A 263,778-nucleotide genomic window follows, 5' to 3' on the forward strand; every position below is an offset into this window, starting at 1 on the left:
CAACATTGCAAGCTTCTTTCATATGTGCTCCAGAACAACTCATTACATTCTGTTGGTACTGCATCCTTAGGTGGCGCTATAACAAATTAAAAACTTATTTTTAAGTATTTTTTCAAGTTCTAGCGCCCCCTGTATGTGCATTTTGATCATAATTGATACACTTCTTCAGAGTAATACCATGCACATGTGTACCCATTTTGGTTTGATTTGGGTGAAGTTTGAATGAGTTATAGCTAAAAGAGTGCATCGGGCTCCGCCCACTCGTGTTTGTTGACCTATTGCAGCAACAACGTGTCCAAATCTAAATGTTTTTTTAATAATTATGTACCTACAGGCAATACACTTTGAAATGAGACCAATTGTGTGTTGATAGGACCAAAACTCATGGACTAGTACGATAAATTCCATAATCACATACCTGAAAATTGAAGAAAATCTATACATTTTTTTAAAAGAGTTGCAATTGCAATATTGTTAGACACTTGGTAGAGTGTATTATGAAACTATTAGCATGTCGATAGGTTAAATTTTCAATGAGATATTCCATATTTCATGTTTAAAAAATAAATTGCGCCCCCTTGTGGCTATCAATACGAAAAATTTTTTGCAAATACAAATTGTGTCTATGAACATACCATGCAAATGCCATGATGATTGGGCATTGTTAAGCCTGTCAAAAAAATGATGAAAAAAAATTGAATTTTGATTGGCTGTTGACATCGTTAAACGTGCCCGTATTGAGATGTCCTTAATTTCCCATATGTAGGCTTGCTCACTGAACCAGCATGCCAAATGTCAACTTAATTGGCCTTGTAGATCCTGAGATATTAGCCAAAAGACATTGTTAGCTATAACAGCGCCCCCTATAATATTTCATGCAACAGCAAATGCGTGCTACCTCAGAATCATGTCTAGAAGCAACGTGTGAAAGGTCATCAGATTTGAGTTAAGCATAAAGGAGTTACAGGTGTTTGAGTAAAATTTGCAATTCACGGTACACATTCATTTGCATATGTCGGCCATCTTGTTTCGAAATGTCAGGATGTTTGTAATAATTATTGACCAGCTCACTCCTGTGAACGTTTTGACACCAAGGTCATGGGGATCAGACAAAAATCCAGGGACTAGTTCACGAAAATAGATTTTGCAAATTATGCTAATTAGCAAAAAATCTAAGTAGGCGGAGCTTAGTGGTTCTATGTACCTTTTTGATTCATCAGGACCCAAGGATCATGTAGAAAAAAAAATTTCGTCTCTACGCCACACGGCGTGGAAAATCCTTTAATGAAAGCGTTTTCTGTCGCTGTAGCGCCCCCTTGAGGCCAATCAGGCTGATATTTTGCGCCTGAGTAGCGGGAGGGTTTACTATCTTTTAACCAAGTATGAAGTCTGTAGGCCTTACGGTTTGGGCTGTGCGATCCGTTTTAAGGCAGAATTTTTGTTCGGAATAATAATAATAATAATAATAATAATAATAAAAATCAGAACAAAAACAAAAGGCTTCTTTGCACTTCGTGCTCAGAAGCCTAAATATAGCCGCAAGCGACAATTAACGGGGTTCTCGCAGAATAGGCCTGTTTGGAAAAAATAGGCCTACATCGCTGATATGGTACCCTTAAAATCATGTCCTTAAGTAGAATCTGAAATTTGAACCCATTTGAATAAAATATGGAGGAGTTACAGACGTTCAAGTAAAACATACGATAAGCCGAAGAGGTTCATTTGCACATGGCAGCCTTCTTGAATCGAAATGTCAACATTCATTCTATAATTATACATGGTCAGACTCTTGTGAACGTTTTGGCACAAAGCTCAAGAGAATTGGACAAAAATTCACAGACTTGTGGAAAAAAGTAAGTTTAGCTAATTATGCATATTTGCTCAAAATCTAAGTGGGCGGAGGTAAATGGTCCAAATGGCAGATTAGTTTGAATTAAGCCAAGGAATCAGGGAAAAAAAAGATTTCGTCTCTAGGCCTTACGGTGTAGGAGATATAGACCTAAACGCGTATCCCTTTTCTATATCGCCACCATGTGGCCAAAGAGTGTCATTTTCCTTGGCTGAGTCATGTCATACCTGCTGTACCTTGCTGGCAAGTGAAGTGTTTCTGGACCTTATGGTCTTTGCTCAACATTGCATTTTGCCTCAGATCCACTGTAGTTCAACATCACAATGTATAGTCTTATATGAGAAAGCTGTTATTTCTCACCAGCAGATGGCAGTCTGTTTGGATCAGAAATATTTCACAAACAGAAATATTTGAGCGTGTACTCCTATGTGGATAATTACCTTACATGGGCATATGTGGTATCAGCTGAATCCTAAGGATCTGAACTTTAATAATTATCAAAAAAAACTTGCACTTCTATTACTATGTAGCTTACAGGCCCCTCCCAAAAAGAGAGATCCAGCATGTATTCCACAAGTCAAATGTATGCTATATATGTACACATATATACACCTATAACTCAAAAACGCTTTCACCAAAAATTTCAAAATTTCACAAGCTTGATAAGCCTGAGGAGCAGATGTCATAATTAAATTGTGGTGCCACTGCAATCCTAGATGGCGCTATAACACAAAAAATACTTTTTAATAAGTTATTGTCCAATTGTAGCGCCCCCTTTGGGTAGATTTAGGCCATAATAGACATGCTCCTTCAAGGTATGGTCTTACATAATCCTATAAAGTTTGGTCTGGATTGGGCTTCTTTTCTTGGAGTTATAGATGAAAGAACCTATAAAGCAGCTCACACTTCAGTTTATTGACATGTTGTAACAACACAATGTTAAAAAGTCATACTTTTTTTAAAGATTGTTGACCTACAGACTCTACAGATTGCAACAAAACCAATTGTTTGGGAATAGCTTCAGATTCCACGGACTAGTTCGAAAACCTCAATTTTCAAACAACTGGCCATTGAGAAAAAACAATACATTTCTCGACAATACTTGCTATTACAAAGTTGTTAGGCAATATACAGAGTACAGAGTCCAGCAAACTGCATGTCAATATGCTTAATTTGCGCTGAGATATTACATATTTTCTTGTTATAGCGCCCCCTAGTGGCTATCGTTACGAAACGTCTTCTGCTCTTAGGAAGTGCGTCCATGGACATGCCAGTCAAGTATCATAATGATTGACCTTTGTCAAGCTTGTCAGGGAGCTGCTGAGTTCTGATTGGCCGATGACGTTACAATTTGGCGAGTATCAACTTGTCCTTTATTTTCCACTTAGAGCCTTGCCTAAAGCAGCTGTATTCCAAGCGGCGGACCGATCGGACCTGCGGATGTTGAGATATGAATTTCTAGTGTTTAGAGCGCCCCCTATGTGAATTTTCGCACCACCGACGACATGCTACCTCAAAATCATGTCCCTAAGCAGAATCTGAAATTGCAACCCATTTGAGTAAAGTATGAAGAAGTAACAGCTGTTCATGTAAAAAGGGTGATAAGCCGATAAGGTTCATTTGCATATGGCAGCTACATTGAATTGAAATGTCAACGTTTTTTTGATGATTATTAAGCTTCAGACTCCTGCGAACGTTTTGACACCAAGCTCAAGAAAATTGGACAAAAATCCACAGACTAGTACGCAAAAGTAGGTTTTGCAAATTATGCAAAATAGCAAAAAATCTAAGTGGGCGGAGCTTAGTGGTTGTATCGACCTTTTTGATTCGGCAGGACTCAAGGAATCAGGGGGAAAAAAAATTTCGTCTCTACGCCTCACGTGGTAGAAGCCCCGTAAGAAAAGGTGTTGTCCTTCGCTGTAGCGCCCCCATGAGGCCAATCAGTCTGATTTTTTGCGCCTGAGTAGCGGGAGGGTTTACTACCTACTGGCCAAGCCTCAAGTCTGTACGCCTTACGGTTTGGGCTGTGCGATCACTTTTAGTGCAGAAAAAGAACCGGAAGAATAATAATAATAAAAATCCTAACAATTATAATAGGGTTTCAAGCACTTCGTGCTCGAACCCCTAAATATAGCCGCAAGCGGCAATTAACGGGGTTCTCGCTTAACAGGCCTGTTTGGAAGCAATAGGCCTACATCGCTGCCATGCTACCTTTAAAAGCATTTCTATAAGTAGAATCTTAAATTTGAACCCATTTGAGCAAAGTATGGAGTTAGAGATGTTCAAGTAAAACCTATGATAAGCTGAAGAGGTTCATTTGCCATCATGAATCAAAATGTCAATTAATTCTATAATTACCTAGGGTCAGACTCATGTGAACGTTTTGGCACCAAGCTCAAGGGACTTGGTGAAAAATTCATAGACTTATTGACAAAAGTATGTTTTGCAAATTATGCAAATTAGCTCAAAATCTAAGTGGGCTGAGCTTTATGATCCAACAGCAAATTAGTTTGTCTTAAGCCAAGGAATAAGGGACAAAAAGATTTCATCTCTAGGCCTTACGGTGTAGGAGATATAGACCTCAATGCTTTTCCCTTTGCTATAGCGCCACCATCTGGCCAAAGAATGTCATTTTCCTTGGCTGAGTCATTTTACACCTGCTGGACCTTGCTGCCAAGGGAGGTGTTTCTGGGCCTTATGGTCTTTGCTCCACATTGCATTTTGCATAATGTCTCAGAGCCACTGTAGTTCAACAGCACAATGTATAGCCTTAGACTGCCATCTGCTGGTGAGAAATGACTACTTTCCCATATTTTTAGATCAGCCATGAAAGCACATACAGAAAGATTTAAGCATGTACTCCTATGTGGATATTTACCTAACATGGGCATGTACGGTATCAGCTGAATCCTAAGGATCTGAACTTTAACAAAAAATTGTTGCACTTTTATTACTATGTAGCTTACAGGCCACTCCCAATAACACAGATCTAGCATGTATTCCTCAAGTCAAATATAAGCTATATGTGTACACTAATATACACCTATAACTCAAAAATGCTTTCCCCAAAAATTTTAAAACGTCACATACTTGATCAGACTGAGGACCAGATGTCATAATTAAGTTGGGGTGCCACTGCGTTCCTAGATGGCGCTATAACATAAAAAAGCCCATTTAATCAGTTTTTGTCCAATTGTAGCGCCCCCTTTTGGTAAATTTTGATCATATTGTACATACGTCTTCAGGACAAGACCATACATACTTCTGTCACGTTTGGTCTTGATTGGACTTAATTTGTTTGAGTTATAGCTAAAAGAATGTTTAAAGCTCCCCACACTTCAATTAATTGTTTTATTACAACAAAAGTTTGTCCAAATGTTGAACTTTTTTTGATAATTATTTACCTACAGACTCTGCAGATTCCAACAAGGTCAACTGTTTGGGAATATCGCAAAATTCCACGGACTAGTTCGAAAAGCTTCAATTTTGAACATTTGGAAACTGAGAAAAAGCAAAGCATTTTTTGACAACACTTGCAATTACAAAGTTGTTAGGCCCTCTGCAGAGTATAAAAAGAAGCAAACTGCGTGTCAATATGCTTAATTTTCACAGAGATATATAATATTTTCTTTATATAGCGCCCCCTAGTGGCTATCGTTATGACAATTTTTCTGCTCTTAGGGAGGCCTCCCAGGGACATACCAGTCAAATCCCATGATGATTGGACCTTGTTAAGGTTGTCAAACAGCTGATGACAGCTGATTGGTCGATGACAATCACAAATTTACTCGAATAGAGTTGTCCTTAATTTTCCCTCTACAGCCTTGCCCATAGAAGCAGCATGCCAAGCGGCGGTCCGATCCGCCTTACGGATGCTGAGATATAAACTTGAAGCATTTACAGCGCCCCCTATATGAATATTGGCTTCTCCTTTGACAAGCTACCTCAGAATCATGTCTGAAAGTAGAATATGAAATGTAAACATATTTGAGTAAGCCATGAGTTTGTTATAGATTTTTAAGTAAAACATAAAATAAGCCGAAGAGGTTCATTTGCATATGGCGGCCATCTTGAATCGAAATTTCAACGTTTTTTTGATAATTCTTAAACTACAGGCTCCTGCGAACATTTTGACACCAAGCTCAAGAAAATTGGACAAAAATCCACGGAGGAGTACACAAAAGTAGGTTTTGCAAATTATGCAAAATAGCAAAAAATCTAAGTAGGCGGAGCTTAGTGGTTGTATGTACCTTTTTGATTCGGCAGGACCAAAGGAATCAGGGAAAAAAAAAGATTTCGTCTCTACGCCACACGGGGTGGAAAATCTTTTAATGAAAGCGTTTTCCTTCGCTGTAGCGCCCCCTTGAGGCCAATTGGGCTGATATTTTGCGCCTGAGTAGCGAGACCGACTACTACCTATTGACCAAGTCTCAAGTGTCTAGGCCTTACGGTTTGGGCTGTGCGATTCGTTTTATGACAGAAAAAGAAAAAGAATAATAATAATAAATATAGCCGCAAGCGGCAATTAACGGGGTTCTCGCTTAACAGGCCTGTTTGGAAGCAATAGGCCTACATCGCTGACATGCTACCTTTAAAAGCATTTCTATAAGTAGAATCTGAAATTTGAACCCATTTGAGCAAAGTATGAAGGAGTTTGAGATGTTCAAGTAAAACCTGTGATAAGCTGAAGAGGTTCATTTGCATATGGCGGCCATCTTGAATCAGAATGTCAACATTCGTTCTATAATTACCTAGGGTCAGACTCGTGAACGTTTTGGCACCAAGCTCAAGGGAATTGGTCAAAAATTCAAAGACTTATTGACAAAAGTATATTTAGCAAATTATGCAAATTAGCTCAAAATCTAAGTGGGCTGAGCTAAATGATCCAATAGCAAATTAGTTTGTCTAAAGTCAAGGAATAAGGGAAAAAAAAGATTTCATCTATAGGCCTTACGGTGTAGGAGATATAGACCGCAATGCTTTTCCCTTTGCTATAGCGCCACCATCTGGCCAAAGAGTGTCATTTTCCTTGGCTGAGTCATTTCACACCTGCTGGATGTTGCTGCCAAGGGAGGTGTTTCTGGGCCTTATGGTCTTTGCTCCACATTGCATTTTGCATAATGTCTCAGAGCCACTGTAGTTCAACAGCACAATGTATAGTTTTAGACTGCCATCTGCTGGTGAGAAATAACTACTTTCACATATATTTAGCTCTGCCATGAATGCACATATTTGCCCTGTGAAGGTCTGGCGTCCCCTCCAGGGTGTATTCCCGCCTTGCGCCCGATGATTCCAGGTAGGCTCTGGACCCCCCGCGACCCTAAGTTGGATAAGCGGTTACAGATAATGGATGGATGGATGGATGAATGCACATATAGAAACATTTGAGCGTGTACTCCTATGTGGATATTTACCTAACATGGACATATGTGGTATTAGCTGAATCCTAAGGATCCGAACTTTAATACTGATCAAAAAATTGTTGCCTTGCGCCCAATGATTCCAGGTAGGCTCTGGACCCACCGCGACCCTGAACTGGATAAGCGGTTACAGATAATGAATGAATGAAAAAATTGTTGCACTTTTATTACTATGTAGCTTACAGGCCCCTCACAATAAGAGAGATCTAGCATGTATTCCACAAGTCAAATATTTGCAATATGTGTACACTAATATACACGTATAACTCAAAAACACTTTCCCCAAAAATTTTAAAACTTCACATGCTTGATCAGACTGAGGAGCAGATGTCATAATTAAGTTGGCGTGCCACTGCATTCCTAGATGGCGCTATAACATAAAAAAGCCAATTAAATCAGTTTTTGTCCAATTGTAGCGCCCCCTTTTGGTAAATTTTGATCATATTGTACATACTTCTTCAGGGTAGGACCATACATACGTCTGTCATGGTTGGTCTTGATTAGACTTAATTTGTTTGAGTTATAGCTAAAAGAATGTTTAAAGCTCCACACGCTTCAATTAATTGTTTTATTACAACAAAAGTTTGTCCAAATGTTGAACTTTTTTTGATAATTATTTACCTACAGACTCTGCAGATTCCAACAAGGTCAACTGTTTGGGAATATCGCAAAATTCCACGGACTAGTTCGAAAAGGTTCAATTTTGAACATTTGGAAGCTGAGAAAAAGCAAAGCATTTTTTGACAACACTTGCAATTACAAAGTTGTTAGGCCCTCTGCAGAGTATATAAAGAAGCAAACTGTGTGTCAATATGCTTAATTTTCACAGAGATATATAATATTTTCTTGACATAGCGCCCCCTAGTGGCTATCGTTATGACAATTTTTCTGCTCTTAGGGAGGCCTACCAGGGACATACCAGTCAAATCCCATGATGATTGGACCTTGTTAAGGTTGTCAAACAGCTGATGACAGCTGATTGGTCGATGACAATCACAATTTTGCTCGAATCGAGTTGTCCTTAATTTTCCCTCTACAGCCTTGCCCATAGAAGCAGCATGCCAAGCGGCGGTCCGATCCGCCTTACGGATGCTGAGATATAAACTTGAAGCATTTACAGCGCCCCCTATATGAATATTGGCTTCTCCTTTGACAAGCTACCTCAGAATCATGTCTGAAAGTAGAATATGAAATGTAAACACATTTGAGTAAACCATGAGTTTGTTATAGATTTTTAAGTAAAACATAAAATAAGCCGAAGAGGTTCATTTGCATATGGCGGCCATCTTGAATCGAAATTTCAACGTTTTTTTGATAATTATTAAACTACAGGCTCCTGCGAACATTTTGACACCAAGCTCAAGAAAATTGGACAAAAATCCACGGAGGAGTACACAAAAGTAGGTTTTGCAAATTATGCAAAATAGCAAAAAATCTAAGTAGGCGGAGCTTAGTGGTTGTATGTACCTTTTTGATTCGGCAGGACCCAAGGAATCAGGGAAAAAAAAGATTTCGTCTCTACGCCACACGGGGTGGAAAATCTTTTAATGAAAGCGTTTTCCTTCGCTGTAGCGCCCCCTTGAGGCCAATTGGGCTGATATTTTGCGCCTGAGTAGCGAGACCGACTACTACCTATTGACCAAGTCTCAAGTCTCTAGGCCTTACGGTTTGGGCTGTGCGATTCGTTTTATGGCAGAAAAAGAAAAAGAATAATAATAATAATAATAACAAATTAAAATCAGAACAAACACAATAGGGTTTCAAGCACTTCGTGCTCGAACCCCTAATAACAAATTAAAATCAGAACAAACACAATAGGGTTTCAAGCACTTCGTGCTCGAACCCCTAATTAAAATCAGAACAAACACAATAGGGTTTCAAGCACTTCGTGCTCGAACCCCTAATAATAATAATAACAAATTAAAATCAGAACAAACACAATAGGGTTTCAAGCACTTCGTGCTCGAACCCCTAATAATAACAAATTAAAATCAGAACAAACACAATAGGGTTTCAAGCACTTCGTGCTCGAACCCCTAATATACACCTATAACTCAAAAATGCTTTCCCCAAAAATTTTAAAACGTCACATACTTGATCAGACTGAGGACCAGATGTCATAATTAAGTTGGGGTGCCACTGCGTTCCTAGATGGCGCTATAACATAAAAAAGCCCATTTAATCAGTTTTTGTCCAATTGTAGCGCCCCCTTTTGGTAAATTTTGATCATATTGTACATACGTCTTCAGGACAAGACCATACATACTTCTGTCACGTTTGGTCTTGATTGGACTTAATTTGTTTGAGTTATAGCTAAAAGAATGTTTAAAGCTCCCCACACTTCAATTAATTGTTTTATTACAACAAAAGTTTGTCCAAATGTTGAACTTTTTTTAATAATTATTTACCTACAGACTCTGCAGATTCCAACAAGGTCAACTGTTTGTGAATATCGCAAAATTCCACGGACTAGTTTGAAAAGCTTCAATTTTGAACATTTGGAAACTGAGAAAAAGCAAAGCATTTTTTGACAACACTTGCAAATACAAAGTTGTTAGGCCCTCTGCAGAGTATAAAAAGAAGCAAACTGCGTGTCAATATGCTTAATTTTCACAGAGATATATAATATTTTCTTGATATAGCGCCCCCTAGTGGCTATCGTTATGACAATTTTTCTGCTCTTAGGGAGGCCTCCCAGGGACATACCAGTCAAATCCCATGATGATTGGACCTTGTTAAGGTTGTCAAACAGCTGATGACAGCTGATTGGTCGATGACAATCACAATTTTGCTCGAATCGAGTTGTCCTTAATTTTCCCTCTACAGCCTTGCCCATAGAAGCAGCATGCCAAGCGGCGGTCCGATCCGCCTTACGGATGCTGAGATATAAACTTGAAGCATTTACAGCGCCCCCTATATGAATATTGGCTTCTCCTTTGACAAGCTACCTCAGAATCATGTCTGAAAGTAGAATATGAAATGTAAACACATTTGAGTAAACCATGAGTTTGTTATAGATTTTTAAGTAAAACATAAAATAAGCCGAAGAGGTTCATTTGCATATGGCGGCCATCTTGAATCGAAATTTCAACGTTTTTTTGATAATTATTAAACTACAGGCTCCTGCGAACATTTTGACACCAAGCTCAAGAAAATTGGACAAAAATCCACGGAGGAGTACACAAAAGTAGGTTTTGCAAATTATGCAAAATAGCAAAAAATCTAAGTAGGCGGAGCTTAGTGGTTGTATGTACCTTTTTGATTCGGCAGGACCCAAGGAATCAGGGAAAAAAAAGATTTCGTCTCTACGCCACACGGGGTGGAAAATCTTTTAATGAAAGCGTTTTCCTTCGCTGTAGCGCCCCCTTGAGGCCAATTGGGCTGATATTTTGCGCCTGAGTAGCGAGACCGACTACTACCTATTGACCAAGTCTCAAGTGTCTAGGCCTTACGGTTTGGGCTGTGCGATTCGTTTTATGGCAGAAAAAGAAAAAGAATAATAATAAATATAGCCGCAAGCGGCAATTAACGGGGTTCTCGCTTAACAGGCCTGTTTGGAAGCAATAGGCCTACATCGCTGCCATGCTACCTTTAAAAGCATTTCTATAAGTGGAATCTTAAATTTGAACCCATTTGAGCAAAGTATGGAGTTAGAGATGTTCAAGTAAAACCTGTGATAAGCTGAAGAGGTTCATTTGCCATCATGAATCAAAATGTCAATTAATTCTATAATTACCTAGGGTCAGACTCATGTGAACGTTTTGGCACCAAGCTCAAGGGACTTGGTGAAAAATTCATAGACTTATTGACAAAAGTATGTTTTGCAAATTATGCAAATTAGCTCAAAATCTAAGTGGGCTGAGCTTTATGATCCAACAGCAAATTAGTTTGTCTTAAGCCAAGGAATAAGGGACAAAAAGATTTCATCTCTAGGCCTTACGGTGTAGGAGATATAGACCTCAATGCTTTTCCCTTTGCTATAGCGCCACCATCTGGCCAAAGAATGTCATTTTCCTTGGCTGAGTCATTTTACACCTGCTGGACCTTGCTGCCAAGGGAGGTGTTTCTGGGCCTTATGGTCTTTGCTCCACATTGCATTTTGCATAATGTCTCAGAGCCACTGTAGTTCAACAGCACAATGTATAGTCTTAGACTGCCATCTGCTGGTGAGAAATGACTACTTTCCCATATTTTTAGATCAGCCATGAAAGCACATACAGAAAGATTTAAGCATGTACTCCTATGTGGATATTTACCTAACATGGGCATGTACGGTATCAGCTGAATCCTAAGGATCTGAACTTTAACAAAAAATTGTTGCACTTTTATTACTATGTAGCTTACAGGCCACTCCCAATAACACAGATCTAGCATGTATTCCTCAAGTCAAATATAAGCTATATGTGTACACTAATATACACCTATAACTCAAAAATGCTTTCCCCAAAAATTTTAAAACGTCACATACTTGATCAGACTGAGGACCAGATGTCATAATTAAGTTGGGGTGCCACTGCGTTCCTAGATGGCGCTATAACATAAAAAAGCCCATTTAATCAGTTTTTGTCCAATTGTAGCGCCCCCTTTTGGTAAATTTTGATCATATTGTACATACGTCTTCAGGACAAGACCATACATACTTCTGTCACGTTTGGTCTTGATTGGACTTAATTTGTTTGAGTTATAGCTAAAAGAATGTTTAAAGCTCCCCACACTTCAATTAATTGTTTTATTACAACAAAAGTTTGTCCAAATGTTGAACTTTTTTTGATAATTATTTACCTACAGACTCTGCAGATTCCAACAAGGTCAACTGTTTGTGAATATCGCAAAATTCCACGGACTAGTTCGAAAAGCTTCAATTTTGAACATTTGGAAACTGAGAAAAAGCAAAGCATTTTTTGACAACACTTGCAATTACAAAGTTGTTAGGCCCTCTGCAGAGTATAAAAAGAAGCAAACTGCGTGTCAATATGCTTAATTTTCACAGAGATATATAATATTTTCTTGATATAGCGCCCCCTAGTGGCTATCGTTATGACAATTTTTCTGCTCTTAGGGAGGCCTCCCAGGGACATACCAGTCAAATCCCATGATGATTGGACCTTGTTAAGGTTGTCAAACAGCTGATGACAGCTGATTGGTCGATGACAATCACAATTTTGCTCGAATCGAGTTGTCCTTAATTTTCCCTCTACAGCCTTGCCCATAGAAGCAGCATGCCAAGCGGCGGTCCGATCCGCCTTACGGATGCTGAGATATAAACTTGAAGCATTTACAGCGCCCCCTATATGAATATTGGCTTCTCCTTTGACAAGCTACCTCAGAATCATGTCTGAAAGTAGAATATGAAATGTAAACACATTTGAGTAAACCATGAGTTTGTTATAGATTTTTAAGTAAAACATAAAATAAGCCGAAGAGGTTCATTTGCATATGGCGGCCATCTTGAATCGAAATTTCAACGTTTTTTTGATAATTATTAAACTACAGGCTCCTGCGAACATTTTGACACCAAGCTCAAGAAAATTGGACAAAAATCCACGGAGGAGTACACAAAAGTAGGTTTTGCAAATTATGCAAAATAGCAAAAAATCTAAGTAGGCGGAGCTTAGTGGTTGTATGTACCTTTTTGATTCGGCAGGACCCAAGGAATCAGGGAAAAAAAAGATTTCGTCTCTACGCCACACGGGGTGGAAAATCTTTTAATGAAAGCGTTTTCCTTCGCTGTAGCGCCCCCTTGAGGCCAATTGGGCTGATATTTTGCGCCTGAGTAGCGAGACCAACTACTACCTATTGACCAAGTCTCAAGTGTCTAGGCCTTACGGTTTGGGCTGTGCGATTCGTTTTATGGCAGAAAAAGAAAAAGAATAATAATAAATATAGCCGCAAGCGGCAATTAACGGGGTTCTCGCTTAACAGGACTGTTTGGAAGCAATAGGCCTACATCGCTGCCATGCTACCTTTAAAAGCATTTCTATAAGTGGAATCTTAAATTTGAACCCATTTGAGCAAAGTATGGAGTTAGAGATGTTCAAGTAAAACCTGTGATAAGCTGAAGAGGTTCATTTGCCATCATGAATCAAAATGTCAATTAATTCTATAATTACCTAGGGTCAGACTCATGTGAACGTTTTGGCACCAAGCTCAAGGGACTTGGTGAAAAATTCATAGACTTATTGACAAAAGTATGTTTTGCAAATTATGCAAATTAGCTCAAAATCTAAGTGGGCTGAGCTTTATGATCCAACAGCAAATTAGTTTGTCTTAAGCCAAGGAATAAGGGACAAAAAGATTTCATCTCTAGGCCTTACGGTGTAGGAGATATAGACCTCAATGCTTTTCCCTTTGCTATAGCGCCACCATCTGGCCAAAGAATGTCATTTTCCTTGGCTGAGTCATTTTACACCTGCTGGACCTTGCTGCCAAGGGAGGTGTTTCTGGGCCTTATGGTCTTTGCTCCACATTGCATTTTGCATAATGTCTCAGAGCCACTGTAGTTCAACAGCACAATGTATAGTCTTAGACTGCCATCTGCTGGTGAGAAATGACTACTTTCCCATATTTTTAGATCAGCCATGAAAGCACATACAGAAAGATTTAAGCATGTACTCCTATGTGGATATTTACCTAACATGGGCATGTACGGTATCAGCTGAATCCTAAGGATCTGAACTTTAACAAAAAATTGTTGCACTTTTATTACTATGTAGCTTACAGGCCACTCCCAATAACACAGATCTAGCATGTATTCCTCAAGTCAAATATAAGCTATATGTGTACACTAATATACACCTATAACTCAAAAATGCTTTCCCCAAAAATTTTAAAACGTCACATACTTGATCAGACTGAGGACCAGATGTCATAATTAAGTTGGGGTGCCACTGCGTTCCTAGATGGCGCTATAACATAAAAAAGCCCATTTAATCAGTTTTTGTCCAATTGTAGCGCCCCCTTTTGGTAAATTTTGATCATATTGTACATACGTCTTCAGGACAAGACCATACATACTTCTGTCACGTTTGGTCTTGATTGGACTTAATTTGTTTGAGTTATAGCTAAAAGAATGTTTAAAGCTCCCCACACTTCAATTAATTGTTTTATTACAACAAAAGTTTGTCCAAATGTTGAACTTTTTTTGATAATTATTTACCTACAGACTCTGCAGATTCCAACAAGGTCAACTGTTTGTGAATATCGCAAAATTCCACGGACTAGTTCGAAAAGCTTCAATTTTGAACATTTGGAAACTGAGAAAAAGCAAAGCATTTTTTGACAACACTTGCAATTACAAAGTTGTTAGGCCCTCTGCAGAGTATAAAAAGAAGCAAACTGCGTGTCAATATGCTTAATTTTCACAGAGATATATAATATTTTCTTGATATAGCGCCCCCTAGTGGCTATCGTTATGACAATTTTTCTGCTCTTAGGGAGGCCTCCCAGGGACATACCAGTCAAATCCCATGATGATTGGACCTTGTTAAGGTTGTCAAACAGCTGATGACAGCTGATTGGTCGATGACAATCACAATTTTGCTCGAATCGAGTTGTCCTTAATTTTCCCTCTACAGCCTTGCCCATAGAAGCAGCATGCCAAGCGGCGGTCCGATCCGCCTTACGGATGCTGAGATATAAACTTGAAGCATTTACAGCGCCCCCTATATGAATATTGGCTTCTCCTTTGACAAGCTACCTCAGAATCATGTCTGAAAGTAGAATATGAAATGTAAACACATTTGAGTAAACCATGAGTTTGTTATAGATTTTTAAGTAAAACATAAAATAAGCCGAAGAGGTTCATTTGCATATGGCGGCCATCTTGAATCGAAATTTCAACGTTTTTTTGATAATTATTAAACTACAGGCTCCTGCGAACATTTTGACACCAAGCTCAAGAAAATTGGACAAAAATCCACGGAGGAGTACACAAAAGTAGGTTTTGCAAATTATGCAAAATAGCAAAAAATCTAAGTAGGCGGAGCTTAGTGGTTGTATGTACCTTTTTGATTCGGCAGGACCCAAGGAATCAGGGAAAAAAAAGATTTCGTCTCTACGCCACACGGGGTGGAAAATCTTTTAATGAAAGCGTTTTCCTTCGCTGTAGCGCCCCCTTGAGGCCAATTGGGCTGATATTTTGCGCCTGAGTAGCGAGACCGACTACTACCTATTGACCAAGTCTCAAGTGTCTAGGCCTTACGGTTTGGGCTGTGCGATTCGTTTTATGGCAGAAAAAGAAAAAGAATAATAATAAATATAGCCGCAAGCGGCAATTAACGGGGTTCTCGCTTAACAGGACTGTTTGGAAGCAATAGGCCTACATCGCTGCCATGCTACCTTTAAAAGCATTTCTATAAGTGGAATCTTAAATTTGAACCCATTTGAGCAAAGTATGGAGTTAGAGATGTTCAAGTAAAACCTGTGATAAGCTGAAGAGGTTCATTTGCCATCATGAATCAAAATGTCAATTAATTCTATAATTACCTAGGGTCAGACTCATGTGAACGTTTTGGCACCAAGCTCAAGGGACTTGGTGAAAAATTCATAGACTTATTGACAAAAGTATGTTTTGCAAATTATGCAAATTAGCTCAAAATCTAAGTGGGCTGAGCTTTATGATCCAACAGCAAATTAGTTTGTCTTAAGCCAAGGAATAAGGGACAAAAAGATTTCATCTCTAGGCCTTACGGTGTAGGAGATATAGACCTCAATGCTTTTCCCTTTGCTATAGCGCCACCATCTGGCCAAAGAATGTCATTTTCCTTGGCTGAGTCATTTTACACCTGCTGGACCTTGCTGCCAAGGGAGGTGTTTCTGGGCCTTATGGTCTTTGCTCCACATTGCATTTTGCATAATGTCTCAGAGCCACTGTAGTTCAACAGCACAATGTATAGTCTTAGACTGCCATCTGCTGGTGAGAAATGACTACTTTCCCATATTTTTAGATCAGCCATGAAAGCACATACAGAAAGATTTAAGCATGTACTCCTATGTGGATATTTACCTAACATGGGCATGTACGGTATCAGCTGAATCCTAAGGATCTGAACTTTAACAAAAAATTGTTGCACTTTTATTACTATGTAGCTTACAGGCCACTCCCAATAACACAGATCTAGCATGTATTCCTCAAGTCAAATATAAGCTATATGTGTACACTAATATACACCTATAACTCAAAAATGCTTTCCCCAAAAATTTTAAAACGTCACATACTTGATCAGACTGAGGACCAGATGTCATAATTAAGTTGGGGTGCCACTGCGTTCCTAGATGGCGCTATAACATAAAAAAGCCCATTTAATCAGTTTTTGTCCAATTGTAGCGCCCCCTTTTGGTAAATTTTGATCATATTGTACATACGTCTTCAGGACAAGACCATACATACTTCTGTCACGTTTGGTCTTGATTGGACTTAATTTGTTTGAGTTATAGCTAAAAGAATGTTTAAAGCTCCCCACACTTCAATTAATTGTTTTATTACAACAAAAGTTTGTCCAAATGTTGAACTTTTTTTGATAATTATTTACCTACAGACTCTGCAGATTCCAACAAGGTCAACTGTTTGTGAATATCGCAAAATTCCACGGACTAGTTCGAAAAGCTTCAATTTTGAACATTTGGAAACTGAGAAAAAGCAAAGCATTTTTTGACAACACTTGCAATTACAAAGTTGTTAGGCCCTCTGCAGAGTATAAAAAGAAGCAAACTGCGTGTCAATATGCTTAATTTTCACAGAGATATATAATATTTTCTTGATATAGCGCCCCCTAGTGGCTATCGTTATGACAATTTTTCTGCTCTTAGGGAGGCCTCCCAGGGACATACCAGTCAAATCCCATGATGATTGGACCTTGTTAAGGTTGTCAAACAGCTGATGACAGCTGATTGGTCGATGACAATCACAATTTTGCTCGAATCGAGTTGTCCTTAATTTTCCCTCTACAGCCTTGCCCATAGAAGCAGCATGCCAAGCGGCGGTCCGATCCGCCTTACGGATGCTGAGATATAAACTTGAAGCATTTACAGCGCCCCCTATATGAATATTGGCTTCTCCTTTGACAAGCTACCTCAGAATCATGTCTGAAAGTAGAATATGAAATGTAAACACATTTGAGTAAACCATGAGTTTGTTATAGATTTTTAAGTAAAACATAAAATAAGCCGAAGAGGTTCATTTGCATATGGCGGCCATCTTGAATCGAAATTTCAACGTTTTTTTGATAATTATTAAACTACAGGCTCCTGCGAACATTTTGACACCAAGCTCAAGAAAATTGGACAAAAATCCACGGAGGAGTACACAAAAGTAGGTTTTGCAAATTATGCAAAATAGCAAAAAATCTAAGTAGGCGGAGCTTAGTGGTTGTATGTACCTTTTTGATTCGGCAGGACCCAAGGAATCAGGGAAAAAAAAGATTTCGTCTCTACGCCACACGGGGTGGAAAATCTTTTAATGAAAGCGTTTTCCTTCGCTGTAGCGCCCCCTTGAGGCCAATTGGGCTGATATTTTGCGCCTGAGTAGCGAGACCGACTACTACCTATTGACCAAGTCTCAAGTGTCTAGGCCTTACGGTTTGGGCTGTGCGATTCGTTTTATGGCAGAAAAAGAAAAAGAATAATAATAAATATAGCCGCAAGCGGCAATTAACGGGGTTCTCGCTTAACAGGCCTGTTTGGAAGCAATAGGCCTACATCGCTGCCATGCTACCTTTAAAAGCATTTCTATAAGTGGAATCTTAAATTTGAACCCATTTGAGCAAAGTATGGAGTTAGAGATGTTCAAGTAAAACCTGTGATAAGCTGAAGAGGTTCATTTGCCATCATGAATCAAAATGTCAATTAATTCTATAATTACCTAGGGTCAGACTCATGTGAACGTTTTGGCACCAAGCTCAAGGGACTTGGTGAAAAATTCATAGACTTATTGACAAAAGTATGTTTTGCAAATTATGCAAATTAGCTCAAAATCTAAGTGGGCTGAGCTTTATGATCCAACAGCAAATTAGTTTGTCTTAAGCCAAGGAATAAGGGACAAAAAGATTTCATCTCTAGGCCTTACGGTGTAGGAGATATAGACCTCAATGCTTTTCCCTTTGCTATAGCGCCACCATCTGGCCAAAGAATGTCATTTTCCTTGGCTGAGTCATTTTACACCTGCTGGACCTTGCTGCCAAGGGAGGTGTTTCTGGGCCTTATGGTCTTTGCTCCACATTGCATTTTGCATAATGTCTCAGAGCCACTGTAGTTCAACAGCACAATGTATAGTCTTAGACTGCCATCTGCTGGTGAGAAATGACTACTTTCCCATATTTTTAGATCAGCCATGAAAGCACATACAGAAAGATTTAAGCATGTACTCCTATGTGGATATTTACCTAACATGGGCATGTACGGTATCAGCTGAATCCTAAGGATCTGAACTTTAACAAAAAATTGTTGCACTTTTATTACTATGTAGCTTACAGGCCACTCCCAATAACACAGATCTAGCATGTATTCCTCAAGTCAAATATAAGCTATATGTGTACACTAATATACACCTATAACTCAAAAATGCTTTCCCCAAAAATTTTAAAACGTCACATACTTGATCAGACTGAGGACCAGATGTCATAATTAAGTTGGGGTGCCACTGCGTTCCTAGATGGCGCTATAACATAAAAAAGCCCATTTAATCAGTTTTTGTCCAATTGTAGCGCCCCCTTTTGGTAAATTTTGATCATATTGTACATACGTCTTCAGGACAAGACCATACATACTTCTGTCACGTTTGGTCTTGATTGGACTTAATTTGTTTGAGTTATAGCTAAAAGAATGTTTAAAGCTCCCCACACTTCAATTAATTGTTTTATTACAACAAAAGTTTGTCCAAATGTTGAACTTTTTTTGATAATTATTTACCTACAGACTCTGCAGATTCCAACAAGGTCAACTGTTTGTGAATATCGCAAAATTCCACGGACTAGTTTGAAAAGCTTCAATTTTGAACATTTGGAAACTGAGAAAAAGCAAAGCATTTTTTGACAACACTTGCAAATACAAAGTTGTTAGGCCCTCTGCAGAGTATAAAAAGAAGCAAACTGCGTGTCAATATGCTTAATTTTCACAGAGATATATAATATTTTCTTGATATAGCGCCCCCTAGTGGCTATCGTTATGACAATTTTTCTGCTCTTAGGGAGGCCTCCCAGGGACATACCAGTCAAATCCCATGATGATTGGACCTTGTTAAGGTTGTCAAACAGCTGATGACAGCTGATTGGTCGATGACAATCACAATTTTGCTCGAATCGAGTTGTCCTTAATTTTCCCTCTACAGCCTTGCCCATAGAAGCAGCATGCCAAGCGGCGGTCCGATCCGCCTTACGGATGCTGAGATATAAACTTGAAGCATTTACAGCGCCCCCTATATGAATATTGGCTTCTCCTTTGACAAGCTACCTCAGAATCATGTCTGAAAGTAGAATATGAAATGTAAACACATTTGAGTAAACCATGAGTTTGTTATAGATTTTTAAGTAAAACATAAAATAAGCCGAAGAGGTTCATTTGCATATGGCGGCCATCTTGAATCGAAATTTCAACGTTTTTTTGATAATTATTAAACTACAGGCTCCTGCGAACATTTTGACACCAAGCTCAAGAAAATTGGACAAAAATCCACGGAGGAGTACACAAAAGTAGGTTTTGCAAATTATGCAAAATAGCAAAAAATCTAAGTAGGCGGAGCTTAGTGGTTGTATGTACCTTTTTGATTCGGCAGGACCCAAGGAATCAGGGAAAAAAAAGATTTCGTCTCTACGCCACACGGGGTGGAAAATCTTTTAATGAAAGCGTTTTCCTTTGCTGTAGCGCCCCCTTGAGGCCAATTGGGCTGATATTTTGCGCCTGAGTAGCGAGACCGACTACTACCTATTGACCAAGTCTCAAGTGTCTAGGCCTTACGGTTTGGGCTGTGCGATTCGTTTTATGGCAGAAAAAGAAAAAGAATAATAATAAATATAGCCGCAAGCGGCAATTAACGGGGTTCTCGCTTAACAGGCCTGTTTGGAAGCAATAGGCCTACATCGCTGCCATGCTACCTTTAAAAGCATTTCTATAAGTGGAATCTTAAATTTGAACCCATTTGAGCAAAGTATGGAGTTAGAGATGTTCAAGTAAAACCTGTGATAAGCTGAAGAGGTTCATTTGCCATCATGAATCAAAATGTCAATTAATTCTATAATTACCTAGGGTCAGACTCATGTGAACGTTTTGGCACCAAGCTCAAGGGACTTGGTGAAAAATTCATAGACTTATTGACAAAAGTATGTTTTGCAAATTATGCAAATTAGCTCAAAATCTAAGTGGGCTGAGCTTTATGATCCAACAGCAAATTAGTTTGTCTTAAGCCAAGGAATAAGGGACAAAAAGATTTCATCTCTAGGCCTTACGGTGTAGGAGATATAGACCTCAATGCTTTTCCCTTTGCTATAGCGCCACCATCTGGCCAAAGAATGTCATTTTCCTTGGCTGAGTCATTTTACACCTGCTGGACCTTGCTGCCAAGGGAGGTGTTTCTGGGCCTTATGGTCTTTGCTCCACATTGCATTTTGCATAATGTCTCAGAGCCACTGTAGTTCAACAGCACAATGTATAGTCTTAGACTGCCATCTGCTGGTGAGAAATGACTACTTTCCCATATTTTTAGATCAGCCATGAAAGCACATACAGAAAGATTTAAGCATGTACTCCTATGTGGATATTTACCTAACATGGGCATGTACGGTATCAGCTGAATCCTAAGGATCTGAACTTTAACAAAAAATTGTTGCACTTTTATTACTATGTAGCTTACAGGCCACTCCCAATAACACAGATCTAGCATGTATTCCTCAAGTCAAATATAAGCTATATGTGTACACTAATATACACCTATAACTCAAAAATGCTTTCCCCAAAAATTTTAAAACGTCACATACTTGATCAGACTGAGGACCAGATGTCATAATTAAGTTGGGGTGCCACTGCGTTCCTAGATGGCGCTATAACATAAAAAAGCCCATTTAATCAGTTTTTGTCCAATTGTAGCGCCCCCTTTTGGTAAATTTTGATCATATTGTACATACGTCTTCAGGACAAGACCATACATACTTCTGTCACGTTTGGTCTTGATTGGACTTAATTTGTTTGAGTTATAGCTAAAAGAATGTTTAAAGCTCCCCACACTTCAATTAATTGTTTTATTACAACAAAAGTTTGTCCAAATGTTGAACTTTTTTTGATAATTATTTACCTACAGACTCTGCAGATTCCAACAAGGTCAACTGTTTGTGAATATCGCAAAATTCCACGGACTAGTTTGAAAAGCTTCAATTTTGAACATTTGGAAACTGAGAAAAAGCAAAGCATTTTTTGACAACACTTGCAAATACAAAGTTGTTAGGCCCTCTGCAGAGTATAAAAAGAAGCAAACTGCGTGTCAATATGCTTAATTTTCACAGAGATATATAATATTTTCTTGATATAGCGCCCCCTAGTGGCTATCGTTATGACAATTTTTCTGCTCTTAGGGAGGCCTCCCAGGGACATACAGTCAAATCCCATGATGATTGGACCTTGTTAAGGTTGTCAAACAGCTGATGACAGCTGATTGGTCGATGACAATCACAATTTTGCTCGAATCGAGTTGTCCTTAATTTTCCCTCTACAGCCTTGCCCATAGAAGCAGCATGCCAAGCGGCGGTCCGATCCGCCTTACGGATGCTGAGATATAAACTTGAAGCATTTACAGCGCCCCCTATATGAATATTGGCTTCTCCTTTGACAAGCTACCTCAGAATCATGTCTGAAAGTAGAATATGAAATGTAAACACATTTGAGTAAACCATGAGTTTGTTATAGATTTTTAAGTAAAACATAAAATAAGCCGAAGAGGTTCATTTGCATATGGCGGCCATCTTGAATCGAAATTTCAACGTTTTTTTGATAATTATTAAACTACAGGCTCCTGCGAACATTTTGACACCAAGCTCAAGAAAATTGGACAAAAATCCACGGAGGAGTACACAAAAGTAGGTTTTGCAAATTATGCAAAATAGCAAAAAATCTAAGTAGGCGGAGCTTAGTGGTTGTATGTACCTTTTTGATTCGGCATGACCCAAGGAATCAGGGAAAAAAAAGATTTCGTCTCTACGCCACACGGGGTGGAAAATCTTTTAATGAAAGCGTTTTCCTTCGCTGTAGCGCCCCCTTGAGGCCAATTGGGCTGATATTTTGCGCCTGAGTAGCGAGACCGACTACTACCTATTGACCAAGTCTCAAGTATCTAGGCCTTACGGTTTGGGCTGTGCGATTCGTTTTATGGCAGAAAAAGAAAAAGAATAATAATAAATATAGCCGCAAGCGGCAATTAACGGGGTTCTCGCTTAACAGGCCTGTTTGGAAGCAATAGGCCTACATCGCTGCCATGCTACCTTTAAAAGCATTTCTATAAGTGGAATCTTAAATTTGAACCCATTTGAGCAAAGTATGGAGTTAGAGATGTTCAAGTAAAACCTGTGATAAGCTGAAGAGGTTCATTTGCCATCATGAATCAAAATGTCAATTAATTCTATAATTACCTAGGGTCAGACTCATGTGAACGTTTTGGCACCAAGCTCAAGGGACTTGGTGAAAAATTCATAGACTTATTGACAAAAGTATGTTTTGCAAATTATGCAAATTAGCTCAAAATCTAAGTGGGCTGAGCTTTATGATCCAACAGCAAATTAGTTTGTCTTAAGCCAAGGAATAAGGGACAAAAAGATTTCATCTCTAGGCCTTACGGTGTAGGAGATATAGACCTCAATGCTTTTCCCTTTGCTATAGCGCCACCATCTGGCCAAAGAATGTCATTTTCCTTGGCTGAGTCATTTTACACCTGCTGGACCTTGCTGCCAAGGGAGGTGTTTCTGGGCCTTATGGTCTTTGCTCCACATTGCATTTTGCATAATGTCTCAGAGCCACTGTAGTTCAACAGCACAATGTATAGTCTTAGACTGCCATCTGCTGGTGAGAAATGACTACTTTCCCATATTTTTAGATCAGCCATGAAAGCACATACAGAAAGATTTAAGCATGTACTCCTATGTGGATATTTACCTAACATGGGCATGTACGGTATCAGCTGAATCCTAAGGATCTGAACTTTAACAAAAAATTGTTGCACTTTTATTACTATGTAGCTTACAGGCCACTCCCAATAACACAGATCTAGCATGTATTCCTCAAGTCAAATATAAGCTATATGTGTACACTAATATACACCTATAACTCAAAAATGCTTTCCCCAAAAATTTTAAAACGTCACATACTTGATCAGACTGAGGACCAGATGTCATAATTAAGTTGGGGTGCCACTGCGTTCCTAGATGGCGCTATAACATAAAAAAGCCCATTTAATCAGTTTTTGTCCAATTGTAGCGCCCCCTTTTGGTAAATTTTGATCATATTGTACATACGTCTTCAGGACAAGACCATACATACTTCTGTCACGTTTGGTCTTGATTGGACTTAATTTGTTTGAGTTATAGCTAAAAGAATGTTTAAAGCTCCCCACACTTCAATTAATTGTTTTATTACAACAAAAGTTTGTCCAAATGTTGAACTTTTTTTGATAATTATTTACCTACAGACTCTGCAGATTCCAACAAGGTCAACTGTTTGTGAATATCGCAAAATTCCACGGACTAGTTCGAAAAGCTTCAATTTTGAACATTTGGAAACTGAGAAAAAGCAAAGCATTTTTTGACAACACTTGCAATTACAAAGTTGTTAGGCCCTCTGCAGAGTATAAAAAGAAGCAAACTGCGTGTCAATATGCTTAATTTTCACAGAGATATATAATATTTTCTTGATATAGCGCTCCCTAGTGGCTATCGTTATGACAATTTTTCTGCTCTTAGGGAGGCCTACCAGGGACATACCAGTCAAATCCCATGATGATTGGACCTTGTTAAGGTTGTCAAACAGCTGATGACAGCTGATTGGTCGATGACAATCACAATTTTGCTCGAATCGAGTTGTCCTTAATTTTCCCTCTACAGCCTTGCCCATAGAAGCAGCATGCCAAGCGGCGGTCCGATCCGCCTTACGGATGCTGAGATATAAACTTGAAGCATTTACAGCGCCCCCTATATGAATATTGGCTTCTCCTTTGACAAGCTACCTCAGAATCATGTCTGAAAGTAGAATATGAAATGTAAACACATTTGAGTAAACCATGAGTTTGTTATAGATTTTTAAGTAAAACATAAAATAAGCCGAAGAGGTTCATTTGCATATGGCGGCCATCTTGAATCGAAATTTCAACGTTTTTTTGATAATTATTAAACTACAGGCTCCTGCGAACATTTTGACACCAAGCTCAAGAAAATTGGACAAAAATCCACGGAGGAGTACACAAAAGTAGGTTTTGCAAATTATGCAAAATAGCAAAAAATCTAAGTAGGCGGAGCTTAGTGGTTGTATGTACCTTTTTGATTCGGCAGGACCCAAGGAATCAGGGAAAAAAAAGATTTCGTCTCTACGCCACACGGGGTGGAAAATCTTTTAATGAAAGCGTTTTCCTTCGCTGTAGCGCCCCCTTGAGGCCAATTGGGCTGATATTTTGCGCCTGAGTAGCGAGACCGACTACTACCTATTGACCAAGTCTCAAGTGTCTAGGCCTTACGGTTTGGGCTGTGCGATTCGTTTTATGGCAGAAAAAGAAAAAGAATAATAATAATAATAATAACAAATTAAAATCAGAACAAACACAATAGGGTTTCAAGCACTTCGTGCTCGAACCCCTAATTATTAAATATAGCCGCAAGCGGCGATTTACGGCTTCCTCGCTTTGTAGGCAATAAATTTGCTTACGTTTGCCACTTTGAGATCATACACAACATTGCATACTCTCTGCTGACTTAAGACAGCCAAAATTTCTGATTTTGATCTGTCTGTGAGGCTCAAGCACTATTGCTAAGCATTATGAGATGGGTGGTGGATTATTCACAGTGCAACACTGCCATCTGGTGGTGGTGTGTTGTACTGGACCTTGTGGATCAAACCAAGCAGTGCTGTTGGAGCTTTACCCACATACATTTGAACATGAACTACAATCTGAATTATGACCTGATATGCACATATTTGGTATCAGCAGAATCACAAGAACCTGAACCTTAAGGACTATTAACAAAAATGTGGAATTCCATTACTGCATGGCATCCAGATGCTACTAAAAGAGTTCTGTGACTTGCCTTAAAAATATCATACATGAACAGCTGTAACTCAAAAATGCTTTTGTCAAATGTTATGAAACGTCACAAGCTTCTTTCATAGGTGCTCCAAAACAAATCATTACATTTTGTTAATAATAAGATAAGACAAGATAATCCCTGGATGATGGGCTCTCAGCCCTCTTAACTGCACAGTGTGTATCAGTCTGTCACTGCCTGAGAGACAGTGGGTAGCACCGACATCAGTATAACCCATGCATCACTACTTACAACATATGCCCAATAAGTATGTATGTATATGCTATACAGGTACACATATACAGCTTGTGTGTATATATATTCATATGTTATATAAATTTGTAAATGTTGGAAAAATATATAATTTAATTATTATTTTTATTATTTACTACTGTTGTCTCTTAGTAAAGCTATTTGAATCTGAGAGAGAGAGAGAGAGAGAGAGAGAGAGAGAGAGAGAGAGATAAGAGGCAGAGAGCATGTCAGAAAGAGAAGGGGGGAAGGGGGACTCTTCAATAATGCCTTTGAATACATTGCTGAGAATAACTCACATATGTTTGACCGCGAACTAGTCTGTGCTTAATGACTTAATATGGACATATGTGGTATCAGCAGAATCACAAGAACCTGAACTTTAATAATTATCAAAAAAAAGTTGAAATTTCATTACTGCGTGGCATCCAGGCTCTGCTTAGCACTGGTGTGTAACTTGCATTCTAAACATGACACATAAACAGCTGTAAGTCAAAAATGCTTTTGCCAAATGTTATGAAAAAACACAAGCTTCTTTCATATGTGCTTCAGAACAGATCAATACATTTTGTTGGTACTGCATCCATAGGTGGCACTATAACAAATTAAAAAACATATTTTTAAGTAGTTTTTCCAATTCTAGCGCCCCCTGTATGTGCATTTTGATCATAATTGATACACTTCTTCAGAGGAATACCATGCACATGTGTACCAATTTTGGTTTGATTTGGGTGAAGTTTGAATGAGTTATAGCTAAAAAAGTGGATCGGGCTCTGCCCACTCGTGTTTGTTGACGTATTGCAGCAACAGCGTGTCCAAATCTAAAAATGTTTTTGATAATTTTTTACCTACAGGCAATACACTTTGCAATGAGACCAATTGTGTGATGATAGGATCAAAACTCACGGACTAGTACGATAAATTCCATAATCACATACCTGACAATTGAAGAAAATCTATAATTTTTTTCTAAATAGTTGCAATTGCAATATTGTTAGACACTAGGTAGAGTATATTATGAAATTATTAACATGTCGATAGGTTAAATTTTCACTGAGATATTTCATATTTCATGTTTAAAAAATAAATTGCGCCCCCTTGTGGCTATCAACACGAAATTTTTTCTGCAAATACAAAGTGTGCCTATGAACATACCATGCAAATGCCATGTTGATTGGGCATTGTTAAGCCTGTCAAAAAAATGATGAAAAAAAATTGAAATTTGATTGGCTGTTGACATAGTTAAACGTGCCCGTATTGAGTCGTCCTTAATTTCCCATATGTAGGCTTGCTGACAGAACCAGCATGCCAAATGTCAACTTAATTGACCTTGTAGATCCTGAGATATTAGCCAAAAGACATTGTTAGCTATAACAGCGCCCCCTATAATATTTCATGCAACAGCAAATGCATGCTACCTCAGAATCATGTCTAGAAGCAACGTGTGAAAGGTCATCAGATTTGAGTTAAGCATGAAGGAGTTAGAGATGTTTGAGTAAAATTTGCAATTCACGGTACACATTCATTTGCATATGTCGGCCATCTTGTTTCGAAATGTCTGGATGTTTTTGATAATTATTGACCAGCTCACTCCTGTGAACGTTTTGACACCAAGGTCATGGGGATCAGACAAAAATCCAGGGACTAGTTCACAAAAATAAATTTTGCAAATTATGCTAATTAGCAAAAAATCTAAGTAGGCGGAGCTTAGTGGTTGTATCGACCTTTTTGATTCATCGGGACCCAAGGATCATGTAGAAACAAAAATTTCGTCTCTACGCCACACGGCGTGGAAAATCCTTTAATGAAAGCGTTTTCTTTCGCTGCAGCGCCCCCTTGAGGCCAATCAAGCTGATATTTTGCGCCTGAGTAGCGGGGGGGTTTACTAATTTTTGACCAAATATGAAGTCTGTAGGCCTTACGGTTTGGGCTGTGCGATCCGTTTTAAGGCAGAATTTTATTAGGAAGAATAATAATAATAATAAATATAGCCGCAAGCGGCAATTAACGGGGTTCTCGCTTAACAGGCCTGTTTGGAAGCAATAGGCCTACATCGCTGACATGCTACCTTTAAAAGCATTTCTATAAGTAGAATCTGAAATTTGAACCCATTTGAGCAAAGTATGAAGGAGTTAGAGATGTTCAAGTAAAACCTGTGATAAGCTGAAGAGGTTCATTTGCATATGGCGGCCATCTTGAATCAGAATGTCAACATTCGTTCTATAATTACCTAGGGTCAGACTCGTGAACGTTTTGGCACCAAGCTCAAGGGAATTGGTCAAAAATTCAAAGACTTATTGACAAAAGTATATTTTGCAAATTATGCAAATTAGCTCAAAATCTAAGTGGGCTGAGCTAAATGATCCAATAGCAAATTAGTTTGTCTAAAGTCAAGGAATAAGGGAAAAAAAAGATTTCATCTATAGGCCTTACGGTGTAGGAGATATAGACCGCAATGCTTTTCCCTTTGCTATAGCGCCACCATCTGGCCAAAGAGTGTCAATTCCTTGGCTGAGTCATTTCACACCTGCTGGATGTTGCTGCCAAGGGAGGTGTTTCTGGGCCTTATGGTCTTTGCTCCACATTGCATTTTGCATAATGTCTCAGAGCCACTGTAGTTCAACAGCACAATGTATAGTTTTAGACTGCCATCTGCTGGTGAGAAATAACTACTTTCACATATATTTAGCTCTGCCATGAATGCACATATTTGCCCTGTGAAGGTCTGGCGTCCCCTCCAGGGTGTATTCCCGCCTTGCGCCCGATGATTCCAGGTAGGCTCTGGACCCCCCGCGACCCTAAGTTGGATAAGCGGTTACAGATAATGGATGGATGGATGGATGAATGCACATATAGAAACATTTGAGCGTGTACTCCTATGTGGATATTTACCTAACATGGACATATGTGGTATTAGCTGAATCCTAAGGATCCGAACTTTAATACTGATCAAAAAATTGTTGCCTTGCGCCCAATGATTCCAGGTAGGCTCTGGACCCACCGCGACCCTGAACTGGATAAGCGGTTACAGATAATGAATGAATGAAAAAATTGTTGCACTTTTATTACTATGTAGCTTACAGGCCCCTCACAATAAGAGAGATCTAGCATGTATTCCACAAGTCAAATATTTGCAATATGTGTACACTAATATACACCTATAACTCAAAAACACTTTCCCCAAAAATTTTAAAACTTCACATGCTTGATCAGACTGAGGAGCAGATGTCATAATTAAGTTGGCGTGCCACTGCATTCCTAGATGGCGCTATAACATAAAAAAGCCAATTAAATCAGTTTTTGTCCAATTGTAGCGCCCCCTTTTGGTAAATTTTGATCATATTGTACATACTTCTTCAGGGTAGGACCATACATACGTCTGTCATGGTTGGTCTTGATTAGACTTAATTTGTTTGAGTTATAGCTAAAAGAATGTTTAAAGCTCCACACGCTTCAATTAATTGTTTTATTACAACAAAAGTTTGTCCAAATGTTGAACTTTTTTTGATAATTATTTACCTACAGACTCTGCAGATTCCAACAAGGTCAACTGTTTGGGAATATCGCAAAATTCCACGGACTAGTTTGAAAAGGTTCAATTTTGAACATTTGGAAACTGAGAAAAAGCAAAGCATTTTTTGACAACACTTGCAATTACAAAGTTGTTAGGCCCTCTGCAGAGTATAAAAAGAAGCAAACTGTGTGTCAATATGCTTAATTTTCACAGAGATATATAATATTTTCTTGACATAGCGCCCCCTAGTGGCTATCGTTATGACAATTTTTCTGCTCTTAGGGAGGCCTACCAGGGACATACCAGTCAAATCCCATGATGATTGGACCTTGTTAAGGTTGTCAAACAGCTGGTGACAACTGATTGGTCGATGACAATCACAATTTTGCTCGAATCCAGTTGTCCTTAATTTTCCCTCTACAGCCTTGCCCATAGAAGCAGCATGCCAAGCGGCGGTCCGATCCGCCTTACGGATGCTGAGATATAAACTTGAAGCATTTACAGCGCCCCTTATATGAATATTGGCTTCTCCTTTGACAAGCTACCTCAGAATCATGTCTGAAAGTAGAATATGAAATGTAAACACATTTGAGTAAACCATGAGTTTGTTATAGATTTTTAAGTAAAACATAAAATAAGCCGAAGAGGTTCATTTGCATATGGCGGCCATCTTGAATCGAAATTTCAACGTTTTTTTGATAATTATTAAACTACAGGCTCCTGCGAACATTTTGACACCAAGCTCAAGAAAATTGGACAAAAATCCACGGAGGAGTACACAAAAGTAGGTTTTGCAAATTATGCAAAATAGCAAAAAATCTAAGTAGGCGGAGCTTAGTGGTTGTATGTACCTTTTTGATTCGGCAGGACCCAAGGAATCAGGGAAAAAAAAGATTTCGTCTCTACGCCACACGGGGTGGAAAATCTTTTAATGAAAGCGTTTTCCTTCGCTGTAGCGCCCCCTTGAGGCCAATTGGGCTGATATTTTGCGCCTGAGTAGCGAGACCGACTACTACCTATTGACCAAGTCTCAAGTCTCTAGGCTGTGCGATTCGTTTTATGGCAGAAAAAGAAAAAGAATAATAATAATAACAAATTAAAATCAGAACAAACACAATAGGGTTTCAAGCACTTCGTGCTCGAACCCCTAATAATAATAACAAATTAAAATCAGAACAAACACAATAGGGTTTCAAGCACTTCGTGCTCGAACCCCTAAATATAGCCGCAAGCGGCGATTTACGGCTTCCTCGCTGTCCATGCAATGCATTTGCTTACTTTTGCCACTTTGAGATCATACACAACATTGCATACTCACTGCTGACTTAGGAGATCCAAAATTTCTGATTTTGATCTGTCTGTGAGCCTCAAGCACCATTGCTAAGCATTATGAGATGGGTGGTGGATTATTCACAGTGCAACACTGCCATCTGGTGGTGATGTTTTGTACTGGACCTTATAGATCAAACCAAGCAGTGCTGTTGGAGCTTTACCCACATACATTTGAACATGAACTACAATCTGAATTATGACCTGATATGCACATATCAGCAGAATCACAAGAACCTGAACCTTAATGATTATTAAAATAATGTGGAATTCCATTACTGCATGGCATCCAGATGCTACTAAAAGAGGTCTGTGACTTGCCTTAAAAATATCACACATGAACAGCTGTAACTAAAAAATGCTTTTGTCAATTGTTATGAAACGTCACAAGCTTCTTTCATATGTGCTCAAAAACAAATCATTACATTTTGTTAATAATAAGATAAGATAAGATAATCCTTGGATGATGGGCTCCCAGCCCTCTTCACTGCACAGTGTGTATCAGTCTGTCACTGCCTGAGAGACAGTGGGTAGCACCGACCTCAGTATAACCCATGCATCACTACTTACAACATATACACAATAAGTATGTATGTATATGCTATACAGGTACACATATACAGCTTGTGTATATATATATATATTCATATGTTACATCAATTTGTAAATGTTGGAAAAATATATATTTTAATTATTATTTTTATTATTAACTACTGTTGTCTCTTAGTAAAGCTATTAGAATCTGTGAGAGCGAATGAGAGAGAGAGAGAGAGAGATAAGAGGCAGAGAGCATGTCAGAAGGAATAGGAGGGAAGGGGGGAAGGGGGACTCTTCAATAATGCCTTTGAATACATTGCTGAGAATAACTCACATATGTTTGACCGCGAACTAGTCTGTGCTTAATGACTTAATATGGACATATGTGGTATCAGCAGAATCACAAGAACCTGAACTTTAATAATTATCAAAAAAATGTTGAAATTTCATTACTGCGTGGCATCCAGGCTCTGCTTAGCACTGGTGTGTAACTTGCATTCTAAACATGACACATAAAGAGCTGTAAGTCAAAAATGCTTTTGCCAAATGTTATGAAAAAACACAAGCTTCTTTCATATGTGCTTCAGAACAGATCAATACATTTTGTTGGTACTGCATCCATAGGTGGCGCTATAACAAATTAAAAAACATATTTTTAAGTAGTTTTTCCAATTCTAGCGCCCCCTGTATGTGCATTTTGATCATAATTGATACACTTCTTCAGAGTCATACCATGCACATGTGTACCAATTTTGGTTTGATTTGAGTGAAGTTTGAATGAGTTATAGCTAAAAGAGTGCATTGGGCTCCGCCCACTTGTGTTCGTTGACGTATTGCAGCAACAGCGTGTCCAAATCTAAACATTTTTTTGATAATTATTTACCTACAGGCAATACACTTTGCAATGAGACCAATTGTGTGTTGATAGGATCAAAACTCACGGACTAGTACGATAAATTCCATAATCACATACCTGACAACTGAAGAAAATCTATAATTTTTTTTTAAATACTTGCAATTGCAATATTGTTAGACACTACGTACAGTATATTATGAAACTATTAACATGTCGATAGGGTAAATTTTCACTGAGATATTCCATATTTCATGTTTAAAAAATAAATTGCGCCCCCTTGTGGCTATCAACACGAAAATTTTTCTGCAAATACTAAGTGTGTCCATGAACATACTATGCCAATGTCATGATGATTGGGCATTGTTAAGCCTGTCAAAAGAATGATGAAATAAAACTGAAATTTGATTGGCTGTTGACATCATTAAACGTGCCCGTATTGAGTCGTCCTTAATTTCCCATATGTAGGCATGCTCACTGAACCAGCATGCCAAATGTCAACTTAATTGGCCTTGTAGATGCTGAGATATTAGCCAAAAGACATTGCTAGCTATAACAGCGCCCCCTATAATATTTCAGGCAACAGCAAATGCATGCTACCTCAGAATCATGTCTAGAAGCAACGTGTGAAAGGTCATCAGATTTGAGTTAAGCATGAAGGAGTTACAGATTTTTAAGTAAAATTTGCAATTCACGGTACACATTCATTTGCATATGTCGGCCATCTTGTTTCGAAATGTCAGGATGTTTTTGATAATTATTGACCAGCTCACTGCTGTGAACGTTTTGACACCAAGGTCATGGGGATCAGAAAAAAATCCAGGGACTAGTTCGCAAAAATAGATTTTGCGAATTATGCTAATTAGCAAAAAATCTAAGTAGGCGGAGCTTAGTGGTTGTATGTACCTTTTTGATTCATCAGGACCCAAGGATCATGTAGAAAAAAAAATTTCATCTCTACGCCACACGGCGTGGAAAATCCTTTAATGAAAGCGTTTTTCTTTGCTGTAGCGCCCCCTTGAGGCCAAATACGCTGTTATTTTCCACGATCGTAGAGTGTGACCTTATTTATCTGGTGACCCAGTACCAAGTCTGTAGGCCTTACGGTTTGGGCTGTGCGATCCGTTTCAGGCGAAATTTGGGGGAAGAATAATAATAATAATAATAAAAATCAGAACAAAAACAATAGGCTTCCTTTGCACGTTGTGCTCGGAAGCCTAAATATAGCCGCAAGCGACAATTAACAGGGTTCTCGCAGAATAGGCCTGTTTGGAAACAATAGGCCTACATCGCTGATATGGTACCCTTAAAATCATGTCCTTAAGTAGAATCTGAAATTTGAACCCATTTGAATAAAGTATGGAGGAGTTACAGACGTTCAAGTAAAACTTGTGATAAGCCGAAGAGGTTCATCTGCATATGGAGGCCATCTTGAATGAAAATGTCAACATTGTTTCTATAATTACCTAGTGTCAGACTCATGTGAACGTTTTGGCACCATGCTCAAGAGAATTGGACAAAAATGCACAGACTTATTGACAAAAGTATGCTTTGCATTTCGTGCTTGAACCCCTAAATATAGCTGCATGGCATGGTCCTAACACGAATGGGCCTAATTGGGACCTTTGGCCAGTCTGAGAGGTCAATGAGGCCTTAGGACACATGAACCATTTAGGCCAAACAAGGTAAAAATGAATCTATGATTTTGTTATATCTTCAACTAGCAGCTAACATTTGGAAATGTCTCATGTACTTACGAAGTGCCCCATAGACACCCTGTAAATATTTCTTTATGATTGGGCCTTGTTGGGCCTTTCAAAGAGCTGCTGAAACCTCAGTGGCCAATGGCAGCCATTGTGTATAGTAAATATCAACAACAACATGGAATCGGATTAAGTACATCACTCACTAACTGCATGTCACGTGTCCATGAGGTGTCCATTAAAGCAAGGATCTGCACAATGAGGCCTTAGTGTTGGTGTAAGGAGCATCAGTACAGAGAGACCCTAAGCAGTTTTGGACAGTGAGGTTTCACAAGTGCTAATGAACCATTTGTTTTAGTTTAGCAAAGGACATGATATGACTGGTGAGCACCGTTTTTAATTATGATAAATATTTTTGTTCATATGTTATGACTTTTGACCTGTACAGAGAAATAAGTTCTTGAATGTAGATGAACAAAGCAATATATGGTCTTAGAGTGCCACCTGCTGGTGAAACAATTTACTACTGTCCCATAGAGGAGCTGAGCTGTTACAAATGCACATAGAGATTTTTTAATCAGGTACTGCTCTTTGAATATTTCATTCACATGGACATATATGGTATCAGAGGAATCCTAAGGACCTGAACTTTAATTATTGATAATAAAATGTGGAACTTTCATCAGTATGTGGCTTACAGGCCCCTCCCAATTACAGAAATCCAGCATGAACACAGAAACTGCACATAACATGTAATTGTGTAATTGTAGCTCTCCCTTTTGATGGATTTCTGTCATATTGTACAGGCTCCTTCAGGGTAAGACTCTACATATGTATGTAAATTGTGGTCTTAATTGGGCTTCATTTGTTTGAGATACAGCTGAAAGAATGTAAAAACTCAGCACACTTGGACTAATTGATTTATTGTTTCAACAGTGTGTCCAAATGTTGTACTTTTTTGGATAATTATTTACCTACAGACTCTGCAGATTCCAACAAAGTCAATTGTTTTGGAATAGAGCCAAATTCCACGGACTAGTTCGAAAAAGTTCAATTTTGAACAACTGGTTATTGAGAAAAAAGGATGCATTTTTTCACAACACTTGCAATTACAAAGTTGTTAGGCCATCTGCAGAGTATACAAAGCTGCAAACTGCGTGTCGATACACTTAATTTTTGCTTAGATATATCACATTTTCTTGATATAGCGCCACCTAGTGGCTATCGTTACGTAATTTTTTATGCACTTAGGAAGTGACCCCAGGAACATACCAGTCAAGTCTCATGATGATTGGACCTTGTTAAGGTAGTCAAACAGCTGCTGAAAACTAATTGGCCGATGACGATCACAATTTTGCCCGAATCGCGTTGTCCTTAATTTTCCACTTATAGCTTTGCCCATAGAAGCAGCATGCCAAAGGATGGTTCAAACTGCCTTGCGGATGCTGAGATATACACTTGTAGCATTTACAGCGCCCCCTATATGAATATTGGCTCCTCCTTTGACTTGGTACCTCAGAATCATGAGAGTAAGTTCAATATGCAAATTGAACACATTTGAGTAAAGTATACAATTGTTATGAATTTTTAAGTAAAACAGACGAAGAGCCGAAGAGGTTCATTTGCATATGGCGGCCATCTTGAATCCGAATTCTAACATTTTTTGGATAATTATTAACCTCCAGACTCTTACAAACAATTTGGCACCATGCTCAACAGAATTGGACAAAAATCCACAGACTAGTTCGCAAAAGTAGGTTTTGCAAATTATGCAAAATAGCAAAAAATCTAAGTGGGCGGAGCTTAGTGGTTGTATTGACCTTTTTGATTCGGCAGGACTCAAGGAATCAGGGGGAAAAAAAATTTCGTCTCTACGCCTCACGTGGTAGGAGCCCCGTAAGAAAATGCGTTGTCCTTCGCTGTAGCGCCCCCATGAGGCCAATCAGTCTGATTTTTTGCGCCTGAGTAGCGGGAGGGTTTACTACCTACTGACCAAGCCTCAAGTCTGTAGGCCTTACGGTTTGGGCTGTGCGATCGTTTGTAGTGCAGAAAAAGAACCGGAAGAATAATAATAAAAATAAAAATCCTAACAATTATAATAAGGTTTCAAGCACTTTGTGCTCGAACCCCTAATAATAATAAAAATCTGAACAAAAACAATAGGCTTCCTTTGCACTTTGTGCTCGGAAGCCTAATAAGAAAAATCCTAACAATTACAATATGGTCCTACACTACGTGTTAGGACCATAATAACAAATTAAAATCAGAACAAACACAATAGGGTTTCAAGCACTTCGTGCTCGAACCCCTAATAATAATAATAATTAAAATCAGAACAAACACAATAGGGTTTCAAGCACTTCGTGCTCGAACCCCTAATAACAAATTAAAATCAGAACAAACACAATAGGGTTTCAAGCACTTCGTGCTCGAACCCCTAATAACAAATTAAAATCAGAACAAACACAATAGGGTTTCAAGCACTTCGTGCTCGAACCCCTAATAACAAATTAAAATCAGAACAAACACAATAGGGTTTCAAGTACTTCGTGCTCGAACCCCTAACAAAAAAAGCGGAAAAAACGGAACAAAAACAATAGGGCTCCAGCACTTGCAGTGCTTGGACCCCTAAAAAGCGGAAAAAACGGAACAAAAACAATAGGGCTCCAGCACTTGCAGTGCTTGGACCCCTAATAATAACAAATTAAAATCAGAACAAACACAATAGGGTTTCAAGCACTTCGTGCTCGAACCCCTAAATATAGCCGCAAGCGACAATTCCCGGGGTCCAAGCTGGTATTCGCTGGTAGAAGAACAATGTGCTAGCATATGAGCTGTCCTGAGATAGTAGGGGCTTTTGGGGAAGTTTGTGTAGTGTTTGTAAGGTGTTTTATTCATATGAGGTGTCCTGAGATAGTAGGGGCTTTTGGGGAAGTTTGTGTAGTGTTTATAAGGTGTTCCATGCTGTTCTGGCATCTCTTTGGAGGTGTAGCATGAGCTGGAGGTGTAGCATGAGCTGGAGGAGTAGCGGATGACAGAGACAGCATAGAGCACAGAAGTCACTCTGGAGTTGCACTCTGGTTTCTCACCCTAATGTTCAGGACCCCCAAACAGCAGATATGATGTGGAGTAGCTTGTACTCGAGTCTGTCATCAGTGGACACAGGACACTCTCTGCTGGCTGTGTTTGGCTGTGGACTATTCTCTGTCCAGCAGTGATGCTGAGGGATTTACAACTCCAACACCTGAGTCATACCTGCTGAATAGGTGTCCAGACCATTGAAGAGCAGGTTGAAAGCGAGCAGTCTTTGCAGAGCAAGAAAGTAGCATATAACATTTCCTGATACAGGAGCCACACTTTAAGATAGATTTTGTAGTGCTTTAAAATGTGATCCTTGGTGCTCTGACTTCTAAGAAGAAAGGGTAGTAGATGAGTGAGTGAATTTCTGGTCTGCAGACAGGTGAACGTGGGGCTTGGGTTACAGAGACAGCCCAGAGCACAGAACTGAATCTGGAATTTCACCCTGGATTCTGACCCAATGTTCAGGACCCCACAAAGCATATATAATTTGGGTAGTGGATAATTCGCAGCACTGCAGTGATACTGACATTGTGGTGATATGGCAGTGTGTGTAGTGCTCTTATGAGTGGATAAGACACAGCAGTGCTGCTAGAGATTTTAACATTTGTGTCAACTCACTGTCCACACTGAGATACATATATTTTATTGGTCAAACTTATAGACATAAATTCAGACAGTATCTCATACATTCTCAGCACTGTAGTGACACTGACATTGTGGTACTATCTCAGTTGGTATTGTGCTCTTATGAGTGGATCAGAAAGAGCAGTGCTGCTGGATAATTTTAAAACCTGTGTTCACTCACTGTCTACACTGTTACACACACATACTCTGTTGGTCCACATTATAGATAAAAAAGGCAGAGACAGTAGGTCATACATTTTCAGCATATCTGCTCTGTATGTGTCCTGACCATTGAAGAACATGTGAAAGGGAGCAATGAAAGTATGCAGAGCAAGAGGTGCACCCCTCTCTGTAATGTTAGATCTACAAAGTGCTACTTTGGACAGTGGAGCTGAAAACATGGATACTGAAACTAAAATAAGGAGGTGGTCATTATGTTACTGTTGATTTGTTTAAAACTGCTTTCAATTGTCTGTGTCCTCTGGCCCTCTCTGACTGGCAGGGGGGAGGGGAGGGGGAGAGGTGACAGTCTGTGTGTGAGAAGGAGAAGGAGGGGCTGAGGGGGGATTCAGCAAAAAAGAGAAGGCTCCAGGCAGGTGAGTGGGAACAGACATGTATTTGAGCATGAACTAGTGCTTGGATCAAAAGCCAATATGGACATATGTGTTATCATGAGATTCATAAGAACCTGAACTTTAATAATTATCAACAAAATGTGGAACTTTCATTACTGTGTGATTGCAGCCTCTGCTTAAAAAGAGCAGTACAGCTTGTATTCAAAACTTCACATAACTAACAGCTGAAACTGAAAAATGCTTTTGCCAAATGATATGAAAACGCACAAGCTCCTTTCCCATGGTCATCAGAATATAACTGTCTCATCTTGCTGGTACTGCATCTCTAGGTGGCAGTGTAATCAATTATGAACCTATGCAACCAGTTGTTGTCTAATTGTAGCGCCCCCTTTCTGTGCAATGCGGGCATATTTAGCAGACTGCTTCAGAGTAATGACGTACATATGTGCACCAAGTTGTGTTTGATTTGGGTGAAGTTTGTTGTAGTTATAGCTCAAAGAGTGCATGGAGCCCCGCCCATGCACATTTGTTAAATTACTGCCACAACAGCATGTCAAAAGTTCAAACTTTTGTGAATAATTATTGACCTACAGTCTATACAGATTGCAAAAATACCAGTTGTTTATTGATAAGACAAATTTCCAGGGAGGAGTACGAAAAGCTCCATTTTCACATACCTGACTATTGTGGATAAACTATGCATTTTTTGACAATAGTTGGAATTGCAAAGTTGTAAGACACTATGCAGAGTATGCAATAAAGCAAACTGCTTGTCAATATGTTTATATTTCGCTGAGATATTCCATATTTTCATGTAGAAAATTTGAAATGCGCCCCCTAGTGGCTATCGTAATGAAAATTGTTATGTGCTTAGGAAGTGCTGCCATGGACATACCATGCAAGTGTCATGATGATAGGACCTTGTTAAGGTCATGAAACAGCTGCTGAAATTTGATTGGTCGATGGCGGCCATGTTTTTTCGAATATGACATCATCGTCATAGAATCTAAGTCAGCTCATCACCCACTACACGCATACCAATCGGCATGTTAATCGGACAATCCTGTGAAGCGTAACAATTTTTTTGCTTTTACAGCGCCCCCTAGGCTTGCAGTTGCACAGCCAAGTACTTATGGCTTCCATCCCTTATAGGGATCAAGCATGTGAAGTATCGTAACATTCGGAGAAAGCGTTTGTGAGTTATAGCTGTATTTGTGTGATTTTTGGAACTCGAGCTCCACCCCTGTATTTGGGCGGAGTCTGGAAGCCGACCAGTGATGAAATTCCAACTTTTTTTGAATAATTATTAAAGTTCAGGTTCTTAGGATTCTGCTGATACCACATATGTCCATACTGGGTACATTTCCAGAGACTAGTTCGCGCTCAAAAATTTGTGCAATTTTGCATATTATGCAAATTAGCTCAAAATCTAAGTAGGCGGAGCTTATGGGTTCTTGAGGCTTTTTTGTAGGGTCTGACCTGAGGAATCAGGGGAAAAAAGAATTTCGTCTCTACGCTACACGGGGCAGGAGATATAGGGAGCGACGCGTTCCGCGTCGCTATAGCGCCACCATCAGGCTGATCGGGCTGATTCTTTGCGCCTGAGTAGCGGGAGGGTTTACTACCAGTTGACCAAATGACAAGTCTGTAGGACCTACGGTTTGGGCTGCCCATCGCGTTTCATCGGACTTCGTGCTCGAACCCCTAATAATAAAAATCCTAACAATTATAATAGTGTTTCAAGCACTTCGTGCTCGAACCCCTAAATATAGCCGCAAGCGACAATTCCCGGGGTCCAAGCTGGTATTCGCTGGTAGAAGAACAATGTGCTAGCATATGAGCTGTCCTGAGATAGTAGGGGCTTTTGGGGAAGTTTGTGTAGTGTTTGTAAGGTGTTTTATTCATATGAGCTGTCCTGAGATAGTAGGGGCTTTTGGGGAAGTTTGTGTAGTGTTCGTAAGATGTTTTATTCATATGAGCTGTCCTGAGATAGTAGGGGCTTTTGGGGAAGTTTGTGTAGTGTTTGTAAGATGTTTTATTCATATGAGCTGTCCTGAGATAGTAGGGGCTTTTGGGGAAGTTTGTGTAGTGTTTGTAAGATGTTTTATTCATATGAGCTGTCCTGAGATCGTAGGGGCTTTTGGGGAAGTTTGTGTAGTGTTTGTAAGGTGTTTTATTCATATGAGCTGTCCTGAGATAGTAGGGGCTTTTGGGGAAGTTTGTGTAGTGTTTGTAAGGTGTTCCATGCTGTTCTGGCATCTCTTTGGAAGTGTAGCGTGAGATGGATTAGTAGCGGATGACAGACACAGTATAGAGCACAGAAGTCACTCTGGAGTTGCACTCTGGTTTCTCACCCTAATGTTCAGGAGCCCCAAACAGCAGATATGATGTGGAGTGGCTTGTACTCGAGTCTGTTATCAGTGGACAGAAGACACTCTCTGCTGGCAGTGTTTGGTTGTGGACTATTCTCTGTCCAGCAGTGATGCTGAGGGATTTAAAATGCCAACACCTGAGTCACACCTGCTGTATGGAGGTATGGGTGTCCAGACCATTGAAGAGCAGGGTGAAAGCGAGCAGTCTTTGCAGAGCAGGAGCGTAGCATATGACAGTTCCTGATACAGGAGCCACACTTTAATATAGATTTTGTAGTGCTTTAAAATGTGATCCTTGGTGCTCTGGATTGTAAGAAGAAGGGGTAGTAGATGAGTGGGTAAATTTCTGTTCTGCAGGCAGGTGAACATGGGGCTTGGGTTACAGAGACAGCACAGAGCACAGAACTGACTCTGGAATTTCACCCTGGATTCTGACCCAATGTTCAGGACATCCACAAAGTATATTTAATATGGGTGGTGGATAATTCTCAGCACTGCAGTGACACTGACATTGTGGTGATAGGTCAGTGTGTGTAGTGCTCTTATGAGTGGATAAGACACAGCAGTGCTGCTAGACATTTTAACACCTGTGTCAACTCACTGTCCACACTGAGATACATATATGCTATTGGTCAAACTTATAGACATAAATTCAGACACAGTTGCTCATACATTCTCAGCATTGTAGTGACACTGACATTGTGATGCTATGTCAGTGTTTATTGTGCTCTCATGAGTGGATCAGACAGAACAGTGCTGCTGGATAATTTTAAAACCTGTTTCCACTCACTGCCTACACAGTTACACACACATACTCTGTTGGTCCACATTATAGATAAAAAAGGCAGAGACAGTAGGTCATACATTTGCAGCATATCTGCTGTGTGTGTGTCCTGACCATTGAAGAACATGTGAAAGGGAGCAATGAAAGTATGCAGAGCAAGAGGTGCACCCCTTTCTGTAAAGTGCTCCTTCGGACAGTGGAGCTGAAAACTTGGACACTGAAACAAAAATAAGGAACCAATCATGATGTTATTGTTGATTTGTTTAGATATGTTTTCAATTGTCTCTGTCCTCTGGCCCTCTCTGACTGGCAGGGGGGAGGGGACGGGGAGAGGTGACAGTCTGTGTGTGAGAAGGAGAGGGAGGGGCTGAGGGGGGAATCTGCATAGCTAGTCTGCAGGGGTGGGTATAAATGAGATATAACGGACATATATTTGATCAAGAACTAGTCCTTGGATCAAAACCCAATATAGACATATGTGGTATCATGAGAATCATAAGAACCTGAACTTTAGTAATTATCAAAAAAATGTGGAACTTTCATTACTGTGTGATTGCAGCCTCTGCTTAAATAGAGATGTGCAGCTTGCCGTTGAAACATCACATAAAAAACAGCTGTAACTCAAAAATGATTTAGGCATATGTTATGAAAATGCACAAGGTCCTTTTCCATGATGTTCAGAATATATCTATCTCATCTTGCTGGTACTGCATCTCTAGGTGGCGGTGTAATCAATTAATAACCTGTGCAACCAGTTGCTGTCTAATTGTAGCGCCCCCTTTCTGTGCAATGTGGTCACATTTGGCACACTACTTCAGAGTAATGACATACATATGTGTACCAAGTTGTGTTTGATTTGGGTGAAGTTTGTTGTAGTTATAGCTCAAAGAGTGCATCGAGGCCCGCCCATGCATATTTGTTAAATAACTGCCACAACAGCGTGTCAAAAGTTCTAGATTTTTTTGATAATTATTTACCTACAGGCTATACAGACTTCAAAAATACCAGTTGTTTATTGAGACAATTAAGACAAATTTCCAGGGAGGAGTGCGAAAAGCTCCATTTTCACATACCTGACTATTGTGGATAAACTATGCATTTTTTGACAATAGTTGTAATTACAAAGTTGTAAGGCAATTTGCAGAGTATGAAATAAAGCAAACTGCTTGTTAATATGTTTATATTTCGCTGAGATATTCCATATTTGCATGTTGATAAATTTAATTGCGCCCCCTAGTGGCTATCGTTATGAAACATTTTATGTGCTCAGGAAGTGGGGCCATGGACATACCATGCAAGTGTCATGATGATAGGACCTTGTTAAGGTCATGAAACAGCTGCTGAAATTTGATTGGCCGATGGCGGACATGTTTTTTTGAATATGACATCATCGTCATATAATCTGTGTCAGCTCATCACACACCACATGCATACCAAGCGGCATGTCAATGGGACAATCCTGTGAAGCGTAACAAATTCTTTGCTGTTATAGCGCCCCCTAGGCTTGCAGTTGCACAACCAAGTACTCATGTCTTCCGGCCCTTATAGGGATCAAGCATGTGAAGTATCGTAGCATTTGGAGAAAGCGTTTGCGAGTTATAGCTGTATTTGTCTGATTTTTGGAACACGAGCTGTACCCCTGTATTTGGGCGGAGTCTGGAAGCCAAGCAGTGATGAAATTCCAACTTTTTTTGGATAATTATTAAAGTTCAGGTTCTTAGGATTCTGCTGATACCACATATGTCCATATTGGGTACATTTCCAGAGACTAGTTCGCGCTCAAAAATTTGTGCGATTTTGCATATTATGCAAATTAGCTCAAAATCTAAGTAGGCGGAGCTTATGGGTTCTTGAGGCTTTTTTGTAGGGTCTGACCAGAGGAATCTGGGAAAAAAAGAATTTCGTTTCTACGCCACACGGGGTAGGAGATAAAGGGAGCGACGCGTTCCGCGTCGCTATAGCGCCACCATCAGGCTGATCGGGCTGATTTTTTGCGCCTGAGTAGCGGGAGGGTTTACTACCAGTTGACCAAACGACAAGTCTGTAGGACCTACGGTTTGGGCTGCCCATCGCGTTTCATCGGAGAAAAAGAAGAAAAAAAAAAACAAAAAAAGCGGAAAAAACAGAACAAAAACAATAGGGCTCCAGCACTTGCAGTGCTTGGACCCCTAATAATAAAAATCAGAACAAAAACAATAGGCTTCCTTTGCACGTTGTGCTCGGAAGCCTAATAATAATAATAAAAATCAGAACAAAAACAATAGGCTTCCTTTGCACTTTGTGCTCGGAAGCCTAAAAATCAGAACAAAAACAATAGGCTTCCTTTGCATGTTGTGCTCGGAAGCCTAAAAAAGAAGAAAAATCGGAACAAAAACAATAGGGCTCCAGCACTTGCAGTGCTTGGACCCCTAATTAAAATCAGAACAAACACAATAGGGTTTCAAGCACTTCGTGCTCGAACCCCTAATAAGAAAAACCGGTACAAAAACAATAGGGTTCTACGCACTGAGTGCTTGAACCCTAATAAGAAAAAACCCGACAATCGCTATAGGGTCCCCACACTACGTGCTAGGACCCTAATAATAAAAACAAGAGCTTCTGATCCATTGTTCTACATCTCACTATAGCAACTTGGGGGGTTAAGCAGTGGCCATTTTGATCTAAAGCAACATGCACTGAAAACTGTTTGAGAACTGTGCTGGATCATTGTGATATTGTGGCATTGGCTAAAGTATTAAGAAGGGGTCTGGATTTATTAGGGCCATGCCAGGCAGCCCCCAGCATGCCTTGAGGTTTGGGACTTGTTTGAGTGTACTCATGGTGTTTTTTCCACTGCAAGGGGATCTGCTCAGCATGTCTTTACTTACTTTTAGCTGGTTGATTTTCCAATAGCACAGCTCCCCTACTAAATGGATGAGAACTGTTTCTAATGAGAACTACAAGCTTTGAAACACCACCGGCAGAAATGTTAAGCTCTGTTGTGTATTCATGTATGGATTTTGTTCTTTTGGACAGAACACGGCTCGGCACCCCAGTTCTCATACATCAGTTTTCCTTTGTTTGGCTTTTGCTGAAGATTTTTATCAGCCACTGACCCCAAGACCATTGGAACCTCTTCAAAACACCACAACATATTGTTATGAGCTGCTGTTGTGAGTCAGATAAAAAACATATCTGAAAGCTGCAGTAAATTTATAAATTTTAACAAATTGACAGGTCACTCTGGCCAATCAGCACTCCTCAAGGTTTACATGTACATATGACAAATAAATGTCACATTTATATCCACTCTTCTCAATTCTGTGCTGTAGTTTGAATGTTAGATCCTCTTTTGTAAGTCGCTTTGGATAAAAGCGTCTGCCAAATGCATAAATGTTAATGTAATGTAAATGTAAATCAATTTGTATCCATTTTGAGCAGTGACTAAAAAAAACCCAAACACAAATAAAAAAAAAAAGTTACCTGCCTTGTAGAGAAATAACAAAAGATACAGAAATGCTACGCTATGGAAAGCTACACTGATGTTCAGGGTGGTTTACCCTCTGGCTTTATCTACTCTCTTTTATTAGAAGATATTTCTAGCTCTGTCTATTATTTGTTTAGCAGTGCATGTGCTCGTATCTTTCTTTTCCATTCTTTTTCAGTTTTGAAGCATGCATGTTTATCTGTGTGTGTGTGTGAGCATACCCATTGTAGACACATATTGTTAATCTCCATAGATTTGTCAAGAATTTCATGGGTTTGCATTAACAAACACACAACAAACAAGCATTCAGCTCACTTTCGCAATATATATGTTAATGAAGGTAGATGAAATCAAATAAAGCTTAAAAGAGCAAGACTTGTTATGGTAGGAGTAAAAGTGCTTTAAAAACCGGGGTTCGGTACCAACGCGAAAGCGCATAAATACCAGGACTTTGAGACGCTGCGGAGCCAGAAATTAGTTTTTCTGGAAGTAACTTATTATTTTTCACACTAATCAATTCTATCCTCGTGTTCTGTCCTGGGATTTGATGTTTATTTTCTGCGCAAAAATAATTCAGTATAAGCAGCTCCGTCAAAAAACGTTTCTAACCAATTATATCACAGAATATGAAAGTAATCAACTACTATATAGCCTAGCTTAAAAGAAACAGCCGAATGATGTTTCCAAACGTCGCTTCTTCCTCTTGCTCATGCCTCTGACAGAAAATAAACCCCGCCTGAAACGAGAGTTCCTGAGAGGCTGACAGGGGCGGAGTGAAAATAAAGTCTGTAAACTCACTTCTGGGTGTCGTAGGTCTCTAAACTGCGTGTTTTTGAAAGAACCACATTAAGAAAATGTCGGGAATTGCTTTAACTTTAGCGAAGAAGCGAGCGAAGGCCGCGGGGTTCGGTACCAACGCGAAAGCCCTTAAATACCTGAACCAGGACTTCGAGGCGCTGCGGAGCCAGTGTCTGAGCACCGGGCAGCTCTTCTGTGATCCTATGTTCCCAGCAGCCCCAGAATCTCTGGGCTTCAAGGAACTAGGACCAAACTCTTACAAAACCAGAGGAGTGCAATGGAAAAGACCCAAAGTAAGTGCTGATATAGTGGATCGATTATTATGAACTTAGCAGCAGTGATTACCTCAGATTTGGTTGCTTTATCACTTATGGACATCCGTATGTACACTACTGTATTATAAAATACAAAAAACTAGTGGATTTTGCAGCATTAATGACTTCTGGATAAAAGTATGTGTTATTATTTAAAAACCCAAGAAAGTCATGCTGGGTGTCATTTTTAAGCAGTAGCTAACATCAGGAATGTGACGTGGAGATGAGTCATATTCAAGGGTTGTGAGGCGTTTTGTTTGCAAATACATACCTTTATAATAGGCATTAAGGCTCTTTTAAATCAACACAGACACAAGAGAGGTCTGTGTTGAAGTTCTATATCAATACAATAGATACAGAACTACAGAAATACAATCAAAACTTAAATTGTAAATCATGACGAGCTGAAGAAGTTGTCCTAACATCAGCTTCCAGAGAATGAACAATAACCACCATTTAAAAGGACTGTAGTGTTTTCACTTTTTTATTTAACATTTTCTTTTTTACAAAAATGTTTTTAATATGTTTTTGATTATATAAATGACACTATAATATGAGGAAGGTGTGTCTATGCTGAAGCTCAGCTGCTTATTCTTATGTGCAGGAGCTGTGTTTGAGACCCCAGTTCATCGCTGGGGGTGCCACGAGAACTGACATTTGCCAAGGGGCCCTTGGTAAGTGAAGACTAATCCAGATACATAAGTCAAAATCATTAATGTTTTTCTTACTGCTGACGGTGTTTTGCTGCATCTTTGAGTCAGGAAGTTGCACTCCTCACCTTTCCAAGCCCAACCACACCCAAACAGACACACACACACACATCCCTTTCATATAAACAAATACAGTGGCTGACCTTTCCCTCTATAAGCCGCTGCCAGAAACTGCTTCAGCCAGTAAAACAACCCATTCTGTGAATCTTACTCACAGAGGGAATTATTTGACTGCAATTAAAAAGCCTGCCTTTTCATTCTTACAACATTTTATGTGCACCTAACAGGTTTCCTTCCAACAAATAGGCTTGATATGGCACGTACAAAAGGATGCACATTTCAGTCAGATTTTATTTCATGGCATTACTTATTATTAATTATATTCATACACAAGATAAGATAAATATCCTATGCCAATCCATTAGAGTTTCACATAGGACCCACCACACTCTCCTTCTACTTGCAGCCATAAAATTCTGTTGAATTAGCAACTACGGTTACTCATTGAGCCCAGCCCTTGAGTAACCAAACCAGTCCCCCCCCAACGCACACACACAAAATAATTACTGTCTAACATGGAACAATACAGAGAAACTGATCTAGCTGGACTTCTGTACTTTTTGGTGTAAAATACTAGAACCTCTGTCAAAGGCAACATTCACACAGCAGGTAAAATTGTCCCAAATGTGATTCATGATCAAATCTGATTTTCTTGTTCTGCTGTTCACACTGTCGGTGTAAAGTGACCTATATCTGACAGCAATCTGAATAGACTCTGCTCTAAAATTGTCCCACATGTGCATAAACATCTTTATGTTTAAATGGAATGGATCCAGACTGGTGTTTTACTGCAGTGCTGTATCCCAAAACCACTCTTTTATTTATTACAAATGAGGAAATAAATTAAAGATTTATTTATTAATTTATCATTAATTAATACATTTTCAAATCTTTCTCATACATTTGATGGCCTGAAAAGTCTCATTCTTAGAACTTAAACTGTAGAAATACATACAGGTATTATGCAATACAAATGAAGTGTAATCAGGTTAATGTATGCAAAAACCAACATGTGCCATGCATTATTATTTAAAATAAATTTTTTTGCACACGTTTTACACCAGTTTTAATGCAGCAAATCAAAGAATGAATGAAAAAAGTCTAATATTAATTTTGTTCCGTTTTCCAATTACTGCTAAGACTATCACAATAATTACGTAATTATCTGCTTGAGATTATTTAAGCTTATTGCACGTGTTTCTAGAAGCTTTTACAATGCATATATTAACATGACAATCAAATGTTATTAGTTGCATTTTCATGAGATACATTTAGGCAAAAATATGTAAAAATACGAAAGCAGAAAAAGCATTTGTTGAGACATGTCCCAGGTCTGTGGAAAAATCAAACAAACAAATGCTTTAACCTTTGACTTGTTTTAAAAACCTTTTAGAATTCAGTAGTAAGTTATGATAGTTAGCTGGACCTTGAACCATCATAGTTGCATACATGGAACAAAATAAACTTTAAGGTTAATAGCGTTTATGGGTACATTTTTTAAAATTAAGAGTACTACAAAGGGTTCTTTGAGTAATGCCACAGGGTATGTCCATAACAAGACACTTGGGCTTAAACATATTAGACATTTAAATTTTAATGAATACATTAAGTGAAACTTTTTAGTAGACACGACAATTAACCAAATTCACATACAGTGGTGTGAAAAAGTGTTTGTCCGCTTCATGATTTCTTATTTTTTGCATGTTTGTCACTCTTAAATGTTTCAGCTCATCATGTCTTTACCTCCCTCTTGCACTCTCTCTCTCTCTCTCTCTCTCTCTCTCTCTCTCTCTCTCAGGGGACTGTTGGCTCCTTGCAGCAATTGCCTCTCTCACTCTGAATGAGGATGTGCTAGCTAGGGTGGTCCCAAGTGGTCAGGATTTCGGGTCCAGTTATGCCGGTATCTTTCACTTTCAGGTACAAGAGGTGCTGGAGGTGCTTCATTACCTCCACTTTTCTATTGGCAGTGATATGTGTGGATAGCATTGTATGTAGGAATTTCAGTTGTTCTGCATCAGAGTTGCAACTGGGCTTTTAACATCTGCATATACATTGCCAGTTAAAAATATATTCCGTTAAAATCAGGTTAAATGAGAAAGTGTCTAACAGCATTCAGCTATTATTGTTCCAGGTAGCAGATATATTTGAGGCTTATTGGGCTTTTCAAGTATGGCTGCATGATATTGGGAAAAATGTTTTGTTCAATATTAAGAAATGCAGGAATTTGCACAAGAAGGCAATGATCCACATGTCATATTATTAATGCATGTGTTTTACTCTTCATAAGGGGCTCATCTATGAATAAAGTTAAGAGTAAACTTTAGAATTTGTCTGCAACCTCAGACGCCTGTCTCTCTCTCTCTCTCTCTCTCTCTCTCTCTCTCTCTCTCTCTCTCTCTCTATGCTTTTCTGTTTCTCAGTATGATTAAAAAAAATTATTATATGCAGCACCAGCCTCATCCACACTGTGCTCCATGTGACATAGCATGTCCTGTCATGTGACTGTCACTAAGACGATACTAAAAAGAAATATTGTGCAGTCCCATTTTAAAAGGTTTTCTATTATTTGGAAGAAATCACCTTCTATGCACAGGTATATACAAACAGTTTTAGTTGCATTTTTATAATCCTTGTATTCATGAACTTCATATTGACATTTGTATCCTGAATTTGTACTTACCTCTAATGGACTGGATGGTATTTTTGCTGTCTCTGTATGGTCAGTTGGAGATTTGGACACATTGGACAATTTTTTAAAATTATTTTTATGTGAATTACTCTGATGTACAAATCTAAATTGCGTTTGTGTCCACGCTCTCTTTAGTTCTGGCAGTATGGTGAATGGGTGGATGTTGTAATCGATGACAGGCTACCAGTGAAGGATGGCAAGCTGCTGTTTGTCCACTCAGAAGAGGGCAGTGAGTTCTGGACTGCACTGATGGAAAAGGCCTACGCAAAGTGAGTGTGTGTGTGTGTGTGTGTTTCTGCGTGTGTAAAACACGGTTGCTAACCTCATTATGTCACAACATCAGCATTCATAGGCCATTCTGCTTGAAGCTTTGTTATGTGTTCTCACTCTGCCAGAGTGGATCACTTGCTGGGCTGGTTGGCTATGTGCCGATGGCAAACTATGTTCTGATGTACAAATTAAAAACACAGTTTAGCTAATTTGGGGAGTTTTTATTTGAATGTCTCACATACAGAGGTTACAATTTTATTTTTATGGACCACTATTGCCTAGCAAAAAATTGTTCAACTGTTATAATATCTAGCAGAATATAATCACCAAATATGCTACATATACAAGAAATTCGCCCTCATGAATGCACACATATGTAATGCACTGAAAAAGACCAGCACATTAACCTGTTATTGTTTCCAGTTATTCTGATTAATAAACAGAATAATAGATTAAGGAGCAGATGTAAGGGTTTAGGATTAGGAATGTATTAATAGTCAGGTTTTGCTTTTGGGAAAAGTTCAACTACAGGGTTATAAAGACCCCCAGTGTTGGGCTGCAGATCATTGCAACTGCTTTCAGCTGCTTTTGTGATCTAGAGCATATTTAGTTAGTAACTGACTTCACTAATACTATTGTGACTGTTCCAATTATTTAGTGTAAAGCCAGTTGTTACTGCAGAAAAGGAGGGCAAAGTAGTGTAAAAATTTTTACATAATAACTGTATATATTTACTCGCCTAAATAAAGTGTTGTTAGCACTGCAGTGCCCTGCTGATTTTGACTTTCGTCTCAGGGTTAACGGGTGCTATGAGGCCCTGTCTGGAGGTTCCACCTCAGAGGGCTTTGAAGACTTCACTGGAGGCATAGCTGAGAGCTACGAGCTGAGAAAAGCTCCTTCCAACATGTTCCAGATCATCCAAAAGGCCCTGGAGGCTGGAGCTTTGTTGGGCTGCTCTATCGATGTGAGACATTTCTCTGAATTCACTGCAAACTGCTTGGTTTTTACAAATCTGCTCTGAATTAACTATTCATGCTGTGTCTGTTTGTGTGACTCTAGATAACGAGTGCTGCCGATTCAGAGGCTATCACTCGTCAGAAGTTGGTGAAGGGTCATGCCTACTCTCTCACTGCAGCCACTGAGGTACAGGTCCTCAAAACACTCGAAAGGCAACAGTAACTATTAGAGATTGAAGGACACTAAGCAGAAACTGGTTTTGCAGCTTTTGGTGTGAAAGTAAATAGTAGTTATTATAATAAATATATAAAAAGACAGTGGCACGGTGGCGTTTGTAGTTTGTTGTGGGTTTGTTGTGTTATTGTGTTGACAGGGTTCCTATTTCATTTCCATGGTCTAAAAATCAATGAAATGCCAATTGTATTTAGTGCATCCACTGTGAGAACAGATGTTTAACTGTGTGTACATAGCTTGTATTATGAGGCTGAAATCATACCAAGCATTGCCTAGAGGGATATTAAGACCCCCAGCACTGGATGGAGGAGCAGTGGAATTGTGTCCTCTGGACTAATACTGTGCTGTTTTAATTTATACAAACTGATGTGTGGATGATAGAGAGTATATGGATATCTTTGTATTAGTCTAAGGGCTTGTGTTCTGTTTGATTTAGGTACAGTACTGTGGCAGGCTAGAAAAGCTGGTGAGAATGAGGAATCCTTGGGGTCAGGTGGAGTGGACAGGTGCATGGAGTGATGGGTAATATTCCTTTCTAATCTCCAATATAAACTCTAATATATAAATTTAATTAAGAAAATAAAGTTTGAGCTAATAATAAGAGTGTAAAAATATGATGAACTTACAATTCAGAATATATTTTTGCATTGTCCAACCTCTGTTTTTCTATAGTTATTCTAACACATAAAAAAATAAGATACAGAATACTGAAATAGATTCTCTTGGATTAGTGTTACAAATAAATGATGCTGTAAAATAAAAAAAATGCGCACTTTAGCAGAAAACCCGATGGCCTTAACATTCTAAACATTGTTCAATTTCACAGATATTTATTACAGATGTTTTTACTTATCCATACTAATTTGTGTTTTTTATTTATTAGACAGGTGTTGACAATAGTTTTGATGAAGAGGCAGAATAAAGTTTTCTACATGTGTGTTGCGAACTATAAATGTGAATGCTTTTCTTTCCATCTCTGCAGGTCATCTGAGTGGAACTCTGTGGACCCTTCAGAGCGGCCAAATGCCAATGCAGAAGATGGAGAATTTTGGTAATAGTACTGAGAAAGACTAGATCCTTGATTCTGTATTTTCATTTATGATATTTAATAGGTTTTGTTTTCAGTTTCTTACAAAAGTTACAGTTCTACATCAGTCCATGGCTGATGAAGTATACAACATTTTCTTAAATGTATATTGGTTCCTGGTTTTTCATTCTATGTTTGTAATAATATTTCTGTGGGCGGGTGTGTGCATCTGTGTTTGTGTTTAGGATGTCATTTTCAGAGTTTATGCAGCAGTACTCCCGTGTAGAAATCTGCACTCTTACTCCAGATGCCATCACCAGTGAGGCTGTGAGACCCTGGAGTGTGTGTAACCACACCGGCACATGGAGGAGGGGTTCCACTGCTGGGGGCTGCCGTAACAATCCCAGTAAGAGATTGTGTTTTTAATGCCAATAGTTGTAATTTAGCCTCAGGGCTGTTTTTTCTCTCCGGGTATTGGTAGAAAATGTAGGAGACTGCTGATATTGTAGATAATGCTTAACTGGATATTGTATAGAAAATCAAAAATTAATCTGATACTTTCCTGCAACAAACCTGTCTTGAAGTAGTACCCACTTATTTCAAAATATGGTATTGCCTGTGTATTCCTTCCTTTTAGGTATTATTGTGTTTGAATAGTTTGAGCTTGGTCATAGTAAGTTTTAAAGCTTAATAGGTTTCAAAAACAATCATAGGCGTGGTATTTATATTATTACTTGGAGATACTCAAAGTTTCAATATAGATATATGATCAAAAGTGGTTTGGTAGAATTTAGGGAATGTCAAGGTGCAAATACAGGACATTGTGTTCAGACAAAGAACATACCTTCCAAAGTATTGCACAACATTCACACACAAAATTCACTCAGATGTCATTGAAGTGACTGCTGGTCTTTGCACGATTATACCCAGAACGTAATTTTACAGTTGATTGCCAAAAATTCTGAAGTACAATGCTTTTATTTGTTGTGAGCTAATTAACTTTGGTTTATCTGGAATAGCTAGTCTTCTTAAAAACATTTAAAGTCACTTTGATGGCCACAGGAAATTTTACTAATGTTAAATTCTAAGGTATACTAATGTATGTAGTACCACAGTCTTATGAATTCATTGTTAAATAAATCTGTAATGTGATAGCTTACCCAGGGATGGATTAAAACCAAGGAACCCTGAGTGAGCTACTAGTGGAGTAGTTTGTTAATGGACTCAGGTGCAGAAAAAACAGAAAACGATATTCAACTAAAAAACAAAAAGGAACTTCCCAAATTAAAGAAGAAAACGACAACTAAATAGGCGGGGGCCAAACCAAAAGATTTGAGAAAAGAAGAAACACAAATTTAGAAATCTTTTTTTTTTTTTTTTTTTAATAAAAGAGATAAACAAAGAACAAAAGACTCAAGAAGATTTCACAGGAAGGAGACCAAGGAGAACACTCTAGGGACTTTACGAAAATTACCAGCTAGGCTTGTGTCACACTCTTAAAAACAGAAACCCAAGACTGAGCACTGAGGTGTGTGTTGGCTTTCCTTAAGTATGAGAGAAACAGGTGCTGCTGATTTCTCTTAACTAAGGTGTGTTGGCTCCATGTCTCCCTCTGCTGGCTGGGGTTGGCCTAGTGGGCAACTGGGCCCCCAGTCTGAACCCTTATAATCTCCTTATATAGCTCTGCAAATTCTTTCAACATAGTCTTGTAAAGTTTAAATGAAATATTGTATTCATCAAGAATCATAATTGTTTCCTCTTGTTGTTATTTTTATTAACAGTATAAAAAGCAGAATATTCAGATAAACAGATCTAGTCTTAGATATAATTTTAAAGGGCCCATGTCCTATATATATATATATATTTAAGTTGTCCTGTAATTATAAAGCTATAATTTTGTGCTGGGCATTGGAATTTTATATTTAAAAATTGATTAAGTTAATCTATCATTAACCGAACCCAGTCTGGTTATTCAAATACCTATAAATATGTATATTTATATATTTTAAACAATTTAGTCTATTTTAATATGAACATTTTTAAGTTTGTCTGTGCATTTAAAAGTAAAAAAAAAAAAAACAATCCAAGCAAATCACTTCTTCGCTTCAGGGTGAAGAAAAGAAATGCAATGAAATTGAAATAGTCTGTTCTTGCAGCTTATATTCCATATATGGGCTAAAGAGGAAACATATTTAGTTCATCAGGCAAATTTATTTAAACCTGGTCAGGTATATTCTTATTCCACACTAAGAACTTCATTCAAATGTTAAGCTCTTCATTTTCATGTTTTTCTGAATCCCACCCAAAGCCTCAGGGTCTATAGGCTTGAATGCTAATCCTAAACAGACACACCTACCTCAGCTTGGCCATGTATTCTGAAACCCCTGAATTTTAGGCACAGATGTGTTCCTTTAGTGTCCCCAGTAAAGCCAGCAGTAGGTCCGCCCCACAGCTACTCATAAGCTACTCACTTGATTTCTCTTAGGGCTATAGACCATTTTACAGGCTATGAAAACTGGAGAGTGTTTTTTGGACTATCCTTTAAAAACATTAATAATCTCCATGCATATTATAATTTTGTTCATTTTAAATTCATTTAAGTAATTATTAAATGAATAATGTTTGACAAGTAATTACAAATATGTCCCATTTACTGTGGATGGCCCAACGTTCCAGAGTATGACTTAGTTCAGTGTTATGCTTTTCTTAAAACTTAAGCCAACATTGTGATATCCAATGTATTCTATGACAAATATTGCAGCTCTTGTAATCTACTAATTGCACTCAAATTGTGATTTGGATTTTGGACTGCAGTTTAATTTTCTGCACTTTTGCAGACACTTTCTGGATGAACCCTCAGTTTGTGATTAAGCTTGATGAAGAGGACAATGATCCAAATGCCAACCAAACAGGTTGCAGCATGGTCGTGGGCCTGATACAGAAGAACAGGCGGCAGCTGAGGAAGGTTGGGGAGGACATGAACACCATCGGTTATGCCATCTACGAGGTCAGAAAACTGTTTGGTTTTTTTTTTTTACTCCCGGCCCTTGACTAAACATGGGGCTATGTTTTTTTTTTTTTTTTTTTGTCTAGCATTGTTATGATCCATGAAATTTAAAGGAGTAGTTTCTATTGAAACTAATGCTACCAACCTTCTTCTTACCACTATTTTCTTTTCTTTAGGTATTTCTGAAATAATGTTTAATTGTGATGCAGAGATCAAATAATGGACACTTCTGTATATCAAACAAAGTCCTAAATCATTACAGAATTTTGAATAGTTATAAAAGAACATGATTTCACAACCACTTGAAAGTAATGTATCAGAAATATACAGTACATCCAAATGTTTCTAGGGATCCCTTATACCAGGTATCTCCAAATGTTGGACCTCAGTCCAGACAGGGATCAAGTAATAGTTATATCCAGATACATGACTGCTTTTTATTATATTGAAAACAAATAATAATTTAAGAAACATTGTTTCTGGACAGTTGTGGCAATAGCCAACAGCCACAGACACAGCAAATCCAGTTAATGCCGCAAAAGCTTCTCTCAATGGAGCCAATGAAAACGGATTGCTTACCCAGCATGACCAGTTCACTAGAAAGAGCAAGGGGCATGTGAGAGTGAGTAATGGCTTGCTACAAAATAAAGAATTTGAAGCAGAAAACAAATTTTGAAATTGCTGCCACTTTTCACCAGTGTGTCTTAAGTGAAACAAAAACATGGCATTAATCAAAAGGACCAATGTGAAGTGCCACTATGAGGCGACACCCTTTGCTGGGAGGATATTTTACAAAATGGATCTCACTGAAACTTAATTAATAGCCCTGCCATATAGCAGGTAAAGTCGGCTACTTTGTGGTGCACCCAGTTTGTACATGGACATTCAGTGCACAGTTTGAATTATCTTTATAAAAAAGAATGAATAGAATGGGAATGCACTAGAGCAGTTAGGCACTGTGTCCAATGTCAAGTTTGGGCCAGAGGCAAGAAGCCCTCCATTCAGTATCTTTGGAATTAGTACCAGAACCAGTACCAGAACCATCGAACATCAGTGTCCTTACTAATGCTCCTGGAGTTGAAAACTTATAAATTCTCCCAGCAATGTTCCAAGTCTAAAGCTCTCCTAGAATATAAAAGGTGCTACTGATGCAAAGGGGGAAAATCTCCTTTTAATTTTTTTATTTCAGAAGTACTGTTATTTGAGCAGAAGTATACATACCTTAAGCCATATAATGTGTGTGTCTGGTGTGTGTTTAAATGTTTGGTTTAAGGTGGCTTTACAATTGGACAATGATTATTGGAATTAAACTTCACACACTAAACAGATTATGGCTTACTGTCCGAATTAGGGCTAAGATGTAAGTCATGTACATTTATCATTTCCACTATAATTTTCCTTCAAACTGCTTTTCATTATTGTTTAATGGTAGAAAAATCGAACTGCCAGAGTAAAAATAGGAGAAGAATAGAAAGGAGGGATCAGAAGGGAAGGAGGAAGAGAAACCTAATGTGGAAAATAACATGAGGAAAGATGCATGTTTAAAGATGAGATTGGGGGACTGGCAGTTTGTGAATACAATATGAGAATGTTTTAGGGAAAACTGAAAAATATAATAATGAATCAAAAATGTTTTGCTCTGGGAAGATTTCAGTGCTCTGTTGCCAAAAACAACTTTTTACAACTCTTAGGTATAAACCTTAAGGGAAGATTTTTCACTTGAGGTGTTTTATGAAATTAGGCACAGGGTTTGTTCTTACATTACTGTGTACACAACCACACAATTGCAATTCTAGACCATCTAAAATAAGAGACAGGAAATAGGACATTTCTTCAACCTCTTTTAGTCCCAGCATAATTCCTTATTATTTTTTATTTTTCATGTCTTTACTGTTATTCTTCAAATATGAAAATGGAAAATGTGGATGCCATCACCACACCATTAAATAGAAAACAACGGGAATGCCCAAAAACTAGTGATTACCCGTGCATTCTTCAGTGAACAAACAAACATGGTGGCTTGATCCAATATCAGAGTTATTTATCACCAAAAAATTAGTCATCTGCCAAAATAGTTTTCATCCCATGAAGGAACGGCAAAAAATAAAAAAATCTTAATTCATGTCTCTGTATTTGAAGCTGACCCTTTTTTTTTGTATCCTCACAGGTGCCTCCTCAGGTAAGAGTGAATCCTGTATCCAATCAAATGACATTTTCTGTTAAAACATATTAAGTCTTCCTTTTTCCAGCCCTCTGACTAGCACTTTCATTTTATCAGTTCCAAGGCCAGAGGAATGTGCACCTTGATAAGAACTACTTCCTGACACATGCTCAGAAGGCTCGATCAGAAACTTTCATCAACTTGCGGGAGGTCTGTAGCAGGTTCAGTTTGCCACCGGGCAAATACCTAATCGTCCCCTCCACCTTCGAGCCCAACAAGGATGGGGACTTCTGTATTCGTGTGTTCTCTGAGAAGACGACTGATACACAGTAAATATTCACTTTTTTCTAATACAGACACCAGTACTGGTACAGGTTAAATGATATTTTGTCAAAAATGATAGCTTAAATGCTAATGCTATCAAATGGTTTAAAATGTGCAAGAGCAAACCTTTTTAAGGTTCCAAATGTGACAGTGGGTGTTTTTCAATGAGGTGGAAAAAATCCACACATTCGCCTTCTCTGGTGCGTGTGCGAATCTCTTTTTGAATCCTGTTTTTGAAATGCCAGAAAAACCTCTGTGACAATGGCTATATGGCTGCTATATTACTGTGGTCCAACTAAATTAGGCTTGCCTAGTTTCTCTTTACCCTTCTTTTTATAGCATTTTATTGTGACAATGTTCATATTATTTAGCATAATGCTGGAACTTGTAAATAAATACTGTATATTTACACAATGCAATTTTTTCTCAACAGACGATGTGATGATCCAGTGGATGCTAAATTAGATGATGTGAGTTTTTTTTTATTTTTTTAATTAGTCACCTAAAAAGACTCACAATGAAAGAGTCAATATAAATAATATTTTACATTAAAATAAATTATTTTCTGTTAGTTTTATGTAAATAAACAAGTTCTAAACTTTTGTTTATGAAGGAAACTGTGTCAGAGAATGACCTAGATGCTACCTTCAGAGGTCTATTTAAAAAACTTGCTGGAAATGTAAGTACAGAGCTTCAATTTGGTTTGAATTGCAATATTCCCTATGTATCATTTATTTAGTTAATCCCATTATGTAAAATTGTGATGGTCATTCTCTTCTCTGGATTTTGTTTACAAGATGGTGCCGAGGATGGCAGCCACTGTGACGAGCTCCTCCGTGTTATGTTTGTTTTTGTTAATTAATGTTGTCTATTGTACCTCAAACTTGGTCAGCTGGAACAGAGAACAGTTACTAACCGCCAGGGACAACATTTCTCCTGATTTTATGCCGGAATTTATTCAAGAACCTTCAGAGTTTGTGGAAATCTTTACAAAGGCCGCGCTGACGCTGCTCGGCCTCGCAAGGAGATGCTGGAGGCGCAGACGAAGGGGCAGACGCGCGGGCGCGCTCGTGCGTCTTAGGCAGCGCGGGCCTCGCACACCTCTACCATCATTATTCCTCTCCAACCTCCGATCTCTCAGCAACAAAACTGAAGAACTACTCCTGCTCCACCGGACCAACAAGGACTTCTCCTCTGCTTCTGCCCTCTGCTTCACGGAGACCTGGCTGAACGAGCTGATCCTGGACAGTGCGCTGGACGTACCGGGCTTCCAGCTACTGAGAGCGGACAGAGATGTGGAACGTAGCGGGAAGAGTAGGGGAGGAGGAATCTGCTTCTACATCAACGAGCGCTGGTGTAGAGACACTACAGTATTGTTAACATCATGCTCTCCTCATCTGGAGTCTCTCTTCATTAACTGTCGGCCGTTTTACTCTCCCAGAGAATTCAGGTCCTTCATTCTGGCCGGCGTGTATATTAGGCCGAGCGCGTGCACCAGCGACGCGCAGAGACAATTGGCCGAACAGATAATGGAACTAGAGAGAGATCATCCAGACTCGCTGCTGATCATTCTGGGGGACTTTAACAGCGCTAACCTCACGAAGGAGATGCCCAAATACAGGCAACATATCGCGTGCGCTACACGTGAAGGCAACACACTAGACAAATGCTACACAAGCATCAAGAATGCCTATCGCGCTGTTGCGCGCGCTGCTCTCGGGCTCTCCGATCACAGCCTCGTTCACCTCATTCCCACGTACCGGCAGAAACTCAAAACCAACAAGCCGGCCATTACAACAGTGAAGAGGTGGACCAGTGGAGACATAGAGAAGCTGCAGGGCTGCTTCGAATCCACAAACTGGGCTGTGTTTGAGGAGGCGACAGACGGACTAGACGAATACACAGACGCTGTGACGTCATATACAAGCTTCTGTGAAGACAGCTGTATTTCAACTAGAACACGTGTTAAATACAGTAACAGCAAACCCTGGTTTTCTATAGAACTGAAACAGCTTAGGCGAGAGAAGGAGGCCGCATTCAGGAGTGGAGACAGAGCTGTCTACAAAAAAGCCAAGTACAGATTGGAGAAAGGGGTTAAAGCAGTGAAAAGAAAGTTCTCAGGGCAGCTGGATAACCACATCACAGCTAACGACCCATCGTCAGCCTGGAACAGTCTTCAGCTTCTCACTGGCTACAAGGTGAGAAATACCCCCCTCCACCTGAACGACCGACAGCTCACCAACGACCTGAATGAGTTCTTCTGCAGATTTCAAACAATAGACAATCAGCAGACTCTCTCACCCCATCATCAACCCCCTTCTCCCCCACACTGGCTCTCACACCTCCACCCCCAGCTTGTCTCACCATCAGCCTGCAGGACGTCCACAGACTCTTCAGCAGACAGAAGGTGAAGAAAGCCCCGGGACCTGATTCAGTCTCTCCATCCATCCTAAAACACTGCTGTGACCAACTAGCACCAGTCTTCACCAGCATCTTCAACAGATCACTGGAGCTCCGTTGTGTTCCAGCCTGCTTCAAGACCTCCACCATCATTCCAGTCCCCAAGAAATCCACCATCACTGGATTTAATGATTACAGACCTGTCGCCCTGACATCTGTGGTCATGAAGGTCTTTGAACGCCTGGTCTTAGCCCACCTAAAGACCATTACAGATCCCCTGCTGGACCCCCTGCAGTTTGCATACAGAGCAAACAGATCTGTTGATGATGTGGTCAACCTAACTCTCCACTTCATCCTTCAACATCTGGACAGCCCTGGAACCTACGCTCGGGTTCTGTTTGTTGACTTTAGCTCGGCTTTCAACACCGTTGTGCCGCAGCTACTTCAAAGCAAACTTTCCCAGCTGTCAGTGCCGGACTCCATGTGTCAGTGGATTGCAAACTTCCTCACAGACAGAAGACAGTATGTGCGGCTTGGGAAACACACCTCAGACCTTCGAACACTCAGCACTGGAGTTCCACAAGGGTGTGTTCTTTCACCCCTTCTCTTCAGCCTTTACACCAACGACTGTGTCTCCAAGGAACCAGCTGTAAAGCTCCTGAAGTTTGCAGATGATTCCACTCTGGTGGGCCTCATAGCCAATGGTGATGGGTCTGCTTACAGAAAGGAGGTTGGTCAGCTGGTGTCCTGGTGCAGTGACAACCACTTGCTGCTGAACACAGACAAGACTGTAGAGATGGTGGTGGATTTCCGACGCAACCCACCCCCTGTATTCCCACTCTACATCAATGGCACCGCAGTTTCCACTGTAGAGTCACTCAAGTTCCTGGGCACCACCATATCCAGGGACCTTAAGTGGGAGAGGAACACCGTCCCCATCACCAAGAAAGCTCAGCAGAGAATGTTCTTCTTGAGACAGCTCAAGAAACTTGACCTGCCACAGACCCTGATGATCCAGTTCTACACAGCGATCATCGAGTCCATCATCACCTCATCCATAACCATCTGGTTTGGTTCCTCTACCTCACAAGAAAGAGCCAGGCTCCAGCGCATCATCAGATCAGCAGAGAAGATCATTGGATGTAACCTGCCAACGCTTCAGGAGATCCACACCAGCAGGGTGAGGAAACGCGCTAGCAAAATTACGCTTGACCCCTCACATCCTGGACATCACCTCTTCCAAACTCTCCCTTCTGGTAGAAGACTAAGGACCATCAAAACCAGCACAACACGACATGCTAACAGCTTCTTTCCCAGAGCTGTAGCTCTCCTCAACCACAGTGAACACCTCTGAGTCTCCAAACCACTGAACTAAACCGACTGGACTTAACTGCACTGAACAGGACACTTTACTCACTTTTGCACAGCTGTACAGAAGTTCTATTTCTGTGACTTCTACAACAATATATAATATAACCTACCTTAGGAATATTTGGAAACATTTATATTCATACTCATATCTGTACAGTATAGATTTTATATTGTCTAATTTATGTCTTAACGCTCTTTTTTTTGTATTCTTTAGTCTATTTATTGTTTATTGTACCTCTTTTAGAGTTATGTTTGTTAACAGTCTGTGTACGTGTTACATGTCATACATGTGTTGCTGTCACCAAGACAAATTCCTAGTATGTTTAACATACCTGGCGAAATAAAGAGATTCTGATTCGGATTGTTAACAGTGTAATCTTTTGTGTTATCTGAAATTAATTTATGTCTTAATTAGTTTATATTAATTAATTTAATGAAATTATTTACCTCTCCCTTCCAGGATATGCTAATCTCTGCTTCAGAACTCAAAACAATTTTAAACAAAATTATTGCAAAACGTACGTATGCTCTTTTTGTTCTTGTTATATAAAATCAGAGCTTTGAAGTGTCCAGGCCTATTTCCTGATTGCTGGCTTTTTTTAATCTTTATTTCTTTAGGAACTGACATTAAAACAGATGGCTTCTCATTGGACACCTGTCGGACCATGGTCAACCTCATGGATGTATCCTTCTTGCTTTTCTTGAACATTTTCCACTTATTTACAATTGCTGTAAACCTGGATGAATACAGATTGTTATATCGTTGCTAGGGTAAGGGTTAGGGCTATTTTTTTGTTTACTAAATCATATGAACACATTAGCTGCCATTCACAATTTGTGAAAATGTAATGATGAATGGCCTTGGAATTACGTTTTAAAAGTTTGCTTCGAATAGACTATTATACATTGACTTTCACTATAAGCTAAGAAATTTTTTTCTCCTGCTATAAAGTTACTATTTTGGAGATACATATTTTTTTGTTGGACAGTGACAGTATAGTTCAGTGTTAGATTTAAAATAAACCTTAACTTGACTGTCAACTCAGTCGACTCAAAATATATTTATTTGAGAAAAAATTGTGTAACTTAATTTAAAATAAAAGCACATAATTCATTGCATAATTTTTGTCAGAATTATAATTTTTGCCTCAAATGTTCTTTATCCTAGTTCCTGCATACCTCTACAACAAGGTATTTTAGTATTGAGAAGTATTCATCTCTCTGTACTTTACCAGTGTGTAGACTGGCTCTACACTCTAAGTTACAGTTATCTTACTACTGTACTTTAATATAATAATACTTTTCCATTTTAAATGGCAATTTGAAAAAATATTAAAGTATATATATATATAATAAAAAAGAGAGAAAGAAAACACATGTTCCAGCTTGCTGTGCTTTGTAATTGTGTAATTGAATGGTACATACAATGAAGTGTAAATTTTTCATTTAAAGTGATAATATTTGTTTTTTACTATTATCTTTAATATTTCTATGACAACTATCTACTATCTAAATTTATTGAAATACCTGTTCCTGTCTCAAGTCTAGGTCATCCAAAAACTAGCAGTAGTTAGAGCACTTAAATAACCTGCTGGGAGCACAATTAACACACAAAGTTTAGTAGTATTCTAGAATGAGTCCCTTAATTGACACTCAGGACAGTGGTGATGGAAAGTTGGGCCTGGGAGAGTTTGCTACGCTGTGGAAGAAAATACAGAAATACTTGGTAAGTGACAAGAAGTTTCATTTAGACATCATCTTATCTAAACTAATGTAACAAGCACAAACATCATATCAGCTCTCCATATGAATATGGAGTATTTAGTGACCATTTTGTAAATCAGTACATTCATTGAATTTAGGAATACGTTAAGCTCTTGGTATCATTTTGGCAGAATATTGTCTAAAATGAGCATAAGATTTTACCACATTTAAATCTGAATTATTTGTTATTTATAATGTTTTTGTGATGTTGGGTTACTGTTCTAATATTTTATTCAGTGCCTTTTAATTCTCATTAGTTTTATATGCAAGTATTATTTACAAAAAATTATTTCAAACATTCAGACTGAAAACCCTCTTGGTGACATACTGAGTTTAAGAACTGCTGCTCTTTAGTGCACTTTAAGATTACAAAGAATTATTGGTTGTAATTATTTCTTATTTATTTTCTGTTACAGGACATCTACAAACGCAACGACATGGATAATTCTGGGACTATCAGCAGTCCAGAGCTTCGTCTAGCCCTGAAGGAAGTAGGTGAGTCAAGTCATGGAGGTAACACAGTGTACATGCAGCTTTCAATTGCATATTTGAAAGTGTGCCAGGGTTAGCTCTTCTCTGGGGGGGGGCTACTATGTTATGGTGGGCGGTGTACCACACCCCAGACGCCCAAGGCTAACACTGTGCACGACCACGATATCAATACATCGACTACGCCACCCCTATATTATGGGAAAGGGGACCCCTTGCTAGGCCACTCAACCGAATGAGTGTGAGGGCCAGACAATAACACACGTGTATCACTCAGGATGCCAAGTATCAATACAAATTTTATTTCAGTTAATTAAAACAGGTACTAAAACACTGTAGATACTCTTAAAAGGCTGTATGGGGTTTAAGCTGATACATATAGACAACAAGTAACATATCACAGACCAATAAGATGTGGCCAAGGAAGTGCCCAACCCACAGAGCCCTTTGAATTGCACACTAGGCATGCAGTCAATAACACCACCACCCATAAACCCATATGCTATCACCATGGTACCCCAATTTTAAGTGACATACCCGAGTAAAAGACACTGCTGTTGTCAATATGATTGATAGACCAACGTTCTGTTGACACAAAATGTCTCAGTAGGCGGCAGTCAAGCAACACGAACGCCTCCGACCTGCATGATACATAGACACTAATAAAACAGATGAACAACGGTAGGGAGCACAATAAACCTAAGTGGCATACAAGCGGCATTAGCCCAGCACCCGTTAGCCGCTGCTAATGTCACTGCGCACCGAAGTAGTCACATTCACCCACAGCTTAAGAAACTCTCACCGGATAGGCCCCATTTCCCAACAGCTGCATTCAGCGTGAGCAATAATAACCAGCGACCTACCGTTGATTCAGCTACCTGCGCTTCTCTAGTTCTCAAGCGGTTGGCTCCAGGCACCAGCACACGTACACAGACCAAGTTCTCCTAGTAGCGGCTGCAACGCACCAGACAACTCCCGCCGTCCCGTCGTTTAGACAATGTGGAAGTGAACTAACTTTTATCTTCCCCTAGGGATCACATGCTCCCTACCTGGGTTCCACCCACTCTATAATGGGTGTGTCCCTATAAGACCACTACTTGTCTTTAAAAGCTGCAAGAGTCCATGTTTTTCTATACAGAACTATTAGGCATTTAGCCATGCCACATTCACCCCCTCTTTCAAGGTTCACCGTCCCGGTGAAAATAAACCCAATAGCGTAATGGTTATTGCCAAGATCGAAAAGAAATAGGAGCAAAATTCGATGTAGCTGAGTTCAGAACAGCAGCACGGGGGAGGTGGAGCGGATTTGAATGTTGTCCGGCCGTACTGCGAGAAGAGCGTCTAACCACTGGCGTAGGTTGCTCGACTTGCTTTTCTGGGCTACCACCCGCAGCAGCAACCAGAGATAAACTCTCACTGTCTGTAGACTCATGATCACTTAAGACCTGACCCAAACTCTGCCCCAGAGGAGTCTCGACATCGGCTGTACCTTGACCCATGCCAGCCCTAGGTCTCACACAAACCACTACTCCAACAGGACCACTCTCCTCCTCAAGCTCTTCATTGACACTCTCCTGAGGTGACAAAGCCACAGGTATCTGAGCCCCTTCTCCATCTGAGACTGGCTTCATCTCTGATCTATGAATGGTTTTACAGCACCCCTCTCTTCCTACTTGTCTGATCTTATACAGTGTTCCCACTGTGTCCAAGCATTCCAAAACCTCAAAGGTAGTTGAACTCCACACATCCTGAATCTTAGATCTACCTGGAAAGTGATTTCTGCAGCGAACCAAAGTACCTGTAGGCAGTATTGGTAGTACCGTATTATGTTCTCGCCTACGGTAGGCTGCCGCTGACTCTAAATGCTCCCTCGTAGTAGCATAAACTTCAGACAGATGTTTTCTATGTTGACCCACCCATTCGGAAGGATCTAGATTCTCTACCCCATCTTCCACCATGCTTCCCAACAACCGATAAATTGGTAACTAAGGTTTTTGTCCAAACAACAGCTCATAAGGGGAATAATGTGTGGACTGATGTATTGTAGTGTTATAAGCAAACAAAAGATGAGGTAAAAACTGAGGCCATTTGCGTTTCTTTTCAGGTGGCAGTGTACGAAGAAGATCATGCAATGTTCGATTAAAACGCTCACACTGTCCATTGCCTTCAGGATGATAGGGTGTAGTCCGGCTCTTCTCAATACCATAAATCCTACAAAGACATTTCAAAAGTTCCCCCTCAAAGTTACGCCCCTGATCAGAATGGATTCTTTTTGGTACGCCATACACAAAAAACCACTTCTCTGTAAGGACTTGTGCCACAGTACTGGCTTTCTGGTTGGGCACTGCGTAGGCCTGGGTAAATTTTGAGAACACATCAGTGAGAACTAACACATTTTCCTGTCCATTACTTGCCTTCTCTAGCACAGTAAAATCTATAGCAAGAATTTCCAGTGGCCTAGTGGCTAACAAACTACCCATGAAGGTCCGTACTTTGGGTTGCGTCACTTTAGCGACTGTACACCGTGCACACTCTGTACACCATTTTTTTATGTCCCGCCACATGTTTGGCCAGTAACACCATTGTCTCACGAGATCCGTAGTGTGCTCCACCCCCTGGTGGCCATGATGGTCATGAAGAGCCATCAACACTTCAGTCCGCAATGCCTTAGGTAAAATCAGCTGAAACACCGTATGCCTGGTTGGAGGCAACTGTACTGCTCTATAGAAAACTCCCTCCTTTTCCACAATTCTTGGCCACTGCCTAACCAGTTCCCTAACCCCTTCTTTCTCACCCTTCAACTCTTTTACCGTAGGTATCTGCCCTCTCCTCCAATAGCCCACAAACACTGCCACAGTAGGGTCAGCAGCTTGCAAGACCTGCAGGTCTGCCAGACTACGTGATGGGATAGCATCCACTGCCGAGGATAAGGCCACCTGGGGCCCTAATGTTGTCCTATTTATAGCCAAAGAAACGTCAGAGGGAACCGTAATCCCCCCTACACCTACTGAAGGCTGATCATCAGTGGTAGGCAACCGAGAAAGGGCGTCAGCATTACCATTAACAGTACCAGGCCGATACTTGATCTCATAATTAAACAGTGCCAACTGAGATGCCCAACGCTGTTCCACCGCACCCAACTTCGCGGATTGCAGATAGCTTAAGGGATTATTGTCAGTGTACACAGTGAACTCAGCACCTAGCAAATACTCCCTGAACTTCTCTGTCAAGGCCCATTTAAGGGCTAACAGTTCAAGTTTCATTGCACTGTAATTTGACATATTTCGCTCACTAGGACGCAATCCTCGACTGGCAAACGCAATAGGACATCGCTGTCCCCCCTGATCTTGGGACAGCACTGCTCCCAACCCTGCATGGCTAGCATCAATCTCCACCACAAAAGGGCTTGTAAAATCAGCATATCCTAATACAGGTGCACTCACCAGACAATCTTTTAGGGTCTGAAAACTTAACTCACATGCCTCATCCCAGTGTGACGTTACTGTGCCAAGCAACCTTGGCTTGGGCTGTCTCTTGGAGCCCTGAAGAGCTCCCACCAGTCTATGAAGGGGTGCAGCCAACTTGGCAAAGCCCTCCACAAAACGCCTATAGTAGGAGGCAAACCCTAAAAAGGATCTCAACTCTTTAACAGACGTGGGACGTTTCCAATCAGCAATCACTCGAATTTTCTCTGGGTCTGTTTCAACTCCTGACGCTGATATCACATGTCCCAGGTAATTAACCCTAGTTGAAAAAAAATTACATTTTTTCAATTTGAGCTTCAAATTGTGTTGTTTAAGACGGCCCAGCACCATATCTAGTCACTGAAGATGTTGTCGGAAATCTTGTGAAAAGATAACAATGTCATCTAGATACAACAAGAGTGTGTGAAAGCTCTGGTCTCCAAATATTCGCTCCATCAGGCGTTGGAAAGTACTAGGTGCATTACATAGACCGAATGGCATCCGATTAAACTCAAACAATCCAAAAGGTGTACAAAAAGCAGTCTTTTCCCTATCCTCCTCCACTACAGGTACCTGATTATACCCACTCGCCAAGTCTAAAGTGCTGAACCACTTAACCCCACTCAGAGCATCTAAGGACTCTTTTATTCTGGGCAAAGGAAAGGCATCTTTGCGAGTCTTGGCATTGAGCTGGCGGTAGTCGACACACAGGCGAATTGACCCATCCTTTTTCTGCACCACTACTATTGGAGAAGCATAAGGGCTAGAACTAGGACGCACCACCTGGTTTTCTACAAGTTCCTGAATGTGAGCTTTCACCAAGTCATATTGTGAAGGAGGTAGACGCCGATATCTCTGCCTCACTGGAACTGAATCCAGTAAAGGGATTGTATGCTGAACTAATGTAGTGCAACCCAGATCTCCCTCATATTCAGTAAAAACACTCTGATACTTTCTCAGCAATACTTGAGCCTCCTGCTGTTCTTGAGCAGATAAGGATGGCCAGGCAAGTTGAGAGAAGTCAATACCAGAATCATATTCTGCTTGCATAGACTGGACGGTAGCTACATGACACCGGTCATCCCTATGGACTTGCATTACCCCTGGAGTAGACAAAAGCTGAACAACATGCAGTTCCCCCAGTACCGTCTTGGGCTGAAGCCACTGATCTTGATCACCCACATTTACAACAGGCACCTGCAAAACCCCTTTTCCCACTGACACAAATGCAGAAGTGATAAGATCATCACATGACAACTGGCCATCTGCAAAAGACACGGGCTCCAACAATCCAGCTGAGACCACAGAACCGTAGACATCATGGTATGAGGCTGAAATAAACGTCATGGCACCTGCCGGCACCCGAACCGCAGGACCCCGTTGGACCCGAACCAAACCAACCCTACCATCTTGCTCAATACGCTTTAACTTTTGACATTCAACAAAAGCCTGCTGCCAGACTTTACCTTTCCTGCTGGACATCTGGAACCTTAAAAAGAGCCTGTCCATGTTGTAAAAACAATTCCTTATAGCATTGCCCAATAATGTTCATGCCTACCAGACCTGGAATTTCCCTTTTGGAAAGTTTTTGGTAGGCTTCCGGAACACTCTTGGTAACTAAAATACCCATTTTCGGTAGAACTTTGCCCAAAAGATGAACATCAACTTCCACATATCCCACATAAGGTATCTCTAAGCCATTTGCAGCCTTTAACTGAAGCCATGAGCAGGACTGTAAGGATGATTGAAGTCGCTGGGATAAATGTTCTTCAAAAAATTCTTGAGTTATAGTACTCACCATGGAACCGGTGTCCAACAAGCAGGTTATTGTCACACCCCCAACAATAATCTCTACTGTGGGGCAGTTCCCAATCAACTGTGCAACATTAGATGGATTCGAGCCCACAACCCCCCCTCCTGACACTTAGGCTAGTGTGTCGGGGGGCATTAGTTTTCCTGCTGCGTACCAGAACGGCTTGAAGCCACTCCGACATCAGGACCCCCCTCTAAAGGTGTTCTACAAAGGCGAACAATATGCCCCGGCAGATTACATCGCAAACAGATCACTCTGCCCTCTGCCTGAAACCTACCCCTAGAACCACGAGTAAGTGGCCCACCCCTAGACTGGGTGCCAAGAGGAGTCATCTCCAAACGCTTCATTACTACTTCCAATTCAATTCAAACAACAATTCAAACTACTTCCATTAAAGACAGTAGAGCATGAGAATAAGCTCTTAGAGACTCCCCTTCACGCTGTCGCCGCTGAAAGAACTGATTCTGTAAACTAATACAAGACTGAGCACAACCATAAACGCTGGTAAGAATGCTAAAAATTCTCTCTGGATCATCCCTTTCACCTATTAGACGGAATTTAACCTCTGTACGAGCTTCACCATCCAATAGGTCAAATACAGTCAAGGCATGTTCAGAGCAAGAACCAGGACGTAACGCCAAAAACCTGCGCACCTCTTCAATCCAATCTTCAACGGCAAGAGAGTTACTAGACACCTCTCCTGAAAACCTAGGACATTTCCTTTCTCTCGGCACATATATCAATCTCTCAATTACGCCACTAGCAGTGACTGGATCCTCCGGAGCATCCCCTTGAATGGGAGGCTGTGCAGATGAACTTCCTCCTACTGGAGTAGCAACTGCAGCTGCCACTGTCCTCTGTGTCATCTCCTCTCTAAGCCTAGTATTTTCTACACGAAGCTGCTGCACCAAATCAGTAAGAGCCCTCAACTGCTCTGCCACATCATCAGCCATTTCAATAATTAAGGAAGAGAAAACAAAAGAAAAAAAAATGTATAATGTAAAACACTATCCACAAATCAAAAGGGCAATAATTATACTGGTTCCAATCCTGTCCAGTAGAATCACTGTTTCCTCCGGAATATTGCAATGGTCCAGATGATGATTTCAGCAGCAGTATCCCACTGCTGACCACTGTCTTCTCTCCACCCCTATACCATACACACTGAGCCACTGTAATAAAACTATCACTTACATCCAATTAGATACACGGTGAAATTGACATACGGCACAACTAATTGTTATCCTGCCGACTACGCCAAATGTGCCAGGGTTAGCTCTTCTCTGGGGGGGGGGGGCTACTATGTTATGGTGGGCGGTGTACCACACCCCAGACGCCCAAGGCTAACACTGTGCACGACCACGATATCAATACATCGACTACGCCACCCCTATATTATGGGAAAGGGGACCCCTTGCTAGGCCACTCAACCGAATGAGTGTGAGGGCCAGACAATAACACACGTGTATCACTCAGGATGCCAAGTATCAATACAAATTTTATTTCAGTTAATTAAAACAGGTACTAAAACACTGTAGATACTCTTAAAAGGCTGTATGGGGTTTAAGCTGATACATATAGACAACAAGTAACATATCACAGACCAATAAGATGTGGCCAAGGAAGTGCCCAACCCACAGAGCCCTTTGAATTGCACACTAGGCATGCAGTCAATAACACCACCACACAAAACCAATACCACGGTCACCAAAAGCAAGATGACAGCACCACAATAAACCACCTCCAAAAAGAGCACAACCAGAGCACCTGGGGTGACCCACCCCTTGACCACAAAACAAAGAAAGAAAACTAAAAACAACAAGAAGCACCTTCCTGGGTGCAACTACATAAAAACGGCCTATGATATGCTATCATAAAACGTTACAGCTAGCAGCATTAAGGCCTAAACCCCAAGACAGTATTAATAAAACCTTTTAATGTGTAAAATAGTAACAAGTGGCTCAGCTAAAACAATGTCGACATATGTAAAAAACAAAATACACAGGGGAGAGAAAAACAGTGGCCCGCAGCACTTCTGGCTGCAGCCCCACTCTATAAAAGAAATAACAAAACATCATACAGTATATTAAAATACACAATCACAAACATATCCAACAGTATCAGTACGTCACCATATCAATAAACCCACACGTTCATGCATATAAACCCATGTGCTATCACCATGGTACCCCAATTTTAAGTGACATACCCGAGTAAAAGACACTGCTGTTGTCAATATGATTGATAGACCAACGTTCTGTTGACACAAAATGTCTCAGTAGGCGGCAGTCAAGCAACACGAACGCCTCCGACCTGCATGATACATAGACACTAATAAAACAGATGAACAACGGTAGGGAGCACAATAAACCTAAGTGGCATACAAGCGGCATTAGCCCAGCACCCGTTAGCCGCTGCTAATGTCACTGCGCACCGAAGTAGTCACATTCACCCACAGCTTAAGAAACTCTCACCGGATAGGCCCCATTTCCCAACAGCTGCATTCAGCGTGAGCAATAATAACCAGCGACCTACCGTTGATTCAGCTACCTGCGCTTCTCTAGTTCTCAAGCGATTGGCTCCAGGCACCAGCACACGTACACAGACCAAGTTCTCCTAGTAGCGGCTGCAACGCACCAGACAACTCCCGCCGTCCCGTCGTTTAGACAATGTGGAATGTTTTTCTATACAGAACTATTAGGCATTTAGCCATGCCACAAAAGTTTCATATTTATTAAAACAAATGGTTTACTTGTACAAAATATTGTTTTTTCCCTACATTTCTAGTGGTGTATTGCTATATAAGACTGAAAAATAGAAAATCTATCACTTATTTCTTTCAATTTTTTTTTATTTTGAAGATTATTTGTTGGAGTCACAGCATAAACAAATGACAAAAGTTATTAGCTGGTCACTCATCAGGACTGAAATTGTTACCCTTTAATAAGTTGATGATTAAGGGACCATTTTAAAGTTGTTGGACCTGGACTGTGTAAGTAACAATTAAAACACAATGCTGACAGGATGTAATTTGACTGGAACAATTTGCCTTTTTTTTCTATGCTTAGTTGATGATGTTAGAACACAGCACATGTCCATCAACACTGTATAAAACAACATGCCGAAATAAAACTGAAATAAAAACTGAAATAAAACAACATGCACTCAGAGGTTTCTTGGTTCTACCATGTGTTCTGTCACTATATAATTAATATAAAAGCTTTCTATGTTGGAGGTCTTTTTCAGTAACTTTTGGGACTTGTGTTGGGAGGAGGGATGCCAACTCGGTGAACAAAAGACTTGTGTATACTTTTATACAATCAATAAAAATTATTTTGTATTTTCTTCTTAATTATAATCAAATGTTGTTATTTTGATTACCCTACATGACCTCTGTTTACAAACACGCCATTCTTCATTTTCTGGAGTTGACTCTCTGCTTCTGAGAGAGCTGAGCAGAAAAGCAAAGCTCTCGATTTACCGTTCAATCTACGTCCCAACCCTCACCTATGGTCACGAGCTTTGGCTAGTGACCAAAAGTACGATATCGCAGGTACAAGTGGCTGAAATGAGTTTTCTCCGCAGGGTGTCTGGACTCTCCCTTAGAGACAGGGTTAGAGCTCAGACATCAGGAGTGACTCGGGGTGGAGCCACTGCTCCTCCACGTCGAGAGGAGCCAGTTGAGGTGGTTCGGGCATCTGGGTTTCTTTGCTCAGACTGCTTCCCCCGCGACCCGTACTCGGATAAGCGGTGGATAATGGATGGATGGATGGATGGACTCTCTGCTTCTGCTGTTGTAGTTGATTGTTGGAGTTGGAATCAAGTTGTTGGACTTGATTTTAACCAAGATTGCACCAACAGTATAGATAACTCAAGCATAACTGTTCACTAGGAGAAGTGCACACTCGCTGTAGTCTCAGGAAAGTCAAGAAAATACTTTGGGATCCATCACACCCAGGACGTGTACTGTTTGAACACCTGCCTTGCAGACATTTCAGATCCATAAACACTAGAACTAACAGATTTAGGAACAGTTTCTATCATTCAGCCATCACTATGCTGAATGCTGCTGGTTAGGTTAACCTAGCTGCAATACAATACAGTTTCATATTTACAATACAGCTTTAAGTCAACACTGATTATTTTCTTTATCTATTTTATATCCTAGTTCTAAATTGATTAATTATGTTTTATATTGCACTGGAAAATTGCATCTCAAATTTTTTGAACAATGTTCCAGTTGTTACAGTGACAATAAAGATACTTCTTCTGAAACCGTCCCACATGAAGTTTACTTATGCCGTCAAAATAGGTTCTAAATTTCTGAAAACCAAAAAAAAAAACAGAATTCATAACTAATGAATTACATTTTGTAATTGAGAAAACTCTCGTTTGAATGTTTCATTAAATACCACAGATGTACCATAGGTTTAAGTTTATTTATCTGTCCCTGAAGGATTCAGCCTGAATGATACCATCTTCCAGCTGCTGGTGGCTCGCTACGCAGATCCAGACCTCACTGTCCAGTTTGATGATTTTGTAGCCTGCTTCATGCGTCTAGAGATGATGTTCCGTGAGTAGAACCCTCATTCAGTGTCTCTCAGCAGAATAAAAAAATATGAAGTAATAAAAAAATCACTGAGCAGCAGTAGATTTGAGTTGCATTTCAGTTTGTCTTTGTCTGGAAAATTTCACTTTACCTGAAATACCTTTTTATTTCTCCCTCTCAACTTCTCAATCCAGGAATGTTTAAAAAGGTTGATGCACACAACACTGGCTTCATTGAGCTGGACATGAATCATGTGAGTTACAGAATTTTATTCACTGATTTTTTACAGTTTTGAAATTCAGTCTTCCTCGTACGAAAAACTGTCTCTCACTTTTTCTTTTTCGTACTTTTTCAGTGGCTGTACTTATCTATGGTCTAAATGATGTCCTCCAGAACACAGTGGACAAGTTAAGACATGATTATCACAAATTCTCAATTGCTTAAACATGTTTTTTGCATTTATATTTTTATATCAGTGAACTCACTGCCATTTGAGAGTTGAAAATTGATACCTCAGTATTTGGCTGTAGTTTAATGCAAGAGATTTGTGTGAAAGCAAAAGTGAAACTACAGTGAAACTACATTTATACTGTAACAAGTTTGAAATAGAAACTGTATGAAAGTTTGTATTCGATTTGCTGATTTTAACTGTTGATTTTTTAAATATATTATTCTGATGAATTAAAAAAAACAAGGGAGATTTTAGTTGGAACATGTGCAATGGTGAGAAGGACTAATAATAAATCTTAATAAATGTCTATTATTTGGAGATTGCCTCAAAGGCATAATATGATGGGAGTCCTTTTGTAGGTGCTACGGATTGAGGGTCTAAGATTTTGTTTATGAGGAACTCTATTAACATTTCTGATATTGACCACTTGTACCTCCTCTGTCTCTGTTTTCTTCTGAATTAAGTTTGCATGTATATTTGTTTGTTTGTTTTTTATTGGTGTGCGAGGTGGGGTAACTGAGTAAATTGTTGCTTTTCAGAGGGATGTGACAGATAGCCTTTATTTCCTTTAACCACTATGCCCTGTTATGCTATATTCACATACTTTGGTATAAGTACCATTAAACTTTAATTTTCAACTGATATTTGACTGATTTTTTTCTCATGAGATTTGAACATAGGATAAGTTAAGTGGTCCTTTGCCCCATTTTAAAGGGGTGAACAGCTTCTTGAAGCCCTGCATCCCAAAGACTTAAGAATGAGACTTCAATGACACTAGGGTTTTGTAAACACATCAGACCTGTTTCCAGGACACAAACAGCCTGGAAAACTAGGAAATGTTGAAGTAACAAAATATGAATTTTATAAAAATGTTTTATGATTCATGATCCACTGCAGCCACTCGTCTTAACATTTTTTTGGGTAAGCATGGTGCTATTGGCCAGAGTCTAGTGGATGAAAAATGAATTGCTAAGGCATTATTAATTTTATCTGTTGAGAGTTTTAAAATTAAAACCTCATAAATGTCCCACATGTTGAGACCCCTCTCTAGTTAAAGTTACTGTTTGAGCAAATTTTTTAAACACTTTTATTTATAGAAATGTATTGTAGATAAATTACATGGACATGACGAACTTTGTGGGCTGCTCTGAGTGGATATCTGAGTGGAGCTCCCAGTCATTTTAAGACCAACCACCTTGGTCGGGAGTGGAGTGGTCAGACATATTTTACCCTCGCCTCCTTGGTTTGCTCTGAGTGGGCATCCTGTCCCTTTGATCCTTCAGTCCATGCTGCTCTGGGTGGGTATATATGGCTGACAATCATTCTTTAGTCCCGCCCTCCAAAAGGTGGGGCAGCCCAATGCTGCAGTCTGCAGATTTGTTTTGATGACTTCATTCTCATCCTCCTAAACAATGTTTAATTAATCAATTAAATTAAATATAATTAATTAGTTAGTTAATTAAACAATTAAACAATACAAATGATTAAAAAGGGAACACTCACTTTTTTGATTAGGGAGCAAACTACACAGTTTGTGGTTAGGGGAGGTTTATGGAAGTTATGGTTTATCTATGAACGAAACAAATGTATCTGTTATTTCCTGTTGACACAGCGTTTCAGGCAGAATACATTAGCAGTTATTTCTGTTTATTTATAAAATGCCACTATGTGCTACTGAGCTTCTGTTCACATTAGAATTTAAGGTTCCTACATTAGTGAGCCTTTCCCTTTTCCACAATCACTGCCAGATGTTTTAAATGAGCAACGTTTCATGTAAACACAATTTCATCCTGTATTTTGAAAATGTTTGTGTGTATTGTGTTACAGAACTTCTGTAGTGAACATGTCGGAGAAAGGAGAAAAAAAACCCATGAGAGACAGGATGGAGCAGAGAGATGGCAAAAATATGTGGATGGCCAAAGTTTCCACAGGCCAGTTTGTGCACATGCAGTTGTCCTGAGAGTGAAAACATGAAACTGTGCAGAGTTCAACACAGTGGCTCAAAAAACCTTTCCTCCACTATACATTTTCACTGAAATTAGTCGTTTGCTACTACATTAATGTGTAAAATGTCAGACTGTGCACATTAAATTTTGTATATAAAATGTTTTGGGGGAAAAAAATTGCAGCTTAAAAATGACACAGGAATTGTGCCAGAATTAGGGATTGCTTCTGCACGCACAATACTGAAGCCATGGATGTTCAATAACCCTAACACTGTGCCTGGATATAAGTACAATATTATCTTTTGTTGTAACTTCTAAAATTATATGTATAAGTTAATCAATTACTGTTTACCACAGAAATTCTTAACCTTTTCCATAAAACCACCTTATCAGTGGTTACAAATATTTAGCTATTAAAAAAATATATATATATATCTATATATATATATCTATATATATATATATATAAATTCACTTAAAAATAAATAATAATTAAAAAACTGTCCTCTAAAACATCTGCCCTGTCAAATTAATGGGTACAAGTACACTCACCATGACATTCTAGAATGTTGACTGAGCCAATGGGTTTCCAAGAAAGGACCAATAAGCATCCAGCAAATGTATTATAAGACCTGAATGAGTAACTGAAAGGTTTCTTCAGAGGAACCAATGTTAGCTGCTTTCTGGGAATACAATGTAGAAAAAAAATAACTAGCTATTCAAAGAAACTACTATTATCTCTGAATGAGATTAATAAAGACAAACATTAATTTATATATGGGAACTCCTAACTCCCCCTGCTTGTTTGATGGGTGAAAATCAAACCTCAACAAACTTTTCTTTTCCACTTTGAAATTGAACTGCTTATTGCTACAAATTAACTATCAATGTGTTTGTGTTTATTCATAATTAACATTCTTACTGACAGCACGTGATTCATCTACCCTTAAATGTAATTTTGTTGTAAGTGAAAAAAGGGGGGGCGGCACGGTGTCGCAGCAGGTAGTGTCGCAGTCACACAGCTCCAGGGGCCTGGAGGTTATGGGTTCGTTTCCCACTCCGGGTGACTGTCTGTGAGGAGTTGGCGTGTTCTCCCTGTTTCCGCGTGGGTTTCCTCCGGGTGCTCCGGTTTCCTCCCACAGTCTAAAAGCACACGTTGGTAGGTGGATTGGCGACTCAAAAGTGTCCGTAGGTGTGAATGTGTGAGTGAATGTGTGTGTGTGTCTGTGTTGCCCTGTGAAGGACTGGCGCCCCCTCCAGGGCGCCCCTGAATTGGATAAGCAGTTACAGATAATGAATGAATGAATGAAAAAAGGGGTCATTAACTGACCTCACTGGATGCTTGGGAGACAACAGCGCGAATTCAAAACAGTCCATTAGCTTCCTGGGTAACACGGAACCAGAGAAATAAATTAAATTAAACAAACAACAAACACAGTGTAGATTAGCTAACAATCTAAATACTTGTGTGCGAGAGCCAAATTTATGTAGCATTACGAGGCCGGCGATTTTTTTTGTTGGAACTTTCCGTTCCACCTTAAATGGAGCAGTAACTATTTGCTATTTAAGGTGGAACGGTGTTTTCCAATATTCACTTCAAATGTGGTTTCGTCGCAGCGCAATACATTCTATGCCATGTGCTATTGCATAGAAAAAGCTCTACTGTGACTCAGCTATCCGTTTTGCAAATGTGTGTCTTCTTGAATTAATTACATTGCGTTCATGCCTTTGAAATAAACGCAGACTGACAGTCCGCAGGGAAAAAATCTCCAGGTGCCAACTTTTAGCAACTGACGCCAAATAGCCATGCTGCATAACTTGCCAGTTGTTTTTTTCGTGTTTAACCTATTAACCTGGCCCACCGTTGTTAATCAAAATAAATTAGTTTTGAGATATATTACTTCAGTAAAACAAACAACTAACTCAGATTTTTCATAAGTAAGTCAACTACCCGCACACTGATTTTCAGCCGTCTACACTACCACACTGCTACGTATTGATTCGCACATGGAGCACGACGCCTGTTAAACTCGGAACTGCGGTCACGCCATCCGACATTCAATTTTCTTGGTCTCGCTATCAGACGCTAAAGAGCAATCAGCTCTCTGAGGCCAAAAGTCACTTACACATTTATAAATGGTACATTATGATGCTGACAGGCATTAAATAGTTTACATTGTTCTACGATGTGAAGGATAGACTGCTTATGTTGTCACTTTTGCCGCACACAGCACTACACTAAAGGAAGGCGTTCTCTGTGAGAAGGGTATCTCTGCAGTCCGGAGGCAGCTCTAAGTGGGCCGTACAACTCCAAGTGAGCGCAGAAGAACATTTTAAGCATGAGTCAAGCACGTCGCTAGCTTCGAGATATGTAGTTGGCATAAAGGCTCTGGAGATGACCTAGAGCAGGGGTGTTAAACTCATTTTGGTCTGGGGGCCGTATACAAATTAATCAGATCTCAAGGGGGCCAGACCAGTAAACTCATTCCAAAATTACATGGAACTAACAATAAGTCCACTTTTTTTCTTTATATTAGTGCAAAGAAGAAGAAGTAAATTATAAAAATCTTTATATAAAATTAATTGTCCTTTTACTAAATATATTATGAACAACTTTTTACTTTTTAAGAAAAGTATGTGCAATTTCAACACTTTTACTCAGTTAAACATTTATTTAAGTGCATTATGCATAAAAACTGATCAGTGACATTTTCCACATCTGGGAAGCAATTATGAACACATGTACTGACTCCACACACTTGAAATGTGTTTTAAACAGACATTTGATAAAGTAAATGTGTCTCCTTCCTTGTTAATGCATAAAATGTATACATGTAAAAAAGACCCTCACATATATAGCATATATGGCATGCATAAGAAATAATATTTTACTCAACAAAACTTATCTATAGTAAATCTGTTACTGACTAGCACTGACTTTCACAACAATTACAACAGCAAATATTCACAGCTGTTTATTTTTATAGTGCAATGTTGAAAGCAGCATTACATAGGATTTAGACTTGCTCAGTATTTGCCCCTAAACTTGGCATCTTTTAGCATCATTATCAGGCATGCCACCCCCCCCCCCCCTTTTTTCATGTCCTGAGAAGCAGCCAGTTTCCGAATCTCATTTAAGTGCTTATGTGTAAGCTTTGAGCGCAGCTTTGTTTTATTAATGTTCATTACTGAGAAAACCTGCTCACAAAGGTAGGTAGTCCCAAACATGGACAACATTTTTGCAGCCAGTGCTGTCAATTTAAGATATCCTGGTAGGAGATACTTGTAAAATGTGTCCAAGCCCACAGAAGCAGAATTTCTCTTTTTTGACAAAGACATTTCACTTAAGAGGGTGCCAGGGTCAACAGAAAAAGCCAACTACATATCTCTGTAGGCCGGAGGCCAGCAAGTGGGCGGTAACCAGCAAGTGTGAGGGGCGTGCGCAGCAAGTGGGCAGAAACCGGTGATCTATGTTTTATGGGAAGGCGAATGTAGGAAAAGCAGCCTTTGTAATTCGAAAAAAGGGCATAGTTCCTCTCCAACACAACTAGATACCCTTTACTTGTTATATAGTTTAAAATATTAGGTTTCAGTTAAAACGAAATACATAGTACTTCTGATATTTTAATTATATATTTTTCGTAATCTGATTATGGGGGGGAACTGCAAAGTTATGAAATCAATTAGGTCTCTCATGTCTACAATCATTATTTTAATTTGATTACAGAATTCTAGGACTGTATTATTTGTTTTGTACTCAGCACAGTATTGGATCATAATCAGTTTAAATGTGTAAACCCTTAAGTAACACTGTAGAAAATGGCCCACTATTCAAATAAATATTTAAAGCAGTTCCTTTCCATTAATGGACATGGGAGAAATGGTGCTAATAATTTGCAATAATCATAATATTCAGCAAACCTACCATGAGCACTCAGTCATAGTGGGTGTATATGACAATATAGTCAGTGCATGTAGCTACAAGTTAGGTGAACTTAATAAGATGGAAATTCACTGTAATGTATTTATGGTATAATGAATACCAATATAGTGTGTCTGTCTTGCCCTGTGAAGGACTGGCGCCCCTTCCAGGGTGTATTCCCGCCTTGCGCCCAATGATTCCAGGTAGGCTCTGGACCCTGAATTGGATAAGCGGTTACAGATAATGAATGAATGAATGAATGAATGAATGAATGGCTTACACTGTCAGAAAGTCTCCCTTTCTTCTTACCTGGGTTGTGCATGTGAATTTGGAGAAGGACTATCATTCATTCATTGTCTGAAACTGCTTATCCAATTCAGGGTCACGATGGGTCCAGTCCAGAGCCTAACTGGAATCACTGGGTGCAAGGCAGGAATACACCAGTCCCTCACAGGGCGACACACACACACACACACATATTTACTCACACTGAGTCGCCAATCCACCTACCAACTCTTCACAGACACTCACATGGAGTGTGGCTCAAACGCACAACCTCTGGGTCCCTGGAGCCGTGTGACTGCAACACTACCTGCCTCACCACCGTGCCGCCTGAAGGGCTATCAATTTACTTTAATATAGTTCATTTATTCAGTTTCATTTATTTCAGAAATACACCATATGTACAAATATTTGAGGACAAATTTGTCATTAATATATTCTAGATTAAGTTGCACACATTACTAACACAGATGTGGAAACGTGCACACACTGCCTCTCTAATCCCTGTAGAGAAATACTGACAGTAGAAATAGATTCTCTGGAGTAGAGAAACATGAACCTATTGTCAGGCGAGGAATATACATCACCCCAGCACTGATCTGTGCTGATGAACCCATATTTACTGGCATGTCTCTTGTTACGAAGTGAGTAGTAGCCTATATGTAAGCAAACTATATCATTCTCAGTACATGTGGTCTCAGTTAAATGGTTATTCTCTTTTTATTGCAAGAATTTTACATATTAAGCCAACCACAAAAAAGTCTGTAAATCACATAATGCTGAAAATGTACTCCATATAATGTACTCAATGTTTACAAGGTACAATATTAACACTGAAAACAAAACAGTTATTACATGGTCACCAGGCACAGAGCTGTACTACAAAATACACAATAATCTAACACAATATCCCAAAGAACTCACTGACATTCTCTCAAACTTCCAAACAATGCTCAAACAGAGCGATTTGAGCTGCATTAGTTATAGAAATTTGTTAGAAGAAAGAAAATAACTAGGATACCTATTTTGTGCAGGGGCATTTTTTTATTTTTATTTTATTTGATTGAGGAATTTGACACAAAAAAGGGCAAGAACAATGCTTGTCTTTAAACAATTGTACCATACAAAGCCTTACAATCAACATAAAGAAAAACCTCAGTTTTTTTTTATATTAACACCCTTAACAAGAAATAAATCGAAGGGGACCTTGAAGACTTCAATACAAACAATATTTGGCGTCTTGCTACTAGAGATGTGAATGACAGTATATCTAATTTAACATTAGTGAGTGTTTTTATAGGGAAACCAAATATTGCAATAAAGGGACACATTTCTATCTTACTCCCCAAAACTTTGATATCGTTTCAAAGTAATTAACCCAAAATCTTTGTAGAGCTGAACAATAAAAATACATGTGACTAAGGTCACAAGGTGAAAATCCACATTTATTACAAACATCACTGACAAGTGTTCGGGTAGAATCTAGAAAGTTGAGATTTTGATTGATGTGCAATATCTTAAATATCAGCTGTAGCCTAGCACAGAGTACACATCATAGCACTCTATTGATTACCCTATCCCACCACTTATGTGTGAAGGTTGTAGCCAATACACGTTCCCAATTTAGTCTGGATTTATCCAAGATTTGTGTGTCTAATTTTTTTAATCCATCGGATAGACAAAATATAATTAGGAAAAAGGAGGAAATACATTGTCTAAGTTGAAAATATCTAAACAAATGGGAGGGAGGTAGATTAATGTCTGAGGACAATTGGGAAAATTAACAAAAAATTTGATCTTTATAAAGATCACGAAAGCACTTTATGCCCTTATCGTGCCAGGTGCAAAACACAAAGTCATTTAATGCCGGAGGAAATAAGTGATTCTGTAATATGGGCAATGACAGGGATGGTGACAGATAATGAAAACACTTTCTAAAGTGTACCCAAATGCGGAGAGTAGAAAGTACCAAATAATTATTTGTGTAGTTCGAGAGTATGAGTGGTAAGGTTGAGGCTAACAATGCTAATACAGAGGAAGAAGGAAAGGATTGTACTTCCAATTTTGACCACCGCAAGTAAGGAGAATGAAGCCAGCACAATATTTTTTGGATATGTGCGGCCCAATAATAGTAACGAAAATTAGGCAGAGCGAGGCCTCCCTCAAATTTAAACCATTGTAACAGTGATTTACTAATCCTAGTTATTGTCCTTATTGTCCCATATGAAATTGGTGATAAGCTGGTCCAGTGATTTAAAGAAACTCTTGGGTAAATATAGTGGGAGGGTTTGAAACAGAAAAAGGAATATCCAATTAAAAGGAATATCCATAAGGGAAGAGATCTCCATTTCTGTAGGTCCATTTTAACTTTATCCATCAGAGGGGAGTAGTTGGTATTGAATAGAGAGGGTAAAGTGTGAGACATATGAACCCCTAAATACTTGAACCCGTCCGGTGCAAGATTAAATGGAATTTGGGATTTGTCCAGTAGTAAAGCTAATGAATTCAGAGGATAACATTCACTCTTCTGCAGGTTAATTTTATAGCCTGAGAAAGTGCTAAAGTACTTTAAGAATGTGAGAATGTATGGAAGGGATCTAACTGGCTCTGACACGTACAGGAGCAAATCATCTGCATGCAGTAACAGTTTTATTTCCATACCACATCAAGAAATTCCCTGGAAATCTGGAAGAGTGCTTAAGGAGACAGACAGGGGTTCGATGGCCAAAGCGAATAATAATGGGGACAAAGGGCAACCCTGTCTATTCCCTTGAGACAGTGGAAAATATTCTGAGCTGATACCATTGGTGTATATACTCGCTCTTGGGCAGGTATAAAGTAATTTTATCCAGGAGATAAATTTGTCACAAAATCCAAATTGACACAAAACTGCAAACAGATACTTACTTCCACTCCACTCAATTGAACACCTTTTCAGCATCCAATGAGATAATAACTTCTGGAACAGAAAGGGAATGGTTCAAATGGATTACATTTAAAAGGGTTTGAACATTAAAGAAAAGATGCAGACTTTTAACAAAACCATTTTGGTCCTGTGATTTTGTCCGGAAGGACATTTTCTAAATGAAAAGCTAAGACTTTGGCCAAGATTTTGAGATCTAAGTTTAAGAGAGATAAACGTCTGTATGAAGAACATGTAGTGGGGTCTTTATCTTTTTTTCAAAAGGACAGAAATAGATGCCTCCTGCAGTGTTGGAGGAAGGGAGCCTGGTAACAAAGATTCCTCAGAATTCTATTGGAAAACCATCAGGACCAGGTGTTGGCATGGAGCCTATGGAGCGAAATATCTCCTCCAAGGTCAAGGGGGAGTCAAGATCATCTGCAATAAGGGAATTTACGGAGGGAAGCCCCAAATTATCAAAAAAGGAGGACATCTCTGTACCATCAGTCGGAGAAAATTTTTCTCAAAATTTACCCATAATGCCTACACCATTCTACTGTCATTAAACAGAGGGACATCTTGGTTATTAAATGTATGATTTTGGTAGAATTTCACTGTATACTTTTCTCATAAAATCATACTAAATATATGCCAATATGGATTTCTCAGAAATTACCCATAATGCCTAAACTATTCTACTGTAATTAAACAAAGGGGCCTCTTGGCTATTAACTCTATGATTTTGGTAGAATTTCACTGTGTACTTTTCTCATAAAGTCATATTATTTACTTAATGATATGGATTTCTAAAAAATTACCCATAATGCCTACACCATTCTACTGTCATTAAACAGAGGGACATCTTGGTTATTAAATGTATGATTTTGGTAGAATTTCACTGTATACTTTTCTCATAAAATCATACTAAATATATGCCAATATGGATTTCTCAGAAATTACCCATAATGCCTAAACTATTCTACTGTAATTAAACAAAGGGGCCTCTTGGCTATTAACTCTATGATTTTGGTAGAATTTCACTGTGTACTTTTCTCATAAAGTCATATTATTTACTTAATGATATGGATTTCTAAAAAATTACCCATAATGCCTAAACCATTCCACTGTCATTAAACAGAGGGGCCTCTTGGCTATTAACTGTATGATTTTGGTAGAATTTCACTGTATACTTTTCTCATAAAATCATACTAAATACATGCCAATATGGATTTCTCAGAAATTACCCATAATGCCTAAACCATTCCACAGCCATTAAACAGAGTAGCCTCTTGGCTATCAGCAGTATGATTTTGGTAGAATTTCACTCTTTACTTTTCTCATAAAGTCATATTACATACTTACTGATATGGATTTCTCAAAAATTACCCATAATGCCTAAACTATTCTACTGTAATTAAACAGAGGGGAATCTTGTCTATCAACTGTATGATTTTGTTAAGATTTCACTGTTTACTTTTCTCAAAAAGTCATACTGAATATTTACCGATATGGATTTCTCAAAAATGACCCATAATGCCTAAACCATTCTACTCTTATTAAACAGAGGGACCTCTTGGCTATCAACTGTATGATTTTGACAGAATTTCACTGTATATGCTTCGCATAGATAAAAAAGATATTTTCTGAAGCCCATGGGAAAGGACCTAGTGCATTTTCATGACTTATGGCAAAAGCATTTGAGGTACAGTTGTTTTTCTGTGATGCTTGAAAGGCAGACACAGCTGTTTTTAAACAGAATCTGGAAATACACAGTAAATCAAGTTCTTCATAATTTTGATAATTATTAACATTCAAGTTGTTAAGATGTTGGAGTTGGGTGGGGGGGGGGGGTGGGGGGGGGTTAGAGGTGGTTTGGTATAGGTTGGAAACTAACCCTAGCTTTCTATGTTTTTGAACATAACCTACATGACAACCAATCAAATGAGAGAATCCATCTGCTACAGAGCAACCCAGAGCACAGCATGCCATGCTTATGTAATTGCATGGAAGAGACCACTGATGCAACAGCAGAATATATAGTGCCTAGTGTGAAAGTATTTGGCCCCCTTGAACTTTTCAAATTTTGCCACGTTTCAGGATTCAAACATAAATATATTAAATTTAAATGTTTTTGTAAAGAATCAACAACAAGTGGGACTAAATAAAATAAAATAAAATATCAAATAAAAAACTGAAAAGTGGGGCATGCAATATTATTAATGCAAGGGGGCCGAATAATATTGCTCGCCCCACTTTTCAGTTTTTTATTTGTTAAAAAAGTTTGACACATCCAATAAATTTCATTCCACTTCACGATTGTGTCCCACTTGTTGATTGTGTCCCACTTGTTGACTTGTTGCTGATAACTCAGCATGAACCCCACAAGGGATCCTGTAGCAAAAATATTTACACGTGTTGAGTTTCCAATTAATGCAAAAATAAATGCAACCAGAGGTAGCGATACTGAGTACCCTGGTCGGTTATGAAAGGAGAGTGCCTAGCTTATACATATTAAGACATGCATGGGGCATTTTATGCAAAGCAGGATATCACAGTTAACCAGACAGCCTAGGTTTCTAAAAGTTTCAAACTATACACACTGTCTGAACTGTACATGGTGCCCTTCAGTCTAGTATCTGTGCCTTAAGAATTCTGGGGTGAGGGGCATGGCGTAACCACAAACATCGCTTTACCCTGAGACCCTGCTCATCAACACAAGCTTTTAGAAACAGCTCCATATCACCCGTTTTCAAAAACAAATAAAAAGGGTTCTTTAGCCTCTGGGTCATCTCCAGAGCCTTTATGCCAAATACATATCGCAAAGCCAGCGACGTGCTTGAGTCGTGCTTAAAATGTTCTTCCGCGCTCACTTGGAGCTGTACGGCCCACTTGGAGCATTTTCGTGTTCTGTCCTGAGATTTATTCCTTTTTTCTGCGAAAAAAATTATTCCGTAGAAGGAGCTCAGTCATAAAACCTTGATAACCAAGGTTATATCACAGAGTATGAAAGTAGTCAACTACTTATGAACTTATGCTACAATGAAACAGCGACTAGAAAACCCTACATACGTTCAGCTGAATGATGTTTTCAAACGTCGCTTCTTCCTCTTGCTCATGCCTCTGACAGAAAATAAACCCCGCCTGAAACGAGAGTTCCTGAGAGGCTGACAGGGGCGGAGTGAAAATAAAGTCTGTAAACTCACTTCTGGGTGTCGTAGGTCTCTACACTGCGTGTTTTTGAAAGAACCACATTAAGAAAATGTCGGGAATTGCTTTAACTTTAGCGAAGAAGCGAGCGAAGGCCGCGGGGTTCGGTACCAACGCGAAAGCCCTTAAATACCTGAACCAGGACTTCGAGGCGCTGCGGAGCCAGTGTCTGAGCACCGGGCAGCTCTTCTGTGATCCTATGTTCCCAGCAGCCCCAGAATCTCTGGGCTTCAAGGAACTAGGACCAAACTCTTACAAAACCAGAGGAGTGCAATGGAAAAGACCCAAAGTAAGTGCTGATATCGATTGTGATCGATTATTATGAACTTAGCAGCAGTGATTACCTCAGATTTGGTTGCTTTATCACTTATGGACATCCGTATGTACACTACTGTATTATAAAATACAAAAAACTAGTGGATTTTGCAGCATTAATGACTTCTGGATAAAAGTATGTGTCATTACTTTAAAAACCCAAGAAAGTCATGCTGGGTGTCATTTTTAAGCAGTAGCTAACATCAGGAATGTGACGTGGAGATGAGTCATATTCAAGGGTTGTGAGGCGTTTTGTTTGCAAATACATATCTTTATAATAGGCATTAAGGCTCTTTTAAATCAACACAGACACAAGAGAGGTCTGTGTTGAAGTTCTATATCAATACAATAGATACAGAACTACAGAAATACAATCAAAACTTAAATTGTAAATCATGACGAGCTGAAGAAGTTGTCCTAACAACTAAAGGACTGTAGTGTTTTCCCTTTTTTATTTAACTTTTTTTTTTAATATATATATATATATATATATATATATATATATATATATATATATATATATATATATATATATATATAACACTATAATATGAGGAAGGTGTGTCTGCTGAAGCTTATTCTTATGTGCAGGAGCTGTGTTCGAGGCCCCAGTTCATCGTTGGGGGTGCCACGAGAACTGACATTTGCCAAGGAGCCCTTGGTAAGTGAGGACTAATCCAGATACAGAGGTCAAAATCATCAATGTTTTTCTTACTGCTGACAGTGTTTTGGTGCTCTATCTTTGAGTCAAGAAGTGGCACTCCTCACCTTACCAAGCCTAACCCCACCCAAACAGACACATACACACACACACACACACACACACATACACACACACACACGCCTTTCATAAAACACAAATACAGTGGTTGTCCCAGCAGTGGTTATAAAGTGCTGCCAGAAACTTCTTCAGCCAGTAAAACTCATTATGTGAGTCTTGCTCACAGAGTGAATTATTTGACTCCAATTAAAAAGCCTGCCTGTTCATTCTTAGAACATTTTATGTGCACCTAACATGTTTCCTTCCAACAAATAAGCTTGATATGGCACGTACATAAGGATGGGCATTTCAGTCAGATCTGATTTCATGGCATTACTTATTATTAATTATAATCATACACAAGATAAGATGTAAAATATCCTATGCCAATGCATTAGAGCTTCACATAAGGCCCACAACACTCTCTTCCTACCTGCAGCCATAAAATTCTGTTGAATAGTACACCTCAACACTGAGGTTGCTATGGACGTTTATGATTTGATCAGCAACCAGCTACCCTTAACAACTATACCCCCATATAAAATAATTACTGTCTAACAGTCTAACATGGAGCAATACTGAGAAACTGATCTAGCTGGATTTCTGTACTTTTTGGTGTAAAATACATTAATTATTACATTTTCAAATCTTTCACAGAAATTTGATGGCCTGAAAAGGCTCATTCTTAGTAGTTACCTGTATGTATTCCTACAGTTTATTATACAATACAAATGAAGTGTAATCAGGTTAATGTATGCAAGTACCAACATGTGCCGTGCATTATAATTAAAAAATAAAATTCCGAGGTGTATGTTAGGGGTTTAACAGTTATTTTGCACAATTTACATTTAATATCAGCATTTACAAAATGCTGATATTAATTTTGTTCTGTCTTCCAATTACTGCTAAGACTATCACAATAATTATGTAATTATCTGCTTGTGATTATTAATTGCTTATTTAAGTTACTGCACATGTTTCTAGAAGCTTTTACATGCGTATATTAACATAACAATCAAATGTTATTAGTTGCATTTTCATGAGATACGTTTAGACAAAAAAAGGTCTGTAGAAAAATCAAACAAACAAATGCTTTAACCTTTGACTTGTTTTAAAACCTTTTAGAATTCAATAGTAAGTTATGATAATTACCTGGGCCTTGAACCATCATAGTTGCATACATGGAACAAAATAAACTTTAAGGTTAATAGCGTTTATGGGTACATTTTTAAAATTAAGAGTGCTACAAAGTGTTCTTTGAGCAATGCCATAAAAGGACCACTTTTGGTTGCATAGAGAAATATGCTTGTTTATGAAATGTGTAAATGTGAAGAACACTTTTAAAGGGTTAAAAAACCTTGATCTCCATCATAAAGTTCTTTTCTAATTTAAACATTATCAGCTAAAATGGTTCTTTATGGAACTAGAAGTGGTTCTTCTGTGGCATCCCTCAAAGAACCTTTAGTAGCACCATTATTAATGTTTACTTTAAATTGTATGATAATTATAAAAAAATATTGACTATATAATCAAGGGCATAAAAACGGGAACTGAAAAATCTTTTGCCCTTCAGGTAATATGATTTTGCGTTTTTCATGTAAAATCTGTTTTTTACAGAAAGTAGCATATTAGACAACATTAAAAGCATATGTTTATTCTGCACATTTGAGATTTCCTGTATTTCCGAGTGCTAAACTCAGCACTGAAACTAACAAAACTATCATATTTAATTTTCTAACATATAAAGTATTTAAATATATTTCCATGCAGAAAATCAATAGAACGTGCAGTTTGACCAGGGTAGGTTATTCAAGTTTTTAAATATGACTGTACACACCCACATTGACAGTGAACAAACATGTTGGCCTCCATCATAGATAGCTTAGGTAGAGAACAGTAAAGGAAAACCTGAATGTTGTGCTTTTATGTGATCAGTGCAAATAGCAACTCAAGAATAAAAGAGATTACTTGAGTGGCTGGGTGTGCCCAGTATCTTTAGTCATGGGGAAAGAATTAGGAGTGATTGCTAGATGTTTAGTTCATTCTTTGAAAGCTGAAAAGTGGACACAAAGTGGCATTTTAAGTAAAGGTATCATTGATGTTGCAATTGTAAAATGTCAAATGCATAAAAAAAGAACAGAACCATCTGAAAATATGGAGAATTTGTTAATAAAAGTTAATAAATTTGCTTTGTTGACCTTGGCCATAATTTTACCTGTTAAATCAACCTAGATTTGCTGTGATAGTGTAGTGTTATATAGAATTCTGCAAATCTGTTCTAAAACATCACATGGCAACAAATTTATTACATAACAATAATATTTCCATCTAATAATTTAACAAGTTAATATATTTTGAGATTTTGTTGGACTGACTGACCTTGTTGAAAAACAAATTCAGTAGGTGGGACTGCAGCTGGTCGGTGCTCTGGTTTGTTTTACAGTTTGCATACCAAGTGAGGCTCCTGAGCAGAGATTCTGCAGTTCAGAATCAGGCAGAACAAATATTAATTGTAGTGGAGAAGCTCACAGAGATGGTATAGTAAATATTGGTCATACCTGGGAATATTTTGGACCACCTGCTTTGTTGGGACATTGTCTATTGTGGCCTACTGGTGGAAACTATTATATAACATCACACTGAAATATTGTATTTTTTTCTTACAGAGGATTTAAATATGTTCTGTATTTTCAGTCAAAAAAGCCTTGTGTCATTTATTAGGCAGGGTAACATGAAATGTGGCATGGAACCTAATAGAAACACTGGGCAGTTAACAAATATCTAAATTACTTTCAAGTATTTTAATAAGAAGGTATATTTTGGACTCACATGCTTGACTGCCTCATTATTACTTAAATATCAGCGACAGTTATTTAAAAAATGGGTTTTAGCTATTGACAATCAACCAAAGCTAGGCTTTTCAGGTCTTGATCTAACCAGCAAGACTAGTTATATCTTCACTGGTGATTTCATGCTACTATACTTAAATGGATGGTTCTGGATCAGATTAAATGCATTCACAAGCCTTTCTCTGTGAGGGTACACAAGAACAGTGCAGAAATGTGGTTGCTTTCATTATTTTCTAACCTGCCGTTCTCACAAAACCCCCTAAAGCACAGATGAAATCTGATCCGTGTGTTAGACTCAAGGAGGAGGAGACTGTCTGCTGACACAGAACACACACTCTCTCATACTAGCACACACAGTCATTGCTTTTATGGCTCTAAGTAAGAGGAACTATAGCTCTGTGCTTGCGTGACTTCATGACCACAGGGTCCTGGACTCTGGTTGGCTGAGCAGAAGTATTTGCATGTGTTGTTCTGTGCTTTCAGAATAGTATAGAGAATCTTCTTTAACCAGAGCAGCACAACATATAGTTTGTAATCATTACTGTTATTGCAAAACTGACACAGAAAGTATGATAGTTTTTAATTGAAGAATTAATATATTCAGAATTTAATACATCAAAACCTATAATTGTTTAACAATGTTGCAGATAAATAATTAAGAAATGGCATTGAATTGGGGTTAAAAATATTTGACATATTTAAATTTTAACAAATACATTAAGTGAAACTTTTTAGTAGACATGACAATTAACAAAATTCACATAGTAGTGTGAAAGTGTTTGCCTGCTTCGTGATTTCTTTTTTTGCACGTTTGTTTCAAATCATCCAACAAATGTAAATATTAATCAAAGACAACACAAGTAAACACAAAATGCAGTTTTTAAATGAAGCTTTTTATTATTAAGGGAGAAAACAAAATATAAACCTACCGCAATTCAGAAAATGAACATCATACCTCCAGTAAAATATGGTGGTGGTGTGTGATGATCTGGGGCTGTTTTGCTGCTTCAGGATCTGGAAGATTTGCTGTGATAAATGGAACCATGAATTCTGCTGTCTACCAAAAAAGTTCATGACTTCAATCTGAAACGAACTTTGGTTCTGCAGCAGGACAATGATCCAAAACACACCAGCAAATCAACCTCTGAATGGCTGAAGAAAAACAAAATGAAGACTTTGGAATGGCCTAGTCAAAGTCTTGACCTGAATCCTATTTAAATGCTGTGACTTTAAAGGCACCCTCCGGTGTGGCTGAATTACAATTCTGCAAAGATGAGTGGGCCAAAAGTCCTCCACTGTGCTGTGAAAGACTCATTCCAAGTTACCGCAAATGCTTGATTGCAGTTGTTGCTGCTAAGGGTGGTTCATCCAGTTATTAGGTTTAGGGGGCAAACACTTTTTCACAAAGGACATGTAGGTTTGGATTTTTTTCTCCCTTAATAATAAAAACCTTCATATAAAAACTGCATTTTGTGTTTACTTGTTGTGTTTGACTAATATTTAAATTTGTTTATTATCTTAAACACTTGAGTGACAAACTCTTAAAATAAGAAATCATGAAGGGGGCAAACACTTTTTTACACCACTGTACATTTCTTATTCAATAAAACCTGAGATTTTAATGTGTCCGCATAGCCTCTCCATATAGCTCCCAAGAGACTGCAGTCCCATATTTAAGAATGTCTTTTTAAATGTATGTCTAGATGAATATTTGATTTGAGGGAAATATCAGCTCATGTGATATTATTAATTCATAGTCGTATAGTATGTTTGTTATGTCTTTTAATATATGGCATTTCATAATTGCAATAGGCAGCAATGAACTGACAGTTCTAGTAATTTATTCAAATTGTGCAAGCCCTGTGTGGGACCACTTTGTCATGTTTCTTACATGAAAAGCAGAACATCTCTTCGCATACATTTCATAGGTCAACTAATGCTGAGTAATCTATGAGAAAATCATCATGGTTTTAAAAATCATACTTTTAAAATCATTTGTTTAAAAATCAATCATTACTCTCGTTTAAAACACAAGGGTGACCATCCTTTTTCTGTGGATCTCTTTACCGTATGGTGTCTTAAGGCCTATCTCTTCTCGCTTGCTTATGACTGTGATTAAATATCAGTCACTCTCATTAGCCTCAGTTTCACTTTCAACGTACACTTTTTTTTTTACTGTTTTATTTGTTATTTGTCTTTTTTTTATTTTTAATTTCTATGTTGTACAACACTTTTGGTCAGCTTCGGCTATTTTAAATGTGCTTATAAATAAATTGCACTGTTGCTGTGGCATTTGTATAAACTGTTTAAATACTTTTTATAATGTTTACTTTGGTGCAAGCTAAGTACAAATGCAGAAAGATAGTTCTCAGGATTCCTGCCAAGTCTGTGATCTTCTTGGGTTGAAATTGAGTTCCTGGAGCCAAAGAAACTCGGCTCCGATATTATCAAAACTAAAAATCAGCAGAACCATGATACATTTTCCTCAGTTCAGCTGCTCTAGTTTGACACCAAAAAAACACTAGTAATTTTAAAAAATTGTACTTTTTTGTTATTTGGAGTATTCTACGCTCCACACATTTCATGGCATGTTAGTATCCTCTGTCCTGTATATTTTTGAGATTGCTCTGCTCCTTAAACTAATTGTAATTAACATATAATTGAAGTGGGGTTGATGGAGTGAGGAGACAACTACAACATGCAGGGCACAAGGACAAGAATTGAGAACAAATGTAAATGCAAATTTTCTTTTTTTATTAGTTTTATTTGGTGTTTGAGGTTTTTGGACATTACCATTACCATTACCATCTATTAAAAGAGGTACAATGAAACATTTTATTGATTGTTTTATTTAAAACATGTTGTTTTCCATTCCACAATTTAAATGTCTTATCATAAATATTGGATTTTTTAACAGAGGGATCCCACTTTTTAACAAATTTGACCAGAAATAGCAGTCACTTAGTGTGTGGTGTGATATTGTTAGCTGTGTACTTCAAGCATCAAGATAGTGATGGTGATTTTCAGTGTTTACATCATTATACATTATTTATTAATGACTGACACTCTCTCTCTCTCTCTCTCTCTCTCTCTCTCTCTCTCTCTCTCTTTCAGGGGACTGTTGGCTCCTTGCGGCAATTGCCTCTCTCACTCTGAATGAGGATGTCCTAGCTAGGGTGGTCCCAAGTAATCAGGATTTCGGGTCCAGTTATGCCGGTATCTTTCACTTTCAGGTACAAGAGGTGCTGGAGGTGCTTCATTACCTCCACTTTTCTATTGGCAGTGATATGTGTGGATAGTGTTGTATGTAGGAATTTCAGTTGCTCTGCATCAGAGTTGCAACTGGGCTTTTAACATCTGCATATACATTTCCCATTAAAAATATATTCTGTTAAAATCAGGTTAAATGAGAAAGTGTCTAACAGCATTCAGCTATTATTGTTCCAGGTAGCAGATATATTTGAGGCTTATTGGGCTTTTCAAGTATGGCTGCATGATATTGGGAAAAATGTTTTGTTCAATATTAAGAAATGTAGGAATTTGCACAAGAAGTCAATGATCCACATGTCATATTATTAATGCATGTGTTTTACTCTTCATAAGGGGCTCATCTATGAATAAAGTTAAGAGTAAACTTTAGAATTTGTCTGCAACCTCAGACGTCTGTCTCTCTCTCTCTCTCTCTCTCTCTCTCTCTCTCTCTCTCTCTCTCTCTCTCTATGCTTTTCTGTTTCTCAGTATGATTAAAAAAAATGATTATATGCAGCACCAGCCTCATCCACACTGTGCTCCATGTGACATAGCATGTCCTGTCATGTGACTGTCACTATGACGATACAAAAAGATATATTGTGCAGTCCCATTTTAAAGGTTTTCCATTATTTGGAATGGTAAAAATAAAGAAATCACCTATGTGCAGGTATATACAAACAGTTTTAGTTGCATTTTTATAATCCTTGTATTCATGAACTTCATTTTGACATTTGTATCCTGAATATGGACACGTTAGACAATTTCTTTTTCATTTTTATGTCAAATACTCTGAAGTACAAATCTAAATTGCATTTGTGCCCACACTCTTTTTAGTTCTGGCAGTATGGTGAATGGGTGGATGTTGTAATCGATGACAGGCTACCAGTGAAGGACGGCAAGCTGCTGTTTGTCCACTCAGAAGAGGGCAGTGAGTTCTGGAGTGCACTGATGGAAAAGGCCTACGCAAAGTGAGTGTGTGTCTGTGTGTGTGTGTGTTTCTGCGTGTGTAAAACACTGTTGCTTACATTTTAGCCTCAGGAGCACTACTAACCGCAGACCTCATTATGTCAGAAAACCAGCATTTATAGGGCATTCCGTTTGAAGCTTTGTCATGTGTTCTCACTCTGGCAGAGTGGATCACTTGCTGGGCTGGTTGGCTATGTGCTGATGGCAAACTATGTTCTGATGTACAAATTAAAAACACAGTTCAACTAACTTGGGGAGTTTATATTTGAATGTTTCACATACAGGGGTTACAATTTTATTTTTATGGACTACTACTGCCTAGCAACAAATTGTTCAACTGTTATAATATCTAGCAGAATACAATCACCAAATATGCTACATATACAAGAAATTCACCCTCATAAATGCACACAAATGATATGCAATGCACTGAAAAAGACCAGCACATTAACCTGTTAATGTTTCCAGTTATTCTGATTAATAAATGGAATAATAGATTAAGGAGCAGATGTAAGATAGAGGGTTTAGAGTTATGGAATGTATAAGTAGTCAGGTTTTGTTTTTGGGAAAAGTTCAACTACAAGTTCGACTACAGGGTTATAAAGACCCACAGTGTTGGGCTGCAGATCATTGCATTGCATTGCATGCTTTCAGCTGCTTTTGTGACCTAGAACATATTTACTTAGTAACTGACCTCACTAATAGTATTGTTACTGTTCCAATTATTTAGTGAAAAGCCAGTTGTTACTGTAGAAAAAGAGCAGTGTAAAAATGTTTACATAATAACTGTATATATTTTACTCACCTCAATAAACCGTTGTTAGCACTCCATTGCCCTGCTGATTTTGACTTTCGTCTCAGGGTTAACGGGTGCTATGAGGCCCTGTCTGGAGGTTCCACCTCAGAGGGCTTTGAAGACTTCACTGGAGGCATAGCTGAGAGCTACGAGCTGAGAAAAGCTCCTTCCAACATGTTCCAGATCATCCAAAAGGCCCTGGAGGCTGGAGCTTTGTTGGGCTGCTCTATCGATGTGAGACATTTCTCTGAATTCCCTGCTAACTGCTTGGTTTTTACATATCTGCTCTGAATGAACTATTCATGCTGTGTCGGTTTGTGTGTCTCTAGATAACGAGTGCTGCCGATTCAGAGGCCATCACTCGTCAAAAGTTGGTGAAAGGTCATGCCTACTCTCTCACTGGAGCCACTGAGGTACAGGTCCTCAAAGCACTTGAAAGGCAACAGTAACTATTAGAGATTGAAGGACACTAAGCAGAAACTTGTTTTGCAGCTTGTGGTGTGAAAGTAAATAGTAGTTATTATAATAAATATATAAAAGACAATTGACACCAAAGCGAAATGATAATGATCTGCTAGGAAGGCAAATATTGTCTGTGTGCTGTTTGTAGTTTTTTGTGGGTTTGTTGTGTTATTGCATTGACAGGGTTCCTATTTCATTTCTATGGGCAATCAATGAAATGCCATTTATAATTGGTGCATCCACTGAGTGGACAGATGTTTAACTGTGTATGCATAGCTTGTATTATGAGGCTGAAAGCACTGAAATCATACCAAGCAATGGCTAGAGGGATATTAAGACCCACAGCACTGGATGGAGGAACAGTGGAATTGTGTTCTCTGGACTAATATTGCGCTGTTTTAATTTATACAAAATGATGTGTGGATGATAGAGAGTATATGGATATCTTTGTATTAGTATAAGGGCTTGTGTTCTGTTTGATTTAGGTACACTACCGTGGCAGGCTAGAAAAGCTGGTGAGAATGAGGAATCCTTGGGGTCAGGTGGAGTGGACAGGCACATGGAGTGATGGGTAATATTCATCATCCTTTCTAATCTCCAATATAAACTCTAATATATAAATTTAATTGAAGAAAATAAAGAAAATTTGAGAATTGTGGTCTAATCCTGATATCCCATATTTCTAATAAGAGTGTAAAAATATAATGAACTTACAATTCGGAATGTCTTTTTGCATTATTCAACCTCTGTTTTTCAGTAGTTATTCTAATGCATAAATATTGATAAGATACAGAATATTGAATTAGATACTCCTGGGTTAGTGTTAAAAAGAAATGATGCTGTAAATATATAATTATATAATGTATTAATAATATTTATATTATATAAAATATATATAAAATGCACACTTTAGCAGAAAGCCAGATGGCCTTAACATTCTAAACATTGTTCAATTTCACAGGCATTTTTACAGATATTTTTACTTATCCCTACTACTTATAGTTTGTTTTTTATTAGACAGGTGTTGACAATAGTTTTGATGAAGAGGCAGAGTATAGTTTTCTACTAGTGTGTTGCGAACTATAAATGTGAATGCTTTTATTTCCATCTTTGCAGGTCATCTGAGTGGAACTCTGTGGACCCTTCAGAGCGGCCGAATGCCAATGCAGAAGATGGAGAATTTTGGTAATAGTACTGAGAAAGATTAGATCCTTGATTCTGTATTTTCATTTTTATGAAAGATATTTAATAGGTTTTATTTTCAGTTTCTTACAAAAGTTACAGTTTTACATTTTCAAATTTAGCACTTTATGCCAAATATAATAATTTTCTTTTGTTGGGCTGATGAAGTATACAACATTTTCTTATGTGTATATTGGTTCCTGGTTTTTCATTCTATGTTTGTAATAATATTTCTGTGGGTGTGTGTGTGCATCTTTGTTTGTGTTTAGGATGTCATTTTCAGAGTTTATGCAGCAGTACTCCCGTGTAGAAATCTGCACTCTTACTCCAGATGCCATCACCAGTGATGCTGTGAGACCCTGGAGTGTGTGTAACTACAACGGCACATGGAGGAGGGGTTCAACTGCTGGAGGCTGCCGTAACAATCCCAGTAAGAGATTGTGTTTTTAATGCCAATATTTTTAATTTAGCCTCTGCAAATTCTAGATTTTTTTTTTACTTGGACTCTAATGTTTCCCAGGGTATTGGTAGAAATTATAGAACTCTGCTGATATTGTGGATAATGCTTAACTGGATATTGCATAGAAAATCAAAAATGAATCTGATACTTTGCTGCAACAAACCTGTCTTGAAGTTGCACACACTTATTTAAATATTTGTTATTATCTGTGTATTCTTTCATTTTAGGTATTATTGTGTTTGAATATATATATATATATATATATATATATATATATATATATATATATATATATATATATGATCAAAAGTGGTTTAACCCCATCTCTGTGGATATCATGTTAGAGTGACAAAGCCTGATAATCGACTGTTCTCTGTATTGTTTTCTTACATAATGGTGCCATCTACAACAGGTTCCCCTTGAAATATCAATGTCAGGATGAGTGGTAGTTTGGATAATGTTTTATTTTTATATTACCAACCTTTATTAAATGAATGCTACCTAAATGGTGTTAATGTACTAGAATGTAGCTTTGGTCAATTCTATGTCCCATCATTCTCAGTATTTTTACACATTAATCCTAAATTAATCTTATTTAAAGATAATAAAAGTAACCCAGGTTTATATTTTGTATTCAATGGCCAAAGTTACGGTGGCGCAGCAGGTAATGTCTCAGTCACACAGCTCCAGGGACCTGGAGGTTGTGGGTTTGATTCCCGCTTCGGGTGAATGTCTGTGAGTTGGTGTGTTCTCCCTGTCTCCCAGTCCAAAAACACAGGTTGGTAGGTGGATTGGTGACTCAAAAGTATCTGTAGGTGTGAATGTGTGTGTTTGTGTCTGTGTTGCCCTGTGAAGGACTGGCGCCCCCTCCAGGGTGTATTCCTGCCTTGCGCCTATTGATTACAGGTAGGCTCTGGACCCACCGTGACCCTGAATTGGATAAGTGGTTACAGATAATGAATGAATAAATGATTGGCCAAATTTGTGAACCATATATATTGTCACCACTGTTACTCTATAAGGCACCACCCAGTACTGCATCATTTGTTTTTTTTACAGTCAAAACTGATACTGAGAACAAGAAGTTCATTTTTAGGTGAAATTTATGAGGAGGTTAGATAATCCAATGACAGAATGTAGGGAATGTCAAGGTGCAAATACAGGACATTGTGTTCAGACAGAGAACATGGAACTACTATCAGTTGCAGAACACACAACAGACCACCAATCTGTCTCCATACCTTCCAAAGTATTGCACAACATTCACACACTGTGTAATTTCACTCAGATGTCTTAAAAGTGATTGCTGGTCTTTGTACCATTATACCCAGAACAAAATTTTACAGTTGATTGCCAAAGTTCTGAAGTACAATGATTTTATTTTTTGTGAGCTAATTAATTATGGTTCATCTGGAATAGCTGGTCTTCTTACAAACATTTCAAGGCACTGTGATAGCCACAGGAAATGTTTCAGATGTTTTTTTAGAATTTTACTAATGTTAAATACTAAGGTAGACTAATGTATACAATACCACAGTCTTATGAATTTATTGTTAAATATCTCCTTATGTAGCTCTGCAAATTCTTTCAACATAGTCTTGTAAAGGTTAAATGAAATATTGTATTAAACAGTAATGATATTTGTTTTCTCTTGTTGTTATTTTTATAAACAGTATTAAAAGCAGAATATTCAGATAAACAGATCTAGCCTTAGATATAACTTTAAAGGGCCCATGTCCTATATATATTTTGCTTGTCCTATAATTTTGTGTTGGGCATTCGAATTTTATATTTAAAAACTGACAAAGTTAATCTATCATTAACCTAACCCAGTTTGGTTATCCAAATACCTATAAATATCTATATTTATATATTTAAAACAATTTAGTCTATTTTAATATGAACATTTTTAAGTTTTTCTGTGCACTTAAAAGTAAAAAAAAAAACAAAATCACTTCTTCACTTCAGGGTGAAGAAGAAAAGAAATGCAATGAAATTGAAATTGTCTGTTCTTGCGGCTTATATTCAATATATGGGTTGAAGATGAAACATATTTAGTTCATCAGGCAAATTTATTTAAACCTGGTCAGGTATATTCTTATTCCACACTAAGAAATTCACTCAAATGTTAAGATCTTCATTTTCATGTTTTTCTGAATCCCACCCAAAGCCTCAGGGTCTATAGGCTTGAATGCTAATCCTAAACAGACACACCTACCTCAGCTTGGCCATGTATTCTGAAACCCCTGAATTTTAGGCACAGGTGTGTTCCTTTAGTGTCCCCAGTAAAGCCAGCAGTAAGTCCACCCCACAGCTAGTCATATGGCCTTGATGATTAGGGACCATTTTACAGGCTATGAAAACTGGAGTCTTTTTTTGGGCTATCCTTAAAAAACATTAATAATCACCATGCATATTATAATTTTGTTCATTTTAAATTCATTTAGGAAATTATTACATCAATAATGTTTGACAAGTAATTACAAACATGTACCATTTACTGTGGATGGCCCAATGTTCCAGAGTATGGCTTGTTCACAAGTTCAGTGTTATGTTTTTCTTAAAACTTAAGCTAACATTCATTCCTTCATTATCTGTAACCGCTTATCCAATTCAGGGTCACAGTGGGTCAAGAGCCTACCTGGAATCATTAGGCGCAATGGAGGGGGCACCACGCCTTCACAGACACAAACACACACTCACACCTACGGACAATTTTTTGAGTCGCCAATCCACCTGCAATGTGTGTTTTTGGACTGTGGGAGGAAACCGGAGCACCCGGAGGAAACCCACGCGGACACCACACCAACTCCTCACAGACAGTCACCCAGAGCGGGAATCGAAACCACAACCTCCAGGTCGCTGGAGCTGTGTGACACTACCTGCTGCGCCACCATGCCGCCCTAAGCTAACATTGTGATATCAAATGCATTCTGTGACAAATATTGCAGCTCTTGTAATCTGTTTATTGCACTCAAATTGTGATTTGGATTGTGGACTGCAGTTTAATTTTCTGCACCTTTGCAGACACTTTCTGGATGAACCCTCAGTTTGTGATTCAGCTTGATGAAGAGGACAATGATCCAAATGCCAACCAAACAGGTTGCAGCATGGTCGTGGGCCTGATACAGAAGAACAGGCGGCAGCTGAGGAAGGTTGGGGAGGACATGAACACCATCGGTTATGCCATCTACGAGGTCAGAAAACTGTTTTTTTTTTTTTACTCCCAGCCCTTGAATACACCTGGGGCTCTGTATGTGTTTTTTTTTTCCGTCTAGCATTGTTATGATCCATGAATTTTAAAGGAGTAGTTTCTATTGAAACTAATGTTACCAACCTTCCTCTTACCAATATTGTATTTCCTTAGGCAATACATTTTTTGTGTCTGTAATAATGTTTTAATTGTGATGCAGATATCAAATAATGGATACTTCTGTATATCAAACAAAGTCCTAAATCATTACAGAATTTTGAATAGTTATAAAAAAAACATGGTTTCACAACCACTTTTAAGTAATGAAATATACAGTACATCCAAATGTTTATAGGGATCCCTTATTCCAGGTATCTCCAAATGTTGGACCTCAGTCCAAACATGGACCAAGTAATAGTTATATCCAGATACATGACTGATTTGTAATAAATTGAAAGCAAATAATAATGCTTATGAAACATTGTTTCTGGACAGTTGTGGTAATAGACAACAGGTACAGACATAGCAAATCCAGTTAATACAGCAAAAGCTTCTCTCAGTGGAATGAAAACGGATTGTTTACCCAGCATGACCAGTTCACTTGAAAGAGCAAGGGGCATGTGAGAGTAAGTAATGATTTGCTACAAAATAACGAAATTTGAAACAGAAAACCAAATTTTGAAATTGCTGCCAATTTTAACCAGTGTGTCTTAAGTGTACCAAAAACATGGCATCAATTTAAAGCACCAATGTGAAGTGCCACTATGAGGCGATGCACAAATCTTGAGCTTTGGCCCTTTGCTGGGAGGATATTTTACAAAATGGATCTCACTGAATCTTAATTAATAGCCCTGGCATATAGCAGGTAAAGTCAGCTACTTTGTGGAGCACCCAGTTTGTACATGGACATTCAGTGCACAGTTTGCATTATCTTTGTACAAACCGGATTCCAAAAAAGTTGGGACACTAAATAAATTGTGAATAAAAACTGAATGCAATGATGTGGAGGTGCCAACATCTAATATTATATTCAGAATAGAACACAAATCACAGATCAAAAGTTTAAACTGAGAGAATGTATAACTTTAAGGGAAAAGTATGTGGTTTCAAAATTTCATGGCATCAACAAATCCCAAAAAAGTTGGGACAAGGCCATTTTTTACCACTGTGTGACATCCCCCCCTTCTTCTTACAACACTCAACAGACGTCTGGGGACATGGGAGACCAGTTTCTAGAAAATAGGAATGCTCTCCCATTCATGTCTAATACAGGCCTCTAACTGTTCAACGGGCCTTCTTTGTCGCACCTTCCTCTTTATGATGCGCCAAATGTTCTCTATAGGTGAAAGATCTGGACTGCAGGCTGGCCATTTCAGTACCCGGATCCTTCTCCTATGTAGCCATGATGTTGTGATTGCTGCAGAATGTGGTCTGGCATTATTTTCTTGAAAAATGCAGGGTCTTCCCTGAAAGAGACGATGTCTAGACTTTTTATTTTTATTTATCGTTACACTTATATAGCGCCTTTCTAGATACCCAAGGATGCTTTACAATCTACACTGCTCAGAATGCTCAATTCACACACACTCACACTGGCGAGAAGCGGCAGCCAAACGCGCACAGCGTACTCTCGACCAGAAACGGCCGTCCACCTGGAGGACTGCATCGGGCACAAGGATTTCACCCAGGACAGAGCGCCAATCCATATCTGGGCACACACACATTCACTCACACATACAGACATTAATTCACACTCATTAACTCACAAACCAGGACAGTTATTACAGAAGCCAATTCACCTTTTTTTTTGGACTGTGGGAGGAAACCGGAGACCCCGGAGGAAACCCACGCAGACACGAGGAGAACATGGAAACTCCACCCAGATGGGACTTGAACCCAAGATCCCAGTGCTGGGAGGCGAACGGGCTAACCCCCAAGCCACCGTGGGTGCACACCGTAGATGGGTGCATATATTGTTCTAGAACCTGAACATAGTTCTCTGCATTAATGGTGCCTTTCCAGACATGCAAGCTGCCCATGCCACAAGCACTCATGCAACCCCATACCATCAGTGATGCAGGCTTCTGAACGGAGCGTTGATAACAACTTGGGTTATCCTTGTACTCTCTGTCCTCTCTGGTCCTTGTGTTCCATAAAGAACTACAAATCGTGACTCATCTGACCACAGAACAGTCTTCCATTTTGCCACACTCCATTTTAAAAGACCCCTGGCCCAGTGCAAACGTCTGAGCTTGTGGAGCTTGCTTAGAAATGGCTTCCTCTTTGCACTGTAGAGTTTCAGCTGGCAACAGCGGATGGCATGGTGGATTGTGTTCACTGACAATGCTTTCTGGAAGTATTCCTGAGCCCATTCTGTTATTTCCTTGACACTGGCATTCCTGTTTGAGGTGCAGTGACGTTTAAGGATCCGGAGATCACGAGCATACAGTAGAGTTTTACGGCCTTGACCCTTACGCACAGCAATTGTTCCAGATTCTCTGAATCTTTTGATGATGTTATGCACGGTTGATGATAACTTAAAAGTCTGCTATTTTACGCTGTGTAACACCATTCTGGTATTGCTGCACTATCTTTCTGGGCAACAATGGTGGAATTGGTGATCCTCTTATCATCTTGGCTTCAGAGAGACACTGACACTCTGAGAAGCTCTTTTTATACCCAATCATGTTGTCAATTGACCTAATTAGTGTAAATTGGTCTTCCTCCTGTTCGTTATATGCTCAATTTCCTTTTTCTAGCCACTTATTTCTACTTGTCCCAACTTTTTGGGGATTTGTTGACACTGTGAAATTTTGAATCAACATATTTTTCCTTTAAAATGTTACATTTACTCAGATTAAACTTTTGATCTGTCATCTATGTTCTATTACGAATAAAATATTGACATTTGCCATCTCCACTTCATTGCATTCAGTTTTTATTCACAATTTGTTTAGTGTCCCAATTTTTTTGGAATCCGGTTTGTAAAAAAGCATGAATGGAATGGGAATGCACTGAAGCAGTTAGACACCGTGCCCAATGTCAAGTTTCGGCCAGAGGCAAGAAGTCCTCCATTCAGCATCTTTGGAATTAGTACCAGAATTAACCATCCAACATCATCCATCCATCCAACTTAGGGTCACGGGGGGTCCAGAGCCTACCTGGAATCATTGGGCGCAAGGCGGGAATACACCCTGGAGGGGACGCCAGTCCTTCACAGGGCAACACAGACACATTCACTCACACACTCACACCTACGGACACTTTCGAGTCGCCAATCCACCTGCAACGTGTGTTTTTGGACTGTGGGAGGAAACCGGAGCACCCGGAGGAAACCCACGCGGACACGGGGAGAACACACCAACTCCTCACAGACAGTCACCCGGAGCGGGAATCGAACCCACAACCTCCAGGCCCCTGGAGCTGTGTGACTGCGACACTACCTGCTGCGCCACCGTGCCGCCCCCCATCCAACATCAGTGTCCTCATTAATGCTCTTGAAGTTGAATGCTTATAAATTCTCCCAGCAATGTTCCAAATCTAAAGCTCTCCTAGGATACAAAAGGTGCTACTGATGCATGGGGGAAAATCTCCTTTTAATTTTTTTTATTTCAGAAGTAATGTTATTTGAGCAGAAGTATACATACCTAAAGCAATATAATGTGTGGGTCTGGTGTCTGTTTAAATGTTTGGTTTAAGGTGGCTTTACAATTGGACAATGATTATTGGAATTAAACTTCACACACTAAACAGATTATGGCTTACTGTCTGAATTTGGGCCAAGATGTAAGTCATGTACATTTATAATTTCCACTGAAATTTTTTCTTCAAACTGCTTTTCAGGATTGTTTAATGTTAGAAAAAATGAACTGCCAGATTAAAGATAGGAGAAGAAGAGAATGGAGGGGTCAGAAGGGAAGGAGGAAGTGAAACCTAATGTGGAAAATAACATGAGGAAAAATGCATGTTTAAAGATGAGATTGGGGGACTGGCAGTTTGTGAATGCAATATAAAAATGTTTTTAGGGAAAACTGAAAAATACAACAATGAATCAAAAATGTTTTGCTCTGGGAAGATTTCAGTGCTCTTTTTCCAAAAACAACTTTTTCTCTTAGGTATAAACCTTAAGGGAAGATTTTTCACTTGAGGTATTTTATGAAACTAGGCACAGGATTTGTTCTTACACTACTGTGTACACAACCACACAATTGCTATTCTAGACCATCTAAAATAAGAGATAGGAGACATAGGACATTTCTTCAACTCCTTTTAGTCCCAGCATAATTCCTTATGATTTTTTTTTTATGTCTTTACTGTTATTCTTCCAATATGAAAATGGAATGTGAATGCCATCACCACACCATTAAATAGAAAACAACGGGAATGCCCAAAACTAGTGATTACCCGTGCATTCTTCAGTGAACAAACAAATATGTTGGCTTGTTCCAATATCAGACTTATTTATCACCAAAAAAATTAGTCATCTGCCAAAATAGTTTTCATCCCATGAAGGAACGGCAAAAAATAAAATATCTTAGTTCATGTCATCATGTATTTGAAGCTGACCCTTTTTCTTTTGTATCCTCACAGGTGCCTGCTCAGGTAAGAGTGAATCCTGTATCCAATCAAATGACATTTTCTGCTAAAACATATGAAACCTTCTTTTTTCCAGCCCTCTGACTAGCGCTTTCATCTTCTCAGTTCCAAGGCCAGAGGGACGTGCACCTTGATAAAAACTACTTCCTGACACATGCTCAGAAGGCTCGATCAGAAACCTTTATCAACCTGCGGGAGGTCTGTAGCAGGTTCAATTTGCCACCAGGAGAATACCTAATCGTCCCCTCCACCTTCGAGCCTAACAAGGATGGGGACTTCTGTATTCGTGTATTTTCTGAGAAGACGACTGATACACAGTAAATATTCACTTTTTTCTAATACAGACACAAGTACTGATACAGGTTAAATGATATTTTTTTGAAAAAATTATTGCTTAAATGCCTGACACAGGATGTCACATATATAAAATTTGTCATCCAATATTTCTTTCAATGTTTTAATATGCGACTACTCTGTCTTTGCTGTAGAAACATCTTTTCCTTTTCTAGATTTACTTTTTTTCTGTTTTTGAGAATTGTGGGTAGGAACTGTTTATTCAGCCGTATTTCACAGAGAGAACTTAAGGTGGTGCCACTAAATGGCCTATTGTTAATTCAGCCATATTTCACATACCAGTTCATGAACTAAACTTGGTTCATTCGGTGGTGACCAGAGATCCTCTTTTTTTCTGGTCACATGCTCTTTTTGGGACCTAAAAAACGCGTGTTCAAGGGGTCAGAAGGTTGAGAGCTGAACTGGGACACACTTGGGCTGCTTCAGCGCTGTAGGTCCACCGTTCAGAGCGGTGCACCTTAGTGTTTTACTGGAGCCTCAAACAGAAATGTGTTCAATGTTGTTGAAGTAATATTTATCATCTCTTTTTCATCAGTCTCTTCTTTATGTTTGAAGAATGTTCCTGTGACACAGCCTTTTGTTTTCTACTATATATTTAACAAAGTTATTTTGTCTGTTTCTATAACGACACGAATACACTGCCACATCTCACCGTTACTGACTTTCTGACGAGTAAATTACATCTGCACAACTTTTTGTTTAACTTTACATGAAAAAGGGCAAAATCTCTGGATTATTAAACCAGAACACCAGAGTGAAGTGTTACTCAAAATAAACCAGACTGTGAATTAGTTACAGCACCGTTTTACCAGTCAGACCCTTATAGAAATGTAGGTCCATAGAGTTAGTTCCAGCGATGCCCTGTTTCTTCATCCAGTCTAGATTACTTGGTTGATAAAATGTTAAGGTGCTTGGTTTTAGAAATGTTCAGAAACTTAAATGTTAAAATGTTATCTTGTTGCTTTCTGGGAAAAAAGTTTCTTCAATGTCATCTCAACATGATGCTTCAGTTTTATAGCTTTGAATGAACAGAAAATAACAGGCTTTCCATGATCACACATACACTGTCAGCAACGGACAAGATAAACAATTTTTATTGTTTGTTATTATTGTAAACAAAGACATTGATATGAAAGCTTCTCTAGAACTTCCAATGACAAGGGGATGTATTTTGGGCGTTCCTGTTTTTGAAATGCCAGAAAAACCTCTGTGACAATGGCTATATGGCTTATTGTGGTCCAACTAAATTAGGCTTGCCTAGTTTCCCTTTGCTCTTCTTTTTATAGCATTTTATTGTGACAATGTTTATTCATATTATTTAGCATAATGCTGGAACTTGTAAATAAATACTGTATATTTACACAATGCAATTTGTTCTCAACAGACGATGTGATGATCCAGTGGATGCTAAATTAGATGATGTGAGTTTTTGCATTTTTTTTTAATTAGTCACCTAAAAAAGACTCACAATGAAAGAGTTAATATAAATAACATTTTACATTAAAATAAAACATTCTACAGTTAGTTTTATGTAAATAAACAAGTTATAAACTTTTGTTTATTAAGGAAACTGTGTCAGACAGTGAAGTAGATGCTCCCTTCAGGGCTCTATTTCAAAAGCTTGCTGGAAATGTAAGTACAGAGCTTCAATTTGGTTTGAATTGCTATATTCCCTATGTATCATTTATTTAGTTAATCCCATTATGTAAAATTGTGATGGTCATTCTCTTCACTGGATTTTGTTAACAGTGTAATCTTTTGTGTGTATCTGAAATTAATTTATGTCTTAATTAGTTTATATTAATTAATGTAATATTAATTAATAAATTAGGAAAATCATTAATTTAATTAAATTAATTATTTGCCTCTCCCTTCCAGGATATGCTAATCTCTGCTTCAGAACTCAAAACAATTTTAAACAAAATTATTGCAAAACGTATGTATGCTCTTTTTGTTCCTATTATCTAAAATCAGAGCTTTGAAATGTCTAGTCCTATTTCCTGATTGCTGGCTTTCTTTTTCTTTGCTGGAATATTTCTTTAGGAACTGACATTAAAACAGATGGCTTCTCACTGGACACCTGTCGGACCTTGGTCAACCTCATGGATGTATCCTTCTTGCTTTTCTTGAACATTTCCTGCTTATTTGCAATTGCTATAAACCTGGATGAATATAGACTGTTATATCGTTGCTAGGGTAAGGGTTAGGGCTATTTTCTTGTTTACTAAATCATATGAACACATTAGCTGCCATTCACATTTTGAAAATTTAATGATGAATGGGCTTGGAATTACGTTTTAAAATTTAGCGTAGAATAGAATCTTATACATTGACTTTCACTATAAGCTAAGACATTTTTTTCTTCTGCTATAAAGTTACTATTTTGGAGATAGATATTTTTTTTGGTGAGCGAAAATATAGTTCAGTGTTCGACTCTTTATTTATTTGAGAAAAAATTGTGTAACTTATTTTAAAAGAAAAGCACATAATTCTTTGCATAAGTTTGGTCAAAAATATGTATATAGTTTTTGTCTCAAATTTCTGCAAACCTCTACAACAAGGTATTTTAGTGCTGAGAAGTATTCATCTTTCCGTACTTTACCAGTGTGTAGACTGGCTCTATTTATTGACAGGTGGGACTTTCCCTATGAACTGATGCAATGTTACAAGCTTTCTCATTCCCTTTTCTACCTGTGAATGATCTCCGCCTCCTTAATTATGAGGCGTTATAGACTAATGTATTTTATGTAAACATCAGGAATATTATACTGAAATTTTACATACTCCAAACAGCATGCATAAAATATTTAAAGTTAGTTATCTTACTACCGTACTTTAATGTTTGCCAAAATTGGTTACAAAGGGTTAATAATACTGTTCCATTTCAAATGATCATTTGTAAAAATATTATAGTATATATGTATATTCATTCATTATCTGTAACCGCTTATCCAATTCAGGGTCGCGGTGGGTCCAGAGCCTACCTGGAATCATTGGGCGCAAGGGGGTGCCAGTTCTTCACAGGGCAACACAGACACACACATTCCCTCACACCTACGGACACTTTTGAGTCACCAATCCACCTGCAATGTGTGTTTTTGGACTGTGGGAGGAAATCGGAGCACCCGGAGGAAACCCACGCGGACAACACACTAACTCCTCACAGACAGTCACCCGGAGCAGGAATCAAACCCACAACCTCCAGGCCCCTGGAATTGTGTGACATTACCTGCTGCGCCACCATGCCGCCCTATATATGTATAGTGTCAATGTATTGAATTGTGAATTAGGTGAAGTGTAAATTTTTCATTTAAAGCGATAATATTTGTTTTTTATTATTCATCTTTAATATTGCCATGACAACTATCTACTATCTAAATTTATTCAACTCTCTAAATTTATTGAAATACCTGTTCCTAGTCTCAAGTCTAGATCATCAAAAAACTAGCAGTAATTATCAGACCACTTAAATAACCTGGTGGGAACAAAAACTGAAGTTGACCTTTTTATTTCTCCCATATTAAACATAAACACTGCACTTAGTAGACTCTAACTAAAGTTTAGTAGTATTCTAGAATGAGTCCCTTAACTGACACTCAGGACAGTGGTGATGGGAAGTTGGGCCTGGGAGAGTTTGCTACGCTGTGGAAGAAAATACAGAAATACTTGGTGAGTGACAGGAAGCTTCATTTAGACATCATCCTATCTAAACTAATGTAACAAGCACAAACATCATATCAGCTCTCTATATGAATATGGAGTATTTAGTGACCATTTTTATTGGAAATCAGTACATTAATTGAATTTAGGAATACATTACAATCTTGGTATCATATTGACATAATGTTTTCTAAAATGAGCATAAGATTTTACCACACTCATGTCTGAATTATTTGTTATTTATAATGTTTTTGTGATGTTGGGCTACTGTTCTAATATTTTATTCAGTGCCTTTTTGTCCATAAATTAATGCTACAGGGGGGGGGGGGCATTTATATGGATACACCTTAATAAAATGGGAATGGTTGGTGATATTAACTTCCTGTTTGTGGCACATTAGACCATGGTGGCCATTTTGAAGTCGGCCATTTTGGATCCAACTTTTTTTTTTCAATGGGAAAAGGGTCATGTTTCATGAGTTATTTACAAGTTTCTGACCACTTATAAAATGTGTTCAAAGTGCTGCCCATTGTGTTGGATCGTCAATGCAACCCTCTTCTCCCACTCTTCACACACTGATAGCAACACCGCAGGAGAAATGCTAGCACAAGCTTCCAATAATTTTGATGTGTCACATGACCCTCTTCCCATTGAAAAAACAAAAGTTGGATCCAAAATTGCCGACTTCAAAATGGCCACCATGGTCACCACCCATCTTGAAATGTTTTTCCCCTTCCATATAATAATGTGCCACAAACAGGAAGTTAATATCACCAACCATTCTCATTTTATTAAGGTGTATCCATATAAATGGCCCACCCTGTATATTTTCTTTACTCTTATTTATTTACTCTAACAGTAAATAAAATATTCTATTCTGTTGGATTAAGAATCCATTTCAGCAGATATTTTCATAAAACTTAATGGCTATTGGCATTATTGGCATCATTGATAGTGCTGATGTGTGGACGTTTTTTCTCATTCTCATCAGTTTTATCCGCAGTCATGTGAATATGTTTGTGTAGAAACAGACCCACTTTATATAGCTCCTCTGAACTGTCCATTTAAAAATATTTAATATTTTTATTTTTAAACTAGGAAAGAGTTTATGTAGACAGAGTCTCTTGTCATTTTTTACAGTCATTTAACAATCTCTAACATCTCTAGCCTGTTAAATACTGTTAAAAGCAATTGAATTAAATGTTTATATGTTTATAATGTTTTTTTTTAATATTATTTAAAAAAACTAAACATAACTGCTTAATACAATCAGACAAAAAACCATCTCGTGACCACTCCCATTTATTTGGTGACATACTGACAATTGCTGTTCTTAATGCACTTTAATATTACAAACAATTGTTGGTTGTAATTATTTCTTGTTTATTTTCTGTTGTAGGGCATCTACAAACGCAACGACATGGATAATTCCGGGACTATCAGCAGTCCAGAGTTGCGTCTAGCCCTGAAGGAAGCTGGTGAGTCAAGTTTTTTATCAAAACAAATGGTTTACATGTTTTTTACTTGATTTATATTGTTTTTTTTCCTACAGTTCTAGTGGTGTACTGCTATATAAGACTGAAAAATAGAAAATCTATCACAAATTCTCACATTTATATATTTTTCTATTTTTTTTTTTACTTTTGAAGATTATTTGTTGGAGTCACAATATAAACAAATGAGTGAAGTTATTAGCTGGTTACTCATCAGAACGTGTTACCCTGTTCAAGTTCAAGTTCAAGAACTTTATTGTCATTTCAGCAGTATACAGTGTTTACAGTACACAGTGAAACGAAATAATGTTCCTCCAGGACCAAGGTGCTACATAAAACAATACACAACATTAAAGTGCAACTAGTGCAAAGCTACTGCAAACATAAAACAGTGCACACACATTAAAGTGCAAAAGACATGGCTAAGAAAATACAAAACAATATCCATACAATACAATGCAATACAAGACAATACAAAACCATAAGTACTGTCACATCCTGGCCCAGTCCTGTCTGTTTTCCCCACCATGTGCTCATGTAGCACATGGCTCTGTTTGTTATTGTTATTGTCCTTGTCTCCGCCTATGTCCCGCCTTCTTTCCTCCTCCTTGTCAGCGTCCTCATCAGTGTTTGTAATCCTGCCCCTTCATTATTAGTCTCAGGTGTCCTTGTGTGTATTTAAGTCCCCTTGTCTCACTTCCTCTTGTTGCACATTTCACCTATGTATTCCTTCCAATCTGTCTGTTTCTGTTGCTCTTCACCGTCGTTGTTTCTGCTGTTTTCACACTGTTTTCCTCCGTAGTCGTCTGTCTCTGCTGTTCCTCGTGTTGTTTTCTCCCAAGTCTATTAGCCTCGTCTGTTCATCGTTTTTTCTGCCCGAGTCTGTATGTCTTTGTTTTGTTATAGTTTTGGTTAAATAAATTTGCTGTGTTTAGTGTGTGCGTCCGCCTCCGTCAGTCCGCTCCGTGATTCCTGACAGAATGACCGACCCACTAAAGGACGCAGCTAACACGGCCATGTCGCCGGATAAAGCCATTAAAATAGCAGAGGACTTACTAGCCATAAGGGTGGGTGATCAACCTGCTATTTTGCAATCCTACCTGGGTGTACCTGTGGAATTTGAAGGAGGTCGCAATTGTAAGGGTAAAAATTATTACTGCAGTGTAAAAATTATTTTGAATATTTGCCCTGTCCTAATCCTCCTGAATTTATCCAGGTCATGTTTGTTAAATCTCTCCTTAGAGGAGAAGCGTTACGGTGGTCAGAAAAACTAATTAAGGAAAAGGCCCAGGATCTTACCGTAGAGACATTTTTTGAACTGTTAAACGAGAGATTCTCCCATTCTGCTCCCGAGGATTACCCCCTCTGGTCCGGGGAAATTTTTTTTGGGGGGGGTGGGTTTGAGGGTAGGGGCTGTTAGCCTCAAACCGCTGGACATGGGAAATGAGGCTAACAGGGACGCATCCCCGGGGGAACTACGGTTGAAGAAGTCCCTCAAGAGTGTGCCCATCAGTCCCCCTAAACCCGCAGTACGTCCAGCACGTGCCCGGCGAGCAGCACAAGCCCCTGCCTCTGTGGACGTCTCCGCTCCTGTTCCCGAGATGGCGGCGAACCCCGCCGCTCCTCTCCCTGAAAAGGCGGCTTCCTCATCCGTTCCTCTCCCTGAGAAGGCAGCTTCCACAGCCGCTCCTGTCTCCGTGAAGGCGGCAACCGCCGCTCCTGTCCCCGAGAAGGCGGCTTCCACGGCCACTCCTGTCCCCGTAAAGGCGGCAACCGCCGCTCCTGTCCCCGTGAAGGCGGCTTCCACAGCCACTCCTGTCTCCGTGAAGACGGCAATCGCCGCTCCTGTCCCCATGAAAGCGGCAATCGCCACTCCTGTCCCCGTGAAGGCGGCTTCCACAGCCGCTCCTGTCCCCGTGAAGGCGACAATCGCTGCTCCTGTCCCCGTGAAAGCAGCAACCGCCGCTCCTGTCCCCGTGAAGGCGGCTTCCACAGCCGCTCCTGTCTCCGTGAAGGCGGCAATCGCTGCTCCTGTCCCAGTGAAAGCGGCAAACGCTGCTCCTGTCCCCATGAAGGCGGCTTCCACAGCCGCTCCTGTCCGCGTGAAGGTGGCAACCGCCGCTTTTGTTGCAGTGAAGGCGGCAACCGCCGCTCCTGTCCCCGAGAAGACGGCTTCTGCCGCTCCTGGTCCAGAGAAGGCGGCATCCGCTGCACCTGCTCCAGAGAAAGCGGCGTCCCCCGCCACTTCTGTTCCAGCGAAGGCGGCTACCCAGGCCGCTCATGTCCCTGAGAAGGCGGCTTCCTCAGCCGCTCTCTGTCCTCGTCCCTGTACCTGTGTCTGCCTTTGTCTCTGTTCCTGTCCCTGTCACTGTGTTCGTGTCTGTCCCCATAAACGTCCTGGTCCCTGTTCCCCTGCCAAGTCCTGTCCAGTCCCCATTGCTGTCCAGTATCTTATCTCAATTCCAGTCCCCGTTTCAGTCCAGTGTCTTGTTACCTGTCTCTCCTCCTGTCCAATCCAGCACCCAGCCTCAGTCCAGTCACCTGTCATGTCTCCATTCCAGTCCCCAGTCCCAGTTCCCGGTTTTGGCACCTGTACAGTCCCAGTACCTAGCCTCAGTCCCGTCACCAGTCTTGTCCCAGTTTTCTACACCTGTCTAGTCTCAGTCCCCGTCCAGTGTTCAGTCAAATGTCCAGCACCCTGTCTTGTCCTCTGTCCAGTCACATGTGCCTGCTCCTGCCCTGTCTCCGATTCTGTCCTCCGTCTTGTCACGAGTGCCATCTCCTCTTTCTAGTCCTGTCCAGTGTCCGTTTCAGTCGAGTCTCTTGTCCCCAGCTCCATTTCCTGTCTTGTGGGTTCATTCTGTTTTGTTTTTCCTGGCCCCTCCTGTGCCAGCTCCTGGGGAGTCTAGCTTTGCGCACCCCAGTAGTTGCGCATCTTGGAGGGGGCATCTGTCACATCCTGGCCCAGTCCTGTCTTTTTTCCCCACCATGTGCTCATGTAGCACATGGCTCTGTTTGTTATTGTTATTGTCCTTGTCTCCATCTATGTCCCGCCTTCTTTCCTCCTCCTTGTCAGTGTCCTCATCAGTGTTTGTAATCCTGCCCATTCATTATTAGTCTCAGGTGTTCTTGTCTGTATTTAAGACCCCTTGTCTCACTTCCTGTTGTTGGACATTTCACCTCTGTATTCCTTCCAAATCTGTCTGTTTCTGTTGCTCTTCACCGTCGTTGTTTCTACTGTTGTCACACTGTTTTCCTCCGTAGTCGTCTGTCTCTGCTGTTCCTCGTGTTCTTTGCTCCCAAGTCTATTAGCCTCGTCTGTTCATCGTTTTATTTCTGCCTGAGTCTGTATGTCTTTGTTTTGTCATAGTTTTGGTTAAATAAAGTTGCTGTGTTTAAGCATGTGCGTCTGCCTCCGTCAGTCCGAATCCTGACAAGTATGGGGGTTTGGTGGAGGGACTTGCGATCTGCCACAGTGCAGTTCCCAAACCAGACAGTGATGCAGCTTGTCATGATGCTCTCGATGACTCCTCTGTAAAAAGTGGTGAGGATAGGAGGTGGGAGATGAACCTTCTTCAGCCTTCGCAGAAAGTAGAAGCGTTGCTGGGCTTTCTTTCTGATGTTACTGGTGTTAGTAGACCAGGTGAGATCATCCGCTAGGTGAACATCAAAGAATTTGGTATTCTTGACATTCTCCACAGCAGAGTTGTCGATGTTCAGTGGCGATTGCTCACCCCTTGTTTTTCTGAAATCTACAACCATCTCTTTGGTTTTGTCCACGTTCAGAGACAGGTTGTTGACTTCACACCAGTCAGTTAGCCGCTGTGCCTCCTCTCTGTATGCTGACTCGTCGTTCTTACTGATGAAACCCACCACAGTCGTGTCATCAGCGAACTTGATGATATGATTTGAGCTGTGCATTGCTGCACAGTCATGGTTCAGCAGTGTGAACAGCAGTGGACTGAGCACACAGCCCTGGGGGGCTCCAGTGTTCAGTGTGATGGTGCTGAATGTGTTCCTACCGATCCGGACTGACTGAGGTCTCCCAGTCAGGAAGTCCAGGATCCAGTTGCAGAGAGAAGTGTTAAGGCCCAGTATATTCAGCTCAGCATTCAACATCATGATCGGTAAGCTGAGGTCTATGAACAGCATATGTGTTTTTCTTGTCCAGGTGTGGACTTTCTCGCCGTTACGTTGTTCTGTGGCTCAAACTGTGCGTAGAAATGGTTCAGCACATCTGGTAGGGAAGCATCTCCATCACAAGCAGGTGGTGTAGTCTTGTAGCTGTTGATGCTCTGGATGCCCTGCCAAGTGCTCCGAGTGTCTCTACTGCTCTGGAAGTGGCTGTGGATGATCTGACCGTGTGCACGCTTTGCCTCTCTGATAGCTCGGGAGAGTTTGGCCCTCGCTGTTCTCAGGGCCGCCTTATTGCCTGATTTGAAAGCGACATCTCTAGCCTTCAGCAGCGCACGCACCTTTGAATTCATCCACGGCTTCTGGTTGGAGCGGATAGTGCTGGTCACTGATGATGCATACTCCTCCAGGTTGATTGTGTTGTTGTAAGTTGCAGCCTCTCTGAACAGATTACTTCTGATGGCCAGATTTTCACCTCTTTCAGAACAGGTTTCGATCGCCTGACGATGGGTCTGTATGCAGGAATTAGTGATCTGAGTGTCCGAGGTGGGGGCGGGGCTCTGCCCTGTACGCATCTGGAACGTTTGTGTAAACAAGATCCAGCATGTTTGCTCCTCTCGTAGCAAAGTTCACATACTGGTGGAATTTAGGGAACACTTTCTTGAGATTTGCATTATTAAAATCTCCAGCAACAATAAACAGTCCATCTGGGTGTGTGTTTTGGAAATCGCTTATGGCTTCGTATAATTCCCACAGCGCTTGATTTGTGCTTGCATCGGGAGGAATATAAACTTCGATGATAAATTCTCGAGGTAAATAAAAAGGTCTACATCTCACAGCCACAAACTCCACTAACGATGAACAATAAGCAGAGACCAGCACAGAGTTCTTACACCATTCAGTGTTGATATAGACACACAAACTACCGCTGCGAGTCTTACCGCATAGCACTGGGTCTCTGTCGGCTCGAAACGCGGCTAGCCCATCTAGCTGAATGGCGGCGTCGGGAATACTGTCGCTGAGCCATGTCTCCGTAAAAACAAAAACACAGCAGTCTCTGTATTCTCGCTGTGCAGTTCGCTGAAGTTTGATATAGTCCAGTTTATTATCCAGCAAGCAAACATTGGAGAGAAAGAGAAGGGATTTCCTACCGGCTCGGTAGACTAGCATGGATACCCCCTCGCTTGCCGCACTTCTGTCTCCTCGCACACTGCTTGCGTTGTCTCCTTCCCCGGCCACCGGCATCAGGAAACGTCGAGGCTTCAGGGCCTGGCCTCCGTAGCAAGCGGAGGTTCCGCAGCGTCTCCTGGTGGTCATCGCTGATATTGTATATTACCTGTTTGCGATATTGAAGCAGTGTCTAGCGGCGATATATACGTACTGCATGTGTTTCTGCTTCCATATATTACAAATGAAAATGAAAAAAAAAAACAAAAGCCCGCTTGGTTCCGGAGCGGCCGCTGCAGGCGTGTTCACGCGCACGCCGCCATCTCATATTATGATGAAATAAGGGACAGTTTTAAATAAGGACTGTGCAAGTAACAGTTAAAGCACAATTCTTACAGTATGTAAATTGACTGGAACAATTTGCCCTTTTTTCTATGCTTGCTGATTTTAGCACTAGAACTACCAAACCGCTGCCATTTGGCAACTATACCTTTAAATCCCAAAGAACTGCCATTTGGCAGGTGTGAATAGTTCTTCTTGCGTCCAGTGTTATGTAAATGAGTCCATGAGTCAACCCATGAGTCACAGAGGTTGACATGGTTGAGGATCATGTCCAAAGCCTGCTGTGTACTGTAAACCTTTGCCATCTTTGCTTCTCAGTCAACAGAGTAAGTGAAATATTTGTGGTGACGTGGTTTTTATCCACAAGGAGGTGGATACACACATAATCGTTATCATCATCATTCACGCTATCACCCATCACACCCATCCCTGTTCACTGTTACCTGGTATTGGCATATTTCGATCTAATGGCTGCAACAACAATATTTTTTAAATAAATATAGAACCCAGTTACCTCCATTGTGTATATTTGTAATATTGTACTATAGTGAGAAATGTTTATTCTATTTTATTTCACTCAGCATGTAGCCAGATAGGCTATTTACTTTGGTGCAGTTTATTATATAAAGTTCATGCACTTTATTAACAAGATTTCCTATGTCTGCAGTCATCTTTCTCTTGATTCTAAAACTGACACAAAGACATTATTTGAACTGTAATTCCAAAACATCTCAAGTCTGCCTCCTTTGTACTAATTTTAGTCAAAATAGATAAAGTTCAGATTTTTTAACCATTATTTTAAGTAATATTGTCTTTTGAAAACTGCCAATAGGTAAAGATATTTTTACATACATTTATACAAAAAAACAACCCTCAGCTACTTGTAAATAAGACATTTTTACTTAAACTTTTTTAAAATCCAAAGTAAAAGAATCTTATCCTGACATTTTGTCTTGTTTTAAGTCAAAATATCTCACCCCACTGGCAAATTTTTTTTCTTGACAAGTAAATATGACTCAAAATAAAATACTATTTTTGAGCAATTTTTACTTATTAACTTATTTTTTTATTTATATTTTTCAAGGTTTTTGTAGGTTTCACATCAAATAATATTGCATTAGATCAACAAATATAAACTAAAAAGCGTAAATAATTCTTTATTGTGTGTATTCTAAATAAACAAGTATTATTTCATCATATTTTTAAAAGATTATAATAATAAAAATAATTGTTATTATTATCAGCAGCTGAGAAAACTGCCAAAGTACCAAAGTATTTTTTATTTGTTGAGATATTGTCCATATTTGCCCTGAACTAAATTCCTGAAAGTCTGGGCTTGATGTGACTGTCAGAGCTTTATCAGTCATACATCCCAGAGCTTAGAATATCAAGCAAAAAATGTCCGTCTGATGCTACAAATTTATTTTGTCACAGTAATCTGACATGTAATAAATTAGCATCAAAAAATGCTTATGTTTTCAACTAACAGACACCTCACACTAACAATCTGTGTCAAGATATCTGATGTGGGAGTATGATTTCAAGGCTGTACATTGAGAAATATATATTAAAAAAGCAGGCGCTATGTAAAATTTTTATCAAAACATGACCAATTTATAGAAAAATTGATTTATCGCTCAGCATTAAAACCTCAAGTGATTACATATTTAAGTAGCAAAGGGTCTTTAGAAAATAAAACAACATATTGAATATGTCATATAATTACTGTTTATATAATGCAACTGAAAGAGGCACTGAAAAAAAATTGTGTGTGTGTATATATATATATATATATATATATATATATATACATAGATAGATAGATAGGGTTTTTAGCATTAAGAAGGGTTCAAATCAAGGGTGTTTTCTAGTAGTGGCTTAATGTACATAACAAAAGATGGCCTAATGGTATGCAAATTACCCCAGCACTGCCATTTGGCAGTCTCTGGTAGAAAAAGGGGTCATATGAAAATCCTGGTAATTCTAGTGTTAGAGCACAGCACATGTCCATCAACACTGTACAGATTTAAATAAAACAATATACACTCAGAGCTTTCTTGGTTCTACCATGTGTTCTGTCACTATATAATTAATATAATAGCTTTCTATGTTGAAGACCTTTTTCAGTGACTTTTGGGACTTGTGTTGGGAGGAGGGACTTGTGTATACAATATACAATCAATTAAAATTATTTTTTATAATTATTTTTATAATCAAATGTTGTTATTTTGATTACCCTACATGACCTCTGTTTACAAACACGCCATTCTGCATTTTCTAGAGTCGATTCTCGCCTTCTGCTGTTGTAGTTGACAAAATTGACTTCTTGACTCCACTTGATTTTAACCAAAATTGCACCAACGGTATAGATAACTCAAGCATAATTGTTCACTAGAAGAACTGCACAGTCCCTGTAGTCTCAGGAACGTCAAGAAAATTCTTCGGGATCCATCACACCCAGGACGTGTACTGTTTGAACACCTGCCTTCTGGCAGACATTTCAGATCCATAAACACTAGAACTAACAGATTAAAGAACAGTTTCTATCATTCAGCCATCACTATGCTGAATGCTGCTAGTTAGTTTAACCTAGTTGCAATAAAATACAGTTTCATATTTACAATGCAGCTTTAAGTCAACACTGATTATTTTCTTTATCTATTTTATATCTTAGTTCTAAATTGATTAATTGTGTTTTATATTGCACTGGAAAATTGCATCTCATATTTTTTGAACAATGTTCCATTGTTACAGTGACAATAAAGATACTTCTTCTGAAACCGTCCCACATGAGGCTTACTTATGGTGTCAAAATAGGTTCTAAATTTCTGAGAACCAAAAAGGCAGAATCCATAACCAATGAATTACATTTTGTACTTGAGAAAACTCTCATTAACATTGAAAGATATAAAATAGAATATTTCTGTATGTAATCATCTATTTTGAGTTTAATATACTTGAAAAATCCATCTTTGCTTTTAGTCCGCCTTTTCTCATTTGCGCTTCTCCCAGTCTCGCTTTTGCCTCCAGAAGTTTCTCTCTTGGCTGCTGAAGTAAAGCCCCGCCCACCCAGTCCATACAGAACTCCCTAAACCTGATTGGAAAATCAGGAAAAGCCTCTATAACGAAATGTGTTACTAAAAGATATAATCGTTAAAATTAGTTGATATGGCTTACCTGTTTTTGCCGGTCGGTCATTTTCCAATCAGGGTTAGATTGATGCAATCATGCTGACGTAGTGGGGTGTTCAGAATTGGCTGGGTGGGCAGGGCTTAACTTCAGCAGCCAATGACTGTCTACATCCCGAACCCCGTCAAAAGTCAACAGCAAGAAACTTTGTCTCTGGAGCATACTGCTGCTTGGATTTTTTTTCCACATGTAACACAAACTACACCTTATTTCTCCATATGATTATCTTTAATGATTAAATATAGCACAGAAATTCACAAATTGTACAATTATCTGTAAATTTGTTAAACATAATATAAAAATAATAATCTTGTAAAAAATATGTGAAATATAGAAACTGCTGTTGAATATGCATAACTTTCGAGCTCTCAGACAGCATTGCTTGAGTATATGTCATTAATTAATTTGCCTTGGGCACTTACGAACCTGTTGCAAGTTCACAGGTGTTACTTCCTTGAACCAGTTTTGGTAGATACTACTCAATGTATACCATGAATAATGCATAAAAACTGCCATTTTGGAGATGTTCTGACCCAGCTGTATAGCCATCAAAATTTGGCAACTGTCAAAATTACTCACACAGCAACTTCAGGAACTCACTGTTCAATTGCTGTCTTATATAACCCCCAAATTGAGACGTACAATTTGAATATGGTTCTTTAAATACCAAAGATGTACCATAGGTTTAAGTTTATTAATCTTTCCCTGAAGGATTCTGCCTGAATGATACCATCTTCCAGCTGCTGGTGGCTCGCTACGCAGATCCAGACCTCACCATCCAGTTTGATGATTTTGTAGCCTGCTTCATGCGCCTAGAGATGATGTTCCGTGAGTAGAACCCTCATTCAGTGTCTCTCAGCAGATAAAAAAAAAATATATGAAGTAATAAAAAAATCACTGAGCAGCAGTAGATTTGAGTTGCATTTCAGTTTGTCTTTGTCTGGAAAATTTCACTTTACCTGATATACCTTTTTATTTTTCCCTTTCAACTTCTCAATCCAGGAATGTTTAAAAAGGTTGATGCACACAACACTGGCTTCATTGAGCTGGACATGAATCATGTGAGTTACAGAATTTTATTCACTGATTTTTTACAGTTTTGAAATTCAGTACTGACTTTCTCTTACAAAAAGTTGTCTCTCACTTTCTCTTTTTTTACATTTTCAGTGGCTGTACTTAACTATGGTCTAAATGATGTCCTCCAGAACACAGTGGATAAGTTAAAACATGATTATCATTAATTCACAATTGCTCAAACATGTTTTTTCATTCAAATTTTTATATCAGTTAACTCACTGCCATTTGAGAGTTGAAAATTGTTCCCTCAGTATTTGGCTGTGGTTTATTGCAAGAGATTTGTGTGAAAGCAAAAGTGAAACTATGGTGAAACTACATTTATACTGTAACAAGTTTGAAATAGAAACTGTATGAAAGTTTGTATTCGATTTGTTTGAATTTTAACTGTCTATTTTTTAAAAATATATTATTCTGATGAATTAAAAAACCAAGGGAGATTTTAGTTGGAACATGTGCAATGGTGAGAAGGTCTAATAATAAATCTTAATAAATGTCCATTATTTGGAGATTGCCTCAAAAGCATAATATGATGGGAGTCCTTTTGTAGGTGCTACGGATTGAGGGTCTAAGATTTTGTTTATGAGGAACTCTATTAGCATTTCTGATATTGACCACTTGTACCTCCTCTGTCTCTGTTTACTTCTGAATTAAGTTTGCATGTATTTTTGTTTGTTTGTTTTTTATTGGTGTGCGGGGTGGGGAAACTGGGTAAATTGTTGCTTTTCAGATGGATGTGACAGATAGCCTTTATTTTTAAACACTATGCCATGTTATGCTATATTCACATACTTTGGTATAAGTACCATTAAACTTTAATTTTTAACCGATATTTGACTGATTTTTTTATGTGCTTTGAACATAGGATAAGGTAAGCTGTCCTTTGCCCCATTTTAAAGGGGTGACCAGCTTCTTGAAGCCCTGCATCCAAATGATTTAAGAATGAGAGATAAATTAAAGACATATAGCCTAGCATACTGTACAGAGACCATTTGTTTTTACCTGTTTCCAGGACACAAACAACCTGGAAAACAAGCAAATGTTGAAGTAACAAAATCTGAATTTTATAAAAAGTGTTTTATACTTCATGGTCCACGGCAGCCACTCGTCTTATCATTTTTTCCCCCAATGGGTAAGCATGGTGCTATTGGCCAGAGTCTAAATGACTAGATGAAAAATCAATTGCTAAGGCATTATTAATTTTATCTGTTGAGAGTTTTAAAATTAAAACCTCATAAATGTCCCACATGTTGAAAACCCCTCTTTAGTTAAAGTTACTGTTTGAGCAGATTTTTTAAACACTTTTATACATGTATTGTATTATACAAATGTATTGTAGATAAATTCAGGCCCTGAAGGCAATTACATGGGCATGACGAACTTTGTGGGCTGCTCTGAGTGGATATATTGAGCTCTCAGTCATTTTTAGGAATGGAGCGGACAGACATATTTTACTCTCACCTCCTCGGTTTGCTCTGAGTGGGCATCCTGTCCCTTTGATCCTTCAGTCCATGCTGCTCTGAGTGGGTATATAGGGCTGACAATCATTCTTTAGTCCCGCCCCCTAGGGCGGGGCAGTCCAATGCTGCAGTCTGCAGATTTGTTTTGATGACTTCATTCTCATCCTCTCACTCGCTCCATCCAAAGTCTATGCAGAGAAACACTGAGCCTCGCCTCAGGGAAAGTGGGACGAAGGAATAAACAGTGGTAGGTTTGAACTATTTTACTTGTTTATGAAGCGTGCCACGTTGATAATTCAGCTTAGGGCCGTTATGTAAAGCGACGAGTTTACTGTAAATTCACAGCGTTAGCAAGAGGAGCTAATTCAGTCCTGGTTGCTAGACCATTTAGCTAAATGTGATAAAACAAGGTGAACATATCTTCCAAACAATAAAACCTTTCTGGTGCTTCTAGCTCTCTCTTTATTCATGTGTAACCGTATAACATGTCAAAATGGACCCTCGCATTCGTAGCTCACTGTTAAGTCATGCTATTACAGAATGTATGAATTATTTATCAGTAGGATATGGTTTCTCTTTGCTTGGTAGGTTTTGTTCAGAAGCCAAATAAAAGAGAACTTTTCACCGTTTGCCAAATACTATTTCTAAAATCAAGGGTATTCATAGGGGTTGTGCCAGCTTTGCTACAGTACAAGTTTGAACTCTTCTGGAAAGGCACTGCACTCGTTCATCAACAATTCATTGATTCATGAAAATAGTAGTCTTTAATAATATTAGGAGGAGAGGGTTGCTTGGTGTTGAACATGGTAGCCATAAGCTCATGTGTGCCTGTTCTTTTTGGTTTTATGCTTTTTGTCTATAAGTTTCATGTTAAAGCAGTTGAATCCACTAATTATAAATGTTGGTGATAAAGTGTACTGAGATATGGTTCTGTATATAAATAGACATGTATTTATTCTACACTGTAATCTACTGGAGACATTCTCCCACTCTTAGGAACGTGTCTGTGTATTATGTGTGTCATTTATTCTTTGTTGTTGGCATATGTCTATGTGTTTGTGTGTGTTGTGATCTGATCTCTGGTGAAATGTGGCCCCCAGATTCTCTAAGCAGTCTCTCTCTCTTACACACACACACACACACACACTTGCTCACATCAGCATGCAGTGACGTGCTGAATCACATTGTCAGGCCTTGATTTCCCATATCACTGGCCAGCACAGGAGACAGCTCTTTGTCTGGCCACTTTGATCTTAACTCATTTGACCACAGTCTGCAATGTCATTCATTTTTGTCATCTTCATCTCTAAGAAAATAATCTGGCAAATCCATTATGCTTTTCTAAAGCAGGGTTTCTCAATTTATTTTAACTTTAGCCTCAGTCAGATATTTAGGAAAATAGACCAGGGGCACCCCTAATGGAACGTCCTTAACCGTAGTTATCTAGCCAACACATTAATCCTGCTTTGTGGAACAGCCCCTGTTTATCAGGAAATGTTTTTGCAAGCATGAGTGTTCAATGAGAAAATGTATAATATATTATTAATCAAAGGTGTTTAGACCATGCACGGTGTGTTTAATATTTTTTGAAGGACCACACTTTTTTCACTTGTTTTTCATTTTGTTGTATGCAAATAAGGTTAAACTTTCCAAACATACTTCACATTCCTAGCCCAAGCTGCAAAAACAAACATGTTCATTGTTATTTGTGATGTCATGAAACCAAATGTTTATATATTCATTTATTCATCATACATTGTTAAGGCCCACCCCCTCATGTTGAAGTGATGATTATTTCAGCCTTGGCAATTTATTTATTTTTAAGTTAATAATATGGAACAGTTGCAGGTTGCATATATCAGTCTTAAAATAACAGTGACATTAATGTGTTTAAAGGGGTAAAATGGTTTGAAACTTAACGTTACAAGATATTCAGTCAGGTTTTGATGCACAAAAAACATAAATACATAAATTTAAGAAAACACAAAATTTACATAGAGAAACAAATGCATTGCGTTGGCCCAGTATGATGAAGGTGCAGGTTTCATTTAAATTAATTAATCTGAAACAGAAAATTAATAATAATAATAATAATAATAATAATAATAAAAAGCCCCCACTCCTTTATTTCACAAAATGGTACCAAACCTGTGAGGATTTGAATTGCTACTAACAGAACACCCATGCTTAGCTCAGCATATTTGAAATAAAATAATGACCAGCTGTGTTATGTTAGCCAACAGACGCCAGCTCTGGTTAGCATTCTGATTGTGATGAGTCGAGAAAAAGCGGCTTCTTTAGTGTGTGTGTGTGTGACAGAGAGACAGATAGATAGAGGGAACGAGCTCCGCTCCAAGTGTTTGGTGTGTTTTCCTAGGTACTGCATGGGTTTCCTCTGGGATGCTCTTGTGTCCTCCCACTGTCCAAAAACACGTTGGTAGGTGGATTGGTCTGTTCAAAATGTGTCTGTAAGTGTGAGTCACCATGTGAACGACTGCCTCCCCCTCCAGGGTGTGTTTCTGCCTTGTGCCCAGTGTTTCCGGGAAGCCTCTGGATCCACCATAAATGAACAGGTTACAGAAAATTAATTATGAATGAATTACGCAATACCCCCCACCCCACCAACCTCTCCCTTGCCTAATCAAATTTAAACTGCATCAATACCAGTAATGGCCCCAGTAACATAGAGTTGTGTATAACCTACCATAATAATGGCTACTTGCATATTTTTCTAGCATTCAAATTACTTTGAAATGGAGGTCACGTGATGAAAAAAATAAAATAAAATAAAAAAACACGTTTTGCCAGCCATGCACTTGTACAGTTTTTTTTTCTTTCTAGTTATTCAATATTTCATTAATGATTTATGCCTGATTTTGTTGGTTATTTTCTGTCATAGTGTTGTGCTATGTGCTGAACTGAGCTTTCTGTCTCTTTAAGCCAGAGGCTGTAACCAGGAATTTCAGGTATACACACACACACACACACACACACACACACACATTCTTGTAGAAGCGTTATCTGGGGACTACGAGCTGGATCCTACATTGTGGGGACGCGCATTTCTAAAGGCTTTAGGAACAAATGAAACACAGATTCATGTTTCAACTGATCCTGGAACAGCAGCTGTCACTTTAAAATAAAGAAAATACATTAATAAAGCAATGTGACATTTTCCGACATTCTGGGGACTGTTTCTGGTATTCCAAACATGTGAGGACCAGCACACACACACACTGACACTTCCCAGTATTTTGTACAATGTAAGTACTTGTGAACAATCTGGGGACAAATTTTACTAACAACTGGTTTGCAGCCACAATGCATATTTATAAGAAAAGACAAATGATGTTGTCATATGAATAACATTTATTCATTTCCATTTAAACTTTTTTTTTTTGCCATTTGCCCATGCCGTATTTTGTACAAATCATTAATAAATACCTTAAAATTTTCAAAAGCATCTACAAGGTGTACAACCACCTCAACACTTTAAGCTGCCAAGGCCCCAATAAGTATAAAAAAATTAAAAGAAAACAACCATTTTATGAAACACTCACTCCCAACGTTTAAATGGTTCTTTTAAACTGAAGAAATATGGTGACGTTTCTTCAGACTGATGAAGAATGTGCTGTATATGGCTCTTTATAGCACCAAAAGTGTTATAACATACAAAACATTCTCAGTCAATCTGAAGAAAATAACAATTTTATTGTTCATGGGTCTTTACAGAGCCACTGTAAAACTGTAAAAATAAAAAACCCTAAAGACGACATCAGCCAACTTTTCAATGAAATCAAATATTGTTTTTTTCCTATAGGAACTTTATAAATGAATTAACAAAACAAAACAAAAATGCATTTTAATGCAGTAAATGGCTTTTTATTCTGGTTTACATCTTCCTTTTAAGAGTAGTAATTCTGTTTTTGACAAAAAATTTCACAGCCAACCAATCTGTCTTTCAACAATAGGATTCACGCTATAGGTTCTGCTTTTATACAGGCCTCACAATGTTGTTTTCCTGGCACTGTGCAAGTTTTGATGAACCTGTTCAGATGTTTTTCAACAGCTTTCACCTCATTGGTCTCCCATTTCCTTTTCTTAACCACCTTGACACCTGAATAAATGCAGGACAACATCAGTCAAAACATACAATGTTTTTCCATTTCATAACAGCTTGCCATAATGTTTATCAGACTATACCTTTGGGAACTAATGTGATACTAGTTGGTTCTGATGCTGGTGTTGCTGTTTGGTTCTGATGCTGATTGGTTTCCTGGGCTTGCTTTGTAGATGTTTCTATGTCCAGTTCTGCTCCAATCTAGTTAAACACAAATTAAATGCATCAAACTAAAAGAATAAGTGGCAAAGAACATCCAATAATAGTAATAATGATAATGACAAGAAAAAAGTGTTTACTGAAGAAAAAGAAAAAAGACTGAAAGATAAAAAATAAAAATAAATATTGGTGGCTGCTGGGGCTGTCAATCACTGATCACCCTTCATCACGACCAGCTCAGTAAGAGATACCAATCAAGGACAGGGCTGAACTGTAACATGCTGCAGAGCATAACTATTTTTTTTTTAATATGTCACAAAAATAACAGGGCTTAGTTACTGCTAGCAAGCCATACAATTACATATGTCAGCTGAAAACCATCCAACGCAGCTACAAAGTCGATCGATCATTCCATTTTTATCCAAAAGTTGTGGTTTTGCTACGGGGTTCCTAAGATATTTCTAGATACTTGTTTTTACACCAGTTCAACTGTGCACAAAAAGGTAATGGTAAATCACTTCTTTATTCTACCAAGAACATGCCCAATATTAAAAACATGTTGCCATACAATAATCAAGAGGAACACTAATTCTGAAACTATTTTAAGGCTAAACACACCAATCAAAGTAATTATTTTTAATAAAATTCTTATATCCTATGCCAATACTGTTAGAGTACATTGTACATTGTGGGGACTTGACGTTTACTAAATAAAAAACACATGAAATATAATAGTTTCATACCATTTTGCAGAAAGTAGACTCTTGCAGTGATTGTTGGATGCCATGGTAATAGTCTCCAGAGGCACAATCTGGCTCCAGACCTTTACTGTCTGTTGTCATTCCACTTTTTGTCACCTGAAATGGGCACAACAGTCACTAACATGTCCGATATTAAAAGCATGTTGCCATACAATAAACAAGAGAAACACTAATAAGTGGTAGAAACTATTTTAAGGCTAAACACACCAATTGAACTATTTATTTTTTTAATAAACCTCATTCTTTTTTAACAGCTGCTTTGTGGGGACTTGAATGAAATCCTATGCCAATACTGTTAGAGTACATTGTACATTGTGGGGACTTGACGTTTACTAAATACAAAACACCTGAAATATAATAGTTTCATACCATTTTGCAGAAAGTAGAGTCTTGAAGTGTATGTTGGGTGCCATGGTGATTGTCTCCAGAGGCACAATCTGGCTCCAGACCTTTGCTGTCTGCTGTCGTTCCACTTTTTGTCACCTGAAATGGGCACAACAGTCACTAACATGTCCGATATTAAAAGCATGTTGCCATACAATTAACAAGAGAAACACTAATAAGTAGTAGAAACTATTTTAAGGTTAAACACACCAATCAAACTAATTATTTTTAATAAAATCCTTATATTCTTATATCCTATGCCAATACTGTTAGAGTACATTGTACATTGTGGGGACTTGACGTTTACTAAATAAAAAACACATGAAATATAATAGTTTCATACCATTTTGCAGAAAGTAGACTCTTGCAGTGATTGTTGGGTGCCATGGTGATAGTCTCCAGAGGCACAATCTGGCTCCAGACCTTTACTGTCTGTTGTCATTCCACTTTTTGTCACCTGAAATGGGCACAACAGTCACTAACATGTCCGATATTAAAAGCATGTTGCCATACAATAAACAAGAGAAACACTAATAAGTGGTAGAAACTATTTTAAGGCTAAACACACCAATTGAACTATTTATTTTTTTAATAAACCTCATTCTTTTTTAACAGCTGCTTTGTGGGGACTTGAATGAAATCCTATGCCAATACTGTTAGAGTACATTGTACATTGTGGGGACTTGACGTTTACTAAATACAAAACACCTGAAATATAATAGTTTCATACCATTTTGCAGAAAGTAGAGTCTTGAAGTGTATGTTGGGTGCCATGGTGATTGTCTCCAGAGGCACAATCTGGCTCCAGACCTTTGCTGTCTGCTGTCGTTCCACTTTTTGTCACCTGAAATGGGCATAACAGTCACTAACAAGCCCGATATTAAAAACATGTTGCCATACAATAAACAAGAGGAACACTAATAAGTGGTAGAAACTATTTTAAGGCTAAACACACCAATTTAACTATTTATTTTTTTAATAAACCTCATTCTTTTTTAACAGCTGCTTTGTGGGGACTTGAATGAAATCCTATGCCAATACTGTTAGAGTACATTGTACATTGTGGGGACTTGACGTTTACTAAATACAAAACACCTGAAATATAATAGTTTCATACCATTTTGCAGAAAGTAGACTCTTGAAGTGTATGTTGGGTGCCATGGTGATTGTCTCCAGAGGCACAATCTGGCTCCAGACCTTTACTGTCTGCTGTCGTTCCACTTTTTGTCACCTGAAATGGGCACAACAGTCACTAACATGTCCGATATTAAAAACATGTTGCCATACAATAAACAAGAGGAACACTAATAAGTGGTAGAAACTATTTTAAGGCTAAACACACCAATCAAACTAATTATTTTTAATAAACTTCTTATATTCTTATATCCTATGCCAATACTGTTAGAGTACATTGTACATTGTGGGGACTTGACGTTTACTAAATAAAAAACACATGAAATATAATAGTTTCATACCATTTTGCAGAAAGTAGACTCTTGCAGTGATTGTTGGGTGCCATGGTGATAGTCTCCAGAGGCACAATCTGGCTCCAGACCTTTACTGTCTGTTGTCATTCCACTTTTTGTCACCTGAAATGGGCACAACAGTCACTAACATGTCCGATATTAAAAGCATGTTGCCATACAATAAACAAGAGAAACACTAATAAGTGGTAGAAACTATTTTAAGGCTAAACACACCAATTTAACTATTTATTTTTTTAATAAACCTCATTCTTTTTTAACAGCTGCTTTGTGGGGACTTGAATGAAATCCTATGCCAATACTGTTAGAGTACATTGTACATTGTGGGGACTTGACGTTTACTAAATAAAAAACACATGAAATATAATAGTTTCATACCATTTTGCAGAAAGTAGACTCTTGAAGTGTATGTTGGGTGCCATGGTGATTGTCTCCAGAGGCACAATCTGGCTCCAGACCTTTGCTGTCTGCTGTCGTTCCACTTTTTGTCACCTGAAATGGGCACAACAGTCACTAACATGTCCGATATTAAAAACATGTTGCCATACAATAAACAAGAGGAACACTAATAAGTGGTAGAAACTATTTTAAGGCTAAACACACCAATCAAACTAATTATTTTTAATAAACTTCTTATATTCTTATATCCTATGCCAATACTGTTAGAGTACATTGTACATTGTGGGGACTTGACGTTTACTAAATAAAAAACACATGAAATATAATAGTTTCATACCATTTTGCAGAAAGTAGACTCTTGCAGTGATTGTTGGGTGCCATGGTGATAGTCTCCAGAGGCACAATCTGGCTCCAGACCTTTACTGTCTGTTGTCATTCCACTTTTTGTCACCTGAAATGGGCACAACAGTCACTAACATGTCCGATATTAAAAGCATGTTGCCATACAATAAACAAGAGAAACACTAATAAGTGGTAGAAACTATTTTAAGGCTAAACACACCAATTGAACTATTTATTTTTTTAATAAACCTCATTCTTTTTTAACAGCTGCTTTGTGGGGACTTGAATGAAATCCTATGCCAATACTGTTAGAGTACATTGTACATTGTGGGGACTTGACGTTTACTAAATACAAAACACCTGAAATATAATAGTTTCATACCATTTTGCAGAAAGTAGAGTCTTGAAGTGTATGTTGGGTGCCATGGTGATTGTCTCCAGAGGCACAATCTGGCTCCAGACCTTTGCTGTCTGCTGTCGTTCCACTTTTTGTCACCTGAAATGGGCACAACAGTCACTAACATGTCCGATATTAAAAGCATGTTGCCATACAATAAACAAGAGAAACACTAATAAGTAGTAGAAACTATTTTAAGGTTAAACACACCAATCAAACTAATTATTTTTAATAAAATCCTTATATTCTTATATCCTATGCCAATACTGTTAGAGTACATTGTACATTGTGGGGACTTGACGTTAACTAAATAAAAAACACATGAAATATAATAGTTTCATACCATTTTGCAGAAAGTAGACTCTTGCAGTGATTGTTGGGTGCCATGGTGATTGTCTCCAGAGGCACAATCTGGCTCCAGACCTTTACTGTCTGTTGTCATTCCACTTTTTGTCACCTGAAATGGGCACAACAGTCACTAACATGTCCGATATTAAAAACATGTTGCCATATAATAAACAAGAGGAATACTAATAAGTGGTAGAATCAATTTTAAGGCTAAACACACCAATCAAACTATTTATTTTTAATAACACTCTTATATTTTTAAATAGGCACTGTGTGGGACTTTGTGTAAACCATTCATTTGAAAAGACATTGTGGGGACTCAGTGGGGGAGCTGCACCATTTGCCGAATGAAATCCTTTGCCAATACTGTTACAGTACGTTGTGGGGACTTGACGTTTACTATGTAAAAAACACCTGAAATATAATAGTTTCATACCATTTTGCAGAAAGCAGACTCTTGCAGTGATTGTTGGGTGCCATGGTGATTGTCTCCAGAGGCACAATCTGGCTCCAGACCTTTACTGTCTGTTGTCATTCCACTTTTTGTCACCTGAAATGGGCACAACAGTCACTAACATGTCCGATATTAAAAACATGTTGCCATATAATAAACAAGAGGAACACCCATAAGTGGTAGAAACTATTTTAAGGCTAAACACACCAATCAAACTATTTATTTTTAATAAAACTCTTATATTTTTAAATAGGCACTGTGTGGGGACTTTGTGTAAACCATTCATTTGAAAAGACGTTGTGGGGACTCAGTGGGGGAGGTGCACCACTTGCTGAATGAAATCCTATGCCAATACTGTTACAGTACGTTGTGGGGACTTGACGTTTACTATCTAAAAAAACACCTGAAATATAGTTTCATACTATTTTGCAGAAAGTAGACTCTTGCTGTGATTGTTGGGTGCCATGGTGATTGTCTCCAGAGGCACAATCTGGCTCCAGACCTTTGACGTCCGCTGTCATTCCACTTTTTGTTACCTGAAATGGGTACAACAGTCACTAACATGTCCGATATTAAAAGCATGTTGCCATACAATAAACAAGAGAAACACTAACAAGTGGTAGAAACTATTTTAAGGCTAAACACACCAATCAAACTATTTATTTTTAATAAAACTCTTATATTTTTAAATAGGCACTGTGTGGGACTTTGTGTAAACCATTCATTTGAAAAGACATTGTGGGGACTCAGTGGGGGAGGTGCACCACTTGCCGAATGAAATCCTTTGCCAATACTGTTACAGTACATTGTGGGGACTTGACGTTTACTATGTAAAAAACACCTGAAATATAATAGTTTTATACCATTTTGCAGAAAGCAGACTCTTGCAGTGATTGTTGGGTGCCATGGTGATTGTCTCCAGAGGCACAATCTGGTTCTAGACCTTTACTGTCCGCTGTCGTTCCACTTTTTTTCACCTGAAATGGGCACAACAGTCACTAACACGCCAGAATGTTGCCGTACCATAAATAAGAGAAACACTGATTAATGGCAGAAAATACTTTTATCATCTCCACTTAACATATAGCAGCAATTTGTAGTTCTACATTTCTAGAATTTAGTCAATCTGATTCTCTGCATACTTTATCATGTTCTTCAATGGTCAGGACCACCACAGAGCAGGTATGATTTGGGCAGTGGATTTTTATCAGCACTACATTTACACTGATGTGGTTGTGGTGGTGTGTTAGGGCGTGTTGTGCTGGTTTAAGTAGATTACACACTCACACACACTGATATTGTGGTGATAGTATAAACGCAGCGCTAGTAATGATTCACCACCCTAATAATACCTGATCTGTGGCTGTACAATGGGTGTCCTGACCACTGAAGAACAGGGTAAAGGGTGGTCAACAAAGTATGCAAGGAATCAGATGGACTAAATTCTGGATCTGTAGAACTTCAAGGTGCTCCTCTATGGTATGTGGAGCTCATAAAATAGACACGTTTAGAAGCAAGTAGGTGGTTTTAATGTTAAGGCTTATCAGGGTGTGTAAAGCAAGTGTAAGACACAGCACTGTATACTGGTGTATATCCCAACTGATGTACATGAGTTCAGAAATCACACCTAGTGTTATACATTTCCTATACTGGTGGAGTACATACACATAGCATTTACAGTGTGTAAGCTGCATGAACAAAAGTCGTTTTCCTTACTTGAATCTCAGAACCAGATCTGTGCTGTGAATGTTTGGTGAAATGCTGATCAACTTCAGAGGCAGTTTCTGACTCCAGGTGACTACTGCCTGCTTCCGGTCCACTTTCTGACATCTAAAATGATAACATCAGCCACTATTAAACTTATAAGGTAGAAGGGTACCAGTTATTATCAGCTACCATTGGAAATCAAGTGGATGACTAAAGAGGTAGTTAGTTGTTTTTAATTTATCTATCGGCTTCTGGTCAGTTGCCTTGGTTTTGAGAAGGACTGTGTGTTTATATATAAGAAAGAACTACAGTGGCTTTATCTCATTTGGAAACTGAGTTTGAGGATATCGCAGAGCTGTCAAATCACACTTGTGAAAGTGTTTTTTTTTTAATAATTTGACAGTTTAGTTTGAGAATTTGAGCTGCAAGAGAAAAGTAAAATGTATGACTGATAAAATGGGTAGAAAAACATTAGGCAGAAGTCAAAGGTGTATAAAACATTTGTATAAGGATTTTATACATGTAACATTTGAGTAGCTTCCATCAGGCAAATGGTATCTAATGCCAAGAGACACCAGGAATATTTAAAAGAGGTCACCTTTACTGAAATGCAGTGGAAATTATCATTTCTTTGTAAATAGGTTTTATAATCGCTTGTATACTACACTACAGTTAATAGTTTGTTGTGAGTGTGTGTGTGTTGTTGTTGTTGCTGTAGGTGTATATACATTGTCAAAGTTTTGTCACAAGTGACCAAAGATGAATTTCCACATTCTTACTTTACTCCTCCAGGGACAATCACCATCTCCATAGTTATATGTAATCTCCACTCCAGATGTGATGTCTCTTAAAGCAAAAAGACACAACCGGGGCCTTCCTTCCAAAATGATTCTCTTCATTTTGCAGTTGGGGTTAATATGGTCTTCCAAGAATGCCATCATCTCTTGCAGCATCAATACTGAATTTGAACAAACAGAAGACAGATAATTTGTGACAAAATATATTATTTTAGCTGTAGATAGTTTTAGTTGAGATTGTTCTAGAATTCAAACCTAATCAAACCAAACATTACATTCTGAGGTGAGGTACACGACATTTTGTTAAATAGAAATACTACTGAACTAAATAATGACTACAAAGTACAGTATATGTACATGTTTTCTGTAACCCCTGCCAGGAAAAACAGCAGAAACAGGCATGGATGCACATGTTGTGTGTGCTGGTCAACAGAAATGGATGTTGATAAACTGATGACCATGCTGAGCTCTCCACTTAACCCAGTACCAGCCCAGCATTAACCGGCATAGAGCAACATAGATCAGCTTAGACCAGTATGAAATATGCACTGGTTTGTAGAAAGAAGGCCTGGATTTTTAAGAAGGTAAATGTATTTTTCCCCTAAGCATTTTTTTTCCATTTTCTGCCTGAAATTACATACAAACATCTTTAGGCTTTCTCCTCAGGCAGAGAAACTAGAGTCAATTTTATGAAAAGCCTTAAAAAATGTAAAATAAAACATTTAAAGGTATTGAAATTAATCTGCAGTGGTCAATATCTGATAAAAAAAATGAGAAAATGTAAAAAATAAAAAGGTAAACACACTCCTAAATTTCATTTTATAATCTAGATATCAGTGACTTCAAACTGAAGAGTTAATGTCCAACAGTTTGAAGTTATTCAAGCTGGAATAGACAGTGAACCGGGGCCTGGCCAAGTGTCTCCAAAGACTACAACCTCTCCATAAAGATAATGATTCATTTTACTGCAGAAAAAAATAAAAATAAATAAATAATATATATATATTCAAGTCATATATATAATCTAGACTTAATGGCAACATTTACAATGTTTTTCTTTACAAACTAGACTCCTGCAGCTCTCCAAGTGCCCTTTTACCCTGAACAAACAGGAGAAGGGTTTATTCTTGTTGTATTTTATTCTGATATTTACTCGTTTCTAACGCAGAACAGTGTCCCTTCAGAGGCCAGGCGTTTTGGAGGAGGGAGCTTCACTCTGGTTCGCTGTGACTCCCTCACACCCCTCCGTGTGTTTAAATCGCCTCAGCGGGGGAAGGGCAGCCAGTGAAAGACCTCTAATCTCTGAAAACATGTTTATTGTCTTGATTGTCTTTTGTTGTGATTGTTGTGGCCAAATAAAACCGTCGGAGTCGTCTCTCGCGGTGCGGGCCGCTGAAACACGGGCCTATGTTTGTCCCGCCTCCTTGGTCACGCGTCGTCATGACTCTGCCCCTGATTGGTCTGCAGGCTTGATTGACGTGTCGCTGGAAAGCTAAGAGCCTATGCCACACGACCATTAGAGTTCCTTAAGGGAGACCCACGGGGATAATGTTTAATTATTTAAAAATATGCTGTACCGTGTTTTTAAACTGTGTTTTTTAAACTCACACAAACACGAGGATCACAAACACACGGACTGACGGAAAGACACGAGGTAAGCGCTGGTGTGATTTGTTTTTGTGTGAATCGCTTCTGGGCTCATGACGCAGGAGTTTAATTTTTTTAAAAGAAAGAGAGAGACACCATGTTTTTAATAACATTCTTTCGGTTTTAACTCCATATCCACACTTTCACTGTCACTAATCTGTTCATAACTTTCCTGGCGAGGTGTATTTCGACCAAAATATTCGTTTTCCGAGAGAAATTAAAAATAAAACGGCATCATTAATGAAAAGCTGGGACTCTAATCTTTAACGTGACACTGTGTCTGTCTTAGACCTGTAACAGATATAAACACAGCCTCACACCTGAACAGATAAAGAAAAGCCTGTGTACTCACGTCCAGATGAAGTCAAACATGACTCCTCTCAGGGCGCTGCGGTGAACGCTCCGTCTCCTCCGGCCTTCCTCCGGGGGTCAGCTCTCCTCTGTGCTCCAGCACCAAGCTTCCTTTAGTGAAGTCCGACACCGCGAACACTCCTCCGCCTTATTTACGAACCACAGACCGCACTAAACTCACCGGCTTTCCGAAATCAAAGTTTAATCCGAGTTAAACTGCCGTTATATTCGCTCACCTTTAAATGAATCGATGTATTTAACTTCGAGCCCCGCTTTGTCGCGACCCGCGGTGACGTGAAAAACGGCGTTCACAATAACAAACGATTCACTGAATATTCACTGGCTCCATCAACTCTTAACACACCTCTCTGAAAAGTGCACTAAAGGTTCATAAACAGCTTAGCATTAGCAAAACAAACGGACTGGAGACCGTTAAATGCCTCATCAGGGCTGCGTTAACAACGGGGAACTAGATAAATGCTCAGAATACAGCGCCGCTTAGACTCAAACGCTAAATTGACAGTAGTTTACGCTCCACTTTTTTATTTAATAAAAGCGCTGAGTGATATAAGACTTAAACATTTAGTTTCAAGGCAAAACTCACAGATTCTGTGTTTGTTCGACTAACTCCTCATTAGACTGCGTTTAATGAAGCCTTTCTTAACGAGCTACCTCATTGGCCCGTTTCAACCAATCAGAAGTCAGGATTTCTGTACCACGTGATCAAGTGTGCTAACGGCCCCAACAGCAAAACCTATGTCAACAGGGGGCGTGCACACACACTGAGCACTTGTTCCCTATACACTCGCACACTTTTGTCAGGGCTATGACCATCCTGGGGACTATTGAGATTTTGAAGGGGCGGGTACAGTTCGACAAAATAGACACGCTGCAATGGTTAACTTTGTGGGGACTCGATTTTAGGTCCCCACGATGACACAGGTCCCCACTTTATTGGTGTGTATTCAGGTCAATGTCCCCATATTATAAGGTTTACAAACACACACACACACACAAACACACAAACACTTTAAGTCTGTGGGTTGGAGCTTCCTGTTAACAGCAGCAAGACTGGTTGACATGTGCTCATCTGCTTGATAGAGTTAAAAATAACAGGCTGTGTCCAGGCACTAATTAATCATGAGATTAAATTAGAGTAACAGGGAGACTCTCAAATGGAAAAAGCTTTCCTGGCTGGACCAAACCTTAACTGGTTAGTTTCCAAAACAGGGATTATACCTTGTCTTAGACTGTACAGTACTGCTGTGTCTGCTTCACTTGGACCGATTCAACACACACTAACACACCACCATCACATCGGTGTCACAGCAGAACTGAGAATGACCCATTACTCAAATCACACTCGGGTTGCTGACCATGTAGGCATACAAATATGTTCTAAAAATATTTTTGAGTAATGTATATTTGTAATTTAACATCATATGTTCTCCTGTTCTTGTCATTTTATGGTAATTGCTGCATAGTATTAAAGAACAATTGTCATTTTATTTTTAATAAATATACTACAAATAAAAAAAAAATTACACTACCTTCGCAAACACTGACATATCTTTAACTGCCACACCATCTTTAAATAGTCTAAACCAAAACACAAACATACTTTTGGATACATTATTCTCCCCAAGAACAGAACAAATCGATGCACATGGATCTCATAACAACTTTAATGATTAATAAATTCTTTTTGCTTACCTTTTTCAAACTGCTTAATTTCTAGATAATTTTTTATTGAATAAAATGACAATTGTCATTTTTAATTCTATGCAGCATTAACAGTAAAATTAGAGCAGATAAATGTTTGAATATATATTAAAATTGGCTGCAGAAATATATATAAATTTTTTTTCCAAATTCTCATTCTGTTACCAATATCATTGTGATGTTGTTCATTGATGCTTTGTTCTTCTCATTTCTCCCGGCTGTAGTCAGTGTTTTATCTATGCATGTTTCTTTGAAGGCTACTCAGCGTCTAATGACTGTCCTCTCAACAAGTGTAAACAGACAAGTGTCTCTCTCTGTGTCTCGTCCTCTCTTCATTTTTTTTTCTCCGTTTCTCTCTGTGATTTGAGCTGTGCTGCTGCTAATGGTTATGTGCTCAGCTCTAGTAACACCAGTCTACATACACACACACACACAAACCACATACCCATCCCAATACACACTCAAAACAATATGTTTTATTCTCTCTGTCTCTCTCCTCTCTGTGTTCCTATTCTTTCTGTCACTGTACAAAGCATGTAGATTAGTGTCACCATTTATATCTTTGAATTTGATACACTTAGCACACTCAAATTTTGGACAGATGCATCTTTTCCACTGTGTTGCATCACTTTTCCTTATTTATTATTATATCCCTTAATCATGTGGGAATTAAGGGTACCCTTTGTTAAAGTTTTGCAAGTGGACTTTTTGCCCATTCTGGCTTGATGCAAGACTTCAGCTGCTCAGGATTCTGTGGTTTCCATTGCCTGATTCCTTTTCCTAATGCGCCATAGGAGACATCTGGACTGCAGAATGGTCAGTTAAGCACACACTTTGTTTTGCCGACTTTGTTTTACAAACATGCTGTTTATATATGTGATGCTCTGTGAAGGACTGGCGCTCCGTCAACCCCGAACTGGACAAGCGGTTACAGACAATGAATGAATGAATTAATGAACATGTAGTGTGTAAGGTATTGTATTTGTAATAGAGCCATTGTGTAACGCAAGACAATTTCAGAGGACTCTGAAAATAAAAGTGTATTGTATTAAATAGATGGCAGCCTCAACATATTTAAAATAAAACTGTATTAGTAAATAAATAATATCTTACTACCTCTCTTGTCATGAATGTGGCCCTATTGGCAGATATAGCATTAAATACAAACTAACTAACTAACTAACCATGGAAATCTCACATATGCCACTGTCACTGATGTATTCCCCATACCATGAGAGATGTTGCATGTGAAAGCATGTCAGTGGTCAGTTAAATAAATGTTCAAGAGGTTAGAAAATTCACATATCTTTGATTTTATTTCAACTTACAAAATGTCCCAGCTTTTCTGGAAACCGAATATGTATAAATAATCAAAAGAATCTTTTTTGTGTGTGGTATCAACTGCTAATATGATATTTAAATAATGAAATGAAAGAATAAGAAACATGAAGAACACGGTCATACAACAAGTACAGTCAATTGAACAATAAAATAGATGTCTTTGCTAGAAATAGCTCTCTCCCACTCTCTCTCTCTCTCTCTCTCTCTCTCTCTCTCTCTCTCTCTGATTCTTGGCAAAACTATTTACCATTATATTTTTCCCCTCCTTTCTTTCTGTTTTTTTTGTCCCCCACCCATCTCTCTCTCTCTCTCTCTCACACACACACACACTCTCACTCACACACTCTCTCTCACACACACACACACACTAATAAGTACATATTCTAACCATGTGTCTTGTATTTTGTGCATGTGTTGATGTAGCATGGAGCTGTTTGGTGGGATGTCTGCGAGAATTAATCGTGAGCGTCTGCAAGCTGAAGGAGTAGGCTCTAATGAACGAGCAGTCAGGTTCCTGGGTCAGGAATATGAGACACTAAAGCAGGAGTGTGTGGAGAGTGGCCAGCTGTTTGAGGACCCCTGCTTCCCTGCCCAGCCTCCATCTCTGGGTTTTAAAGAGCTCGCACCACACTCCTCTAAAACCCGTGGCGTCACATGGAAGAGACCAACAGTGAGTCAGAACAACACCCCACATCACGTAAATGTAACAAAACATGACAGATCTATCTCATGAAAATGAGTAAATAATACTTGAATAATAAATTGTGCTTCAGCTAATTCCAAAGGTACTGATTGGAGCTCAAGCACTCCAAAGTATACCTCTCTTGCCCACACTTGGCACTCAGTATATTGCCACTGGGCAACCTGTTCTATAGATTTATGTTTTTTATTAGAGTGCACCACTATAATTATAGCAGTGTGTACAATCTTTCAGCCATTCAATCATTCAATCATTCACCATTGTGGCCAAAGATGTTCAATGATGAACGTACAGTGTGTATAATTCATTCATAAAAAAACATGGTATGAAAAGAGATGGTCTGGGTGAAGACACCATGCTAAATGCCAAGCATGAGCTAGAACTATATTATGATTCCCAGCACTGGGCTGTGGAGCATTGGACCTATGTTTGCTGGTGTGATGGTAGAAAAAGGGGTTAAAAGGCCTAATAAGAACCTTTATTTCCAAATAAATTTTGAAGGAACAGGTACCTGCAATATTTTGGATTTATATAGTCAACATCTGATCAACAAAGGTATAGTGAATGAAACTTGGATTAATTACATTTTACAACCAGATCCTCCAAGGATTAGCTGCCCACTGCCTTAAGCCAAGCACCTAGTTGGGGTTTAGGCTAAAATGTAAGTTCCATTTTGTATATTATTTTCTCAGTATTTTTGTAATATTATATTTTTGACCAATTGCATTTATTTAATTTGACATTATGGGTTTATTGTGTTTTGGGCATTATGGACAAAGCATCTGTTTATTTCAGTTTGATGATTTACAACTTTCACTTGGTCTTTAAGCAACTGTATGTCTCCAGCTGGGAATGTATCACATCAAAGAAAGTTAACAATGGTATTAATATAAACAAGACACAGAATTGTGCCCTGTGGCTGCAGTTTGATTTCTCATGAGTATCCAGTATCTTGCTGGTTAGCTCTAGTGTTAGCTCATTATCCCTTTGTTATCTTTAGCCTTGCTACTTTTTGTGATTTTCACACACTTTTTGTGAAATATATTGCCTCTAGTCCTCACAATTACCATAACCTAATAAAATAAACCTGATATTACACATTAATTGTGGCATAGAAGAATTTTTCACTTACCGACTGACTGATATAGCTTTTTGAAATGCATGCTCTTGCTATGTTTTTATGGCCTAGTCAAACTCTAAACTACTTGTTTTAGGTTTGTGTTAATGATACTATCCCAGCTCATGACCGTATCAGTCGTCAATTTTTAGCCTAGAAAAACCCTTTTTACAAAATTCAGAAGATGTTTCCCCATCGCACGCTACCTCTTAGTACTGTTGGCTTCTTGAAACTGGTCTACTGTGTTTACAAAGCCCTTGTGTCTGTAAATGAGTAAATAAATACATTGTCTCGGTCTGGTATGTTAAACTGGAGTATTTTAGAGAATGGAGAGAAGTCCAAACATTGAAATGAAACCTAGCACAAACTGAAATGAGGATATTGCTGCTCCATAGGTGTGTAATATTGACTTATGTTTGCTGTTCCTAGTTCAGTAATGTGTGCTGCTGTTGCCTTGTACACACTCAGCTCACACACAGAGTACTCTATTCCAACTGAGATGTATGTATGGATGTATTCTATTCCTATTGAGCTATTCGTCATATTATTACTAAATGATCAGGCTGCATTAAATCCACACATGATTTGTACATGAGAGGTTCTCAATTCAGTCTTTGAGGATTCCAAGCCACTCCCTGCATTTGTTCAGTTCCAGCTTACATGTCAGGGTTTTCCCTGGATTATGTTTGAAACCTCTGCTGAGGAAAAGGCTGAGATCACCTGAGGCCTTGACAGTTAGATGAGTGGGCAATGAACAGATAAATGAATCTTTTAAGGCCAGTGATAGCAAGTACGTTTCTCAATGAGATGTGAACAATTTTCTGTGTGGACAGTTTTCGTGTGGGTGTTTTTGACATTTCAGGCATAGTTTCTTTTAGGAAAGTCCTGGAAGACTTATAAAAATCGGCATGTTTCACACTAAATATCAGGTCTCAACAGGATTTTGGATACATTCTTGACAAAAAGTCCCACACCACAAATCTTGCATGAAACAGCATGATCTTGCACATGATTGTAAATATGAAAAATTGTGCACCTGGCTGCTCTTGTTGGTGCTATTCTATGTTATGAATAACTAAATTAATACAACCAAGCCAATCTATAAATGAAATGTCAGACAATAATGCATACTTTCTTTATATATTTTGCACCTTCTGCTGGAGATATGTTACAATAGGTAACAATATGTAAGATTGTGTGAAAATATGAACAATATATATATATATATATATATATATATATATATATATATTCATTCATTATCTGTAACCGCTTATCCAATTCAGGGTCGCGGTGGGTCAAGAGCCTACCTGGACTCATTGGGCGCAAGGCGGGAATACACCCTGGAGGGGGCGCCAGTCCTTCACAGGGCAACACAGACACATTCACTCACACACACGGACACTTTCGAGTCGCCAATCCACCTGCAACGTGTGTTTTTCGACTGTGGGAGGAAACCGGAACACCCGGCGGAAACCCACAGGGAGAACACACCAACTCCTAACAGACAGTCACCCGGAGCGGGAATCGAACCCACAACCTCCAGGTACCTGGAGCTGTGTGACTTTTTTTTTTGCTTGCTCGCTCCCCTAGTGTAATTCATTTTTCCAGCACTACTGAAATCAGTGGGGAAGGGATGGAGTTGAGGTGGGTTCCTGCCCTCCTCAACAAGTTACATAGTTCAGTTTCTGCAGTGGAGCATCACAATGATTTTATTGCTGTAATTTTAAGGCGTATATATTATATAGTGTTCCTTTAAGCAACATATTAAGCTTGATTTTTGACATATCAACTTTAACTGTTTGTATGCCCACACTGTGTTATTAACCAGGCTGCTAATGGCTGAAGCACATCCACAACTGTGTCATAGGTTATCTCGCAGTAGAACCACTCACAGTCATAAAAATCAGACGTTCAGAAATTTTGGAGGGCCACCATTCATCTTGGGAGTTTGATAGGAAGGATGTGGATTGACTCAGAAGTGCAAAATCTGGGTTAAAATTATTTCTTTTTGACTGTAAGAGTACTGAACTCCATCTTGATGTGGTTCTCATTTTCAGGAGCTGACTGACAGTCCTCAGTTTATAGTTGGTGGAGCCACACGGACAGACATCTGTCAGGGATCTCTTGGTGAGTGTTTATTGATATAAGACTGATTTTTTCTTTTTCTTTATTATGCTCTTACATTGCTGTATGTTCAGTTTCTAAAGTATGTTCTTAGTTAAATAATTTAGTACTAGAGCTCATATGTCTTATATAGCAGGTCATGTCACCAGATGAATTGTAAACAAATTAACTGATCAGTTGATTAAGGCTGTACAACTACAAAAAACTATGTAAACAGCCACATCAAATTTGCAGATTACGACTAGGACTTGGAACAAACTTGAATCCCATTACTTATTTTTAACCCTTCCCATTTTTGAGTGTTATCTTGACCCTTGGAACTGAGTTACAAATTGTAATGGTCAAAATCATTTCGTACGAAATTGGACAACCCTTCATGATCCTCAGAAGTCATCAGAACACACACAAATACAGAGGATTTATTTTTTGCACTTTAACAGTAGCCACAGTAGGTAGAATGCAATTGTGTTGCTGTTTAAGTTAGAACAGGAAATTCCCTGCAAACTACTAGTGATGTGTTGTGCTTGATATGAAGTAAAGCAGGGGTCCTCAAACTTTTTAATCAAACGGCCAGCTCATAGTTTTTCAGTCTTTCGGGGTGTTTGGAATGCAGCCAGAGAAGAAAACATCTAGAACAAAACACCTTGTCATATATATATTGAAGTTAAATTTGTTAATATGTCGAGACTAAAGTAATAATATTTCGAAACTGTAAAGTCACTGTGTAGTACGGCATGACAGCTCGTTCTTCTTGTGCATATAAATTGAGTTTTACGGTACACGTGTGTAAGTGCATAGGGAAAACTTCTTGCTGACAAGCACAGATATTGAACACAACTGGACCTACCTTTTAAAGGTGCAGTTACACTCTTTGTACCTTTAGGAACAATAATGTAACCTATATTTCTGATAGTATAGAATAAAATAGCATACTGTAACGTAACCGTGAGGTAATGAAAGAATGCACCCGAACACCAGCATCTTTTCACACAAGCAGAGGATGGAGTCTAGCAATAACACACAGATTTTAAAAATGCAAACTTAGAGACTTGATATGTGGGACAAAGCTGAGATTGGGATACAACAGGACACAGGTGATCTCATAGAGTAAAGGACTGGCTGACAGAGGTAACATCAATAATGAGTGAACAATCAGAAAAAAACTTATTTGGTATCCATCCATCCATCCATTATCTGTAACCGCTTATCCAATTTAGGGTCGCGGGGGGTCCAGAGCCTACCTGGAATCATCGGGCGCAAGGCGGGAATACACCCTGGAGGGGACGCCAGTCCTTCACAGGGCAACACAGACACACACACATTCACTCACACACGCGGACACTTTCGAGTCGCCAATCCACCTGCAACGTGTGTTTTTGGACTGTTTTTGGACACACAAACTCCACAGTCACCTGGAGCGGGAATCGAACCCACAACCTCCAGGCCCCTGGAGTTGTGTGACTGCGACACTACCTGCTGCGCCACCGTGCCGCCCTTATTTGGTATAAAGGTTTAACTCAATTAGGTAAAACAAAAAGGTCTAGTGTTATTAAATTCTGGATTTGTTCAAGTGAAACATCTTCTGCAAGTCTTCAGTTCCGTAATAGGACAACAAGTTCTAGAATGACTCCATTATAGAAATGATCAAGACCTGGAATTATTTTTACACTTAGGTCCCCGTACATTAATGACATGCTTTTATTTATAATGTTCCAGTTTTGTGTCATTCCCATTTGCACCCTCTAATCATTATTGTTTACTTCCTTAAAATCCTGTTCCTGAATCATGTATAAAATATACTCTGCAACATCTGTCCTGTGTGAAAACTAAAACCATATCAATAAAAATTAAAGCCTCACTGAAATGTTTTGCTATGCTGTGTCTTGTTTGCACAGTCCTACAGTTCACTGGAATAGTTTGCCACTACTACCTTAAAACATGTCCTCTGATGTTGTTTTTTTTTTTTTTTTTTTACGCACGACTGCAAACACAGTTGAAGCTGATATACTAATTTTTTTTATTGTAGTTCACAGTTAACCATCCATGTATAAATTCCAGGGTAGTTACACATGTGCCAAAAGTGGCTTAAGTCAATTTTTTTTAATAATATCCTGAGGTAATGAACAAAGCCAAAAGGCACCTGAATCTCATTTCTTCTAAATTTCAGAAGAAATGCTGGTTGCCCAGCTGTCAACAAACACAATAGAGTACATGTCCATTTTCATGGAAACCTGTTCTGTGTGGTGAAATTCTCATCTCTTTTGCAAGAGTAGGTGGAGTTGCAAGTCACAGCAATGAAAAAGATCGTAGGACAGACTTTTGCGTGGTTGGAAAAGGACCAAGCCAAAATTAGTTGCACAGTTGTGGGCGTTACAGCAGAGTCTCGTAGGAACACGGGTGATGGCACGTCAAGCATTGGTGTAATTATCACCCTCAGACTGGGATAAAGTGCTCGGGTTTCACTCTTGAGTCATAAATACCAGACTGATACCTGGGCGGCAAAATTAAAGCCTGGCTTTCAAGTTGATATATGACTATATGTGATTCTCTCTCTCATTGAGAGAGAGAGAGAGAGAGAGAGAGAGAGAGAGAGAGAGAGAGAGAGAGAGAGAGAGAGAGAGAGAGAGAGAGAGAGAGAGAGAGAGAGAGAGAGTTTCCTGGGGGTGGGGTGTGTGTAGAGCTTGCTGCCTGAGCTATGACTCACACAGATGGAGTGGTTCAACACAAGAGAGCTCTGGGAAATCTGGCTGCTTGCCATCATTCTCGTTTTGTGTGTGTGTTTTTATATTTATATATTTGTTATATATCTCTAAAATATATAGAGTTTATATATTTCTTATTATATATTTCAGGACTTGCAAGGATATGAATACCTTCTAATGCTTTGTACATAAACTGTTTCTTTAAAAGGAAGATATGAAAGTGTAAAAATATTTATTTTGCTTATTAAGTTTAAGGTAAAGATTAAGGTTAAGTTTAGGTGAAAGGGTTAATTAGCAACAGTAATCATTATTTCCATGGATGGTCCTCACAAATATATCAGAACAAATATGTGTGTGCGTGTGTGTTCGATGCCTGTGTTTGTAAAACTGGGTGGAGGATAAGGACCTTATTGCCATACAATATAATGGGCAGACACTAACTACTAGAACATTAACCTTTTTAGGAGCAGAGTTTTATGAATAATGTAAGAGAAATGTAGGTGTGGCTAATAGGTCTCTCTCTCTCTCTCTCTCTCTCTCTCTCTCTTTTATATATACAGCAAACATCACTTACTCACTTAGCCCTCCATTGGTTCTCTGAGGTACTGCAGTTGGTTTATTTGTAGTTTTAAGGTTGGACATGGTTAAGTACAGAGAATTCTTAACAGCATATAGGTGGATTTGCAGTAGTTTTGAATATTCATAGATCAATTTTATATCCCAAAGCTGAATCATTTTACTGAGCAGAAGTTAAGTAATTCTTAAGTGCTTATGCTGCAGCTAACCCTTACTTAAACAAATAAAACAAACAAAAATTGGATGTCTATTAGTCAATGTTTGACCTACAGTATACAATTCGAGAAAAATAAATGGCTGTGAAATTACAGACAGGCTCACAATCTGCTGTCTGTGGATCAAACGAGATTAAAAATAAAAACCTCAGCATTATCATCTACTGTCTAAGTGCCATCATAACAAGTCTGTAATGGGGCTTTTAAGTCTTGTGTGCCTGCAATATTGTGTGTGTGTGTGTGTGTGTGTTTATGACTTGATGCCTAATGTCTATCATCACTAATGTAAACTGTGCACATAAATGTAATGGATGGAGTGTACATTATATTTATTAGCTAGTTAGCTATAGCTAGTTATTGCTGTTGTATTACTTGCACTGTGCCAGATCCTATTGGGCTGATTCTAAATATAGAATCAGCTGATATAAAAACGTCTCCTCTTTACAATTACTGAATGGTAACTAAAACAATTAAAAAAAATCAGTATTGCGATATCATGATATTATAACATGTTTACCTAACAACATCATGCAATTAGCCATAATATGGTATACGTTTTTTACATGAGTCATTTAGGCACAGTGAAGTACGATGGAAAGTGTCTCTGAATGATTAAAATTACATTTGTAATAAAATAAAACTTTTTAAATAAATAAAACCATTTAATACTTTTAATATATATTACATGTATTTAATATAATATAATATAATATACAGGGGTTGGACAATGAAACTGGAACGCCTGGTTTTAGACCACAATAATTTATCAGTATGGCGTAGAGCCTCCTTTTGCTGCCAACGCAGTGTCAATTCGTCTTGGGAATGACATATACAAGTCCTGCACAGTGGTCAGAGGGATTTTAAGGCATTCTTCTTGCAGGATATTGGTCAGGTCACTCCGTGATGCTGGTGGAGGAAAACGTTTCCTGACTCGCTCCTCCAAAACACCCCAAAGTGGCTCAATAATATTTAGATCTGGTGACTGTGCAGGCCATGGGAAATGTTCAACTTCACTTTCATGTTCATCAAATCAATCTTTCACCAGTCTTGCTGTGTGTATTGGTGCATTGTCATCCTGATACACGGCACCGCCCTCAGGACACAATGTTTGAACCATTGGATGCACATGGCCCTCCAGAATGGTTCGGTAGGCCTTGGCAGTGATGCGCCCATCTAGCACAAGTATTGGGCCAAGGGAATGCCATGATATGGCAGCCCAAACCATCACTGATTCACCCCCGTGCTTCACACTGGACATGCAACAGTCTGGGTGGTACGCTTCTTTGGGGCTTCTCCACATCATAACTCTCCCTGATGTGGGGAAAACAGTAAAGGTGGACTCATCAGAGAACAATACATGTTTCACATTGTCTACAGCCAAGATTTGCGCTCCTTGCACCATTGAAACCGACGTTTGGCATTGGCATGAGTGACTAAAGGTTTGGCTATAGCAGCCCGGCCGTGTATATTGATGCTGTGGAGCTCCTGACGGACAGTTCTGGTGGAAACAGGAGAGTTGAGGTGCACATTTAATTCTGCCTTTAATTGGGCAGCCGTGGTCTTATGTTTTTTGGATACAATCCAGGTCAGCACCCGAACATCCCTTTCAGACAGCTTCGTCTTGCGTTCACAATTAATCCTGTTGGATGTGTTTCGTCCTTCTTGGTGGTATGCTGACATTACCCTGGATACCGTGGCTCTTGATACATCACAAAGACTTGCTGTCTTGGTCACAGATGCGCCAGCAAGACGTGCATCAACAATTTGTCCTCTTTTGAACTGTGGTATGTCACCCATAATTGTGTGCATTGCAATATTTTGAGCAAAACTGTGCTCTTACCCTCTGCTAATTGAACCTTCACACTCTGCTCTTACTGGTGCAATGTGCAATTAATGAAGATTGGCCACATATATGATTCCAGGTAAGCTCTGGACCCCCCGCGACCCTAAATTGGATAAGCGGTTACAGATAATGGATGGATATATATATATATATATATATATATATATATATATATATATCCATCCATTATCTGTAACCGCTTATCCAATTTATATATATATATATATATATATATATATATATATATTTAGGGCCATATCACTCACCCAATATTTTATTGTGTGTTATTTTAGGAGAGATTTGTTACAGAGGATTAAAAGAGGATGTTACACAAAATGACTTCACCTCTCATTCCCCACAGTGCACATGATCATCATTTGCTTCCCTCAGCACATACATACATCTTGGAGTACAGTGCCACTGATACTGCTCCTGTGTTATTTTTTTTATTGCTATTTTAATCACACTCACTCTGGAGGAGCAGAAAAAAGAGAGGAGGTTGCATATGCTTTGGTCAGACACCTCAAATAAAAAGACACCCTTATTCTCCAATCCTAAACAGCTATTTTCTGGTTACCTTTCCTATAAATACTGGGTGTAAACATAACATTAAATATTTCTGGTTCTTTTACAAATAAAAATCTTTAAATGCTGACTTATACCTCAAGGGAGGATCCAGTGCACCCTTAGATTTGCATTATAATAAAATACTATAGCAGGATGCATATTTGAGATATCTAGGAATGTACTTGTTCAGAACTTGCATGTTATGATGTAAAATGCTGTCTATATATAGAGTCTTTAAGATTTGGGAAATAATAAAATGTCCTTTGACTAGGGGTGTTCAAATTTCTGTATTTGTAGTTATTTCAATGCCCTCTGTAACAAATAATGTCATATTAAGTACTAATGCTCACTTCTTACACTAAAACGACTGTTTTACACATCGATTGAATGCTTTCATACATTCTCTAAGCCTCTCTCTCTTTGTCTCTTTCTTTCTCCAGGTGACTGCTGGTTGTTGGCTGCTATAGCATCTCTCACTCTAAATGATAACCTACTTCACAGAGTGGTGCCTCATGGTCAGAGCTTTACAGATGATTATGCCGGAATATTCCACTTCCAGGTAAACACTGGAATATCCGAGGATGGATGTGACATTCAGATTTTTCACTAATCTCAAGTTTTTATATAGACACACTTAACTGAATACCTGTAGCCATTATATTCAACATACACTGAAGAAAATTAATGTTGTTTTTAATCACAGTGGCATTTTATCAGTGGTCCAGACACTTATTTTGACACATGTTTGTGTTCAACAGTGGCAATTGAACTTAACAATTTACCAGCTTCATACACAGCTGTATGCAAAAGTTTGAACATCCTAAATCAAAAACACATACATTGGAAGAACAAATTAGAGTCAGCAAAGTGCAATAAAAGAGTTTTAGGGTTTCTGGACTGGGTTCTATTTCCTCAAATTTATATATTTTTTTTTGTGATAAGCAACATGATGTGTATACTTTTATGAATGTGCTGGTTCTACATGAATGTAGTGGAGAATGGTGTAGCATTTTTTTGTTAAGTTTAAGATTGCAGAATGGGTTTTTATATATACACTGCTCAAAAAATAAAGGGAACACTTAAACAACAAAATGTAACTGCAAGTCAATCACACTTCTGTGAAATCAATCTGTCTAGTTAGGAAGAAACACTGATTATGAATCAATTTCACCTGCTGTTGAAGACAACCCCTATAAAGGAGTGTTTCTGTAGATGTGACAGAATCTGGAGACACCGTGGAGAATATTCTGCTGCCTGCAACATCCTCCAGCGTGGTCGGTTTGGCAGTGGGTCAGTAATGGTGTGTGGGGGGGCATATGACCATATGCTGGTGTAGTGGGCCCTGGGTTCCTTCTGATGCATGACAATGCTAGGCCTTATGTGGCTGAAGTGTGTCAGCAGTTCCTGCATGATGAAGGCATTGGTGCTATGGATTGGCCTGCCAGTTCCCCAGACCTGAATCCAATCAAGCACATCTGGGACATCACGTCTCTTTCCATCCACCAACGCCATGTTGAACCACAGGCTATCGAGTACATCCCTCAGGATCCCTTAGGAGAACATCCGCTACCTAATCAGAAGCATGCCCAGGCATTGTAGGGAAGTCATACAGGCACGCGGAGGCCACACACACTACTGAGTTTCTTTTTAATTTGTCTTGAGGAATTTCCACTGAAGTTGTATCAGCCTGATATTTGATTTTCCACTTTTATTTTGAGTATGATTCCAATTCCATACATTCATTGGGTAATAATTTTGATTTATATTGATAATTTTTATGTTATTTTGTTCTCAATTCATTCCACTATGTAATTAATAGATTTTCAACTGGAATATTTATTAACTGAGATCTAGGATGTGTTATTTTAGTGTTCCTTTTTCATTTTTTGAGCAGTGTATATAAACATATGTGTGTGTGTGTGTGTGCGCGCGTATGTTCCCATATCCCATATATATGGGATATTGGAACAGAAGAGTTAACACCAGGATACAAGGTGTGGTCTCTGTGCCAATTGTTTTAGGCTGATGATAGGGCTCCTTTGTGGAGAAACATTCATACTGGTGGGTCTACCGCTGTCTTATCCCATAGAAGCTAAAGAATGCTGTACTGACATGCAGGGTATGCGCTTAAGGCTTCCTGCATTGAATGTGATTCTGCTAGAGTCACTTGTCTGTCCAAATGGACAATTCTAGCCAGACCCTGCCTTTCACTATAATTAAGCCCTTATGGGTGACCACTGCTGTGTCCATGGTGGATGGTCATGCCTTCTATGCTTATTCCACACATGTGACACTGGATAAAGGAATTTTACACGCCTCACAGCTTCAGAAATGGAATGTTCTATCTGTCAGACACCTACTATCATACCTCATTAGAACGGACACTGTTAAACCTCACATAATACCTAACAACTTAAACAGTTCCCAAGCTGTATCTTGAGGAAACACCGCTTCATTATCAATTTAAATACTGCTATCCCATGACATTTGCCATATCAGTGTGGTTAATTTACAGATTCTTTAAAGGAATGTTTTTATAGAGTCATAGACTCTGCTGTGCTAAAATACTTTTTTAAGGCTGTTGTGACCCATAGCACTCTATGTAAATATCCACCACAGTCAAGAACTGTAAATTTGAAATGCCTCTTTAGTGATCATATATAGACTGATGTGTCAGATGTATAAAATTAAAATTTATTTCCTGTGGAAATAACATTTCTTTGCCTTTTAATTTGGAAAAAAGTATTGTATGAGTGCTACATAGCAGCCCAATTTTGTAAATCTCAGACATTACTGAAAATAATAAATTACTTTTTCTTAATGTACAGTTCTGGCAGTTTGGGGAATGGGTGGACGTGGTCATTGATGACCGGCTGCCAGTGAAGGATGGAGAGCTGCTGTTTGTCCACTCTGCTGAAGGGAATGAGTTTTGGAGTGCTCTGATCGAGAAGGCCTATGCTAAGTGAGTTAACGAATGAGTGGGCGAGCGAGTGAGTGAGTGGTAGGAGTGGGATTTTGAAAGATACAGATAAATGATACATTGTAGAGTCAAAATTCTACTTATGCAGTGAACTTTTATTATATTTATTTTTGTTTGTTTCACAATAATGTGGAAAATATTGTAGAAAACATGAAATAACTCAGATAATAATCTGAAATAATAAATAAATAATCAGAAAAACTGTTCATCAGATAATTATTTAGACCCACCCTACTGCACTAGAAATCGTAATGGCTGTAATTATAAGGATGGACATTACTTTAATTAGCTTTTAACTATAAGGCACACCGTAATTAGGATAATTTTGGACCATTTTGATCAAATTTTTCCAACTGTACATTTTGATGTTTTTGGATTTTTTTTTTCTTTTTTTGTTGTTTTCTTATTGTGTCTGTTTTTATATTTTTATATTCTTTTTTTCTTGTATTAAGTTATTTTATTTGTTTTTTATAAATTAAAATTCAATTAAAGGTCAAATGCTTCTTCACAACTCAAATTACCAAATGATTTAAAATTAAACACTGAATTTAAGTGTCCATAGATTTGACTGGTTGTGTGTATGTGTGTGTCTGTGTATATACGAGTTTTATGTTTTTAATTATGCGTGAATCACTGGCTATTGCAAAATATATATATATACATTTTTTTTCATACATTTATATACTATGTGGGGCTGGTGCAACAGGTAGTGTGGCTGTCTTAAAGTCCTCATCTCAAGTCCCTCTGAGGAGTTTGTTGTTTTCTTTCGCATGTCTGTTCCTCTCGGTGCGCCAGTTTCTATAAACACACATCGGTAGGCTGATTGGATATATTAAATTGTTCACAGGTATGTGTGTGCGAGTGATATGTCTGCAAATCATTATAATGAATAATTGAACATTTTACCTCAGATATGATTAAAGAATTTTGCTTTTGTTTTTGCCCTCATGACAAGGCTTGTATTGTAAATATGTAAGTATTAATTAAGCTGGGATATTTTTTAAAATGTTGCTGGGAGCTTGTCAGTCTCATTTTATGAGCTGTGCACTGTTCATATTTAGTGATGTGATTGTGCTTCATAAATTGAAACGTGAGGTTATGCATATAACCACTGTTCCCTGAAGAAGAGGAACGAGGTACAACACAAGCTGTATGGGATATTATGCCTCTTCCATATATGGCTGAAGACACCTCTAATCACGCCTGCAAGGCAGATGACTCATAGTGACGAGGGTAGGTGGGCCCGCCCCTCACCTATAACCTCTGGACACTAGCGTCTCACTTCAGTTCAAGATGCTGATCTTCACCAAGCTAATAGTGAAGCAGGGCAGCCCGTGTTGTACCTCGTTCCTCTTCTTCAGGGAACAGTGGTTATATGCATAACCTCACGTTCCGTATCAGTCGATTCACTCGGTACAACACAAGCTGTATGGGATCTAAATTCACGTCCCGAGAAACAGACACCGAACCAAGAAAGCAGCCTAGAGCATGTTAGACTCTATAGAAAGGACAGCATGAGCTACCGAAGGGGCCAGCACATCCAGGCGATAAAAACGAACAAATGTATGAGGTGATGCCCCGCTAGCAGCGGCACAGATGTCTCCAACTGGGACACCCTTAAAAAGAGCCCATGATGTAGCTATTCCTATTGTGGAATGAGCCCTCACCCCCTCTGGTAAATCCATACCTTTGCTGCTGTAAGCTATAGAAATAGCTTCTAAAACCCAGTGAGAGAGATGTTGTTTAGACAAGGCCCTGCCACGAACTGAGTTAGCAAAACAGACAAAAAGCTGGTCACACCTACAGTGCAATTAATGTATGTGTGCAGTGCCCGCACGGGGCAGAGCATATGTAGTCTTTGCTGCACCTCAGATGTAAATGGAGGAGGAGAATAAGAATTTAACTCAAAAGCCAGTGAGCTTTGCCAGTGAGTAAGACATAGGCAACACCTTTGGCACATATGCTGCATTAGGACACAGAGTCACCTTAGTGTCCCCTGGTGCAAACTGGGTACAAGAAGGGTGCACTGACAGTGCGTGGAGGTCACCCACCCGTATTGCAGATGCTAAAGCTAGGAGTAGAGCAGTCTTATATGAAACAAACTTGATGTCCACAGACTCCAGCAGCTCAAAAGGAGGTGCACATAGTCCGAGGCAATTCCGACCTCGTTAAGCAAGGCAGTTAACGGGCTCTCCACCGGCAGTTGCTCTCCGAGCTCGGCCAGACACATCGCCTGATATGTTTGGAGAAGGGTGACCGAATTCATAGCCCTAGCTATGCCTGCCTGAGCGCGGTAAACCTTATCCAGCTGCGAGGAAGAAAACCGGCAGGGCTTAGAGGGAAGCACGGCTGGTCCTGCTACCCCTAGGTTGTGTGATGGGGCGAGATTAGCTGCTAGTGACGGCTCCATGTGAGGGGGGTTCAGCAGACCTGTCTCCTCCGCCCCCTCTATGTCGAGAAATGGAGCGAAACCCGGAACCGCTGTACGGGTCGACAGTGGTTTAGCCCATGAGGATTTTAGCTCAGCGATGACGTCCGGAAACAGCGGGAGACGGTGTTTCACCGCTGTCGGGACCGGGGGAAGGAAAATCCCAGAGAATCTCGTAGCTGTGTGAGGAGCGGGCCACTGGACGTCCAGTTTCTGAGCAGCACGGTGATAAAGGGAGATAAAGGACGTGTCCGCCTCGTCCTGTTTCCCCCCTGAAGCCGCTGCAACGAGAGGAGCCGGTAGGTCCTCCTGCTTGTCCTCGGAAAGACCGTGCTCATCTAACCCAAGATCAAAAGGGTCGTCATCCTCGAGTTCAGCTGCAGGCTCTGGGAGCCGGGGCTTCATTAGGAGAGCCGGTGACGGCAAACCCATTTCACACATCCCCCAAACTCTCCATGTGCTCAGCCCAACTAATACGCGCCTCACCCACTGATTCAGCCTCTTCAGCGTCCAAGTGAGAAGGCTCAACTTGTTCGGAAAACAGGGGATCCTCACGGTCCAAAGCTGCTTGTCCGAGAATTTTCACAACAAACGACACCCTGCGCTCCACGGTAGAACGTCTGAGCCGGTGACAGAACTCGCACGCCTCAAGCTGCACTAAGGCCCTCCTAGCATGAACGATTCCCAAGCAAACTGGGCACGCATCATGCAGGTCCTTCTCATGAATAGCGAACCCACACCCTTGAGGACAAGGGCGAGGGACTTTCCTGCAATGGCGAGTAGCTGCTTGCGAGCTCATTTAGATAGCCGTTAGCAAAACTAAGCGGGCTAGCACCGAGACTAGGCAAAGCGAGCTCAAGAGAAGAAGGCAGAAGACGTTCCAAAATAGCGCTCCGCAGAAAGAATACTCACCAACGTGAGGTTGTTGCCGTTCTTTCCTATTGGAACAGTAAGCTATTTGTAGTGTCTTTGCTAAGGAAAAGAGCTAGCTAGATTAGCAGAGAAGTGTAAGGTGTTCTTAGTGAGGTGAAGAGCATAAGAACTGAAGAGAGACGCTGGTGTCCAGAGGTTATAGGTGAGGGGCGGGCACACCTACCCTCGTCACTGTGCGTCATCTGCCTTGCAGGCGTGATTAGAGGTGTGTTCAGCCAGATATGGAAGAGGCATTATATCCCATACAGCGACCCTGAATTGGATAAGCGGTAACAGATAATGAATGAATGAATGAATAATATCCCATACAGCTTGTGTTGTACCGAGTGAATCGACTGATAGGGAACAGACTGTTTGTTGTAAGTTTTTTTGCTGAAACTACTTTTTGTTAGTGTTTGCATTTGACTTCTTTATATTCAGTGTCATATTTACTACAGTCAAAACACATCCAAATGATAGACATAGGATTTTTTTTGGTACAAGCTACTCAAGTTGCTTGGATGACCTCTGTGTTTACGTTCAAAATGATGAAAAGAATAAAAAGGAACATAGATTATTTGAGGGTGGCACGGCAGGGCACGCAGCTCCAGGGACTTGGAGGTTGTGGGTTCAACTCCTGTAACTGTCTCTGAGGAGTTTGGTGTGTTCTCCCCGTGTCCGTGTGGGTTTCCTCTGGGTTCTCCGGTTTCCTCCCATAGTCCAAAACCACATGTTGATGGGTGGAATGGTGACTCAAAAATGTGTGTGTGTGTGTTGCCCTGTGAAGGGCTGGCACCCCCTCCAGGGTGTGTTCCTGCCTTGCACCCAATGATTCTGGGTAGGCTCTGGACCCACTGCAACCCTGAACCGGATAAGAGGTTCCAGTTAATGTTTGAATGAATTAATGAACTACTTGAATTACTTGATAAAGGCTAGATTATGTTTACTGAATGTCGAATGAATTTAAATTAATTTCAAATTAGTTGCCTAGCCTAAGTCCAGAGTGTTTCTGCCTTGTGCTCAGTGATTCATTTCAGTGGGCAGGAACACTGGATGCCTCTAGACCATTTGAAATTTGGTTAAGCTTTTAGTGGAACATCAAGGATAATTTCAACCTAGATGTAATAAATGGATGAACTAATTTTGCAGCGTCTTGTGTGTCACCTCTCAAGATGGCAATTCTTCAAAGATGAGGAGCTATTTTTATTTAAACCTATACATCTCTATTCTTTTAAGGCTGAATGGATCCTATGAAGCTCTTTCTGGAGGCTCTACTACTGAAGGATTTGAGGATTTTACAGGTGGAGTTGCAGAAATGTACGAACTTCGTAGTGCTCCAAAGGACCTGCCACGTATCATCAATAAGGCCCTTGAGAGAGGGTCTCTGCTGGGCTGCTCCATTGATGTAAGTCCCAATAGTGATTTTAGACAACATACTATTAAAGATAATATTTTAAAAAATCCAGTGAGGACAATTTTCTCAGACTAGGGTTGAGCTAATATTGTAACTGAAATTATAGTTATTTTCTATGAATTAAAGTTGGATGGTTATGGTTGTAATTTGACAGGATGTGGGCATTACTGCTCCGGATTCATTTAAATTTACTGAATTAAGTTCACAAAGTGGGCAGCACGGTGGCTCAGCAGGTAGTGTCGCAGTTACACAGCTCCAGGGACCTGGAGGTTGTGGGTTTGATTCCTGCTCTGGGTGACTGTCTGTGAGGAGTTGGTGTGTTCCCCGTGTCCGCGTGGGTTTCCTCCGGGTGCTCCGGTTTCCTCCCACAGTCCAAAAACACATGTTGGTAGGTGGATTGGCGACTCAAAAGTGACCGTAGGTGTGAGTGTGTGAGTGAATGTGTGGGTGTGTGTGTTGCCCTGTGAAGGACTGGCGCCCCCTCCAGGGTGTATTCCCGCCTTGCGCCAAATGATTCCAGGTAGGCTCTGGACCCACCATGACCCTGAACTGGATAAGCGGTTACAGATAATGGATGGATGGATGAAGTTCACAAAGTAAACAAGCATAAATAAAAACCAGATAAGTAGCCAGATAAGAGGAACCAGAAATTGGTTCCAGGGTCCTGGGTTTGTGGGTTTATGCCCCGCTCTTAGTGAGGAGTTTGGCATGTCCTCCCTGTGTCTGCGTGGGTTTCCTCCGGGTGCTCTGATTTCCTCTCACGGTCCAAAAATACAGGTGGATCGGTGACTCAAGAGTGTCCATGTGTGTGAGTGTGGCACCCACTCCAGGATTTGTCCCCGCTTTATGCCCAGTGATTCCATGTAAGCCCCACTGTGTCCCTGAACTGGATAAGTGGTTATATACAATGAATGAATATTGTTTGCAAAAACTACTTTCAAAACATTCAGTCATTTTCTTCACTGTTCCTTCACATTATGAAAGACCTTATACTGACCTCAATGGCCTGTGTGTACGAGAGTTTATGTAAATCTAATTTAAACATTGCAAAAACTGGTTTAATTCAGCAGTGACAAAACTATTTGATCACAAATAACCGACACTTTTATAATTATTATATATTACTATTTTGTGGTAAAATCACTGATTGGTATATAATACTATATGACTTTTTCACATTTTAGCACAGTTCCTTGGATTCTGAATGAAATATGTTTCAGTAAGTTCAACAGCTAAATAGTGATATTGTTTTTCAGAATATTTGCACTTTCTAAACATAACTGACATAAATGCTTAGAATGTTTAGAAATGTTGATTTTTTACTTTTGCTTTTTTAAATACTGTTTATATTGTTTTTTCTGACATCAGAAAAGTCTTTACACTTTTGTAAAGAGCGCATTCTGACTGTGTGTCTATGTGTGTGTTTGTGTGTGTTTTACCTTCACAGATCACTAGTGCCTTTGACATGGAAGCAATCACTTTCAAAAAGCTAGTGAAAGGCCATGCCTACTCAGTCACAGGTCTCAGGGAGGTGAGTCAAAAAACTGTCAACACAATTGATTTTACATGCATTAAAAAGAAGTTTAATTGAATGAAACCTCACATTAAAATAGAACATTAAGTCCCTGCCACAGTAATATAGTACCCTCATCTTCACTCAAGCTCTGCTACAAACTTTTCTTTTTTGCAGTTTGTTCTAACATAGGCTAGTAGAATTTCTCCCTAAATACTTTGTTTCTTATTTAGGTGAATTTCCGTGGAAATACAGAAAGGCTGATTCGTATCCGGAACCCCTGGGGGCAAGTGGAGTGGACAGGAGCCTGGAGTGATAAGTAAGTGCCAAGTCAAAAAAGTTACAAAAATAGGTTTTCTGTGCTCTGATAAAGCCTAGCAGCTGTCATTTATTGTGACTGTAAAAATAAATAAATAAATAAATAAATAAATCAACAAAATCAGTTGCCTTAGGATTGAAAATGGAACTTTATTTTGGAGATTATCTTGCCAGTGTGAGATCTCTCCCAGTATCAATGACACTTCCCACTTATATAGTTTTTCAAAGTCTGTTTGTTTCCTGTATCATACATGTAATTTGTGAGGTCTGTTTTCTTCATCAAACTGTTTATTCATCATCCACGTGAGGTTATCCCATAGATCCTTTTCTTCTGCAGTTCCTATGAATGGAATGCAATCGATCCTGCTGAAAAAGAGGAGATGAATTCCAAAATGGAGGATGGAGAGTTCTGGTGAGTCCCCAATTAATAGTACTGATCTCCATTGCACCACATCTATCCCCATTACTCATTTATTCTCTCTTTCTCTCTCTCTCTCTCCCTCTCTCTCTCTCTCTCTCTCTCTCTCTCTCTCTCTCTCTCTCCCTGCCTTTCTCTCTCTCTTTCTCAGGATGTCATTTCAGGAGTTTAAGCGTCAGTTTTCTCGACTGGAGATATGTAACCTGACTGCAGATGCTCTGAGTGATGATACTCTGAATTATTGGAACACCATCAAGTTTGAGGGAGCCTGGAGGAAAGGGAGTACAGCTGGAGGCTGCAGGAATAACCCCAGTGAGAAATAACACACTCAAACACACACACTCTTATCTATAGTCATGCAATGACAGTATAATAATGATAATATACAATGACAATGTTTAAACAAACCCATTGAGTGACCTGATGATGATCCTTGTGTTATTCCATAATATCTTAAATTATTCCAATAAAAGATAAGAACATTATTTTGTATTACATGCTCACAAAGACTCTGCTGGTGAACCTCAGTCCAATCCCCAGCATCACTGAATGTGTTTGAGATTGGAGAAAATGTAATCAGATTTTGAGATATTTCTGCAGATTCTTTCACTCATTGGAGTTAAACGTTTCTTGAAAATAATGTAAGCAGTAATAAAAGCATAGAGTGGGCAGTTGCTTAATTGTTGATGCCTCTGATTAATCTCTACATTTACCCTCAGGATAAATATTGAAGATCTTGTATTTGCCTCTTTTGACTGGAAAATAAATAATAGAATGCTCAGTGCTATGGGTTGGCTCTATAAGAGAGATGGACATTTTTGAATAGCAAAATATATATACACCCTGATGGAAGAGAGTTTTGATGTTTCAGAATTATATATTATCCATATCTTTCTCTTAGATACATTCTGGATAAACCCTCAGTATAAGATCACTTTGCTGGAGGAGGATGATGATCCAGATGACAGTGAAGTGGCATGTAGTTTCTTGGTGGCTCTGATGCAGAAGGACCGCAGACGCTTCCGCAAACAAGGCCAAGATATGCACACTATCGGCTTTGCCGTCTATGAGGTCAGTTTAGTGGTCAAATACGGTGTGTGAGAGTAAATGAAAATTTGTCATACTTTTAACTAAAACATTTAAATTAAACCATTTGGCCAAAATTTCCCCTTTAAAATAAATAATATTAACATGTCCACATAACATGTCTTTAAAAATGTTGTGTAAGTAGTGCATTTTTGAGAAGTAATTGAATAATTGATCTATGTTTATCTTTCTGTTTTTCAGGTCCCAGAAGAGGTACTCATCTTTTGGGCACATATTTACAACCAATATAATCTCACAGTCCACCATATTGAATAAATATTCTTATCATTGTATATGAAAATAAGCCACCACCCAAATAATACATGGACCACAGCAGTAATGTGGACAGAATGGCCCATTTTGATGTCCAAAGGAGTGGGATTTTTTAGCAAAAAAAAATGGGGAATTATGCAAAAAAATACAATAAAATTAAAAATGAAATAAAAAAGATCATAAAAAAAGATTGAAAAGGATAAGCCATATTCTTTTTGCAACAATTAGCACCAGCTATTATAGAATGTACACATGATACTAAAAAGTATGTACCCTGTATTGTCAAGAAAGCAACAACTCTGTACCACAGACTATTAGGACTTGGGGATCCACTTTAATTAAGACATCAGAATGTGTGAGTAGCACATTTGTTTCTTCAATTTGATTTCCAATTTTATGGGGATATATTATACCCATTTTCCCATATGTTTACACAGTTCCCTAGGGTCTAAATGAAAGATCTGTGATATTCTTTCGTCAAAATATCACAAAGATCAAACAGCACTGGTTCAGAATGACAGGAACAACTCCTGTTGAAAATGAGCCTCAGTTTACTCCACATACTAGGTGCAGCAATGAGTAATACGGAGTGGAGGCACTCGTGTTAGTGAATTCCATTTTGAATCATTTTTCTTCGTTTAAGCTCCTTATTGGATTCTTAAATAAACGGTGGTCCAGTATTGTGATTGGAGAGACTCTAATGGGTGCACTGCAGTGATAAGATAGACTCAGATGAGAAGGTGGAACAGTTCTGAAGTGCTGGCTCTGTACATAAGACAGCAAACACCAGAATGACTGTTTTTTAGATTTAGGCAGATCACTGTAAGCAACATCCTTCTGAGTTAAAACTCTGAACCTTCCAGACTCTAAAGAAGCCCTATCCATTTAAACACCTTGCCTTGCCTTTGATTTAGATAAAGACATCCGCAGGCACATTTTCCTTTGAAGGAGAGGATAATGTGATTTGCACAAGCACAATCATATTTGATTTAGTTCTACTTAATGGGTGGGAAGAGATAAAGCATAATTGAGAGAAAATTATGATTTAAAAAAAGTATAAAAATAATATCACTTCATAGCTAGTTAACCTGTATGTGACCATGTAAAATAAACAGGAAATACAGCTAAAACTATAAAAAACATATACTTAACATATACATATACTTAACATATACATAAACTATAAAAAAAACAGTAAAAAAATAGTTCCTGTATTTATGACTTGCTGTATCACAACACATCCTATTTTATACATGTTGAATATCATAATTATGACTTGCTTTCCTTGTACCAGTAACTGCCTTTGTCTATTGGGTAGTTCCGTGGTTGCCAGAGTGTGCACCTGAAGAAAGATTTTTTCCTTCGTCACTCATCCTGCGCTCGTTCCGAGACTTTTATCAACCTCAGGGAGGTGAGCGCTCGACTCCGTCTTCCTCCAGGAGAGTATCTAATTGTTCCCTCCACCTTTGAACCTGGGAAAGAAGCAGATTTTGTCCTCAGAGTCTTCACCGAGAAACAGTCAGAGACTCAGTGAGTACAAAGTTTATGTTAACCACAGAATATCTAAGATTTCCAGGCCACTAGGTGACATTTATCAATCTGACAATTAATCATATGACAATCACATAAAGAAATGTCACTTGAAAGCCATTATTGCCTCTAATGACTTGTTCCCATATAAGCACTTCAACTTTTATTTTTGTATATATTACATTACCTGTTTTTAAATAGACCCCAAGTGTGTTTAATTTGGTAAATAAATGTTAAATAGCTAACAAGTAATGAAAATATTTACCCAATTATGTTTTATATTCTAAATAAAAAAATAACAAAGTTACAAATTAGAAACGTGGCAGTACTTGTATTGAACTTAAATAGCTGCTGTTTAATTGATAACATTACAAGAACCCACATAGGGAATTTCAGATTAATTAACTCTGTCCAACAATCTGAAGTGTTTTGTTTTTCATATATATTTCAGGGAGATGGATGATGATGTGTCCTTCATCCTGGATGAAGAGGTAAGGGCTTCTAAGGGCAGATAAACATCATCTATTTAATTTTATATGGTAATTATATATATAAATATTATTGGTGTCTGTGTAATTAATTAAAATCATTTGGATCTAGATTTTCTGTGGCAGCTTTTGTAGCAAATAAATCCTTAAAGGAGCAATCTGTAAGATATTTACTGTACTTGGTCATAAACTGTCCAGGGTGTGGGATCATAGCTTAAGGAAACAGTCAAAGCTAAAACACTGCCTCTCATAGCATCGCTGAAGCTATATATTCTCTGTGAGAAGTGACTAGTCCAGAGCAGAGGGATCCCGCCCTCTTGGGATCCCGCCCTCTGTCCAATCATTTTACAGTCCACGGTGTGGCCAAGCCTACAAACAGTGTCTTGCAGCCATGAAATGACTAAATGAACAGACTCAATGTTATATAAAATAAATGCCATATTGCCCTTCTAAAAATCTCCATGACCAGAGACAGAGTAAAATGGGAAGAAATATGTTTGAAAAATGGAGGCAGTTTACAAGCAGCTACTCTATAGAACAGAGCCAGAGCTGGCAAATTTCCTAAACAGGTAACAGCAAATCATTTCTGCAAAAACAAGAGCAAAGAAAAACTCACTTTTCGTCATTTAATTCTCTCTTTACAAATGACTGCAGTTGTCTTCTAAGAAAATAATGTACAATTTATGTCTGATTAGGTATTATTTTATCCACTCAGTTTTTGAACTGGACAGTGCCAGTTGTAACCTGCTATAGGTGAGAAACACTAGGCAATATTTTTACTTTACAATTACAACTAAATTAACCTAAGGGAGACTCTGTCATTGCTACTCCATGCTCAACACTGCAGAGACTGCAGTATGTAACTTCTGGTGGATAGAAAGAAACCGCCCCCTACCTCCTCCTTGATTTGAGGACAGTGCTGCAAAAGTGAAATACACTCTGTAACTGTAAGGGCCCAGAAGCAAAAATACCAAAAATATTCCTACTGTTCCTTTAACATTTGCTATGGAGCAATGTAGTTGTACAGCTACACACTGTAGTCCACCCGTTGCTCTGCATACTTTGCTAGCCCCACTTTCACCCTGTTCTTCAAAGGTCAGGACACCCACAGGGCTCTGGAAACACCAACTGTTGCCTGGTGACTTCTGCCTATAGTGCCCTTATCACATAACACCTTTAAAATACAGTATACAGACTTTAGTGAAAATATGGTAAATATATGATATGATGCCCTGTTAAGGACTGGTGCCAAATGGTGATTGCTCTCACTGATTGGCAGCTGCTTTGACCAACAAGCAGCTGTACTTATTGACTGGAGGCTGCCACAGACTGACTGGCGGTTGCCACTTACTGACTGGAAGTTGCCAATGACTGGCTGGTTCCTGCTGTCAATCACTGGCTGCTTCCTGCTGCTCTCCACTTTTATAAAAACTGTATTATAGTTTTGATATTAAATGCTTGGTGTCAGTATTACAGGTTGCTCCTTTAATATGATAAACAATTTTACTCTCTGTGCTCACAGCACATGGATAAAAGGAGCAGGGAAATCATATTGTATGTCATATATTTGTTGGCTTCCAACAAGCTCCAAAATCCTGCGTTGTTGTGTACAACCCAGATGATGAATGAATGAGTCAGTGTTTTCCACAGTTGTCAGCAGACCTGTTTTATCTGCTGATAATGCGGGAAGATGGATTCCCTTAAGACAAACCTGAAAATATAGCCTTCATAGCTTTAATACAATGCATATAATTGTAACTGAATTTTAGTGCTGTTTTTAGTGCTGTAATACCCTGTTAATTGTTTTCTGAGGTTTAGCCATACTGTCTACATTTTACTTTTTTATGTTGTTTACTTTCTGTATGAGGCAGAAAATCACATGTATGTTTACCTAAATGCATATTATGTCTTGCACTTTTTAGACTATTTTCTGTTTTATTTTTATGTCATGTATGAAACTATTTGCACAAGTCATCTTTTCAACAAGCACTGTATTTTATTTTTTTTTTTGTAATTTGTAGTTTGTTTATGGATGCTAATAACTTCAATGTAAATACTTGAAACCGAAGGTTCGGCTCTCATCAGATTATAATAATGCATGCCATCATGACATGTTGGCATGTACTTCACTGAGCCAGGTAGTCGTCAGCTTCCGCAGTGTGTGAAGTCTGCTGATTGATAGCAACTCATTTTTTACTCACTTTTCAAAGCTGGATGTGTTTGTGTGTTTGGCTGGGTGGGCCTATTTTAATATAGGGGAAACACTGAGTATATTTGGTGAGCATTGTTATGTTTTATGTTTTGCTTTAATTCACTCTTTTAGGAAGAGATTACAGAGCAAGACATTGATGCCTCTTTCAGAGCCATGTTTGCTAAGCTTTCTGGAGAGGTAAGAGTATATTAATATATAAAATTAGAGTAGTAATTATTTGAATCTTTGCAAAAATTCAGTTATTTTCTAATTCTTCTTTTCTTTTGCTCTTTAGGATATGGAGATATCAGTATATGAGTTGAGGACTATCCTGAATAGAGTTGTGTGCAAACGTAAGTTTGGAATATTGGTGATATACACTACACAGTAATGTGCATTTAGGTCAAGGCACTGAGAAGACACATATATGAACCTGAAAGGGATGAAATGATAAAATTTTCAGTAACTTGGTTTGATTAGGCAATGGTATTTTTCCTATTTGACATCATATTCTTAAAACACGTATAGCCTATTTGAGTCACATTCTACTCACCATTTTTTGTGTGTTTTGCTGCTGTCTGCGTATAGGGTCTAAACCTGATTTTCATTATCACTTGGTAAAATGATATGAGATAGACCAAGAGGAACCACTTATCCTGATAGCTATTTCTGACCTATAAATTTCAGATATTCACTTCAATACAAATTAAAATATACATTGCATGCGCTTGCCTTTTATTTATAAATTAAATCCATGCACCTACCCTTTTGAAGAAAAAAGTATGTTAATTTGTTGAAGAAGGGGACACTTGTCAGTGCTTGGGCTCTCTTTTTTACTTTTTTCATTTCAGTTTTATCGACAGCAACAAGCCTAATTATCATTTACACATGTGAAATAAGTTACACTATAAAAGGCAAAGACATGCAAATATGAGGTCTACAAAGAACATATTGATGATATTTACAAATAGATTTGACCTTTTTTCTTAAATATAATTTCACGTTCCTTTAAATGTATTTTTATTGGAATATAACAGGGGAGACACTGCTTCTCCTGACTGCACATCCCTGACACTACATGACCAAAAGTTTCCCTTTTCTTCAGTAACAACTTTTACAAGGATTTGATAACATTCAGCCATGAGAGCATTTGTGTGGTCAGGAACTGATGTTGTTTAATGAGAGCTGGCATTCTACTCATCCCAGTACTATTGTATGTATGGAATAAGGATGGATGGAACTCCATTTCCAATGCTAGTAACCATTTGAGGGCCTTTATTCCCTTCTAATCAACAATAGGCATTTTTAAGTTAAATTTAATGAGGAGTAAGTGAATGAATAAATAAGGTACTGAGGGAGTGAGTGAGTGAAAAAATAAGGATGGAAGGGTGTGAGCAAGTGCATGTGTATGTTAACATTTCTCCTGATATTTTTTTTCTTTTTTAGACAAGGACTTAAAAACAGATGGCTTCAGTTTGGAGGCATGCAGGTGTATGGTGGCTCTCATGGACGTATCCTTTTACACATAAGTGTCGTTTATGGGTAAGGGGAGCATTTGCCCCTGAAACGTTCAAGCTGACCCAAGTTCATATATTTATATTGACTGATCTCCGTGGCACAAGAAGGCAGCCGGGTGATGCTAACAGTCAACTGTAAATTGGCTACCATATTACCATATCTGTCGCAACTTTGTTTATCTTTCCATAATGATGAACCATAATCAACATGAGCTTTTTCTTTAAAGTCTGTGAACATTTGAATGAGAATGTGATTTGCAGCTATTTATTTGACTTATAAAGCTTATGTGCGTACTGGCTTCTTCATCGCTCATAAAACATCAGTATGCATAATCATAACTGCATGTGATGTTATGATGACAAGAAAAAGAAACTAGGGTTCAGTTCTTGGCATTACAATGTGTGTCAGCTATTAATCCTATTTCCAGAGAAGCATCGTAACAAGTCAGTACTTGATGCTGCATGGTGAATGATATCTTATTTTACATTTAAAATAGATTTATTTCATGGTGTATGTTTTATACCCAAGCATGCTGTATTGGCATAATACTGTGATGGCTTGCCCCTCCAGCACAATACAAAAATGTCACCAATGGCTGGCATTGTATACACACACACACACACACACACACACACACACACACACACATACATACATACATACATACATACATGCATACATACATACATACATACATATACATACATATATATATATATATATATATATATATATATATATATATATATATATATATATATATATATATATATATATATATATAATATGTGTGTGTGTGTGTGTGTGTGTGTGTCTGTCTGTGTATACAGTGCCAGCCATCCATTTTTCATATTTCATTCATTTTCAAGGTCTTTTCAAGATGCAGAATTTAGAATATTATTCTGACAATAATATTCTAAATTCTGCATCTACTTTTAAAAGGCAAATATAGGGATCTCTGCTTAGTAAACATCTTTGACTTCTGGTGAATCTCAGAAAGATGGCAGTGCTCGTCTGGGCATAATGGAGTTCCAGATTCTGTGGAATAAGATCAGGAAATGTCTGGTAAGAAAATAATCCACTTATACAGAGTAAAGGGGTCTTGGTTATAAAATATTCATATGCAAAGATTTGATCATGAGGATCATAAGTGAAAACTCATGTTTATGTAGTGAATCTGATGGTAATAAACAGTGTAAATAAAAACTGCAGAGCCACAGCAGCAGTGTGTTCTAGCATTGCAGCAAGCTGTTCACCAACCTTGAATTTTAGTATGCTAATACTGAGAATGTATCTGGAGAAAAATATTGGGATGAAATTCAAGTATATATTTATAATCAAGACCAATGGACTTCCACTGTTTTTCCTGCCCCCCTACACTAGCTAATGAAAAGTCAAAGGCATAATTAACAATTAAAAGGACCTTCCAGGAGGATATTTCACAAATCAGCATTGTGATTGTCATGTTTAGGATAATATAAGGTAATATAATGCAGTGATACTGATGTTCCTGGAAATAACCCCTTAAAGCCAGATGTATCAGATATGATACCTTATTTTTGGAGGTGGCTCTTTCATCATCTAATGAAAAGAAATACCGAAACAAACTTCCATCATTTTGGGGCAAGTGTTCTTTAAGTGAATACTGCAGAATTATGAATGAAGTGGAAGCAACCCATTACAAAATTGTTGCTATCATCATGAAACATAGGAGAGACTAACTTTTTGCCAAACTGAAGCAATTCCAGGTATGATTTGAATGATATTATCTGTAGTAAAATTAAGCTTTTTTGTAACATTTCACAGATGTAGTGTATTGAACCTGTCAAATGCTAATAAACTATAATAAATATTCAGAAAGTTCAAAATATTTTTTACAGCAGCAAAATGCATTTAGACAATTTTGAAAGTATTTTTATGAAACAAAAATTTATTTTCAGTTTTCCAAAACCCTTTGTGTGCAAAATGTGTTAGCTCAGATGTCGACATAGATTTTGTGAGACAGATTTAGAGGAAGCGGATGATGGTGATACAGATGATTATGGGAGGTCATACCTCAAGCCAAGGTCCAGACAGTAACAGAAACAACTGTAGTTCCTCTAAATATGGAAACACAGTTGTACAGATCAACAACAAAGAGCCTTTGACCAATTTACATTTCATATACTAGTGGTAATAATAAAAAACACAGAGAGAAGAGAGAGAGAGAGAGTGTACTCATAGGTCAAGGACATCTGGAGCAGTGTTTCTCATCAGCTAAATGTTATGTTTTCCTACTAAGTTCTAAAGAACAGATATATTCATTTGCTGTTGTTTAATTGACATTAATCTAAATTAAGAAAAAACTGTAAAAAGTCAGAAGAACTGTTTTAATTGATGCAGTAAACTAAAATAAAGACCATTTTTAGGGTCATGTGTCAGGCTTTAAAGGATTAAATTACACGAGTGTTGTCTATCTGCAGTACATTGCAGGTGTGATCAATCTGCAATGTTTTCTTAGTTTTTGGCACTAACTTCATAAATATTGCTTGTTTATTTAAACCCATAATAAGTATTATTTAATTGGAGAAGAATGGTTCTTTACAGCATGATCTTATCTTTACCAGATGAGGATCTTTTTTCTTAACTTTTGTAGGGAATTTTTCGCCAGTTTGATCTGGACAAGTCTGGCACCATGAGCTCATATGAGATGCGCCTGGCCTTGGAATCGGCTGGTAATGCTCCATGTCCTTCTTTTCATCATGTGTTGTAGACATTTATGATTCATCAGTACTTGTATCCATTGCTTACCATGGAACATAACCACATTCTGCACAGTTGTGTAAGTTAATATGCAATTTCCTTTATTTTCTGAACTTCTCTTTTTCCAGGTTTTAAGCTGAACAACAAGCTGAACCAGGTCCTGGTGGCACGATATGCAGATCAAGAGATGGTTGACTTTGATAACTTCATCTGTTGCCTGGTCAAACTTGAGGCCATGTTCAGTATGTTCCTGCTCATCAACTTATTAACTGTAATCCATTGTTCTCGTCAGCAGCTCATGGCAGTTTATTATTAGCCACTGGGGCACTCAAGTTACTTGACTATGTCATGTCCAGTGTTGTCACTATTATCAAGTGATTGTGAGTTAAATCTCCAGTGATTACACAGCCATCAGAGGCAGGGAGTCTAAGTGCGTTTTCACACATGGAAGTCTGACACTGCAGTTTAGCAAGCTGACTAAAGAACTATACACATATCCTGTCATCATCACATATGTGGGCTTCTTCTTCCCATACTTGACAGTGATATTAATAATGATGTGCCATTATTTGTCATTGTACAATATACATGAAATGGGTCTTCTGCATTTAACCCGTCTGTGGCAGTATACACACACACACAAGTGCACTAGGGGCTGTGAACAAGCGGGGGAGCAATTGTGGTTCAGTGCCTTGCTCAGTGCTCAGTGGACGTTCCTGCTAGTCTTGGGGATTGAACCAGCAACCTTCCGGTAATAAGCCTGGTCCTTCTACCATTATGCCACGGCTGCCCACATGTATTGTGTGTGATGGGACATGTGTCTGAGGTCTGCATGTTGTCAATTTCAGTTGGAAAAAAATATTGAACAGACTTTACTATTACTAGTTTCTAGCCTACTTATTTACTAGCTCCTAATTTACATTTTCAGTTCCACTTTAAATAGTTGAACTCATTTTGCACTGGCTGATTAATGCTGTGTCCCAACCCACACCCAACCTCCCTTTTCCTTTTGTACTACTGAGCACACTTCTAACAATGATGCAGTATTTTTTATACCCTACATAATGTGATAGTATGTGGTTTGGGTTGCCCTTTTCAGGGTGTGTTCCCGCCTTGTGCCCAGTAGGCTCTGGACTGACTGCAACCCTTAACTGGATAAGTGGTTACAGACAATGTATGAATGAATTAAAGGATATTGCATTTATTCTGCTTTTTATGGAGTGAAGGCTGTGAGCAAATTACCTGGTCACATCCATCTCTGTCTTTTATACTCCTTCAAATTCCTTGTATTGGTTAGAAAGCCAAAAAGAATTTTCACAGTGCACATTGACAGAATCTTGGGGTCAGAGAACTTGGGGAAGGCAACATTCACAGCTGCTATATTGGTTCAGACCATACTGAAAAGTCTGAAGGTCCGGACCAAACCAGCTATGTGTATAAGTGCCCTAAGAAAGCATAATTGGCCTCATACTGTGTGGGATGGCCCTCTCTCTTCCTATCAGTCCGATGCTGTCCAATACAATCATATGTTTATTAAAATAACAGACTTGGTGATTGTGTTCTTCTCTAAGTTTGTTGAGCTGTCCAGTAATGTTGTGTTTGTAGCAGTTTAGAGGAATTTGAGTTGAGCAGCATCATGTGAACACAGGGAGTTGTAGTTAATGGGTGAAATTGAAAATTACTATATCTTTGGTTTACAGTTTATTAAATATTATTTCTCCAAACAGGAACATTTCAGCAGCTGGATAGAGATGGTGGTGGCACGGTTGAGCTTAACATGTCTGAGGTGAGCAATACAGGTTTTTCACAGATTTTAGGGAAGGGTAATTAGATAAAGAAACATACAGAATTTGGTGCAGTAGTTTTTTTTTTGTTTTGTTTTTTTTCTTTTTTTTAGCAGATGTCATAATGCTGTTTTCATAAGACCTTCTGCTTATACATCCTGATCAAAATATTTTCCTGGTTGTAGTCTTTGTACATAAAATGCAGAGCATAATTTCTGCACAAAGTTTGCAGTAATCAAACAAAATTTGAGAATTTTGCTCGTATTTAGAAATGAGAAAAGCATAGTTCAGACATGTTTGCTTTTCAAAAAGTATAAATAGTTGTAAAATACATCTATAACCATGTAACTTTATTGTTAAAGTTCAATCTTTAAATAGATAGTCTTTAACAAGCCAAATAACAAATGCCTTTATAGCCAGTAAACACAAAAATAATCTATAAACCTTAGTTTAGTTCTTTAGTTCCTGACAGTTTATGATCATGGAAAACTTGTTATTTTCTGTTCATAACCAACTACAAAACTGAAACTCTTTAAATTTTAAAAGTGATGTTTTTAATATTGCTAAATGCAGGCACCACATAATATTAACCATAAGTGAAATATACTTAATTAAAAGATCATGGCATTGCTGGGGACTAGTCAGTTATGTTAAAACACTTAGGTTTCATATAAATGTGTGGCTGATAAAAATGTGCTGTATGTAATACACCACCTCGTTCCTCACTCTTTGCTGTTCTGGCATTAATAATGTTTATATGTGAACTTAAAATGATACAAATAGAATAGGAATAGATCCAGTCTATTCATCACAAGATGACTTTCAGTTTTTTGCAACTTTTGTGCTCATCACCACTGATTAGCACTAGTTAATTTACTCTTCCAAGGGAACTAAGGTGTTTGTATACATTTTGGCCTTCCCCTGAATACCAGTGTTTTGGAAAATGGTCTCCAAGGTGGAGACTTTTTTACATCAATATTCTGAGTGTTCTCATGTGGACAAGGCAAACAGAGCTTTTTGGAAACACAGATGTCACACAGTGTCTGTCTCTAGCTGAAGTTCAAATAGCTCCACACTCCCTTGTGGTGAATTACATAAGCAGATGTGGGCAGAGTAGCCAAAAATTGTACTCAAGTAATGGTGCTTTTCCATCACATGGGTCTGGCTCTACATGACTTGACATGGCAGTTTACTCATCGTGTGTTCGCATGTTGACTTAGTTTTTTGGACTGAACATGGCTCTGTGCCCCCGTTCCCACAGATCTGTTTTACTTGTTGCACGTTCGGCTTTCAGTGGAAACTTTCATCGGCCATCAGCCCAAGGAGCATATAAACCTCCTCAAAACACCTTGTGGTAAAGTTACAAGCTGCCATTGTGAGTCCGATAAAAATTGAATGAAAATGGCTGTAACTTAAGAGATTTTACAAGCGATGCGTTTGTGCTGGAGCTCTGCATTTCATGGTGATTGACATGGTGATTGACACAGTGCTCTGCATGGTTTAAATGTCACTATATAGTACCTATTCGGCACGGTTAGAACCCGGAGTGAGCTGGGATTGAAAACTTACCAGGTACCAGAATTGGCTAGTTGAAAAGCAAAAGAGCAATGCCGAATCAAGTAGAGTCTTTGTATGGTCCATGCAGTGGAAAACACCATAAGAGTATTGTTACTTTAGAATAATATGACTCGGGTAAAAAAAAAAAAAGATGTAGTCACTTGAGTAAAAGTAAAAAATACTAAGAGAAAATACAACTCAGGTACTGAGTAACTGTTGAGTAACCTCTTTGTTTAATAATCAGGATGTCAAATAATACACCTGAATGCACAAAAATATAAAACAGCAATGAACAATTTCAGAGCCTATATCTCTTAAACAACTAAAATAATAATAAATTAAATCTTTACAAAATAAAAAATTTAATTTAGCCATGGGGGCGGCACGGTGGCGCAGCAGGTAGTGTCGCAGTCGCACAGCTCCAGGGGCATGGAGGTTGTGGGTTCGTTTCCCGCTCTAGGTGACTGTCTGTGAGGAGTTGGTGTGTTCTCCCCGTGTCCTCGTGAATTTCCTCCGGGTGTTCCGGTTTCCTCCCACAGTCCAAAAACACATGTTGGTAGGTGGATTGGCGACTCAAAAGTGTCCGTAGGTGTGAGTGAATGTGTGTGTGTCTGTGTTGCCCTGTGAAGGACTGGCGCCCCCTCCATGGTGTATTGCCGCCTTGCGCCCAATGATTCCAGGTAAGCTCTGGAACCACCGCGACGCTGAATTGGATAAGCGGTTACAGATAATGAATGAATGAATTTAGCCACGATAACTTAATAACAAAACAATGGGCTCAATAGCTAGCAGTTACAAAGAACAAGTAAAAAAAGCCTGTACATGAGTTTATTTAAACCATAAACTGTGTGTGTAGTTCTGTGTATTTACATGTTCACTAACAAAACAATGGGCTCAACAGGCAGAGATTACATTGTCTCTGCCATTGTACCATTGTCAAACCAAAGCCACAGAGGGAGAGATGCACCAACAGACTATAATGCTTAGTGGTCACGTGACTCATGCAGGCTCCAAATAGGTCCAGGAAGCTCTAGGCTGCAAATTTAAATGCAGAGTGAGGATGAGAAATTGAGAAATTCTTAGTCATTAGTCTATAAAACTACAATAAATGCATTGATTTACAATATTTCTACAGCACATTGATCTGTGTATGTGGTTACATAAAAAAATTTCAACTCTTTCAGGATTTGTGATAAAACATGGCGTTACTTGCCTTGTAGGTATATTTTAGACTGATATCTGTTACAGGCATATTACTGTTGGTTGCGTTAAAAAAATGTAAATTATAAATCCTGCTTTTTAAACTTGTAGGATAGTCAGTATAAAATGTACCCTGTTTTCTGATAAGTTAGAGAGAGGTGAAGAGATGTTCATAAATCAGTTTAGTTTTCTAACACATCGTGGTGGTTTTAATAATCGTATATGGACCTAATCTTAAAGACCAATGTAAAAAATATGATATCAGATTGGACAGGAGGTGGAGCCTTCGTGTAGACATCCAAACCCGGTATAATAACATATCTCATCCAGCCAGGACATTTACATCACATTTGTTTTAAAATATTTGTACCATATTTTTGCATTACTACCACAATTAATGCATCTGAATACTAATATAAATTTATTTATTTATTTTTTTATATAATAACTGTTTCAAGTTGGTAGAATGAAGCTCCTTTACATTACTAAAGATTACAAAAAATAAAATATGTTAATTAATTTTCAAACACCTACACAATTAATGCAAAGAACACACCATTGGGAAGATTATTTGCTTTATTAAAAAGGAACATGGCAAAACCCAGGGTGTTGAGACTAGAGGTGCAGGATGAAGGTGTTTAAAAGTCTCAGACAGCATTGCATCATATTCTACATAATCACAAAAAAAAAATCTGTTTCTTACTGTTGTGTAACTTAAGCTTAAATTTTATTGCAAAATAAATCCTTATTTCACCTTCTCCACTCACAACTCTAAAATTACTCGCCCAGTTACATTTAATAAAAACTTCCCCAGACAAACATCACGCTTTCTCTCATTTCCCAATGGAATAAATCATAAAATGACATTGAGAAGGTATTTCTATGCTGTTCATTGTTATGCTTCTACTTTACTCAAGTCCTGTAGCCTAATTAACTGCTAAAGATTCCCCAAATCTACTAGCTAATTTAGTGGGAAATCCGCTAGCATGCTTTAAAACACTTGTTAATTGGATATAGGTGTGCTGATAATATAAAAAATCCCTCTCTAAACGTCTTAAACTTTAAATGAGCATCACACTCGCGTCTGTTCTGTTGAAACTCTACAGCGCTCCTGTTGACTGCCGCTAAATTCCGGGAACTGTTGAGAGGCTCCATGACCGTCATTGCTGTAAAAAAAAAAAAAATCTGGTCCATTGGAGTCTACCGAGTTGATGCAACTCTCTCTATATATTACTTTGAGTCAAAAAACACTAGTGCTACATTTGATTGGTGAGACGCAATCATGTGACAGAGCCTCTGTTAGACGGCTTGACAATACAAAAAAAGAAAATGCATTGGACGGATCAATAAATACAATAAATAAAGTAGCGAGCAATTGTAGCTCAGTGTAATGGAGTAAAAGTTCAGCTTCTTATTCAGAAATATACTCAAATAAAAAAAAGTGTGCTGAATTAAAACTACACTACAATCACTACTATTTAGTGATTTGGGATTAAGTCTGTTTCTCATGCTTCCTGGTGTTTTGATGTCTCTCTTAAAGCAGTACTATGGCCCCCTAATGCACTGGCATAATACTGCAACCTTTTTGTCTGGAGGAGGATATTTTCAAAAATGGAATGAGGAGAATATATGGATCTTTGTGAACAAGGCTGTAGAATGGGCATAGGCTTTTGCAGTCATCTCTAGTCTAGTTACCAGATATTGTCTGTCCTTGCGAAAAGTTGCAGGACTCATGTACAAAAATATTGTGTCCTTTTTAATTATTCTTTTGTTGCAGTGGCTGTACTTGACCATGTGTGGCTAAGTGTTGGAGACCAGAACTCATCCAGAGGAGCAGATCATCATTGCTAGTTCCAGAAGCACCATAAATAGCTTTATATTATTAATTTATTTTTAATTAATCCAATACAAAGATGCCTGGTTTACCTAGCACAAGCTGCCTTATCCGGTTTAAACATACGTAAAACCACCTAAGACATATTTAAACATTTTTTTTTTGCTTCATGCTTGAAAAAAAATGATCTATGCAGGATTAACTTAATCATTGAAAACCATGCAGTGAGTTTACTCTTCAGCTGAATTTGCACAGCTGCATGACATTATTAAGAGCAAATAACCTAGCACTGTGCCACTAACCTCATTGTTTAAGGGATACTCATTTCAGTAGCTGATATTATTACCTTCCCTCATATTTAGAATGGTGGAATGGACTTTGGAATCATATTTGGAATACAATAAATATATATAAAGAGAGAGAGAGAGAATGTAATGTTTTAGAAAATAAAGAGATTTCATGTAAAGTAATTAACGAATGTCCAGATTACATTACTGCCATGATATAGAACTTAACAGCTTACTTCACATTTCCCTAAGTTCTATTATTGTATTTCTGATCAAGTTAAAGGTTTGTCAAAATTTGAAAAACTTCTGGCACCTGTCACCTGGTATTCCAGCCCAGGATGCTTTGACTACATCCCACAATTCTTTTGCATTTCTCGGTTTTGCCTCAGAAACTGCATCTTTGATGTCATCCCACAAGTTTTCGGATTCAAATCGGATTAAGGTCTGGGGGTTGGGCTGGCCACTCCATAACCTCAATTTTGTTGGACTGGAACCAAGATTTTGCTCGTTTACTAGTGTGTTTAGGGTCGTTGTCTTGTTGAAACACCCATTTCAAGGGCATTTCCTTCAGCGTAAGGCAACATGATCTGTTCAAGTATTCTGATATATGCAAACCAAAAAGAACAATTTTTCTATCATCAGTCCACAATATGTTTCTCCATTTCTCTTTAGGACAGTTGATGTGTTCTTTGGCCAATTGTATCCGCTTCAGTACATGTCTTTTTTTTAACAGTGGGACTTTGCGGGGACTTCTTGCTAATAGTTTAGCTTCACACAGGCGTCTTCTAACTGTCACAGTACTCACAGGTAACCTGAGACTGTCTTTGATCATCCTGGAGCTGATCATTGCCTGAGCCTTTACCATTCTGACTATTCTTCGATCCATTCGAATGGTAGTCTTCCGTTTTCTTCCACGTCTCTCTGGTTTTCCTCTCCATTTTAAAGCATTGGAGATCATTTTGGCTGAACAGCCTATTATTGTCTGCACATCTTTATAAGTTTTACCCTCTCCAATCAACTTTATAATCAAAGCTCGCTGTTCTTCGGAACAATGTCTCGATCAACCCATTTTTCTCAGGCTTTCAAGGAGAAATTCATGTAGAGCATGTGCTGGCTTCATACTTAAATAAGGGACACCTGATTCACACCTGTTTCCTCACAGAATGATTGCCCTCACTAATTGAACTCCACGCTGCTATTATTTTGAACACACCCCTTTCAATTAATTATGCAAATACATAGACTCAAGAGCATGCATATCATGAATGCTGAGTCTGTTGGTTTTCTAAGAATCTACTGCACGAACTGTTACATTGATTGTCATGTGGTAATATAACTTGTACCAAAAACAGTGATTATCTGGTTAGTCATATTGGACTGCTATTATTTTGAACACAACTGTACTATGTATTTTCATGAATCTAAATCTGTATTTGACTGGTGTTCTGGGTGTTGACAAAATCACAATACCATTGGTATTCTCCGCAGCAATCTCCTGGTCTAGATTTTGGTTTAATCTGGAAAAGGAAACAGCCCATGCATCACATCTGGGAAATCACATTTAACCTCAGCCTTATTATCTTTTACCAGTTTGTTATCAAGTGCTGCTTAATATTAAAGAGAATGACCTAACTATAAGACGGTGTCATCTGTTTCTGTGTTTTTAAACATGATTGATTTCTGTGAAATGTTTTGCATCCTGAGTGAGCAGCAGAGTGTATCAGTTTATCTCAAACAGAGCAATGCTGGTAGTAGTTTTTATCTGTAGTATTGCTTCAGATTTCCTGCGCTACCATAAAATGGTGCTGTAATTCCATTCTGTCACCTGTAGATGGCAAAATTTGAACATGATTTTGAAACAATGCTTGCAATTTGCACTTTTGGCTCAATCCTACTAGCATTATTTCTTCATTTTCTAAACTAAAATATAATAGACTTATGAGGAAAAATGCTACTATGCAATTTTGTTTAATACTTATTTTAATATTGGCCTGGTGATATGATAGAAGCCAGAACCCAGACTGTTTGCGTTGCTATCTCTTAATTTTTTAAAACGTCTCAAAAACATGAAAGGCACAATGAAGATACAATACACCAGATTATCAAAATTCTGAAGCAGTAATTTCATTTTGGAACTATTTTAACCCTCTATGGCATTAATATTTATTTATTATTATTATTTTTTTTTTTGAAGGTTGGTGGTCCCTGAATATGTATCAGGCATACAATACCCCCGCCCCTCAGCACCACAACCCAATGTTACTTTGTTGTCTCAGAGCTAGTGTGCAACAATTGTACTAAAACTCAGTGATTTCTATAATATACTTAATATGTTATATAATATTTAAAAATGTAACATATGCATTAGAATGTTCTATTACAACAAGCTTTAACCAGAGTTTGTTAATCATCACAATAGAAGACTTTGGAACATTGGAACTCTTTACTGTAGGTATTTTGTGTGTGTTTGTGTGCCCGCGCATATGTGTGTGTTGGAATGTGTGTTTTTTGTGGGGTATTGTTTCTTTTTTTAGCTAACTGTGAATTCCTTTACTGTGTGGACCTTCAAGAAACATACAAAGGCAAATAATAACATGTACATCACAGTACCCAGAAACTGCTCCAGTTCTTTGACAGTGAGATTTAGGGGCTTGTCGACATCACATTGCATATCATATACATTTGACTGCTCTACAATGCCTTGCAAAATGTCTTCAGAAAGAAATAGTTTGAAGTGCTCCAGGGGGGACCTGATCACATCTGATATTGGAAGGTTGCCTTGCCATTCTAAGTAATGACCATGTAAACATTGTAGGTGAAATGATAGATGGGTGGGAAAATTGCATTTTATGGTTTATAGGGTAGTATCTCCAAATTCTCAAAAATCTGAATTTTAAAATAATGTATAAAAGATGAAGCTGCATTTAGTGGCTCATTCAACATTACCTAATCTTTCTGTTTCCATTTAAAGGAACACTAAATTGAGGCATTTGGGGATCCATCCTCCTCTGATCAAACTACTGATAGAAATTTAAATTTCTTCTACCTACTACATGTCAGTGAAGCATCACATTTATATTTAAGTTCTAGTTTTATATTCAGAATATCATGTATTGTTACTTTAAATGATGCTGCAATTACACTGTGTTTGGAAACTGAGAAAAGGGCATAAAAAGACTTATTCTGTACTTATTCTTGTCTTGTCTCACTCTGGTCAGATGCAGTTTGCTGAAATTTTTTTTATTTATTTATTTATTTATTTATTTATTTATTTATTTTTGCTACAGGAATATTTGTACAGTTGTTTCACATGAAACATTTGCCCTGTATCTGTCTCATGGGTAGGGCAAAACAAACTTGGGGAGGGCCTGGGGGACTAAAGTGTACGTGCAGCTGTCCCGAATGTGAACACAAGGGGCTGAGGGCAGCACAACTGCAGGAGAGTCACTTCTTTCCCTAGAGGGGGAAGAAAGAAGGATGTTGCAATAACAGATCGGAGTAATGGACAACACGATACACAACCTACACACAACAGCTAAAATAAGAATGCCTGGCTGCTAGTAACTTCAATCACAGCACATGAAAAGCTGATAAAGCAATGTTAATGTTAAGTGGCATCCATAATCACCATCATCTAGAAGCACACAGCACTGGTCATTTGAACAAGAAGACTATGCTTCACAATGTAGTTCCTGGAAAGTTAAAATGCAATTGTGTGGTTTTTCAAGAAATGCAGGCTTGCTTGTTAAACATGAGCACACAGTACTGGGTTTCTAGTAGTAATCTGCCAGATATAATCTTCAGTCCTGAGAGCTTGCCCTCAAAACAACCAATCCAGATCATGAAGAGCTTGGGTTTCTGCCCCTGTAAAATTGGTCTGGACACCACTGGCACAATTAGAACTCAATATGGTGTTTCAAAACATAGACTTTGTGCATCCTTTTCCTGTATGTTACTGTGATTCTGGGTCATGTGCAGGTAAACTGATCTGTGAAAGTTACCAGGATGTAGACCCTGGCGTGTATACACTTGCCCCGTTCTGTTTAATGCATCTTTTTTGATCTGAGAAAGATATTTAGCACACTTTGACTGCAAAATATTGCATACCTGTGCAGTAAGCACTGTTCCAGGGAAGCCTCCTGTCCAGAGAAATCTTAAACACAGTATATGTTTTGTTGCAGTAAATTTGTTTACAGACTGATAAAAGCAAAAAGAGTAGATCTTAACTTGTTACATGCCTTTTGTTAACGTTCTTAAAACAACATGCCTGTCCTCTTATGAAAGTCTGAAATGTATGCCAACATGAAAATATATCTTAAAAATGTTCCCAATTAGCAGACATATTTGGGCAAAACCTGTCTCACTTTTGGCACTATTTGTCCAGTAACAGCGCTGGCATGGGCTGTGTAAGCCAAACACGGGGTAAATGTTACAAGCCAGGCTTGACCTGTTGTTAATGCACATGTTGTATGGGCCAGAAGCTTGTTCCACAACACAGCTGATATCTGTCCCTTATAAGGTGGGCCTGTGGCTGTGCCAGGCTCACCCTGAGTCATCGCCATCATTCAAGGACAACTGTGGCCCATTTGGGCTAAACACTCTTTAGTATCTGGGTTTGCATTGGTCATTTTTTGTCACTGTCACCGCATTAACTGAAAGGACTCCATTGCGCCTCTTAACAACAGCACTTTTATTTATTTTATATATTTGGTTCTTGTCACAAGTAAAAGGCAAGCTTGTCCAGACATGTAATCAGATTTCATAATTTAATCCTTTACTATCAGATCCTTCAAAAGAATATAAACTACAGAGTTCTTCAGAATATTTTGCTGATTTACGTGGAGATGCTGGCACGCAGCAGTTCCAAGGAATCCTTGATCCTTTAACATTAATCATTTTTAAATGGGCTTGTAATGGCAGAGGGTTATAAACACCAAAGATTAATACTTGCAAATCTGTTTTATATATAAAACGTATTTGGATGAATGAATGAATGAACATAACATATAGGTCCTGTTACAATATAAGTAGTATGTTGTACATTGAAATGTCAGTTGTGATATACAGCTTGAAATATATACAGTGAAATCCAAAATTTTTCATGCTCATGCAAAATTTTTCTTAACATTTCAGTTTACTTTGATGGGCAGCACGGTGACGCAGCAGGTAGTGTCGCAGTCACACAGCTCCAGGGACCTGGAGTGGGTTCAAGTCCCACTCCGGGTGCCTGTCTGTGAGGAGTTTGGTGTTCTCTCCATGTCTGCATGGGTTTCCTCCGGGTGCTCCGGTTTCCTCCCACAGCCCAAAAACACATATTGGTAGGTGGACTGGCGACTCAAAGTGGCCATAGGTGTGAATGAATGTGTGTGTCACCCTGTGTACACATTGTGGTAGAAACAAGTTTAGAAATAGGTTTACATTTTGACAAATAAACAATAAAAAACTATTCATACACTTTCTTGGAATTCAGTTGCAAACCCTTATTTGCAAACATAGCATACAGAATGTTTTTTTATAAAAGGTATGTGCAGGTCTCTACTGGGACTTTTGGCCCAATGTCTCTTTTGTAACAATCTCCAAGTCTTTGAGAATGGAAGGCTACCTTGGCGTTACTCAGATTTAGTCCCCTAGACAGATTCTCAATGGGATTCTGGTCTAGTCACTTGCTGGTTCACTTAATTTTTTTCTTTTACTTGTAGGAAGGTACAGAAATGTCCAATGTTCATCATATACTTGTCAACACCTAGTTTTAAAGCTTTGATGTGTTTAAATGCTGTGGGTTATTATTATTCTCTGCTATTCTGTTCTGTGAAAAACTGTGAAGTTTTGTGCTAGTATGATCAGGACCCTGAGAGAGGCAGGAGCTCATCCCAGTTTCAGCCTGTGACTGAGATAAACTGAGCCAGTGAGAAACCGTGCTTGAGATAAGCAGAGCCCTAAAGAGAGACACAATTCAACACAGAACTGAGCTGATAGAATAGAGAGTCAGTTGAGAAAAGGAAAGGGAAACACTATGCGTCACTTGTTAAGTCCCATACTCATTATTTGTCCAAAAGCCTTTGATTACCAGATTGGTCTAGAAAGGCCACATTTTTCTTGACTTCTTGCACCACAGGGAAGATGGGAGTATTCAGAGTTGTAATTGGATCTGATAGTTTCTGTAGAATATCATCTCTGAAACAGATCCATAAAAATTGCAGGGCATTTTTTGTGTCTACCTTCTTAATGAGCCATGTCATTCTTCAGCAGTTGCACTTCCACAGAAGGCTTTATTCACCATTGACTGTGTAGTTGGCCAGATTGTAGACCTGAATAGAGTTTGTGTCCTCCTGTCACTTAAAACAAATGATTTTCTGAAGTATGATGTTTTGTGTGTTGGGACAAGCTTTTCACATATACTGTAAGAGTCTGTGGCATTGTCCTAGAAAGCAGCTTGTGCACAGTTCACAACAGAAGCGGCCATAGCCACAGTCACTGGGACAGAAGCGGCGGGGATCGCCTTCGCAGGAGCAGGAACTCCACGAAATGTTACAAAAATATAAATATTAACAGTAAACCTGATATCATAGTTGGTTTTGTGAATAGGAAACACAAAACTGAGCTACTCAGGCAGGCAAAGAAACTGAAGGGGACAGGTGTATACATAAATGAGCAACTCAAAAAAAAAAAAAAAAAAAAAAAAAAAAATGCAGAAATTTCAAGACAAACACGCATCCTCAAAAAACAACAAAATATTACAATCAATATGCACCAGGAACTTTAAAGTAATGATTCGTCTGAATGGACCACCAGAAGAAGCCTAAGTAATTATGATACTGAACTGAAAGACTTAAACCCAGCTCCTCAAAAACTGGTATAACAAGCTAAATGTTAGCTAATAGATCCACTTCAATGGCAGTGATGCAACTGGTAGAAGAGATATCTACTGCAGAGGTATGGTATTAGAAGAATAGCATATTCAGGGCTCAAGAGTTTACTTTGTGACAGATGTCAATATGTACAGATAAATAAAATAAAACCAAAACTACTGAAGTTTAAATGTGGGGTCCCACTAGGTTCAGTGATAGGACCTAAATTATTTGTTATATTTAAATGATATCTGTAAAGTGTTTAATTTGTTAAAGGTTATTTTATTTGCTGAGGACACAAATTTATATTACTCTGGAAAAAATTTGGAACAGCTTTTGAATGTAGTTGAAGGGGAATTGGAAGTATTAAAGATTGGTTTGATATTAACAAGTAATCACTGAATTTAAATAAAACTAAGTTTAAAATATTCTGAAATAGACAAATAAAGAATGAAGTCAAAATTACCACCAATAATGTGGAATAATTCTGAGTGTGATAATTGATCATAAATGGAAACCACATAAATCACATGTAAAAACAAAACATACAGTGTACTGTACTTTCATAGTACACTGGAAACATATAAAACCAAAACCAAACCAATTTTCATGGTACAAAAAAGATATAAGAATTGTAAATAGGATTAACCCTCAAACTATTTGTTTATTTGCATGCTTTAAAATGTAGTGATCTAATTAACTTTAATACAGCACAAATAATTACAAAGCACAATACAATTTACTTCCCAACTATTCAGTAGTTGTTTGAAATTAAAGAGAGCAAATATGAACTCAGGGGAACAGGTATGCTTACAAAAATATGAGCAAGGACAAATATAAAAAATAGATGTATATCCATCAAGGAATTGATCTGTGGAATAGTTGATAAGGAATTTAAAATGTGTAGCTCAATTTGCAGATTTAAAAAAATAAAAAATAATGGATGGGCAGCACAGTAGCGCAGCAGGCAGTGTCGCAGTCACACAGCTCCAGGGACCTGGATGTTGTGGGTTCAATTCCCGCTCTGGGTGACTGTCTGTGAGGAGTTTGGTGTGTTGTCCGTGTGGGTGCTTCGGTTTCCACGGTCCAAAAACAGACATTGGTAGGTGGATTGGCGACTCAAAAGTGTCCGTAGATGTGAGTGAATGTGTGTGTTGCCCTGTGAAGGACTGGCGCCCCCTCCAGGGTGTATTCCTGCCTTGCGCCCAATGATTGCAGGTAGGCTCTGGACCCACTGGGACCCTGAACTGGATGAGTGTTTACAGATAATAAATGAATTAATAAAAAAATGGTAAGCACTTATAAAACCTAGGGATGATCAGTATTATTTTTAAAAAATGTGCAATGTTAATTTCTTTCTGTGTAGGGCTGTCCGAAATAACATTTTTTGCGCTTTGGAGATTCGGCCAGGGTATTCAGCTAATATTTGAATACTCGGGGAGTGGGGTGGTGTAAGTCTTAAAAATAAACACTTGTTAAGCCGTGATGTTTTCAACCTTGTGAAACGTCACATCCGGGTCCAAACTGCTTCCTCAGTATTGCCAACTTGATTTTGCTGCTAGATGATTTAGCCACTTTTCAGACCTTCTGCTAAGTTGTTAAAAAAAAAAAAGGCTAGCACCAAATCTATTGACTTTCTGTACAAATCTTAGCTACTTCTTATAGTAGATTATCACCGATAGCACAATTCGTAACAAAGCTGTTATGACCATGAGTGGGAGACACGGCTCTCTCTGTGGCTCCTGTGCTCCCAGAGATGAAGCAGCCCAGTCAGTCCACATGGAAGCTCAAACACATTAGAAGGAGCTGTGAATGTACAAATTGTGCGACCAAAAGCACGTTTGCTTCTGTTTACCTTTAATTTACGCCTTTTCTGAAAGTCCTGAACAGAGATCACAGAATTGACTGAGACAGATTTGATTGATTCAGCTTTATTCAAATAGTAAACATGTCTTGTGAATGTATGATAAGGGGCCTAATAAGGGTGCGATTGGACCCAGAAATAGGAAAACGTCACGTCTAGCATCACACTTAACAAGCGTAATTGTTGTCATTAACAAAATCAGCTTCTGACCCCTGCTTCAATATCCCTCTCTCTAGGTTGTGCTTTGGCTCAAAGCACGGCTTAGCTCGCTAACCCGCTAACTAAGGCACAGAGTTTGCACACTTTAACCAGTTTGAGTGGAGGGGCTCTTATTTCAGGCACAAAGCTGACAAAATGAACTGTGGCATCGCCTTGCTTCCTTGTAAATGTGTTGTTTTAGCATGTTATGTTGTTTTATATGACTGAGATTTAGGCTTTATTAGCACATACTTTTATGAGTATACTATATAGTATATCATACTTTGATGAGCCTGAAAAGTGGAGTGTTTTTACTGCTGGAACCTGAATGTAGTGGAGCGTTGCCTTTATCAATAATCACAATTGTTGGCGACTGTCCAACAGACTTCAGAGTCGCCGAGCAGCTGAATAGCTGAAATGCCCGACACGTTCTGCTGTTCAAACACCAGTCCAAGCTTCAGTTGACATTGCTTTATTTTATATCGAATCTTCAACATCCAGACATTAAAAGAATCAATGAATCAGTCCACAGACATTCTTGATCGACAACGGTATAAAATCCAATTCAAGTAGTTCACAGGCAAAAACGTTCACATCTGCAATGGCTTACAGCATTTTTGGACGGTCAGCAAATAGTAGGCTTCCCCCATCACCCACTCACTTCCCCTCACCTAGCGAGTGAACAGGTGATATTACAGACCATTACCGCCACCAACACCACGTGACCCAGTTAGTGCACGTCATCCCTTAGGTGCACAAAAGCCAAGAAAAAACCCAAGTCTATGCCTGTCCTCAAAATTCCGGCCCCTAATTATTACATTACCACACAGTAATTATTACACATCTAACACCATAATCCAAGACATACAACACATTACATCACAGATTCTCAATGAAAATATACAATGCATTTAAAAGTCCATCCAAGTTATTTCTTTCTTTTCTTCTCCTTGTAAGTCAGTCATAGGCCAGAGGTTACCAGCACTTATGCCTAAATATCAAGTCAGTCTGCGATGTATGTCTGTAGTTTTGTCCACATCAAGTCATATTGTAGTCCCATCAAGTTGGTTCCAAGATGTTGTCATAAGTCAGAAGCCTCCTGAAGAAGGCATATCTTTGTGATTGGTCTGCATACAAGGCTGGTTGAGGTCTGACCTACAAGTCCTTTCTTGTCCGGTGCAACTGCTGTGGCCAATGATCCAGGAACCACGAGGGGCAGAGACATCCACTATGAAAACCACATCTCCAGGACTAAAGTTGCTTTTATTATGTGCCCATTTCTGGCGCTGTTGAAGTTGTGGCAAATGTTGTTTAACCCATCTTTTCCAGAAGAGGTCAGATATGTATTGGACTTGTCTCCGTCTCTTACGTGCATAAAGATCTTTTTTCTGGAACAGACCAGGTGGTAAGCATGGATTAGACTTGAGAAGGAGGAGGTGGTTTGGTGTTAAAGCTTCCATATCATTTGGATCATTGGATTCCTGTGTAATGGGCCTATTATTCAGGATTGACTCCACTTCACTCAGGACAGTTTGAAGGCCTTCCTCATCCAAATACTGTGTCTGCAAGGTGGAGTTGAGAACCTTTCTGATGGAGCAAATCAACCGCTCCCATGCTCCACCATGGTGCGATCCAGTTTGTGGGTTGAAGATCCACTTAACCCCCATTAAAGCCAATGCATCAGCAATTCTTTCCTGATTCCACTCTTCCATAGCCCGTCTCAGCTCATGCTCTGCCCCCACAAAGTTGGTACCATTGTTGGAATGCAGTTCTTGGACCTGACCTCGTCTCACAATGAAACGGCGTAAGGCGTTAATAAAAGAGTCAGTATCAAGAGATGAGGCAACCTCAATATGTACAGCTCTAATCACCAAACACGTAAAGATGGCTTCACAATACTTCTCCCACGCTTTATTTCAAATGGGCCAAAATAATCCACTCCAACAAAGCTAAAGGGAGGTTTCTCAGGGGTCACTCTACTTTCAGGCAAGTCAGCCATTTGCTGTTGGCCTAAGGATCCATGAAGCCATCTGCAGACCACACACCTTGACATGATGCTCCTTATCAAAGTGCCTGCACCAGGAATCCAATATTTCTGATGCAGCCTTGAGAGAATATGGTTCCTACCATTATGACCCACCTCTTTATGGATATGCTGTAAAATGAGATTAGCAATATGAAGATCCTTAGCAATTATGGCAGGATGTTTATAATTTTCTGACATAACAGTCCTACTAAGACACCCGCCAACTCTGAGCACATCATCCTCTAAAACAGGATTCCGTTTATAGATGTAGCTGCTTCGTTTCACGCTCTCTCCCCTTTGGAGACAGGAAATTTCTTCAGCATACCTTTTCCGCTGACAGAATTTATTATTTGCATCTCAGCATCCTTTATCTCTTCCAATGAGAGAAAGCCATTACGGAACTCCACCCTGCGATGAGCATCCTTACACTGAGTTGCATCAGATAAAGGCTAAAAACGTGCCTTGTCCTTTCCACAATGCAAAAACAATGTCTTGAACCTCAGGATCCAACCCATCACCCTGACGAGGCGTATCCAAGAAGAGGTACGACTAATCAAATCAGTCAATGGACCACCATTATCTTCTGCTTGTAAAACATTAATAGCGGCAGACATTTTGACTTCAGGGTCTTCATGTGGGAATTCCTGCAAGTTCTCTGGGATTACAGGCCATTCTTTCTCTGGCTGCATAAGAAATGCAGGATCAGCTATCCATTCAGTGTTAATTAAAAAGGGCTCTGCCCTCATACCTCTGGAAGCTAGGTCTGCGGGGTTTTGTGTTGTGTTCACATACCTCCATTGGGAGGCCCTGGAAACCTTGGTTCACTACGCGAAACCTTGATGTCTCATTATTGATATATTTCAACACTGAGGTACTGTCTGTCCAAAACACTGAATCTAAGAGAGATAGCCTTAGCTCCCTCCTCCACATTACATCCATACAAGCTGCCACCACAGCTGTTGTCAATTCCATATGAGGAATCATGACTAGTTTTAGGGGTGCCACCCTGAGCTTCCCCATTATGAAGGAACTGTGGGTGTGTGAGCAACTGTTATGCAGGAGCAGGTAAGTAACAGCACCATAACCCTTCTCACTTGTATCTGCAAAGTGGTGTAACTGAGCAGTAGCCGCCTCTCCAAAGTCAGGAGGTTTTAAACATCTTCTGATACTAAAGTTATCCAACAGATGCAGCTCTTCCACCCAGTCTTTCCATTCTTGAGCAACTGCGAGCGGTATAATGTCGTCCTTATCCCCTTCTGGCACAGATCTTGAAGAATCTTCTTGGCTGTGAAAATGACAGGAGCAAGAAATCCCAGAGGGTCATAGAAGGAGCTCACTGTGGAAAGGATTCCTCTGCGGGTCAATGGTCTGTTGGGATGGATATACAGAACTTAAACGCATCTGACTGCACACACCACCACACTCCCAATGCTCGCTCAACAGGCAAAATATCACAGTCCAAGTCTAAGTTTTTAACTTCCTTTGCCCTTTCCTTCTCAGGTATTATGGCAAGAGCGCGGCGGCTATTAATTATTCACGTTGTCAGGCAGATGCCGCCCTTGGCTCAGATGTCTCCAAGGCCCTTATAAAGAGATATGGCTTCCTCTTCTGAGGCGAGACAATCATCCACATAAAAACTGTATAGGATGGTGTCAATCACCTGCTGGCTAAACTGTGCCTTGTTCTCTTCTGCACATTTCCGTAGATCATAGTTAGCACAGCTCGGAGAAGAAATTGCCCCCAAACAAATGAACACCCATCCTATACTCTTGCATTCTCTGACTGAAATTGCCACCAGGCCACCAGAAAAATCTCAAAACTTGTCAAGCATAAAAGCAGAAATTCTGTTGGCGGTGACTGTTGATGGACATCCTGGTCTTCCACAGCATTCCCTGCCAAGTGGCCCATTTACCGTCCAACCAAGCACAGTCTTAATGGCAAAAGGTCCATCATCTACACTCTGGACGACCTCCAGAGGTTCCAACGCTCTGGGCATGTTCATGCCAATCAAAAGCTCCACTTGCGCCTCAATTTCTGGCAGATAAACACGCTTCAAATGTGGCCAGTCATCCAGATCTTGTTGTCTTGGGATGTTACACACATTAACAGGCATTCTATGTTGAGTGAAGATATCAGGCATTTCACAGTAAACATCACTCTCCAACCCAGCAACTTCCAATTCAGTCACAATGAAACTGTCCACCATTTTCTCTTGTCCCATGGTGCGCAAGAGAATCTTGGTCTTCCTCCCAGCAAGATCCAGTTTGTCCAGAAGACCCATTGTACAAAATGACGCTGAACTCCCCTGGTCCAAAACGGCATACGTTTCCACTGTTCTTTGGCCTTTCTTTGATTTTAATTTAACTGGTACAATGGCAAGCTTACAGTCTTGTTCACCAGCCCCAGTAAGGCCACTAGTCTGGACTGTAACGGGAATGTTATCTGCTTCAGTGTCAGACTGGACCTCTTTCTCCTCCTTGTGATGGATACGAAGGATACTTGGATGTCTGAAACAACAAATTTTACATAAAAGGCGTTTTCTACATTTTTTGCTGATATGCCCAGTACACAAAGAGCCAAAACAGATGCCATTCCTTTAAAGAAAGGAAATCTTTTCATTTTGAGGTTTCTTATTACGCAGAGAGCATGACTCCAGCGTATGTCCACCCTTACAGAACAGACAAATCTTCACAGAAGTGTGATGATCTTGAGCCTCTCTTTGTCCCATCACACTAATACCGGAAGTATGTCACAGCGGCTACTGTGCCGGTACACACAGCAGAACAGCTGGTTTTACCATAATTAAATATTGGATGTGTTTGTGTGTTAAAGTGTTGTGATTTTTATTGTACATGGCATGACCAATTACCATGAAAATCATCCATGGTCCAAAATATCCAATATTCAACACTTTATATACCTGTAGTCATGAAAAGTGCATTTTTTTTATAAAAATGTACTAGCTAACATTTTTCTATTTTAATTCCAATTTTTTTGTCTTCTCTTTTTTACTTATTGGAACTGCCTACACATCAGAGAAAATGTTTGGCAGGTAAATTTCAAAATATTGATTACAGCAAGGGCGGCACGGTTGCGCAGCAGGTAGTGTCGCAGTCACACAGCTCCAGGGTGACTGTCTGTGAGGAGTTGGTGTGTTCTCCCCGTGTCCGCGTGGGTTTCCTCCGGGTGCTCCGGTTTCCTCCCACAGTCCAAAAACACACGTTGCAGGTGGATTGGCGACTCGAAAGTGTCCGTAGGTGTGAGTGAATGTGTGTGTGTCTGTGTTGCCCTGTGAAGGACTGGCGTCCCCTCCAGGGTGTATTCCCGCCTTGCGCCCGATGATTCCAGGTAGGCTCTGGACCCCCCGCGACCCTAAAATTGGATAAGCGATTACAGATAATGGATGGATCATTACAGCAAAAAGCAAGCCTAGACAAAAGAAAATAAATAAAAATTTTAATTAATGCTCTGTGCCAAAACCTTTAGATGGTTATCTGTTATACGAAAATATCCTTTGATGCAGTGAAGGGCAGGAGACTTTGGAATTTGTTAAGGATATTAATATTCTGAAAGACTAAATTATCTTACTTTATTCCAGAAGGAAAATTGTGATTGCTGGAATTCTGGTTATACATATAGATATTTTTATTAGAACATGCTGTGTTGGTCCCAAATATATTTTAAAGAAAATATATTTTGTACTGAATATATTTATAATAGATTTTTTTTATATTAGAGATTTTGTTTTTGTAAATTGATGTCACATTGATCTGCCCCAGTAGATTAATGTTGATACACAGTGTCAGCCAGAGCTGTTTCAATTACATTTTAGAATACACAGTCATATGATAATATTATGACCACAATATTTCTGTCCATTCTCTCAACTTCACTGACCATACAGCAGCCCTTTGTTCTAGAGTTACAGACTGCAGTCCATATGATGCTTTGGATACTTTTTTGACCCCTTTCATGCTTCAATGGGCAGGTCCCTACCAGGTGTTGCTGCAATCAATAATATAGCACAGAGCCTGTAGTAGCAACGCCACTGACACACCCACGTCTCGTTTAGTCTGTTTTCCTTTCTCAGCACATGGCTTTGTTTTATTTATGTTCATGCCCCGCCTTTGTTCCGCCTCCTCGTCTTTTCCCTTGTTATCCGTTTCAGGTGTTTCTTGTTTGTTGTGTTATTTAAGTCCCCTTCCCTCACTTCCTGTTGTCGTTCATTGTTCCTTGTTTCGTGTGCCATGTTCAAGCCGTGTTATTCTTCGTGTTCCTTGTTTTGTTAGCGTTGGTCTTCGTATGGTTTGCCATGTTAGTTGTTCTTCGTGATGTTCGCTTTGTTCTTTGTATTCTTCTTCGTGTTGTTTGCCTCGTTTCTCATGCTCGTTTCATGCCCGCTTCATGCCGCCTAGTCTGTTAATGTTTGTCTCGTTTATCTCTTATAAATAAAGTCTGTGTTATTAGCGTTTGCGTCCGCCCTCATTCAGTCCGCACCCCTCAGCCCTAACAGCCACAGTGTTTTTGAATGTGTAATTCCTTATTTCTTAAATTGGTTTGTAAAATATGTTATATAAACAATTTAATAATGTTAAATAAATTGCTTGTAGTTCAAGAATTTTCTGATGTTTTACTGGTCAACACACATTAATAATAAAAAGTCAGTATTACCTTTTAACAGCCAAAATGTGTCACTACATAACTCCAAGCTCTGTGGTTATTTAACAAAATAGGATTACTCATTTAGCCAGATAACTTTAATATTATCCATGAGGAATATTCAGCTCTTCTACAACTGCACAAGCTTAATTTTATGTTTAAATGATATGTTTAAACAGAGAAATCCATACTGCTCTAGTTTGGTTTTCCCAACTGAGCTAAATGTATATTGTTAGTTATAATCTTGAGATAAAAAGTGAGCAGAGCAGGAAAACGTGGAAACTGTGCAGAAGGTCAGCTGCATGGTAGTGTCAATATCTGTCTATTATAAATGTCGCTGTAAAGGTCGCAATAACCAACTCCAATTTATATTGCATACAAAAATAAAATTATTTGTATAATATTGACAATTGCCCTGCAAAGGACTGGCGCCTCTCCAGGATGTGCTCCTGCCTTGCGCCCATTGATTCATAAAACTTATAACTTGACAACAAAATATCCAGCTCTGACATTTGTGCTCCATGACTTTTGCACGAGTGCTTCGAGTTCTGCCCATGCTCTCTGAGGTTTGTGCGCGAGCTCTCCGTTTTGTGCGCCTGATCCCTGAGTTTTGCTAGCAGTTTTGGCACAAACCTCTCGCATGGGTGGGTTTTCTCAGGGGTGCCTTCCCATTGGATGTTGAATTTTTAAACCCTGAGAAAACCTGCCCACGCGAGAGGTTTGTGCCAAAAATGCTCACAAAACTCGGAGTGCTCGTGCACAGAGCTCGTGCAGCTTGCATACAAAACTCAGAGAACTCACGCATAAAACAGAGAGCTCGCGCACAAAGCTCAAAGTGCACGGGCAGAACTCAAAGCACTCGCGCACAAAACGTCAGAACTGTCAGAAAAAGTCATGGATCACAAATGTCAGAACTGGATATTTTGTTTGCAAGTTATAAGTTTTGTTTGAGATTATTTTTTTGTGCGATTCATTTTGGCACAAATCTGATTCCATACAAATCTGATTCCATAGACTCCGACCCACAACGACATTGAAGTGGACAAGCGGTTACAGACAATAAATGAATAAATGAATGAACATAAGACCGGTGTGTGTGTACACCAGCACAGTAGCCGCTGTTCTGCAGTGTGTACTGGCACAGGACCCAATGTGCTGCTGGGTGTACTGGCACAGTAGCCGCTGTGCTGCAGTGTGTACCGGCACAGTAGCCGCTGTTCTGCTGGGTGTACCGGCACAGTAGCCGCTGTGACATGCTTCCGGTATTAGTGTGACAGGACAAAAGGGGACAGCATAGTAACATCTCGGATACAGCTTCTACTGCGCTATTGTTTGCCATTTATCTTTCAACATATATGGTAACCTTTTAATCACAGCAAGCATGTTGGCAGGTGTGTTCAATTCAGAGAGGCCATGAACCTCTTCCATCGCATTGCAACACCCACGAAGATGAAGAGCCTTTCCATCATCTGATCTGATTAATGGCCATGAGTGGACCTTGTTCAGATAAGCAGATGCAATTACATGTTCATTTCTAAAATGATCATACAGCAGTTTTCGCTTTTAAATATCCAGCACCATTAGACATATGTTGACAGCTCTTGATGAGTTCATTGGGCATCCCCCTGGTATACTGTGCAAGGTAATGCAGGCAATCGTCAGCATTGCCTGTTTTTGCTTCTCTGACCTGTTCAAATGAACGCATGAAGGCATGGAAGTGCAGAGGATTGCCATCAAAGACTGGAATTTCTCTTTTAGACTTTGTTGATAGATCAGCATACTAGTTAATTCGCTTTGTTTTTCCATAATGGACAAAAGGTTTCCACTGCTTGCTGGGCAAGCAGCTGGCTGCAGTGGCAAACCCGGTATTGTGCTACATGGTCTTAAAAGATTAGAAGGCCCCATTAGGAGAGGTGCAGGCTTATCCCTTTTCATGCCTTGTTGCACTGATTTTACTATAGGCTTCACATTTCTAATAGTTGTATTTTAAATTAAGTGTCTGTGGAACAAAGGTCTCTACATCAGCATTCAGGATTTCAAAAATTGTTTTCCTTCGTTTTAAAATATGATTCCATTCCAGATCTAATTCTCAGCACATCGACCTTTGCAACAGTTGCAGTGATGTCTGCTTCAAGTTGAAGTTGTTCTTTCTTTCTCTTCAATTGTTCCTCCTGTTCTTCAATTGCATGTTTTCTTTGAGCATATGTTGACGTGCGTGCAAGGCAGCCATTTCGGCTTCTGCCTTGAGATGTGCAGATATAGCTGACAATACCTTTGAGCTTAACTTACTGCCTTGATTTGATACACTATCGGATGGCAACACATCATCATAGATGTCATGCTGAAGATTAAGAAACAATTGAGGTTCCTTTTCAGCGTGGTCTTGACAACCCATGTCCCCCTCTGATGGGGTTTCCTGGGATGGCACAGTGTCAAAAAATGGCCTGCTTGAACATTTATCAACCTCAGAAAGCCATATTTTAACATCCTCAATAAAACCTTTATTGTACTTTGTGATGCTTGAAAACCATGCATTTTGCTTATCTTTCTCGTCAGATGGAATTAAAGGCAGCAGAGATTCATGCAGTGCACTGCAGTGAACAAATATCTAAATATTTGGGGCCAGCCATATTGCTCAGAAAATAGTCGTTCGCCAACTCGTGCATACATGGTGTCACTAATAGCAAGAAGTGTACACAAATAAACCAGTGAATTTGAGGTGTAAGCTGACAAAAATGAACTGTAGCTTTGCCATGCTTCGTTATAAGTAGGTTGCTGTAGTGTGTTAGGCTGTTTTAGGTTTCGTTCAAGACTTATGTTGACAAGGCTGAATACATGTGGAATGGAGGATGGACTTTATCGCCACGTTTATCCAATAAATATGAAAATCTGAATCTCAAAATTATAAACCGAATACCCAACTAACGAATATCCGGAGCCAGTCCTATTTCTGTAGTTGTTTTGTATCGTCTAAATACAGAAGTCAAAGGACTGTTAATTAGCTAAGTAAAAAGTGTAGGCACAATAAGTTTTAGCCTATACCTTTCTGTTTTTATTTGTTTTGTTTTGACTGCCATGTCTATTTGTTATCATTATCATTGTTTTCTTTTTGTGAGTGCAGTATGCTAACTCACTAATCTCGAACCCCGAAGTTCTTTTACATGTGACACGTATCAGAAAATAAAAGGTCTCGAATCCAAAACTTTTCATTTTTATCTTTACTATGAACTTAAAATCATACAAAACAAAAGATGAATTCCTGACTTCTAAATTAAGTAGTGTTACGGTCAAAAGACTGTGTTACTCCTAGGCTTGAGACTTCTGCCGTCTTCTATGCACCCTCACACATTTATACTAAACTCAGCAACCCATCAGATTGCATCACATTAAAACAATTACATTTCAAAATTCTTATACTATAAATTTACTTACTATAATGTTGCTGACCATAAATATATCTCAAAATTATGTTACAAATATTAATAAAGTATTAAATCCAAATTTGCTATACAATAAACAAAAATGGCTCTAACACTTTTTAGGCAATTCATTTTTATTCTATTCATTTTGAAAAACAAAATAAACACTAAATTCACTAATGTGCACAAAATTATAATTGTCATATTAATATTAACTTGTTTTCACCACCTGTAACTTACCTGAGTTGTGTTTCCCAAAAGCATATACTATAACTACATTAGCAAACCTAGTTTGAATGATGCAGTTGCAATGCAAGTATTGTTGGAATCACCGGGGTAACTAATAAAAAGAAAACTCTTAAATTATCACAAGTAACAATTACATTTTTCTAATAAAAATTACATTTTTTATATCAAAAATAAAATTTTTACTAGTAAAAACAATAAATACTACAATATTTACTAGTAAATATTAAATTCCTGATATCAGAAATTAAATTTCTTCTAGTGACAATTGAAATCTTGCTAGTAAGATTTAAATTCTTACTAGTAAAAATAGCTTTTAAACTAGTAACAACTGAATTTTCACATGTGCAAATTGAATTCTTAATTCAAATTGAGTCTTAGATCTGGCAACCCGTTTGGCTGTTTCTGTACCCGTTTGGAAGCTGTTTTGATCGCTCGGGTTTTCCTGTTTACTCGTTTCCATTGTTATTTCTATATTTATATCTGTTTTTATAACCTACTAACCATCCATAGATCTATCTTTTAGATTGTCTCCGCAGGAATATTCATTACAGAGGCACTAAAACTGCCACCGGACCCTGGAGTAACGTTCTTGGTGTAAGTTACTAAAATTCACTAAAAGCGGTAAGTACCTGCAATTCCATGGCTACTACTGGCTGTTTTGCCTGCTCAGAGTGTGGCATGTTTAGTTTAGCCCCCTTTTCCACCTCTAGCGATAAATATAGTGGTTGTATTTGTAGTAAGTGTCAGCTAGTTAGCTCCCTGGTGGATAAAGTGGACCAGCTAGAAGTGCGCATCCGGAGCTTATTATTGTTGAGGGATAAACAGCGAGATTCAGTGTTAGCAACTCCGGGTGCCTTAGGGAGAGTTAGCACCCCCACGACTCCGGCGTTAGAGCCCTCACAGCGGGGTGAATGGGTGACGTCTCGGCGTCATAGCCGGAAAGCTAAGGCTGATGCTAACGCTGAGGCCAAAGCTAGCCCACCGGGACACCACGCTCCTCCGATTCGCGTGTCAAACAGGTTTGCCCTGCTCAGCGAAGCACCCGCTGAGGAGCCTGTTAAGAGTGCTCTGGTTATAGGAGACTCTATTGTTCGGCACGTGAAATTAGCTACTCCTTTAGGGGCGCCGGCAGTAACAGTTAGCTGTTTATCGGGAGCCAGAGCGCCGGATATTAGTGGCAACCTTAGACTGTTAGCTAATAGGAGATATTCGAGGGTAGTCATTCATGTAGGGGCCAATGATATTCGTCTGCGGCAGTCTGAGGTAACTAAGGGTAATATTAGAGAGGTGATTAAACTGGCCCAGACGATGTCCGATGCCGTAATCTGCTCTGGCCCCATACCAATGCGGCGTGGCGACGAAGCTTACAGCAGACTTTGGGCGTTAAACTGCTGGATGTCCAAGTGGTGTTCCGAAAATCAAGTGGGCTTTATAGACAATTGGTTACGTTTTGAGGGCAAGCCTGGTCTTATAGGTAGGGATGGTATCCACCCCACGCGGGAGGGTGCTGCCTTACTTTCTTGCAGTATAGCACATAGTCTTTTAGTTAGTCAGCAGAGTAGTGTAGATAGCTGCTGACAATCCAGAGCCGGGACCAGGCCGCAGACAGACAGGCTAAACCGACCGTCTGCGAACTGTCTTGAGACGTCACCCAGGTTCAACTGTATTGAGACTGTGTCTTTCCCCCGAACTAAATGTAAAAGTAGAAAAACAAAATCAGCCTGTTTCAGCAACCTAATCAATATTAAATCATACACAACACCTAGCAGCAACACCTCAGAACTAAAATTTGGGTTACTCAACATAAGATCACTAAACTCAAAAGCACTCATCGTAAATGATATTATAAGTGATCATAAATTCAATGTTTTCTGTCTCACGGAAACGTGGGTTAAACCAAATGAATATTTAGCACTAAATGAAGCCACCCCCCTAGGCTATAATTATGCACATAGCCCAAGAATATCAGGCAAAGGAGGTGGAGTATGTGTAATTTACCAAAATACCCTAGAAATTAGTCTTAAACAATGTGTCACCTTCTCTTCTTTTGAGGTTCTCTCCACTATTATTACAAATCCGGTCACAAAAAAGGACGCATTTTTATTATGCAACATTTACAGACCACCAGGGCCTTACTTAGAATTTCTGAAAGAATTCAGCGATTTTGCTACAAACCTAGCGGTGTGCAATCATAAAGTTATAATTGTAGGAGATTTCAATATCCATTTTGAGAAGGAAAGTGACCCACTAAAAAAGGCATTTACCTCAATCTTAGACTCTATTGGTATTACTCAAAATGTAACAGGGCCTACACACTACTACAGCCACACTTTAGACTTAGTTCTGACACTAGGTCTTAACATTGACAAAATTAATATCTTACCGCAATCCTCAGCAATCTCCGATCATTACTTAATTTCATATGAGCTACGTTTTAGCCATAATATATGTAAGAACCCTCGCTATTCTACAAGGCGTATAATAAAACCATCTACCGCCCTACAATTTATAGAAAACCTACCAGAACTATCGACCCCAGTTCCAACTCCATCAGACCCAATGGACCTAGATGTACTAACTGATTACCTAGAAAATACCTGTCGATCTACTTTAGAAAAGGTAGCACCACTTAAACATAAAAGTATAAGACAGAAAAAGCTCGCACCATGGTATAACGATAAGACCCGTACTTTAAAACAAACATTACGAAAACTAGAGCGGAAATGGCGATCAACCAAGCTTGAAGTGTTCCATTCTGCCTGGAAGGACAGCCTTATAGAGTATAGAAATGCCCTCACTAAAGCTCGCTCAGCATATCTGGCCTCGCTGATCTCCCATAATAAAAATAATCCGAGAGCACTGTTTAGTGTGTTTTCTAGAATTACAAAAAATCAAGCAGGTTCTGAACAACTAATTCCAGCAACTCTCACCAGTAAAGATTTTATGGACTTTTTTAATAATAAAATTGAGAATATTAGACAACAAACTCTAGCCACAGGATCAAATCCATCCTGGCTGCCACCTGATGTGAATGAAATAAAACATAATATAACTGTAAAAGAAAGACTTGAAACCTTTTGCCCACTCCCACAATTAGAACTAGAGAAGATTATCACCTCCGCAAACTGTACAACTTGCACACTTGATGCAATTCCCACAAAGTTGCTCAAAGAAGTACTACCAGCTATTATTGATCCTCTTTTAACTATAGTAAACTCATCGCTTAGTCTGGGCCATGTACCCAAAGCTTTTAAACTAGCAGTTATTAAACCTATGATCAAGAAACCAAATCTTGATGCTAGTACACTGTCTAATTACAGGCCTATTTCAAATTTGCCATTTCTGTCTAAGATCTTAGAAAAAGCTGTGGCCCAACAACTTAGTTCATATCTACATAAGAATCATATATATGAAAAATTCCAATCTGGATTCAGGCAACATCATAGTACAGAGACAGCTCTAGTCAAGATAACAAATGATCTTCTTCTTGCCTCTGATCAAGGCCACGTATCCCTGTTGGTGCTTCTTGACCTAAGCGCAGCCTTCGATACAATAGACCACAATATTCTCATAGAAAGGTTAGAAAACATGGTTGGAATCACAGGGACAGCCCTATTATGGTTTAAATCTTACTTAACGGAACGTTATCAATTCGTAAAAGTAAACAATCTAAATTCAAATTATTCTAAAGTAAGATTTGGAATTCCACAAGGCTCTATTTTAGGACCATTATTATTTACATTATACATGTTACCGCTAGGCACAGTTATAAGAAACCATGACATTAACTTTCACTGTTACGCAGACGACACACAATTGTATATTTCAGCCAAGCCCGATGACAAACACAGATTAAAGAAAATAGAGGACTGTGTAAAAGACGTGAAAGGCTGGATGTTGCGTAACTCCTCCTCCTAAACAGCAACAAAACAGAGGTCCTGCTTTTGGGTCCAAAAGTGACAAGAAATAAATTATCAGACTTAATTTTAAATCTAGCTAACTTTCCAGTTAAACCTGGTTCAGCAGCAAAAAATCTTGGTGTCATAATTGACCCGGATTTATCATTTGATCAACACATAGGTAGTATCACTAGGACAGCTTTTTTACATCTTCGCAATATTGCTAAGATTAGAAATGCCTTATCCCTTCAGGACGCAGAAACATTAGTACATGCCTTTATTACTTCAAGGCTTGACTACTGTAACGCACTACTGTCAGGATGCACCAGCAGCAATTTAAGAAAACTTCAACTAGTTCAAAATGCTGCAGCTAGGGTCCTCACTAAAACTAGAAAATTTGAACATATCAGCCCAGTTTTATCATCACTTCATTGGCTGCCTGTTAAATTCCGCATTGACTACAAAATTTTGTTATTAACATATAAAGCTCTACATGGGCTTGCTCCTGAATATCTTCAAGATACAATTTCCTATTATGAGCCCCCACGTTCACTCAGATCACAGAATACTGGATTTTTAAATGTTCCCAGAATTCAGAAGGCCTCAGCTGGGGGAAGAGCCTTTTCTTATAAAGCCCCCCAACTCTGGAATGATCTTCCAGAAAATGTTCGGGACTCAGACACAGTCGCAATCTTCAAATGTAGGCTAAAAACTCATTTGTTTAGTTTATCATTTGGTAGCTAATGCTCCCCCATAGATAAAGGCGGCAGATCTGGGGGGTCCATGGACACAGGGAATTATAGTATACTGAGACGCTGGTGCTGTCGTCCCGCCGCTTCTCGCGATCACTCAGGTTTGTTGACGGTGGAGCGGAGGGATGCCAGTGTTTCAGGATGCTCCCGTGTCTGTGTGTCCTCCTGGTTCTCTCCTTTTAGTTAATGCTGTCATAGTCAGATCTGCCGGAGTCATTAGCCACACTCTGGAAATTTTCATATTTTCTACTTTACAAACACAAAACAGTTCAAAACTAATTCCATCCCTTTACATCTTTCTGAGTAAACGACTGCCCACCTGTCTGTCTGGACACTGATGGATGACTGTCGAGATCCTCCTCCACGCTTCAGACGAGCTGCCCACGCTCCAGCAACCACCAAGTGCCTTGAAGCTGTCCCTACACTGAAGTTCTCATGGACTACTAACTATCATCACCAGTAGATTGACCAGAGGAGGATGGGTCACCCCTTATGAGCCTTGGTTCCTCCCAAGGTTTCTTCCTCAGCTGGGGGAGTTTTTCCTTGCCACTGTCGCCCCTGGCTTGCTCACTTGAGGGTTTTACATTTGTCTTTACATTTCATGTCAAATCTTGTCTTACTGGAATTCTGTGAAGCTGCTTTGTGACAACATCAGTTGTGAAAAGCGCTATATAAATAAATTTGATTTGATTTGATTTGATTTGAATTCATTGAATCAAGAAAAAATTATTAAAAGCTAAAATTGCTTGTCATAATATCTTGCCTTTTGTTTTGAATAGTCATAATTCCAATTAAAGACATCTTAAATTCCATCCATATTAAGGATTTCTTAAATATATTTTAAGATATCTGTAACTAAATTGTAGATATCTGAAATTAAATTCTAGATATCTTGAATGAAAATAATGACTAGTCAAATCTAGGTTAGAGATATCCAAAAATATATATTGCACATATCTGTAATGTACATTCAGTCACACAAAACTAAAATGGCTTTCCATAAGATCCTCAGGATGTCCACTGTGTTTGTCTTATGGGATTTAGTCAGTAAAGTCACTTCGCACTGCAAATGTTAAAATACTAAACCATGTTTTATGCCCGTTTGGCAATACATAAAAAAAAGAATCAGAGCAGTAAAATTGGCGTTTAATTTGGAAGAAGACATTAGCTTGTTGCTACGTCACAGTAAGAAACTATGCAACACCGCAGAGTTGTGCTACTTTGTCGAAATGTGTTACTTTGCAGCTTTGCGCATGCTCAAACCCAAAAATGTTTACGTTTTCATTTGTTGTACATGTTAAATATGTTTTTCTCCTGTGCATTACACAATCTTAGTTTATTATTTGCTTGAGTGTACCAAAACGGTACAACACGAATTAAATGTAAAAATATATAAAATTATGGGGCGTTTCTCTTTCTCGGTTGCGTTCGATGTCACCCGTCCGGGCTTATGGACCAGTAAGATCATTGAGACGAATAGCGTATTACTGACGAAATTAGTCCCGGTTTCCAACCCAGGTGCCGGGCAGAGCGATGGGGAGTGGTCCCCAAGGTCCGTGGGGCCTGTCAGTGGGGTCACTGTCATAAATCAGAGTGGTTTCCACTCGGTCCGCCTCGACCGGGTACCTTTAAGGTCGAGTCCCAACCCCGGATCTCATATCACGGTGGTATTGGGACGGCCTGTGGGTCTATAGGCCACTGACCATCTGCCCACTTGTGGGGTGGGTGGAACGGGCCGCCCCGTCGATTGTGTTAACCCGGTTAAGCCCGTTTCCACCCCGATGATTCGTTCGATGTATGCCTGGGAAGGTAAAACATTCCTGGGCATGGGGGGTCGAGCGTATGAGGGGTTTCCCCCGTCCCGAAAGAGTCGTTTTACAACCGATGATTCGTTCGATATGCCTGCCCGGGGAGGGTCAACTTCCCTGGGCACCGGGGGGTCGAACGTATGAGGATTTTCCCCCTTTTTAAACCCATAAATTTGCCCGTGCCTTTTTAAACCCATAAATTTGCCCGTGCGCGAGTCGACGGGGCCGCGTAACCCCCGAGGCGTTGGCCGGCGGTTATCCGCCGGTCCGTGGGATCTCCCGACGTGGGAGCGCACCACCGGGCCCCGGCTGGAAATGGCCGGAGGCAAAGAGCGCATTAGAGGTGACACGGATCGGTCTTCCACAGACTGCGGCTGGAAGTTCGCAGGGTCGGTCTACAGATCGACCCTTCGTCTTCTTAAACGCAGACTTCCGTAGGCTCCGGGGGCGAACCGTAAACCTATGCCGACCTCCTCGCGCTTTGAGGGGGCCAGGATTCTCTTCCATTCTCTTCCCTTAACGGCCGTCCTTTACGACCGTTTGAGCTCGGTATACGCGGAGCACCAGGGGCAGGCTTCTAAGCCGAAATACCGTGCTTAGAACGATCCTCCCCGCCTTGTGCTCCCAGCCTCCATGGCTCGTGGATGCCCGTAAGAGGCGTCCGCTTGTCCAGAATTGTTCCGAGGGGGACTTGGTCGGTCGATCCAACAGTAGGTCCGTTCAACGTCCGCGTCGGTGGTGCCTTAGAGTCGGGATCCGTTTGAGGGAAGGACCCGTCCCCTAGCCTGCACCGTCCGGGCGAGAATTATACGTTTTCCAAGTTGCGGAGCCGATTGCAGACCCCCACAGCGGGGTCGCATTCAATCCTCTTCGCTGGTGTCCCTTGAGATTATTCTCACTGGCACCATGCGCCCCCTCTCTTTCCTCAGCCAGGGTTTGAGATCCAGGGGGATCGGTCTGGTTGATCCTGCCAGTATCATATGCTTGTCTCAAAAATTAAGCCACGCTAGTCTAAGTACACACGGGGTACACACTAAGTACAGTGAAACTGCGAATGGCTCATTAAATCAGTTATGGTTCCTTTGATCGCTCCACACGTTACTTGGTATAACTGTGGTAATTCCAGAACTAATACATGCAAACGAAGCGTTGGAAGGGTTCTGGGGGTTGGCGTGAAATATTCTCCCGGCCCCTGTCCCCCGGATACGTGCATTTATCAGAACCGAAAAACTCTCCCGGCTCCGGTCGGGTCGCTTTGGTGACTCTAGATAACCTTTGGCCGATCGTTAAGCCCTCCGGGGCGGCGACGTATCATTCGAGTGTCTGCCCTATCAATTTTCGACGGTAGGCTATGGGCCTACCGTGGTGACCACGGGTAACGGGGAATCTGGGTTCGATTCCGGAGAGGGAGCCTGAGAAACGGCTACCACATCCAAGGAAGGCAGCAGGCGCGCAAATTACCCATTCCCGACACGGGGAGGCAGTGACGAAAAATATCGATGCGGGTCCTATGATCCTGTTGTAGTGGATGTTGGTCATACACCCCTACACATATATATATAATTTTATAATTTGTTTTATAGCCTTGACCTTATTCAAACTCCTCCAACCTCTGATATTTGACTTAATGATATTAATTAAGATTTATAATTGGTTTAAGCAATTAAAACATTAATAATTAGTTTGAGAATGAATAATAATCATGCTAAATGAGTTCTTCAGGATTTTCAGAAATTCTAATGAATAAATTGCAAACACTGTGACTTCAAATAATGAGAGTTTTATTAATAAAAAGAAGATATTTAGTTAACATAGCACAACCTTGTAATCTCACGGTGTCCGGCAGGGGGAACTGATTTTGACCTTAAGGTGAGCTAGGCACTTCTAACTTGTGACTAAATTGTTGCTAACTAAGGTTAATAAATGGTAAATTATAAAGAGGGTTTGTTTGGACATCAGCTACTGAAAAGGTGTTAAATACGCTAGCTTACTCGTTCGCCGTTTCACCGAGCCGTCGCGTCCTGTTGTTTAATCTCCGTGTCCCGGGGTGTTCTCGTCGTTCCCACGTGGTGAGAAGCAGGCCCGCTTATGGAGGATCTCTTTACAGTCGATTTGAAGACCCTCGATTCCGAGCTGAGCTGCGTTGATCGAGATTTCCCTTCTTCGGTTTTTCACAGGCGTGGCTGGTTTTCCACCGTAGTGGAAAGGCTTTTTCAGAGTATTAGCTAGTCTCGTTGTTCAGCTTTCCAGGATTGATGTCTTCAGGAATCAGCTTATAACGTTAATATATCTGTTATCGATTACTCAAACGGTTGATACCTTACTTTGGCCATAAATAAGTTTCACCCGCCTTGATCATTCGTGAGATCACACTTCGATAGGTAATAAACATAAACAAGATTAAAGGAAAAGAAAGATATTCAAATTACTCGACGTATTAGTAAAACTTCATACTCTTAGCTAATTTCGAGACGTCTCTCGTAAGCTTTTCTGAAGTCTGAGAGGTTTTTCTTTGTTTGTTGCCGGCGTCCTCTCTTTTTCAGTTCCTTTCGTGGTCCGTTACTTCTGCAGAGTCCTCGCGACTCTTCAAACTTCGAACTCCTTGTCTGTCTTGCTGTTTGGCCTTTTCAAGGCTGGCGCGGTCACGCCCTAATGGGAGGCGTCCTCTTTCTGATTGGACGCGAGTCCAGACTCACGTGACTCTCGTGAGGGAGAGAGAGAGAGAGAGAGAGTAGGAGGAGGGGGTTTTGACTCTGTGATTCATACATAAGGAATATGAGTTTCTCGTATCAAAATTCTTATACCTGTTATCAACCTATAACAATGAGTACATTGGACTATTAATATCAGACATTTACATAAGGTCCCATCTTGAGTACATTGTTCACGTCCAATTCGTGATGATACGCTGAAAAATAAAACATTAATCCATTTTCTCTCATTCAGAGACAAAACTGATCTTTGTAATAGAAACAATCGGCATTATACATCATTTCATTAGAAGGTAGGCATTCATCTGAGGGTACAGAAAGTGACATTCATACGTTCGTTTATACACAAATAACTCAGAGAACGACTATTTTCGCTATTGTCTTGCGGCGACTCCGGGCGAGGTGTAGTTCCGCCAGTGTCCATTTGGTGTCGTTGTTAATCCGTGTTTCAGCTGTTGGTTCACGGGAGTTCACTCGAGGTCACTTTGGTTTGAACATCTGTTGATCTCCGTGAAAGATAAGGATTAGACATTTAGGTGCCATTGTCATAAAAACGGGCCGTAAAAGCTCTCTTCTTTGTTTGAGGTTCCTGTCTCTTTAAGTTAGTTATCTCGACAGTTCCTGTTAGTTAAAAGAGAGAAGGGGGGTGTTGGGGCCATGTGTTACTTAAAAGGGTTCTTTTGATGTCTTTAGATTGGTTGTGTGTGTGGGGGCTGCTATGTTGCAGACGAAAAGTCTTCTGCAGACTGGAAAAGTTTTAATTCAAAACTTTTCATTTCTTGATTGTCCGATATTCATATTTGGCTCATACTCCACTACATTCCCCCCTTTCTTTTCAGTTTTATGGTTCGTCAGGGATCATGGAGCTGAAAAGAACTTTTGCTGTGGAGGAAGGTGAGGTCAGCAAGCATATTCAAACACATTTCCAGAGCTGATGTATTCCTATTAGTGTATGGGTGTATATGGAATGTGTATGTTTGCATGTTGAAGGGATCCTAATTATTTAGGGGCAGGTCTTGTTCAAACGCAACCTCGAGAGCTGATTCTTCGACATGGCCTTCGGCTTCATATCTAAAACTTGGGGGTTCACCTCTCTGGGCTCTCTTATGTCTAACGAATTTGACCATTTTATTAGACCAAGTTTCTAACCTGCTCTGGAGGGCTCGAGTGCGTTTGAAATAGAACCAAGCTATACCAAAGGTCAAAAGATATCCTAATCCTACCAGGGTAACTAGTAAGGTGTCCGGGGTGGACCATGCATAGGTGACAGGCTGAACTGGCCATAGGGGTTGAGACGATAGTTCTCTAAGAGTGTTATCTATGGGGGTTAGGTCAATGACTTGGGTTCCCTCATATTCTAGGCGAGTTAGTGTTTTAGTATCTAGCTCGATGGTGTGTTTGGAGAAGAACTCTGAGATTTCTACGTCGCTCTCATATTGGTCAGGGTTTAGGTGATACAGGGCCAGGTCTCCTACATGTAAGATTGCGTTTACGGGGACGTCTACCCAGAAGGTTTGGCTAGGAAGGAGTACCCTTTCTGAGGTGTCATGTTGATCATAGGTTAGTAGGGCCTCTCTAAAGGGGGTGTTAACCAACCAACGATTTCCAACAATTTCAGCTTGAGTACTGGTTACCAAACGTCGGGGCGTGACGACTACCGGGCATTGAGTATTACTCATCATAGGCTTAAGGCCACAGATCCCATTTGCGCTGTCACGAATGAAAGGTTTGCTAGGGCACAAGTAGTGAATGTCTTTAGTGAGTGTGCACATAAGCAAATTGGGTACCAGATATAGGTCAGGGTTATCGTCTTGGTATGCTACAAGAGATGTTGTTTTCACACGAACGTAGGCAGAATCTTGCCAGAAACCAACGTTGACAACATCTTTCAAACGGTATATGTTTTCAGGCGCCATTATGGGAAGGTTAATAATGAATGCTAATTCTCGGTCTTGAGGATTAACATAAATTGGGATGGCGCTACCTAAGGTATAGGCTAGGTGGGCCTGGAGATCAGTAACTACTTCTCGAGTTGCTGTGGATAAAATCTCCTGTACTAAGGATAGGGGCACCAGGTAAGGAGGGATTCTCCCCATGGCTAGGCTATCTACAGAGGAGCTGATTTCTTGTAGCATATCAGACAATAACATATTCACAAGCTGGATGTGGGCAAGGTCAAGTTGTGCTACTGAAAGCATGGAGTTAACCGTCTGGAGCGTTTTGTTCAAAGCGACACTGTGAGCGTTGAGCACTACGACGGTGCCACGTAGGGTTTGCCCAATGGTTTGCAGGTGCTGCTGCTGTTTGTCTAATTGGGTTTTAATGTTCGGAATTTCCGCTTGCAATTCCCCTACTTGACGTTTAACAGTGGCTACATTGACGGCATTGACGGCGGACGTTCCGAGACTCAGTAGTGATCCCACAGTTGCAGCTGCCATTAACAATCCGCCTATGAAGCGTTTAGGTCGTTTATTAAAACCATTTAGTTCTGATTGCGTTACGGTAAACTTTTGTAACTGGCGGAGCATGTGAGTTACGTCGGCTTCAGCATGGCTGATAGCTTCCTCAGTCCATCTAACTCCATTCCGGCCAGTCTGCAGCGTGGTTATCGGTAGGTTTTTGCTACACGCTTCGGCGGGATTCAACCGTACAAATACTCTCTGGGTATGGAGGCGGCAATTAGTGATTAGCAGTCCCGGCTGGTCTTTCAGTATTATTCCTGAGTCAGGACCTGGTTCAATCACTTCAGGGAGCACAGCGGTTCCTAGGGAGCCGACGATCAGGAGAATGAGCAGCGGGGCCATCCTACCGGAAGAGATGCTCATGGTTAGATTTAGGGTATTTACGGCGAGTCGTTTAGATAAATTATAAGAAATTTTCACGATACCCCCCTTTTTGATAAAAATTTCCTAGGGTAAGCACTCTACAATAATTGACGATGAGGGACTAGGGTCTTGCACCCTGAGTGTCCTCAGTCTGGTTAGAAGCTCGTTGCCTGCTAAAGAGTGAGAGAAAAAAGGGAAAAGGGATAGGAGAACTAAGGTGTGAGTAGAAGGTTATAGTTGTTTGTTAACTAACACTCTCCCTGCCTTTGGTTCTGCCGTTTATGATCTAACACAAGCGTTAGTATCCCCTACAAGTCCCATGGGGGTTGTGTGTGGTCGGATTTGGTTGCGGTGGACCCATTTGAATTCAGTACTGCCCCGAGCTTTGTTTATTTTGATCCTGTAAACAACGGGGGACAGTTTGTCTGTTATCTTGTAGGGACCGGACCATCGGGGTAGGAATTTGCGGGCCAAATTCCCCCCTGTTTTTCGCGACCTTCCAACAGGTTGGATAAAGATGTAGTACCATACTTTGTCCCCTATTTGGAGTTCATCGTGGGATGCTTTGTGATCATAGTACGCTTTGCGACCTTCTGCACTTCTTTCCAGTTTCTGCTGGGCAAAGGCGAAAGTAGCTTTGAGGTGTTTCTGCAGGTCCTCCATATACTGATGAGTGGTGTAGGCTACGGCTATGCTAGCTTCACCTGGCTGATATAACAGATGTAGAGGCAGAGTCATTTGTCTCCCTGTCATCAACTCAAAGGGTGAGACCCCGACCGCGTCGTGTGGGGTCGCCCGTATGGCCATCAGTACGAGGGGGAGTTTGACATCCCAGTCTCGTTGGTTTGCTGCTACGTACTTTTTCAGTATGCTAACAACAGTTCGGTTGGCTCGCTCTACCTGACCTGAGCTTTGAGGATGGTAGCTAATGTGAAGGCTGGCTTTTACTCCTAAGAGTTGCCAGAGCTGCTGCATGACCTCAGCTGTGAAATGTGTCCCTCTGTCAGAGTCGACACGGCTGGGTAGGCCAAACCGTGAGAAGACATGGTTCATCAGTAAGTATGCAGTGGTTAGTGCTGTGTCATTCGGTGCGGGGAGGCATTCTACCCATTTAGTGAATGCACACGTGACTGTGAGGAAGTACTTGTTACCTCTTACTGTTCGAGTGAGTGGTCCAACCCAGTCTATCTGGAGGTTTGACCAAGGGAAGGATACTCCTTTCTTTTGCAAGGGGGCTCTATGAAGAGGATTCGAGGGTTGAAATTGGCAACATACCAGACAGCCTTTAATGTAGTCAGCCACATCTTTTACCATGTGGGGCCAATATGCCACCTGCTTGAGCGCATGGTGTGTTGCTTTGACCCCTTTGTGTCCCGCAGATGGGGAGTCATGGGCGTGCATCAGCATCACCCCCCTGTGGCACTGAGGAACCACGAACGTAGGTGAAGTGTGCGAGTCAGTGGCATGAACTAGCAAGCCTTTGACGACTTGGAGGGACGCTTTGGCGCCGTATAGGTCTTTAAGGCCTGGTATGGTGTCAAGATCTTGTGCTGCGATGGGATTAGTAGAAGGGTCAGAGACATGGCTAAGCATTTTAGAAATGGATGGGTCTCGAGCTTGGAGAGTAACTAAGTCAGCGTCCGAAAAAGCAGGGTTAATAGAGACAATGGTAGTTTTGGCATTGTCAGGCGACGCCTTTGTTATAGTTCGAGACCGTGTGACAGCTAGGACTTCGATGTCGGGTGGGTTTGGAAAAAGGGAGGGATCGAATGTCCACGATGTGCCTTCGCGGGCCCCTTGCTTGGCTAAGCTATCTGCTTGATCATTGAATTCTTTGTCATCTCCCGGGACTCGGGAGTGACCCTTCACTTTCTTCCAGTAGATCTGCAGGTCATGTGTGTCTACCAAGTGTTCGCATGCCGCGAAAAGCTCTTTGTGTTTAACTGGCTTTTTGTTTGACGTGGTGTAGTTGTTGGTTTTCCACAGTCTCAAGTGGCATGTGAAGCTTAGGCGCGCGTAGTTGGAGTCTGTGCAGATCACCAACGTTTTTATGCTTTTCTGGACTGCAGACTGGATTGTGATAAGAATTCCTGCTATTTCAGCATATTGGGAGGACTGAGCACCCAATTTGAAACTTAGGGGTTCGTGAGGCCATCCGTTTATTCCGATAATACCCACCCCTGCCATCAGGGTGTGTTCTCGGCGGAACGAACAGCCATCTACATATGCAGTGACAAGGTCTTTGCATGTGTTAGGATCAAAATAGTGGTGGTTAGCCACGGTGGGTAAGAGGGTTTCTGGAGTTTGTGGCACTTGGGAAGGAATGTTTCCTTCGCATCGCCTGCAGGAAGCAAGGCCTGTGCCTAGGGGGCTCTTGTAGTTTTGCGCGTAACGCACCTCTAAGTCAAAGCTTTGGAGAGCCATTAGCCATGACGCTACTCGAGCGTTAGTTACTACACCCTCTCGAATTCGTTGGCTGTTTAGGAAAGTGACTGGTTGATGATGAGTTTCAACAATCACCTTCTGACCACCTAGGTAGTTGGAGAAATGTTTGACTGCCCACACTGTTGCTAGTAGTGCTTTTTCGCAGTCACTGTATTTGTTTTCGGCAGCCAGCATAGTTTTACTAGCATAGGCTATGACACGTTTGTCTCTATCGTGTAATTGATACAGACCGGAGCTGAGACAGTGGTTCGAGAACCCTACTTCTAGGTAGAATTCTTTGCTACTGTCAGGATAGGCAAGGCATGGGGCCGTGCACAGTTTCGATTTTAGTGCCTGCATGGCGTGTTCCTGGGCTTCGCCCCAGGTGAACGGAGTGTCCTTTTTCAGGAGGTCATAAAGTGGACGAGCTAGGTCCGCATAGTTCTCTATGAATTGTCGTGAGTAGTTGCATACTCCTAAGAAACTGCGGAGTTCCTTAAGGTTGGTGGGTGCTGCGAGGTTTGTTACCCCTTGCACTCGACTCACTTGTGGTTCAACACCATCAGTGCTTACGAGCAGACCGACGTAATTCACTTTTGTTCTGCACCACTGACATTTGGAGAGTGATATTTTCGCACCTGCTGTTGTAAGCTGGTCAAGAACATGATCAATCTCGTCAATGTGTGCTTGTAGGGAGTGGTTACGCATGAGTATGTCGTCCACATATATGAGGGTGCCTCGCTCGCGGGCATCAGGGCATGCTTTGTTTAAGAAAATATTAAACTCCGCGGGTGAGTTGGCATATCCAAAAGGGCACCTAGTGAATGTGTACTGTCGGTTTGCGAAAGTGAAAGCGAGCTTGTGTTGGTCTTCTGCTTGCACCGGGATGGTCCAGAAGCCAGAGGCTACATCGATGGTGGAAAAGTATTTAGCGTTTCGGACCGAGGGAAGCTCTTGCTCCAATTGTGTCATCGGCCATCGAGACAAGGGAACCTGTTGATTTAGTTTCCGATAGTCGATGGTTAAGCGCCATTTACCATTTGGTTTTATGACGGGCCATAATGGTGCCGAGTACGTGCTGTTACAGGGTCGAATTATGCCCTTTTCCAGCAAGTCATCAATGATTTCTTGTACCGGTTCATAGGATGCCAACGGAATTTTGTATTGGCGGACAAACGTGGGTGGTGCTCCCGGACGAGTGGGAATACGTACTGAATGAATGTCAGTGAGACCACAGTCCGTTGAATCTTTGGAAAAAGATTTTTGATATTTAAGGAGCACTTCACAGAGTTTCTCACGTTCTTCTTTGCTTTGGAGGGCGTCGGCCTCCTTTAGAACTTGTTCGACTTGGATACGAAATTCGGAGTCAGATAGTTCTTTCGAAGTACGCGGATTTGAAGTGTTTTCTCCCGCTTCGGGAAGAAGAGATGGTTCCCGGGAGGATTCCGGGGATGAATCTATGGAAAGGACCGTGATCGTCATTTGATTGTCGTCAGCGAGATCTATCCTGCAAATGGCATCATTACTCATGTCCAGAGCTGAGAAGAGAGCAACAGCTCGTGTCGGATGAGTGTAGAACACCTTTGATTCTGCATGATCAAGAAGCAGGGATTCAGGCATTGGTCCTATGATCGGAATTCGCAACTCGAAGTCATGGAATTTCGTACTGACTAACCAACCCAGAGGAGATGAGTGAGGGATCGTCAAGGGTTGAGTGGTTTCGTTCCGTACGAATAGATAGGTGGATCTTGCTCGCGTCTCCACCAAAGGTGTGGCTTCGAGGGTGAGGCCTAGTTCGAAGAACTGAGGTGACGGTTGGAAAAGTGCATGCGCGTGGCTTAAGTGTTGGCCAGGTCGCACGACTAAGCGGATGGGTACATTTGCTGCGTTCGCAGGTACCACAAGTGAACCTTGGTTAGTGACCTGACATACCTCGGGAATAGTTTGTCCTGAGCCTAGGTTGCTGAGATCGGAGGACCAGGTTTCCGTTGAAACATCAGTCAAAGCCCACAGTACACTATTGAGGGTGTCTACGTGGACGTCGAGGCGCACCAAGAAGTCACTACCAATGTAAACGTCGTGCGGCAAGTTAGGGACGACTAAGAAATAATGGGTGATTACCCTTTTGTTCCACTGGACGGTTAAAGCGCAAATTCCATCAGTGGGTGACATTGCTTTTGATGTCAGGTTAAGAGGAAAGCGACAAGGACTACTCACCAAAGGAATATTTGGTTGAGTGAGGCGCAGAGTGTTAAAGAGGGTTTGGCTTATGGCGGACTGGTCGGTCCATAGAGCCAGAACTGCATTGTCTACACGATAGTCCTGCATTGTGAGACCATTCACGATGGGAAGGCCTGGAGCGTCTGTTGTGGACGGCTGTGTGAAAGTGCACAGGAATGTGTTCCGTTGTTCTAACATGGCACTAGGGGGCCAGGGAGAGACTGCTGTCTCTGGTGTGGCCGCCATGGGCTCAGTTTCCTCTTCCTCGAAGTGAGGGATCTGACTTGGTGGATCTCCTATTGATTCAGGCCGGATTTCGAGACGGCAACACTGAGCTTCCCGGTGGTGTGGGGTGCAGATGGGTAAAGGCTCACGCACTTGTGCCCAGATCTTTGACCTTTTGAAGTCAATCAGTGGTTCGAAGCGATTAAGGAGATCTTTGCCGATGAGGAAGGGAATTGTTTCGAGAGGAGACACATGGATTGGATGCACTAAAGTCATTGGTCCAATGGCTAAGTGTATTAGTGCCATAGATTGGATAGTGAGGCCTGCATGTGAATACGGCTGAATTTTAAGAGAACAGTTTTGGAGCTGTATCTCGCGATTTTCACGCCGCGCAATGGCTCGAACCTGGTGGAACAAGGCGGAAGACATGAGCGTGACATCTGATGCAGTGTCCAACAGGGCCTCATGTACTAGCCTTCTCTCCACAATGGTGGACAAGTAGAATTTGCGTGCAACCCCTTTTTCCGTTAGGTGTCCCATGAATTGTCGGACGGGTGTGTCGCCTTCAATGACTGAAGGGTCATTTGGCGTTAAACCTTCTTTACCGTCTAACTGAACAACTAAAACAGCACTGGAGGGTGGTTGCGAGTCACCCCCCTGTATCATCGGGTTTTCAGTGTTTGTTTGGGTCACGAGGAGATTGCACGGTGCGCTAGAAGACGGAGCTTCGCTTGTCACTTCTCCTACATAACTTTCTAACATTTCTGGGGTGTTAGAGGATGGCTTTGGGTTAGACCGCGAAGAGGTGATAGAAAGAACGTCAGGTTTTTTCTTTTTCTCTTTGCAAATCATTGCAAGCATTCGGCGGATGTCCTCTAACTCCTTAGAGCTGAGTTCCGTGCCTTTAAGCTTGTCTTTAGTGTGATTTTCTTTATTTTGATACCAGTATTTCTCTTTCTTTTCTCTATAGGAATCAGAAAGCTGGTTCGGAGCTGTTCGCTCATATCCCTTATGGGGATGTGATGGTTTTCCACGGCCCGCACCGCGGTTTTCTACAGGGTAATAGTCACGACCATACCCAGCCCTGTCCCGAGGGTTCCAGAAATCTTTGTCGTGATTTCTGTCTGGCCTGCGAGGAGGGTAGCGCTTGTATTGGTGTGAGGGCGGATGAGGTTTCGGGCCCTCACTGGTCCACGGAGTGGAGGAAGGGTCCAGGGCGGATCTTTGTGGATCGGCCTGGGTGGCACCTTCTAACTCTAAATGTGGGGAGTTGGAGTCGACGTTGAAGACTTGGGGTGTTTCGGACCGCCTGTTGGGGATTTGTTGGGATTTTAGGAAACCTCTGAGTGCTAAATCACGCAGCTGCCTGCTAGACAGGGTGCGAGGGCAAGCTGAGACTCCCAACTGATGACTGGTGTGGGGATGGAGGTTTTGGATAAATAGTGATTTGAAATTTAACTCTTCCTCCATTCCGGGGTCATTTCTAGGTCCGAAGTACGCCTGTCTGAGTCGATTATAATATTGCTGAGGGGATTCCTGGCGTTGCTGTTTTATGTTCAAAGCAGCGGCCAGTCCGGTCTGTGACAGGTGATTGGAGAATTCTTCCTCCAATGCTTGGCACAGCACATCATATCGCGCTTTTACATAGTCTGGCTGACGTTCAATGAAGTTACTGACGTCTCGGTTGGAGGTCAGTTTAATCACATATAGTCTGTCATCTATGGTGATCCCGGGGAACCTTTGGAGGTAGAAGTCAATATCTTTTAGGTAGGAAAAGATATCATTAGAACCGTCAGGTTTGGGATCAAAGCGGGTTATATTACGCGCGATTTTATCTAGGTCCTTGTATGAGGGACCATGAGAGGGTAAAGGTTGAGGGGACCAGACACTGGGTTGCAGTGCTCTGGGTCTAGCAGGGCGTTGTAAGGGACGACTGACAGGAGACACAAGGGAAGGGGAAATACCCGTTGATACCAGAGGAGGTGCTGCAGCAGCTCTAAAGGTTACGGTCCCTGAGTCTGGTTCCTGATCCTCACTATCTTCCTGCTGGCCTTGTCTTTCTGTAGCGGCACTAGGTGGCACATCGGGTGTGACCTGGGGCAGCGTGTTCCCTTCAGCTATTTCGCTTTGAAGTCGACTTAGCTCTGCCTCTACCTTTGCCTGCTGTCGCCGTGACACGTCAAGCTCACGTTCGCTGGCTCTGAGCTGTACTACAGCGAGGAGGGCTATTTGACCTAAGGCCTCAGTTAGGGGCTTGCCCTTGAGGATGTCGGTTAAGTGGTTCTCTACCCACTTAGCCACCATGTGGTCACGATGGGCCTGTGAGGTTTTCTGCACAGTTTCTGCGAGTCCAGGCATCACATCACTGGTGATGCTGGTCAGAACAGAGAATGCCTCATCCCACAAACCTTCTACATATACTTCCGAAGAAAAAGTCCCTTCTGCCATGTTAGCTGTGTTTTTAACTGCGAGGTGTAACTTACTTCTATTTAGTTAGGATTAATTCCGTTAATCCCTTTTCTAACTAAATCTGAACTAAATTCACCTGTACCGAGTGCTCTAAGAGTAACTGCTAGTATGTATGGTGTTAGAGTTCACTTGTGAATCTCTAAGGGAAGTCTGTTAGTAGGAGAGGGTGGAGTGAAAGTTGCTATGCGCGAGTGAATAAAAGAAGAGAGAAAGAGAAAAAAAATTTTTTTTTTTTTTTTCAATAATTAAAATTATTAAAAATTTTGAATTAAAGAATTGTCGAAAAATTTGGATGAAGGAATTTTAATATTAAGTGAGTTTTATTATTAGATATAATTTCCAATTAAGGAATTATGAAAGTAAAAGAATTTTCCGAATTACAGAATTATTAAGAATAGCGAGATTAAAAGACTCTCTCTTTTAACTGCGTTTGTGATCTGGTATCAAGTTAAAGTGTCAATCTCTAATTACTGCACACTGTCTGCTGTAGTTGTATCAACTTATTATGCTTCCAAGCCTTTACTTGTAATTATTCAGATGTGCAGAGTTTAGAGACAGCCACTAGAGCTGTGATACCAGGTCTTATCAGTGTGAACTGGTCGACAATTTCAATTGCGATAGCAAGTTTTCTCCACCAGAGGGTACTGAAGGTAAGTCTGAATGGCAACAGCGAGCTTCAGTATTTAAGTTGAACTTAAATTGTAATACCAGACTAGGACACCAGAGGGCGACAAGCAAGTTACAATGCAATAGCAGCAATGGACACCAGTCGGCGCTGGTGAGAGTCCCAATAGACACGGTACCAGCAGATACACTAACACAAATGGGAATTTCCACTGTAGCGGGAAGTTTCAACACTAGAGGGTGTTATCAGATTAAAATCTAAAATGGAATAAAGATTTTAAACGCTCAGATACTCTATCAAAAAAATAAAAATTAAAATTTTAAAAGGGGAACAGAGATTTTACACTAAGGTATTTTAAAAGAATTTCATCTGTAATGACAACTTTTAAACACCAGAGGGCTGCTAAACACTTATGTTGTCTCGGCGGACAACCTCCCAACCACTAGAGGGTGTACGGGAATCAAACGTCAAGGGTAGCACCACTTGACCACAAGGAGGAGCAAGGGAGGACACGCTTCAATAGACGCTAGTTATGAAGTATTTTTCCCTGCAATTACGCACTTATACCACAAGAGGGAATTTGTCTTCCTCTGTTTTGGGGGCGTTTTGAATTTCCCTCCTTAGTTTCAGCTCCGCCCCTTCAAAGGGGTTCGTTCCTTTCTGAATATGATTTCAGTTTAACTGGAACAGCTGACGAGAGCAGACTGCTCTTCATACAAGCCGTATTTTCGGCTGTTTAATAACCTCCCAATCGCCTAGCGCGCGATCTCGTTATTAACGCTGGTAGCGACCCAGTTTAAAACGAACGGGGGTATTCGGTTCGGTGGTCTCTCTTCGCCGGGATTTCGCGGCGGGAGGTCGAATCCGACGGCAAAGTCTCACAGCGGAATTTCGCGCAGTTCAGACGTGCCCAGGCCTCAATTTAATGCATGCAAAATGGCGCAGAGCCGCGCTCTTTTAAAAACAACCAAGCTTATTTTCTAACCGGTATATATCACAGAACAGTTTTTCAGCAGTAACAAACACAACACGAAATTACCCACATCAAGCTTTGAATCTCAATCGTTATTCAGCAACACAAACAGCGGAAAGTATTTCATAAACCCAAGCTAATATTCAGTGTTTTGCAGTTTGCTCATTAAAAAGCCTTTTTCCTGGCCTCGCGTGGGCGCCAATAAAATATATATATTTTATATGTAGTGGATGTTGGTCATACACCCCTACACATATATATATAATTTTATAATTTGTTTTATAGCCTTGACCTTATTCAAACTCCTCCAACCTCTGATATTTGACTTAATGATATTAATTAAGATTTATAATTGGTTTAAGCAATTAAAACATTAATAATTAGTTTGAGAATGAATAATAATCATGCTAAATGAGTTCTTCAGGATTTTCAGAAATTCTAATGAATAAATTGCAAACACTGTGACTTCAAATAATGAGAGTTTTATTAATAAAAAGAAGATATTTAGTTAACATAGCACAACCTTGTAATCTCACGGTGTCCGGCAGGGGGAACTGATTTTGACCTTAAGGTGAGCTAGGCACTTCTAACTTGTGACTAAATTGTTGCTAACTAAGGTTAATAAATGGTAAATTATAAAGAGGGTTTGTTTGGACATCAGCTACTGAAAAGGTGTTAAATACGCTAGCTTACTCGTTCGCCGTTTCACCGAGCCGTCGCGTCCTGTTGTTTAATCTCCGTGTCCCGGGGTGTTCTCGTCGTTCCCACGTGGTGAGAAGCAGGCCCGCTTATGGAGGATCTCTTTACAGTCGATTTGAAGACCCTCGATTCCGAGCTGAGCTGCGTTGATCGAGATTTCCCTTCTTCGGTTTTTCACAGGCGTGGCTGGTTTTCCACCGTAGTGGAAAGGCTTTTTCAGAGTATTAGCTAGTCTCGTTGTTCAGCTTTCCAGGATTGATGTCTTCAGGAATCAGCTTATAACGTTAATATATCTGTTATCGATTACTCAAACGGTTGATACCTTACTTTGGCCATAAATAAGTTTCACCCGCCTTGATCATTCGTGAGATCACACTTCGATAGGTAATAAACATAAACAAGATTAAAGGAAAAGAAAGATATTCAAATTACTCGACGTATTAGTAAAACTTCATACTCTTAGCTAATTTCGAGACGTCTCTCGTAAGCTTTTCTGAAGTCTGAGAGGTTTTTCTTTGTTTGTTGCCGGCGTCCTCTCTTTTTCAGTTCCTTTCGTGGTCCGTTACTTCTGCAGAGTCCTCGCGACTCTTCAAACTTCGAACTCCTTGTCTGTCTTGCTGTTTGGCCTTTTCAAGGCTGGCGCGGTCACGCCCTAATGGGAGGCGTCCTCTTTCTGATTGGACGCGAGTCCAGACTCACGTGACTCTCGTGAGGGAGAGAGAGAGAGAGAGAGAGTAGGAGGAGGGGGTTTTGACTCTGTGATTCATACATAAGGAATATGAGTTTCTCGTATCAAAATTCTTATACCTGTTATCAACCTATAACAATGAGTACATTGGACTATTAATATCAGACATTTACATAAGGTCCCATCTTGAGTACATTGTTCACGTCCAATTCGTGATGATACGCTGAAAAATAAAACATTAATCCATTTTCTCTCATTCAGAGACAAAACTGATCTTTGTAATAGAAACAATCGGCATTATACATCATTTCATTAGAAGGTAGGCATTCATCTGAGGGTACAGAAAGTGACATTCATACGTTCGTTTATACACAAATAACTCAGAGAACGACTATTTTCGCTATTGTCTTGCGGCGACTCCGGGCGAGGTGTAGTTCCGCCAGTGTCCATTTGGTGTCGTTGTTAATCCGTGTTTCAGCTGTTGGTTCACGGGAGTTCACTCGAGGTCACTTTGGTTTGAACATCTGTTGATCTCCGTGAAAGATAAGGATTAGACATTTAGGTGCCATTGTCATAAAAACGGGCCGTAAAAGCTCTCTTCTTTGTTTGAGGTTCCTGTCTCTTTAAGTTAGTTATCTCGACAGTTCCTGTTAGTTAAAAGAGAGAAGGGGGGTGTTGGGGCCATGTGTTACTTAAAAGGGTTCTTTTGATGTCTTTAGATTGGTTGTGTGTGTGGGGGCTGCTATGTTGCAGACGAAAAGTCTTCTGCAGACTGGAAAAGTTTTAATTCAAAACTTTTCATTTCTTGATTGTCCGATATTCATATTTGGCTCATACTCCACTACACTGTGGAGCGTAACCGAAATGAACTCAATCTACATCCGTGAGTGAGAACCCATTGGAGGGCAAGTCTGGTGCCAGCAGCCGTGGTAATTCCAGCTCCAATAGCGTATGCTAAGATTGCTGCAGTTAAAAAGCTCGTAGTTGGATATGGGGACGGGTCTCGGATCTCCTGGACAGTCCGGATGGGTGGGAAGCTCCCTTTGGGGGTGACCCTCCGTCTCGGGGTGGATGTTGTGAGACTCAGTCCCTACCACCGGTATCCTCTGCTCACCGGCGGCGGAGAAGCCCTTAGCTGGGTAATTTCACTGCGGTGCGCGGTGGGTTGGAGGGTCCGGAAGCATTTACTTTGAACAAAGCAGAGCGCTCAAAGCAGGCTGACACGTGCCATGTCTGACTGAGCTAGGAATAATGGAATAGGGCCCTCCGTGGGGCGTCGGGGTCTCTCTTTCGGTACCGCTGGTCGTTCCGGAGTGGGGCTCCGGGGCTTTCACGGTCCTATTTCGTGGGTTTTAAGGACTGAGGGCAATGATTAAGAGGGACGGCCGGGGGCATTCGTACCACACCGACAGAGGTGAAATTCGTTGACCGGTGTGGGACGGACGAAAGCGAAGGCATTTGCCAAGAATGTTTTCATTAATCAAGAACGAAAGTCGAGGGAGCGAAGACGATCAGGTACCGTCGTAGTTCCGACCGTAAACTATGCCGACCCACGATCCGGCGGCGTTAGGTTAGCGACCATGACCCGCCGGGCAGCGTGTGGGAAACCACAAGTCTTTGGGCTCTGGGGGGAGTATGGTTGCAAAGCTGAAACTTAAAGGAATTGACGGAAGGGAACCACAAGGAGTGGAACTTGCGGCTTAATTTGACTCAACACGGGGAAACTCACCCGGCCAGGACACGGTAAGGATTGACAGATTGATGGCTCTTTCTTGATTCTGTGGGTGGTGGTGCATGGCCGTTGGTAGTTCGTGGAGCGATTTGTCTGGTTAAATCTGATAACGGACGAGACCCTGTGCCTTAAAAAGTTACACGGCCCTCCCTGGGTCCCTGTGGGGACAGGCGGCCCGAGGGGTCAGCGGTCGGTGGCCGAACTTCTTAGAGCGATCCGAGGCGAGGCAAAGCCGTATGAGATTCGGGGCCATAACAGGTCTGTGATGCCCTTAGACGCCCGGGGCCGCACGTGAGTTACACTGGCTGGTTCAGCGTGTGCATCCATCCTATGCCGAAAGGCCTGGGCAATCCTATGAACGCCTTCCCCACTGGGGATAGGGGATTGTAACTTTTCCCCTTGAACGAGGAATTCCAAGTAGTCGCGGGTCACCAGCCCGCGTCGATTAAGTCCCTGCCCTTTGTACACACCGCCCGTCGCTACTACCGATTGGATGGCCTGGTGAGGTCCTCGGATCGTCCCTGAGGTGCCCCTTTGCCTCGTTGAGGTGGGAAGTTGATCGAACCTGGGCATCTAGAGGGAGTAAAAGTCGTAACAAGGTTTTCGTAGGGGAACCTGCGAAAGGATCATTAACGGTGACCTGGCCATGGTGGGTGCCCGCCCTCCATGCCAGTAGCCACTCGGTCTTTAAGCAAGGCCAAATCCCCCGGTGGGTACCTTAAAGGTATGGACCCCAGACACCTCGTACCTTTCGTCGTAGGCTAAAGTGAGTCTCCCTCCGGGGGGGACGGAGCGAGCTGACCTCGGAACTCGGGGTTATGGGAGGACCGCCTTTGGGTGCATAGGTTGCCGGCCACCACCCCCGTTCGGGGGTCTCGAGTGGTAACGGAGCCGGCCGCCGGTTGTTAAACCAAACCATTGATCGTTAAAGGCTTTAATTCTGCATGCGCGAGTCAAAGGGGCTAATGCAACCCCCAGGGCGTTGGCCGGTGTTCGCCGGCCTTGTTGGGATCTTCCGGACGGGAGCGCACCACGGGCGAAACTCTTTCCCTCTCGGGTTAGAGCGGAGCTTAAGAGCGCATGCAGGGATCGGGAGGTGTATATCGGCAGCTCCCTGGGCTTCGCGAATGACGGACCGTATAAATAGTCTGAGACCCGTGCGCGAGTTGAAGGGGCTGATGAGCCCCGGATGTGGAACACAGGTGGGATCTCCACCCAGCCTCACCCTCCGTGGGGACTTGGGAGCGCACCACCGGGCCCGCTCATCCCCTCCGGGGGGAGAGCGTGGCTGGAGCGCACACCGGGTACAAACTTTAGACCGGGACCCGTACGCAAGCTAAGGCAAACTTACCCCGATGGCCGTGCGCGAGTTGACGGGGCCCAGAGAAACCCCCCGAGGCGTGGACCGGCGCAAAGCCGGTCTTAGTGGAATCTTTCAGATTTCCCAATTGCTGGGGACTTGGAAGCGAACCACCGGGCCTCGCTGGAAACAGCGAGGTTAAGAGCGCACGCTAGCCATCTACACACCCGGGTGTCTTGGTCTCCTAACACGTAAAAAAGGAAAGGTTGGGCACCACCGAGGCGATCCATCTGGATGCCAAGCCGGGTTTAATGACCCCCAGCCCGGGGTCACCCGACCATAAAATTCCCTTTGTTCATGAATCCCTTCCATCTCATCCAAGGGACGTGAACCTAACCTAAACCCTTAAATTCTGTTGTTCAAAAGGCTTTAACCCAAAGTCCCTTCCGTAGGGGCGGGCAAAATGATACAACTCTTAGCGGTGGATCACTTGGCTCGTGCATCGATGAAGAACGCGGGAAACTGCGTTAAATAATGTGAAATGCGGAACACAGATCATCGATATTTCGAACGCACATTGCGGCCGCGGGGGTCCATCCCGCGGCCACGCCTGTCTGAGGGTCGCTTTACCCATCGATCGGTCTTCCTAGACCGCGGCTGGAAGTTCACAGGGCCTCCACCTCGGACGGCCCTTCGTCTTTCTAAACCCAGACTCGGTTCTTAAACCACCGTGTGGCGAGAGCTCCGGACGTAGGGAGAGCCATTAGGTCCGGGTCCCATCCCTTATCGTCTCTCCCCGCTGGGCTTCCCGCCGTTGGAGGGTGGGCACCGTAATACGGCGAGCGGCCGGGGGGTTCGCGCCCCGCGCCCCACAAAACTGCCTCGTAGCGCGACCTCAGATCAGACGAGACAGCCCGCTGAACTTAAGCATATCAGTAAGCGGAGGAAAAGAAACTAACAAGGATTCCCTTAGTAGCAGCGAGCGAAGAGGGAAGAGCCCAGCGCTGAATCCCTCTTTCCCCTGACCAAGGTGGGCCGGGAAATGTAGCATACGGAAGTCCGTTTAGTCTCGGTGCGGACGTGGGACCAAGTTTTGCAAGGAAGTGTCTTCCATAGATGGTGAAGGCCCGGTATCGCCCCGCCTCCCGCCGGGTAGATCGGGCTTCCCGGAGTCAGGTTGCTTGTGAATGCAGCTCAAAGTGGGTGGTAAACTCCATCTAAGGCTAAATACCGGCACGAGACCGATAGTGAACAAAGTACCGTGAGGGAAAGTTGAAAACAGTACTTTGAAGAGAGAGTTCAAGAGAGCGTGAAACCGTTGAGAGGTAAAGGGTCGGGGGACCGAGAAGACCGCCCCGCGGGATTCAGCTGGGCGGACGGCCCGCGCTCGTGTGGTTCCGTGACTTGGAGGCGAGTTCATCCGGGCGAGAGAGGGGGCGACCCCACTCCCTGCTCGGCCCTGAGCTTCGCCTCCCGACTTCGGGCCTCTTGGGCGTATGAAGGCTCGACCCGTCAGGTGCATTTTCCCTGCGTGGTGGTGAGTCGCGACCGGCTCCGGTTAGGCTTGGAAGGGCCCAAGGGTGAAGGTAGGTGCGTCCGGAGATGGGGCCCACACGGCCACGGACACGGGCGTTCCGCTACAGCCCCTCGCTCCGACTTTGCCGATAACGCCGGGGCCGCGGAGCAATGTCCTTTCCGCGTTCTCCCCTCCTTCGGGATGGGGATGGGGATGGGCCCCCCCCCCGATCCTTCGGTCGAAGCGGGCCGGTTGGGCTGTCCTCAGCCCCGGGCTAGGCCCGCTACGGCGATACGGGGGGTGATCCAGGCACACAGCACCCAAACGCCTAAGGTCAGTGGCTAAGTTCGTACCCCAGCTGACCCGTCTTGAAACACGGACCAAGGAGTCTAACGCGTATGCGAGTCAAAGGGCTTGAACCCCGGAGGCGCAACGAAGGTGAAGGCCGGCGCGCGTCGGCTGAGGTGGGATCTAAGACACCCCGTCCATGGTGGGTTGACAGCGCACCACCGGCCTGCTCTCCACCGAGTGGAGAGTGGAGCAAGAGCATACGCGGTGGTACCCGAAAGATAGTGATCTATGCCTGGGCAGGGCGAAGCCAGGGGAAACCCTGCGTGGAGGCCCGTAGCGGTCCTGACGTTTAATTCGGTCGTCCGACCTGGGTATAGGGGCGAAAGACTTAACGAACCATCTAGTAGCTGGTTCCCTCCGAAGTTTCCCTCAGGATAGCTGGCACCAAACTCAGTTTTATCCGGTAAAGCAATGATTATAGGCTGCGGGGCCGAAACGGCCTCGTCCTACTCTCAAACTTTAAATGAGTAAGAGGCCCGGCTCACAGGCTCGGAGCCGAATGATCGAATGATGGTGCCAAGTGGGCCACTTGGTAAGCAGAACTGGTGCTGCGGGATGAACCGAACGCGTGGGTTAGGGCGCCAGACGCGACGCTCATCAGACCCCAGGAAAGGTGTAGGTTGATATAGACAGCGGGGCGGTGACCATGGAAGTCGGAATCCGCTAAGGAGTGTGTAACAACTCACCTGCCGAATCAACTGGCCCTGAAAATGGATGGCGCTGGAGCGTCGGGCCCATACCCGGCCGTCGCAGGTGTCACAATCCCCAATTTGAAACACAGACCGTACGCCGCGACGGCGCTGAAGCCTCTGGCGTGAGCCTGGGTCGAGCCGCCGCGGGTGCAGATCTTGGTGATAGTAGCAAATATTCAGATGGAATCTTTGAAGGCCGAAGTGGAGAAGGGTTCCACGCCGACAGCGCTTGGCCGTGGGTTAGTCGGTCCTAAGGGATAGGCGAACGCCGTTCGGAAATGCTGGGGCGATGGTCTCGTCTGCCTCTCGCTGACCGAAAGGGGATCGGGCCAATATCCCCGAACCTGGGAGCGGGGAGATTGAGTGCCGAGAGGCGCTCTCATAGCGGTAACGCAAACGAACACGGAGACGTCGGTGGGAACCCCGGGGAGGATTCTCTCTCCTTGCTAAAGAGCTGGAGCCCCCTGGAATGGGATTGTCCCGAGAAAGGGGCTCAACGCTCTGAAAGCCGCATGCATCTGTGAGGCAGCCGGGACATTCCCCATCGGCCCTTGAAAATCTGGGGGAGGTATAGTGAATTTCCCCCCAGGCCGTACCAATATCCGCATCAGGTCTCCAAGGTGAACAGCCTCTGGCGTGTTGGAACAATGTAGGTAAGGGAAGTCGGCAAAACAGATCCGTAACTTCGGGATAAGGATTGGCTCTAATGGCTGGGCTCGGTCAGGCCCTTTAGCTGAAGCGTAGGCCGAGGGCCCGGAGCGGCCTGGCTCCGGGGAACTGTTCTGGTTCGCCCTTGCCCTGAGGGTCATGCGGGCAAAAGCGCACGGCGCCCGGGTTGACTCCTGCGTCTGTCGGTTAAAGTGCATGGGTCGCAGCCACGCGAAGAAGTCGATGTTCCCTCCCGGCGGTGCTTAGGGGACTCGGTCGGTGACGTTGGGAGGCGGTCGTGGATGGGACTCCATAGGGGACGAACCTCCGCCGCGTTTCATCTTCGGCCCTTCCTTCCCAAAGTCGGCCGGGCTCCGAGGCCCATCGCCGGGTCCCGGCCACACTCGCGAGCGCGGCCTTCCGTTCTCCCGTTCGGACGTGGGGGGGAAGACTCGGGAGTTGTGTGCGGATGCGTCGCCGGCCGTAAGGGCTTGGGGGGACCAGAGCGGTGTGACTGGAGCCGGGTGCGACGAGCCGAGGCCTCGTGGATCTATCGGGTGTGAGTCTCGCCAGCTCCGAGGCGGTTCTCTCGACCGGCACCCAACAGCCGAATTAGAACTGCCACGGACCAGGGGAATCCGACTGTTTAATAAAAACACAGCATTGTGAAGGCTCTTGGACGGTTTTGACACAATGTGATTCCTGCCCAGTGCTCTGAATGTCAAAGTGAAGAAATTCACCCAAGCACGGGTAAACGGCGGGGGTAACTATGTAAATAAACCCCGGAGTTCGTTAAGGTGAGCAGGGTGGTAGACCCAGCTCCAGGGACTCCGAGTCAAAGCATTGTGTGCCTCCACCTCCTCGTGGTAAAACCGGGCAACGTCCTGTGCGGTCAGGGAGGCTAAGAGAGGCTTCCCATGTGACAGACTGACCGAACGTTCACATTAGCCAGGTCTCCCCGGGTACTTTGCGCTAGCAGGTTGTAGTGCAGGTACCCAAGTGCTGGTTCCCTGGGGCGGGGACCACCACTATGGCAAGCCCCTCAGGGTGCAACGTCCCTAGCTGGTGTTCGATCACCGAAGTTGCTTAGGTCTCGAAGGGCATCTCATAGGCTCCGAATGGCGTTCCAAAACCCTATAGGTTCCGAGGGCAAAGATGGTGCTTGGCTAGGAGATGTCTCTTCTGGGAACATCTCTTTCGTGGGTTGGTATGATCTATCCTCGATAGATCCCAGGTGTTGGTCACCTATTCCCGGAAGGCTGCTGGCTGACTTTGGGCTTGGGTCTCCGACCCACACTTTATTAGGTAGGGTGAAAACCCATCCTCATGGGCAAAGGACGAGTTGATTCTCTTTGGTGTGCGCTGGTGACAGTCGATCTATGAGGCTAGAGGCAAAGGCGTGAATAGGTCAAGCTTCCTAGCTGAATGGACGAACTGTGCTGGTAGCATATCGGGGGTGATCGCCGACCCTTGGGCCCATGAGGTAACGGCAAAACGGCCGTCCCTAGTGACGTGTGGACGAGTATATAACCTACCAGTCCTGTGTCGGTCGATGGCACGATGGGATGGCTTAAAGACTCTAACGCAGTGACTACACTGGGAAGGAGCGCCAGCCTGGTTTCAACTGAGGCGAACATGCCGGCACGGTCAGGCGCCATACAGAACAGGGTACAAAACAAAAATAGTGACTCGGTGATGGGGAACTTCTTCCCGTGATGGGTTCTTCATCCCCGACCACACGGTTGGTCCCCTGCTAGGGTTTGACTGTAAGAGCAACGCCACCCAGGGGAGACGTTGTTCACATCAGGCTGGTAACCTGCATGACAGTCTGGTTGGTTGGCCCAATGCGGACCCAACATGTGTGGTCTAGCCGGTCAGACTCCCTTACAAGGGAGGGGTGGTGGTTAAGTTGGTTCCGTCATGGCCCGTTCTCTTCTGTGAGTGGGAAGGTATCAAGGTATACAGTATCGGCTCCGATCTAATGGCGTGCGGGCTTCCCCGCCCTCCCTCTCTGTGGATACCCGGGAGAGGTCACGGGCGAGGCTAGCCTGGTTGATCCATTCAGCTTCACTATGTTTGACGTTGTAATAAATACGGCCGGATTCGACCTGTGTTCAAACCCCTGCTTGTGTTCACAGGTAATCCACCGTGGACAAGGTATCGTTTCGAATCCGATGAGACCGAGAAGACGACACGGACCGAAGCGTCTTCTCGGAAGAAGGAAGAAGGATGTTCTATCTCTAGGTCGGGCTCAAACGGATCAAGAGACACTCAACGGCGCTGCAGGGGGCAGCGTTAAAACCTCCGAAACAGAGTAGCCCGCTCTGCTGTAGATAACCAAATGCCTCATCATCTAATTAGTGACCTGCATGAATGGATTAACGAGATTCCCACTGTCCCTACCTACTATCTAGCGAAACCACAGCCAAGGGAACGGGCTTGGCAGAATCAGTGGGGAAAGAAGACCCTGTTGAGCTTGACTCTAGTCTGTCACTGGGAGGCTACATAGGGGGTGTAGAATAAGTGGGAGGCCTGCCAAAGGCCAGCACCGGGGCGGGCTGTCCGTGAAATACCACTACTCTTACTGTTACCTCTCTAACCCGGTGAAGGTGTCGGTGGGAACCCTTTCCTTGCTGGGGGTTCCTTGTTCGAAGGTGCTAAGCCCTGGGTGGGTCGCTTGGCAGTGAGTCCAGGTACACTCATGTTGCGGGCTTCCCTGCCCGGGGCGAGTCCCTCCGGGGACAGTGACAGGTGGGGAGTTTGACTGGGGCGGTACACCTGTCAAAGCGTAACGCAGGTGTCCTAAGGCGGGCTCAGGGAAGGACAGAAACCTCCCATAGAGCATAAGGGCAAAAGCCGGCTTGATCCTGATTTTCAGTATGAATACGGACCGTGAAAGCGGGGCCTAACGATCCTTCCATCTGCTTTTTGGGTTAGATGTCGGCTCTTCCTATCATTGCGAAGCAGAATTCGCAAAGCGTTCGATTGTTCACCCACTAACAGGGAACGTGAGCTGGGTTTAGACCGTCGTGAGACAGGTTAGTTTTACCCTACTGATGTTGACCGTTGCTCCGATAGTAATCCAGCCCAGTACGAGAGGAACTGCAGGTTCGGATACATGGTACTCGCGCTTGGCTGTGCAGCCACTGGTGCAAGGCTATCATCCGAGGGCTTATGACTGAATGCCTCTAAGTCGGAATCCCGCCTAGAAGGAGCGATACATCCGCGCCCAGCATCGGTGAGCTTGGTCTTGGATAGCCGCGGTGGGAGGCGGTTTCCTCCCCACCGCCGGTGACGAGAGCCGCATGACACAGGAACCGGACCGGGGCTAATGAACGCCTCGGTCCACCTCCCTCCTGAAAGCAAATGTCTCTTGATCCGGGTGTGAAATGACTCGTAAACGACCTGATTCAGAGTGCGGGTGTCGTAAGTGGCAGAGCGGGTGAATAAACTGCGATCCATTGAAAGTCATCCCGTCCACTCAAACATTTGTCGGGGGAAGGCGAATGCCTAACACCCCCCCGGCCCTCTGGAGCAGTCCAGGTCTCGCAGTGGGTGAAATTGGACTTGGTGCAATTTCTGAACCTCTGGGTCTCTGGGGCGCGGGCCCCGAGAGTCCGTACACCGGTTAGAGGGAGCCGGTGGCGGGCTTAGGGAGGCAGGTTGCACCCTTAAAAAGTCCTGGATGTACCTCGCAGGTCTCGCAGTGGGCGGAATGAGACAAAGGAATATTGACGGAGCCGAGGAGTGCTCCGAGTGGCCGAAAAAAGTGCTCCGAGCCTGGGGCAATAGAGAACCGTAATTCACGCGGTTTAAAAACTCAGGTCTCGCAGTGGGCGGAATAAGACTTAAAGGAATGATGACGGAGCCAAGAGGGGCCTCCCCTGGAGGTCCCATGGCCGAGAAAAGTGCTCCGAGCCCGGGGTGATAGAGAACCGTGAATGCCGCGGTTAAAAACCCCAGGTCTCGCAGTGGGCGGAATGAGACTTAAAGGAATGATGACGGAGCCAAAAGGGGCCCCCCCTGGAGGTCCCTTGGCCGAAAAAAGTGCTCCGAGCCCGGAGCAATAGAGAACCGTAATTCACGCGGTTTAAAACTTCTCCCAGTCTCCCAGTGGGAGCTCGTTCCAGCGGGGCGGGCTGGATGGTTTAGTCCGAGGAGGAGGGCTTAAGTGAGGGCCGGATAGGTTTGAGTGGTGCGCTGGGTTCCTGGAGGTTGAGCCCCGGAGGTTAGGAGCGGGGCGATGGTGTGAGTGAGGCCGAGTTGGGTGAGCAGGGGTCAGGCATGGGTGTGGGCGGAGATGGGGGTCTTATCCCCGGAGGTAAGGACCGTGGGGGCAAGCCTGAGATTGTCCACCCCGGGAATAGTGAACTAAATTCGGCAAGGCGTTGTTAAAAAGGGGGGTCAATTCCTTTTTTTATTCAATAGAAAGGCACAAAGGGTCTCAGATGTGAAAATTCAATTCAGCCGTCATTTTTTGATCAAGTGCTAACCCTAATTTTCCATTATTAACTAAGTTGCTATCTCAATATTGTGAAATACTAAGTCAGTATTTTAAGATACTGAGTCAATGTTTTGAGATGCTATGCCATGTAATTTGCTGGATATTATATCATTGGTATAAAACAATTGAACCGAGAACATGTATCAGAAAAAGCTGTGACTTATATGAGGAGTTAAATAAGTATATCATTCAGTAATAAAAATAGTCTGGGGGGGGACCTACACTTTCTTCTGGAGGGGGCCAGAGATGTGATGGAAAGGAAAGAGTAGAAACAATTAAAGGCCCACTATGGCTCTTTTTGTGTAAAATGTGTGAATGTTGATGGTAAGCAGGTGGTTTCTCACTCATCTCTATATGTTCTTCTTAATAGTTAAGATAAAAAGGTGCTTTGAGTTTAAACTTGATGTGAGGGCTTAAGTGTGGGCCGGATAGGTTCGAGTGGTGCGCTGGGTTCCTGGAGGTTGAGCCCCGGAGGTTAGGAGCGGGGCGATGGTGTGAGTGAGGCCGAGTTGGGTGAGCAGGGGTCGGGCATGGGTGTGGGCGGAGATGGGGGTCTTATCCCCGGAGGTAAGGACCGTGGGGGCAAGCCTGAGATTGTACACCTCGGGAATAGTGAACTAAATTCGGCAAGGCATTGTTAAAAAGGGGGGTCAATTCCTTTTTTTATTCAATAGAAAGTCACAAAGGGTCTCAGATGTGAACATTCAATTCAGCCGTCAACCCTAATTTTCCATTATTAACTAAGTTGCTATCTCAATATTGTGAAATACTAAGTCAGTATTTTAAGATACTGAGTCAATGTTTTGAGATGCTATGCCATGTAATTTGCTGGATATTTGTAGCCCTTTGTCTCTTTTTCCTACCCTCTACTAGACAATAATAGAAACAATCTCAAAACAATGAGATACAATCACTTATGTCTCAAAATAATGAGGATACTGTCTCAATATGATTACATACTGTCTCAAATAATGAGGATACTGTCTCAATACAATCACATACTGTCCCAATACAATGAGGGTACTGTCTCAATACAATCAGATACTGTCTCAAATAATGAGGATACTGTCTCATTACAATCACATACTGTCTCAATACAATGAGGATACTGTCTCAATACAATCAGATACTGTCTCAAATAATGAGGATACTGTCTCAATACAATCACATACTGTCTCAATACAATGAGGATACTGTCTCAATACAATCACATACTGTCTCAATACGATCACATACTGTCTCAAATAATGAGGATACTGTCTCAATACAATCAGATACTGTCTCAAATAATGAGGATACTGTCTCAATACAATCACATACTGTCTCAATAAAATCACATTCTGTCTCAAAATAATGAGGATACTTTCTCAATCCAATCAGATACTGTCTCAAAATAACGAGGATACTGTCTCAAATAATGAGGATACTGTCTCAATACAATCACATACTGTCTCAAATAATGAGGATAATGTCTCAATACCATCACATACTGTCTCAAATAATGAGGATACTGTCTCAATACAATCTCATACAGTCTCAAAATAATGAGGATAATGTCTCAATACAATCACATACGGTCTATAATGAGATACTATTTGAAAATAATGATAGTACCTGAAAATATTGAGATTGCAACTTAGGCATAAAAAAGTGCTTTATATATTTATTTATTCTATTAAACTGCTCTCAAGAAGTATTTATAAATCTTTTCATTGGTATAAAACAATTGAACCGAGAACATGTATCAGAAAAAGCTGTGACTTATATGAGGAGTTAAATAAGTATATCATCCAGTAATAAAAATAGTCTGGGGGGGGACCTACACTTTCTTCTGGAGGGGGCCAGAGATGTGATGGAAAGGAAAGAGTAGAAACAATTAAAGGCCCACTATGGCTCTTTTTGTGTAAAATGTGTGAATGTTGATGGTAAGCAGGTGGTTTCTCACTCATCTCTATATGTCCTTCTTAATAGTTAAGATAAAAAGGTGCTTTGAGTTTAAACTTGATGTGAGGGCTTAAGTGTGGGCCGGATAGGTTCGAGTGGTGCGCTGGGTTCCTGGAGGTTGAGCCCCGGAGGTTAGAAGCGGGGCGATGGTGTGAGTGAGGCCGAGTTGGGTGAGCAGGGGTCGGGCATGGGTGTGGGCGGAGATGGGGGTCTTATCCCCGGAGGTAAGGACCGTGGGGGCAAGCCTGAGATTGTCCACCCCGGGAATAGTGAACTAAATTCGGCAAGGCGTTGTTAAAAAGGGGGGTCAATTCCTTTTTTTATTCAATAGAAAGGCACAAAGGGTCTCAGATGTGAACATTCAATTCAGCCGTCATTTTTTGACCAAGTGCTAACCCTAATTTTCCATTATTAACTAAGTTGCTATCTCAATATTGTGAAATACTAAGTCAGTATTTTAAGATACTGAGTCAATGTTTTGAGATGCTATGCCATGTAATTTGCTGGATATTTGTAGCCCTTTGTCTCTTTTTCCTACCCTCTACTAGACAATAATAGAAACAATCTCAAAACAATGAGATACAATCACTTATGTCTCAAAATAATGAGGATACTGTCTCAATATGATTACATACTGTCTCAATACAATGAGGGTACTGTCTCAATACAATCAGATACTGTCTCAAGTAATGAGCATACTGTCTCAATACAATTACATACTGTCTCAATACAATGAGGATACTGTCTCAATACAATCAGATACTGTCTCAAATAATGAGGATACTGTCTCAATACAATTACATACTGTCTCAATAAAATCACATTCTGTCTCAAAATAATGAGGATACTTTCTCAATCCAATCAGATACTGTCTCAAAATAATGAGGATACTGTCTCAAATAATGAGGATACTGTCTCAATACAATCACATACTGTCTCAAATAATGAGGATAATGTCTCAATACCATCACATACTGTCTCAAATAATGAGGATAATGTCTCAATACAATCACATACGGTCTATAATGAGATACTATTTGAAAATAATGATAGTACCTGAAAATATTGAGATTGCAACTTAGGCATAAAAAAGTGCTTTATATATTTATTTATTCTATTAAACTGCTCTCAAGAAGTATTTATAAATCTTTTCATTGGTATAAAACAATTGAACCGAGAACATGTATCAGAAAAAGCTGTGACTTATATGAGGAGTTAAATAAGTATATCATTCAGTAATAAAAATAGTCTGGGGGGGGACCTACACTTTCTTCTGGAGGGGGCCAGAGATGTGATGGAAAGGAAAGAGTAGAAACAATTAAAGGCCCACTATGGCTCTTTTTGTGTAAAATGTGTGAATGTTGATGGTAAGCAGGTGGTTTCTCACTCATCTCTATATGTTCTTCTTAAAAGTTAAGATAAAAAGGTGCTTTGAGTTTAAACTTGATGTAATAAGTATGTCATCTTAAGCCCAGTCCTGCAGTCCTTCTCAAGGTCTATACTTTGACTTACAGGAGGAAAGACTAGAAAGGTTCTTGGTCAGACGTGTGGGTTTCAGTCAGACATGTTTTTGTTAAACAAATCAAAGAACCCCTCACCTGTCGTCCATCTGCAGAAGACCTTCAGCACCAGGTTTGTCATGATGCAGATTAAACTGAAACCTTGCAACAGAGAAACCATCTTTAATGTCCCCCTGCTGATTTCTTGGGGAGCTGTTCCTTCAGCGTGCTGGATTTTCTTACCTCTTTGCCAGGTCTTATGTCATGTCCTTGTGCTGAATTCAAAGAGAAAACACAGTTCAACACTTAGTAGGATCCCTCTCAGAGGAAGGCAGCACTGTATAGTTTTACCTTAGAGCAAAGAGACCTCACCTCCAACCTCACATTAATCAAACTCCTTGGAAGGTTTTAATAAAAAAAAGATGTGAATGTAGATCATGTGCAGTTTGAAGATTTAACACATTCAACACATTCTTGTGTTGTCTTCTTGTGTTGATTAAACATGAGCATTTCACAGACTGTGATGGGCCAATTTAATCTGTTCTCTCAGGATTAATTACCCATGAGCCTAAATATGTGGACTGTATTATCCTCACTTTCACAAGATTATGAAGAAAAAGAAAACTCCAAAGAGCAAAATGATCATAGAGCGTCAAGGAAATGTACAGCATTTTCAACACAGAGTTACTGTGTAATGCTTCACTTCTACAATTCAACTTTAGTTATCAAATTAATGATAATGCCAGGAGATTTCAATAGAATACATTTTGTGATCACAATCATTCATTCATTATCTGTAACCCTTATCCAGTTCAGGGTCGCGGTGGGTCCAGAGCCTACCTGGAATCATTGGGCGCAAGGCAGGAATACACCCTGGAGGGGGCGCCAGTCCTTCACAGGGCAACACAGACACACACACACACATTCACACCTACGGACACTTTTAAGTCGCCAATCCACCTACCAACGTGTGTTTTTGGACTGTGGGAGGAAACCCACGCAGACACAGAGAGAACACACCAACTCCTCACAGACAGTCACCCGGAGGAAACTCACGCAGACACAGGGAGAACACACCACACTCCTCACAGACAGTCACCCGGAGGAATCCCACACAGACACAGGGAGAACACACCACACTCCTCACAGTCACCCGGAGGAAACCCACACAGACACAGGGAGAACACACCAAACTCCTCACAGAGGGTCACGCGGAGGAAACCCACGCAGACACAGGGAGAACACACCAAACTCCTCACAGAGGGTCACGCGGAGGAAACCCACGCAGACACAGTGAGAACACACCACACTCCTCACAGACAGTCACCCGGAGGAAACCCACGCAGACACAGGGAGAACACACCACACTCCTCATAGACAGTCACTCGGAGTGGGAATCGAACCCACAACCTCTAGGCCCCTGGAGCTGTGTGACTGTGACACTAACCTGCTGCACCACCGTGCCGCCCTTGATCACAATCAACCAGCAACAAATTAAAATAATTGGATGATAAAGCTAAACTTTCATTAACAGTGTTAGAGAGGATATCAAATATTGAGCTCCAGAAATTAATACGTTTGGGACAATCCCAGAACAAATGAATTAAAGTTATTTGATTCAGAAAATGTATAAACTTCATAACTTTATGCCTCAGGCATATCCAAGATAAATGAATTCCCTCCATCATTTTTGATCAATAAACCTACTTCTTTCTCCCACCGATCTTTAAGGGAATCAAGACTTGTCATGCTCCGTCATTAGCAAGGAGTATATATCTTTATCTTGCCTTTGAATGAAGTGATGTCTCTTTTTGAGTCTAGGAGTGTGTCTGGGGGGTTGCAGGGAATTAAGTGATATTCATAGATACAAAGCTATGAATCTGTATGTATCTGAAGAAGTGTGTCTTGAGGATATTAAATGTCTCAACAATGTGATCAAGAGAGATGAGCTAATGATCTATAAACATATCTGTAATTGTATAAATCCCACGATTATATGGATTATGCAAGGACTATATGAAGTGTCATTCAAAGATGGCAAGAAAGCATGGTTCTTTGCAATGTGGGCAAGTACTGAAAACTTATAATCCAAATTTTGTTATAGGTTCAGAGTATGTCAAACTAGAACCTAATAAGGCACACAGTGAAGTGTTTTTAGATTTTGCCAGTCAGGCTTCTTTCTGTTCCCTCCTGTAAGAAAGCTTTTGAATATTTGCTGCCCAATAATAAAGCTGAAAGTTTGGCAGTTATGTCTCTCCACATTCGCTGCAATATAGCTTTATTTATACGTGGATTCTATTTATACCATTATTATAGTCAGAAGAGAGCATTTTTTAAGACTTTTTTTAAGACAACATTTTTTGAAAAAGGTTTTTGTTAAAAATACTGGTCTACTTTGAAACAAGTAGAGTTTACAGGGTTAATTCTACTTTGCAAAGGCAGGTACAGAATCCCAGTGATAAATATCCCCCTTGAGAGAGGACAAAAAAAAGAGAAAAATGTGCAAAATATGGATAATCAAGTTTGTGTGTGACCACAACACCAAGGTATTTCATTTTTTCCATGCTTGCTTTGAGCAGCGCTGTGCAGATAAACGAGGATTCTCTTGCAGCTAAATTTATGAGCATCAATTTAATGTTTTGTGTAAAAATCTTATAGCCATATTTTTTATCCAAATTCCTTTAGGAGATTAAGCATTACAGGAATAGAGGAAGAAGCCTCATACTAACATTCATTCATTATCTGTAAGCGCCTATCCAGTTCAGGGTCGCGGTGGGTCCAGAGCCTACCTGGAATCCTTGGGCGCAAGGTGGGAAAACACCCTGGAGGGGGCGCCAGTTCTTCACAGGGCAACACACACATTCACTCACACCCTCACACCTACGGACACTTTTGAGTCGCCAATCCACCTACCAACGTGTGTTTTTGGACTGTGGGAGGAAACTGGAGCACCCGGAGGAAACCCACGCAGACACAGGGAGAACACACCACACTCCTCACAGACAGTCTCCCGGAGGAAACCCACGCAGACACAGGGAGAACACACCACACTCCTCACAGACAGTCACCCGGAGGAAACCCATACAGACACAGGGAGAACACACCAAACTCCTCACAGACAGTCACCCGGAGGAAACCCACGCAGACACAGGGAGAACACACCAAACTCCTCACAGACAGTCACCCGGAGTAAACCCACAAAGACACAGGGAGAACACACCAAACTCCTCACAGACAGTCACCCGGAGGAAACCCACACAGACACAGGGAGAACACACCAAACTCCTCACAGACAGTCACCCGGAGGAAACCCATGCAGACACAGGGAGAACACACCACACTCCTCACAGACAGTCACCCGGAGGAAACCCACGCAAACACAGGGAGAACACACCACACTCCTCACAGACAGTTACCTGGAGGAAACCCACACAGACACAGGGAGAACACACCACACTCCCCACAGACAGTCACCCGGAGCGGAAATCGAACCCACTACCTCCAGGCCCCTGGAGCTGTGTTCGTACTAACATATCATGTGCATAAATGTTCAACCAATTTCATTTTAGGTCATTTTGACGTCTTATGTCATTTTAATGAAATGGTTTATTTAAAAACATACTTTAGTTATAGTCTGTGTTGTAATTAATGAGACACACCAGAAAGTAGTGTGTATGGGTTTACCATACTTTGTCTGTGTTGCCCTGTGAAGGACTGGCGCCCCCTCCAGGGTGTATTCCCGCCTTGCTCTGGACCCACCGTGACCCTGAATTGGATAAGCGCTTACAGATAATGAATGAATGAATGAATGAATGTAATTAATGAGGCACACCAGAAAGTAGTGTGTATTCAAAAGATCACATCTAAACGTAAAGAATGTAAAACATATGAGATCTAGAAAACAAAAGTGTGATGTATGAACCTAAAGATGTTCTATTTACACTCACCCACCAGAGGGCAGACTGCCACTAGGGCATCTAGGGATTCTGAATGTAACCAGTGTGGCAGTAGTTCAAATAAATGAGTGAATGAACCAGCAAGAAGTTGTCCTCCTCGCTCTGTGTCTCGAGTAATAATGTTTACTTAGTTACACTATAAGGGAGCAACATAACAAAAAGTTTACCAAATGCATAAGCTTCCCAGTGACAATCACAGCAAATATGTGAACGTGCAGCACAAATACACACATTGTGAGATTAGAGCAGAATATTACTGCATTTATTTAATGCTCCATGAAAACATTTAAGAATATATTTCGAATACATTTCAGTTACAAAATATAAAGATCAATTTCCATCAGAAATCACCTTTAAATGCAAAGAAAGAATGCTATGAAATATCTAATAATATTACTGTATAGTTTTTGAGTAAAATGCATCCAAACTCCCTGTAAATGGCCACTGAGTTTAATAATGAGTCGAGTTCACTGTTTTCCAAAATGGTCATTTCTAATAAGTAAAACCTACAGATATCAGTTCCGTGTTTGTCACACTATGTACCTATGAAATATGAAGGGATATTATTGTATAAATTTTCAGTAAAGGGCATCAAAGCCCCATAAATGGACATTGTTTTTAATGATTAGTCAAAATTAATACCTAATTAAATGGTAATTTCTAATAATTAGTCCATAAAACCCATTTCAATGTTTAGCGCACGATGTGCCTATGAATTATACATTGATTATAACATTTTAGGGAGTCTGTCAAGATGGATATTTTCATGTTAAGGTGCTTGGTTAATGTAACCTAATCATACTTGAACTTCAGCACATCATGGAATGAAGTACTAGTTTAACTGTAAACACAGTTCTTCTGTTAATAAGTTCAGTTTATTAAAGTACAGCCAGGTCCCTTAAGTATGTAAAAAATTACCTGATTCTTCGTTATTTGTTTTAAAGATTAAACAACATATTTATAAATATGGGCAAAAACATTACTTCTTACAGCTGTCTTTTTTCTGTATACGTGACTTGCACTACATCTACAGCATTTTAGCTGATGCTCTTACCCAAAGGGACTTACAAGGTCACTTTATTTACAGAGGTGGGCCAGTGCTGTGTTAGGAGTCTTGCCCAAGGACTTTTGTTGGTGTAACACTGCAATCCCCCAGACCAGGAACCCCAGTGTCACTTATGGTGTGGCAGCTCACTGCCAGGTAGTGGCATTATCCATTGTGCCACACCAACAAGCTGAAGTACAGTACAACTGTGGCAAATGGATTCATTGACTATTTATTAAAAATGGCCAATTTACGATGTGTTTAATACAACTTTTTATTAAAAATAAATAAATAAATACAAAAATAGGAGGATTATTTGGGAGGATTTTGAATGGCATTTACTTAAAAGCTGTACAATATCATTACATCATAATTCACCGTTACATGCTACGATTAAAAAAATAACTAATACATTTTGGTTTCATTGAGTGCTGTATTGAAATGACCATAATAGTATTTTGTATGCCATTTACTCAAAAACTGTACAGTAATATCACTTTATATTTCATAGGTACATAGCACTGTAAACACTGTATTAATATCTGTTGGGTGTATGGACTACTTACTAGAAATTATCATTTTATTAAACATGGAATCCCTGCTGAAAAAAACTTCACCAGCTTAAATCTTAACCACCTTATGGTATGTTTTCATTTAAATTTGATGGTGGACTACAAGAATGATCAACCTGACCAACCCTGAGAGCAAGGAGACGGTGGACCACTGTTGTTCCACTGAGGGCAAAGTTGGAGGTCCACTAGTGATTTACACAGCGTTTTCTGGGCGGACCACTGCTGATTAAACAGAATTTTACACAAAATGCCACATTTTAGCACTTTTCAATTCACAGTCCAGTTTACATTTTTCCTTCATTAGGTTCTTTTTGTTATTCTTTATTAATAAGATTAGTAAATCATTTTAATCAGCACAGTGTCAACATTTTTATCATAATCATTTTATATCATAACTCATTGTTATATCTCTCATAGTTGTTGGTAATATTTGTATTAGTGTGTTTTCCGGAATAAAATTCTCTGTGAATGTAGAATCTGTTTGAGGAGATTATAAATGAGTTATATCCGGTACAGGACTTTGACCATCAAGGGCAACTACCAGCTAAAGCTGGTCTTCGACTGGATTTTTCAGCAGGGACATCGATGTTATAAATGTATATATCAGCTATATACTGCAGACTCAGTGCTCATGTCCATTTCACATACTATGATTTTATCTTTAGTTATATTTATCTCGTGTTAATCTTTTCTGAACGCAACTTTAACGTATGTCTTACCGGACGAATTTGTAATAATGTATCTTCTTCAGAATTACACACACACCGTACAATAAAGTATATGTAACAGTGTGAAAAATTGTTTTGTAGACTGTTATGGGGAATCTGAAAGGCAAAAGTAATAACTTACGGTTGTTTATTCTCCAAATCGCTTAGTTATGGCCAGAAGGCCACTGCGCCTGAAGAGCTGAGCTCTGATTAAGGCAGCCGCCCTTTGAGAACATACGGTTAAACTAGCCGCACGTCAGCTTTTAGTGCGCGTATACTAGTGACAGAGCGGTACTCAATGCGCGTGAAGACCTGAAAGTAAGTCCTTCATTTTAAAGGAAAAGTAACCGCATTTAAGCGGTTTATATATTGGTCATTTCTAGTAAGTAGTCCATACAACCAACAGATGTCAGTTCAGTGTTTACTAGGCACTTATAAAATATGAAGTGATTTTACTGTATAGTTTGTGAGTAAATAGCATTCAAACTCCCCATAATTGTCCATTGTTCTTAATGATGGCTCAAGTTTACTGCTTTATAAAATGGTTATTTTGAATAAGTAGTCCATGCACCCAACAGATATCAGTTCAGTGTTTGTCATACTATGCACCTATGAAATGATTGTGGCTTCTGACATGGTGAAATGGCGGGGTTGGCTACACTCACACAAGGAGAGCACAGTTCACAGACAGTCACCCAGAGCGGGACTCTAACCCACAACCTCCAGGTCCCTGGACCTGTGACTAACCACCGAGCCGTCCCGGCGGGTAACAGACTAAAGTTGGTAAAGTTGGTTTCATATTCAGATTTCTTTCTTCATTAGCCCCTAAACGGTGCATCATGCAAATGAGGTTACAGTTGCAAATTATTGTTTTTGGGATCCAAAGACTAGCACCTACAACTCAGTTTATGTCAGAAATAATAATAGAGCTGTTTGATAGTTATTTACGGAGCTACTAAAGTCTCATAGTGGAAAAATATTATTTAGAGACTTAATCCGTTCCCTCAATTTAGTAATTTGTTCCCTCAATTTAGTAATCTGTTCCCTCAATTTAACAATCTTTTCAGACGGACATGACACAGGCTATGCGTTAGGACCTTGTTTGATCTCTCCTGACCATTCCTTATTTACACCACAACCACTTTTTACAACTAAAACAGTAATAGTTCAGGAGGAAGGAGTGACTCTGAAGGGACTCATTTCGTTTTTAACTGAGCGAGTTTGGCGCGGCACATTCAGCTGGAGGTGGGGCAGTGGGCTCCGGCACAGAGTCGCGGCCAAAATCACATCTCAGTATCAAGCGAATTGTTGTGTAAAATCAAATTGACCCGTTATTGTCTCTATTTATCCGTTACTACATAAAAAAAAAAAAAAAAAAAAAAAAAAAAAAACGGGGCTTTTGTGGACCGAATTGAGTATGAACCGAGGAAAATGACATCAGGCAATACCTCATATTGTCCTAAGATTTAATTTGACTCCTCATTCAATGTAATGAGGCATTGTGTGATGATAATGTCACTTTGGGGATTTGTGACCCCGAGTTTTGTAAAAAGGACACAGTTACACACCTAGTGAGTCCATTATTGCTGGTCAGAACCTAATGTTGCCCAATTTTCTCATGTCCATAACTCAATCCATGCAATGTTTGTTTGTAATGTTTGTATGTTTGTAATTAATTACATAAATTTTTGATACATTTTTTGATAAATAATTTGATAAATTACACCAACGGAAAAAGGACAGTTCGAGCGTTCATGTGTCACATTCATCTTGTATCTGTTTATTAAAAGTATTGTACCTTTATTTCGGAGGCTACACTTTGCTGCAGACAATACAGAATGAAGAAAATAGTTATAAACATATAAACACCTCTGCATAATGCTAAATTAATCAAATAATTACAAATAAGCAGCTTTACAGCGTCACTGACGGTGTAATCCTCTACACAGCGTGCTTATTTTTTATGGTTTTATTTATTTTTTTAAACATTCATTCTTGAAAAACAATGACAATAGCAGACCCACTGGATTTTACTGAATAATTTGCTTAATACTGAGATGTGATTTTGGCCGCGGCTATGTGCTGCACAACAGGAGCCCACTGTCCCACCTCCAGCTGAATGATCAGTTAAAACCGAGTCCCAGCGGATTCAAAATTACTCACCCTCTCCTCGACCTGAACTATTCAGCATTTAGTCGATTAAAACATGGTCGTAACGTGTAAATAAATAATGGACAGGAAAGATCAAACATGTGTCCTAACGCATAGCCTGTGTCATGTCTAAACTGAGGGAATGAATTATTAACTTGAGGGAACAGATTACTATATTGAGGGAACGGATAATAATAATCATACACAGGATAAGATGTAAAATATTCTATGCCAGTCCATTAGAGCTTCACATAGGGCCCACCTCACTCTCTTCCTACCTGCAGCCACACAATTTCTATTGTTCCAATCCTACAGCTACACCCTGTGGTTGCTGACCATTTATGATCCGATCAGCATCCAGCTTCCCTTAACATCTACGGTTACTCATTGAGCCCAGCCAATGAGTACTCAAACCACCCACTGTATCACTAGCTGTAGATTCCCAGGTTCGATCGACTTCCCATCTCCCTGAGGCAACCCCCCGCTGAAGGGATGCCTCGGGGACCGTCTGAGGACCTCACCTAGGCATCCGATCACTAGTAGCGACGGGCGGTGTGTACAAAGGGCAGGGACTTAATCGACGCGGGCTGGTGACCCGCGCCTACTTGGAATTCCTTGTTCAAGGGAAATAGTTGCAATCCCCGATCCCCAGCTGGGGAAGGCGTTCATAGGATTTCCCGGGCCTCTCGGCGGAGGATGTATGCACATGTTGAACCAGCCATTGTAACTCACGTGCCACCCCGGACGTCTAAGGGCATCACAGACGTGTTATTGCTCCAACTCTCAAGCGGCTTCGCCTTGCTGCAAATCACTCTAAGAAGAGGGCCGCGTAACTGTTTAAGGCTTGGGGTCTCGTCCGTTATCGGATTTAACCAGACAAATCGCTCCACGAACTACCAACGGCCAAGCACCACCACCCACAGAATCGAGAATGAGCCATCAATCTGTCAATCCTTACCGTGTCTGGGCCGGGTCAGGTTCCCCGTGTTGAGTCGAATTAAGCCGCAAGCTCCACTCCTGGTGGTGCCCTTCCGTCAATTCCTTTAAGTTTCAGCTTTGCAACCATACTCCCCCCAGAGCCCAAAGACTTGTGGTTTCCCACACGCTGCCCGGCGGGTCATGGTTGTTAACCGAATGCTGCCGGATCGCGGGTCGGCATAGTTTACGGTCGGAACTACGACAGTATCTGATCGTCTTCGATCCCCCGACTTTCGTTCTTGATTAATGAAAACATTCTTGGCAAATGCCTTCGCTTTTGTCCGTCCCACACCGGTCTATGAATTTCACCTCTGTCGGAGTGGTACGAATGCCGCCGCTGGTGAGCAGAGGACACCGGTGGTAGGGACTGAGTCTCACAACATCCACCCCGAGACGGAGGGTCACCCCCAAAGGGAGCTTCCCACCCATCCGGACAGCCCAGGAGATATGAGACCTGTCCCCAAATCCAACTACGAGCTTTTTAACTGCAGCAATCTTAACATACGCTATTGGAGCTGGAATTACCGCGGCTGCTGGCACCAGTCTTGCCCTCCAATGGGTCCTCACCCATGGTGTTATATTGAGTTCATTTCGGTCGCGAAACCCTCTAGCAAAGCCACGTGTCACTATTTATCATCACTATCTCCCCATGTCAGGAATGGGTAATTTGCGTGCCTGCTGCATTCCTTGGATGTGGTAGCCGTTTCTCAGGCTCCCTCTCCGGAATCGAACCCAGATTCCCTGTTACCCGTGGTCACCACAGTAGGCCCGTAGCCTACCGTTGAAAGTTGATAGGGCAGACACTTGAATGATACGTCGCCGCCCCAAAGGGCTTAACGATCGGCCAAAGGTTGCCTAGAGTCACCAAAGTTACCCGACCGGAGCCGGGAGGGTTTTCGGTTCTGATAAATCAAATCAAATCAAATCAAATCAAATTTATTTATATAGCGCTTTTCACAACTGATGTTGTCACAAAGCAGCTTCACAGAATTCCAGTAAGACAAGATTTGACATGAAATGTAAAGACAAATGTAAAACCCTCAAGTGAGCAAGCCAGGGGCGACAGTGGCAAGGAAAAACTCCCCCAGCTGAGGAAGAAACCTTGGGAGGAACCAAGGCTCACAAGGGGTGACCCATCCTCCTCTGGTCAATCTACTGGTGATGATAGTTAGTAGTCCATGAGAACTTCAGTGTAGGGACAGCTTCAAGGCACTTGGTGGTTGCTGGAGCGTGGGCAGCTGGTCTGAAGCGTGGAGGAGGATCTCGACAGTCATCCATCAGTGTCCAGACAGACAGGTGGGCAGTCGTTTACTCGGAAAGATGTAAAGGGATGGAATTAGTTTTGAACTGTTTTGTGTTTGTAAAGTAGAAAATATGAAAATTTCCAGAGTGTGGCTAATGACTCCGGCAGATCTGACTATGACAGCATTAACTAAAAGGAGAGAACCAGGAGGACACACAGACACGGGAGCATCCTGAAACACTGGCATCCCTCCGCTCCACCGTCAACAAACCTGAGTGATTGCGAGAAGCGGCGGGACGACAGCACCAGCGTCTCAGTATACTATAATTCCATGTGTCCATGGACCCCCCGGATCTGCCGCCTTTATCTATGGGGGAGCATTAGCTACCAAATGATAAACTAAACAAATTAGTTTTTAGCCTACATTTGAAGATTGCGACTGTGACTGAGTCCCGAACATTTTCTGGAAGATCATTCCAGAGTCTGGGGGCTTTATAAGAAAAGGCTCTTCCCCCAGCTGAGGCCTTCTGAATTCTGGGAACATTTAAAAATCCAGTATTCTGTGATCTGAGTGAACGTGGAGGCTCATAATAGGAAATTGTATCTTGAAGATATTCAGGAGCAAGCCCATGTAGAGCTTTATATGTTAACTGCTCGGTGGCAGTTAGCTCAACCCAAGACGGAGGAAGAATCAACCCACCGGCAAAGGAGTTCGAATGCAACCTCCGGTGTGGGGGTGTCTGCAATCGGCTTGGCTACATGGAAAACATATGATTCTCGCCCCAGACGGTGCAGGCTTGGGGCCGGGTCCTTCCCTCAAACGGATCCCGACCTAAGGCACCACCGACGCGGACGTTGAATGGACCTACTGTCGACTAAGTCTTCCCCCTCGGAACAATTCTGGACAAGTGGACGCCTATTACGGGTGTCCCCAAGCCATGGAGGCTGGAGCACAAGGCGGGGAGGATCGTTTTAAACACGGTATTCGGATTAGAAGCCTGCCCCTGGTGCTCCGTGTATGCCGCAACTCGAATGGGCGTAAAGGACGTCCGTTAAGGGAAGAGAATGGAAGAGAATCCTGGCCCCCCTCAAAGCATGAGGGGGGGTCGGCGTTGGTTTATGGATCACCCCCGGAGCCTATGGAAGTCTGCATTTAAGAAGACAAAGGACCGATGGGTGGCTGGCCCTGCGAACTTCCAGACGCGGTCATGGGTAGACCGATCGGTGTCACCTCTAATGCGTTCTTTGCCACTGGGTCTTTCAAACGGGGCCCGGTGGTGCGCTCCCAAGTCCCACATGTGAGTGGGAAAGGCTGGGAGATCCCACATTAGACCAGCGGATAGATACACCGGTCTACACCTTGGGGGTTATATGGGCCCCCTCGACTCGCACACGGGCAGAATTGAGACTTTAAAAAGGGGGAACCCCTCATACGCTCGATCCCCCATGCCCAGGAAAGCTGTCCCCTCCCGGGCACATATCAAACAAATCACTGGGGAAATAAGAAAGGCTTTGAGACTAAAGAGGGGGAACCCCTCATACGCTCAATCCCCCATGCCCAGGAAAGTTGTCCCCTCCCGGGCATATATCGAACGAATCAATTTGGGGGAAATAAGACCCCGCACCCGCGTGATACGATATCCGGCCTTGGAATTCATGCCACTTAAGGGACCTGGTCGGAGCAGAAGATCAAGAATGAGCACTGGCAGAACTGGTGAAAGACTTCCATAGACACTAGTGATTCTAAATTTAAGCCGGAGGAGTGATGCCCTCCGGTCTAAAGTGGTGATAAGCCCGGCCTCCCCTCTGGAGGTGTTAAATTTTAAAGCGAAATATTTCCATGTTCACTTTATAAGCAAATACAGGTACCCCCCTCACGCCTTGTAGTGAGTCCGAGGGGGTGCATCACTGTCGGTCAAACGAACGAGGTTCCAATGCCTGGATGTCTAAAGGGCATATGCCTTTACAGACTGGTCCCGTCGGGATATTATGGAGGCATTAAAAAAGACGAAAGTTTGGGTAACAGCAATGGCAATATGCTATGCACGAGGAGTGGCGTCCCTCTGGGCTTAAGGGGATGGTATGGCACGGCCTCCCCTCAGAAATTTTTCAAGTTTGAATTTTAGACTTCCAGAGGGGAGGCAGAGAATACCAACCCCTTTGCCAAGAGGGTCGCCACTCCTCAGGCTTAGCTATTCGCATCACAGGGGTGTATGGAAGTCGTTCACCAGTTCTGCCAGTTCTCGTTCTTGAACTTAGAAATTTTTCAAGTTCGAATTTTAGACTTCCAGAGTTCAAGAACGAGCACTGGCAGAACTGGTGAAAGACTTCCATAGACCCTGGTGATTCTAAATTCAAGCTGGAGGAGTGACACCCTCCGGTCTAAAGTGGTGATAAGCCCGGCCTCCCCTCTGGAGGTGTTAAATTTTAAAGCGAAATATTTCCATGTTCACTTTATAAGCAAATACAGGTACCCCCCTCACGCCTTGTAGTGAGTCTGAGGGGGTGCATCACTGTCGGTCAAACGAACGAGGTTCCAATGCCTGGATGTCTAAAGGGCATATGCCTTTACAGACTGGTCCCGTCGAGATATTATGGAGGCATTAAAAAAGACGAAAGTTTGGGTAACAGCAATGGCAATATGCTATGCACGAGGAGTGGCGTCCCTCTGGGCTTAAGGGGATGGTATGGCACGGCCTCCCCTCAGAAATTTTTCAAGTTTGAATTTTAGACTTCCAGAGGGGAGGCAGAGAATACCAACCCCTTTTCCAAGAGGGTCGCCACTCCTCAGGCTTAGCTATTCGCATCACAGGGGTGTATGGAAGTCGTTCACCAGTTCTGCCAGTTCTCGTTCTTGAACTTAGAAATTTTTCAAGTTCGAATTTTAGACTGAGTATACTCATATATATATATATATACTACTGTGAAAAAGCCCTGTACAAGTAATATATACTTATTAATTAAAAGTAATATTTGTTTAGGCACACCCAAAATTTCCTTTGCACTGGAGCCCATAAGACACTAGGTTACACCACTTATGATTTTAATGTGTCAAAATGTAGATTAAAAAAATAAAATAAAATGACATTAAATGCTAAAATATCATTCAGTGGCAGCTTATAGCCTGTGATGTTCCAAAATAGCAAATGCTTTAAATACACACTAATATTGTATTCATTTATACATTATATATACCTTTTTGATGTTCACTTCTGTAAGAAAGAAAATTCTTAAATGTTGGTAATATAAAAATAAAAATTTTAACATATATTAATCATCAACATCAACCCATATCTGTTTTTTAAAATCGTTTCCATATGGGTATATATGGGCCTTTATACTGGTAATGAGTTTATTGTCATATATGTATGAGGACTGCGACAGCAAAGGCAAGTGGCATAAAACCTGTGCCAAATCTACTGTGATTATTGGTTGTGTTTGTGTGTAATTTGAATAATACCAATATTGTATATTGTACTTCCAGTCTTCACTGTTACCTCTGTCTTCACAGTTGTGGCAGTACGGTCAGTGGGTGGATGTGGTAATTGATGACTTGCTGCCCACCAAAGGTGGTCAGCTGTTATTTGTTCACTCAGCTGACAAAAATGAGCTCTGGAGTGCACTGCTGGAGAAGGCCTAGGCAAAGTGAGTGGGTGTGATATAATTCAGTAAATCTTTATTAATAACTTAAATGGGGCAAGCTAAAGCCTTATTTAGACACAGCTACATCTTCATGAGGACATGTGGTTATGCACTTATTACCAGAGCATCTCTTTGATTTTAAATCCTGAATGCACCATGTCATATTAATAGCCTTCTACACTACTACTTCGCTGCAACTTCGACTGCTACCAGTATGGAGCTGGTCAAGGAGGCACTGTAACATGAATGGTACAAATCAGGAGGTTGTTCAAGCCTGTGGTAAACTTCTGATGTTTTACTATGTACAACAGTCAATCGTAGAAAACGCTTCAAAAAGACTGCTCAGAAAAGCAATATTATAAAAGAAATATCCTAAATGTACAGAAAGTAGCTCAAATATTTTACAATAGTTTTCTGTGTTTTTTTAAATTGTATATGAAATCAGTAATGCTACAAAACTTCTTTTTTACGTATTTGGACAATAATCACTAAATACATTTTACAATATATTTGCAGTATTTTTGTTTTCTTAAAGTACAAGCAAATGTATGTAAAATTACTTGTCTGTAATGTCAAATATTCTTTCCATACTTAATTAATTAAGGTTTTTTACTTTGTAATTTTAACATAAATCTTATTCAATTTAACTGTATGTGTAATTTCAAATTCAAATACTGTAATTGCACACTCAGGAGTACCTGCACATTTAGCTGCTTCCTTCACACTGTGGACATATCTGCTTTGCAACCCATTCTCTATACGTCATAAGAATGGAAATATATATATATGTTTTTTTTCCCCTGATTTTGCTATATTACAACATGGAGTTAATTACCATTAGCTCATTAACTCATTACCATTTCACATTGTCATGCTGAAACATGGGACACCAAGGTAGCAGAAGCATGCACTGAGGTGATTATAATTTAATAAACACAAGCACACAATGACCAACTACATATGTACAAGCTAAAACAAAGTAGGCAGGATGATAGCACTAAGTACACTGGTGGCACCAGGAACAACGATGAATTGTCAGAGCCTACACTGACAGAGCTTAAATAACTAGACCTAATAGGATAGGGTTGGCTGTTACATAAGCATAAGACCAAACCAACCTAAAACCCATAAAAAAAAACAATGATAAAGATTAGTCTTACTAATCAGATTCTTACTTTGAGCAAATTAGAGGCAAATTAGGCCATCGTGTTGGGTGACATTACATATAGCAGAATTAGCTAGAATTAATTATTAATTATTTTTAATGAATTTAATCTGACCAGAAAGTAATAATTCCGTACAAGAAGGTTGCACACACAAACTAATAACCAAGGATTGGTTTTATCACACAACTGGTTAATTAAAATATCAAATAATGAATATTGATTATACATTCACATAATGGAATGGACTACAGCAATACATGAGGGAGGAGTGAGATTAATACATGATGGAATTATTGTATGATAACCAATACTCTAAATTCTAAAAGAGCTATAGTTTATCCCAGTAATATACCACACCACTCCTGAGTAATGAAATTAAATGGGCCACACAACCTTACATATTCCTGGAGTAGCATGGAGACGATGCGCAGCACTTTACAGACTCACAGGGCTTTCTGGAGCTCCTCTCAGACACAGGCCTTGTAGCACTGCAGCAGTGGCCATTCCTTTTCTTCCGCTGGGCATTTGTTCAGAGACACAGCCTTGGACATGGCACCCACTTCATTGGAACAGTTGGCATTCTGAGGGTGCATGTGGGGATTCTCCTTCACAGGGTCTGCTTCCTTGTGAGTGCCATGTCCATGCATATCTCTCCTGGGCCTTTGCTCAGAGACACCACCTCAGAAGGTGATCATTATGAGAGTTCATGTGACCTTTTCCATCACAGTCCTGAATCTTTTCTCCCACCGCTTTAAGGGTTAAGAGGCCTGAGGTCTCTTTCATGCTTTGGGCATGGCATCGAGTGCTGAACTTCTGTTGTTCCTCTATTTTCCCCATTTCGGTCTTGCATCTCTGTTCTGTTCTCAACTCAGAACAGCATTGCCTACAACCCCTCCAAACTCACTCTTTGATTCTGAGAGAAAAACTGACTTTTCCGCTGACTGACTGAAAAAACGCTTATGGTTTTAAGCCAGCTCTCAGGAACCCCACCTTGAAGGCATAATTGGTCCTCAGGGATTGAGGAAGGTAAATCTAATTCTGATTGTATGTTCTTTTAGACTAGAAACTCCCTGGAGTAGTGACATCACATAATTTATGACATTTGACAAGACAAAGGAACAGCAGAATTAATCCTGGACTTTTTCTGTTAACTGAGGAACCAAGATTTCTGAATCATGCTTTTGCAATTATTATCTAACAATATTCCTAATGCAATCTTATTACACATGAGTCTCTCATGTGAGCATATAATTTTAGGATAGCCTATAGTGATTATGTCGATTGACAAATTAATTAAAGATGTAATATAAAAGATTATGTTAACAAAAAGTAATATTCAGGCAAAACCATGTTTTACATAATTCTTAACCAAATAGCACACACAACAGATAGCTATGTGAAGATGTTGGTGATTCATAATTAAAATGTAATTTTGAACATATCATTATAATTCCCTTTTGATTGTCCAACTGGAATTCATTTTATACAGTCTTATTCCATATGCAACTTGAAACAGTTTTAAACCAATATGAATTAAGATTTAATTCCATGGTTTGAAAAGTTTTTTGATTAAACAGTTTTACAGAGAGCAAAAGTTGATCCTTGAGGTGTCTCTGCCATCACCAAAAATTCTTGATTTTCTTGAATTCTTGAATTTCTTGACACCTTTAGAGGCTTTAGAGGAGTTGCCTGTAGTGTTCATTTTACAACCCTACAATCAATTTGATCATACAAATTTAGAGATAATGTGTAAAAAAAAATCTGCCATTTATTTGGAATAGAATACCTTTATTTCACTTTTATTTTTTAAGTGTTTAATCTTAATAATTCAGTAAATATCTGTAAAATAATGGTGCTTCTCTGTAGAATGTTTAATGAAAATTTCTGTAAATATATTGTTTTCCCAATTAATTTAAATTAGGATATTGGACTTTTGTGGTTTTTGTTTGGCAGCCATTTCTGCCAGTCATTTGACTTTTCGTTTTTTTTTTTTGATTGATTGATTTGTTTTTAATTATTATTATTACAGTGAATTCTTCTGACAGATTTAATGACTCATAATTCTTTTATTCTTTGAACTTAACAGTTAAAAAACTAATTAATAATACACTTATAAAGTGTTTTGTAATAAATGAATGCGTTTTATAAAATTTCATATAACTTGAAACATCACACAACACTTTGGGACATTCACAAGAGATAATCATCTTAAAAATAATCCAGAGAGTGATTATGCCAGAAGCATTGTATGGTTAATCATGGTATTCTTATTTATTGTTTATTTTAACTGTGCTGTTGCTCTTGTTTGAAAGCTTGGATTAGTGCATTTTTGAGGCTACAAATCAGTTAGACCATTAGAGTGTATCTCTTTTCTTATCAGGGTGAATGGCAGTTACGAGGCTCTGGTTGGAGGCCATGCTATTGAAGGCTTTGAAGATTTCACTGGTGGAATTGCAGAACGCTATGAACTCAGGAAAGCTCCACCCAACTTGTATAATATTATGAAGCAGGCCCTGAGTCAAGGCTCTCTGCTGAGCATGTCTATATATGCAAGTATCTAATAAGAATGACTTCAAGTATAGTCCTATGTTACAGACAGGTGACAAATTAAGGCCAAACAACATTTCTTGGAATATTGAAATGTCTTTACACTTGTGGAGATTAGGGGGAATTCACCTGATACATTTTTACTACATCTCTGATCAGTGCTTATAGGATTCATGTTTGTAGTAACTTTAATACCTCTCGTGTAATTATAAAAGGACTGTTCTTTCAGACAATCTCATTACATCTTGCGTGAACATTTTCTGTCACCTCAGGAACATATCACACAAATACACTTGCATCATGTACATTTAAAATGCTTTTATTTATTTGTTTGTTTCTTTATGGCTATATTTTATGGATTTGACATTCAGAATAAAGAGGGTCATGTTTTCAGTCACTTTTTCACAACAAAATATAACAGATAAACACGGATAAGGAGATTTATTAACATTGCATGCACAGCTCAAAATTAAGCTTCAGCTATTAATGAAGATATTATGACTGCAGCAGGTCACCCTCTTTCATCCTAAGAAGACACATTTTACAACAAGTTCTTTTTAGACAACTCTTCTAATTTCCTCACAATCGTTATACTCCACTACAGTCATCAGTTTAATTTACAATGATCAGGGTAGCCCAAATTTTTCTGCCTCATTCACATTCTTCAGGGTCACAAAAATCATTGTATTTATCCACAATCATTAGATTTATTCACAATGACCAGAATAATCCAAGATCTTCAAAATCATATATATATATATGATATACATATTCATATACATATTCAGTCATCAGGTTAATATTTTTACCTTACACCCAAAATCAAAATAATAGAGCTAAAAAAATGCAGCTTCTCTGTCTCAATGGTGTGTGTTGCCATTGTAATGTACACAAAATTATGTTCACCAGTAGGGCTGTAAGTCAGGCATGTTCAGTAGAATATTAAGAAAACAGCCACGTAGTTCTCAGGGAGGTATGATAAGAGCATTTAGATGATTTTTCAAAATGTGTTCAAAGGGCCTTTAAATAGTTTGTAGTAAACTTGTTGTATTTACTGTCACAGATAACTACAATTATATTTGTCCATTGATATTCATCATCAATATTTCATGCACCTCTAATAGGACGTAAATTTAATTGTATCATGTAGTTCTTCTCTCTGTATATCAGCATATATCATACACAATTTTGTTATACAGTATTTTTAAAACTTTACATTTTTCGTATCACATAATAAGTAGAAAACATTTAATGCTCCAATATGTTGCATTTTTGAGCAGGGCAAAAATAATGAAACAGAGATGAAAACCAATGAGAAGCTTGTGAAGACACATGCTTCATAGAGAGATATATATATTATTATATATTTTCATTCATTCATTCATTGTTTACAACCGCCCATCCAGTTCAGGGCCATGGCGGATCCGGTGCCTACCCGGAAACATTAGGCGCATTTGCGAGAACACACCCTGGAGGGGGTGCCAGTCCTTCGCAGGGCAACACACAGTCACACATTCACTCACACCTATGGGCACTTGAGTCACAAATGCATCTACCAACGTGTGTTTTTGGACTGTGGGAGGAAACTGGAGCACCCAGAAGAAACGCAGCCGGACACGGGGAGAACACACCAAACTACTCATAGACAGTCATCCAGAGTGGGGCTCGAACCCACAACCCCAGGACCCTGGAGCAATGTGACAGCAACACTACCTGCTGCGCCACTATGCCACCCATATCAGTGGCAGATGCTGGTCTTTCAAGGAGGGGAAGCTCAATTTCTGCCTACATCATAAAATGTGTCGGTTTATTTATACATAAAATTTACCCTCCGTTCCTTTTCAAGAAAATGATCTGTGACCCTGTCATACCAACAAGGGGTCTTTTCCAGGGACTTGACTAGTGTCCTCTCAATGGCCAGCAGTGCTAGGCTGCTTAAACGGCCTTGGCCCGTGTGAAGTGTGTCCGCCTGTGAGTGCTTTGTGACGGTGGAGGGGCTCAGCAGCACCCGCTGGACAGAAACTGCGATAGAAGTCAGAAAGAGTGATAGAAGTCAGTTTCCAATAACAAGCAGCTACAACGATTTGTCACTAGTCGTTTTTAACAAAGAAAATGCTGCTAAAAGGATTAAGAAAATCTCCGGTTAAACTCAGAACAGAATGAAAATGTAATGCTCCCACGGATCTTTACACCAAAGTATCACTGATTCGCTCATTTCGCTGTCAATCAAAAAGGGATTCAGCCTCAGACAGATCATCCAATCATTATGCAGAAGCTGAGCGTCCGGGCCAGCCGAGGCCAGCCCACTGCCCCAGAGACCCCCAGAGACATTGAGCGTCCGATGGGCGGGACAAAGCCCAGCCTTTATCCAATGACTCATCTCGTTTCGCTGCACATCGCTGTTTCACTATTGAACTCTGTGGACGCTCACTGTCCACACTTTTTAAAGCACTGTCTTTACCAGTGATAAGAATCTGATTCTGAACAAAAGTTGAGCGCGTTGTAGTGCATATTTATTCAATGACATGTACACATAACAGTATATATTTGATCACTTATTTTTTGACATTTTAGGGGAAGCTGAGCTTCCCTTGCCTCTGTGTTGCAGTCACACAGCTCCAGGTACCTGGAGGTTGTGCGTTTGAGCCACACTCCATGTGACTGTCTGCGAGGAGTTGGTAGGTGGATTGGCGACTGTGTGTGTGTGTGTGTGTGTGTGTCACCCTGTGAGGGACTGGTGTGTTCCTGCCTTGCACCCAGTGATTCCGGTTAGGCTCCGGACTGGACCCACCGCAACCCTGAATTGGATAAGCAGTTTCCGACAATGAATGAAGGAATGAATGATAGTCCTTCTACAAATTCACATGCACAATCCAGGTAAGAAGAAAGGGAGGCTTTCTGACAGTCTAAGCCAGTGTTATTCTGATCCTATTCTATCTGTTCAAACAAACTTGATTCAACTAATTTTGTGAGTAGGGTGTTCTAGGACCTGGTTCTGATGCCAAATTAAAGCATATGTGATCATCTGAACGCAAAGAGTAATACATAATACTCTAAAACAAGGACATACTTCTATAAAGAATCATTTAAAACCATGCAAAGAAACTAGATGAAGTACAGTGAACTTCTCTGAATGTCTGTTTATATTCTTAGTTTTAAGTTGAGCCAAATTTCCTGAAAGGTTGCACCACTATCTTGGAATTCATTATACCATAACTACATTACAGTGAATTTCCATCTTATTAAGTTCACTTGTAGCTACATGCACTGACTATATTGTCATATACACCCACTATGACTGAGTGGTCATGGTAGGTTTGCTGAATATTATGATTATTGCAAATCACCATTATTGCACCATTTCTCCCATGTCCATTAATGGAAAGGAGCTGCTTTAAATATTTATTTGAATAGTGGGCCATTTTCTACAGTGTTACTTGAGGGTTTACACCTTTAAACTGATTATAATCTAATACTGTGCTGAGTACAAAACAAATAATACAGTCCTATAATTCTGTAATCAAATTAAAATAATGATTGTAGACATGAGAGACCTAATGGATTTCATAAGTTTGCAGTTCCCCCCATAATCAGATTACGAAAAATATATAATTAAAATATCAGAAGTGCTATGTATTTCGTTTTCACTGAAACCTAATATTTTAAATTATATAACTAGTAGAGGGTATCTAGTTCTGTTGGAGAGAAACTATGCCCTTTTTTCAAATCACAAAAGCTGCTTTTCCTACATTCACCTTCCCACAAAACATAGATCAACCACTTGCTTGTTTCTGCCAACTTGCTGCGTACGCCCCTCCCACTTGCTGGCCTCCGGCCTGCAGAGATATGTAGTTGTGGGCTCCTTTTAAGTTGGCCCCTCACGTCCTAAAACAACAGTGCAGTGGCTTGTTTGCTTGCTGGCCACATTTATGGATCAGGCTGCATTTGTTTTTGGTTCGGATGAGACATCGCCTTTCAAATATATGCAATGTAAATTTAAACAAATTTTTTTAAACAAAAATTTAAACAAAGGATTTTATTTTCGCATAAAATTATGGTATATCTATGAAAAACAAAAACATGTATTTATGAATGTGACTGTATTTGTACAAATTGCAGACCGTGAGACACAGATGTGGATTAACGTTTGCGCATTTGTAAAGTTTTTTGAGACTAATCACTCTCCATACTAATGTGTGTGTGTGTGTTTACAAAAATTGGAGTGCGTTCATGTGAACCTATGCTAGCAATTCCACTGCAAAAGTGTTTCTTTTATGTTTTCCCTACCTTCTTTTAAAAGTTACATAGTGCAGATTCTGCAGTGCTGGGCCCTGTGAATCACAACAGCAGAGGCTCATTTTCATATTACTGTTTCATATTCAGTGAAGTATCATAATCATTTTAAAGCTGTAGAGTAAACATATTAAACACATATTGTAGAGTAGGGTTCCTCAATAGGCAGCCCACAAGAGTAAACCTTTGGTCCACCACAAACAATCACAATGAGTTTATGTCCAATAAGTTTTGTGTGAAATTTTAGTGAAATTCCTAATTTTTCAGCTCTACTGCTAGGATACCGGTGCTCTTCAGATGTGAAACTGCTTTTCTGTAAAGTCACTTACAAATATCTCAGATATCTCAGAAAGCATTTCGCACCAGCCTCAACATGATGGCTTTTTTATGCTTGCTACTGAGATGGTGACTCAGCAAGTACTTTGGCTTTCCAAATACAGAACAACCACAGCATCCTCCCATCCTGTTTGTACTTTGTATTGAGAAACAGCCTAAGTGAAATGTAAAAACCCAGTGTGCCTGGGACTTAACGCTACTTGTGCCAAAAAAAGCAAACCAATCAATGAGCACCGCCCCAGTTTCAGGTCTCTTGTTTCATCCAACACTTCTTTCATTGACAGAGTAAAATCAAATAACTGTAGTTAGTTAGACCTATTTACATAGAATTAATAGTAATCATAATAATCTTAAAAACAATAGCTTCTGCTTTTGAGAGTAAAATCCTACCCGATATAGAAATATCACCTTGTAGCAACAAATTTATTTTTTCTAATGTTGAGAACAAAAGGTTCAAAATTGATAGATGATCTTTTTTCTAGGACATTACATATTGTAATTCCTAAATATTTAACTTAACGTTTGACTGGAATATTGCAGTTTACCAAGTCAGTGTTGGACTTAACAGGAAGCAGCTCACATTTCTTAATATTAAAATAAAGGCCAGAAAAAGACTTAACGTCATTCAATACACATAGAATTTGTTGCTTATTTTTTTTTTAATCAAGTTGTGTCATCTGCTAGTTTGCTTATCAAGAGAGTGTATTCACCATAATGTATACCTTCTAAGAGACGTGAGGCTAAGAGCTGCACCAGTAAAAGTAAAAAAAAATAAGATGAGATTGGGCAGCCTTGTCTGATGCCTCTATTTATATTAAATCTTTGTGTGGTATCATGTTGCAATATAATTAATTACTGTTTTTATCTGTTTTTATATAAAGTTTGAATAGTATTAATACAATTTGGACCCAAACCAAACACATTTAAAGCTTTGAAGATAAAAGAATGGTCTACACAATCAAAGGCTTTATAGTATTCAAGGAAAAGTAGAAAACAATCATCGGCCCAACAGATCAAGCACTAGTCTAATATTGTTAGAAATTAACCTTCCTGATGAAGGCTGACTGAATTTCATCAATAACATAATCAAGAAAAATATTCATTCTTTTCAAATATATAGAAGCAAGTATTTTATAGTCATTATTTAAAAGGCTTACAGGGTGCAAATTTTCCAGTTGTGTGCAGTACTTCTGAGGTTTAGAAATTAATTTTATAACACTTTGTGTCATAGAAGAAGGAAGTATAACACAGTTAAGGCTTTCCTTGTAAACCTTATATAAAAAGGATTAGATTCCTTTGGAAATTTTATATAAAATTCAACTGTTAAGCCCTCATTCCCAGAAGTGTTTAGCTTCAATTTATCAATTGCATTGGTAATTTCTTTAGGATAGGAGATTCACATACAGTCCTATAATCTTCCTATTAGAGTAATATTGTTTAGGTTAAGTGAATTAAAGAAGAAAGATAAGGCCTGTTGAGAGGATTTTTGAATGATACAAATCCTGACAGAATGATTTACAAAATAATCAAGCGATAGAGTTATACTGATTATGCTGTTTCTCCAAATTAAAAAAAGTAACATGTAGGCTCACAAGGGGTGACCCATCCTCCTCTGGTCAATCTACTGGTGATGATAGTTAGTAGTCCATGAGAACTTCAGTGTAGGGACAGCTTCAAGGCACTTGGTGGTTGCTGGAGCGTGGGCAGCTGGTCTGAAGCGTGGAGGAGGATCTCGACAGTCATCCATCAGTGTCCAGACAGACAGGTGGGCAGTTGTTTACTCGGAAAGATGTAAAGGGATGGAATTAGTTTTGAACTGTTTTGTGTTTGTAAAGTAGAAAAAATGAAAATTTCCAGAGTGTGGCTAATGACTCCGGCAGATCTGACTATGACAGCTTTAACTAAAAGGAGAGAACCAGGAGGACACACAGACACGGGAGCATCCTGAAACACTGGCATCCCTCCGCTCCACCGTCAACAAACCTGAATGATCGCGAGAAGCGGCGGGACGACAGCACCAGCGTCTCAGTTTACTATAATTCCCTGTGTCCATGGACCCCCCGGATCTGCCGACTTTATCTATGGGGGAGCATTAGCTACCAAAAGATAAACTAAACAGATGTGTTTTTAGCCTAGATTTGAAGATTGCGACTGTGTCTGAGTCCCGAACATTTTCTGGAAGACCATTCCAGAGTCTGGGGGCTTTATAAGAAAAGGCTCTTCCCCCAGCTGAGGCCTTCTGAATTCAAAAATCCAGTATTCTGTGATCTGAGTGAACGTGGAGGCTCATAATAGGAAATTGTATCTTGAAGATATTCAGGAGCAAGCCCATGTAGAGCTTTATATGTTAATAACAAAATTTTGTAGTCAATGCGGAATTTAACTGGCAGCCAATGAAGTGATGATAAAGCTGGTCTGATATGTTCAAATTTTCTAGTTTTAGTGAGGACCCTAGCTGCAGCATTTTGAACTAGTTGAAGTTTTCTTAAATTGCTGCTGGTGCATCCTGACAGTAGTGCGTTACAGTAGTCAAGCCTTGAAGTAATAAAGGCATGTACTAATGTTTCTGCGTCCTGAAGGGATAAGGCATTTCTAATCTTAGCAATATTGCGAAGATGTAAAAAAGCTGTCCTAGTGATACTACCTATGTGTTGATCTAATGATAATTCCGGGTCAATTATGACACCAAGATTTTTTGCTGCTGAACCAGGTTTAACTGGAAAGTCAGCTAGATTTAAAATTAAATCTGATAATTTATTTCTTGCCACTTTTGGACCCAAAAGCAAGACCTCTGTTTTGTTGCTGTTTAGAAGGAGGAAGTTACGCAACATCCAGCCTTTCACGTCTTTTACACAGTCCTCTATTTTTTTTAATCTGTGTTTGTCATCGGGCTTGGCTGAAATATACAATTGTGTGTCGTCTGCGTAACAGTGAAAGTTAATGTCATGGTTTCTTATAACTGTGCCTAGTGGTAACATGTATAATGTAAATAATAATGGTCCTAAAATAGAGCCTTGTGGAATTCCAAATCTTACTTTTGAATAATTTGAATTTAGATTGTTTACTTTTACGAATTGATAACGTTCCGTTAAGTAAGATTTGAACCATAATAGGGCTGTCCCTGTGATTCCAACCATGTTTTCTAACCTTTCTATGAGAATATTGTGGTCTATTGTATCAAAGGCTGCACTTAGGTCAAGAAGCACCAACAGGGATACATGGCCTTGATCAGAGGCAAGAAGAAGATCATTTGTTATCTTGACTAGAGCTGTCTCTGTACTATGATGTTGCCTGAATCCAGATTGGAATTTTTCATATATATGATTCTTATGTAGATATGAACTAAGTTGTTGGGCCACGGCTCTTTCTAAGATCTTGGACAGAAATGGCAAATTTGAAATAGGCCTGTAATTAGACAGTGTACTAGCATCAAGATTTGGTTTCTTGATCATAGGTTTAATAACTGCTAGTTTAAAAGCTTTGGGTACATGGCCCAGACTAAGGGATGAGTTTACTATAGTTAAAAGAGGATCAATAATAGCTGGTAGTACTTCTTTCAGCAATTTTGTGGGAATTGCATCAAGTGTGCAAGTTGTACAGTTTGCGGAGGTGATAATCTTCTCTAGTTCTAATTGTGGGAGTGGGTAAAAGGTTTCAAGTCTTTCTTTTACAGTTATATTATGTTTTATATCATTCACATCGGGTGGCAGCCAGGATGGATTTGATCCTGTGGCTTGAGTTTGTTGTCTAATATTCTCAATTTTATTATTAAAAAAGTCCATAAAATCTTTACTGGTGAGAGTTGCTGGAATTAGTTGTTCAGAACCTGCTTGATTTTTTGTAATTCTAGAAAACACACTAAACAGTGCTCTCAGATTATTTTTATTATTGAAGATCAGCGAGGCCAGATATGCTGAGCGAGCTTTAGTGAGGGCATTTCTATACTCTATAAGGCTGTCCTTCCAAGCAGAATGGAACACTTCAAGCTTGGTTGATCGCCATTTCCGCTCTAGTTTTCGTAATGTTTGTTTTAAAGTACGGGTCTTATCATTATACCATGGTGCGAGCTTTTTCTGTCTTATACTTTTATGTTTAAGTGGTGCTACCTTTTCTAAAGTAGATCGACAGGTATTTTCTAGGTAATCAGTTAGTACATCTAGGTCCATTGGGTCTGATGGAGTTGGAACTGGGGTCGATAGTTCTGGTAGGTTTTCTATAAATTGTAGGGCGGTAGATGGTTTTATTATACGCCTTGTAGAATAGCGAGGGTTCTTACATATATTATGGCTAAAACGTAGCTCATATGAAATTAAGTAATGATCGGAGATTGCTGAGGATTGCGGTAAGATATTAATTTTGTCAATGTTAAGACCTAGTGTCAGAACTAAGTCTAAAGTGTGGCTGTAGTAGTGTGTAGGCCCTGTTACATTTTGAGTAATACCAATAGAGTCTAAGATTGAGGTAAATGCCTTTTTTAGTGGGTCACTTTCCTTCTCAAAATGGATATTGAAATCTCCTACAATTATAACTTTATGATTGCACACCGCTAGGTTTGTAGCAAAATCGCTGAATTCTTTCAGAAATTCTAAGTAAGGCCCTGGTGGTCTGTAAATGTTGCATAATAAAAATGTGTCCTTTTTTGTGACCGGATTTGTAATAATAGTGGAGAGTACCTCAAAAGAAGAGAAGGTGACACATTGTTTAAGACTAATTTCTAGGGTATTTTGGTAAATTACACATACTCCACCTCCTTTGCCTGATATTCTTGGGTTATGTGCATAATTATAGCCTAGGGGGGTGGCTTCATTTAGTGCTAAATATTCATTTGGTCTAACCCACGTTTCCGTGAGACAGAAAACATTGAATTTATGATCACTTATAATATCATTTACGATGAGTGCTTTTGAGTTTAGTGATCTTATGTTGAGCAACCCAAATTTTAGTTCTGAGGTGTTGCTGCTAGGTGTTGTGTATGATTTAATATTGATTAGGTTGCTGAAACAGGCTGATTTTGTTTTTCTACTTTTACATTTAGTTCGGGGGAAAGACACAGTCTCAATACAGTTGAACCTGGGTGACGCCTCAAGACAGTTCGCAGATGGTCGGTTTAGCCTGTCTGTCTGTCTGCGGCCTGGTCCCAGCTCTGGATTGTCAGCAGCTATCTACACTACTCTGCTGACTAACTAAAAGACTATGTGCTATGCTGCAAGAAAGTAAGGCAGCACCCTCCCGCGTGGGGTGGATACCATCCCTACCTATAAGACCAGGCTTGCCCTCAAAACGTAACCAATTGTCTATAAAGCCCACTTGATTTTCGGAACACCACTTGGACATCCAGCAGTTTAACGCCCAAAGTCTGCTGTAAGCTTCGTCGCCACGCCGCATTGGTATGGGGCCAGAGCAGATTACGGCATCGGACATCGTCTGGGCCAGTTTAATCACCTCTCTAATATTACCCTTAGTTACCTCAGACTGCAGCAGACGAATATCATTGGCCCCTACATGAATGACTACCCTCGAATATCTCCTATTAGCTAACAGTCTAAGGTTGCCACTAATATCCGGCGCTCTGGCTCCCGATAAACAGCTAACTGTTACTGCCGGCGCCCCTAAAGGAGTAGCTAATTTCACGTGTCGAACAATAGAGTCTCCTATAACCAGAGCACTCTTAACAGGCTCCTCAGCGGGTGCTTCGCTGAGCGGGGCAAACCTGTTTGACACGCGAATCGGAGGAGCGTGGTGTCCCGGTGGGCTAGCTTTGGCCTCAGCGTTAGCATCAGCCTTAGCATTCCGGCTATGACGCCGAGACGTCACCAATTCACCCCGCTGTGAGGGCTCTAACGCCGGAGTCGTGGGTGTGCTAACTCTCCCTAAGGCACCCGGAGTTGCTAACACTGAATCTCACTGTTTATCCCTTAATAATAAGCTCCGGATGCGCACTTCTAACTGGTCCACTTTGTCCACCAGAGAGCTAACTAGCTGACACTTAGTACAAACAGAACCACTATCTTTATCGCTAGAGGTGGAAAAGGGGGTTAAACTAAACATGCCACACTCTGAGCAGGCAAAACAGCCAGTAGTAGCCATGGAATTGCAGGTACTTACCGCTTTTAGTTGATTTTAGTAACTTACACCAAGAACGTTACTCCAGGGTCCGGTGGTAGTTTTAGTGCCTCTGTAATGAATATTCCTGCGGAGACAATCTAAAAGATAGATCTATGGATGGTTAGTAGGTTATAAAAACAGATATAAATATAGAAATCACAGTGGAAGCGAGTAAACAGGAAAACCCGAGCGATCAAAACAGCTTCCAAACGGGTACAGAAACAGCCAAACGGGTTGCCCCATATATATTCTAAAATACATCATTTACTCATTATGTTGAAACATAAATAAAGGTTTGAATTTGCTGACTCGTTCTTCAGGGAGAGTGCACAACTAAACTGTCAAACTTCGAGACACTGGCAAAACAGTGGCAAAAAAAGCGTGACCAATAAAACTGTTCCCACTAAAACTGAATAAGGTAGGTAGGAAATCTTTACTTTTTTGGGTTTCACATGTAAGTTATGTATAATAGTTCCCAATCTCCATAATCCCCACCTCTCGGCCCACCTGTCAATTTTTAAATCCCAGTGTGGCCCTTGAGCTGAATAGTTTGCCCATCCCTGATCTAAACACTGTAATTACCTAATACAAGGCATGCTGGGGGCTGCCTTGCATTGTCCTTATATGTCCAGACCTCTCCATAATCCTTAAGCTAATGTCACAATTTCACAAGGACCAAGCTCCACAAGAATTATTCTTAGTCTGTTTAAAAAGCCTTGTCCAAAGAGGCCAGTTTTCAGTGCATTTTTATTTAAATCAGAAAGAGTCACTGCTCACCCCAACTTCAAGCATGCTGCAGCAAGAAGAAAGGGAGCAAAAGCTCTCATTTTCACTGTTTTTGTGACAACACAATGTTAACAGAAAGGGAGACAAGTCTGAACATCTTGTTGTATCCTGTGTTTTCCCATAGCGGTGCACCCTACAACTGACTGGGTTACCTTATTTCATAGTTTGAGAGTTGGCAGGCACTGCAGACACCCAAATGTATGTGCACAGCGCAATGAATGTTTAGTGAATATCACATCAAGCCATGATAAGTTTATCCTTTTTTCTCACAAGCATGTACACTACTGATATGATTATCAGCTCAATCATCTTTTAAAAGAGCACAGTAACAATAAGATAACATTTTGAGTCTAGCAGTCATTAGCTGAGTTCCCTTTTAAAGTTTCCAATGATGCTGTGGAGACTTACTTTTAAAAGTTGTTGATTTGTTTTTGAATTTAGTAGGGAAATATTCTTATTCTCCTGCAAATGTAAAGGTCACATGTATGAGGAGCTTGTTTTAATAATCTTATACACCTATAATACACTTATAATAACCTTATATTAATTTTTATATTTTGAATACACTTTAAAAACACAGACACAGAGACCCAGTGGTACTGTTATATATACTGTTATGTACAAGTTTGCTTATTTATTTACTTATTTATTTATTAATATTTAAATATAATTAAAATCCTCATTGAAGACATCAGGCAATTGTTTAATCCTAGTCAAATGAACATTAAATTATGTCTCACTAGTTAATTAACATTAATTAATGCTAGTCAAGTCAAGTCAAGTTTATTTATATAGCACATTTAAAAAGACAGTGAATGTAAGCCAAAGTGCTGCACAATAAAAATCAACTAACAAAACAAACCAGATAAAATTATAAAACATACATGTAAAAGAAATAAAACAAATAAAAGAATCCAACAATAAAACGTTGTGGAGAAAAATACAGATAACAAGACAACATAAACCAAGGCAGAGACAAATGGCTAAAGTAATTTAAAAGGACCCAAAGGCCAGAGAAAATAAATATGTTTTTAAATTGGACTTAAAAGTTACTACTGTAGGGGATTGTTTTATAAAGAGTGGGAGACTGTTCCAAAGTCTTGGTGCGGCTGCAGCAAAAGCCCGATCTTCTTTGAACTTCAACCGAGAGCGAGGGGTGTCTAAAAGCAATTTGTCAGAGGAACGTAGGGCACGTGAGGTAGATCGAAAGCAAAGAAGATCCGAAATATATTTCGGAGCCAGGCCATGGAGAGCTTTGAAAACAAACAGTAAGATTTTAAATTCAACTCGGTATTTCACTGGTAGCCAGTGCAACGATTTCAACACAGGGGTAATTCTCTCCCTTTTCTTGGTACCGGTCAAAAGCCTTGCAGCTGCATTTTGGACCAGTTGCAATCGTGACAGGCTGGATTGAGATATACCCAGGTACAGAGAATTACAATAATTGATACGGGAGGAGATAAAAGCATGTATAACTGTTTCCAGGTCTTTAAAAGACAGTATTCTCTTAAGTTTAGCTATATGACGGAGTTGAAAGAAACTACCTCTCACAACAGTGCTTATTTGCTTTTCAAATGTAAGATCGGTGTCTATGACGAAACCAAGGTTTTTTACTTGGCTGTGTACATTAGATGACAGACGCCCCAGTTCATTGGCCATGGTGGGGGTCAAGTGGGAATTTTTCTTTTTATCACATCTGTCTTGTCTTGGTTCAGTTTAAGAAAGTTTTTAGACATCCAGCACTCCACGTCCCTCAAACAATCCAACATGAGTTTTAGTGAACAATTCTCTCCTGATTTCAGCGGGGTTATATTTTATAACCAGATAAATATTTGAAGTCCTCATATAATTGCAAAATATTCAGTTCAGTTCCATTTTTAACAAAGTCATTGTTCGTTTTCTTCACTCTGTTTTTCACAGTAAAAACAGCTCATTTCCTCTTGACCTGTTCACCATATTTCTAAACTATTGACAAGGCAGAATAAAAGTACTTGATAAGGAACAAACATTAATCAGTTATAGCTCATCTGTTTAAATGCTTGAGTCATCCTTATAGAGAGGCCAAGAAAGCAAAATGTGCCTTGTTTTCTGAGTAGGTAAGATAGCCCTCCCTCCCCTCATCACAAACACAATGCTAGACAGTGACATTTGTTAGCCTTCATAACAGATCTGGACAGTTAATGTTTTTTTCAGGCATTTTGAGCTGTCCAGTGATGTTGTGTAACTTGCAGTTGGGAAAAAAGAGGTAGTGGCATGTACTGCCTTTTTCTTCCCAGGTTGGTGGCACTGTATGTGACTGGGAAAGTTCTAACTAATGGGTGGAATTGGTGATGATTAAATTATTGTAACCGTACTGCCCACATATATAGCTTTACATTTGCATGGGTGCAGTAATTTATTTTTTTACATTGAGCCTGTTTTGCTTGAACTATAGGCTATGCCACTCCCATTGTGTCTAGTAGTTTCTGTACAGTTTATAGTTTCTTAGTTCTGTACATATGCAAGAGCATTCAGAGAATGCGCACAAATATGGATAAAATGAACACAGAGTACAGACATAAGGCTTTGTTTGTGTCTATATCCATATAGGGCTGTCGCAATAACCGCAATACGGTAAATCCGTGCTATTAACCAGCCAACTGCAAGGAATGGCAAGAACCGTCACCACCGCAGTGTATACGTGTATTCCCTTTCATTGCATGGTCTTTCTTGTTTTACACTTTAGTGTGTGTGTGTGTGTATAATGAACGTTTTTCCAACTGTTGGCATCTGAATGGCGGAGTGTCAGTGACACAATGGCAGCCAACCTAGTAACAAAACCAAATGCAACTTTGACAGCTTGGGAGCATTTCAGCTTTCAACCAAACGAAAAAGGGAGACCCAGGCAATTTAGATGATGGCAATATGCAAAATCTGTACCAGAAAGGTCACTGTGAAACAGGCAAATCTAAATTTGAGTCTCATGTAGCTACCTATAATCCAGCTGTCGAAGCCCAACTGCCTCCACCAGCACCAAGTCATGGAGCTGTCCAAAAGGAAGAATTCAGGCCGGTTCCATGTGACAATTAGGAGTGTGGCACATGAATCAGGATGAATTAAGTAATTTGGGGCAATAATATCGGATATCGCAGTTTTGAACCCTGTTAAAATACCACACGGGAAATTCTTTCACTGCGACAGCCCTATATCCTTATTTAATGTTGAGCATAAATGAGCCTTAAGCTGTTTATACAGGTGTAGTGGTGGCTTAGCTCCTGATACTTGGATGTTGTCTGTTTCTCAGAGAAGATCCTCAGCAGGAAGCTGAGTCCTCGGTCTAAAGGCTGGCCTCATCTGAGACAGCTTCTCAGAGCTCAAGTGGATGCTTCTGCTGCCTTTATATTGCATCACACACACCAGAAGAAGACAAACAAACACAGTGTGAACTATTAAAAATTCACTGTGTTCTAACATAATTCTCTTTGTCTAAATCTCGAATCTTTACCTAAACCCTGTGTAGTGCACAGTGCATGTCATAAAATGATGCCTTCTATATTTAAGAAGTGCATTGTGTGTCACAACACACTGTTGTCACATAAAGTACTTTGATGTTTCCACTGCATGGTACCTGTTCTATTCAACTCTACTTACAACTTTACTTACATCCTACATATTTGTCTGTAAGCTGTAAATCATAATGCAAAAGGTTTTCTTGGTGCCTCAAAATTTACAGAGTGAAGTTTACACAGTGCTGTTGGGTCTCATTTACCATGTTTGTTGGGGCTTGGTCCCAGAGGAGTCCAGAATCAGTGACTAATTGAGATTCAAATGGAACTCTTTCTTCTAAGACCCTCCAAACCATGAAAAAATGTTCCAAAAAGAGAAGCAAAACAGATGCCGAAGCAAAGAGAAATTCCAGAGGCAAAAAACCTTCCAGGAATAAAACAAAACAAAAAACCTCCAAAACTATAAAATAAAGACGGGCAAAATGCAAATTAAAATAAATATCAAGTAACTGCAAAAAGTATTAAGGTAACCAAGTATCTTTTAAGAATATGTATTTGATACATTTGTTTTGTTTTGCATTCACAACATATTGATTCTAAGAATTTTGCTTGCAGATTTATTTTTGCTTTTGTAGACCTTTTGGCACAAAATTTACTCCATGGCCCCCAAATTACTACACTCAGCTTGTGTATACATTTCTTATAAAACAACTGAAAGCCATGTTAATTCATATAGGTGTAAATAAATAATTCTGTTAAATAAATATAATTATTATGAATTAGGTAAATAAATACAATAGTTATACAAAATACTTTTTATTTGCCCTTTCTG

At 40.1% G+C, this 263,778-nt stretch overlaps 3 protein-coding genes, 4 long non-coding RNA genes, 1 other non-coding gene and 1 pseudogene across 8 annotated transcripts; 5 read left to right on the forward strand and 4 right to left on the reverse strand.

The window, feature by feature from the left end:
* The first annotated feature begins 45,367 nt into the window (after positions 1–45,367).
* Positions 45,368–74,108, forward strand: LOC136677721 (calpain-2 catalytic subunit-like). Its single transcript, XM_066655319.1, has 21 exons — positions 45,368–45,710; positions 46,336–46,405; positions 48,300–48,418; positions 49,326–49,459; positions 50,256–50,424; positions 50,520–50,603; positions 51,088–51,173; positions 51,634–51,702; positions 51,924–52,084; positions 54,516–54,685; positions 56,853–56,864; positions 56,964–57,175; positions 57,604–57,640; positions 57,784–57,849; positions 61,402–61,459; positions 61,560–61,624; positions 62,599–62,667; positions 63,122–63,200; positions 72,928–73,044; positions 73,215–73,273; positions 73,376–74,108. The coding sequence occupies exons 1-21, from the start codon at positions 45,474–45,476 to the stop codon at positions 73,397–73,399; spliced, it is 2,097 nt and encodes a 698-aa protein (XP_066511416.1). The 5' UTR covers positions 45,368–45,473; the 3' UTR covers positions 73,400–74,108.
* LOC136677722 (uncharacterized) lies at positions 69,805–71,271 on the reverse strand. The gene is made up of 3 exons (XR_010796415.1): positions 71,007–71,271; positions 70,681–70,784; positions 69,805–70,523 (listed from the first exon to the last, which is right to left on the reverse strand). It is a non-coding gene; the product is annotated as an uncharacterized lncRNA (long non-coding RNA).
* Positions 74,109–74,297: 189 nt separating the features above from the next.
* On the reverse strand, positions 74,298–85,725 carry LOC136677723 (uncharacterized). The gene is made up of 5 exons (XR_010796416.1): positions 85,593–85,725; positions 76,748–76,801; positions 75,970–76,100; positions 74,975–75,040; positions 74,298–74,876 (listed from the first exon to the last, which is right to left on the reverse strand). It is a non-coding gene; the product is annotated as an uncharacterized lncRNA (long non-coding RNA).
* On the forward strand, positions 85,665–120,798 carry LOC136677720 (calpain-2 catalytic subunit-like). Its single transcript, XM_066655318.1, has 21 exons — positions 85,665–86,019; positions 86,637–86,706; positions 92,769–92,887; positions 93,741–93,874; positions 94,734–94,902; positions 94,998–95,081; positions 95,616–95,701; positions 96,247–96,315; positions 96,582–96,742; positions 99,800–99,969; positions 104,556–104,567; positions 104,667–104,878; positions 106,300–106,336; positions 106,482–106,547; positions 106,794–106,851; positions 106,959–107,023; positions 108,516–108,584; positions 109,975–110,053; positions 119,612–119,728; positions 119,903–119,961; positions 120,068–120,798. The coding sequence occupies exons 1-21, from the start codon at positions 85,783–85,785 to the stop codon at positions 120,089–120,091; spliced, it is 2,097 nt and encodes a 698-aa protein (XP_066511415.1). The 5' UTR covers positions 85,665–85,782; the 3' UTR covers positions 120,092–120,798.
* Positions 120,799–124,337: 3,539 nt separating this feature from the next.
* LOC136678227 (calpain-1 catalytic subunit-like) lies at positions 124,338–175,802 on the forward strand. Its single transcript, XM_066656195.1, has 22 exons — positions 124,338–124,400; positions 138,271–138,517; positions 141,725–141,794; positions 148,135–148,253; positions 150,523–150,656; positions 155,251–155,419; positions 156,876–156,959; positions 157,175–157,260; positions 157,597–157,671; positions 157,829–157,989; positions 158,579–158,748; positions 158,965–158,976; positions 160,355–160,566; positions 161,018–161,057; positions 163,378–163,443; positions 163,541–163,598; positions 164,692–164,756; positions 165,760–165,828; positions 167,399–167,477; positions 167,634–167,747; positions 169,233–169,291; positions 173,824–175,802. Exons 2-22 carry the CDS (start codon positions 138,272–138,274, stop codon positions 173,848–173,850), a joined length of 2,115 nt encoding a protein of 704 aa, XP_066512292.1. The 5' UTR covers positions 124,338–124,400; position 138,271; the 3' UTR covers positions 173,851–175,802.
* On the reverse strand, positions 124,841–126,570 carry LOC136677631 (uncharacterized). The gene is made up of 3 exons (XR_010796384.1): positions 126,457–126,570; positions 125,638–125,755; positions 124,841–125,551 (listed from the first exon to the last, which is right to left on the reverse strand). It is a non-coding gene; the product is annotated as an uncharacterized lncRNA (long non-coding RNA).
* Positions 175,803–177,490: 1,688 nt separating the features above from the next.
* LOC136678228 (uncharacterized) lies at positions 177,491–236,436 on the reverse strand. The gene is made up of 3 exons (XR_010796472.1): positions 236,357–236,436; positions 230,034–230,209; positions 177,491–177,623 (listed from the first exon to the last, which is right to left on the reverse strand). It is a non-coding gene; the product is annotated as an uncharacterized lncRNA (long non-coding RNA).
* Positions 219,251–219,404, forward strand: LOC136679840 (5.8S ribosomal RNA). The gene has a single exon (XR_010796623.1). It is a non-coding gene; the product is annotated as a 5.8S ribosomal RNA (ribosomal RNA).
* LOC136679871 (28S ribosomal RNA) lies at positions 219,671–225,480 on the forward strand (annotated as a pseudogene).
* Positions 236,437–263,778: the final 27,342 nt, after the last annotated feature.

This window comes from Hoplias malabaricus, chromosome Y (genome assembly GCF_029633855.1).
Source record: "Hoplias malabaricus isolate fHopMal1 chromosome Y, fHopMal1.hap1, whole genome shotgun sequence".
In the NCBI taxonomy this organism is placed as follows: domain Eukaryota; kingdom Metazoa; phylum Chordata; class Actinopteri; order Characiformes; family Erythrinidae; genus Hoplias; species Hoplias malabaricus.

Coding starts and splice junctions, on each gene's coding strand:
- LOC136677721 (XM_066655319.1), top strand. CDS start 45,474: ATGTCGGGAATTGCTTTAACTTTAGCGAAGAAGCGAGCGAAGGCCGCG. Junction 57,850..61,401: donor TTAAAAAACTTGCTGGAAAT/GTAAGTACAGAG, acceptor TCTCCCTTCCAG/GATATGCTAATCTCTGCTTC. Junction 61,625..62,598: donor CCATGGTCAACCTCATGGAT/GTATCCTTCTTG, acceptor ATTGACACTCAG/GACAGTGGTGATGGAAAGTT.
- LOC136677720 (XM_066655318.1), top strand. CDS start 85,783: ATGTCGGGAATTGCTTTAACTTTAGCGAAGAAGCGAGCGAAGGCCGCG. Junction 96,743..99,799: donor AGGCTGCCGTAACAATCCCA/GTAAGAGATTGT, acceptor GCACCTTTGCAG/ACACTTTCTGGATGAACCCT. Junction 119,962..120,067: donor TTGAGCTGGACATGAATCAT/GTGAGTTACAGA, acceptor TTACATTTTCAG/TGGCTGTACTTAACTATGGT.
- LOC136678227 (XM_066656195.1), top strand. CDS start 138,272: ATGGAGCTGTTTGGTGGGATGTCTGCGAGAATTAATCGTGAGCGTCTG. Junction 160,567..161,017: donor GAGAAACAGTCAGAGACTCA/GTGAGTACAAAG, acceptor TATATATTTCAG/GGAGATGGATGATGATGTGT. Junction 165,829..167,398: donor ATAAGATCAGGAAATGTCTG/GTAAGAAAATAA, acceptor TAACTTTTGTAG/GGAATTTTTCGCCAGTTTGA.